General features: G+C 41.9%; 1 protein-coding gene across 2 annotated transcripts; it reads right to left on the bottom strand.

The window, feature by feature from the left end:
- Positions 1-29,531: 29,531 nt before the first annotated feature.
- On the bottom strand, positions 29,532-177,148 carry SLC6A9 (solute carrier family 6 member 9). Of its 2 annotated transcripts, XM_063427724.1 has the most exons (14): positions 177,070-177,148; positions 142,327-142,491; positions 73,648-73,804; positions 72,827-72,958; positions 69,177-69,450; positions 57,079-57,211; positions 55,598-55,732; positions 51,922-52,025; positions 49,398-49,635; positions 45,688-45,822; positions 40,516-40,615; positions 34,780-34,880; positions 33,313-33,483; positions 29,532-33,040 (listed from the first exon to the last, which is right to left on the bottom strand). In XM_063427724.1, the coding sequence occupies exons 2-14, from the start codon at positions 142,354-142,356 to the stop codon at positions 32,831-32,833; spliced, it is 1,920 nt and encodes a 639-aa protein (XP_063283794.1). In that variant the 5' UTR covers positions 142,357-142,491; positions 177,070-177,148; the 3' UTR covers positions 29,532-32,830. The 2 variants fall into 2 exon arrangements, with proteins under 2 accessions (XP_063283794.1, XP_063283795.1); XM_063427725.1 differs by lacking the exons at positions 142,327-142,491; positions 177,070-177,148 and adding an exon at positions 109,329-109,605.
- Between the last annotated feature and the right edge of the window lie 52,528 nt (positions 177,149-229,676).

The raw sequence follows: 229,676 nt of genomic DNA, 5'->3' as shown, positions 1-229,676 counted from the left end.
AAAAACATGAGGTTGGTTAAAAAAAAAGTGTCAGTGTGTCTGTATCTATGTGTACCTGAGTGTTTGTGTGTGTCTGTCTGTATCTATGTGTACCTAAATGTGTGTGTCTGTCTGTATCTATGTGTACCTAAATGTGTGTGTCTGTCTGTATCTATGTGTACCTAAATGTGTGTGTCTGTCTGTATCTATGTATCTATCAGTGTGTGTATCTATGTGTACCTGAGAGTGTGGGTGTCTGTCTGTATCTATGTGTACCTAAATGTGTGTGTCTGTCTGTATCTATGTATCTATCAGTGTGTGTATCTATGTGTACCTGAGAGTGTGGGTGTCTGTCTGTATCTATGTGTACCTAAATGTGTGTGTCTGTCTGTATCTATGTATCTATCAGTGTGTGTATCTATGTGTACCTGAGAGTGTGGGTGTCTGTCTGTATCTATGTATCTATCAGTGTGTGTATCTATGTGTACCTAAATGTGTGTGTCTGTCTGTATCTATGTATCTATCAGTGTGTGTATCTATGTGTACCTGAGTGTGTGGGTGTCTGTCTGTATCTGTGTATCTATCAGGGTGTGTATCTATGTGTACCTGAGAGTGTGGGTGTCTGTCTGTATCTATGTATCTATCAGTGTGTGTATCTATGTGTACCTGAGAGTGTGGGTGTCTGTCTGTATCTATGTATCTATCAGTGTGTGTATCTATGTGTACCTGAGTGTTTGTGTGTGTCTGTCTGTATCTGTGTATCTATCAGTGTGTGTATCTATGTGTACCTGAGAGTGTGGGTGTCTGTCTGTATCTATGTATCTATCAGTGTGTGTATCTATGTGTACCTGAGAGTGTGGGTGTCTGTCTGTATCTATGTATCTATCAGTGTGTGTATCTATGTGTACCTGAGTGTTTGTGTGTGTCTGTCTGTATCTATGTATCTATCAGTGTCTGTATCTATGTGTACCTGAGAGTGTGGGTGTCTGTCTGTATCTATGTATCTATCAGTGTGTGTATCTATGTGTACCTGAGTGTGTGGGTGTCTGTCTGTATCTATGTATCTATCAGGGTGTGTATCTATGTGTACCTGAGTGTGTGGGTGTCTGTCTGTATCTATGTATCTATCAGGGTGTGTATCTATGTGTACCTGAGAGTGTGTGTGTCTGTCTGTATCTATGTATCTATCAGTGTGTGTATCTATGTGTACCTGAGTGTGTGGGTGTCTGTCTGTATCTATGTATCTATCAGGGTGTGTATCTATGTGTACCTGAGTGTGTGGGTGTCTGTCTGTATCTATGTATCTATCAGGGTGTGTATCTATGTGTACCTGAGAGTGTGGGTGTCTGTCTGTATCTATGTATCTATCAGTGTGTGTATCTATGTGTACCTGAGTGTTTGTGTGTGTCTGTCTGTATCTATGTATCTATCAGTGTGTGTATCTATGTGTACCTGAGAGTGTGGGTGTCTGTCTGTATCTATGTATCTATCAGTGTGTGTATCTATGTGTACCTGAGTGTGTGTGTGTCTGTCTGTATCTATGTATCTATCAGGGTGTGTATCTATGTGTACCTGAGAGTGTGGGTGTCTGTCTGTATCTATGTATCTATCAGTGTGTGTATCTATGTGTACCTGAGTGTGTGTGTGTCTGTCTGTATCTATGTATCTATCAGGGTGTGTATCTATGTGTACCTGAGAGTGTGGGTGTCTGTCTGTATCTATGTATCTATCAGGGTGTGTATCTATGTGTACCTGAGAGTGTGGGTGTCTGTCTGTATCTATGTATCTATCAGTGTGTGTATCTATGTGTACCTGAGAGTGTGGGTGTCTGTCTGTATCTATGTATCTATCAGTGTGTGTATCTATGTGTACCTGAGTGTTTGTGTGTGTCTGTCTGTATCTATGTATCTATCAGGGTGTGTATCTATGTGTACCTGAGTGTGTGTGTGTCTGTCTGTATCTATGTATCTATCAGGGTGTGTATCTATGTGTACCTGAGAGTGTGGGTGTCTGTCTGTATCTATGTATCTATCAGGGTGTGTATCTATGTGTACCTGAGAGTGTGGGTGTCTGTCTGTATCTATGTATCTATCAGTGTGTGTATCTATGTGTACCTGAGAGTGTGGGTGTCTGTCTGTATCTATGTATCTATCAGGGTGTGTATCTATGTGTACCTGAGTGTGTGTGTGTCTGTCTGTATCTATGTATCTATCAGGGTGTGTATCTATGTGTACCTGAGAGTGTGGGTGTCTGTCTGTATCTATGTATCTATCAGGGTGTGTATCTATGTGTACCTGAGAGTGTGGGTGTCTGTCTGTATCTATGTATCTATCAGTGTGTGTATCTATGTGTACCTGAGAGTGTGGGTGTCTGTCTGTATCTATGTATCTATCAGGGTGTGTATCTATGTGTACCTGAGTGTGTGTGTGTCTGTCTGTATCTATGTATCTATCAGGGTGTGTATCTATGTGTACCTGAGAGTGTGGGTGTCTGTCTGTATCTATGTATCTATCAGGGTGTGTATCTATGTGTACCTGAGAGTGTGGGTGTCTGTCTGTATCTATGTATCTATCAGTGTGTGTATCTATGTGTACCTGAGAGTGTGGGTGTCTGTCTGTATCTATGTATCTATCAGTGTGTGTATCTATGTGTACCTGAGTGTTTGTGTGTGTCTGTCTGTATCTATGTATCTATCAGTGTGTGTATCTATGTGTACCTGAGAGTGTGTGTGTCTGTCTGTATCTATGTATCTATCAGTGTGTGTATCTATGTGTACCTGAGAGTGTGGGTGTCTGTCTGTATCTATGTATCTATCAGTGTGTGTATCTATGTGTACCTGAGTGTTTGTGTGTGTCTGTCTGTATCTATGTATCTATCAGTGTGTGTATCTATGTGTACCTGAGAGTGTGTGTGTCTGTCTGTATCTATGTATCTATCAGTGTGTGTATCTATGTGTACCTGAGAGTGTGTGTGTCTGTCTGTATCTATGTATCTATCAGTGTGTGTATCTATGTGTACCTGAGAGTGTGGGTGTCTGTCTGTATCTATGTATCTATCAGTGTGTGTATCTATGTGTACCTGAGTGTTTGTGTGTGTCTGTCTGTATCTATGTATCTATCAGGGTGTGTATCTATGTGTACCTGAGTGTGTGTGTGTCTGTCTGTATCTATGTATCTATCAGGGTGTGTATCTATGTGTACCTGAGAGTGTGGGTGTCTGTCTGTATCTATGTATCTATCAGGGTGTGTATCTATGTGTACCTGAGAGTGTGGGTGTCTGTCTGTATCTATGTATCTATCAGTGTGTGTATCTATGTGTACCTGAGAGTGTGGGTGTCTGTCTGTATCTATGTATCTATCAGGGTGTGTATCTATGTGTACCTGAGTGTGTGTGTGTGTCTGTCTGTATCTATGTATCTATCAGGGTGTGTATCTATGTGTACCTGAGAGTGTGGGTGTCTGTCTGTATCTATGTATCTATCAGGGTGTGTATCTATGTGTACCTGAGAGTGTGGGTGTCTGTCTGTATCTATGTATCTATCAGTGTGTGTATCTATGTGTACCTGAGAGTGTGGGTGTCTGTCTGTATCTATGTATCTATCAGGGTGTGTATCTATGTGTACCTGAGTGTGTGTGTGTCTGTCTGTATCTATGTATCTATCAGGGTGTGTATCTATGTGTACCTGAGAGTGTGGGTGTCTGTCTGTATCTATGTATCTATCAGGGTGTGTATCTATGTGTACCTGAGAGTGTGGGTGTCTGTCTGTATCTATGTATCTATCAGTGTGTGTATCTATGTGTACCTGAGAGTGTGGGTGTCTGTCTGTATCTATGTATCTATCAGTGTGTGTATCTATGTGTACCTGAGTGTTTGTGTGTCTGTCTGTATCTATGTATCTATCAGTGTGTGTATCTATGTGTACCTGAGAGTGTGGGTGTCTGTCTGTATCTATGTATCTATCAGTGTGTGTATCTATGTGTACCTGAGAGTGTGTGTGTCTGTCTGTATCTATGTATCTATCAGTGTGTGTATCTATGTGTACCTGAGAGTGTGTGTGTCTGTCTGTATCTATGTATCTATCAGGGTGTGTATCTATGTGTACCTGAGTGTGTGGGTGTCTGTCTGTATCTATGTATCTATCAGGGTGTGTATCTATGTGTACCTGAGAGTGTGGGTGTCTGTCTGTATCTATGTATCTATCAGTGTGTGTATCTATGTGTACCTGAGTGTGTGGGTGTCTGTCTGTATCTATGTATCTATCAGGGTGTGTATCTATGTGTACCTGAGAGTGTGGGTGTCTGTCTGTATCTATGTATCTATCAGTGTGTGTATCTATGTGTTTGTTTGTATCTGGTTGGTAGTGTGCACCTGAGTGTATGTTTTTGTTATTGTTTTATTCTTTGATTTTTATTTTTTTTTATAGCAGTGCTGCAGCGTTTATGTTCATGGTTTTCTAGTGTCTGTGCTTTTGATTTTTACGTACACTTTTTGTCCACAATCATTTTCACTACTTAGTTGATATTCCCCATTTATTTTAGTTTTAGTTGGGGCTCTATTTAAATGTTTAAACAGATTGTTAGTTTGTTTTGGTAACTTTGTTGTAATGTATATCTTTTCTATTTGGCGCTGCCTGTCCATGTTGTGTACGTTTTTATCTTGCATAGCCTGTCTTATATTTTATTATGTGCATGGCCCATTTTCGGTCGTTTGCATTTATTTTTTAAAGTGTGTTAATTAGTGCAATACATAATTTCTTTATATATATATATATATAATATTTTGCTGGAGCGCTCACGCTTTCTTTGTTTTCTGAGATTCTCAACTAAAGCTGTGTTTATTTGGTGTTAATCTGCCCATAGAATTGATTACTTTATTGTTGTTTTTCTACATTTTTACACATATATTTTATTTATATTTAGTTTTTACGTGTATCTGTTTGTGTGTCTGTATGTATCTGTGTCAATGTGCACCTGAGTGTGTGTGTCTGTATCTTTCAGTGTGTCTGTATATTTACATGTATGTCAGTGTGTGTGTGTATCAGAGTGTTAGTGTGTGCATGTGTGTATCTGTGTATATATGGGTGCCAGATTGCACCTGAGTGTGTATCTGTGTGTCTGTATCTGGGTGTCAGTGTGCACGTGAATGTATGTGTGTGTGTGTAACCGTGTCTGTATATTTCCATGTATGTCAATGCATGTGCCTGTATCTCGTATGTATATCAGTGTGTGTATGTGTCTGTGTGTCAGTTTGCACCTGAATGTGTCTGTGTATATGTTTGTATGTCTATGTATCTATGTCAGTGTGAACCTGAGTATATATGTGTGTGTAACTATGTGCCAATATGTGTAACTGTGTGTCTGTGTATTTGCATGTATGTCAGGGTGTGTATCTATCTGTGTGTGTGTGTATACACTACAGACAAATGCACGCTTGCATTCAAACACAAACATTCAAATACACACATGCTCCATTCAATACCATGTTTATATTCAAACACACATACACTGCTGAGTGCTAAATACAGCCCTGCAAATTGTAGATCCCCAGCTAGCAAAGCATTCTGGGACTTTCAACAGATTCAGAACTACATTTGGCCACTTTACACACACTGCATCCACTAAACACACACTGTGCATTGACTACACACACACAGACTCTGCATTCACTCTACACACATACAGCATCCTTGTGGGCAGATTCAAGGACGGCCCTGTGGGCGGACTCGTGAGTGGGCTCTAGGGGCCCAGACCTTGAACTTTGTCAGGGGCCCCAAAATTTCTGATGGCAGCCCTGGTTAGGTCAGTGCTGGCTGACCTAACACTTTGAGAATTCTTACAATGTTAGGTCATGGCTGATCGATTCTTAAATAAGGGCTGGCTTGCTGATTCTAAATCATCAAGTCCCTCTAATCATAACCTCAGGGCCAATTTGTTCTGAAATCGTCAGGCCCACCTAACTAATGATAATCTCATGGCTGATTAATTAGTTCTGTAATGGTCAGATCAGAACTGGACCTCCAATTTTCTGACCAAGGTTGTTTTTAGTCAACTAAATCTGTGAATCTTGGCATGGTTAACTAATTTTATAAGCATTTCTTTACCTAAAATAAATTTTGATTGCTTGTGTATACTGTTGAGCTTTAATATATAACAATGTCTTTATTTGAAATATTCGAAATTTATATGATATCTGGATGAACAGCTCTAGACTATGTACACACTCACAAACACAGACACCGGCTGATTTCACTGATGCAGACACTGACACAGAAAGACTGACTACACGTATTGTTACATGAACTGCCCCACACATAGACATCGACACAGCAGCTGTCATTCAATGGTGGGCCCCAACACAAGCTATCAGCTGGTGTCCGAGCAGTGAGTCTCCAGGTAAAACAGCATTCCAATTTGTTGCTTTGTAAAGGCCCATGGATTTCTGGGATGTTATAGAAACAATGATAACACAAGAATTCAATACCTTTCATAGTTATAAATCCTGTCTAAACGTTTACAGTCTGTAATGCAAAAAACAAACTAACTTGACATTTTATCTCCTGTCCACATATATTATTATTTATTAAGTGTTCTTGCATAGCAAGACCACTTACTGTTATCTCACATATTTATTATTATTCTTATTATAGCCAAATTTACCACCCTAACTCCTCCCACAGTTTTTACACTACATAGACAGAAATATACTGAAACGTGCGGATTGTTCCCGATCGGATTGCTATTACTTTGTGGAACGTTTTGCCGCATGGTTCATGGAATATCGTCGTTCTTGTGGCGAAATTGGTCCCATAGGAATGAATGGCAAAATGTTCGAAACTAGAGTGGGAGCTGGCAAAAGCTGAAAAATCAGGACATGGTTTCTAAACTGACACCACTCCCTCATTTTCAAGCCCACCTACACAAATCTTATACCAAAACGTTCAGCAATCCCTGCTGCCACTAAAAATGTCCACGGCTAAGCCATAGTCCTGATAGTTTTCACAATATGACCATTTGTTTGCAACTCACGCCGTCCATTGACATTCATTGAAACTCCACTCTAGCCAGCTCAAACATGAAGGGCAATTTCTAAACTGCGACTGTGCCTTCATTGTTAATATCTCAGAGACATACTATGCAGGGGCGGACTGACCGGTCGGGCACTTCGGACGTGGTCCGAGGGCCCGGCCGGGAGGGGGGCCCGCCGCAGCCGTGCACATAATGTGCACGGCTGCAAAGTTATTCAGTGTGGAGATCGGGGAGATCGGGGCCCGGGCCCGGCGCTGTAATATTCACTTACTGCTGTATCAGGAGGAGGAGGAGGGGCCCGGTCCTGTGCGCAGAGGCGCGTCGACGTCACTACGTGACGCAATGACGTCGACGGGCGCCACCTGCACGGGACCGGAATCCACATGGGTCGGCCATCTTCACATCCCAGGCCCAGCAACCAGCCAGGTAAGCCACAGACCCCCCGGCCAGCCACAGACCCCCAGGCCCCCGGCCAGCCACAGGGCCCCAGGCCAGCCACAGGGCCCCCGGCCAGCCACAGACCCCCAGGCCCCCGGCCAGCCACAGACCCACAGGGCCCCAGGCCAGCCACAGGGCCCCCGGCCAGCCACAGGGCCCCAGCCACAGGGCCCCAGGCCCCAGCCACAGGCCCCAGCCACAGGCCCCAGGCCAGCCAGCAAGCCACAGGCTCCAGGCCAGCCAGCAAGCCACAGGCCCCAGGCCAGCCAGCAAGCCCCAGGCCAGCCAGCAAGCCACAGGCCCCAGCCAGCAGACCCCAGGCCCCAGCCAGCAGACCCCAGGCCCCAGCCAGCAGACCCCAGGCCCCAGCCAGCAGACCCCAGGCCCCAGCGAGCATACCCCAGGCCCCAGCCAGCAGACCCCAGACCCCAGGCCCCAGCCAGCAGGCCCCAGCCAGCAGACCACAGGGCCCCAGGCCCCAGCCAGCAAGCCACAGGGCCCCAGCCAGCAAGCCACAGGGCCCCAGCCAGCAAGCCACAGGGCCCCAGGCCCCAGCCAGCAAGCCACAGGGCCCCAGGCCCCAGCCAGCAAGCCACAGGGCCCCAGGCCCCAGCCAGCAAGCCACAGGGCCCCAGCCAGCAAGCAACAGGGCCCCAGCCAGCAAGCAACAGGGCCCCAGCCAGCAAGCCACAGGGCCCCAGCCATCAAGCCACAGGGCCCAGCCAGCAAGCCACAGGCCCCAGCCAGCAGGCCCCAGGCCCCAGCCAGCAGGCCCCAGCCAGCAGGCCACAGGGCCCCCGGCCAGCCACAGGGCCCCCGGCCAGTCACAGGGCCCCCGGCCAGCCACAGGGCCCCAGCCACAGGGCCCCAGCCACAGGGCCCCAGCTACAGGGCCCCAGCCACAGGCCCCAGGCCAGCCAGCAAGCCACAGGCCCCAGGCCAGCCAGCAAGCCCCAGCCAGCAGACCCCATGCCCCAGCCAGCAGACCCCAGGCCCCAGCCAGCAGACCCCAGGCCCCAGCCAGCATACCCCAGGCCCCAGCCAGCAGACCCCAGGCCCCAGCCAGCAGGCCCCAGCCAGCAGGCCACAGGGCCCCAGGCCCCAGCCACAAGGCCCCAGGCCCCAGCCAGCAAGCCACAGGGCCCCAGGCCCCAGCCAGCAAGCCACAGGGCCCCAGGCCCCAGCGAGCAAGCCACAGGGCCCCAGGCCCCAGCCAGCAAGCCACAGGGCCCCAGGCCCCAGCCAGCAAGCCACAGGGCCCCAGGCCCCAGCCAGCAAGCCACAGGGCCCCAGGCCCCAGCCAGCAAGCCACAGGGCCCCAGGCCCCAGCCAGCAAGCCACAGGGCCCCAGCCACAGGCCCCCAGGCCCCAGCCACAGGGCCCCAGCTACAGGGCCCCAGGCCAGCCAGCAAGCCACAGGCCCCAGGCCAGCCAGCAAGCCACAGGCCCCAGGCCAGCCAGCAAGCCACAGGCCCCAGGCCAGCCAGCAAGCCACAGGCCCCAGGCCCCAGCCAGCAGACCCCAGGCCCCAGCCAGCAGACCCCAGGCCCCAGCCAGCAGACCCCAGGCCCCAGCCAGCATGCCCCAGGCCCCAGCCAGCATGCCCCAGGCCCCAGCCAGCAGACCCCAGGCCCCAGCCAGCAGGCCCCAGCCAGCAGGCCACAGGGCCCCAGGCCCCGGCCCCAGCCACAAGGCCCCAGGCCCCAGCCAGCAAGCCACAGGGCCCCAGGCCCCAGCCAGCAAGCCACAGGGCCCCAGGCCCCAGCCAGCAAGCCACAGGGCCCCAGGCCCCAGCCAGCAAGCCACAGGGCCCCAGGCCCCAGCCAGCAAGCCACAGGGCCCCAGGCCCCAGCCAGCAAGCCACAGGGCCCCAGGCCCCAGCCAGCAAGCCACAGGGCCCCAGCCAGCAAGCCACAGGGCCCCAGCCAGCAAGCCACAGGGCCCCAGCCAGCAAGCCACAGGGCCCCAGCCATCAAGCCACAGGGCCCAGCCAGCAAGCCGCAGGCCCCAGCCTGCCAGCCGCAGCCAGCAAGCCCTCAGCCTGCCGGCAGTAGCCAGCAAGCCCACAGCCTGCCAGCAAGCCCACAGCCTGCCAGCCGCAGCCAGTAAGCCCACAGCCTTCCAGCAAGCCCACAGACTGCCAGCCAGCGACAGTAATTAAGGTAAGAGGAGCCAACTTGGCCTAGGTATCAGCGAGCTATGTTGTGTTGCTATATTGTGAATAGGAACCAGAGTGTTGGAGAGACCCCCCTCCAGGCCCCATTGGACTCCATTGTAGTCTCTAATAGGACCTGGAGGAAATTCTTTTTAACACACTCTCTAAAGGACACTGAGATAGCCTCTGCTAGAATGCTCCCCCCCCTCCATGGTCCATTAGCCCTCAATTGTAGTCTCTACAGGGGCCTGGAGGCGACTGTTTCCAGCAGGGACACTGAGATGGCCTCTGTTAGAAAGACCCCCTTCCAAGCCTATTAGACTCCATTGTAGTCTCTAATAGGGCCTGGAGGAGATTCTTTCTAACACACTCTCTAAAGGACACTGAGATAGCCTCTGCTAGAAAGACCCTCTACTGGGGCCTCGAAGGGATTATTGCACTTTTGTTCCTTGTGTCTAAAGATTGTGTAGGGTGTGGCTGGAGGCGGTGCATGGAGGCGGGACATGGGTGGCGCTTGCTGCGGAGTATGGGTGGGGCCTGTAAGGGGGCCCTTGATTTATTTTGCCCGGGGGCCCTGAGGGTTCTCAGTCCGCCCCTGATACTATGCATCAAAGTGTAGGTTTGGGTCTTGTGATTCTCACAATATAAAGCTCTTCGCTGTAGGATGTATAGTTTTTAAAATACGACCGTTTGAAGATGGCAACCGCCAAAATACTCTGACCTGTGCCAGGCTGGAGCAGCAAGTGATGTCATAGACAGGGCCTTTTGTACACCTGGTAATGTTTTTATAACTGTATGTTTTAATGTAACTGTGAAGCACTTTGGGCAACAACGTTGCAATTAAATGTGCTATATAAATAAATAATAACAGTTACTCCGCCCAATCCAGTTGTAGACTACTGGTGGAGGCAAGAACACTTCACACGATTTCCCCAGAAATTGTAGCTTTTTTTAGTTATATATAATATTCTTCATTAAGTTATATATATATATATATATATATATATATATATATATATACACACACACAATGTATTTTAATGTCCGTATACAGGAGAGGGTAGGACTGGAGTTGGAGTCTCCCATTTCGCCAAGGAAAAGCACCAAAATATGGACTAGCCAACCTGATTCTGCACAGTTTGCTAGTACTGTATATGTCATTGGCCTGGCCAGTCGCCAGTTGAAGTGATGATCAGGTCTCATTGCAACTAAGGTCTGGGTAATAGATACAGGTAGTATATTGCAGGCAGTGTTGGTACCAATATTCATGCTGACTCATGCTCAGGGCCATCTTTAACGCAGTGCAAACATGGCAGCTGCCCCGAGCCCAGTTACTCCTCAATAATTTATGTGGTCCCCGCACTCTAAGGAGGCCCAACGGGTGCTGTGGCTCTTTAACAGCACGACCAGGCCCTTGCTTTTCGGCAACTTTGGAGGAAGTAACTGCCACGAGTCACTTCCTCCCATGAAGAGGGCAGGTGTGCGGGAGGGAGCAGAGCGGGAGTGAGGAGAAGGCAGTGAGGATGGGGGCTCCTCACTCCTATCAGCCTCAGGCACCACACTGGACCCCAGGGATGCCAGTATGCCACCCTCTAGCAAAAGGTAAGAAACTGGAAGGTGGGTTTAAAAATGTTTAACATGTGTGTCAGTATGTGTGTGTGTGTGTGTGTGTCAGTATGTGTGTGTGTGATTCAGTATGTCTGTGTGTGTGTGTGTGTGTGTGTGTGTGTGTCAGTATGTCTGTCAGTGTATGTGCCTGTGTGTCTGTCAGTGTTTGTGCCTGTGTGTGTCTCAGTATGCCTGTCTGCGGGTGTCAGTATGTCTGTCTGTGGGTGCAGTATGTCTGTCAGTGTTTGTATCTATGTCTGGCAGTGTATGTGCCTGTGTGTGTCAGTATGTCTGTTAGTGTTTGTGTCAGTATGTCTATCAGTGTATGTGCCTGTGTGTGTGCATCAGTATGTCTGTGTGTGTGTGTGTGTCAATGTCTATCAGTGTAAGTGCCTGTGTGTGTGTGTCAATGTCTGTCAGTGTATGTGCCTGTGTGTGTCAGTGTATGGACCTGTGTGTGTGTGTGTGTGTCAGTACGTCTATCAGTGTATGCGTCTGTGTGTGTCAGTACGTCTGTCAGTGTATGTATTTGTGTGTGTCAGTCTGTCTTAATATGTCTATGCGGAGGCACAGTCTATGGGGGCCTTAGCAAATGCTTCCCCGGGTCCAATCATTATTAAAGACGGCCCTGCTCATGCTATTTAAAAATCAACAACAAGAATGCTCTAACAAGATATTTTACTCGAGATTTGCAGGAATTACATGTGAATGGAAAAATGTAGGCAAAAAAAGGCAAGTTGAAACTACAGATGAATTGGAGAATTTTTTTCAGATGAGCTATTTTTGCAGCCCCCCAGCAGTTCTGATTTCCGCCCATTATGGGTGTCTGTAGTGATGCCCCAGTTTTGCAGGACCGTGTGTTGGGAGATTTGATTTGTCCCTCATTTTCTCAGTTTGGATTTAATTCATAGTTTAGTGAATAACCCTGTTAGATTTCAGGCAGTGATTGTTCCATCTTTTTTTTTTTTTCAATGTTGACAGACTCAAATATCAGATGTTTGAGAGACTTGCCCATAGCGGCTGTGGTTTAGTATCCCCTTAATAGCAGTAAGTAGGTGCAGAGCTACTATGGCACATTCTCACCAGCACAATCTGCTGTTTGCTTCATGTCAAAAGAGTCTGCAGCCAGCCAGTGTCTATTCCTCCAAAAAAAACAATTACTTGCTGTATCTTGTTCTTGTATATCAGTAACTGCAGGTAATCCTTCCCAAGTTCCATAATGCTTCTTGGAATTTGCTTGGATGCTTATGGTCACTAGGGGGTGCTCTTGTACAGCTACAGTAAATGTGGAGCTATTTCGGTCCCTGTTTCTCTGTATAAATGTATTGTACTCGCAGTAAAACCATTTAGATTGTATTGGTCAGAAACCTTGTTGTAAAGATTGTCCTTAGAGCTACGGTTTGCTAATGCTGTCTTACTTAAACATCCAGTATCTAAGGTTATTTAACTTGTTGTCTGTGGAATCTATTGGGCTTATTCACTGACTTAAGGATTGCAGAAAATGTATGAGAATTTGAAATATTAGGCCAAACAGGGCAATTGTAAAAATTCTGCAACTCATTAGCCTACAATTTGGAAGGACTGGTGTCAGTTCTCCACAATTCACAATGAAGTGAATAAACTGCTAAAATGATATTACATACAACACGTACAAAACACTATATATAGCACATAAATATGCTTATACAAAAACAAGTGTGAATAACATTGTACTAAATGTGTATAAAAATACAAATTATTAAAGGGTTTTATAAAGACGGGAACCTTTATATGTTTTTTTTAATTTTATTATACACTGTATGTGTTGTTGTTATTGTCCGAATTCATTTTAGTGACTTCAGTATGTGCCGGGAATGAAACCTGCAACTCTAAGGTGTGAATGGTTACTGTCAAAACAGCTAACAGGCATCAACACAGAATTCCTAGCCAGATTTATAGATTTCTTGTTCCTTTTATCTAAAAGCCATCTACCCATATACCTGACGTATCGACAGAAAGAAAACACAACACGCCAAACTGGAATATAAATTTATTTAAACTCTATGTACTGGTTAAGATCCTACAAATCACTTGTACAGCATCGTAATTGGATGACAAGGTGTTCTTGCACGATTATTGCTATAACAATTAAACACATTATATACCATCAATAGAGATCGTGGCTAACACAGGGATACTGGGTCTCGGCATGCGGTATACTGTGTAGTTAGGATTTGGGGATTTGGAAAGAAGAGCTCCAGAAAAAATATGTGAATAGGATATTACATATTTAAAGCTTTGCCCCCACCCCCATCAACCTCTGAATGTCAACCCTAACAGGGTTATTGACGAAACGTGTGAAATGTCAGGCAGATCGAATTGAAACGGAATTTCGCATTTCATGCCAATATAGTCTGTTTGGATATTTTGGGGCAAAAAAATTGAAATTCACTAATTTCCTGGCAATTCACGCTTCAGCAAATAACCCTGCATATGTTATGAAGTTTGTATGTCAGTATATAAAATACATAATTTTATTAAAATTCAAGTTTGTATTCCAACACCATAAAATACTGCTGTATTAAAAAACAAAACATAAAACAAACCAAAACAGAAATGGCCCAGGCAAGATGGAGGAGGGAATTAAGAAGCAGCCATTTTGTTTTGACTCTTTGACTCTGACCTTCAATATGGCGAGCAGAGAGACATTGACCACTTCATCCCACTGCCTTATCCCTCAGAGAGAACCTGATTCCGTTAGGAAATTAGTTATTAAAATCTAAGAGGGTTACAGTTTTCCAATTATTTGATGTGGAAACTGTTGTCATTTCACACCTTAGAAGTCTTTCTTTGCATGTTATCTATTATGCTAATTAATCTCTAGCCAACCCACCTTCCTGTTGGTGAATTTGCTTCCTGGTAAATGTATAGAATGAATCTATAACCTACAGGGGAGAGATTTAATAAAATTCTACAAGTGGCACGTGCCTTGGAATCCAGTGGAATTTTCCTGCTGGTACCATTGGTTTCCATAGCGATTGCTCTGCTTTTCGAATATTGCACCACTTATTTTGTTTCCATATATCTGTTTCCCCTATAGACTTTCAAAGAATCTATAATAAAATAAGACTGTGCATAGTGTAAGGGGGGTCATGATGGGAGGGAAAGCTCCCAACTGCTCATGGACACAGTCTCTTCCTTCATCATGGCTACAGTGATTTGCTAGAATTGCTTCTGCTATAGGCCGTGACCCACAATCTGTGACAAACCCCCCACCCCATCCAACACCCAAGTAACTGGTAAGGGCTCTCCCATAGCTTTTAATGAGAGAACCGTGTACAGCAGTTGTGAGTATGAATGAAGCTACTTGGCACATGAATAGAACGTGTAGTTTACATCAATGAATGTATTTGTGATAGCAGATGTACATATCCCATAACACCCCCTCCCCCCCAACACCACGATGCAGGAATAATTAAGGATTATGCACGGTGCTCTCATTAAAATCTGGTCCCAGCACATCCTTCGTACTCATAGAAAGAAAGGTAAGTAATCTAGATAATACATTAACTCCAGCGTGACAGCATAATATGGAATCTGACAAAGTAGGACCTAGTCTGGGGCAACATTTAGAGAGTAGAAAGAGAAATTAGAACACCAACATGCTTAGGGGGAACCGATATTGGGTTTACCTTTAAGTATCCATAATGGATTTACACCAAGAATACTGTGTTCTACAGGAGCATAGCATAGTGACTCATTTTATTCTGCAGAGCATGAGACTAAAACTAAGGTTTATTTACTAAATGTCCCTTGCAGAGAATTTGTAAGGGGATTGCAATATGTATTAAAACTATTTTGTTAAGGGGGGGGGGCCGAACCGCAGAGCTGAGCAGCAGCAGCCCTTAACAGGTCCTGCGACAAACTCCTAAAAAAGCGAGATAACCCTACCAAAACGGCACCTAGAAGCCAGACTGGGACCACCAAGCGATGGGGGAAATCGGGACAAACAAAATGATGCCTTACAAGCGACGATCGACCCGACCCACGCCACTCGCACCGGTGAGGCCTACTAGCTTGGCAGGAGAAGCGGCCGCTCTCCTGCCGCCGAAAACTAAGGGAAAACTAACTCAGAGCCCTCGTTCCCCCCTCCTCTGGACCGGCGGGGGATATCCCGGTCCTACCCCACAAGACCAACCGGCCACACAAGGGCCAAGCGTCAGGACCACGAAGTCCGGGGACCGCAAACGGAGCCTACAAAATGGCGGTCGGCACACGCTCCACTGCCGTGCACACGATCAAGAGGGAAACGGAGCTCCGGTACGACCGCATATTCAGGGCAGTCTGGGAGAAGCTAGAGGCTCTACTGTGGCCTCCGCAAGCGGAATCCTCACCTGGCGGTACGCTGCAGGGACTGAAGCGTATGGGCACAGCGAAAAAGGGAACTAACCCCACTCTCAAATTGACACTCACAAGAAAGGGTCCGGACCAACAATGCCCAAACGGAGCAACACTGCGACTAAACTCAAACCCCACAAAACTAAGGGGACTCCCACTGCACAACGCCACAGACAGCCTCGCCGCAAAGCGATGACCCAACGAAGATCCAAAAGGGGCAAAGCCCACCCAGTCAGACCAAGGGGATGGCAGACCATCATCCTGAACTGGCAAACACCGCCACACGGCCACAGCATTGATCAGCGCAACTCACAGCCAGGACCCCAGGAGGCTCACCAGGTGACCCTGTAACCCCCACGGCCGCTCCTCTCCTCTGCACACCCAGACCGCGGAGCAAGAGGCTCAAGCAACCGGTGCAGGTCTGTACTCTGCCCGCACGAGGCATCGGCTGAACGGCACTGCGGGAGAAAGACTCACCCTAGGGCACCTGTGACACGGACTACCCACACTTGCTGGAACGCTTACTTAAATGTGCAGACCACCCCTGAGAGACTCACTTCGGATGGCAGGACTGTCATTCTGTGCTGCCCACCCAAACCCCTTGAAAAGCCAAGTGGTTAAAAATGTCTTAGGCTTCTCTGTTTGTGTTTACATTGCCTTTATATATAATTTATCATTAGTAGTCCTAATGCGAATGAATCAATGTACCCAGCACATATTAGCGCGTTAACGAAGCATAACATGCCCTCATGCACTATGTACTACCCGCTGCATTTACCCAGCTAGTTAATTTATCTTTTGAGAACTCTAGACAGCGGGATGTGCTTATCTCTTCTTTGATTATTGTTTTAGCTAAGCTTGAAACAAATGTAAAGAAATGTCTGTTTTTTTTTTTTTTTTTTTCTCCTACAAAACTAAAATTGTGCTGTATACTCATAGGCCACGTTATGTTTTAACTGTTCGTTACATTTCTGCTTGTGACCGCTATTGTGGCTGAACAAGCTTGTTGTTATACCATGCACGACAAAAATAAAGAATTAATCAATGTACCCAGCAAAGTTAGATTCCTCGTTAACCACATCTACTATGTCTCTCTAAACTACCATGCATGGGCCACAGGGCTCATATGATTAATTACTCCGGCTCAGCATGATTTAAGAGCACTAGAATGTAATCATAACAGACACTATTAATGCAGCACATAATATGGCTTAAATTGTACACACACTGTAGTGCTAAGCAGAACATTGGCAGCATTATGCTTTTGACCTTCTAAACCTCACTGCTATCCGAACGCAGCATGTTACAACTCCCATTACATCTTGGGTTCAATGCTGCCTTTACCTATATCTGCCCACTCAGTGCACAGTTATCACCACTCACAGTAGGTATAGCAGACATACCACAAAGCACACACCCCAACTTAACCTATACGGTGTGACTACCAAGCCAGAGTCTTACTATATAATACGCGTTGATTTACCTCGTAATTGATAAACCTCACTAAATGGAATAGCATGTTTAATATGCATAAAATATCTCTATACATGATCTTACCTAACTGTTTCTTGTTTCAAGTATTGAACCCACTTTAAGCTACGCGTAACAGAAATGACCTTTTACATTAATACAAAAATTGTGCAAATATTACTATGTTCCCCACTGTTGTGAATGTCATTGAAAAGCATGTGGAATGCCTTTGGGGTACCACATACGCGTTGTTATATTTTTATGCACTACAAAAATAAAGAATAATAAAAAAAAAAACTATTTTGTTAACGTGACTATTTTGTCGTAACTATTGCAATCTTGTATCTCAGTCCTCAGATTAGTAATTAATCCACTAGCAAATTGTGGCATAGTCTTACTGACGCCTTTAAAGAGCAAGACAGCAATCATGAGATTTGGGTTGAAATAGTATAAAATACTTTCACCGAATCTGGGAAAAGGGAGCAGACAATTACCGGGTAGCATGTTCATTACACTGGGAGCAGCAATTACCGGGTAGCATGTTTATTACACTGGGAGCAGCAATTACCGGGTAGCATGTTCATTACACTGGGAGCAGCAATTACCGGGTAGCATGTTCATTACACTGGGAGCAGCAATTACTGGGTAGCATGCTCATTACACTGGGAGCAGCAATTACCGGGTAGCATGTTCATTACACTGGGAGCAGCAATTACCGGGTAGCATGTTCATTACACTGGGAGCAGCAATTACCGGGTAGCATGTTCATTACACTGGGAGCAGCAATTACCGGGTAGCATGTTCATTACACTGGGAGCAGCAATTACTGGGTAGCATGTTCATTACACTGGGAGCAGCAATTACCGGGTAGCATGTTCATTACACTGGGAGCAGCAATTACCGGGTAGCATGTTCATTACACTGGGAGCAGCAATTACCGGGTAGCATGTTCATTACACTGGGAGCAGCAATTACCGGGTAGCATGTTCATTACACTGGGAGCAGCAATTACTGGGTAGCATGTTCATTACACTGGGAGCAGCAATTACCGGGTAGCATGTTCATTACACTGGGAGCAGCAATTACCGGGTAGCATGTTCATTACACTGGGAGCAGCAATTACCGGGTAGCATGTTCATTACACTGGGAGCAGCAATTACTGGGTAGCATGCTCATTACACTGGGAGCAGCAATTACCGGGTAGCATGTTCATTACACTGGGAGCAGCAATTACCGGGTAGCATGTTCATTACACTGGGAGCAGCAATTACCGGGTAGCATGTTCATTACACTGGGAGCAGCAATTACCGAGTAGCATGTTCATTACACTGGGAGCAGCAATTACTGGGTAGCATGTTCATTACACTGGGAGCAGCAATTACCGGGTAGCATGTTCATTACACTGGGAGCAGCAATTACCGGGTAGCATGTTCATTACACTGGGAGCAGCAATTACCGGGTAGCATGTTCATTACACTGGGAGCAGCAATTACCGGGTAGCATGTTCATTACACTGGGAGCAGCAATTACCGGGTAGCATGTTCATTACACTGGGAGCAGCAATTACCGGGTAGCATGTTCATTACACTGGGAGCAGCAATTACCGGGTAGCATGTTCATTACACTGGGAGCAGCAATTACCGGGTAGCATGTTCATTACACTGGGAGCAGCAATTACCGGGTAGCATGTTCATTACACTGGGAGCAGCAATTACCGGGTAGCATGTTCATTACACTGGGAGCAGCAATTACCGGGTAGCATGTTCATTACACTGGGAGCAGCAATTACCGGGTAGCATGCTCATTACACTGGGAACAGCAATTACCGGGCAGCATGTTCATTACACTGGGAGCAGCAATTACCGGGTAGCATGTTCTTTACACTGGGAGCAGCAATTACCGGGTAGCATGTTCATTACACTGGGAGCAGCAATTACCGGGTAGCATGTTCTTTACACTGGGAGCAGCAATTACCGGGTAGCATGTTCATTACACTGGGAGCAGCAATTACTGGGTAGCATGTTCATTACACTGGGAGCAGCAATTACCGGGTAGCATGTTCTTTACACTGGGAGCAGCAATTACCGGGTAGCATGTTCATTACACTGGGAGCAGCAATTACCGGGTAGCATGTTCATTACACCGGGAGCAGCAATTACCGGGTAGCATGTTCATTACACCGGGAGCAGCAATTACCGGGTAGCATGTTCATTACACTGGGAACAGCAATTACCGGGCAGCATGTTCATTACACTGGGAGCAGCAATTACCGGGTAGCATGTTCTTTACACTGGGAGCAGCAATTACTGGGTAGCATGTTCATTACACTGGGAGCAGCAATTACTGCGTAGCATGTTCATTACACTGGGAGCAGCAATTACCGGGTAGCATGTTCATTACACTGGGAGCAGCAATTACTGGGTAGCATGTTCATTACACTGGGAGCAGCAATTACTGCGTAGCATGCTCATTACACTGGGAACAGCAATTACCGGGCAGCATGTTCATTACACTGGGAGCAGCAATTACTGGGTAGCATGTTCTTTACACTGGGAGCAGCAATTACCGGGTAGCATGTTCATTACACTGGGAGCAGCAATTACCGGGCAGCATGTTCATTACACTGGGAGCAGCAATTACCGGGTAGCATGTTCATTACACTGGGAGCAGCAATTACCGGGTAGCATGTTCATTACACTGGGAGCAGCAATTACCGGGTAGCATGTTCATTACACTGGGAGCAGCAATTACCGGGTAGCATGTTCATTACACTGGGAGCAGCAATTACCGGGTAGCATGTTCATTACACCGGGAGCAGCAATTACTGGGTAGCATGTTCATTACACTGGGAGCAGCAATTACCGGGTAGCATGCTCATTACACTGGGAACAGCAATTACCGGGCAGCATGTTCATTACACTGGGAGCAGCAATTACTGGGTAGCATGTTCTTTACACTGGGAGCAGCAATTACCGGGTAGCATGTTCATTACACTGGGAGCAGCAATTACCGGGCAGCATGTTCATTACACTGGGAGCAGCAATTACCGGGTAGCATGTTCATTACACTGGGAGCAGCAATTACCGGGTAGCATGTTCATTACACTGGGAGCAGCAATTACCGGGTAGCATGTTCATTACACTGGGAGCAGCAATTACCGGGTAGCATGTTCATTACACTGGGAGCAGCAATTACCGGGTAGCATGTTCATTACACCGGGAGCAGCAATTACCGGGTAGCATGTTCATTACACTGGGAGCAGCAATTACCGGGTAGCATGTTCATTACACTGGGAGCAGCAATTACCGGGTAGCATGTTCATTACACTGGGAGCAGCAATTACCGGGTAGCATGTTCATTACACTGGGAGCAGCAATTACCGGGTAGCATGTTCATTACACTGGGAGCAGCAATTACCGGGTAGCATGTTCTTTACACTGGGAGCAGCAATTACTGCGCAGCATGTTCATTACACTGGGAGCAGCAATTACCGGGTAGCATGTTCATTACACTGGGAGCAGCAATTACCGGGTAGCATGTTCATTACACTGGGAGCAGCAATTACCGGGTAGCATGTTCATTACACTGGGAGCAGCAATTACCGGGTAGCATGTTCATTACACTGGGAGCAGCAATTACCGGGTAGCATGTTCATTACACTGGGAGCAGCAATTACCGGGTAGCATGTTCATTACACTGGCAATGGAAGATGTTTGACGAGGGACCTGCACAATTTTGGACCAAATAACTAAGTGGAAAAAAGTTACAATTTGACTATTAAAAGCCTAAAATGTGTAATTCTCTTATCAATCCAACAAACAGTGTATTTATATTTATATCAATATTGATATTACTCGTGTAAATATTTGATGTTTTTGTCTGGAGGACAAGAAATCTGTCAACGTGATCTAATGCTGAAGATTGTTTTTCATACCTGGATTTCCTCATAGTTGACTCCAGATGGGAGACTGTATATTGGGTTCATGGAGTAGGAGACAATACTCTGATTTAATCATCTTCTAAGATCCAATCATTTTTATGTCAAATATTATCTTGTTCTGGGATCAACTAAACCTCATTTGTCTAAGAGATTCCGTTAAAGGTGACCAATCCCTTACTGGAGTTCATATAATTGAATAAAATATTGAAAATAACCTGTAAAATTTAATTTGTGTGAACCTATTATTTTTTTAAAGAGATGCTCCATTTTCATATACCTTTATATACAGAATTAGCAAAAAAACACAATAATAAGGCAAAACAAGGACAGGCATCTCCCATGAAGAGTAGAAATACAAACCCTGTTTAATTTCTCCACAAATGTGTACACAATGTATTTGTAACTCTATAGTGTTGGACTACGTGTTTAGGTCCCCAGCTGCCCTCAGAATGGAATAAAACGATGGTCTCGCCCTGCCTGGCCCTGTGTCTATGGCTGAGTTCATCAATCTTGACAATCTCAGCCAATCCAATGCTTGCCCATAGGAAAGCATTGTGAGGTTATTGCGCATGTGCAGCAAAATGCTGCTCTGCTACAATCTGCATCTCCTCCTAATAGGAAATCTCTGCAGATTGTGGAAACGCTGAATGTAGGTGCTGGAAACTGTGCAACAATGAGATAGGAAGCACCTCTAGTGGCTGTCTGAGTGACTGCAGCTAGAGGTGTTACTGGGCAGCAATGTAAATACTTCCTTTTCTCAGAAAAGGCAGCGTTTACATTGCTGAGCCTGCAGAGACATGATATAATAACCACTTCATTAAGCTCTAGTGGTTCTGGTGACTATAGTGTCCCATTCAAAGAAACACTCCACTGCCAAATCACTATTTAGTAGTTAAAACCCCAATGAAAACATGCTGGCATTTAATTATGCTTTTTTTTTTTTTTATTGCTGTACATCTAAAAACAGATAGCAAAAGCTACAGATCTCTTGTGATAGCAGATGTAAATATCCCTTAACGTCCCCCTGCCCCTTCAACACCACTATGCAGGAATTATTAAGGACTATGAACGGTGCTCTCATTAAAATCTGGTCCCAGCACATCACTCGTACTCATAGAAACAAAGAGAAGTAATCTAGATAATACATTAACTCCAGTGTGACAGAATAATATGGGACCTGACAAAGTTGGACCTAGTTTGGGGCAACATCTAACCCCGCCCAGACTTTCTCTATTTGTCCAATCACAGACTTTCCAATGCAGCTCAATGACAAGTCTTTGCAAGGCAGGTGCTTTGAACAATTGCTGCCTTTTGAGTTTATCTCCACTGAGCTAAACAAACCAGGAAGTAGCATGATTAGTTGTCTGATTGACAGCCCAGGGGGTGTAACCAGGTTGATTTCTATTGCATTCTGTACTTTTTGTAAAATGAAAAATAGACAACACACTTCACACATAAAGCACTTGGCTTTTGGGGTCAGAGTGTCTCTTTAAAGCAATGATTGGACAGGGAGCTGAGATGGAGGCACCCATCTATAGGAAGAGGTGTATGTTTTTACCTTTAATTTAATTTTTTTTTATACCTCACAAAAATAAGCAAACGTAATTGTAATAATTCTGTGAAGTAACAATTCCTCTTTAACAGGTTTTTAACGTGTGCAATAGTCCGTTGTGGACAGATCAGTAATATTAGTTGAAGGTACATTGCACGCACCATAGCCACTGCATATATTACAGTTTTTTATGGTGATTATTGTATTACCACAACTTATTGTATTATCTTATCTTGTTGCATTATTACAATTTAATGTAATGGTTATGCTGCTAAGCATTTGTCACTAAAAACCTTTGACTTCCCAACCGTTTCTGTGACACCATACCAGTCAGCCTCTTTTTCTTACTGGAGCCGTACAGACCATCACAGTTTGCTGCATGATTCACAGCACCGTATTCACAACCAGCTGACTGACCTAAATGCCCACTCTGCCCAAATGTTTGAATGGCAATCGAGAAGCTAAACTTCACCAGGGGTGATGCCAGGGGACACGAGACGGAGCCTGGGCACCAAAGGTGGAGATACTAATCATGGCAAGGATTTGAAAAGCAAGGTTCTTAGGAGAGCTTCCTCACAATATAGCCATTACAATACAATAATCTGCACAATAACATTGTAATGATACAATAATGATGATTTGAGTGTTCCTTTAATCCCATTGAAATGTGTATAATGTACAACAATGGTATGTGAATCGGTTATAACTCCCAAACACATTGCAAGCTGATATTAATATATCCAAAAATGATTTAATTCTGGGGGAACCTCCCAAGATCAATATTACCCATAGGACTGCATTGCCACGTTTGGTAAGGGGGTACGATGATACCATGGAAATTCTGAGTTTAGTTGTGAACATGATTTGGGGATATGGCTAATATTTTCATCTTGGATGGAAAAATAATATTTCACTTGGGGCTATGGTATATGATAATAGCAACATAAAGGAAGATGTAATTCCATATTGGATGCTATATCTTCAAAAGACAGAGATCTCGGCCATAGTCCTTTGTGTTGATCTGTGGATATTGTGCGTTAATAGCAGGTTAATGCCACTTTGTGGCATATTTGGTTATGAATATTGGCCAACAGCGATACAGTTCTCGAAGCTAATTTTTTTTCTGAATAAGCAATATACTGAATTAAAAATAGTTTTCAGTCTCCCATTAGAGATATCAGGAGAGAGTTATAAACAATGTTATTAATAGAAATGTAAGACAATTATCATTGAAATCAATCAAATTAATTTCAATGTTTGATTTGTTTCCATGGTGATTGCTTTTCTTTTGTGCATTAGCCAACTTTCCTGCTAGTGACAATTCTTAATACCCATCACCCATTCATGCATTGTGCTTGTGTGGTTCTTTGCCAGAGAAATGCTGCCTTTATAACACGTCTCATGGTAATATAAGATTGGGAGCTTGCTCTTGCTTGGGATATGGTGCACGTCCATTGTATTAATACTCAGGTGACGATATATCAATAAATTGGCATTTGGTTCTATCGTTGGAATGTTGTACAGTGCTAATGGTGATGATATGACGATCAGGCGGGTATAGACATTTCAAAGTCTAAACGGAGGAAAGAAAAATGACTCAGCAGACACAGAACATAAAATCAGAAATTGAATAATCTAATAACAATATACTTAATAACGATTAGTGAAAACAATGAACCAATATGATATAGTTATCAAAAATATAATGAAAAATTACAAACACTGGTTGCTATGGTCTACCTTAAGTCATAATACTTTTTTTAGCATTAAAACACAAGGGGAATTACTTTTACAAACATTGCAACATCAAACTCTACCGGAATAACAGGTCATTCTCAGCTGTACATACGTTACTAAATACCAGCTAAACAGAGTTGTACATTCACAAATAATAGTAAGCTATGACCAAAGAGGAGGCAATTAAATAAAACCTGCAGTATAGACACCGTTAATGGTAAAAAGTGAGATGAGAGTAACAGAAGTGATGCATGTATAAGGAGGGCAATATAATGAGGAGGTTAAAATAATACAAAGATGGACAATGTGTGCGGAGGGTGATGGGTGTAAGATGGACAATGTGTGCGGAGGGTGATGGGTGTAAGATGGACACTTTGTATGTGGAGGGTGGTGGGTGTAAGATGGACACTTTGTATGTGGAGTGTAATGGATGTAAGATGGACAATGTGTGAATGGAGAGTCATGGGTGTAAGATGGACAATGTGTGAATGGAGAGTCATGGGTATATGATGGTCAATGTGTGTGCGGAGGGTGATGGGTGTAAGTTGGACAATTTTTATGTGGAAGGTAATGGGTGTAAGATGGACAATCTGTGTGTGGTGGATAATAGGTATGTAGTGGAGGGTGATATGGGTGTAAGATGGACAATGTGTATGTGGAAGGTAATGGGTGTAAGATGGTCAATGTGTGTGCGGAGGGTGATGAGTGTATGATGGTCAATGTGTGTGCGGAGGGTGATGGGTGTAAGTTGGACAATTTGTATGTGGAAGGTAATGGGTGTAAGATGGACAATCTGTGTGTGGTGGATAATAGGTATGTAGTAGGTAGTAGGGGGATAAAATAATACAAAGATGGACAATGTGTGCGGAGGGTGATGGGTGTAAGATGGACACTTTGTATATGGAGGGTGGTGGGTGTAAGATGGACAATGTGTATATGGAGTGTAATGGATGTATGATGGACAATGTGTGAATGGAGGGTGATGGGTGTAAGATGGTCAAAGTATAGGTGGAGGATGATGGATGTAAGATGTTCAATGTGTGCGGAGGGTAATGGGTGTAAGATGGACAATGTGTATGTGAAAGGTAATGGGTGTAAGATGGTCAATGTGTGGGCGGAGGGTGATGGGTGTATGATGGTCAATGTGTGTGCGGAGGGTGATGGGTGTAAGTTGGACAATTTGTATGTGGAAGGTAATGGGTGTAAGATGGACAATGCGCATGCGGAGGGTGATGGGTGTAAGATGGTCAATGTGTGTGGAGAATGATGGGTGTAGCATGGTCAATGTGTGTGCAGAGAATGATGGGTGTAAGTTGGACAATGTGTGTGCGGAGAATGATGGGTGTATGTTGGACAATGTGTGTGCGGAGAATGATGGGTGTAAAATGGTCAATGTGTGTGTGGAGGGTGATGGGTGTAAGATGGTCAATGTGTGTGCGGAGGGTGATGGGTTTAAGATGGTCAATGTGTGTGGTGGATAATAGGTATGTAGTGGGTAGTAGGGGGATATACAAGAAGCAGCAAGGAAACAGACTGTATTGATCAATCTGCACCATTGAAGTCCATCTAAGGTATGTCTTCAGCTAAAAGTGATTTAGTGCGCTAGTACCTGGATTAATTTGGGTGGGATTCTTTACTCAAAATAACTTTAAATGAGCACGTCTGTCATTATAATACTATTCAAAGAAGCATATGGAAATACAAAATCTAAATCTGTAGGTCTGAAAACAAATTTAATAGTACAGTTGGTGGGTTCACTTTGATGACAGAACTAATTGTCCCATCTATGAATACTTTCCATAGCTTTTCCAATATATTCTACTTTAGTTTAACTCACAAAGACCTATAGTTTGAAAACTAATGTTTGCAGAAAAAGGATTAGCAATCATGTCATAATTAGTAATTTACTAAAACAGTTAAGACACAGAAAATCTAAGGTTTCTGATAGACCTACTGTGTTTCAGACATCAATGAGGTATTTCTAAGACCGCGTTCCTTAACTGTATCCCAAGAACTGTATCAATCAGATCTTCTTCTACAGATTATCCCTGAACAAACAGCAGAGATGTTTTCATTCATTTGCAATAAATCTACTGGTTACCAAGCAGTGGTATATATAAAGGTTAACGCTTTCTTGGGGGGGAGAGTCAAGGAACGTTGCAATAAGGAAAGGGTTTAGAAGCATGCAGCTCTTCTCAAGAATATAATTCCCATTATCCTCCTATCGTGGGACTTGTAGTTTAGTAAAAGTGTGGAGGTGCAAGTTCCCTAGCCCTACTCTAAAAAAACATGCATTTTTCACATTTCGAGGGATCTAAATGTATACAGCAATGCAGAACTCATCATCATCTCAAACAGTTAGTGTAAGAATGAGTTTACACCTATACATGTATATAACAACTGAAAGTGGTGTGAGCTGCTTAGGGCAGCAAGGTGTCCGACTTGGCTTTGAAGAGTCTTTGTTTATCGTCCTATAAATCATATATTGTGGCTTTCTTAGTGTGCGTGAACTGAATGTTGAAAGAATGACTAGGACGTAAGACCCCAGAAACAGGAGATCAGGTCACTCGTGTTCTGTGATCACAAGTAACAACGAGGATAAACCTCAACTATCTAAAGTGAGAAAGAAAGGTCAAAACAGAGGCTCTTTCATCCACTGAATGCCACAGAACAGTGAGGACAAATGGCATCAGTATAATATAGCACATACAGCCTGACACAGGCAGAACATGGGTTCGATGTATATAAAATCTAACACAGAATATTAATTAGGTAATGGCCTAAGTAGAGGCATGATTGCCGCACTAAACTACTGTTGCTTTATCACAGCCACTGACATTTAAAATAATATGTTAACTACTGGTAAATGACAGTATGTGTAGTGCTAGCCTGGGCAGGTTTGCTGGTGATTTTTTAGGATTTAATGGTAAAAGATGACAAAGTTTGAAGGCTAAGTGGTCTCTGTCCGTTCAGAATGCATTGGATAATTGGGTCATTGATTTGGCTGATTCCAGTGGTCTGTTGACAAATCACCATGACATCATGCCGTATTTCATGACTTTGAGCAATCATTAAAGATTTTGAGTGTTTCTACATTTTGGGGAATATTACCTAAACAGTGTACTTTTTTTTCATTGAAAGAGAAGTTCTGTAAAAGTGAGAAGAAAATTGCAAATTTTAGGTTAAAATAACTGAATGAGTAAATCAAAATTTGCTATTCGCTTTTAAACTTTTCAAAAATCCAATAATTATGGAATATTAATTAATATTTGTACCGAATATTATTTATTTGTCGCAAAATTAAAATGCAGCACTTGGTTGTAAACTGCAATAAAATTACAAGTAAAAAGTACGCTATGTTGTAGAATTAATATATCTTATTAAAATCTTTAGCCCAGATTGAAGACTGGTTTTCATTTAACGGGAGATGCGTTCTGTGCAGGAAGTAACAGGACCAGTAATCTGATTGACAGCCTGGGGGGGTGGGTTCAAGGTCGATTCATAAAAGTTCCAATTCCGAATTAATCTGCATTTTCTGTATAATAAAAAAGGGATGACACACTCTTCACACATAGAACGTCCACAAGCTAAAGTGCTTTATGTGTGTAGAGCGATTGTTCAATATTGACATTTTGGCATTGGGATAAAGTAACACAGCTTTTCTAAATTATCTCAACTTTCACTTGCTGCTGCCTTTACATTTTCTTTTCATCTAGAGGTCTTATATAAGACAGCTGAACACCGCACTCTAGAGGTCTTATATAAGACAGCTGAACACCGCACTCTAGAGGTCTTATATAAGACAGCTGAACACCGCACTCTAGAGGTCTTATATAAGACAGCTGAACACCGCACTCTAGAGGTCTTATATAAGACAGCTGAACACCGCACTCTAGAGGTCTTATATAAGACAGCTGAACACCGCACTCTAGAGGTCTTATATAAGACAGCTGAACACCGCACTCTAGAGGTCTCATATAAGACAGCTGAACACCGCACTCTAGAGGTCTTATATAAGACAGCTGAACATACAATCATTGTTTTCCTTTCTGGACAAAATAATGATTTGTAGCCTCACCCGCAAACTATGTTTCTCCTCGCACTTTAAGTCCAAGCCAACCTACTCCTAGTGGGAGCGGAAGGTAGATGCATGTTTAGGTATATCTAAGACTTTAAGAATTGGAGAACCTTAAAACTAAAAAGTACAAAGCAAAAACCAAAATAACAACAAACAAGAAATCAAACCCTAATATACAATACCATACAATAAAAAAAAAAAAACAGATAAATATTACATAGCAGCTTTAATGAATATGATTAAATCCCTCTATAACGTATTGCAGCACCATGGAAAGGAATGGGTTATAAAAAGGAAACACCAACGAAATACCAAGAATCATGCAAACGTAAAAAGTCATTTCATTTCCATTGTTATGTCCTCTTTCAGGCCAGGGTTAGTCCCACACATCCCATGAAACCCTGCACATCACTGATCTGTTTTTGTAATTCAGCAGGATAAGACAGCCAACAGGGCAAACAGGGCCCAGCAAAGGGATTATAACAATGGATAAATACGCTGTCTGTAAACTATGCTTATAGGGTATTGTCATAGCTAAGTGACAAAAAGTCAAAAGGGAACTAATTGTCATGAATAATGTTACATGTAAAAATACCTTTTTCTAATACATGCTACAATGTAACTTTTTAGTGTAAAAGATATTGTTTTTCATTAATTGTCCTCTCTCCAGTGTGAGCTGCTGTGTTTCCTCCAGTGTGAGTTGCTGGGTTCCCCCCCACTGTGAGTTGCTGGGTTCCCCCCCACTGTGAGCTGCTGGGTTCCCCCCAGTGTGAGTTGCTGGGTCCCCCCCCACTGTGAGCTGCTGGTTTCCCCCTAGTGTGAGTTGCTGGAGAATGATGGGTGTAAGATGGTCAATGTGTGTGCGGAGGGTGATGGATGTAAGATGGACAATATGTGTGTGGTGGGTAATAGGTATGTAGTGGGTAGTAAGGGGATATACAAGAAGCAGCAAGGAAACAGACTACACAGACTGTATTGATTAATCTGCACCACTGAAGTCCATCTAAGTATGTGAGCTGCTGGGTTCCCTCCAGTGTGCACTGCTGGGTTCCCCCCACTGTGAGCTGCTGGGTTCTGCCCACTGTGAGCTGCTGGGTTCCCCCCAATGTGAGCTGCTGGGTTCTGCCCAGTGTGAGCTGCCCCCCCCCCCACCCACACCCACACACACTACAAAGTAGCAGATATTAATAAATGCTACAACACATCATAAGTTCATTTATGGTAATATTCCCCTTTAGTCCTTTCACAATTGACACGATAAGAATGAGAGAATGTGATATATCTATGTAGAAACGGGTTAATATGTCCATATCCCAACTGTTCTATTCTTGTGGAGGGATTCCCCCATATTTACCATATACTTTCTTATTAGCACCGTTTGTTGTTTTAAACTACAGGGACATGACAGAAGCAGAGAGTATTTTTATAATGTCTGCATGATCCACAAAATCGAAAAATACTTCTAAAATGCTGAAACGTAATGACTGTAAACACAGACAGTTACAGATAACATAAACGGGATTGTAATTAAAAAAGGGCACTAAAGAGATAACGTGGGAACTGCTCCAAATCTGCCATTTTCATGCAAAACCCACAGAGCTGGACTTTCTATCGCCCCTGTACATCCTCCGGAGGCAGAGCGGGTCTGTGTGCTCTTCACACAGCGAGACTCGTTCTCTATCCAGTGTCTTTACCGTGCAATCAGGTTTGCTAACAATGAAAGTGAAGTCTATTTGTAGCAGAATATTTCATTATTATGGTTTTATGTTAAAGTCCACCGCACGTTATGAATGTAGAGGTCACGTTTGTGAAGATGACACAGATTATCTCGTCCCAGGAAGCTTCTTGTAAAATACATTGCTGCTCCCTTAACACTCTGCTTCTACTCAAATGGAAGCTACAGGCTATTCATTCGGCACATTGATGGTAAAATCTACAGTCTATTCACTCGGCACATTGATGGTAAAATCTACAGTCTATTCACTCGGCACATTGATGGTAAAATCTACGTCCTATTCAATCGGCACATTGATGGCAAAATCTACAGCCTATTCACTTGGCACATTGATGGCAAAATCTACAGCCTATTCACTTGGCACATTGATGGCAAAATCTACAGGCTATTCACTCAGCAGATTGATGGCAAAATCTACAGGCTATTCATTCGGCATATTGATGGTAAAATCTACAGCCTATTCACATGGCACATTGATGGCAAAATCGACAGCCTATTCACATGGCACATTGATGGCTATATCTACAGGCTATTCACATGGCACACTGATGGCAAAATCTATAGGCTATTCACATGGCACATTGATGGTAAAATCTACAGCCTATTCATTCGGCACATTGATGGCAAAATCTACAGCCTATTCACTTGGCACATTGATGGTAAAATCTACAGCCTATTTACTTGGCACATTAATGGCAAAATCGACAGCCTATTCACTCGGCATTAATGGCAAAATCTACAGCCTATTCATTGGGCATATTTATGGTAAATATGAACATAAGTCAGTGCTATGCCAGCATTGTCCCATTGTCCAGTAGATATCGCTTTTCAACTACAAATCTCATGATCTTCAGCCTGCATTTAGATGGATACTAGCTAACATAAGACAATGGGAGTTGTAGTTTAAATAAAAACTGGAGACAAAGGTGGCAGTTACAGAGTAAGTGGGTACATTTGGCTGCATTTCTCTCTGGAGAGCCTGGGATGTGTTGGGGATCCAAAATGAAACTAATAAGAGCCATCGGTGTTGATATGACATAATATACCAAATCAGCCATCTCAGGACAATATATACCAAACCTATATAATAAATCAGGTAAATTAATTACTACTAGGATTATCCCATTTAAAATGACAAGAACCCCAGCAATTCTTAAAACAGACACACTGTAGCACTGATGAACTGAGCCGTGCAATGCAACACGTGTGTCCACTAGTCTCCCACACGGCCAGAGTGTAAACATTGCCTCTATCAGCTCTGCATGTCTTAATGGAAGGTTTCAGGTGGGTATAGCCTAGGGCTCGGCAAACCATGATAATACATATATAAATGTTGCACACCTAATACCACCAATAACCAGCCTACAGGTCTGGACAAGTATGATGGGAGCCGCGAGAATAGCCCCACTACCTACAATTAATAATGTTACCATTTAACCTTCTTCCCATCACGCTTGGAATATCCAGAATCCCGGACACATATCTGTACCAGATATTGTATTGTGTGGCATGTGAGTACCCAGTTAAAGTTTTCCTGTTACTGCTCTAGTACCTCGTAGGGTTAATTCCCGCAGTGTAAAACAAAAATATTAACAACTATTGTCTGAAAATTTGGAACCTTTCCTTATTTTATCTTCTTTGTAAACTTAATTCGCTCTGTCTACATATGGCAACAAGGCTTACAGCTCCAGGCATGTAGCACCACGAAACGGGCAGGAAAAGTGCCGACAAAACTAGAATGAATTTGATTTAAAAAAACAAAACAACCTGAATAATTAATTTGAAAAGTTAAGTGTAAAGGGCAATGGTAGTAAATAATAATGAAGGAAAAGTAAAGCAGCTCAGCAGTGAGATGCAGAGACCATTTGATGCACCGGAGGAAGTGTTGAGTCCTTTTTCCCTGGGAATTCTCTCCATGCACGCACACAATATTCCAAATAACAGAACTACTTATTCCAGGGATCGGGGAAGGAGGTCATCTTAATATACATTATGTCAGTTGTTCAGTAAGTGAATGGGTGGATACAGCAGGGATGTAAGTGACCTTTCTTCTAACGTTACATGGTGTCCTCTTGGCTCCTGCTGTGTTCCTCAAGTAACAGGAAACTAAAATATTGTGTTTTGTTTCTACTTAGTAAAAAGTCCTAACCATTCAGGTGTTGGGGAGGGTAGCCTCTCTTGCCTTAACACCTGTGTAATGATTGGCATAGGCAGACAGGCCACACTTTCAATGTCCCTAACCACCTGTCTCGGTTCGTTCAATGGCAGTAAATCTAAATTTGATATAAGCCCTCAAAAAATAATAAAAAATGTAAACTAAAAACTTACAAAATATGAGTTAAAACTACTTGTATGAGATGGCTTATGTTTTTTCTCTTTCCTACTTTTGAGAATTGTTTTCCCCTCTTTATCTAAGAAGAGTCTAAAATTCGTTCCCACAAAATAATCTGTCAGTGAGATCCATTTTTTAAGGGAGAAGGGACAGGATGATCCCACCGTGGGAATCTTCTGCTCAGCAGATGGAGGGCGGAAGTTTTTCTCTTCCCATAATTGGGAGCAGCTTAGAGTCTCTGTAGAATTCTGGTGAAGGCTCCGGGGTGACGGATCAGAAATGGGTCAAAGGAGGGTACAGCTGGTGAGGATGATGACAAGAGGGTTAAATGGGGAAGGGGTAGAGATTCTCATCCATACCGTCACCATTGCCCTTGCGTTCCACCATGCCCCCACTGAAGCTGGTTACACTTTAGAGTCTTGGCTGTGGGCCTGCCCGTTGCTGCCCTGTACTGTTAGACTTATTTCATCTTTCCTGAGCTTCTCTGGGTTGAGTGGTTCAGCCTCAGGACTGTGTTCACTTATTGCACTAGAGATCTGAGCGTAGCGGCCAATCCGGTGCTCCAGCAGTGCGGGACCCCAGTCTTTGCTGGGTTTCACTGCATTCTTCAACCTCTGCAAAATCAGGAGAGAAGTTAGCGGATTTAAAATTATCACATACATATATAGTTAGAACAGACAGACAAACATATAGATAGATAGATAGATAGATAGAAAATTTCAAGGGGTAGACATATATTTTCCAAGCATATGACGGACTTCTAGTTTGGGATTCTCTACTTCCCTGCATTAGATACCCATCAGTATACACGTCTCCATAAATACCATCATGCTGTTAGATGTAATCAATGACCTGACTAGCAAATACTGGATCATCTCTCACTCACCTGAAGAAATGTGTCGCCTTCCGAGCGCCAGATACAGATGACCGCATACAGGGGAATACAGATAACTGAGGAGAGGGCCATCAGAAATCCAATAGTGATAGCCCAGTCAGGGTAGACGTAGTTATTGTAGGAGATTGGCCGGTACTGGATTACAGTGAAGATCAGGATGAACTAGAAGAAAGCAGGAGACAATGCAGTTCAAGTCACAGTCCACTAGACCAGATTTAGGATAATCTAGACTAGGAGTAAGCAGCCAGTAGCCTCACACTTGCCAAACACACTATTCCAAATTTCAGACTATTTTTTTCCCATTCAGGAATTTTGTTCTACATTTCGATTTCCCTCTGTTAGTTCTCCACAGTCCCAGTTTAGTGAATAAGTTCCATGTTAGTTGTGCGATAACAGTTTCGCAATATCAAGAAGGTCGTTTACAGAACACGATTCTTATATTTTATAAGCAGCGGACATTCTCTGTATCACAAAATTCCAATCATCCAGAAAACAGATTTATTGTTGTGGGACGGTGACATTGATTGCAAACTCAGGGATATGAATGGAATTATGTATCTCTGACCTATGGGTGAATAATATATAACATGTGACCTGGAGATATTTCTAAAACACTGGAACTATAACTCTCAATCTGTACCTCCCCAGACAACACTGGTGTTCCTATAAGGCATATGAAGACAGTTTGTCATTGCGATAGAATGGGTCACCATTCTAGGTCTGATGTGGGCAGCCTAGTGTCAAGATTCTAGCACTTCTACCTCCTTCTCTTACTCTTATCTATTCATTCTCTCTCCCTCTTTATATCTACCTTCCTCCTTTTAAAATTACTTGGAAGTCTCTTTCATTTGAAGTTCGCTTTCAGTTCCCAAACAAGTTGGTATAATTGTTGGTCTGTGCTACCAGGACAACATTGCAGGTAAAGGCCAATGAATGTCTGACTCGTTTGATTACTGATACGCAGCAGGTTAACCTTACACAGTGGTGGGAATGGGATTCCTACATAAGATGGTTGTATGGGTTTATAATGACTTGTATTTGTCATGATGCATTAACGACGGTTATCTATATTTCTTTTATATTGTCTTACTTATGGTGAAAATGGAAAATAAAAAGTGTAAATAAATTTAAAAAATATAGAATTGAAAGTGTATTCACAGTAAATTTCAAATTTTCGCCCAAGGTAGTCAATCTGGAAGACTGTTTCCAGTATTTTGCTTTGAATTGGAATCCTGTCTTTGTGGCTTCCTTTTAAACACTGACACTATCCCAAATAATTCCGAATAATTAACCTTTCATCGCTCTATAAAAGGTTACAGGCTTCCTACAGCAAAATACAAATTCTACGATCTACTGCAAATCGGTGGGCTGTCTGGGGACCATGGGAGAATAGTTTAACTAGCAGGTTGCCTACTCCACTCTTACTCTCTCAGCCATTGCCACTATATGAAAACTTACAAATATAATTCCAGGGGAGAAGAATCGCCAGCAGATTTGGAAGAAGAGCGGAGGAGGGAATCCCAGCATCATTTCGATGTCCTTGAAGTAGTTCCTGTGTCCTGGTGAAAGCCAAATGGATTAAAGTACAAAGTGAGATTCTCAGAAAAAAACATTAATGGACTTTTTCATTAAATTGGCAATTGGGCAGAACTGGCAAGGGAACATACCAATTATAGGCTAAAATAACTGAGCTGGAAAAACATGAGAAATTCTCGTCAATTCCCTGAAATTCACATTTTCGTGTACAAATCAGTTATTGCACAATCTACACTCTTTTTTAGTAAACAATTCCTTACAGTACGACCAATGGAGTCAATTATTTGGCTTGTTGATTGTACGGCTGATGTGGTCAGTTATTTGGCTCGTTGATTGTACGGCTGATGGGGTCAGTTATTTGGCTCGTTGATTGTACGGCTGATGGGGTCAGTTATTTGGCTCGTTGATTGTACGGCTGATGGGGTCAGTTATTTGGCTCGTTGATTGTACGGTTGATGGGGTCAGTTATTTGGCTCGTTGATTGTGCGGCTGATGGGGTCAGTTTTTGGGCTCATTGATTGTGCAGCTGATGTGGTCAGTTATTTGGCTCGTTGATTGTGCCGCTGATGTGGTCAGTTATTTGGCTCGTTGATTGTACGGCTGATGGGGTCAGTTATTTGGCTCGTTGATTGTATGGCTGATGTGGTCAGTTATTTGGCTCGTTGATTGTGCGGCTGATGGGGTCAGTTATTTGGCTTGTTGAGTGCGGCTGATGGGGTCAGTTATTTGGCTCATTGATTGTACGGCTGATGGGATCAGTTATTCGGCTCGTTGATTGTGCGGCTGATGTGGTCAGTTATTTGGCTCATTGATTGTATGGCTGATGTGGTCAGTTATTTGGCTCGTTGATTGTGCGGCTGATGTAGTCAGTTATTTGGCTCGTTGATTGTGCGGTTGATGTAGTCAGTTATTTGGCTCGTTAATTGTACGGCTGATGGGGTCAGTTATTTGGTTCGTTGACAGTGCGGCTGATGGGGTCAGTTATTTGGCTCGTTGATTGTGCGGCTGATGTAGTCAGTTATTTGGCTCATTGATTGTGCGGCTGATGTGGTCAGTTATTTGGCTCATTGATTGTACGGCTGATGGGGTCAGTTATTTGGCTCATTGATTGTATGGCTAATGGGGTCAGTTATTTGGCTCGTTGATAGTGCGGCTGATGTGGTCAGTTATTTGGCTCGTTGATTGTACAGCTGATGTAGTCAGTTATTTGGCTCGTTGATTGTACGGCTGATGTGGTCAGTTATTTGGCTCGTTAATTGTATGGCTGATGGGGTCAGTTATTTGGCTCGTTGATTGTGCGGCTGATGTGGTCAGTTATTTGGCTCGTTGATTGTGCAGCTGATGTAGTCAGTTATTTGGCTCGTTGATTGTACGGCTGATGTGGTCAGTTATTTGGCTCGTTGATTGTACGGCTGATGTAGTCAGTTATTTGGCTCGTTGATTGTATGGCTGATGTGGTCAGTTATTTGGCTCGTTGATTGTATGGCTGATGGGGTCAGTTATTTGGCTCGTTGATTGTGTGGCTGATGTGGTCAGTTATTTGGCTCGTTGATTGTGCAGCTGATGTAGTAAGTTATTTGGCTCGTTGATTGTGCGGCTGATGTAGTCAGTTATTTGGCTCGTTGATTGTACGGCTGACGGTGTCACCTATTTGACTTGTTGATTATTATTAACGCCTCCATTGTGGAATATGCGTACCTTTGCATTTAATTAATTAGGGGTATCTTTTAAAATTTGGAGCTGATCTTGTATTTTTATTTTAAATGTTTTTATCATTTTATACAATTTTACATTAATTCGTAACATTTTACAGTTTCGTCATCTAATTTAACTCATAAATGATAAGAATCTCATTCATGTGTAAAATTCATAATATCCCCAGAGAAATAACAATAACATATAACCAAAAAATAAATAAATAAGTAAATAATTAACTTAACATTGTATTCTAACTATATTCTAATAATATCTTGATAAACTAATAGTTCAATTAGTCTAATTCTTACTCTTTAGCTAACTCGATAGTCAAAAATCCTAGTTCATAAATCGCGGATCGCCATTGTAGATCCAAACCAAAATGAAAAGGAAAGACTCATACTTAAACCTAGTTCAGCTGTGGTGCTTGTAAGTTCCTTCATAGTGCCTCATTAACATGTATAAATAGGGGCATAAATTCTCGAGATGAAAATATAATTTTGCCTCTTTATAATTCGCTGGTAAGACCACACCTTGAATATGCTGTGCAATTTTGGGCACCTGTTCTAAAGAAAGATATCATGGCACTAGAAAAAGTGCAGAGACGAGCTACAAAATTGATAAAAGGAATGGAGCATTTTAGTTATGAAGAAAGGTTAAAAAATTTAAATCTCTTTAGTTTGGAAAAACGGCGCCTGAGAGGGGATATGATAACATTATACAAATATATTCGGGGCCAGTACAAACCATTATCTGGAAATCTATTCATAAACAGGGCTATACATAGGACACGAGGTCACACATTTAGGCTTGAAGAAAGGAGATTTCATCTAAGGCAAAGAAAAGGTTTTTTTTTACAGTTAGAGCAATAAGGAAATGGAATTCTTTGCCTGAAGAGGTGGTTGTGTCAGAGTCTATACAGATGTTTAAACTGCAATTGGATAAATACTTGCAAAAACCTGATATACAGGGATATAATTTCTAATTAGTGGGGTAATAGCTGCTTGATCCAAGGAGACATCTGACTGCTATTTTGGGGTCAAGAAGGAATTTTTTCCTAGTTTGTTGCAAAATTGGAAGCGATTCAGACTGGGTTTTTTGCCTTCTTTTGGATCAACAGCAAAAGCATATGTGAGGAAGGCTGAACTTGATGGACGCAAGTCTCTTTTCAGCTATGTAACTATGTAACAATGTAACTATGTATGTTGGCATTAATCCCAATTTATTAGTAATTATAATCCCATTATGAGTTCTCCAAACCTTAATAGATACTCCCATCTACTTCCCTTTCTCAGAGTCCCAATAAGTAATCCAGGGTTCCCATATTTTTAGATATCTTTGTTTTTTAATATCTGCTCCCCAATATAATTCTTCCATCACTCTTGTGTTCTTGACTCTATCTACCCATAGAGCGATAGTCGGTATAATTGTCTTTTTTCCAAAGGGTAGGTATTAAGGCATTTGCTTCATTTAGAAGGAACCATAAAAGTTTCTGCTTAGTAATGTATATGAATGAGTTTGGCCAACCCAACAGTATTGAGAGGGTGATAAAGTAAAAGGTAAGGGTAACACCTGTTTTATGTAGTCAATAACCTGTTGCCAGTATACTCGAATTATTGGGCAGAACCACCAAATATGTTCATAGGTGCTTGTTTCCTGTCCACACCTTCAACACTCCTTATCTAAATTTGGAAAATATAGATTGAGTTGTGCCGGTGTTTTCTACCAACCTATTACTCTTGTAAAACATTTCCCTTTTAGCTTGACTTACTGAGTTTTGCATTACTCTTTGAAAAAGACCTGTCTTTAATTGTAATTTGTATATAAAGGGCTGCTGCCCACTTTTTCTGAAAATGCCTTAATTTTTCTTCAGTTACCCCTTTCTGTATCATAGAGTATATTGTAGATATTACCCTGACTGCCTGTTTTCCAGAGCTGCATCGCTGTTCGAATACTGAAAATTCTCTAGGTTTCTATTTTTTTTAATATGTTCTTAGGAAGCTAGAAAGCTGCAGATCCCAACAACCCATGAAGCGTTGGAATTGAATTCCCCTCTAATATAGTATACAAGGTTTGTTGGGATGATCCGTTAAATCTAGATAAAATAGTAGCTCCATTACCATTCAAAAAATCAGGAAACCGCGCAATTGGGTATTAAAGCGTTAAACCTGGTGATAACTGCAATGTATCTATATATCTCCTTCATAATACCAATACATTAGATCTTATAGGGTATAATGACAGGTTTAATCTTTGCATATGACATGTAACCCATGGCAATGACTGGAGTGGAATGTCTGTGAAGCTCTGCTCCAATAGATGCCATGGTCTTTGTTTAACGTTAGTCCATTCTATAATTCTAGTAAAGGCTGCTGCGGCGTAATAATGAAACATATTGGGCAATCCCAACCCACGCATATCTCTATGACCAGTTAAGATATTGTACGCTAGCCAGGGTTGTTTATAATTCTAAATAAAGGGAACAATGATTTTACTTCGATTTATGAATATGGATCGGGGTATAGCTATCGGAAGTGTTTGAAACAAGAATAACATTCTAGGTAATATCATAATTTTAATTATAATTAGCCTTGATGATGTTATTAATTGAGGATGTTAAAATCAGCCCCAAATATCTAAGACCCACCCGAGCCCACTTAAAGTTAAATAAACGAGAAATTTAATTTTTTTGACATTTTAGAGATCCCAACCCCAGCATTTCACATTTGGATATATGTACTTTAAAGTTAGAAACCTCTCCATATGTATTTAATTCAACATTCATCTGAGCCAAGGAGCACATAGGGTCAGTTACTGTTAATAAAACATAATCTGCAAATGCTATTTTTAATTCTCCTCCTGAGAATCTAAATCCTTTAATTTGAGGATTTTTCTTTATTGACTGTAATAAAGGTTTAATGGCCAAAACAAAGAGGAGAGGGGATAAAGGACACCCGTGCCTCGTTCCATTCTTCATATGAAAAGGGTGAAAATATTGTCTATTCATCTTAATACTAGCTGTGGGGTCTGAATACAATGTCTGCACCCAAAAGCTAAACCTCTCACCAAGCCTGACTGCCTCTACTAAATAGATAAGACCAATCCACCCTGTCAAAGGCCTTCTCTGCATCTGTGCAAGGAGGACTGTGGGCGTCCTTGTAAGTTGTTGCGCCATGTATTACACTAAGTATCTTGGTGGTGTTATCCCTTACCTCCCTGCCAGTCACAAAGCCTGCCTGATCAGGGTGGATTAGTCCAGGCAAAAAGGGCTTTAAGCGTAAGGCCAGCATCTTTGTAAAGAGTTTTAGGTTCGTGTTTATCAAGGAAGTTGGCCTATAATTCCCACAATTATAAGTATCTTTCCCTATTTTTGGAAGCACTGTGATTGAGGCTCGTAACACAGGAGGGGGTACAGCCCTTCCAGGGCACATAGAATTGAATGCGTTAACAAAGTGTGCTGCTAATTGTGATTGAAATGTTTTGTAATAAAATACTGTAAGACCACCAGGCCCTGGGCTTTTTCCCTTATGGCATAGTTTTTATTACCCTTAGAAATTCCTCTGTTGTTAGTGGAGTCTCTAAACAATTCATCTGATCGATATTCTTTGAGGCAAATTTCAATTTACATCATCATATCTAAAATCCTTTTTAATGGACTGGGGAGATACAATTTTTGATAATATGAACGAAAAGCATATGCTTTTGCATCTGTCGTCCTATGCAGTTTTCTCTGAATCGTCTATGATTTTGTCTATATAAAAGTTTTGATATTTACATTACATTTTTACATGTGAATATAGTATCATGCAAAAATAAAACAAATAAAATCATGCAAAAAAAAAAAAATGACCCAGTGAGGGCTCAGTAAAGCGGTTTGAAGAGTGGGCATCAGCAACCAATGATCTAGCATAAAAACACTGCAATTAATAAATGGCTGCAAACCAAATAAACTCTGGAACTTACCGTAGATGTACATGATCGCTACGCACATAATACACGAGATGATGACCAGGGAGAAACTGGCAGCGTAGTTATCCATCAGTAATAACCAGTAAATACCAGCCTGTGTGCAAAAGAAAAATTTTCAAGTCCAATTCATGCTTGTAGCTAAAACCACGTGTTCTAAGGGCCCAAAAGGTATGAGGGGTCTATTCATTAACATCTGACTTGGCCAAAATGCACCTAAAAGGTCAGAGGTCTTGGCTCTAGTACATAAAACTGGGTTCCATAAACTGCAGTGAACTCTACTGTGCAGACAAACCCCCTTTAATGTTATAGACAGCTCAGGTGTAAAGATTATCCACCTCTAGTGTTATAGACAGCTTAGGTGTACAGATATGTCGTCTTTAATGTTAATGAGAGCTCTGGCGTACAGGTAAGCCCCTTTTGATGTTAAGGATAAAGAGGGCTTTGGCTTGACAGTGCTGTGAGTAGCTCTGATCAGTAAAACATTATACAGGTATTCTAGACATGGGATAGTTACCTCAGGTGTAACACATCAAAAATGTATCTTAAAATGCCAGAAAACATGACTATCCCGTCACCAGAGTCCCTCTCTAATGTCGATGTTATACCTGTGTGCCCAAGCTATAAAATGCACATACATATGTGTATATATATATATATATTATATATTTACATTTAAAAAATAATCTTTAAAATAGATGAGACCTCCTATGGCATCTCATTGTTGTGCTAAAATTGTTGCACTAAAAATACAAAGTCCCCACAAGAAAGTGACACTTCCATTTTATATATTTGTATGTTGTATCACTGGGTGTGTGCGTGAATGTATGGTATATTTGTATGGAGTATCACTGTGTGCGTGAATGTATGGTATATTTGTATGGAGTATCACTCTGTGTGTGAATGTATAGTATATTTGTATGGAGTATCACTGTGTGTGTGTGTGTGTGTGTATGGTATATTTGTATGGAGTATCACTGTGTATGTGTGCGTGTGTGAGTGAATGTATGGTATATTTGTATGGAGTATCAGTGTGTGTGTGAATGTATGGTATATTTGGATGGAGTATCACTTTGTGTGCATGTGTGCGTGAATGTATGGTATATTTGTATAAAGTATCAGTGTGTGTGTGAATGTATGGTATATTTGTATGGAGTATCACTGTGTGTGAATGTATGGTATATTTGTATGGAGTATCACTCTGTGTGTGTGTGTGTGTGTGTGAATGTATTGTATATATGTATGGAGTATAACTATGTGTGTGTGTGCGCGTGAATGTATGGTATATTTGTATGGAGTATCACTTTGTGTGTGAATGTATGGTTTATATTTATAGAGTATCACTGTGTGTGTGTGTGTGAATGTATGGTATATTTGTATGTATCACTCTGTGTGTGAATGTAGGGTATATTTGTATGGAATATCACTGTGTGTGTGAATGTAGGGTACATTTGTAGGGAGTATCACTGTGTGTGTGAATGTAGACTATATTTGTATGGAGTATCACTGTGTGTGTGCATGTAGGGTATATTTGTATGGAATATCAGTGTGTGTGTGTGTGTGTGTGTGTGAATGTAGGCTATATTTGTATGGAGTATCACTGTGTGTGTGAATATATGGTATATTTGTATGGAGTATCACTGTGTGTGTGCATGTAGGGTATATTTATTATTATTATTATTATTATTATTATTATTATTATGATATTTATAGAGCGCCGTCAAATTCTGCAGCGCTTTACAATGGGAGGACGAACAGACATGTAGTTGTAACCAGACAAGTTGGACACACAGGAACAGAGGGGTTGAGGGCCCTGCTCAATGAGCTTACATGCTAGAGGGAGTGGGGTAAAATGACACAAAAAGGTAAGGATAGTATTAGACTAGTGACAGTTGCAGAAGAGGAATCAGTTGGGAGCTATTAACAGTTTAATTGATACGCTTTTATGAAGAAGTGGGTTTTTAACGACTTTTTGAAGGAGTGGAGACTGGGTGAGAATCTAACAGAGGAGGGAAGCGAGTTCCACAGGAACGGTGCAGCCCTCGAGAAATCTTGAAGGCGAGCATCAGAGGTGGGAGTACGGACAGAAGATAGACGTAAGTCTTCAGCAGATCATAAGGGCCTAGACGGGACAAACTTGTGTATAAGGGAGGATAGATAGGTGGGAGTAGCATTATCTAGAGATTCGAAAGCAAGAACCAGAATTTTAAATTGAGCTCTATATTTTATAGGAAGCCAATGTAGGGACTGACAGAAGGGTGAGGCATGGGAGGTGCGGGCGGACAGGAAGATGAGTCTCGCTGCCGCATTCATTATGGACTGTAACGGCGCAAGTTGGGAGCCGTATGGAATATCAGTGTGTGTGTGAATGTAGGGTATATTTGTATGGAGTATCACTGTGTGTGTAAATGTATGGTATATTTGTATGGAGTATCACTGTGTGTGTGTGAATGTAGGGTATATTTGTATGGAATATCAGTGTGTGTGTGTGTGTGAATGTAGGGTATATTTGTATGGAGTATCACTGTGTGTGTGAATGTATGGTATATTTGTATGGAGTATCACTGTGTGTGTGCATGTAGGGTATATTTGTATGGAATATCAGTGTGTGTGTGAATGTAGGGTATATTTGTGAGGAGTATCACTGTGTGTGTGAATTATGTATGTATTTGTGGTGTGTAAATGCAGGGTTGTATTAGTGTGAATGTTTAGCGTGTATGTATTCAGCTGTGTGTTTGTATATTGTGTTTCCAATCAATATCTGCCCCTTCTATCTCTCTCTATAGAACTCTGTTCATGTGCTCCTATTTTCCTTTCCTTTTTGACTCATATTCCTCAATTCTCTATGTGTTCCTTTATTCTCTCCCACCATCCCCTATTTATTCCCCTCTTCTCATGTCCCCCATGTCTTATTATTTTCCCACCCCCTTGCCTGCTTGCTATCCCTTCTCACCCCTAATTCAGCTAACAAATTAAACTAACGTGCAACTGAGTTTCAGCCGAGCTCCAGAGTTTAGTGAATAGAGCCCTAACTGGCTTAAAACATCTGTCAGAAGAATCAGCAGTAAATGCCGTGTGCTCATTTTTACCATTACAGAAAGCGCCAATTACAAGGTAAATTAAGTTTAAAGGTAAAGACTAAGAGGTTCTTGTATTAGTAACTGGGCCACGTAATGACAGGTAGTATACAGTGACAATCAATTAATGTCCCGCAAGCAGTGTACACACAGAATGCACATGCACAATACAGAGGTAGCGCTAACAGCCAGCCAGTCCCCTGCACCCAAGAAATCGGAAAATATGCAAAAGGAATGCTGTGTATGAAGTTAAATCTATAAATACATGGTTCATACTTTTTATTGATAGTAATACATGTAAAATTTAAAGGGAAATCATTACCTCGCAGTTCTACAACACCGGGGGGGAGCTACCGTTATAGGTTACTGCCACTTTAACAAGATTGCAGAGAGGACAATGGCGCTTTACGGTTGCTAAAACCGTACAAGGTACTATGGCAGCTTGCAGCCAGAACAATAAAGATACTTGGTGGCAGACACATCACCATGAGGGGTTAATGGATGAGAATTTATCGTTTTCAGAGCAATATTTCTATGAGTCTGGCTGACAACAAAACAAGCACCTGCTAAGTCATGTCCAAACCATCAATGCAGAAAAAGCATTATTGTTATCACTTATTCTATCTGTTCTCCAAATAGCACTGCTTTGTCTGAACAAGTTCCCTTTAAATATGCATCTCTGATGTGTATTATTTGCATGAAGCAATCTATCCTTTCCATAGAGCAACATAAAAAAATATATAAAACAAAGAATTAAAAAAAAAACAACAAATAAAAACAAAACAAAACAAACACAAAAAAAGCCTAAAAATAAAATTAAATTAAATTTATTGTGCATTTTGGCTTTTCTTAGTGCATAGCCCCTGAATGACTACTCACTGGAGAGAATATCACAGCCTGCGACACGCTGCAGGTTACGCTAGAAAAGCAAATGGATGCCTTGGTAAGGCTTCTATTTCACCATGTATAACAGCAAAACAGAGGACTGCCAACCATAGGAAATATAAGACGCCAGAACGGACAGTGCAAACATTAACTTTATTCTAATTCATTCATACATTTCTCATTATTATTATTTTTTGAATTTCGTAATGTTTACAAAATGTATTAAAGAATATTTCAGAGAGATAATATTGGTTAGCAGCTTTGCTTCTTTAAGAGAAACAAATATTAAAACATAACGTACTTAATAACATACTGTAAAACATGAAAATTTTACTTTTTTTATATAAAAAGGTCTGGAAATCAGGACAGTGTCGGAACATTAAATACACACCTTACACAAACCCTGAGCTTTATTATTGAGATATATTAAACCATTTATAAGTTTATATAAGTTATACGTTTAGACCCAATATCTAGGGAGGTGTATCAGATTATTGATGAGTATAATCCGCAAATTGTCTGTTTCAGTTTTGGAGATACCACATCTTTAAAAAATGCACTCTATTAAAGGGACAGTCTTTAGATATAAAAAATGGTTACACCCCCCTGACTGTTAATCAGATAACCAGTCCTGTTACTTCCTGGTTGATTAGCTCAATGGAGCTAAATTCAAGAGGCTATTGCCCCTTTTTAGATAAAACCACAATAAAAAATGCATAAATAAATGTACGCATCTTTTCTTTGGGAGAATATCTACTAACCAGTGATATATATATATATATTATTTATTTATTTTTATTTGGGTAGTGTAGTGTCACTTTAACCTACAATTAACATGTAGAAATTACAAAGATAAAAAAAAATGTTTGCTATTCTTGTTCATCCTATGTGAATACAATCCTTTCCATCTGTGGAAATATTCCAAAAATCTTTATATGGAATATGTTGATTCGTTATAAATGCCATTAATAATAATAAGATAATTTATATAGGCCATATATTAACAATAAATATATTCTACTAAGCATACACTATAGCTATAGAGAATTCATTGTACATTGACCATATGCAATCTATCTATGTTTGACAGTTCGAGCCTTAGAGCAATTTGTCGTATTTAATAAAAGATAAATTCCTATTCAGATTTCAAACCATCGATTGGTCACTAACGGGTAGTAAAAAGCTCAGTTTATATGATGTACGGTACCTTAGTAGTTAGGGGAATCCCAAAGAGGAAACCAATGACGGCCACTCCAAGTGTCACGATGGTCTTCCAGCGTATTATCCACTCGCTGCCGATCTCATCCACGACCGCCGTGACCAAAGTCTCCAATAAACAAAACTGTATGAAAGGGAACCAAACATTTTGTTCATATGAATCATGCTCAAAGGACAAGGTAATGTGTTACAGGTCCATGTTCTGTCTGTCATAGCATGGATCATCTATATCAAACCATTGTACTTTGATTCAAAGGATGCGATTTATAATCCCAGTTCACCAAACCAAAGGATTTAAAGGGACACTGTAGGCACACCTTCATATCATACATCTTACTGAAGTGGTCTGGGTTCAATGTCCCTGCCCCCTTAACTCGGTGGAGATAAACATAAGAGGCAGCAATTGCTCAAAGCATCTGGCTTGTAAAGACTTCTCATTGAGCTGTATGTCTGTGGTTGGACAGCAAGAAAGCTGAGCTGGGGAAGAAGGGAGGAGTGGGCTTGCAAAAAGCATCAGACAATACTCTCGTGTATGCTTGTGTGGTATGATATGGTTGGTATGGTGGTATACTATGTTGGTATGGTGGTATAGTGGTATAGTATGGTGGTATAGTGGTATGATGGCATGGTGGTATAGTGGTATGATGGCATGGTGGTATAGTGGTATGATGGCATGGTGGTATGTTGGTATGGTGGTATAGTAATATGGTATGTTGGGATGGTGGTATAGTGGATGGTGGCATAGTGGTATGATGATATGGTGGTATAGTGAATGATGGTATGATAGTATGTTGGTATGGTGGTATAGTGGTATGGTATGTTAGGATGGTGGTATAGTGGATTGTGGTATTGTGGATGGTGGTATAGTGGTATAGTATGGTGGTATAGTGGATGATGGTATGGTGGTATGTTGGTATAATGGTGTGGTGGTATGTTGGTATAGTGGTATGGTATGTTAGGATGGTGGTATAGTGGATGGTGGTATTGTGGATGGTGGTATAGTGGTATAGTATGGTGGTATAGTGGATGATGGTATGGTGGTATGTTGGTATAATGGTAGATGGTATGTTGGTATAGTGGTATGGTGGTAGATGGTATTTTGGTATAGTGGTATGGTGGTAGATGGTATAGTATGTTGGTATACTGGTAGATAGTATGGTGGTATGATGTTATGGTGGTTTAGTGGATGGTGGTATGTTGGTATTGTGGTATGGTGGTATCATATATTGGTGGTATAGTGGACAGTGGTATAGTGTTTTGGTTGTAGATGGTAGGGTGGTAAGGTGGTGTGTTGGTATAGTGTTATGGTGATATATTGGTTTGGTGGTAGATGGTGGTATGTTGGTATAGTGGTATGGTGGTAGATGGTATGTTGGTATAGTGGTGTGGTGGTATGTTGGTATAGTTTTATGGTGATATAGCGATTTGGTGGTAGATGCAAAGGTGGTATGTTGGTATGGTGGTAGATGGTATGTTGGTATAGTGGTATGTTGGAATAGTTTTATGGTGATATAGTGGTTTGGTGGTAGATGCAAGGGTGGTATGTTGGTATAGTGGTATGGTGGTAGATGGTATGATAGTATGGTGGTAGATGGTATGATGGTATGTTGGTATAGTGTTATGGTGATATAGTGGTTTGGTGGTATGATGGTATAGTGTCAGGGTATTTATATCGGCAGACATTTTGTGCTATGATAGAAATACAAAGTGTATATTCTGAAGTCATTGCTAAACAGACCAGACTCCATTTTGTTAGTTTCAAGCTAACAAAAGAGACACAGAATTTCTATCCTTTCTCTAAAACTGACTGCTTTGCCCGAGCAAATAGATAAGACATTGAGAATGGGGGTGGACAGACTGTCTAATTGCGAATGGAATAAGAATAAATTCTAAACCCAGACCTGGGTGACAGAGGATTAAATAATTAAATTTTACTTTCAATATTGTACAACATCCCATTATAGTTTAAGGTGAAACTTAGTTCACAAACTATCAATTTTAGGAATTATAGCAGAATTTGCAGACGCATAGTCTGAAGAAATCCTCTTGATCTGACAGAAGATTTGAGTTAGGGCATACATAAAGATAACGTAAATGACGTCAAAAATAGCCACCAGGAAAAGTTAACTCTTTCCTGGATAGGTATGTCTAGTGGAACAATACTGCCATCTAGAGTCTGAATATTAAAATGATTACCTAGAAGGCAACCACACCCCACATTTGTGATTGGCTATCACCTAAGGAATCTTTCCCTTTAAAAAGTTAAGACAAGGGAAGAGAGAGATTAGAAAGATTCAAAGATTGAAGAGAGAGACATTACAACACTCTCGGGAGATTCAGGGAGATTCAGAGAGATCCAGGCAGAATCGGACACTCAGAAAATCAAGACACTCCAGAGAGAAACATTCCTTGACACTTAGCTACCTGAGGATATCTGATGAGAAAATATCTACTTAACTGGTAAATATACAGACATTTAATTAATTAATTAAAATTAATAGCATGATATATGACTGGATAAATCATGTTTGATTTCATATTTAGAAATCTTAATTATTAAAGAATATATATATGGTTATAGCATCCCATCTGCAGCTGGGATCAATATAATCATTAATGTATTTGTGTGATTAATATCACGTTAGCATATCATGACCATTTATCCAGCTGTATTGATTGGCTCTAAAATAAGATAAAATATCTATTTAGACAAATTAATTAAAATATCAGCTTATGTAACATAGTAAGATTTCTCATTGGATGCAAGGAAATGATTAAAGGTTACTGACTATTTAAATATTATTTTATTTAAAATTACACAAGAGTAGATCTTAAATCCCTAGAAGAGGTCTAGCCAGCATTGAAAGGGTTATTTCTAACTGCTAGCTAAGTTCTATTGCCCTACACTGCAGCTCAGTGTGAAACTCACATTCTTTCTCCCTGTAAAGCCTATCATAAATTGTCCTGACAGCTAAGTGCTGTAGAGGCGTTTATATTAACCAGGAAGTAAATGGCCTATTGTATTGCATATATTGTTTTATACTGAATATTCATTGATTATTGCCATATTGTATTGCATATTGTTATACTCGAATTCCATTGATTATTATCATGCATGTTACTCATCATTATTATTTAAATTGTTAAGAAATAAATATCTATTTTTATAACAATTTGTGATTTTTAATTACCGGTATATGGTTATACATTTCATTTAACACGATAATGATTAAGGATCTGAGAATTGAAATCGTGGGCAATTCTCTCTGTTTACAATTATTATCCCATAAATATCCCCACAATAGTGGGATGGTGATATGATGGTATGGTGGTATAGTGGATGGTGATATCATGGTATGGTGGTATAGTGGATGGTGATATGATGGTATGTTGGTATAGTGGTATGGTGGTAGATGGTATGTTGGTATGTTAATATAGTGTTATGGTGATATAGTGGTTTGGTGGTAGACGGTATGGTGGTAGATGGTATGGTGGTATGTTGTTATGGTAACCCAGGGAACATTTGGACAATGGAAACATTCAGAAACCTATATATATATATATATATATATATATATATATATATATATATATATATATCAAATCTATCTGCATTAAAGTGCATTAAAAGTGCATTAAAAATGAAGGGCCCAATCTGGAAAGACGTGCCCCTATAGACTATTTGTAATGGGTAAATACCTGTGTCCCGAGGCCGAGCAGAATGAGCATGAAGAAAAATAAGATCGACCATAGTGGCGAGATGGGCAGCAGGGTCAGGGCTTCAGGATATGCCACAAATGCCAACCCAGGACCGTGGTCTGCCACTTCAGAAACATTCACACCAAGATGGTGAGCCATGAATCCCAGGATAGAGAAAATGACGAACCCAGCGTAGACGCTGGTAGCACAGTTGGTTATGCTGATAATTATGCTGTCCCTGAAACAAAATACAAGAGCTTAATAGACATGTAACTATAGCCAAGCAGCTGTCCCTGTCTCATATTAAACGCACATCTCTCTCTGTCTTAAATCGGACCACCATGTCTGTCTTAAATTAGACTACATCTCTGTCTTAAATCGGACCACCATGTCTGTCTTAAATTAGACTACCACCTCTGTCTTAAATTAGAATACCATCGTTGTCTTAAATTAGATCGTCATCTCTGTCTTAAATTAGAGTACCATCTCTGTCATATTAAACACACATCTCTCTCTCAAATTAGACCACTATCTCTGTCTCATATTAAATACACATCTTTGTCACATACTAGACAGATGTGTCTCTCTCTCATATTAAAGAGAAGTCTGTGTCTCATATTAACAGCAGCCTTCCTGTCTCACATTAAATAGTTGTCTCTGTCTCATAGTAAACAGCCGTCTCCCGGTCTCACATTAGATAGCTGTCTCTGTCTCATAGTAAACAGCCGTCTCCCGGTCTGACATTAGATAGCTGTCTCTGTCTCATAGTAAACAGCCGTCTCCCGGTCTCACATTAGATAGCTGTCTCTGTCGCATATTAAAGAGCGGTCTCCCGGTCTGACATTAGATAGCTGTCTCTGTCTCATATTAAACAGCCGTCTCCTGGTCTCACATTAGATAGCTGTCTCTGTCTCATATTAAACAGCCGTCTCCCGGTTTCACATTAGATAGCTGTCTCTGTCTCATATTAAACAGCCGTCTCCCGGTCTCACATTAGATAGCTGTCTGTCTTATAGTAAACAGCCGTCTCCCGGTCTCACATTAGATAGCTGTCTCTGTCTCATATTAAACAGCCGTCTCCCGGTCTCACATTAGATAGCTGTCTCTGTCTCATATTAAACAGCCGTCTCCCGGTCTCACATTAGATAGCTGTCTCTGTCTCATATTAAACAGCCGTCTCCCGGTCTCACATTAGATAGCTGTCTCTGTCTCATATTAAACAGCCGTCTCCCGGTCTCACATTAGATAGCTGTCTCTGTCTTATAGTAAACAGCCGTCTCCTGGTCTCACATTAGATAGCTGTCTCTGTCTCATATTAAACAGCCGTCTCCCGGTCTCACATTAGATAGCTGTCTCTGTCTCATAGTAAACAGCCGTCTCCCGGTCTCACATTAGATAGCTGTCTCTGTCTCATATTAAACAGCCGTCTCCCGGTCTCACATTAGATAGCTGTCTCTGTCTTATAGTAAACAGCCGTCTCCCGGTCTCACATTAGATAGCTGTCTCTGTCTCATATTAAACAGCCGTCTCCCGGTCTCACATTAGATAGCTGTCTCTGTCTCATATTAAACAGCCGTCTCCCGGTCTCACATTAGATAGCTGTCTCTGTCTCATATTAAACAGCCGTCTCCCGGTCTCACATTAGATAGCTGTCTCTGTCTCATAGTAAACAGCCGTCTCCCGGTCTCACATTAGATAGCTGTCTCTGTCTCATAGTACACAGCCGTCTCCCGGTCTCACATTAGATAGCTGTCTCTGTCTCATAGTAAACAGCCGTCTCCCGGTCTCACATTAGATAGCTGTCTCTGTCTCATAGTACACAGCCGTCTCCCGGTCTCACATTAGATAGCTGTCTCTGTCTTATAGTAAACAGCCGTCTCCCGGTCTCACATTAGATAGCTGTCTCTGTCTCATATTAAACAGCCGTCTCCCGGTCTCACATTAGATAGCTGTCTCTGTCTTATAGTAAACAGCCGTCTCCCGGTCTCACATTAGATAGCTGTCTCTGTCTCATAGTAAACAGCCGTCTCCCGGTCTCACATTAGATAGCTGTCTCTGTCTCATATTAAAGAGCCGTCTCCCGGTCTGACATTAGATAGCTGTCTCTGTCTCATATTAAACAGCCGTCTCCCGGTCTCACATTAGATAGCTGTCTCTGTCTCATATTAACGAGCCGTCTCCCGGTCTGACATTAGATAGCTGTCTCTGTCTCATATTAAACAGCCGTCTCCCGGTCTCACATTAGATAGCTGTCTCTGTCTCATATTAACGAGCCGTCTCCCGGTCTGACATTAGATAGCTGTCTCTGTCTCATATTAAACAGCCGTCTCCCGGTCTCACATTAGATAGCTGTCTCTGTCTCATAGTAAACAGCCGTCTTCCGGTCTCACATTAGATAGCTGTCTCTGTCTCATAGTAAACAGCCGTCTCCCGGTCTCACATTAGATAGCTGTCTCTGTCTCATATTAAAGAGCTGTCTCTGTCATATTCTGGGATATTATTAATTGATCCCACCACTTCTTACCTGTAGCAGTTGTTGTGGAACTTGTTGTAAGACGCCATAGTGATGAGTCCACCCCATGCGCACCCCAAAGAGTAGAAGATCTGTGATGCTGCGTCCCCCCAAACCTATAAAAATGAGGTAAAAGGGTGAAAACTGAAGATGCAAAAAGTGAGTGAAAGAGACAAAGTGGCTATTCATGACATCATGGCATCTGAAGCTGTTAAAAAGAATTTGTCACCATATACACATTTACAGCCCTGACCTGGTCTTTACGGATATGCTGGGAGAGTCTTTGTCTTCCCAGGCCCTCTCTCAGCATATCAGTAAATACACAGTGGCTGGTTTAATAGTTCTGACTACTATTCAGAAATATAACTCCCATCAACTCAGGCCGGCCAGAACCTGTACAGCTTGCATTATTACTGGATTGAGAACGTTAACAATGGTATTTGGTATTATGGAGCTTTCATTCAGTGCGATCCACCCACAATGTCACTATTAAACACAAACAATGAACTGACAGTTATCTTTCTAATCACAGAGACATTAGGGTACATAACAGGAAGCCGGTTAGTGCGTTTCATTGTCTCCACAATTAAAACGATTTCAAACACAAGAATTTAACCCTCTTTCGGTGGAGAAGACTCATTCACTGGGTTATTCACTAGGATTTTAAATCCAAATGGCAAAATGTCGCTCAAAATCACTGACATTAAAAATGTTCCAATTCGGCTCCAGTGACAGCTGGGTTAGTTTATAGTTAGTATAGTGACAGCTGGGTTAGTTTATAGTTAGTATAGCGACAGCTTGGTTAGTTTATAGTTAGACAGCTGGGTTAGTTTATAGTTAGACAGCTGGGTTAGTTTATAGTTAGTGTAGTTAGACAGCTGGGTTAGTTTATAGTTAGACAGCTGGGTTAGTTTATAGTTAGTATAGTGACAGCTGGGTTAGTTTATAGTTAGTGTAGTTAGACAGCTTAGTTAGTTCATAGTTAGTATAGTGACAGCTGGGTTAGTTTATAGTTAGACAGCTGGGTTAGTTTATAGTTAGTGTAGTTAGACAGCTGGGTTAGTTCATAGTTAGTATAGTGACAGCTGGGTTAGTTTATAGTTAGACAGCTGGGTTAGTTTATAGTTAGTGTAGTTAGACAGCTTGGTTAGTTTATAGCTAGTATAGTGACAGCTGGGTTATTTTATAGTTAGACAGCTGGGTTAGTTTATAGTTAGTATAGTTAGGCAGCTGGGTTAGTTTATAGTTAGTATAGTGACAGCTGGGCTAGTTTATAGTTAGTATAGTGACAGCTGGGTTAGTTCATAGTTAGTATAGTGACAGCTGGGTTAGTTTATAGTTAGTATAGCGACAGCTGGGTTAGTTTATAGTTAGACAGCTGGGTTAGTTTATAGTTAGTGTAGTTAGACAGCTGGGTTAGTTCATAGTTAGTATAGTGACAGCTGGGTTAGTTTATAGTTAGACAGCTGGGTTAGTTTATAGTTAGTGTAGTTAGACAGCTTGGTTAATTTATAGCTAGTATAGTGACAGCTGGGTTATTTTATAGTTAGACAGCTGGGTTAGTTTATAGTTAGTATAGTTAGACAGCTGGGTTAGTTTATAGTTAGTATAGTGACAGCTGAGTTAGTTTATAGCTAGTATAGTGACAGCTGGGTTATTTTATAGTTAGACAGCTGGGTTAGTTTATAGTTAGTATAGTTAGACAGCTTGGTTAGTTTATAGTTAGTATAGTGACAGCTGGGTTAGTTTATAGTTAGTATAGTTAGACAGCTTGGTTAGTTTATAGCTAGTATAGTGACAGCTGGGTTATTTTATAGTTAGACAGCTGGGTTATTTTATAGTTAATATAGTTAGACAGCTTGGTTAGTTTATAGCTAGTATAGTGACAGCTGGGTTATTTTATAGTTAGACAGCTGGGTTAGTTTATAGTTAGTATAGTTAGACAGCTTGGTTAGTTTATAGCTAGTATAGTGACAGCTGGGTTATTTTATAGTTAGACAGCTGGGTTAGTTTATAGTTAGTATAGTTAGACAGCTGGGTTAGTTTATAGTTAGTATAGTGACAGCTGAGTTAGTTTATAGCTAGTATAGTGACAGCTGGGTTATGTTATAGTTAGACAGCTGGGTTAGTTTATAGTTAGTATAGTTAGACAGCTTGGTTAGTTTATAGTTAGTATAGTTAGACAGCTTGGTTAGTTTATAGCTAGTATAGTGACAGCTGGGTTATTTTATAGTTAGACAGCTGGGTTAGTTTATAGTTAGTATAGTTAGACAGCTGGGTTAGTTTATAGTTAGTATAGTGACAGCTGAGTTAGTTTATAGCTAGTATAGTGACAGCTGGGTTATGTTATAGTTAGACAGCTGGGTTAGTTTATAGTTAGTATAGTTAGACAGCTTGGTTAGTTTATAGTTAGTATAGTGACAGCTGGGTTAGTTTATAGTTAGTATAGTTAGACAGCTTGGTTAGTTTATAGCTAGTATAGTGACAGCTGGGTTATTTTATAGTTAGACAGCTGGGTTAGTTTATAGTTAGTATAGTTAGACAGCTGGGTTAGTTTATAGTTAGTATAGTTAGACAGCTTGGTTAGTTTATAGCTAGTATAGTGACAGATGGGTTATTTTATAGTTAGACAGCTGGGTTAGTTTATAGCTAGTATAGTGACAGCTTGGTTAGTTTATAGTTAGTATGGTTAGACAGCCTGGTTAGTTTATAGCTAGTATAGTGACAGCTTGGTTAGTTTATAGCTAGTATAGTGACAGCTGGGTTAGTTTATAGTTAGTATAGTTAGACAGCTTGGTTAGTTTATAGTTAGTATAGTGACAGCTGGGTTAGCTTATAGTTAGTATAGTGACAGCTTGGTTAGTTAACAGTTAGTATAGTGACAGCTGGGTTAGTTTATAGTTAGTATAGTGACAGCTTGGTTAGTTTATAGCTAGTATAGTGACAGCTGGGTTAGTTTATAGTTAGTATAGTTAGACAGCTTGGTTAGTTTATAGTTAGTATAGTGACAGCTGGGTTAGCTTATAGTTAGTATAGTTAGACAGCTTGGTTAGTTAACAGTTAGTATAGTGACAGCTGGGTTAGTTTATAGTTAGTATAGTGACAGCTTGGTTAGTTAACAGTTAGTATAGTGACAGCTTGGTTAGTTTATAGTTAGTATAGTGACAGCTTGGTTAGTTTATAGTTAGTATAGTTAGACAGCTTAGTTAGTTTATAGTTAGTATAGTGACAGCTGGGTTAGTTTATAGCTAGTATAGTGACAGCTTAGTTAGTTTATAGTTAGTATAGTGACAGCTGGGTTAGTTTATAGCTAGTATAGTGACAGCTTAGTTAGTTTATAGTTAGTATAGTGACAGCTTGGTTAGTTTATAGTTTATTAGATATAATTTTCTTATGTTATGAAATACAAATATTGATACATTGTTTAGTTACAATACATATGCCTCTCTCAGATATTTTTGGCCTTAAAGGTATACTCTGTTTTAACTCCGAAATGGCAGAGAATTGACTCATGAGACTTGATTTATGGGCCAAAAACACTTCATTAAGCTAAAGTTGTTTTGATGCTTATATGTCCATTTAAAGAAAAAAAAATAACTTTATTTAAACAACCAGCAAGTATGATTTGGTGAAAAGAGGAATCTCGTTTTATACATGGTTCCAATCAGAAATTGTCGATTAACCTTACCTTCGCTTCTAGGATCTTATCCCACTGAGGAGTCAGGTAATACATAATCCCATTCGCAGCTCCTTCCAGCGTGATTCCACGGATAAAGAGAATGGTAAGGACTACGTACGGGAAAGTGGCTGTGAAATAAACAACCTGAGATGGAAAGGGAAAAATCACAGAATATTATAATTATTTAGAAAGCTCCAACATGTTCTGCAACACTTTACAATGGGAACAGAGAAACAAGGGGGGGAAACGACCCAGAGCAAGTTCCTGCCCCACTAGACCCCATGGAAGCCACCCTCTACAGTGCAAAGGCCGCAAAGAGAGCTCAGCTGGTATAATATATGTGTCAGTATCTGTTAGGGATGTGCAATTTGTTTCTTCCTGAATAGAAATTTCAACGAATTCAACAATTTTGGACAAAACTAATTTTTAAATCAGAAAACAACAAATTCAACTGAAAAAGAACAAATCGAAAACCATTTTGTGATCTATTCGTTTTGATAAGGATACCAAATTAGGGAGTTATACCAAACATCTGAAGGATCGATATTGAGAAAAGGGCTTGGCATTTAGATCTAATTTGGTTTCCTTGAAGGACCACTCCACATCAATATGAGTATTATTAGGCATTAATAGGCATTTATAAAAGTGATGATTTCTGTTAGAAATTGCCACTTTTAATTATAAATAATGGAACACCCCCTTGATTGTCAATCAAACAGACAGGGAGGTTTCTTCCTGCTTCTGTGAGTCTCCTTTGAGTAACGGAAGTGGCAGGCTCACTCTACTTGAGCATACATGTCTCCCCCACCTACCGCTTTTTAGACCTCAGACCAGATCACTGTTCTTTCTGAACTCTGTGCACAGTGTGAGTGAGTGTGCACTAGCAGGAGCATACGTGTGCACCGAGGATACCTTCAGCGGCTTCTCATAGACTTTTTTCCCAGGAAAAGACTGAAAGTCTTTAAGGGTAAAAGGGGCGAGCTTGCTAAGGCTGTAGTTCATCAGAGATGCAGCTATTGCCAGCTCTTTTAACATATACCCTCAATGAATCCATGCATGCATATATTGTTTGGGGGTATACCTACTAAACAGTAATTTAAAAATATTTATATTTTAAGTGTGATGAGGTCCTTTAAATATTTCCCATAAGTTGAGCAAATTAGGGAATTATCTAAATGGCTTAAAGATTAGATTTGCAAAAGGCCATTTTCTATATTTGATCTTTTAGCTTCTTTTAGTAAATAGCTTCCTAATTTGGTATTCTGATATATCCAACATCATCCCATGGTAGAAAAATTGATTTACTTAATTGGGCTCTTTCAGCTGTTTAGTAGATGAATCCCTGCCTAGCAGAGAGAGGCTGATGGTGATGGACAAAAGCTTTAATTTTTGGCTATGTTGGCAACAATTTTTCAAAAGGAATATTGAGTTACCAAAGGCCTAGGAGGGTATGCACATTAGGAGAGCAAGTTAAATCAGGAAAAACTCACCTTCCCTGATGATTTTACTCCTTTAATTAGGCAAAGGAACACGACAATCCAGGACAAGCCCAAGCATCCCAACAGAGGTAACCGGACTTCACCGAAATCTCCGATGTCACCTGATATCTGGAGCACATATCGCCTGCAACACAGTATTCAGCAATGAGTGACTGACCCTCACACAGCCTGCTCATGGTTGTCATTGACTATGCTTGGCAACTACAGCACCCACGATGCCCAGCCAGGCGTTAGGCCAGTTTTTAATTTGCAATGACATAGAAGGACCATAATCCACTGGAAGAATTAAAGATTGTGTTAATTTATAAATCTGGGGAGGGCAACCCTTGTTCTCCAGCTGACTACAATTCCCAGCATTCTCATAAAACCGTTATAAAATCCTCTCTTGGGAAGAGAAAAAATCTAGTCATTTTTCTCTATGGCTCTATTTTGTTCAGTGTTTAGGTACACAAAAGGGCCATCTACAGCCTAAACCAGGCAGGCTGAACATACTGACAGTCATCTTCCAGTAAAAGAAGAGTTTCTGCTCTCAAAAATATACATTGCGTTGGTAGATTTTGCAGAACTACAACTACCATGCTGCTTCTCAGTGAAATGTACAGACACATCTATAAACCTGCCTATCTCTGAGCTTGCAGGAGCTTTAAACATTATACAAACTAACTGCTCCTTTCAGCAGAACATTATGTAATCATAGCAACTTGCAACTGACAGTGCATGAAAGATAACTGAATAACTTCGACCCTCACAGGTGTTCTGAAAATCATGAACAGTGTTTTGTTTTTTGCTTTTAATAAAGGGGAATGATAGGGTTTTTTAACATTTATTTTATAAGTAACTGGAAGTTCCAGGGTACGTTTGCAGCTTCATTTCAGGATGTATAAGTATTTCTGCTATGGACACTGCACTAATCATTGGCAGTTTGCCTGAAGGTAGCATTCCTGGATTGGATACAAGGCTCACACCAGCCATAGACAATGCCATTAGCGAACAATATTTCCTGAGCGTCTCTATGGCTGGCAGTCTAGAACCTTTGTTGGCCTTGTCTTAACACAATGCTCTCCCCTTCCTCTGCAGTGTGTGCCTCCCTCCAGGAAATATTTGGCATTGTAACCTCTTCCTCTGCAAGGGAATGGCTGAAGTCATTTATACATTTTACAGGAGATTTGGTAATGCGTTCAGGCTGGTACGCGGTACCACACACCTGCATGCACTCTGCTAATTGGTTAATATATATATGGACACCATTACAGCTTCATACAGAATGGACCATCACATTATTCTAGTCGCTGTCATTGTTCGGATAACACAAGACTCAATGAAATCAGTCAAACTGGCTGAGTGGTTTTAGCCCATCTCTTATCAAAACTGATTGATTGTTTAAAATGTAATTACGAATTTATCATCTCTGGAAATGTCGCTACAAATCTTGGAGTTCCGTGGCAAAACGTGAGACATTCGATAGTGATTATATTTATTCCCATTTATTACTGTATTACTTCAACATTCCCAAAAAGGGACACTGCAGATTTTCACACCTGGATACGGCAGGTTCCAATGCTTTTGAAATTGATTTATTAATATTCTTTATTGTTTTGTTTTTAATAAAACGTTTTGCTCTATAAGCTCTGCCCTTCCGCTCATCTCCTGAACATGCAGCATTTCGCTCTCTGCACAGAGGATTCTATCACGTAAAGCTGCATAAGTCTGAGAAGCTGTGCTAACTCTGTACTAACTCTCTCATAGCTTTTCATGCACTATCACCGGAGATACTGAATGAAGCTGAGATAAGAGAAGCCACATTATTTTTAGCTAGCTTGCAGAGGTGATGGACATTTTCATAGGAAGCAATGGAACCAACGGTACTTTCTGGTTTAGTGAGAGCTCACTGCAGAGGATACTTCGTACAAATTTGAAGCAAAAGTAGGAATCTCGACGGTTGACCCAGTACCACATGAGGCAAACCATCCTACTGTGTACAGGACCATTTGGACTGCAAAACGCAGACATTGTTCATGTTTTTTAACAATGTCCCGATTTTTTTAGGTCAGCCTCAGTTTGGTCCAGATTTGAGCCAGACTGAGCGTCGTTGGATGGCTGATATCAGACTGAATGCAGCAAATCCGGACCTGGAAAAAAAACAAAAACAATTTGCCCTCTGACATCGCTAGCAGCCAAATAGTTAAATAATCCATAGTTACGCTGGACAGTACTTGCTAGCCGTCCGGCACAAAAAAAAGCAAAACAAAAAAAAACGGGGCGGAGTCTGACCGCCGAGCTGTGCGGACGCACCTGCCACGAGCTCCGAACCGGCGGGTGGAATCCGGGGTTAAAGCGCTGGCTACCAAGCCCACAATCACCCCCCACGTCGGGGGTGCCCCGCTGAGCATAACGACACCACCCCGGTGCCTGCCGACCCTGGGACCGCTGTGATCTAAATGCGGCCTACTGGGGCTGGGGCAGGGGGGAGACGTCCGCTCTCCTCGGTGCAAGAGCCCACAAGCGATCTTACCTCAGCTTACCCCCCCCCCCCTCTGGACCGGTGGGGGACATCCCGGTCCCCTCTGGACACATGGACCAGCATGGAGCACGAGCATAACAGCCACAAGAAATGGAGGGGCAACAGACCCACAAGGCCGCCCGACCTAAGTGGAGAAAGCGGAGCACCTGCCCCAAGGCGCACACATCCCCAATAGAAATATTTGACAGGATCTGCGCTGGCCTCAGGGCAGCACTGCAAAGTCAAGGGGCGACTCACCGCCAAGCTGATCTAATGGTGGCCTCCTGGATACGACCAGCAGCGCGCCGCAGGTACTACAAGCAGGCACCCCGAGCATCCAAGATGGCCGTCAGGCACAATAGATACCGGAGGGCCTCGCGGCGGGACTCAGCACCAGGCCTCTCGGACTCACACACCCACCCGCACACAAGCAATACCAGGACCTCAAACCCAGCGACGCACACAAATAAAGCGCCTGACCAGGCGCCTCTTCCCAACCGTGGCTGCAACACAAGCGACCGCGAGACAGCACACCAAGAAGAGACACACTAAAGCTGACTCCCCAAACGGAGATACAGGGCCCCGCGACCGCAATGAAGGGACTAATAGCAACAGCACAAGGGTCCTACCAGCGCTGGGTATAGGCTGAGGCGCCTACCACACTGCTCCGCAAGGGTAATTATAAACTGGACTGTCTCTGAGCACCCAAAACAGCTGAATACCCAGACCCAGAAGCCTAAAACAAGCCCCGAATAGATTGTGCTCATTTGCCATCATAGACTTGTGGTAACAAAGCTAACTATGATGAAACTCGTTTCTGATGGTTCAAAGAACAGTTAACCCTTGACAAAGCAGTTAATACACAGGTTTAGAATAAGCAGTGATGCCACCCTGCACATTAGGCAAGACATAACAATGTTTTCTATTCTGTAGTTCCTTGCAGCCTCTGTATGCGCAGCACACTAGGCCCAGGCACCACACACAGACTAACTTCAGATACACTATAGCACAATCGACCACTTCACAACTACATCAACTTAACGAATCTAGCGTTGTTGGCATCACCTATTTCATTTCATCTTACTTACTTTAACATAACCACCGTTTAACCAAGCTTGATATGTACATATAAATATACAAAATGTGCAAATTCTCATGCCACTGTCTAACATATGTTATTCTTAAATCACGCTGTTGTGGCGTAGGTTGATAATCTGTAACCACCTGCACAACAAAAATAAAGAATTAAAAAAAAAAAAAAAAACACTAATTAATTAATTAATAAAAAGTCCATGGGGGGTCAGTAAGATCCACACATTACCAAAATCGAGGTATTTCACGTCCCTATGCCCTCACCTGACGCGCTGCTAAATGTCTAAATTTCACAACTGGGCAGCCATTGCCATGGGGATGCGGCCTGTGAAATAACAGGGCGTATATAGTCTCACCCAGCCCCAACCCATAGCCAGTTGGTGGGTATATTTAAAGATATAACCAGTGGGGGACATCTTTATGTGGAGCTATTATAATATTTAGTTGGAGGACCCAGTGTCCCCTGGCCCCACCCGTTGGCAGCTGTAGGTCCTGATATTAATTTTAAATTCGGGAGAACCTAATGTTCTCTGCTTGGCCCCACCCATGGGCAGCAGGTGAGGGCTCTACTTAATTAGACAAGAGGGACATTCTATTGTCCACAACCCATATATTGCAATGCCACATACATATGGGTGGCTAAGGATCCCCAATCCCCTAGCCACCCCCATAATCAATACACGCATTGAGTGGCAGGAGGGGGAGCGCTGGGCCAGTGCTCAATAGGCAGCCGCCTAGTTTGCCTAGCCATAGTGTCGGCCCTGACTGTGGGTATTCCTGTATTGCAGCTCTGTGTAATCCATCACAGTGATCCTGGCTGTATGGGATCGTTATGGTATCTCATTATTGTGCTCAGCTCTGTGTGTTTTTTCTCTGTATTTTAATCAGCTCTACTGCAATGAACAGGGGTCTGGTCAGGCCGTGGCCCGTTAGGAGCGTGACTAGGCTCCTGTAATATTGGATGGTGGGAGGAAGTGAGAACCTGTCAGGAGACGACAAGGCAGGAAGAAGCACAGAAGTGACCTGCTGCAGACCCCTCACTCCTGTCAGTCTCAGCCAGCAACAGCAAGACCCTAAAGCAAAACACCCTCCTGCACACAAAAGGTCTGCTAACAGGATGGTGGCTGTAAATATATCAATTATTACATAAACAGAGAGAAAATACACCAGTCCAGGGGCAATATAGATTACCCGTGGATAGGTGTAATATGCCCAAATCACTCTCCTTAACGGGGAATAACCCACAAAATTGAAAATTGAACAAAGAGCTGGGGGACCGGAGTCCCTAGTAGGAGAGTAGTGCAAGGGAAGGAGTCCCTACCTTTAATAATCCTAAGGACAAAAGTTAAAAAGGCAGGAAAGGTCTAATCAGGGATATAGAATCAGGCTAAAGCTTTATATATGAGAAGGTAAATAGGTAATTGAGGGCGGGGGGGGGGGGGGGGGGGGGGGGGCCGGGCATGATGACTGATCGCGGGCGGCCGGCTGAACCCTCTCTGCTACCCACGTGGGTATCGGCCGGCCGCGATCAGTCATCATGCCCCTCGACCAATCGGAACAAGGGGATGCACTGACCAATCAGGTAACGCGGCAGAACCACGTGATACATTCACGTGATACATTCACACCGGCTTACGATTTACAGGGTGATTATCACACGGTATATAAACGGATACTGTGTTGCAAGAAAAGTTCATTACACCTGACGACGGCGTGTAAGAACGCTGAAATGCGCGTCGAGTTAGACTTCTCACTTTTTTATTTCTTGTTCACTTTAGGTAGCACTATGGATTGACTTCTTATTTAGTTTATTATTTTGGCTACTTAGGCAGACAGGTTATTAAGGTAATAGGTAGGCACTTACACTATAGTGCCGAGGTATATAGGGAACGGTTCAGTGCTCTCTTTAGGTGGGGAGTTTGGGGAATTTGGTAAATTCATTGGGTAACTTTAATCCTCCATTCAGGAGGTTTTGTTCCCCTTCCACTTTTTCTTTTCCCCCCTCCCCCCTTAGCCTGATTCTATATCCCTGATTAGACCTTTCCTGCCTTTTTAACTTTTGTCCTTAGGATTATTAAAGGTAGGGACTCCTTCCCTTGCACTACTCTCCTACTAGGGACTCCGGTCCCCCAGCTCTTTGTTCAATAAATTATTACATGTATGTGTGTCTATGTCAGATTGTGTGTATCTGTGTCAAGCTGTGTGTACATGTCAGTGTGTGTCTATGTCAGTGTGTGTCTATGTCAGTGTGTGTATCTGAGTGTGTGTGTATGTCAGTGTGTATTTGTTTGTCAGTGCGTATCTGTTTGTCAGAGAGTTATCCTTTCAAGCAGCTGCTATTTGCCCTATTTCTCTCAATAGCTTTTTGTCTGGTATATCAGTAATCAAGGAGAAACTGAATTAGTGTCGGCACTTGGTAACTGCAAATAGCCAGGAGTGTAACTCCCACCAATCTCAGGTGCAGCCCTCAAACCAGGAGTTATTCAAATCCTTTCAAGATGTCCAAAAACCACATGTGGAATCTGACTGTTGACTCTGCAGTTGTGACTCAGATAGTGAAAGTGGAAGTTTATCATTCCACATTCCTTATTTTGCTAGTTTAATTAGAAGTGTCAGTGAAAGGGAGGATTTCGGACATGGCGCCAGGGAGCTATGACAATGGCACAAAGCACCTTTATAATCCACGGGGTGTGAAAGTACGCTGCCACTAACAATACCAGGAAGCTGGGTACAGGTCCAGATTTATTGTAATCTCCACACAATGACCCAAACACACAAACGGATGCACGAATAGGGCTTTATTTACGTAACAGTGAATTTGGGAGAATTGCAAATATGGCCCAAATACAGAGACAGAAACATTATCTAACTTTTCCAAATCTGAGAAATTGCAGAATTTATATTTATTTACATATTGCCCTCAGGAAATTTTCCGTCATGCTGTCCTTTTACTTCTGTGTTATTAAGAGGTTAATATCTGCACGATCACGCTCTCGCCTCTCCGATACGGTTTGACAGCAGTTATACCAATATCAGATTGCTGAAAATAAGCTCTATACCTTATGTTACACACTCACATCTCGTCGGTCACAAGCCTGGCGTAAGGTGGGTTAAGACACTTAAAATTCTGTGAATAATGGGTCTTGTGCTCTGGAAATGGGTTCTGGTACTCTATAATAACAGGAGAATGGGTTCTGGTATTCTATAATAATAGGAGAATGGGTTCTGGTACTCTATAATAATAGGAGACTGGGTTCTGGTATTCTATAATAATAGGAGAATGGTTTCTGGTACTCTATAATAATAGGAGAATGGGTTCTGGTATTCTATAATAATAGGATAATGGGTTCTGGTACTCTATAATAATAGGAGAATGGGTTCTGGTATTCTATAATAATAGGATAATGGGTTCTGGTACTCTATAATAATAGGATAATGGGTTCTGGTACTCTATAATAATAGGAGACTGGTTCTGGTACTCTATATTAATAGGAGAATGGTTTCTGGTACTCTATAATAATAGGAGAATGGGTTCTGGTATTCTATAATAATAGGATAAGGGGTTCTGGTACTCTATAATAATAGGAGACTGGGTTCTGGTACTCTATAATAATAGGAGACTGGGTTCTGATACTCTATATTAATAGGAGAATGGTTTCTGGTACTCTATAATTGTCACGATTCGGGAACCAAACACGCTAACAGGTCACAGAAGGAAAGGGTGCAATACCGGTCCTTAGAGTGGCCGGGTTAAGCACACTAAGAATAGTCAGGAGACAAGCCAAGTAAAGGGAACCAGAAAACAGGAGAACGAGAAACAAGCCGAGGTCAAAGGAATGGAGAATACGGGAAAGTCGGAATAACAAGCCAAATAATCGGTAACCAGAGAGAGACGCACGAGCAAACTGCAATATAGGTAACACAAGACCACAACAGGGCACTGAGAGACAGGAAAGGTGAGTATATAACTCCTGTGCTTAATTGTGATTGGATAATTTCCAATCAGAATTAACAATCACACGTGGGAGGTATTTACAAACTCAGGCTGGAACTGCTGCAAAGCCACTGCCGCAGAGGCATTCTAGGAATGGCAGATGGATCACTGTAGGATCTGGTAGACTTAGAGTTGTGGATAAAAGGCATATTGCACAGTCTGTTGCTCTACATAATTCATTGTCTGCACTTTCAGAGTGTAATGGTGTAATGGAGACAGGCACTGAGGGTAGTGGTGTTGAGGAGAGAGGCATTGAGGCTAGTGGTGTTGTCGAGAGAGGCATTGAGGCTAGTGGTGTTGTGGAGAGAGGCATTGAGGCTAGTGGTGTTGTGGAGAGAGGCATTGAGGCTAGTGGTGTTGTGGAGAGAGGCATTGAGGCTAGTGGTGTTGTGGAGAGAGGCACTGAGGCTAGTGGTGTTGTGGAGAGAGGCATTGAGGCTAGTGGTGTTGTGGAGAGAGGCACTGAGGCTAGTGGTGTTGTGGAGAGAGGCATTGAGGCTAGTGGTGTTGTGGAGAGAGGCATTGAGGCTAGTGGTGTTGTGGAGAGAGGCACTGAGGCTAGTGGTGTTGTGGAAAGAGGCTTGGAGACTATGGTGAGGCCTAATAGAAAGCAGTTGTTGTTAGGGGATTCCATCATAAGAGGTGTGGAGATGGACAATGGTGGTCTTGTAAGGTGTCTTCCCGGAGCTACTGCTCACAGAGACAGGAGACGTATCTGTAATATTGTTAAGCGAGCAAAGCAGGAAGGGGAATTGGATGTACTTGTAGCAAGTGTGTTAAAAAATGATAAGCTTAGAGTCATGTCTACAAATGCTCGCAGTTTAGGGAATAAGATCCATGAACTTGTGGCAATAATGGCAACTGATAGTGTAGATTTAGTCGCTGTTACTGAGACATGGTATAATGAGAAAAATGACTGGGACATAGCAATACCAAGGTACTCTTTATATAGAAAAGACAGGGAAGGCAGGAAAGGGGAAGGGGTGGCCCTGTATGTGAAGGATAGCATAAAATCTAGCCTAATAAAAGTTAGTGAGGTGAACATAGAGTCTGTTTGGGTTACGTTAGAATTTGGCAATCACACAGTAATTCGTTTAGGTGTGATTTATGGGCCTCCAGGACACATTGAAGAGTTAGATAATCTACTAGTTGAGGAAAAAGCTAAAATGACAATGAAGGGGGAAGTTATCATCATGGGTGACTTTAATCTTCCTGATGTGAATTGGAAAACAAAAATAGCTGCTTGTGCCAGGAGCACACATATTCTAAACTCCCTACTGGGATTGTCTCTAAAACAAGTCGTTGAGGAGCCAACTCGTAAAGAGCCCATCCTAGATTTAGTGTTAACAAATGGAGATTTGGTATCTGATATTACTGTTGGTGAAAGTTTAGGATCCAGTGATCATCAGTCAGTGTGGTTTAATATAAGAACAGTGAGTCCAAGAGAAATGGGATTATTTAAAAGTTGCACTACTGAAGGCAACAGAAAATTGCATTAGGCTTGTCAGTAAAAGCAAAAAATTCAAGAAACCACTGTGGTACTCCGCAGATGTGGCCAAAATAGTAAAAAACAAAAAGTTAGCATTTAGTAATTATAAAAAAAAACAGAGTGAGGAAGACAGAATGATCTATAAGATTAGGCAGAAAGAGGCTAAGCGAGTTATAAGAGCTTCCAAATCACACACAGTAGAGAAAATAGCACAGTCAGTAAAAAAAAGGGGACAAAACTTTTTTTAGATACATAAATGAGAAAAGAAAAGTGAAACAAGGATTAGTTAGATTAAAAACAAAAGAAGGAAGGTATGTAGAAGAGGATAAAGGTCTAGCTGACTGCCTCAGTGAATATTTTTGTTCGGTATTTACAGATGAAAATGAAGGAGAGGGACCTCAGTTAAGAAAAAGGATAAATGAGTCATTTATTACACGTGAGTTTACAGAGGAAGAGGTTCTATTTCAACTCTCAAAAGTAAAGACAAATAAGTCAATGAGACCTGATGGAATACACCCAAAGCTATTAAAAGAGCTTAGTGGTGTACTAGCAAAACCATTAACAGATTTATTTAACCAATCATTGATAACAGGAGTAGTCCCAGAAGATTGGAAGTTGGCGAATGTTGTGCCCATTCACAAGAAAGGTAATAGGGAGGAGTCGGGCAACTATAGGCCAGTAAGCCTTACTTCAGTAGTGGGGAAAGTGATGGAAACCATGTTAAAGGATAGGATTGTTGAACATCTAAAAACACATGGATTTCAAGATCAGAGACAACATGGGTTTACTTCAGGGAGATCATGCCAAACTAATCTTATTGATTTTTTTGATTGGGTAACTAAAATTATAGATCAGGGTGGTGCAGTAGACATTGCTTACCTAGATTTCAGTAAGGCTTTTGACACTGTTGCACATAGAAGGCTTATCAATAAACTGCAATCTTTAAGTTTGGATTCCAATATTGTTGAATGGGTGAGGTAGTGGCTGAGTGACAGGCAACAGAGGGTTGTAGTCAATGGAGTATATTCGAAGCTTGGGCTTGTCACCAGTGGGGTACCTCAAGGATCTGTACTTGGACCCATTCTCTTTAATATTTTTATTAGTGATATTACAGAAGGTCTTGATGGTAAGGTATGTCTTTTTGCTGATGATACTAAGATATGTAATAGGGTTGATGTTCCAGGAGGGATAAGCCAAATGGCTAATGATTTAGGTAAACTGACATTTAATGTGGATAAGTGCAAGATAATGCATCTTGGACGTAAAAACCCAAGGGCAGAGTACAGAATATTTGATAGAGTCCTAACCTCAACATCTGAGGAAAGGGATTAAGGGGTAATTATTTCTGATGACTTAAAGGTAGGCAGACAATGTAATAGAGCAGCAGGAAATGCTAGCAGAATGCTTGGTTGTATAGGGAGAGGTATTAGCAGTAGAAAGAGGGAAGTGCTCATGCCATTGTACAGAACACTGGTGAGACCTCACTTGGAGTATTGTACGCAATACTGGAGACCGTATCTTCAGAAGGATATTGATACCTTAGAGAGAGTTCAGAGAAGGGCTACTAAACTGGTTCATGGATTGCAGGATAAAACTTATCAGGAAAGGTTAAAGGATCTTAACATGTATAGCTTGGAGGAAAGACGAGACAGGGGGGATATGATAGAAACATTTAAATATATAAAGGGAATCAACACAGTAAAGGAGGAGACTATATTTAAAAGAAGAAAAACTACCACAACAAGAGGACATAGTCTTAAATTAGAGGGACAAAGGTTTAAAAATAATATCAGGAAGTATTACTTTACTGAGAGGGTAGTGGATGCATGGAATAGCCTTCCATCTGAAGTGGTAGAGGTTAACACAGTAAAGGAGTTTAAGCATGCGTGGGATAGGCATAAGGCTATCCTAACTATAAGATAAGGCTAGAGACTAATGAAAGTATTTAGAAAATTGGGCAGACTAGATGGGCCGAATGGTTCTTATCTGCCGTCACATTCTATGTTTCTATGTTTCTATAATAACAGGAGACTGGGTTCTGTTATAATTGAGGTATGGGTTCTGGAACTATATAATAATGTGTAATGGGTTCTGTTATAACTGAGGGATGGGTTCTGGTACTCTATAATAATGTAGACTGAGTTCTGTTATAATTGAGGGATGGGTTCTGGTATTCTATAATAATGTAGAATTGGTTCTGTTATAATTGAGAGATGGGTTCTGGTATTCTATAATAATGTAGAATGGGTTCTGTTCTAATTGCGGTATGGGTGCTGGTATTCTATAATAATGTAGAATGGGTTATGTTCTAATTGAGGGATGGGTGCTGGTATTCTATAATAATGTAGAATGGGTTCTGTTCTAATTCAGGGATGGGTGCTGGTATTCTATAATAATGTAGAATGGGTTCTGTTCTAATTGAGGGATGGGTGCTGGTATTCTATAATAATGTAGAATGGGTTCTATTATAATTGAGGGATGGGTTATGGTATTCTATAATAATGTAGAATGGGTTCTGTTCTAATTGAGGGATGGGTGCTGGTATTCTATAATAATGTAGAATGGGTTCTATTATAATTGAGGGATGGGTTATGGTATTCTATAATAATGTAGAATGGGTTCTGTTCTAATTAAGGGATGGGTTATGGTATTCTATAATAATGTAGAATGGGTTCTGTTCTAATTGAGGGATGGGTGCTGGTATTCTATAATAATGTAGAATGGGTTCTGTTATTATTCAGGGATGGATTCAGTTACCCTGTTATAATTGAAGGAAGGGTTTCTGGTACTCCATTATAATAGTGGAAAAAACTATTCTTAATTTTTTACTTCAACCACTTATTCTTAGTTAACCAATGATATGAGATCTGTACATAAAATAACAGATAATTCTTATTGTGTCAGTTGAAAGCTGCAATCAAATACATATAAAGCTTATTATCCTTACTATCCTACTATCGATTCTAAATGTACTATCTCCGGTGCGTGTATTGAGTATAGATCATTGTGATTACCTCCAGTACTCCTCGCTGGGGCTTGTCCTTTTAAAAGTCTGATTGATTGCTGATGTGAGGTTGAAGATGTCCTGACTTGTGGTCAGGTTAAGTGTAGTGTTAGAGGTAGGGCTGAGAACTCCAGCACAATTCTTTGTATTCCAAGGGTTGTTGCAATATGTCCACGGCAGGATCCGTCTCATAGATGCAAAAAAGTAGTAAAAGGCAATGCAGATAACCACGTTGTAATAAATACCAATGTATGTAGACACTACCATCATCCCATATCCTATACCTGTGATGAAAGAAAAGAGATCTTTAGGCCTCAAAGACACAAACTTGAATCCAATTTAACAGAGGTGTCATGTTTGAATTCAGCATACAAAAGCACCTGTAAGACTCTTACCTCCTACCATGACTATTACCTCCTACCAAGACTCTTACCTTCTACCACGACTCTTACCTTCTACCAAGACTCTTACCTCCTACCATGACTCTTACCTCCTACCAAGACTCTTACCTCCTACCACGGCTCTTACCTCCTACCACGACTCTTACCTCCTACCAAGACTCTTACCTCCTACCAAGACTCTTACCTCCTACCACGACTCTTACCTCCTACCACGACTCTTACCTTCTACCACGACTCTTACCTCCTACCAAGACTCTTACCTCCTACCATGACTCTTACCTTCTACCACGACACTTACCTCCTACCAAGACTCTTACCTCCTACCACGACTCTTGCCTTCTACCACGACTCTTACCTCCTACCAAGACTCTTACCTCCTACCATGACTCTTACCTTCTACCACAACTCTTACCTCCTACCACGACTCTTACCTCCTACCAAGACTCTTACCTCCTACCATGACTCTTACCTTCTACCACGACTCTTACCTCCTACCACGACTCTTACCTCCTACCACAACTCTTACCTCCTACCACGACTCTTACCTCCTACCATGACTCTTACCTCCTACTAAGACTCTTACCTCCTACCATGCACAGACATGACATAATCTGACATTTAATGTAATTCTACTCATGCTGAACTGGCACAAGGACAATGTGTCAATGAGTGTGATTCGCTCCGTTTCTAAGTTTGGCTTTGTTTCTAAGCTATGAGTTCCTACTGAAGTCTTCATTGAATGATAGTGATAACATAGGATCATGGGAAATGTAGGCGATTTGTATTAAATACTTCGTGTCTTTTCAGAAGGCAGCTGTGATGGCAATCGTTTGTGGTTTGATTAATCTCTGTACATACATATAAATATTTGTGCGTGTGTTAGCTAGCCCTGGCACTATTGGTGTTTGTGAACTATGTTCCCCGTAATAGTATGAGAGTCAGTAGTGCATTATGGTAATGTAATTCACCAATACCTGGGGCGCCAAGCCTGGCTGCAACTCACATACAGCAACTATGTCTGATATAAAATGTGGAGTCTACATGCTAAGCACACAATGAAAGGATCATTTTAACCCTAAAGGAAACAGTCATTAATTCTTACTATCATTATAAAATAAAAGATGACATGTGATATAGCCTGGAGGTGTGTTACTCGGTATTGAATACATAAACATTATTAGTACATCTCCTGGCTCTCCCTTGCTCTACGGGGGGGAGTTATTTAGGTTTTGGTTGGAAGCACCTCTTGCCTGCTAAGAAAATGTTCAATTTGAAACCAGAACAGAGAGGATTTTTGAGAAGCCTGGACTTGTTTGGGGGCACTAGGTTTTAATAACCTGCATATTTGTGTTTGGATAGGCTGTGCTTCTGATGGCAGCCTCCATAGGAGTGGGGTAGGCAGGGCGGCCAATAGGAAGTTTGGGGCCCCTTACACAGCTCAAGACGCTGAGTCTGCCCACAGGGCCTGCCCCCGATTTCAGCCACAAGCCCCACATCTGTGTTCGCTCACAGAGAGTGGAGTGTGTGTAGGGGATGTGACCCACAAATTGGGGGAGTGGCTTCAATAGATTCCAGGTGGGACATCCGAGATACCTGTGCATTTCTAGGAACAGCTTAAATACTGCACAGAACCCTCAGACTCCCAGACCCTCAGAGGACCCAAGAATAAGGAATATACACCCCCCTTGAGGGGTGAGAAAATCAATATATATTGTGATATAGGGTCTGGCCTCTCTGTATCCCCTAGTGGACCAGGCCCCCATACATGTGTAGGAGTTGTACCCCCCTAATAGCGGCCCTGGGGGAAAGTAAGGAGATGTGGTGAAAAGAGATATGTACTTAAATATATGTTTTGCTAAATTAAAAATTTAAAACTGAATCTATGTTACATGTACTCTTTTATTTTAAATAATAAAAACCAATGACAGTTTTCCTTTCAGGGCCAGTAATATTCAAGGCATATAATAATATAAAATGCTTTGTCTAACCATGTGGCCTTAAAGTAGTACTCCACTCCCGTAAAGTACTTCAGCTTACCGAGTATCCCACTAAACAGCTACTGAAATTGGCCTTTATTACTAATTAATAAAACCTCCCCCCATCCCGGCCTGCAACCAAACAACCCCAGAGGTTTCTTCCTACGTCTGTTAGCTCCCCTGAGCTAACGGAAGTGGCAGGCACATTCTACTTATAACTTCTTTTCAGATATCAGCTAAGAATGCAGAGTGTGGCGCACACAGTAGCTGATGTACGCACAGTTGCGCTAATGCATGACGCATAGCTCCCAAAGAGAAACCTATGAAAATACTGTAAGTCTGAAAAGTCCCTTCTGGGGAAAAAGGCAAGGGCTTGTTAAGGCTGCACTTCAATACAAGCTCCTTTAAGATAAACCCTCAATGAATACGTGCATGAGAAATGCAAGCATGTAGTCATTGGGGGGTATACCTGTTAAACAGAGATTTTTAATATCTTCATAATTTTACCAATGGAGTGGTCCTTTAGAGGATTGCTATGATTCAGGAATCCATTTTTGTTCACAAATACTGGGAAGATGGCACGGGCAGGCTACCCATTTCAGCCTCTGTTCTCACTTGTAGTCAAGAAGAGAGTAAAATGATACAATGAAAGGTGTCATTGCTATAACACGGAACACGTGTTACAGGATTAGATACTGATAATAACTTGCAGTTATCATATAATAACCAGCCCTTTGCCAGATAACGCAGAACAGAGTCAGACAGAATTCTTATCTGTTTTTATCAGTTCCACAATAGATATAAAGTATGTATCCTGGTAACTCTTCCAGCCACACACAGATTTCAATGTGTTTTTTACTGCTGAATGAGGGCATAACATATATTATCTGTTTCTTATAGCCCGGGAGTGTCCACCAATGTTCCGTGTGTGTTAATATACAAGGAGGTCCTCTGCCTTACAACGTCAGCGATTTGCACAAATTGCTGTAGCTATGAGCCCAACCCTGCTCAAAGACTTTATATAAGGGCTTGAAACCGGAAGAGACTGTATCTGGATCAGAACTTGTCCAGGCGTTCAACAACCTCACTGTTTGAATCATCCAGAACAGCAGAGGCCGCTGGGACAAAATGCCGAACAGAAGTTATGCAACAAATTAAACTGTGCTTCCCTAAGGAGATTTGGAAATCACTGCAATGCATATCTCAAAATGCAAAACAATGAGTGTGTGTGTGTGTGTACATAATATATACATATAGCTGTCAGACTGCTTTACAATAATTACCTTTAAATATGGGGCTTACTCTCCACACACCAAGACAGCCCTGGCTGGCAAACTGACCAAATGAGAGTTCCATAAAAAACAGTGGAATTCCGCAGAAAATTAACATGATGAAATACGGGAACATGAAGGCCCCTATGGAAAAAAAACAAGCAAATCAAAGCAATAGGAATAATTAAAAGATTATTTATGTTACAATGGCGCAATGCGCAAATCATGACAGACAAGATACAACTTGTCAATGATAATTACATTAATTGATAAAGAAAAATGTCTCACATGGGTGCTAAGCTGATGGCTTGCTGAGCATCATGGTAAAAGTAGTACTTGGTACCGAGCATAGTAAGTAGAGATAAGCATCACGCAAGGAATAAGGAAGGAAGACATTGTGCACAATGGTCATATAATTTCTTCACCCAGACAATACTTACAGAACAAGATAACAAACAATGGGCTGTAGCATGTCCGAACAAAACTACAGCAATGAGCGGAAACCCAATCCAGATATTGCGGCTGATGTACTGGATAACAGACACAAGTGAGCGATTCAGCCCAGCCCTGACCTCACTCTTGTTTATCAGACAAACTGCCTGGTCTACTGGTAAAAGAGGAACAATGCAGGCATACTCGAACTCTGCTATTGAATATTCCACATACACGAGATTTGGGACACGCTGACCACCTGTCTGGCATACATGGGTTAAGAATATCTTGTGCCATGTGCACGTCAGTGCAAACTGTGGCTGAACTCAGCTGTAAAAGCAGAGCCCACTGTTTGGTCTCTTGTAAGAATGTTGCATTGTACACTCCCAGGCCTTACGTACCTCCTCCATTTCTGTAGCAGAGATATGGAAATCGCCAGACGTTCCCCAGTCCAACGGCATATCCAACGCTAGTCAACACAAACTCAATCTGGTTGCCCCAATTCCCGCGTTTTAAGTTCTCATCTCTTTTTTTTGCCTCTCCGGGCACTGCACCATTCTGAAAAACAATAAAAATAATGTCAAATAGGTTATGTGATAATAAAACATAATAGTGAATAAAGCTGGTTACACCCCTGCTTATATTAATAGCGGCTATATCTAAATTATCAGGCATTACCAACAGCCCCGGCAATCTCCAAAAGAACGGGCCGTAGATAGAAATATCAGTTTGCTATATATAATATTGACTTTTTAATGTGCATTCCACAGATGACTGATAGTATAATGTCCTCTAGAAATATATCAGCTATTGGTGGCATTAATGCTGCATAGTTTCGCTTGGCCACATGATGGAGACAGACAGGTTTCATCATTACATGTTCAGAAGGCTTGGGAATTGGGAATAATATACTGACGGCACTGGAACAGAGTGGGTTAAACAATTGCTAGCATAACTCGCACGTTACTGCAGATGAGGCCAAGCCGAGCTGCAAGCAGGGTCCGCCACTTCATCTCTCATGTTATAATTTAACATTTTAGGCTGGAGACACGTCCTCCACCTCTGCAGCAGATATACCTGTATATATTTATTTATTTATAAATTATTTTACCAGGATGGATACATTGAGATTTCTCTCATTTTTAAATACGGTATGTCCTGTATATATAGTCATACTACTACCCTGTTTTATGGTATTCCTTAGAGCAACATAGGTGAAGCAGGAATTTACATTTTCTTTCCAATTATTGGACCTATCCCTCCATCTCCTATCACTTGCTCAGTTCTATTTCTACACATATTGCTGTAATTTACTGTCTCCCTGCTATAACTGTTTTTCGTAGTTATTTCTCCGCCTGGCTCCCTTGCTGTCTTCCTATTTCACCCTTTGTGATCTCATCCTCCATACTGACATCTCTTCCAAACCCCGAGGCCTCCAAGCTCCTCTCTAATCTGGTCTCAGAGAGTGGTCCACCCCATGTCCTGCTGAAGGTGGTCTTTAAAGGAAGCATACCAACAATCCAAATAACTCCTTCCTTTATGTCATACACGTCACCATCCCACTGTCTGCACATATCCCATCATATTGCCGTATCTCTGCAGTTATCAATCTATCACATACAGTTAAATAATCATATTACGGATAGTATTTTTTAGAGAGCTACCTACTAAACAGCTCAAAGATCACAATTAAGAGAAGCTATTTTTTTAGCTCCCTAATGTGGTAACCTTATTTGTGATTTAAATAACAATGACTAAACACCTCCCTCTCTAATGTAATACCCTTAAAGAAAGATTAGCCAACGATCGTGGCATTTCATTCATCCGAATGGAAATTCTAAATTGAAAATATCAGACGGTTTTCATTAGAAAAGAATGGATTAACTTGATGTAGAATTATTAAAAAGTCTTTATTGTACTTGTATTGAATTATTGCACTAACTCCATTTTAACCTGATGCTGTGACAAATCCTCCATTGCTTACTTCTGCGTATACGCAATTTAATCATCTCAGATTTGGACAGGAACAGATAGACATTTAAACATATTTGTTTATTTCTAAATTAATCTACATCAATTTGGCGCTTTCCAACGTGGGGCATCGGGCTATGGCCTCTGGCCGGTGAGCCGTCCTAAGGAAGACGCTGTTGGACGGGGGAATCCTGGGGGTAGGAAAGGAGACTGATCACCTCCAGGTACACGGTAGAGACTTCTACAGAGCCACCGGTATGTTCCGGCCCCTTTGATTGACCCGTCCACGTGTCTGTGACTGCTTCCCGGGAGGACATCAAAGACAGGTAATATCTTGCCCGGTGTCTCGTTACTCACTTGTTTACCTGCATTTTAGTCTATCTGTTGCCTGGGTGTGTTTGAATTGTTTGCCTGTTTCCCCATTTTGAGATAAAGGGGGGGTGGACCTGCGGGGGATTTGCCTGGGGTTCTCTGTCTTGCTTGTTTTCCCCTTTTTGGGATAAAGGGGGGTGGACCTGAGGGGATTTGCCTGGGTCTTCAGTTTGTTAGTCTATCTGTTTGTATTTTACCCCTTTTTGGGATAAAGGGGGGTGGACCTGAGGGGATTTGCCTGGGTCTTCTGTTGCCTGTTTTACAGCCTAGCTAGCTTTTTGGTAACCCACAGCTTCGGCTGGGGGGAGTCCGGTTTTGGTAACCCACAGCTTCGGCTGGGGGGAGTCCGGTTTTGGTAACCCACAGCTTCGGCTGGGGGGAGTCCGGTTTTGGTAACCCACAGCTTCGGCTGGGGGGAGTCCGGTTTTGGTAACCCACAGCTTCGGCTGGGGGGAGTCCGGTTTTGGTAACCCACAGCTTCGGCTGGGGGGAGTCCGGTTTTGGTAACCCACAGCTTCGGCTGGGGGGATTCCGGTTTTCTTTGGTAACCACAACCCTGAGCGCTGGGGCTGGTGGAATTCCAGTTTTCTGTTTATTTGTGAGGGGGGCTTAGTCTTGTGGCAGGGGACTCTGTTTCCTGGGGGAATTCAAGTGGGCATTGCTTGTTTTCCGCATCACGTGGTAGTGAGACTTATACGTGGGTTTTATAGGGACACTACGGGAGTGAGGATAGAGGTGGCCACGTTCTTGTGAGCTACTGTGCAGAGGGAGGCTGACGGAACTCGGACCGGTGTCAGTTGTTTTCCGTGGCCGCTGGTAGTGAGACTTATGAAAGTCGTTCTCCGAGCAGAGACACTACGGGGTTGAGGGAGGTGACTTTGGAGTAAGCACACGAGTAAAGGAAAGGAATTACTGTTGATTTCATTTGAACTGTGATGCATGCATTGTATTTCAATTGTATTGTTGTCTTGTTTGTTTAATTAGGAGTCTTATGAACTCCTGTGTCTGTCTCTAAGGATTTTCCTTACCTTTTTATCTTTTCTACACTTCCTATACTATTACACTATCCTCTACTATTTCTCTTGTGAGAGAAGTGATTGGTCACACACTTCTCACCCCACTCCAATCCGTGGCTACCACCTCGGGTACACGGAATTAGTGACTAGTCTGCGTTTTGGGAAGATGCACTTGGAGGGACCCACCCTTTCTGAGTGGCAGCTGACCATTGTAGATAATCTGTTTAATCTTCTTTCCCCTATATCTGGGATGCCTGTATAGGAGGGGAATGGAACAGGGTTAGGAAAGCCCAATAAGGGCTGGCTAGCGCGTGTGATCTAGTTGAAAAGATTGCTAAAGTGTGTAAAATTGCTGTGCCTTCATGTGGTAGATTGCAGCTAGAATTCAGCAGGAAGGTTGGGCTGAGGAAGAACTAGATCACAAAGGGTTAAGAATATATGTATATTATAATCATTGTTTTTGTATTTTGTGTTAGCCGTTACCCTGGTAGAGGGTGGGGGTTTTGTATTGAGTTCCACTGAGAGTATTACTATATTGTGATTGACCTGACTGGATCAGGGATTATTTCAATTATTGCTATAAGTATGGGTACCCTAGGTGTATTGTCTAAATGTTGTGTTTTTGTTTCTCTTTGCTTTTGCAATAATTGTAACGTAACTGTCTTTCCAGCACTGACATGGTTAAAATGTCATGCTTGCAGTCCCCCTCCCTTTTTGCCTTCTGTGAGACAAGGGAGGGAGGAGGAGGGGGGGGGGCGTGATTGCGACTCAGTTCGATTCAGATTTGCGTTCCGTAGAGTTATCCAGAACTTAGCAATGGAATTTTTTGCTAGAAAATATTCTAATTGTGTATTTTGTTATTTCAATTGAAGTTGATAGGATCGTGTGGGGGATGTAGCTCAGTGTTTATTACGAAGGTTAGGAAAGTGAATCTGATGCAGGAATAGAGAATTATTTGGACGAGTTAAAAATGTAAAGGCAAGTGTGATTTGTTGCAATACTATGCAATGTGGATAGAGGGAATATGCAAAGTTGTTACGTTAGATTATGAAGAGGAAAAGTGAATTGGTAATTGTTTGAATTCCCGTGAGTTTATTTTTTTTTTTGCACCATGTTATTTCAAAGCTTCACGGGCTGTTAAATGTATAATGCTTTCATTTGTCAGCTGAAATGCCCTAAAAGAAAATGGCCCCTAGAACAAAAGAAGGTTGTCCTTAAAGAGACACGTCAGTCCTGGCTCCTGCCCTCACTCTGCCCTTAGTGAGGTCATATCCGCCCATATATATATCGTGAATCCTACTATTAGTTTCCCTATATCAGGAAAGTGTCTGTGAACAAGTGTGTTTTAACTTTGTATAAAAAAAAAAAAAAATTGATAACATGATGGAAGAGGGGTTATCTTAAAGAACATTTACTAAAAGAAAGTTCTAATAAACAAAGATTTCTTGAACAAATGGTAATACAATTAGGGATTGGTTTCAAAATGTTTTGATTTAATTGAAAAGGAACCAGTTAACATTCTAAGCATAACTATTAACAAATGAATAAGGTGGGAGTGTGTTCCAATCTGTTTTTTTTGTTTTTTTTTACTGGATAATGTTTGCCTCCAGATTAAAAGACTGACTAACATAATTTTTGTTGTAAGCCCAGATATTTTATTATTGCATATGCATAGGAATTGAGACTTTGGGCATTATAGTATATTAATTCTAGATCTGTTACTAGCAGCAAGTGCTTAGCCTTATGCCTATCCCACGCATGCTTAAACACTTCTACTGAGTTAACCTCTACCACTACAGTTGGAAGACTATTCCATGCATCCACTACCCTCTCAGTAATGTAATGCTTCCTGATATTATTTTTAAACCTTGGTCCCTCTATTTTTGAGACTATGTCCTCTTGTTATGGTAGTTTTTCCTTCTTTTAAATATAGTCTCCACTTTTACTGTGTTGTTTCCCTTTATGTATTTAAAATGCTTTTATCATATTTCCCCTGTCTCGTCTTTTCACCAAGCTATACCTGTCAAGATCCTTTCACCTTTCCTGGTGAATTTTACCCTGCAATCCATGAACCAGTTTAATAGCCCTTCTTTGAACTCTCTCTAAGGTATCCATATCCTTCTGAAGATATGGTCTCCAGTACTGTATCCAGTACTCTGCACTTCCCTCTTCCTACTGCTAATACCTCTCCCTATGCAACCAAGCATTCTGCTAGCATTCCCTGCTGCTCTATTACATTGTACATTGTCATTAACAGCCAGAAACTGGAGAACAAGAAATGTGAATTAATGTATAGCCATTTATAAGCTTAACAAAATCTCCATTATCTTTTCCATTTATTTTCCAGAAGACAATGTTATTTGTCTATTTCGTATGTTTTAAAGATACATTATCAGTGAAGAGTAGAATAAATTTTATCCCATTTGCGAGACATAAAAATTGTGATAATGTATATTTGTGATATAAGTAGGAATTACATTTTGAGATGTTAGATATAAATTATTAAATTAAGAAGGAGAGTCAGGGATAGCGTCTGTCTCCGCGGGCACAAGACCCCGTGTGGAGAAGTGGTGGGCAAGCCATCATGGGCCACCCATGGGAGTGAAACGTTCGAGGCTTGTGGAGACAAGATGAGCATGTTAGCCTTTTATTATTTTTCTCTAGGGAAAGCTTAGGGCCAGTTAATAGTTGTTGTACATGGGCTATTTGCAGCCTCCATTGCATTTCTACCTAGTCTTGATTTCTGATGTATCCTCCATTGCTACATCACCTGTCTGCTCCCTTACCTGCCCACCCCCGCTTATTCCTCCCACCGATCCCTCCCCTTCATCTGCACTCCCCCACTTTCCCCTACTGCCCCTCCCTCTACTCCACCTTCTCCTCCTCCTACTCCTTCTTCCTGCTCTTACTCCTCCCTCCTCTTCCTACTCCTCCCTCTACTCCACTTTCTCCTCCTACTCCTCCCTCTACTCCACTTTCTCCTCCTACTCCTTCCTCTACTCCACCTTCTCCTCCTCCTACTCCTTCTTCCTGCTCTTACTCCTCCCTCTACTCCACTTTCTCCTCCTACTCCTCCCTCTACTCCACTTTCTCCTCTTACTCCTTCCTCTACTCCACCTTCTCCTCCTCCTACTCCTTCTTCCTGCTCTTACTCCTCCCTCCTCTTCCTACTCCTCCCTCTACTCCACTTTCTCCTCCTACTCCTTCCCCTCCCTACTCCACCTTCTCCTCTTTCCTCCTCCTTCTCCTCTACCCCCCCCCACCCCTTCCTCCTGCTCTTACTCCTCCCTCCTCTTCCTACTCCTCCCTCTATTCCTCCTTCTCCTCCTCCTACTCCTCCCTCTACTCCTCCTTCTCCTCCTCCTACTCCTCCCTCTACTCCACTTTCTCCTTCTACTCCACTTTCTCCTCTCTCCTCCTACTTCTCCTCTATTCCTCCTTCTCCTCCTCCTACTCCTCCCTCTACTCCGCCTTCTCCTCCTCCTACTCCACCTTCTTCCCTCTCTCTCTATCCGCTACTCATTCTTCCATCTCCCCACCACCATATCTATATCCTTTATATGCTTCCTCCCTTCTTATTCCTTACCAATTTCCTCCGCTCATAGACAACTCTGCCTCTACCTGACAACATTATATTTTGAAGAAAGGTTGCTCTGGCCACTCTTCCGCCACTTCCCAGGGGGGAATACCACACTAACGAAAAATTAAAATTATTCAGACATGAAAGAACTGTTTTGGGCACTCTCAAGGAAATAGTGCGGTCCTGACCCAGATTCCCATGGAAGTAAGACACCTATAAGGGAGGTGGCTGTCCCTCATGTTTTTTCTTCACTAAGCCCCAGAAATCTCATGAAAGGAACACATGAAACACTAACAATCAATTTGCAACTCTCTACAGAGGGGGGTCAGCAAGAGAACTGTAAATAGAAAGACAAATACCCCCAATCTCACACAGAAATAGGTGAGGAAACCTCTCCTACTGCTCCTCATGGTTGCTTTGAACAGATGAAAGAAGAAACAAGACACCTTTCAACAGAGCATGCAGTAGCTTTACCAGATCCTGACTCCACTCTGTTTGCGGATAATGAGGAAAGGTACCATACTGGATTTGCTGTTGCTACAGAAGATCAGGTACGTCAAGCATCTTCACTTTCCTCACTCACATTTGCTCAAGACGCTGAACTGACAGCCTTCTCAGTGGCATACAAAATGCCTAAAGGAAGACATGCCAATACCTACACTGACTCAAGATATGCCCTGGGTGCAGCACATTATTTTGGATCAATCTGGAAGATAAGAAGCACCACTCAGCTGACTAAAAGCTGCCAACCAAGCCACAAGTGCACCAAGGGAAGTGGACAGAATGGTGTCCGCTAAAGAAACTTCTATACTCACCATGTAGATCCTACCTACAGATCTCAAGCTTCTGAAAGAATGACAAACAGCTACTGACCCTGAAGAAATACAAAGCTGGGAAAACAGAAAGGGGCAACCCTTGAAGACGGGCTGTACTCCAACGCTCTCAAGCTCTGTTTACCCAAAAAACATGTACTGGGCAGTGAGCCCATGGAACTTTATACCTATCCAAGACCCTCATGAACTCTTTGATCTCTAAATACTCCTAAGCACCTAGCTAACTCTCAATATCCCTTTCAAGAATCCAGGTGACAAAGAGCTACTGGGTCAAATATGCACTAGTTATAATAGACATTTTGTCAGGATGGCCAGAAGCCTAGCCGGTCATCAATGTGACAACCAAGACCATATACCCAATAGTGCATTGTGAAAGTTGCAGAGATCACTCAGTGGATTCATTGTTCCAGATTCAAGACTCTCTCTCTCTCTGCAACATGAGAAGTAACATTTGTTGATTTTGACACACTTTTGACTCTAAAGAAAAAAAGATACCAACAAGTAGGTGTTTGATGGCCATAATAATGCCTGACCACTTGCCATCGATGGAAAGCCGAGGACCCCAAAAGGAGACCTCGTGAAGCTAAAGAGATCCAAACGCCAAGCTCCCTCAGGATTATTTGCCCATCCTGAGTTTGTGGTGATATTAATATTGACTAAATGATCCGAGTCCACCAACGCTGATGTAGCGTGGGACAGGTTTAATACTACAATGCATAAGCAAATGCGCCCTAGCCAAGGTTATTATGTCCATACACATAATACATGACAAGGTACTCTTGACACACCACATTCATGCTTCAGAACATAAAGAGGAGCACCCCTCTAAAGGGAAAGTTTGACACACACATATATATATATATTGATGCCATAGGTGTGCCAAGGGGGGTACCAGATGATTTAGCAGTAAAAGAAAAGTTTGAGTCCATTTTCCCAACCGTCACTGCTAATAATAATAATATTTTGATTTGCATTTATTATATCTATTGTAACCAACAACGTTTACCTGTCACCATGACTTGTTGTGCCTATATTCCAGATAACACAGGTCCATATGGTAATGTAAGCTTGTCTATTTATGATGTCCCTCCGAAGAACTAAGAAGACTTTAAGAACCGTTACTTCATAGGGTTTTGTGCCTTTGGGCTAACCTGTCCTCTGAAACTAACCAATAAAGTTTTTATCTCTTAGAATTTAACATTTCATAGGGGGGACTGATGTAGAATTATTAAAAAGTCTTTATTGTACTTGTATTGAATTATTGCACTAACTCCATTTTAACCTGATGCTGTGACAAATCCTCCATTTTGTCCTCATAACCTGACTTCTCCATATGAAAACTACATTACATGACAGAATTGCTCAGCACATCTAACACAATAGACAAAGACTGTATTTTTCCATAAAGATATGACTAACCCAGGAACTGCTGAATTTCCCCTAACTCGCAACATAGTATAAATTGAAGGCCATGAGAACACTGTAGTAATGAAATGTTCTATTCATAAGAGACCTTGCACCTAACCACGAGATCTGACATCACCGACCGTGTAAAATGACGCTCAAGACCCCCTTGTCCCCACCCGTGTCCAAAATAATACCACCTCTTGGTGGGTGGACACGAAGCTAACCACTTAGTTTTTGATCCAATTAATAATATTGATGGGTGGACACTGATATAGTCACATAACATTTAATCCAATTAATGATGTTTATTTGTTATTATCTGATATTCAATGATGATGTCATTTTGCCTTTAAAAAGATCTGCATAACTGTTTTCCAGCCAGATTGCATTAAATTTTCTGAAGTGCTTTTAACCTGAACTCCATGTGTCAGTGTGAGCTTACTTCTGCGTATACGCAATTTAATCATCTCAGATTTGGACAGGAACAGATAGACATTTAAACATATTTGTTTATTTCTAAATTAATCTACATCAAACTGACTAAATTAGTGAAATGTATTTTCATCCAAATTAATTTAGACAAACTGAAAATGTCCCCCTCCACAAGCCTAATGTTTAAATACATTGCACTTTGCCTTCATTATAGCGATACTGTAACAAACCTCCACCCGAAAAATTTGTATTTTATAAAGATAGAATCTTTATGAAATACTATTCAGATTGACGGTGTTGGAAATTCACAGAAATTCCGACCAGTCTGGAGATATACTGAGACAAAGTAGTGACTAGTATATGTCCTATGCCTGACACTTCTAGACACTCTATGGAGCTACCGCCATCTAGATATGTCAGATTTAATACATACAGCAAGTTCAGCTGAGCAGCCTGATCCAATCTTTTTTATTTAATTAGTCATTATTTATTTGTTAGTAATTTAGCACTGTATAATTTATCAGCATATAATAAATTTAAATAAAAAATAGTGATCGGAAAGGAATATGTATTGGAACACTTTGGATGGACGAACAGACACATCTAATTGGCTTGTCTAAAGCAAAATATAAAATGGAAAAAAATACATAACAGCTACCTTTTATGATAGAGAAAATGAATGTGCCTGTCCGCTTTAAACCCAAAACTGATTTTCATAAATTGTCTTTCTTCCAAAACAAACTATTCCTGTAAATGTATTTAAACCCCTGGTCCTCCTACATCTATCTAAACATTTTCACTCTGGCATGACATGCCGTTGAGCAACTCTGGCTCCACTTTCCCTAAAGTGAATTGGTCGTCAGCAGTGGTGGTTCAGGGAGGGCACAGGCTGCTGAGATTTGTACAAAGCCATCCATGACAAGAGGTCTAGCTCAGGCTGCACACAAAGCCTTCTCTGTTCCCCTGCTGTCTCTTTAGATTCTAGACACAGCACGAGGCTAGCATGGGAGGTCCGTAACCTCTTCCCCTTACCTTGTCCATTCTCGGTGGACACAGGAGACATGGCAACCTGACAGGAACAAACTCAGAAATTCAGATATTAACTTCCCAGGGAGAGGAACAAAAATCAACGATATGCCTTGCCTTACATTAATGTTTAGACAACAAATTTTAGCCTCTCTTCTGTCATCCCAGAATGTTCCTCTTTTGCAAGTTAGCTGAAGTGGCCTTTGTTCTATCAAAGCGACTATTTGATGAAATATTTGCTTTGTATTCTTTCCCGTTAGATGTGCACTAGTGGCTGTGTTCCAACTACTTTTCAGAACATTGCTAATTAGGCTTCCTAATTTATTGTTGATTTTTTTTGCACTATTCTTATGGTTCTACACAGAGTTTCTCCGACAGACTGTTGTCGATTAGGCCTGGTTTAGGTTCACTTCATTATATCATGTCTAGAAACTTTCACGGATCATCTGTATGACAGGGGGTCTCTAAGTCAATTCTGGAGATATCCCCCAGAAAACTCTAACTATCAACATAACGTTTAGTCATTTTATATCCTTTGTCTAATGTGATAATTACTGAATTTTTGCAAGCCCACATTTTTTATAGCTTTTACTAAAAAAAAATAACAGATAAAAAATTGCAGTATTCTGCATCTTATCCAGTTCTCTATTGTCTCACCTGCCTGTTCTAAAATACTTCCTTCTTGTTGGTTACTGTAAATATGTATAGTTCTCTTTCAGTCCCTTGCATCTCACCCGTATCCCATAACAGAATTACCACCAGGAAGTGCTTTCTAGCAGTTGTTGTACAGCTAACGGTTTTAATAACTAGGTGTCTGTTAATCGAACTACAAAGTAAAAGGCAGACAGTACACAGAAGGTTAGTCACCCCATACGCTTTAACCCTTGCAATGCTGGTTAGACTTCCAAAATATCAGATTCCACAGACTAGAATCAGATGCCATTGGTTGGCCAAGCTCAATCCTATTGCAGGCAATGTTGAAAGAACCTTAATAGTGAGTATCTTTTTCCAACTTTTATTATATTGGACTGGATGCATTTTAGTCTATTATCTACAGCAAGCATTAAAAAGACGGAGCCAATTCCATATATCATATAACATAAAAAAAACTAAAAACACATTCAAGCAAAAATGTATTAAAAATAAACAGTTTTGTTTAAATGCATATCCCACCAGTTCATTTAGTGTTCCTTTATTTCCACCATTTACGTTTACTTGTGTCCATCTGTGGTTGTCTCCCACCATTTATGTTTACTTGTGTCTGTGATTCCTTTCCACCATTTATGTTTACTTGTGTTGATCTGTGGTTGTTTCCCACCATTTCAGTTTACTTGTGTCTATCTGTGGTTGTTTCCCAACATTTATGTTTGTCTCCCACCATTTATGTTTACTTGTGTCGATCTGTGGTTGTTTTCCACCATTTATGTTTGTCTCCCACCATTTATGTTTACTTGTGTCGATCTGTGGTTGTTTTCCACCATTTATGTTTGTCTCCCACCATTTATGTTTACTTGTGTTGATCTGTGGTTGTTTCCCAACATTTATGTTTACTTGTGTCTATCTGTGATTCCTTTCCACCATTTATGTTTACTTGTGTCTATCTGTGGTTTTTTCCACCATTTATGTTTACTTGTGTCCATCTGAGGTTGTTTCCACCATTTATGTTTACTGTTGTCCATCTGAGGTTGTTTCCACCATTTATGTTTATTTGTGTCCATCTGTGGTTTTTTCCACCATTTATGTTTACTTGTGTCCATCTGAGGTTGTTTACACCATTTATGTTTACTTGTGTCCATCTGAGGTTGTTTCCACCATTTATGTTTACTTGTGTCCATCTGTGTTTTTTTCCACCATTTATGTTTACTTGTGTCCATCTGAGGTTGTTTCCACCATTTATGTTTATTTGTGTCCATCTGTGTTTTTTTCCACCATTTATGTTTACTTGTGTCCATCTGAGGTTGTTTACACCATTTATGTTTACTTGTGTCCATCTGAGGTTGTTTCCACCATTTATGTTTACTTGTGTCTATCTGTGTTTTTTTCCACCATTTATGTTTACTTGTGTCCATCTGAGGTTGTTTCCACCATTTATGTTTACTTGTGTCCATCTGTGGTTTTTTCCACCATTTATGTTTACTTGTGTTGATCTGTGGTTGTTTCCCACAATTTAAGTTTACTTGTGTCTATCTGTGGTTGTTTCCCAACATTTATGTTTACTTGTGTCTGTGATTCCTTGCCACCATTTATGTTTACTTGTGTCCATCTGTGGTTGTTTCCCACCATTAATGTTTACTTGTGTCTATCTATGGTTTTTTCCACCATTTATGTTTACTTGTGTCCATCTGAGGTTGTTTCCACCATTTATGTTTACTTGTGTCCATCTGAGGTTGTTTCCACCATTTATGTTTACTTGTGTCCAACTGAGGTTGTTTTCACCATTTATGTTTACTTGTGTCCATCTGAGGTTGTTTCCACCATTTATGTTTACTTGTGTCCATCTGAGGTTGTTTCCAACATTTATGTTTACTTGTGTCCATCTGAGGTTGTTTCCACCATTTATGTTTACTTGTGTCCATCTGAGGTTGTTTCCACCATTTATGTTTACTTGTGTCCATCTGAGGTTGTTTCCACCATTTATGTTTACTTGTGTCCATCTGAGGTTGTTTCCACCATTTATGTTCACTTGTGTCCATCTGAGGTTGTTTCCACCATTTATGTTTACTTGTGTCCATCTGAGGTTGTTTCCACCATTTATGTTTACTTGTGTCCATCTGTGGTTGCTTTCCACCATTTATGATCTGTGGTTGTTTTCTGTAGTTTAAACACTACGCAAGTTGCATATGTTGGTGACACATTTACAAGGGTAGTTTTATGATGTTTCTGTTTGCAGTATTTTAATGACAACAACAAACTGAAATCCATGTACTCCTATACATTATGCAGTTATGTTGACATAGTGTCAAACTGGCCATTATATTTTAAAATATATACAAGGTGGAGTATCTTACATGCAGTATGAGAGAGACTGGTATGGTAGATCCTAAAGGAGTGTAGTCCTAGAGGTAAACAAAAGGAAAACAAACACTAGTGCAATATAGTCTGTATATGAGTATTAAGGTGAATAAATAAGTAGAGACAGTAAATTCTCAACTTGAAATATCAGTTTAGTGGGTTTTAAAGGGCCCCACTCCCTCTTCTGTATACTGTGGTAGCTTCAACTTGTTTATTGTAGCCACAAACTCAGGTGTTGATTAAAAGTGTTTTATTATCCATAAAGTGCACAAAACATAAATACAATAAAAATAGAATTAAAAGTTCTTACAATATGGGTAGTAAGACCTTATGGTGTGCAAAACGCGTTTCACCTTAATACTAATATACCGACAATATTGCGATAGTGTTTGTTTTCCTTTAGGACTACACTCCTTTCGGATTTACCATACCAGTCTCTCTCATACTGCATGTAAGATACTCCACCTTGTGTATATTTTGATTTTGTATTTGTTGGTGTGGGTTAAGGGGATCCCACATAGTCGTTAGAGTATCAGACATTTTGTGGAAACTCACTAGGATTTTGTTTCTATATTGATTTTGGCCATTATATTTGTTTATATAAAATGCTTATTGATGGTGTGATCTACAGCCCACTATCAAGATATTAAACATGTTTGGGTATATGCTTCACATACTCATGCTGGTAAGGGAGGTCAGTGATTAGTGCTCCATTGCAGTTTCGTATAGAACCTGGTTTAAAGTCAAAGTTAATAAATTTGTTGGGTAGTAATAACATCTAGATCCTGGGTAATATTTGAAATTTAGAAAAGTTCAATGCCTGTTTTTGGTTTAATACTGTTATAAGAGTATTAATGGAAAATTATCATAATGCATAAAGGAAACAAACAACATATGTGGCTAAAATGTAATTTAAAAATTATAGATTTGATAAAATGAATAATGAAACAACCCATGCAAGAGTCTTTGTCACGAAGAAAGCCTGCAGTAACCAATGTATTACTCAATGGCAGAAGTTTGCAGGAATCAAAGGGATTCTAGGAAACAAAACGTCCCAGATATCCCTTCCTGAACGAGTTGGAAGATGTCGTGATGGAATCATACAATGTGGGAAGGTAACGGACAGTTGTTCATGACTGGAGTTAAAGTCGGGTCACGAAAGGATTGGTTCACAATTCCAATGAAGTATGAGCTGAGTGCCAGGCTCGGCCACAGCTGCCAAGAACTCACAGCAGAATTTTCACAAGAATAAATGCCTCTATTGCCATTTTATCTACAGTCGAAGGTACATCCGGACAACAGTCACTGCTCCAGACACAAACGAGTAGCATAAATAACCGTGAAAACATAGGGAACAAATAGTTAGATTTTTGATAAGGTATTCCTTGAGCACTTCACTAAACATTCAGCACAGATTATTCATATCTCCCAGCATATAAAGAAGCTAAGTAGGGACACTTTTGTTTTTAAAAACGTGGCTACAGATGAGGCCAAGTAGTGTGGCTGTTCCAAGAACATTGTATGTAAGTGAAACAGCTACGCTACTTGGTCCAATCTCTAGATTGCCATTACACTGAAAAAAAGTCATTTCAGAGAAGACCAAATAAGTCTAACTAATACTAACTACCGGTAATATATAAGCACATATGTTTCTGGAGGGTCCCGTTAATAATATAAACCCACCCAGTATAACTAACTGTAACCTAACCTACACAGTGCACCTAACGTGTGTGGGAGCCTGGAGTGTCCCTTTAATAATATAAACCCACCCAGTATAACTGACTGTAACCTAACCTACACAGTGCACCTAATGTGTGGGAGCCTGGAGTGTCCCTTTAATAATATAAACCCACCCAGTATAACTGTAACCTAACCTGCACAGTGCACCTAACGTGTGTGGGAACCTGGAGGGTCCCTTTAATAATATAAACCCACCCAGTATAACTGTAACCTAACCTGCACAGTGCACCTAACGTGTGTGGGAACCTGGAGTGTCCCTTTAATAATATAAACCCACCCAGTATAACTGTAACCTAACCTACACAGTGCACCAAACGTGTGTGGGAGCCTGGAGTGTCCCGTTAATAATATAAACCCACCCAGTATAACTGACTGTAACCTAACCTACACAGTGCATCTAACGTGTGTGGGAGCCTATAGTGTCCCTTTAATAATATAAACCCACCCAGTATAACTAACTGTAACCTAACCTACACAGTGCACCTAACGTGTGTGGGAGCCTGGAGTGTCCCTTTAATAATATAAACCCACCCAGTATAACTGTAACCTAACCTGCACAGTGCACCTAACGTGTGTGGGAACCTGGAGTGTCCCTTTAATAATATAAACCCACCCAGTATAACTGTAACCTAACCTACACAGTGCACCTAATGTGTGTGGGAGCCTGGAGTGTTCCTTTAATAATATAAACCCAACCAGTATAACTATAACCTAACCTACACAGTGCACCTAACGTGTGTGGGAGCCTGGAGTGTCCCTTTAATAATATAAACCCACCCAGTATAACTGTAACCTAACCTACACACTGCATCTAACGTGTGTGGGAACCTGGAGTGCCCCTTTAATAATATAAACCCACCCAGTATAACTAACTGTAACCTAACCTACACAGTGCACCTAATGTGTGTGGGAGCCTGGAGTGTCCCTTTAATAATATAAACCCACCCAGTATAACTAACTGTAACCTAACCTACACAGTGCATCTAACGTGTGTGGGAGCCTGGAGTACCCCTTTAATAATATAAACCCACCCAGTATAACTAACTGTAACCTAACCTATGCAGTGCGCCTAATGTGTGTGGGAGCCTGGAGTGTCCCTTTAATAATATAAACCCACCCAGTATAACTAACTGTAACCTAACCTACACAGTGCATCTAACGTGTGCAGGAGTCTGGAGTGTCCCTTTAATAATATAAACCCACCCAGTATAACTAACTATAACCTAACCTACACAGTGCATCTAACGTGTGTGGGAGCCTGGAGTGTCCCTTTAATAATATAAACCCACCCAGTATAACTAACTATAACCTAAGCTACACAGTGTACCTAATGTGTGTGGAAGCCTGGAGTGTCCCTGTATTTGTTTATATAAAATGCTTATTGATGGTGTGATCTACAGCCCACTATCAAGATATTAAACATGTTTGGGTATATGCTTCACATACTCGTGCTGGTAAGGGAGGTCAGTGGTTAGTGCTCCAACTGCAGTTTCGTATAGAACCTGGTTTAAAGTCAAAGTTAATAAATTTGTTGAGTAATAATAACATCTAGATCCTGGGTAATATTTGAAATTTAGAAAAGTTCAATGCCTGTTTTTGGTTTAATACTGTTATAAGAGTATCAATGGAAAATTATCATAATGCATAAAGGAAAACAAACAACCCCTTCAGCGCCACGGGAGGGGGACCCTGAGGGTGAGGGTCCCCCAATAGTGATCCTTTAACTATTGGATGGAGACCCAGAAGATACTTATAGAACAATTAATTTCAATAAAGAGCAAGAATGAATACAGCATTTACTTTTATTCTCAGTTATATTGTTTCTTGACCACTTCAGTATCAGTTATCAGAAACGTGAGTGCTCCGGACACACAATGTCGTTTGCAATCTCATGTTATTTGTTGCAATCAGTAATCTGGTTTTCCTTGTATACCTCAGCCACATGGGCATTAGTTAAATGTATTCATGTTAGAGCGTTATTCTTCAAAGACCACTATTGTGCACAAAACAATTGCAACAACTTCTCCAAGAGGAATGCAAAACAGTAGGAAAACAAACCGCAGGGTGACTGCGGAACACAGACTATAATTCTCATCCAAACACAATAGCTGAGGTCAGTACCATACCCGGGGGAAGGGGGCATGACGGACAGTTTGAGGGTCTTGTTTTTCTAGATGAGTTTTTTATTAAAACAAAACAAGGCAGATCATCAGAGAAACGGACCGGAACAACCAACACAAATAAAACCAAAATAACTGAATGATAAAGAATGAATAAAGAATACTAGCTCAGATAGCGATAGAGTAAGATCACACCATTTAATTAGAGGCTGTGAGCATGGCGTGTAGGAGCTTTGTACGACTATAAAATAACGTTAAACAAACGTTTCTATGAAATTGACTTGAAAAGTCCAACTTAATTGGTGACCCCATAGCAAAATGTGAAAGCAAACACGTCACACATTTACATGGAATAAATACCTAGAACGCTTCAAAAAAAATTACAACACATTGTCTTCATTCTGTCCATGATAGTTATTTTTGTGTAATAACATAAAATAGTAAAAGTTGAGAAACGTAAACTGTTACCATAACAGCTATGAATCCAGGGGACTAAAAGGGATTATTGGAGGACTTTGAAGTATTCTTCCAATTTCTTTTTCTGGAAGCATAATAAACGCTGTAGCTATGGCGCAAAGAATCTATGAACTTCCTCATCAGCTCATCCAACTTTGGGTAGCAAAGATAGGCTGGGAGTGCTGGGGGAAGTTTAGTTGGCGGCAGGTGAGCTGTCCACAGTTTTATGGCTTAATACGTCTAGCCTAGACACATTATGGGGGGGCATGTGGTAGGCACCAAGAGATCCCCAAGTTTTGTCAAACCCTTAAGAAAGGTTTGACGCAAAGTGATGTCATCATAAAAGTCTGCCTGATACATTTTAAAGTAAAGTCCTGCGGCCATTCTTTTATCAATTAATATCACACTGAAGAAAAGTAAGCTTAGAAGAGAATTTCAGAGACACTTCTTTTAATAAAAGCATTTATTCTCACTCCCAAATATACTCAAAACATTGCAGGAATACGGGCGACTTTCTAATCTAAAAATCAATCTGAACAAATCATTCATACTAAACGTAAGCATCCCTGACCGACGGGCGGATGCCCTGCGCCAACACCACTCGATCCAATGGGCGACTCAGAAGCTAAAATACTTAGGAGTTTGGTTGACAAGGAAGGCAGGGGACCTATTTAAAGTAAACTTTACTGACTTACTAACGAAAATGAGCACAGAGATGCAGGAATGGGCGCACCCCCATATATCATGGTTAGGCCGCATTCAGGTGGTAAAGATGAATTTCCTACCGCGCCTGCTCTACCTGTTTCAAGCAATCCCAATACAGATCCCACGCACATATTTTGCCACACTACGCACAGCCATAATTCACTACGTGTGGAATGGGAAAAAACCCAGGGTCAACCATGCCCTCCTAACGCAGCCAAAGGACAGAGGAGGGCTGGCATTGCCGGACTTCACTCTGTACTACAGGGCATGCCACTTTCTACGGATAGTAGAATGGACCAAGACAGGTACACAAAAATTATGGAAACAGGTGGAGGAACATGAGGCGGGAATCCCGATCGCAGTGCTGCCGTGGCTGCCACCTGACATATCGACAGGGCACACAACACGCTCCCCATACACAAAAGCGACCCTATGGGAATGGAACCATGCCAAAGGGAAACACGGTCTCACCACCTATCCCACCCCCCTACTACCTCTCACTTATAACCCCGACTTCCCCCCCGGAACAGACCCGAGAGCATTCAAGGACTTAATCCAAGATCCTCTACCCAGACTTATACACGTACTCACACCTAGAGGCCCCAAGACCATAGACGACTTACGGGGACAGTCGGAACACACCTTCTTAACACACCTCAAATACAGGCAAATAAGGAGCTACATAACCTCCCTCCCTCAGGGTCCCATACTTACAAGGGCAACCACCACTTTTGAGAATCACTGCATAGACCCCCACCCATTGACACATGGAATATCTGTCTTATACACCCTACTACTAACACATACGCCAGTAGAACAACCACGATTTATGGGGAAATGGGAGGCTACACTAGGCCACACAATAGATAAAGATGACTGGGAAAAAATTTGCTACCTCACACACCACTGTTCAAGCTATAGCAAAACACAGGAAACGGCGTACAAGCTATTGACCCACTGGTACTACACTCCCGCAACACTACACACACGAATCCCGACACAATCCCCACTATGCTGGAGATGCGAAAAGGAACAGGGCACTCTCCTACATATATGGTGGGAATGCAAAAAGATTACTTCTTACTGGAAAACCATACACCAAATCATTTGCCAACACACAGACGACCCGCCTCCTTTCACCCCGGCAGCGATGCTGCTACATCACACACAGATCGCTAAGAACGCATACAAAAGATCGCTCACTATCCGCATTCTAAATGTAGCTAAGGCACTGATACCTCAATTCTGGAAGCAACCAGTCACTCCTCCCCTCAAGATATGGTTCACACAAATGGAGGTACTCAGATCCCTTGAGGAACTCCATAACACAGCAAATGACACCTTCCAAAAATACCTCAATACATGGACACACTGGATACTAAATTCTACCACGCCAGGTTTCCAAGAGATGATTATATCTCTACCAGACTCTTAACGTGCAAGGGCCGTACGAATACTGACCGCGGGAGGGAAAGAATCCCCAACACAGGGATACCCCACCACTACTCCAAAATGCTGAGACTGGGACCCCGACCCCCACCTAGATAGAAGGGTGAGAACCCATATACATAATGACCCCACACATACTACCAAAGAACGGATTAAACCTGGGACGTCCTCCAGACAGATGGGACACACTGTAAGGAGGGGATAGGACACACACACGACAGGTAAATCAGACCTCTGCTAGAGCAGAGAATAGGAGACACATAACTCCTACCTAGGAAGAGAAACGAAACACGTAAGAAACGAATACCAAAAAACAGGGCCTCGGAACGGAGGGAGCTTGGACACCGGCAGTCTCAGGAACCGCCACACGCAACATTTCAGGTGAGGGCCAAACAACACAGATACACACACACACACACACACACAGACATAACACATAGGACAGGAGATACACCGACTAATGAGGGCAAATGCGTTAACCGATTTAAGAAACTGAGACAAATCAGGGTTGAGAATTCGGAGCATACGCATTCTAAAGTTCTAAAGTGAACCAAATGTTGTAAAAGTTTATATGTATTTCATAAAGGGTCCTGCGAGTCCCTACTACACAGAGGCGCATGTGCCCTTGATATATTGTGAATGTATGCAACCGATGATACTACCTATTGAAAATTTTCATGGAGACCTGCGAGTCTCGACAAGCAACTTAACATATGCAGAAAAATTATTTGAAAATAATAAAAATCATATTTACAAAAAAAAAAAAATAATAAAAGCATTTATTTTAACCCAAGGAAGGAGCGTGTTTGTTGGCTTATCGAGAGACAGCTTTTTCCAATGAGAAGACTTTCCAATTCTATCCCATTTTAGTAGAATAACAAACCGCCATCTGCTCTGACGAATATATAACACTGTCTATCACTGGCTCGGCTGGATGAATCTCTTAGGGGTCTGTTCACTAAATAAAGAATTGTAAATTAACCGTGGAAGTGGCAAATATGAGGGGAAAACAGGTAATCTGGAACCACAGCTGATTGGGAGATGATTTCCAGCTCACGTATCTTGTCTCAATGTTTCCATTTTTCTTCTCCCATTTTGTTGAATAACCCCCGATGTCAGTGCCTAGCTATCATAATGAAGCATCGTTCCATATACTTGTTTACCAACTTGTGTGAGCCTTTCTCAGGGACGGATTAAACCTGCTTTGCAGTAATAAGCTGCTATCTGTATGTGACTCTCCACTTTCTGTCGGGTCAGCTTCAGAGCTCATGTGCACAGGAAACTGACTGCCAACAACTGTTCCAAATACTCTGCAAATGGCGAGATGTCGTTAGTGATTTCGCTCAGGTCTGTAGGGTGCTGGCATCAGGAGTCTGTGTTCGCCTAACCATGTCATTTAATTACTGACGCGAGTGGCCAGGATGTGACGGGCAGTTATCATTGCGCTATACGCCAGACAAAGCAATCTGCTTTATAGTTAATCCTTGCGGAAAAATCAGTCCTCTTTAACCCATTGCCCTCTGCTCTGTGCAAGGTGGGTATCTGTGGTGATGACTAATAGCACAAGGGATTATTCCTGATACCCTAAAATGTAAGAAACGTAATTATTAGGGATTCATATACTAAGCCAAGAATTAAAGATGCATTTGGCCGTAGACAGGGGTCATCATGGGCACTCTAACCGGTCTCTGGCTACGCAAGCTCTTTACGACTTCCAGTTCTGGAGTTGCTCTGACCCGGTTGTCTAGCTATCACTATTTGGCCCTTGTCAAAGTCACTCAGATCTTTTCACTTGACCGTTTTTCCTGCTTACAACACATGAAATTCAAGAACTGACTGTTCACTTCCTGCCTAATATATCGCACCGCTTGACAGGTACAAATGTAACAATATAATCAATGTTATTCACTTCAACTGTCAGTGGTTTCAATGTTGTGGCTGGTCAATTTATATATATAATAGTTATATTATGTTCCAATTTTGTACCTATTTTGGTTTGTTCTTTTGATTTGGTTCCAGAACCAGTATTTAGGTGAGCTGAACCAGCATCCAAATGAAATTCGGATGTCCCCAAAAATATTTTATGTTCGGATAAAACAATTTGGAAGAACTTACATTTCTTGCTACATAAACGTCTAATACACTTTGTGCAGGGAGTCAGGGGAAGTCCTTAGATCATAACCTATCATCTAACTTACAAGTAAGTTAGAAGTTGAGTATTTTTTTAATAGACATGCCTGCCTAACTACCTTAACAAGGCAAATACATCAATTCAGTCCAAGCAGCTGTAAAGTTCAGGAATGCCCTTGTGAGCATGTGTCGTACGGCATTTCTCTGTCGATGGGCACCAGCAGACCCAAGGCATCATGGGGCAGTAAAGTTGCCCTGAACACAGAAGTAAAGTAGGTAAATGTTTATTCTCCCCAGTAAACAATTCGATATCTGGTTGGAACAAACAGTTCTGCTTTAATTGTGTGAGTCCTCCAATTGTAGGATTTTTCTCATGTGCGGTTTGCCTATATTGGCCGCTGGAGATTTTGCTAAATATATCCCATATTGTTGGGCCATTTATAGCATTGCTGCAGCAGGGTCCCTATCAGGGATCGTTGGAGCGTGATAATTCAATTGGGGCACGTGCGACTGACCCAAGGAACGTACAAGGGTTTTATACAGGGGCCTTTGGATTATCAACTGGAAAAATGGGTACCCACGCTTTCATACATAGCTGTACAGGTAAATGTGTAACATTGTACCACCGTAGCATTTATCCCCTAAATCGGGAGCTGAGGAGAATTTTAAGGAGCAAATTTTGCTGATTTTTGGCAAAAAATGAAGGAGAGTTTTTCACATACAATTTGCAATTCCCTTGTTAATTCTTCACAATTCCTGATTAAGTGAAAACACCTCTGTGAGTCAGGTAAAAGGTCAGACAGAGAGTGTTGAAAAGAAACACTGAGCAGAGAATGCTGGGAAAATGTTCAATTCCTTTTAGTCAATTTACCTAAAGACACAAGTATTCCAAATTCATAAATATATTCTGTAACAAGTTAAAAACACAAAAGCAGAAGGAAGCAGCAAATCAGTATGGCCACATAAATTGAAAAAACGGACCGAATGGGGGTGATTAGGGCAGGAAGTGAAAAATTAGATTCCACCCAACATTTGAAATGGACATAGACAGACATTTTAATTTTAGTGGTGTGAGTGGGGATCTGGCCATGGGCCGGGCTGTTCTGAGAAATGTTAGTTGTCTTTCTAATAACAATTTATGCAACTAAAATGTAATTTATTATAAAAACAATGTATCCTATTTACACAGACTGATTTCTAAACACATTTATTCTAGTTGAAATACACATTACTGGGAGTATTATATCTGTGGAGCTCTGTTATACACTCAGACACATTACTGGGAGTATTATTGCTGTGGAGCTCTGTTATACACTCAGACACATTACTGGGAGTAGTATTGCTGTGGAGCTCTGTTATACACTCAGACACATTACTGGGAGTATTATTGCTGTGGAGCTTTGTTATACACTCAGACACATTACTGGGAGTATTATTGCTGTGGGGCCCTGTTATACACTCAGACACATTACTGGGAGTAGTATTGCTGTGGAGCTCTGTTATACACTCAGACACATTACTGGGAGTATTATTGCTGTGGAGCTCTGTTATACACTCAGACACATTACTGGGAGTAGTATTGCTGTGGAGCTCTGTTATACACTCAGACACATTACTGGGAGTATTATTGCTGTGGAGCTTTGTTATACACTCAGACACATTACTGGGAGTATTATTGCTGTGGGGCCCTGTTATACACTCAGACACATTACTGGGAGTAGTATTGCTGTGGAGCTCTGTTATACACTCAGACACATTACTGGGAGTATTATTGCTGTGGAGCTTTGTTATACACTCAGACACATTACTGGGAGTAGTATTGCTGTGGAGCTTTGTTATACACTCAGACACATTACTGGGAGTATTATTGCTGTGGAGCTCTGTTATACACTCAGACACATTACTGGGAGTATTATTGCTGCAGAGCTCTGTTATACACTCAGACACATTACTGGGAGTATTATTGCTGTGGAGCTCTGTTATACACTCAGACACCTTACTGGGAGTAGTATTACTGTGTAGCTCTGTTATACACTCAGACACATTACTGGGAGTATTATTGCTGTGGAGCTCTGTTATTCACTCAGACACATTACTGGGAGTATTATTGCTGTGGAGCTCTGTTATACACTCAGACACGTTACTGGGAGTATTATTGCTGTGTAGCTCTGTTATACACTCAGACACATTACTGGGAGTATTATTGCTGCGGAGCTCTGTTATACACTCAGACACATTACTGGGAGTATTATTACTGTGGAGCTCTGTTATACACTCAGACACATTACTGGGAGTATTATTGCTGTGGAGCTCTGTTATACACTCAGACACATTACTGGGAGTATTATTGCTGTAGAGCTCTGTGATACATTCAGACACATTACTGGGAGTATTATTGCTGTGGAGCTCTGTTATACACTCAGACACATTACTGGGAGTATTATTGCTGTGGAGCTCTGTTATACACTCAGACACATTACTGGGAGTATTATTACTGTGGAGCTCTGTTATACACTCAGTCACATTACTGGGAGTATTATTGCTGTGGAGCTCTGTTATACACTCAGACACATTACTGGGAGTATTATTGCTGTGGAGCTCTGTTATACACTCAGTCACATTACTGGGAGTATTATTTCTGTGGAGCTCTGTTATACACTCAGACACATTACTGGGAGTATTATTGCTGTGGAGCTCTGTTATACACTCAGACACATTACTGGGAGTATTATTACTGTGGAGCTCTGTTATACACTCAGTCACATTACTGGGAGTATTATTGCTGTGGAGCTCTGTTATACACTCAGACACACCAATAATATGGGCTATTTGGAGGGATGTTTGTATTTTTTTTTACTTATACTTTACTTATAAGTTGGTGCAGTTCTTAATTTTGTAATATATGAATTTCAGCTGAATCTAAAAAAGACTATGTAAGTTACACATAGTTTGATGAATAAATATAAAATATTCAGCAAAAAATGCAACAATTATAAGTGAAGTTATATCTACGTATGAAAATACAAAATATAAAAATGTACATTTCAGCTAAAGAAGAAAAAAGAAAGAAAAATGAATAGAGATGTTCCCAGAACTTTGAAAGTCATTTTTCCCTGTTTATAAAAGTTTAAATATTTGTTGATATTGTCCGCTTTTTATCAGTATTGTATGATAAAGGAGATCTTATTTCCAGTAATAGTCACTTACTTTTAAACAGCAAATCCAAAACATGAAATGTTTTATGTGTTCAGTATTTGTAGGCTACGTTAGACAGGTATCGATGCAGTGGTCTCTTGGGTGGCCTTGCGTTTATTACATATATGACATGTTTGTGATGGCGAGTAGACAGTTCATGTATTTTTATGATTCAAAGTTCCTCACGATTTTTCGGGAATTCATTCCAATCTCACGGTCTCCAGGATGTATCCCACTTTCTTTCAAATGCTAATGAGGGGTCTCCGTCTACAAAGCCCTTATTTTGCCCGTGGTCCACACATGTCTTTTGGCTCCTATTAGCTTCCATAAAAAAAAACTACGAAAGTCATCATCGATGCGGGCAGTCTACGGACCAAGCATAGATTGTCCGACCCACACTGATTTACGTTTGGGAATCTCATCTCTCGGCCTTGACAGTCAGGGGATCCGGCATGCCCTTCCGCTGCGGCATTCACTGAAGTGCACACAGAACAACAGAACGTAACAAAGGGCACCATTTTAGGAAATCTAAACTTGCAGGTCCCACAGAAACCTGAATTGCCCTCTCACACAAAGGCAAAAGAGTTATGTCTGACAGAGGAGTTCACAGAGAGACAATACAGAGGAAATCATATAGGAATTTTTCTTACTAAATGGATATTTTCTTGGCCATAAATTACATGTTAGGAGGACAGGTTGGCCAGCACAAGAACGTCTTTACATCTCTCTATGTCTGTGCGTATTATAGTCAAAATCTGCCCACAACCCACACCATTTTTTTTTTTTTTTACCACCAAGATATAATTAATTCTCTTTATGGTTATTTAACATCCTCTATGTTTTTACATACATAACACCATAGATTAACTTAGCAAATGAGAACAAAAACGCCCATACAACCTAATTGCCTGGAGTGTACCTTTAATAATATAAACCCACCCAGTATAACTAACTGTAACCTAACCTACACAGTGCATCTAACGTGTGTGGGAGCCTGGAGTGTCCCTTTAATAATATAAACCCACCCAGTATAACTAACTGTAACCTAACCTACACAGTGCATCTAACGTGTGTGGGAGCCTGGAGTGTCCCTTTAATAATATAAACCCACCCAGTATAACTAACTGTAACCTAACCTACACAGTGCATCTAATGTGTGTGGGAGATTGGAGTGTCCCTTTAATAATATAAACCCACTCAGTATAACTAACTGTAACCTAACCTACACAGTGCATCTAACGTGTGTGGGAGCCTGGAGTGTCCCTTTAATAATATAAACCCACCCAGTATAACTAACTGTAACCTAACCTACACAGAGCATCTAATGTGTGTGGGAGCCTGGAGTGTCCCTTTAATAATATAAACCCACTCAGTATAACTAACTGTAACCTAACCTACACAGTGCACCTAACGTGTGTGGGAGCCTGGAGTGTCCCTTTAATAATATAAACCCACCCAGTATAACTGTTACCCAACCTACACAGTGCATCTAACGTGTGTGGGATCCCGGAGTGTCACTTTAATAATATAAACCCACCCAGTATAACTAACTGTAACCTAACCTACACAGTGCACCTAACGTGTGTGGGAGCCTGGAATGTCCCTTTAATAATATAAACCCACCCAGTATAACTGTAACCTAACCTACACAGTGCACCTAACGTGTGTGGGAGCCTGGAGTGACCCTTTAATAATATAAACCCACCCAGTATAACAGTAACCTAACCTCAGGGCCGTCTTTAACGCAGGGCAAATGGGGCAGCTGCCCCGGGCCCTGTCCCTGCTGGGGGGGCCCAAGACAGCTGCTCCGTTTGCCCTCTGCCCACAAATTATGGGGACCCATCGGGTGGCCCATGCCTAACCTACACAGTTCATCTAACGTGTGTGGGAGCCTGGAGGCTCCCTTTTATAATATAAACCCACCCAGTATAACTGTAACCTAACCTACACAGTGCACCTAACGTGTGTGGGAGCCTGGAGTGTCCCTTTAATAATATAAACCCACCCAGTATAACTAACTGTAACCTAACCTACACAGAGCATCTAATGTGTGTGGGAGCCTGGAGTGTCCCTTTAATAATATAAACCCACTCAGTATAACTAACTGTAACCTAACCTACACAGTGCATCTAACATGTGTGGGAGCCTGGAGTGTCCCTTTAATAATATAAACCCACCCAGTATAACTGTTACCCAACCTACACAGTGCATCTAACGTGTGTGGGATCCCGGAGTGTCACTTTAATAATATAAACCCACCCAGTATAACTAACTGTAACCTAACCTACACAGTGCACCTAACGTGTGTGAGAGCCTGGAATGTCCCTTTAATAATATAAACCCACCCAGTATAACTGTAACCTAACCTACACAGTGCACCTAACGTGTGTGGGAGCCTGGAGTGACCCTTTAATAATATAAACCCACCCAGTATAACAGTAACCTAACCTCAGGGCCGTCTTTAACGCAGGGCAAATGGGGCAGCTGCCCCGGGCCCTGTCCCTGCTGGGGGGGCCCAAGACAGCTGCTCCGTTTGCCCTCTGCCCGCAAATTATGGGGACCCATCGGGTGGCCCATGCCTAACCTACACAGTTCATCTAACGTGTGTGGGAGCCTGGAGGCTCCCTTTTATAATATAAACCCACCCAGTATAACTGTAACCTAACCTACACAGTGCACCTAACGTGTGTGGGAGCCTGGAGTGTCCCTTTAATAATATAAACCCACCCAGTATAACTAACTGTAACCTAACCTACACAGTGCATCTAACGTGTGTGGGATCCCGGAGTGTCACTTTAATAATATAAACCCACCCAGTATAACTAACTGTAACCTAACCTACACAGTGCACCTAACGTGTGTGGGAGCCTGGAATGTCCCTTTAATAATATAAACCCACCCAGTATAACTGTAACCTAACCTACACAGTGCACCTAATGTGTGTGGGAGCCTGGAGTGACCCTTTAATAATATAAACCCACCCAGTATAACAGTAACCTAACCTCAGGGCCGTCTTTAACGCAGGGCAAATGGGGCAGCTGCCCCGGGCCCTGTCCCTGCTGGGGGAGCCCAAGACAGCTGCTCCGTTTGCCCTCTGCCCGCAAATTATGGGGACCCATCGGGTGGCCCATGCCTAACCTACACAGTTCATCTAACGTGTGTGGGAGCCTGGAGGCTCCCTTTTATAATATAAACCCACCCAGTATAACTGTAACCTAACCTACACAGTGCACCTAACGTGTGTGGGAGCCTGGAGTGTCCCTTTAATAATATAAACCCACCCAGTATAACTGTAAACTAATCTACACAGTGCACCTAACGTGTGTGGGAGCCTGGAGTGTCCCTTTAATAATATAAACCCACCCAGTATAACTAACTGTAACTAACCTACACAGTGCACCTAACGTGTGTGGGAGCCTGGAGTGTCCCTTTAAGTAGTTTTTTTTTTTTTAAACAAACTTCAAGAAGCTTTATTTATGCTGTCAGAACAATTCCCTTTAAGTAGTTAACGAGGTGACATTAATAAGGGTTGTATCCATCCAGTTGTCATTTGCAGTACTTGCTGACAGAAAACTATTTCTATCTCTGGTCAGAAATTGATTGCTTGTTAGTGTTAAAATTCAAATTAAAGGAACACTATAGTCACCTAAATTACTTTAGCTAAAGAAAGCAGTTTTAGTGTATAGATCATTCCCCTGCAATTTCACTGCTCAATTCACTGTCATTTAGGAGTTAAATCACTTTGTTTCTGTTTATGCAGCCCTAGCCACACCTCCCCTGGCTATGATTGACAGAGCCTGCATGAAAAAAAAAAACTGGTTTCACTTTCAAACAGATGTAATTTACCTTAAATAATTGTATCTCAATCTCTAAATTGAACTTTAATCACATACAGGAGGCTCTTGCAGGGTTTAGCAAGCTATTAACATAGCAGGGGATAAGAAAATCTTAATTAAACAGAACTTGCAATAAAGAAAGCCTAAATAGAGCTCTCTTTACAGGAAGTGTTTATGGAAGGCTGTGCAAGTCACATGCAGGGAGGTGTGACTAGGGTTCATAAACAAAGGGATTTAACTCCTAAATGGCAGAGGATTGAACAGTGAGGCTGCAGGGGCATGTTCTATACACCAAAACTGCTTCATTAAGCTAAAGTTGTTCAGGTGACTATAGTGTCCCTTTAAAGTTCTAGGGAAAACAAAGTAGTGGCCTAATATTTGCTCTCCTCGTTTCCTGCCAGGAATTATCAGCATTACTGCAAAGCAAGATTGTGCTTTAAATCAGTTATCAATATTCAAACAAAGCACTCGGCAGCATTCTGACCCCAGCATTGTGTCACTGATAAAGACCTGGGCGTGTGGGTCAGGCATTGCCAATACTATAGTGAATGACTTTTCTCTGTGTGGTTTGTGTGGTTATTTTACACAATGCTTGCTATGTCATTGTGCCAAGTCCTTTGATGATTGCCATACGCTAATGAATGGATGGACATTTTGATAAATATGGGAGATTCAGTGGAATGGCCTGCAAACAGTGGGACGGACTCTACTTTTGGCTGACCTGGGATTTCGTGTAAGCTGTGTTGACCTCGCTGGAGTATACTTTTAATCCTTAAAAGATTGTGTCATTTGAAAATGGAAACATATTTCAATAAATCTGTTTAAAACAATAATGAAAATAGATTATTAGATGTTATGTCTATCTGACCAAGTTACTGAAATATTAGCTGGAATTACCACGGATGTGGAGGCAGCCATTTTGGAATTGTGTCAAGATCCTGATATTAAAACACGTTTACAGAGGTCATGTCATGTCAGCAGCCAATCAAAATCAATCGTTTGCAGAGTAGCTCCCAGCGTTCCATTGCCCATGGAACAGGAAATGGTTCTTTGAGCTCTGAGGATGCTCAGTGTCCTACATACCCATTTTTTAATTAACTTTCATTGAAAAAAGAAATGTTGAACAGATTGAAAAATGATCACCATGAGGTGAAGACGGTTTAACCATTCTATAAAATAGTGCACAGACTATTTCTGATGTCTAAGCACAACTGCCTTTATTCCTGAGACACAAGCATGTGTCTACAAGAGTCCCTTAGTTACCCACTGATACAGTATGTTATATGACTTAGCTTTATAACAAGTCACAAGCAAAGATTGGAGAGATCCGGAAGTGCTTATCCATATGGAAATACAAGATAAGGAGTAAAAGTTGTTGGTATTGACAAATTCCTGAAAAGGGCATTACTCTGAGGTTGCAATATAACGAAATAACTGCGTTTTGAGAACCAAAGCGAAGGACATTTTGGATTTAAATGAAAATATGCAGAAATGCAAGGAATTGGTAATTGCATTGGGTTACATAATATTTAAGGCGATTGTGATGAATAAATAACGTTCCATTCTCCTCTTCCTAATAACAGACCGAGCTCAACGCCCCTCACTACTCTGTCATAAAATTCACAGGATTTCATAGGCTGTCAGGGTTTGTTTTTCAACTAAATCAAAATTACAAAATGTAAAAAATTAAAAATAAAAAATAGCCACAAAGTCACTATGGCTGCGCTGAATAATTATTCCACATCAGATATTGTTGTTTACATTTTCAATTTGATTTTCAAGTAAATACTGTTTGATGTTCAGTAAATAAACCCTTAACGGCTCAATAAAACTACAGAGCTAGTACTAAGATCGAGTTTGTAATATTCTTGCACTCAGCAATAAATGTCTGATTTCCCCTCACAAGATACAAACTGGTTTATTTAGAAAAAATACAAATCTCCAATTCCGCTACAGTTATGGTTTCGATATTTTAGCCTGAAGTTTGTGATTCGCACATGGTTTTCAATTCACTACAATTCAATGTTTAGTTAATAAACCGTAATGTGTTACTGCAAGGCAGCTACAGCCAGTAGTGCTAATTCAGGACAGCAAAGGCAGTGTTTATGGTGGTCTACACTTCACTTCACTACACTCGTCTTATTGACCATGTTTCCTTTATAAGCAGAGGAAAGCAGATTCCTGCATCGGTCACGCCGATGCCAATGACGGTGGCCATTTCCTGCCTGTTACACCTGTTTAGTAAACCTCTGGATCCTCAGATCACTCTCATCACTCACAGCCATATCGACGGAAGTGAAGAGATTCCCCCTGAGATTAGATAAATGACAGGAGATGCCTGTGTTGGCAAAATATCAAACAAGAAGAGGAAACCGCACTCCTATACTGGAGCTGGTGCTTCCAGACCTGGGGCTGGCTACCTCTACTCCAATGGCCCAGGCACTCAGGATCACTTGTGAAGCAGTGTTCTTGGATAAACAGGATAAGAATGCAACTTTTCAAGCTAAAGAATTCTTGAAAAAGATCTCAGTGGAGATCGAAATGTTGCATTCTTACCCTGTTTATCTAATAAAACTGTTGCACACGCGATCCCGAGTGCCTGGGCCATATTTATGTGTTGCCAAATTGGCAGTTGGGGAATTATTACCAACTAGTAGTGTGTAAGCCTGGTTACAGGTGTTTGCCCTTATATTTCCTGCACCTGTCCCGACGTATTGTAGGGGTTAGGCACTAAATGCCGAACTGTATCGAACTGAAACCCGAATGGCAAAACTTGGGCAAAAATGGCTGATCATAGTCTTCTCTTTCTGACTGTCTATTTAGATCCATGTAACGTGTTGTGCATCTGGTAGTAGCTCAGTGATGTAGAATATTTACAGCTGGACTACATTCCCCTAAGATCCTTGTAGCTCGGCTCTGTGTGATTATAGATCTACCAATAAAGCAACCTGAGAGGGAATCCAGTCTTCAGGAATAACAAATGGGTGTGATTATGCTGCAAATCGCAGATTCTGATTGGTTGCAGTTTGTGTTACCCAGAAATGTAATATCAATTATTAAGCCTGAAAGTAAATCCAATCATTCACTATTAAACCAGAAAGAGATAACATGCCTACAGGGAAATGTCCAAAATCGGGACAAGGCTTGTTTTTAGAAGTTATTTTGTTGTTGTTGTTTCACTGTAATGATGACGGAAAAATAATTACATTTTAGCAATTGTCAAAAATGTTGCACAGTGTCCATTCAATGCTTCCGGGTTCCCTGATAAGTGGTGAGGTAGTAGTAGGGTAGCAGTGCTGTAGTGTTGTTCTCTGGTCCAGGTGACAGGCCCTATAAGTGTGTGCTCACAAATAAGATGCAGAGTGCTAATACACTGCAATAGAGATATTTACAGCTTAAGAGAAGAGGTGGCAGGGAACGAAACACACAGTGCTTCGCACATAGATAGACCCCTTTTTCAGGTGCATTCAGCCTGAAGTAACCACATTACAAGCTTCTTTTTTCACTCAAGCTGTAAGGACCACGTTTCCCATCCAAATATTGTCTCTTCCCACGTAAAGCCAGCATCGTCCTCTCCATTACACTTCCTACTTGTGTACAGCAAAACAGAATATCTACTGGTCACTTTATTCCTTTTTTCCCAGTAACCCATTTTCATTTTCCATTAAAACGTTTTTGACAAATTGAACAGGGATCCCAGAATTAGAATTTGTGAAAGAGAGAACAGTCAGGTAACGCACAACAAGTGAACTCCCTCAAACTGAATCCTGGGCAGCTATGTAGAGAGACGTCCCATTGTATTGCTAGTACCTGAATAATAAACTTAATTACACTCAAGACTACCTAATGCAAGTTAAACAACCTGGGAGTTAGGTTATGGTATTAAAGAAATGTATTAACAGACACAGACTCCAAGAATTCAGCTTATTGTGATATCTGAGATAAGTATGTAATAAACCTCGACTTAGATCTTTCAGACACAATACAGATACAGATATTATCTAATAACTGACAGATATATTGGGGATCTTGTAACTGTAGCTAAGTCTCGTGGGGCTGAAGAGTCCTGAAGTCCAAGCTATGGGTCTCTCATTGAACAAAATTATTTTTTTTTCTTATATTGCAAACTATTGGAGCTGTAGATTCATTACAATTTTATTCAATTGACAAGAAATAAACAAAGCAAGGCACTGCACACCATGACTTCCTAACATCAAACTCTAAATAATACGTTGCTGTGGTTATGGTGCTTGGAATATCTCTTTAACATCATCAACAATGGGGAGACCCTGCTCCTATTCATTGGAAAGGTTCTAGACCATGACCAGTTGTGTTTGGTACCAGCTGCCAATCATTCTCACCAAGGGCTTTCTTGGGTACTGGAAATGGCATGTGCCTCCATCCACATTCCTTCCAAGAATTTTCCACAGCCCAAGTAGACGAGAACACTTTTGATGGGGTTAATTCAATAAAGGTGGGGGAAGGGTTGACAGATAATTTGGAGAATGGTTTAAAATTAGGCTACTTTGGTTTAAAATATATGAACGTCCCATGTCAATTTTCCAAAACGTCTGGTTAACTGAGTAAGCCTCACTGTATTCATCATTTCAGAGCAATTTCTAAAAAAAAATAAAGCAACTACTAGGATTGGAGGAGTCACATAGGAATACAGTGTAAGCCATACATTTCAATCATAATTAATCCCACTCTGGACACCTGTAAATTAGTTAAAGTGTAGAATTAAATGTGAGTATCATATGCAGTGTGCAATGGAATTTAGAGCAAACTCTTCCATCAGGACTATGGGCTTTAAATTGAAAATTGAATTTGTAAAAAAAAATAGCTAAATATTTGGGATCTTTCACATATCCCAGGTATAATTCCAACTTGGCTTCTGCCTACATGTTGGACACAGGGTTCTCAGTTTACCACAACTCCGTTTTCGAATGTGCAAAAATTTCTGAAAAATAATCTACAATTTACTTGTGTATTTTAACACACTGCGTGGCGTATAGGACAGCAGATTTTATTTTTACACATTTTGCCCTGCTTACTTACCATGTAACAGAAATATTCTCACACTAGTTAACCAGAGGTACATTACCTTGTAACTAGTTTCTAATTACATTTTGGAGTATAGCAGTTGTTACCAAACGTAATGAAGTCATAATTTAGGATTACCAATGCTGCTAAGGTTTATGAAACCTGACATGTAAATGTATGGATAAACCTTTTTCTACAAAGAAACTATTTAGACTATTTTTAGTGATGAATAAAATACATTTTCATTGTAGGGATCCTTAACATGTCATATAACACTGTGACTAATTCAATCAGTTATACAAGCCTTATATATACAGTATAAAACATTATATTATATTATACATACTGTTTACCAAACATGGCAATTATACAATAAATGTACAATAATTGCAACAACAATATATAGTAAGACAATGATAAACACAACTGTCTAGGAAATGTAACACGTTTTCACACAGTTTCCAATAGCGAAATAAAGAGCCCAATGTGTTGGGATTCTGGCAATTGGAACCAAGTCACACCAAGGTGAAACATTAAACCGGATTTCACTTGTGCCTGTTGTCATTTTAAATCTGGGACATGAAAGACTGTGGACCCTCAATTGACCTTACAGGATATGCTTCAGCATCTAGTGAATTATTTGGCATTGCATTAAAATGATACATCATATATCACATCCATTGCTGATCAGCAGGTTACAAATTACACTTGTGCAAACTGTTTAACAAATTCTTGTTTAGGGAATTATTCTGAGACAAATTGTAAAATTATAAAATATAGAAATTGTGAGGACCATTACATATCTTGTCTGCCCATATTAAACTTTAGAAAGTTTAAACTTATTTGCAGGATTTTTTTTCAGGATAGTCTTAAATACATACTCAAATTCCTTGAGAGGAATGTAATCATTAATCAGAGGATTGTGGATAACTGATAAGCTGTTAACGGATAAGCTAATCAAAAATCTTAGGCCAAAATATGGGAAACAGAAACTCACCGCGTCACCAACTCAGCTATTCCCTTTGTATTCCTTCGTAATCGCAAGTTTAGGGAACAAACACTGACTTGCTAGTCTTAACAAATTCCACTGGAAGGCCATTCCAGGTATCTACTACTCTTAGTATTCAACCCTTTTCTAAGGTTACTTACTAAATCAAAAACAGCGGAGAATTGATAAGGGAATTGTATATTTTATGAAAATTGGAAATATTAATCTCAACCATCGTCTAATTTCAGCTCTTTTGGCCTAAGTTTTGCAATTCCCTTAGTCAGTTTTACTCAATTTCCAGCTTGGTGAATAAACAGGTTCCCAGTTTATTGAAGAATTGATGATGGACGGACCTCAAACCTCATGTTCTTGATTTATGAATCTCTTACTTCGCTTTTATTTGACACGCTACCTTCTTTAGTTCCAGCTATTATTTAAAGTACTTTGCCTTTACTCCTCGGAGTATATTACATCTAAGGCTATGTAAGTGTATATATATATATATATATAATTATTTCTATATAATTGACAGGTGGAATCATGAAATAAGATAATGAGAATTTCTGGACTTGAAGCCAGGGAGTTCACCTGTTGATTGAGCACATGAGAAAGCATCAGAAATGATAACATGGTTAATGCTGGATGTGCTACATTGTAATTCGAACCCACATTGAAAGCTGCTTTTCTGCCTACTGTCACGAGGCCAGGTTAGAGTCTATCGTACTACAACATCTATGGAAACCGCAATGGAAATGTCTACGAATCACCTACCACACACAGCCCCATCTCGACTTTCTCTGCAACCTGCGAGCCCTTGGGAAGTAGATCGATCAAGGCCAAATAATCCGAAGCAAAAAGGAAAAGGGGTGAAGCCCCTCAGGTGAAGTGCGTCTGGGTCTTGGATCTAATCTGGTCCCTGAGATGTGAGTTTAGGGCACACAGCATTTCATGGGTGAGAAAGGGGAGGTGAAAAAAAGGGGCACAAATTTACTGGTTCCTGATATAAATCCGCACGAGGACAATAAAACGCTGCGGAAGTGTATGTTTTCTGAAAGACGCACACATCGTTTATCTGCCAGCCTTTTAGGCAGTGACAAGCTTTGAAACGGCCTGAAACGTATTAAGAAGTCTCTGGCACCTCCATAGAATTTCCAGAGGAGGGGCAGGACTTTCATTCAGGGCTCTCCCCCCACCCCCCAACTGCACCCTCACCCCCACTTTTTCCCCTCTTGTCTATTCAGTCCTCACTGCAGTGAAAAGCACTGAGACTTCGAGCCTCCCCACTTTTATACAATAACAAAGCGAGGGGACTTCTGACCTTCCTTTATTGGTAACTCAACTAACTTGGAAAACCAAAAGATGTTTAAAGCCAAGAAAGAAAATAAAATGTTCAAACGAACCTAAGATTTCACACGGAAAAAAAAAACATTTTAAAATCGGAGGAAACCATCTGCCAGTCATTCCTGTCCTAAAATGTATGTTTCAAATAACACAGCAAAAAAGAAGGCTCCCTTATTTGGTCTCCATCCTGTTTAATGTGAGAGCTGTCCCAGAGTCAGATCCACCGAGTTAGATGTGATTGAGACAATTCCACAGGACATCCATACAGTTTCCCCGGGAGCTTCATACAAAGAGCCATTGAGACAATGGCTACACTCCTGCTACATCATTCTTAACATTGCTGTTAACGATCTGCCCGGTTAACTAATTATTTTTTTTATCACCTTTAATCATGTACGAAAATTTAAGAATCCACGGGCCACCAACTTTTTGAGCTATTTGCGAAAATTAACTAAATTAAATGAATGTTCCATGAGATTAAATATTGTAACAAGGTATACATTTTAGCTGTGGAATATTATCTACTCAATTTTTTTGTTTAGCGTTCAACCACTTACTTCCGCTCACATTATAATGTGAAATTCCTGGCTACTGCTGGTGGTCTTCTGGAGACAATTTGACAATAAGAGGTCAGGGTCATTCTTCTCCATTGTCTTCCGTTAAGGGATTGACAACGGATCTGTCACATATGTGATTTCTTATTCCAGAAAATAATAGAAAGTGACTTATTTTAGTATTCTCTTTTCACGCAATTCAGTTTTTTTTATATTGTTTGTCATTTTGTTTTCAATTTGCCCATAAACTTGCATAAAGGTTTCCATAATACCATCTCATCTGATAGCATGTTCCCAGGCACATTTCAGACATTGATGATAAAGGAACAGTCAAAGCACCAATATCACTGCAGTCTATAATGGTGGGCATGGTGGAAGGAGGCTAGCGGGTCAGAGTGCAGACCTTCTGATTTTTGTCTTACCATTTGCAAGAAATTGACTAAAAAGTGAACCTTCATGAAACGTATCTTGTGAGCCTTGGAGAGGATGTCTGGTGATGTGGAGCCGTTTTCTTTTTCCAAACCAAATCAGAATAAAAAGAAATGGGAGGGGGTGAATTTCAGGAAAATCAATAATCTTGGGGAAAATATATCATTGATTTGTAAATTAAATTAGCCTGAAAAATGTGGATGTGAATGGTTGAAAATGAAGGTGTATTAGCATTCCCAATCCTGATCCATATTGCACAAATAATTGGCATCAGACCTGCACCTTGAGCCTGTAATCCTGTATTTTTAGGATAAATCTAATATTTAAAATCAGGCTAAAAGGCTTAAAGCAATTTAGCTAACTTGTATGTATAAGATATATTTATATTTATAGGTACAACGTGAAATTAGGGTGCATGCACTCACAGGTCTTCCAATATTAGCAGTGGTGTTCTATTTTTAATCAAAAATCCAATCAACTGTTCAAATAAATCTACGTTTCAACTCCTTCGGGTCTTTTTCAAGATGGGTCAAAACTTTGATTATTAGACATTGAATATACATATATATATATGTTGGACTAAATATTCACCTAAACTCTTTAAGTTACCCAAATTTCCGATGTTTATACATTTAAAACATTATAAATATTCAAAAATCATGCTGCAGCTATAATACACTGAGTTCGGATAGACAGGGACAAGGGACCTCCTTACACCATAACCTTACAGCTGCAGTTATAATACACTGTGTGCAGGGAGACAGGAGACCTCCTTACACCATAACCTTATAGCTGCAGTTATAATACACTGTGTACGGGGAGACAGGGGACCTCCTTACACCATAACCTTACAGCTGCAGTTATAATACACTGTGTGCGGGGAGACAGGAGACCTCCTTACATCATTACCTTATAGCTGCAGTTATAACACACTGTGTGCGGGGAGACAGGGGACCTCCTTACACCATAACCGTATAGCTGCAGTTATAATACACTGTGTGCAGGGAGACAGGGGACCTCCTTACACCATAACCTTATAGCTTCAGTTATAATACACTGTGTGCAGGGAGACAGGGGACCTCCTTACACCATAACCTTATAGCTGCAGTTATAATACACTGTGTGCAGGGAGACAGGGGACCTCCTTACACCATAACCTTATAGCTGCAGTTATAATACACTGTGTGCAGGGAGACAGGGGACCTCCTTACACCATAACCTTATAGCTGCAGTTATAATACACTGTGTGCAGGGAGACAGGGGACCTCCTTACACCATAACCTTATAGCTGCAGTTATAATACACTGTGTGCAGGGAGACAGGGGACCTCCTTACACCATAACCTTATAGCTGCAGTTATAATACATTGTGTGCGGGGAGACAGGGGACCTCCTTACACCATAACCTTATAGCTGCAGTTATAATACACTGTGTGCGGGGAGACAGGGGGCCTCCTTACACCATAACCTTATAGCTGCAGTTATAATACACTGTGTGCGGGGAGACAGGGGACCTCCTTACACCATAACCTTATAGCTGCAGTTATAATACACTGTGTGCGGGGAGACAGGGGACCTCCTTACACCATAACCTTATAGCTGCCGTTATAATAAACTGTGTGCAGGGAGACAGGGGACCTCCTTACACCATAACCTTATAGCTGCCGTTATAATAAACTGTGTGCAGGGAGACAGGGGACCTCCTTACACCATAACCTTATAGCTGCAGTTATAATACACTGTGTACAGGGAGACAGGGGACATCCTTACACCATAACCGTATAGCTGCAGTTATAATACACTGTGTGCGGGGAGACAGGGGGCCTCCTTACACCATAACCTTATAGCTGCAGTTATAATACACTGTGTGCAGGGAGACAGGGGACCTCCTTACACTATAACCTTACAGCTGCAGTTATAATACACTGTGTGCGGGGAGACAGGGGACCTCCTTACACCATAACCTTATAGCTGCAGTTATAATACACTGTGTGCAGGGAGACAGGGGACCTCCTTACACCATAACCTTATAGCTGCAGTTATAATACACTGTGTGCGGGGAGACAGGGGACCTCCTTACACCATAACATTATAGCTGCAGTTATAATACACTGTGTGCGGGAGGGCCAGGGGACCTCCTTACACCATAACCTTATAGCTGCAGTTATAATACACTGTGTGCGGGGAGACAGGGGACCTCCTTACACCATAACATTATAGCTGAAGTTATAATACACTGTGTGCGGGAGGGCCAGGGGACCTCCTTACACCATAACCTTATAGCTGCAGCTATAATACACTGTGTGCGGGGAGACAGGGGACCTCCTTACACCATAACATTATAGCTGAAGTTATAATACACTGTGTGCGGGAGGGCCAGGGGACCTCCTTACACCATAACCTTATAGCTGCAGTTATAATACACTGTGTGCGGGGAGACTGGGGACCTCCTTACACCATAACCTTATAGCTACAGTTATAATACACTGTGTGCGGGGAGATAAGGGGACCTCCTTACACCATAACCTTATAGCTGCAGCTATAATACACTGTGTGCGGGGAGACAGGGGACCTCCTTACACCATAACCTTATAGCTGCAGTTATAATACACTGTGTGCAGGGAGACTGGGGATCTCCTTACACCATAACCTTATAGCTGCAGTTATAATACACTGTGTGCGGGGAGACAGGGGACCTCCTTACACCATAACATTATAGCTGCAGTTATAATACACTGTGTGCAGGGAGACAAGCATGATTTTGATACAAACATTTTTTTGGGCAACAAATATCAGAGTTCACCACCATAACAACATACAGCAATGATAGTTGTTATTTCAGTATAGGACATGCTCAGTGCCCGCATATCTTTTGTTATGCCGTTAGAAGAAATCATTTGTTTATTGCTCCCCTCCTGCATACCTTTGGGTGTGACTATCAGGGATATAAAGGGATCACTGGTGGTAGAATCTGTCTGAACCTTGGGACTGTGCAGATCACAGTGAGCGATACCAAAATGAAAATTGCATAATTCGCCATATATCCTAACATTTTAAATGGACAAAGAGCGACAATTTAAATTTAGGGGCGTGATTGAGAATGTGACCAGGGATGGGGCTGTACTGAGAAATTTTGCATGACTTACAAATAACAATTTATACAACAAAAATTTCATTTATAACAAGAACAATGTATCTTCTTTACACAGACTGATTTCTAAACACATTTATTGTAGTTTAAAGGGATACTTTAGTCTCTAGAGCCGCTACAACCATAAAAACATGCATTCCTAACACTATAGTGTATAACAAACTATTTAGGTCCCTGGCCCTCCTTTAATCTCACCTTTTCTACCACGTCATGCCGGTTAATTTTGATGATCTCAGCCAATCCAATGCTTTCTCATAGGAAAACATAGAAACATAGAATGTGACGGCAGATAAGAACCATTCGGCCCATCTAGTCTGTCCAATTTTCTAAATACTTTCATTATAGCTAGGATAGCCTTATGCCTATCCCACACATGCTTCAACTCCCTACCACTTCAGCTGGAAGGCTATTCCATGCATCCACTACCCTCTCAGTAAAGTAATACTATCTGATATTATTTTCAAACCTTTGCCCCCCTAATTTAAGACTATGTCCTCTTGGTGTGGGAGTTTTTCTTCTTTTAAGTACTCTCCTCCTTTACTTTGTTGATTGCTGTTATTCCCGTTGGTAACCTATTGCGCATGTGCGGAAAAACGTTACCCGAGCCTAATCAGAGGCCCCTCATAGAGATGTATTGAACCGGTGCATTTCTATGGGGGTTGTTCAGCGTCTCCATGCAGAGGGTGCTGACACTGAACGCACTGGACTAGGTAGCACCTCTAGTGGTCGTCTGAGTGACTGCCACTAGTGGTGTTACTAGGCAGCAATGTAAAACAAAATGCAAATGAGTTTAGTAATTAAAGAATATGGGTTTTTCTGAGCCTATTGTGCATTTCCATTCCTCTCAGTTCTCCCAGATCTGGTTAGACCATCCTAATTTAGAACAAGTTTTAAACATATAAACAGGACAGAGTGAGCGTAACTGCAATTTTTGCACGCACAGATCTCTTGCAGAGCACTTAGTGGTTGGCAGCAAAGCATGTTACTGTGCATTACCAAACACATAGTTTGCTTGCCACATGTAGGAAATATGAGCTTTATACAAAACATCTTATTCACACAATAGTGCATTAAATAAAAAATAAAAAACATGTGGCATTCCGTCAACAAAAGGGTTAATGGGAGAAGCCACCGTTGCAAAACTAGGAGCACCAAAGTACAAACTCAGCTCTGTGTGTGCTTTAATTAAGTCTTATTAGAGGAATCCAGCTGCTTCTAACCCCTTCTCCCTCTGCATCTATTACACACCCGATTACACAGGCGGCCCCCCTCCTCTAAACGAAGCGCTGCCTTCACTAAGGAAACTGCATACACACTGGCAAGGATTTTAACTCTTCTTGCAACCACTCAATGCAGTTTCCTGAGATGCACAAGAATGGCTTCAAGAGACGTTTCCTCCCATGTTATCAGGAAAGCAGCCACTCATGTTGATGGAGAAATTCCTCAGTTCAACTGAATCCAAATTAGATTGCTCTGAATGAACAGGACAATATGCACGGTCTAAAACATGTCCATAGCCCAGCTTCCATTTTCCTTATTATTATTATTTTCAATAAAGTGCTCTGGAGTGGTGACTTAGACTCTACAGTGAAACAAGTTCAGGGCGTTTTTACTAATAAACTCCACAGATACATTTAAAGCAGATCTGTCACAAAATATATAAAAAATATCCATTATTTGTGTGATCTGTATTTACATAAACTAAGTTTTTCCAGATCCTGTGGAACAGTCTGCACTTGGGACGCCTGTCCACCATTCTGTCTCTTTATTTGTGGCGTTCCACTGCTGGGTATGCAAGAAATTCCCCGAGACGTCCAGTGGGAATGCATTATGTTCACCTGTAGCTGTCGGTCATTTGTGTGTGTGCAAGAGTACTTCCGCAGCACTGTGTGCATGCGCAGGCCAGGTGGCCAGCTGGCAAAGTTGCACAGCAGCATAAAATGTATGAGTGCCAGGCGAGTCCCCAACTCTGGCACCTTCCAATATACATCAGCAATACATCCCTGGCATGCCTACCTCAAGGCAACACCCCTCATATCCCTGTTTTATTTGGCACAATTTGTTTTTTATTTGGCACAATTTGTTTTTTATTTGGCACAATTTGTTTTTTTTCTATATGTAGTTTACCATCACACATGACACAGCCACAGATCGTATCATTTACCATCTATACTTTCTCATTTTTGGAAAAAGCTGTATATTTAGTGAAGTTTAGTTGAATCCTGAACAATCCTGAGTCACAGAGCTTCTTTTCAGAATCAGAAAGGACTGTGGGTAAAGTAGATTTGAGAAACTGAATTAAAGCAAACAAAATGGTGGCCTTAATGTATCAGTTAGCAGTGTCAGCTGAGCTTTTATAGACTCCTGACATGAACAACAATAGTGTTAACTGTGATGAGTACACTACACACATCAAAAATCGGGAAGAATTGGTTATGTAGCAAAACTGAGACAAGATTTTTCACTTACAAAAAGTCATGAATGTAGAAAGTCTTAACAAGTCTGCAAAGCTGGATACATTAATGGTCACTGGAAGTCCTACGGGTGACTTTCTATAATTGCAAAGGTCGTTGTGCACAGCACACCCTGCACACACGCTCAGCTCTGAGACTGCCTTAGAACTGCAGCAATTTACAAAACTCAGAGCTGTCAGTCATGCAGCCAGAATGCCTGATCTATTTTGTCCAAATTATGCATGCAGTTGCCATACTCAGAACTTGGGCTGGGCGTTCTCTCTCTGGAGAACCAGTAGTATCCCAGACTGTGTATGGCGTGTACCTTCATATGGCTGCTATCAGATCCTGTGTGATGAGTCCTTGGAGATTAACTACTGCTGAAAGAGATTTGTGGGATATGAATAGACCACCTGGACAAGAAGCAGATGCTCCTGAATAAAGCACTTCTTCCTGCTTAGACCGCTCTAGCCAATCAGTGGAGCCCAGTGGCACTCTGCACTTACTGAAACTAAACTGAAAAAGCCGGATGTCGCTGGGGAAAGGGAGATCTGGTGCTGGAGAGCAATTCTAGGGGTCAAAAGGTAATAAAGCACCAGGAACCTGGTGGATATAAAGCACTAGATAGGATGCAAAAATTACATAAAAAAGTAAGTAACATAACTCGTCTCTGAATTGATGGAATTTTTAAGTGGCGTCCCATTGTTTTCCATCAGAGTGTTTTGCATATCCCATAAATCTCCCCCTAGGAGTTTGTGGGTTGTGTCACTCAGCTATCGTAACTAGTATAACTTATAAAAAGAGACATAAGCGAACCTTCTTGACCAGATGCATTATTGCACAATAATGTTGTGTTTGTGGGTCCAGTGGCTATTAATATACCAACGTGAAGAGCGATTAAATCAGGTGAGAAGAAGCTAAAATCATCATAGGAACTGTGGCATCCATGAGTCATAGGTCATAGATAGGAGTTTTACATGGCCAACCTTACTCCAAGCAAGATTGCCACTGGTGTTCAGAGAGCCTGGTTGTAGCAGGCAATGTAAGCCCTTCTGTCTTGGTAGGTCACTGTTTAATGTACAAATTACCCAGGTTGACACTTGGCAGGTTGCTAATAACTGGTGGTGAATATCTGCGTGACAATAATAAAGATACACTTAAATCAATAGTACTAATTTTATTGACCTTTAAAGAAATGATGAACTGATCTGCAAATTTAAAAGCTACTAGAAAACATGGGAGGACTAACTGCCGAGCTATCAGCCTATTTTCCAGCCTATTTTCACTATTCTCCACAATAAAATAAAAAGCTTAATACACATCATCGGTTAATGGGGCTCTTATTCAATGGACAGTGAAATGATTAAAGGTTGAATTAAACTTCCATTAACTAGTCCTGACACAGAAATATCAACAAGCCGTGCTGTTACTGTATTAACCATCTGAGCTATCGCATCAGCTGAATAAAATACACAGATGGACACAACAGAAGAGCAATAATAATATTCTATTATTTCTAAATTACAACATGAATAATCATTCAGTGTGTTTATCAGCATCGGTTTAAATGCCAGGGATCGTACGAGGTCTGAAATGGTAACGTAAATATAGAAAACTGAACAGACGTGGGCCAAATGGTCTCTATCTGCTGTCACTGCTTATATGTGAATTTGTTTGTCAGGGCGAATGCACTATCCAGGGTATCACTGGTGTTACAAAAGGTTAGCTCGTATACAATGCTTTTTTGCATGGCGAAAAAAGTCCCAGTTTTGGTTCGGTTCTACAAAGCAGAACTTGGAATTGCTCTTAACAGACTAGTCTGGAAGCCTTGTTCCATGCTCCTCTGAGCCAAAACCAGCCCAAAGTTTTATAGAAATTCTGGACTCCATCTCCATGCTATGTGTGTGTGTTTTCATCATTCTATCAGTACACATTTGGAGGATTTGGCTTGGAGGGACACAGCTGTTACCGCGTGCGTAACTACAAAGTGCCCTCACGGGAGAGCACGTCCAAAAGATAACTGAAGCACAAACAAATCGTCCAAAGAACGCAGAGGAGAAGTTAGCGGGGGAGGTGGGGGAGCTTGACATAGGAGAACATATGGGATCCTGACAAAATAGTGAAGATCCACACCGAAAAGGACAAGCAGGTCACGTGTCCGTCCACATGTCCAAGCACAGCACATGCAAAGCTCAACCAGCAGCCCTTCCCAGTCCTCTGTCTACAACAGGGATCTACAATATTACATGTTATATTGTTTATAAAGTAGCACACCTTCTAAGAGAGCCATGGGCAAAATGGGCTGACTCCACAGAATGTTATAGAAATGGCTCCTACTCCCCGTAAACACAGCATAAAGCAGACTCTGACACCTATTCTTTGACAGGATGACATAACAAGGTGTTTACGTCTGGCCTGGTAAATGCCCTCTGAGGGCAATAATTCATCATGAACACTGAGGATTCCTAATCGTGTTCAGTAATATAGATATTTTACGCAAACACAGTATAAAATCACAGCATTTATGTGGTTAGACATCGCCGAATACTAATTTGCACTAACCTTGAAAATCTGTTCGTTAAAAATAATCTATATTATAAAGACTACCTTAAATTCTAGTAACGTTAAGAACTAGAAATTCATTCTACTTACTGCTTATTCTGTTACTGGTGCACATCCAGAAAACATGACTCCTTAGAACCACTAATTGTTTAAATTAGAAAGCTTTCCAAATTATTCAATACTGTTAGAACATTTCCCAAATGATTTATCTACAAAACGTCCCATAGACCTTTATTATTGTATTATTTTGTAAGCTTACTAAATCGAGGCCTTAATCCCTCTTACCCTGAATAGTAGGAGGATCTAGTTTATATAACAAAAAATTATTTCCCATTTAAAAAACAAAAACCAAGTAGGGTTTGTGTCTCCTATGGCCATAGAAGGACTAGCTGGAGGCAGGAGTCCAGATGTGATCTGCCTCGTTCCCTTGCAGTGAATCACAAAGACGCAAGAGCCAGCTCAATTTATCCCCAGGCCTCCAGGAAAAAGGCTAATTCTGTCCATAGTATATGAAAACCTCTGTGATATTAAAGAGTACAGAATTAAAGTGGTTCTGAAACTTTGCTTTTAAATCATTCCTTTTTGTCCCTCTATTTTTCCTTGTTGATATTTTTTTTTTTATTCACCTTAGTTTTTTAGTTATACATGAGATATAGTAGACTACTTTTTCTCATGAGGAATGTTATCTTTGGCAATGGGCAGAAACACTATAGTGTCAGGAACATAAACGTGTATTCCTGACCCTATAGTGTTAAAATCACTATTTGGGTTCCCTGGCCCCCCTAAATATAGTAAAATCTTACCTTATTTCCAGCTAGTGATGGTCTGATGGTGCTAGCTCCGCTCCTCATTCGCCTCCTTGGCTGATATCATCATAAGTAATGATCTCAGCCAATCACAATGTTTTCACACAGTAAACCATTGGATTGGCTGAGATTGTCAATCGTGATTATCTCAGTCAAAGAGGTGGGAAAGGGTTAGAGCCAAATGCCACCCAGGCCAATCAGTATATCCTCGTAGAGATGCATTGAATCAATGCATCCCTAATTGGAAAGTTTAGTGTCTCAATGCAGAGCACCATAAAGCACCTCTAGTGGCCAGCTGAGGAGTGGCCACTAGAGGTGTTCCTAGGCAGCAGTGTAAACACTGAAAAGACCGTGTTTACAGCAAAAAGTCTGCAGGGAAGAACTATACTCACCAGAATAGTTACAATAAGCTGTAATTGTTCTGGAGATTATAGTGTCCCTTTAAGCACAGATCCATTTTAGCTGCTAAGCTAATTTACCAACAATCCATCAGTATAAAGAATCCCAGAGGATGGCTAACTGCAGACATTGTGGGTAGAGGAGAACAAAGTGGCCCTGTTATTAAGATCCGATAAGGAAGAAAAGATAACTATTAATAAAGGCATGTGGCAAAGAGGGGAGGATAATCATTAAGATACAAGGGGCATAAGGAAAGGAAAACTGAAAGAAAAAAAAAAACATGACTTCCACGCGAGACCCCAGGTGAAATAAAAGCGCTTACTCTGATATGCAACAAAACCCTAATTCAATATTTAATTCCATTGACTTGAAGGGAGGCATACAACATATTATTATTATAATTACTGCAAGAGCTGAATACATTTGTGAACTTTTCAAATCAGTTTTGGTGACGCACTGTACTATAGAATTATATATTAATTAGAAAGCATCAACATTAAACACTAAAACCTTAATCTTGTAAACCATAATGAGCCATCTTGCAATGAAGGAGATAAACGAGAATTCTTATGGTTCTCCTTATAATATAACATTCATTCTTTAATTTCACAGTTTATTTTTGATGGCACACTGTTTTATATTGTTGATAATGGAGTTTCTTTTGTTCATCAACACAAATTTACAACAAAAAAAGATATTGAGGATAATACGGTGTGCAATGAAGAATTCAACATAGTGTAAAAGTTATAATAAAGATATATATATATATATATAAAGAATATAACAGAATAAAGAATCAAAATGATGTGGATTTTTTTTGCCCATGATTTCAATGGTTTTAATGTTTTAATTAAAAAATATTAACAAATTATAAAATAAACATAGTATCTTGGACCCACATCTAATACAGGCAATGAACTCAGATTCCATTATTTATTGTTCTAGATATAATTTGATTGTAGAGAGAAGGAAATATGTCATGTCTGACTTACACCTCCAGTGGAGGTGAGCCTATGGGAAGCCAGGGAATGGTTTAACATTGAATGGAGGGACAATGCTGGGGACTTCAGGTGCTCTAACCAATTCAATGAGCTGAAATGGTTATTGTGCCTACATTGTCCCTTTAAAATCCTGCTAACTTGACCTGTATGAAACAGAATGTTGAGGTCACCCTTAAAGAGGGCATTCTAAAAACAAGGTACTGCGGGACTCCGAAGATTTAATCAGGTACATCCCTCCCTACAAACTTTCATGGTGGTTGAGGGACCTGCACTATATCAGGTGTTTTTGCCCAAACGGTTTCTAGATCTTCCTGTAAGATCTTTGGGATTCCTTTATCAGAGGTGGCTGCACACCTCTTAGCTGGAGGCCATTCGGTCATTTGGTATGTTTGTCTCCTAATATTAATTGTTATTGAAATATCACCTGAACTCTGTTGTTCTATCCAAGGCCTCAGATTTAATACGCCTTCCCAATTAGAAAAATGTTTCAAACGATGTATCTACTGAAGTCCCTATTAAAGTCTATGGGAATGTTCGTAGATAAATCATTTGTAAAGACCTCGATTTCTTATGGTTGGTTACTCGTAACGATTTCATATTTTTGGAAAAACTTTAAAAATAAATTCTAAATATAAACTCATTTTAAAAGTTTATCCAAAAATAAAAATGTATTTGAAAACCTTGTCCGAAAATATTCAAATGAAAGCGAAGACAGGTATTTTATAATATTGCCAAGAAATAGTAAACATGGCAAATGAAAACATGAATACACCTAAACAACTTCCAACCGAATATAGAATCGACGTCTTCCCTTTGCGATTAATAGGAGTGGGCAGAGGTGGTGGTGTGTTTGCAAAGTATTTAAACATGGGAATTACCCGGCCACCAGGCATTTAAACGGGTTAAAGTGGTTGTCAATATGGTGGACTATCTGATTAGAGACAGAAGCCGGGAAGGTGACACAGTTTTGGGTAAGGTTAACACATACAGATGAGGGAATGCTGCCTCAGCGCCCCCCGGAGGCTGGGTTTCCAGGTCACAGAACTATTGTACGTTTGGATGAATGCATTTGAGTGTACCCATCTGTGGCTTACAATTTACCCCCCTTGGGCGGTTAATCGCAGGACTCGCTGTTTGTGCTGATATCTCTATTACTGACATAGAAAAGGAAACTGCTGAGGTTTTACTGACTCTATATAGCAGGTCAAATGCTATGATAGTGCATGTTAGGACTTAGAGAGTGACCTGATGTGAATATACGTTTTCATGAAAAGAAGCTAGACTTTCTCCCATCACTGGGTAGACTAAATACCCATTTTAAACAAATGTCCTCTTTTTATGGATTAATTTTGGGGAGCAGGAGGTGACACTGGGTAGTGGGAGATGTATTCAAATGTTAACTAAAAAATGAGTGAATAGAATTATTTTTCAGTTAGCACAAAAGTAATAGCGCTTAAAGCAGATCTATCACCTGCTTTAAATTTACTTTTATAGACTGCATGTGCTTTGAACTTTTGTTTTCACAACAAGGCTAAAGGACCATTAGGCTCACCTAGAAAACTTCATCTTAACAGTGTGGTCTAGGTGCTATTTTTGAGATATGGCAATGTTTGCTAAACACACCTCGGGTTGCTGTCTTTCTGATAGCTACTAGATGATGTTTCTGCATCCACAAAAGAATAAGACATGGTTCTTTGACGTTCAACATTCTTATGCATTGCATGAGGACATCGAACATCCTCTGACGCTTCTCATAGAAAAGCACTGGATTCAATGCTCCTCGAGGAGAAGCATCTGATTTGATTTGCCACATATGCGCTTCTCGTCCACAATGCTTCTCAATCAGAAGTGTTAGATTGGATGAGAAGCCGAAGAGGCGATAAGGCAAAATGAGAGGTGGAGCGGGTGCACAGAGTGAGTCTTGGCGCTGGAAAAAAGGTAAGATTATTATTATTTAGTATAGTTTAACATTTAAAAGTAGGGGAGGGTCACAAAAATGCTATTATAGGTCATTTATAGTCCTGAAAATAACATTTGTTATTTCGATACTTTAGTTTCCTTCTATCCAGTTCCCACGACCCTTTGCATTTTAAAAAATGAAGTAAAATAAAGATTACTTAACTTGTTTTCAGTAGCGGGGCTCCTCTGCTGCAGTCACCTGATCAGCCTTTGAAGATATCAGCATTCCTGCTGACATCTCCACAAGCTCTCTCTACCTCTTGTATTTGTCTGTGTATATTGTACGTTTCTCCACTAATTGTACAGCGCTGCGGAATCTGTGTGTGCTTCATAAATAGCAGTAATAAATAAAAAAAAAATTAAAAATCCCCTCCAATCCAATGCTTCTCATAATACAGTAATGGATCGGAGGTAAACATGCGCAGCCAAATGCCCTGCTCCTCCAGTCAAATGCTGTTTTACTTGGTCTACATTGCAGGATTAAAAAGACAGGACCATTGCACCCAGAGCAGTTCATTGATATGAAGTGGTCTGGGTGACGATAGTGTTTCTTTAAAGTAATTAAAATAAAAAGAATTGATAGCATTATCGTTTGCTATTAAAGAAAGTGATTGGTGACGGTTCCACATTACCTGGGATTTGCGCTGTGCTTTTCATCACTATTACCCTGTGTACTAATCATACAGATCTGCAAATAACATTCTTTATCTATAAATAATAATACGCCTGCATAATTATTCACTTGAATGATAGTGATTCTCGGTAATTGTGATTTCCCCTGGAATGAAAGAAGTGAGCTGTATAGGGTCTGCATGAGTTTCAGAGATCTGTCAGAGACCCTACACATGAGACTATGAAGGCTTAGAATAATCTGTCTAGACGTGATTGTTCTGCACACCTGTGAAGCTAAACTCTATCATGAAAAGTGACTTGGAAAGAACTGAAACATTTTAACAACGAATGCAACGTTTCTAGATGACTGATCATTTATAGAACTTTGACCGTCTAATCCTGAGGACACCAAGGTCACACGGCCCATTCTCCAACTCGCTCAGCTGGATGCTCGGACCTGGAGAAGGCTTGTGTTTGGGTTCACAGAGGGCTCCTGGTAGGGAGGATGGAGCGTGACCTTAGATAAAAGGCAGGATATTAGTACTCTCTGTGCTCAGTCATTATGTATGTGCCCAAAACAGTCAGATACTGTCTCTCTAAAGCAAACAGACACTCACGCAACCCAAACACATTTTATCAAGGCAAACTACACTCGCATTTACACCTGTGTTTGGATTTATTGTAACATAATGCCAATTTCAACATTTAGGTCAAAATAGCCAAAAAAGTTAATTGTGTTTTCAGTTTGACTGTTTTATCCTTAAATGTAATATTTACATTTCATTCCTGGCAGTTCTCACTTTAGGAAAATCATAAAGGAGAAGCTGATGGCATGTTTTGGGATTTTAGGTGCTATAGGTACAGGTTACAATGACTGCTTCAATTCCTTCAAGACACATCATATAAATAAAAAGTTATAAGTGGGCCCTGTTCTTTGTCTCTTCATAAGTTACAGCTGTCAAGTGGACCTGCTGCTTGGTGAGGGAGGGGTTAAAGTTACAGTATTTATTAAAAAACTGTTATGTTGACCAATTGACTATGTTGTCTTAAAGGGATACTTTAGTCACCAAAGCAACTTTAACTTAATGAAGCAGGTTTGCTATACATTTCATGCCCATGCAGTCTCACTGATCAATTCTCTGCCATGTAGGAGTTAAATCACTTTGTCTATACAGCCCTAGCCACATCTCCCCTGCGTGAGATTTCCACAGTCTTCTTAAACACTTCCTGTAAAGAGTCATCTAATGTTTACACTTCCTTTATTGCAATTTCAGCTTAATTTAGAATGTCTTGCCTCCTGCTCTGTTAATAACTTGCCTGACCCTACAGAACTATCCTGTATTTGATTAAAGTCTAATTTTACAGAGCAGGAGATAAAAACTTCTGAAGCAAGTTAAGATCTGGTTGAAAATTAAACCATTTTGTTTAAGCAGACTGTGTCAGTCACAGCCAAGGAAGGTGTGGCTAGGGCTGAATAAACATGAACAAAAGTGATTTAACTTTTCAATTGCAATGAATTGTGCAGTGAGACTACAGGGGAATAATCTATACACCAAAACTAGGTCATTAAGATAAACATGTTTTATTGCCTATAGTGTTGTGGTGGAATCTCAGTAAAAATAAATTTACTAGGACTTGCCATGTGGCATATGTGTAAATGTTGTATCAGTTAGTTAGTTACACGTAGCTAAGATACAATCAACACTGTATTGAGCAAATGCAGGAATGCAGAAACTGAAAACACTTCCCCTCCTCCATTGTTCTGGGTGAGCCATGTGGTCTAACAGGTAAGGGAAGTTAGGCTTTGTTCAGCTAATTGTGTAGAGAGTATATGTGGGTAGAGTTAACTATAGGAGGAGCTATATGTCTATATCATGCATTTACACAGTCAGTTCTGGGCTCAGATCTTGCTGTATTTTGGTGACATTAGTCCCTCTGAGCCCGGTCGGTGAATCGAATAAAGAATCTCTTCCTTCCTGAAGAAACCTGTGTCCATCTCTCTGTGCTTGGCTTCCGTCAGTTTCTCCGGTATCATTTGGTGCATTGGGCCGGGAAGCTCATTGTTCAACGGTAGCTGAGAGGCAGAGGCGTGAGACGGTCTATCTTTGCCCACGTTCTCTACGGCTGCACCCCTGAACTTCTGCGTGGACCTCCCTTCGTCTCGGCGCCACTGGTCTGTTGTCCAGGAGATCATCGGCCTCTACGTAAGAAGTGCTGGGGTGTCCCCGTCGATGAGTGTGAACCCAGGTTCAGGAACGAGGAGGTAAGACGACTGCTGTTTTAGACGGCGGACCCACTAGGGGTATACCGATTGTGCGGTAGGCCCATAAGGGGTTTGAATTGTGTATGGAATCTGCCCCCTCTGTCGGAGGGAAGGAGCGAAGGCGCACCGCTCAATCGAACGCTCTTTAGTAAGACCGTTTGATTTGGTTAGTCAGGCGGGGTTCTGGTGTAAATAGCCCTAGCCGGACACCGGTGTCTTGTCTAGACTAGCGTTCTAGGGTGTATATTTTGTTCGCTAGGTCGGAGGGACCGGGAGACTAAGCGGCGTCTGTGTAAATTCGGTTCGCTAGCTCTCAACCTATCTTGGCTAAGTGGGAAGGCGTGTAAATTTGGAACCCACTAGATTTTTGATAGAGTAATCGACTAAGAGGCGTCTGTGTAAATTCAGTCCTCTAGCTCGCTATATGTGGTGCTTGGGCAGTGTGGCTAACCAAAACGGATGTAGATAGTTTTAGGTAGTCCATCAAGGTACTGGCCAATAGATTAGTTGGGAATTGTATATGTGATAAAGATTGTTTAGTAACGTGTATATCTTGCTAGATAGCGTGAGCTCTGCCGTCTAGCGAGAGTGTTAATAGTGTGTTGCTGTATTATAGTGCACGGTACCATAACCCTGTATATTTACTGACACTGTATATAAGTACTAATAATTGTCGTCTATTGCATGTCTAACACCATAACCACTAATAATTGTATTGTGACCTTAAATTGTACTTTGACCTATGCTAACCGTACTATAACTACTGTTTGTAAAGACGATGTTACTGGGGTATGTTATAGACGGGTAATTCAGATATAGGGAATTATAGCGTCGGTGACTGTATAGTTTCGCCAAAGGGCACAGTATTAGTTATTTACTGACTGGTGTAACAGCTGTGTGTGTACGGAAATTCCCTGTATGTTTTGTTGTATGAGTTTGACCTAGTAACTGTGCCACATGGTGCTGTTGCCAGGGAAACGAGTGTGACTGTTAGAGGTGTGTTTGTTGTGTTTCTTTGAATTAGACGCTCCGTTGCTAAGTATGGCAGCGCCGGAATTTAAAGATTGTTGATCCTTTAGAATGTATGCTAAATAACTTTAATGTGTGTGATTTTGGGGACTACCTTATGTAGTAGAGAATGACCAGTTTTTGACTGTTAACACAGTTTGTGTTACTAGATGGTTATCAAAACTGGTCTATCCATCCCCAATGGAATCTGACCCATCTGACCATCCCTCAACTAAATTCTTTAGCAAAAACTGGTGCAGCTGGTATGTCCCCCTGTGCTCTAATTGTCTCTGGCTCTCAGATGCCTGTCCCCTCCTATTTCTGTGCCTACCTACCCCCCCCCAACTGGTTCTTTGTATTCAGTTTTATTATTAGCAGTCAAAATTGTGAGGAGAATTCTTAATAACAGTAACTGAATCCACTGAAATCAGATAATTCTCAGCAATTACAAAACACCATAACCACTGATAATACCATAACCACTGATAATACCATAACCACTGAAAACACCATAACCACTGAAAACACCATAACCACTGATAATACCATAACCACTGATAATACCATAACCACTGAAAACACCATAACCGCTGAAAACACCATAACCGCTGATAATACCATAACCGCTGATAATACCATAACCACTGAAAACACCATAACCACTGAAAACACCATAACCACTGAAAACACCATAACCACTGATACCATAACCACTGATAATACCATAACCACTGATAATACCATAACCACTGAAAACACCATAACCGCTGAAAACACCATAACCACTGATAATACCATAACCACTGATAATACCATAATCACTGAAAACACCATAACCACTGACATAACACTATAATTACTGAGCCTTGTGTGCCTTTAGTAACAGTAAATTAGTTTTGAAATACAACTGGATGAAATGGTCAATGGTATAGGACGCTGGAATACCATTTTTGGTTACTGGTCAGGCTCCTCCTAGCCCTGTCCGAAACATTTTGTTAACCAAGTTACTGACCAGTAAAATTAATTTATCCATTTCCACCTACCTCACCACTCCCCGACCGGAACCTATGACTAAACAACCCTATCTAAGTCCCACCCTAACCTGACAAATGACCGGTGCCCTCCAACTTTGACATTTACAAATGCCACTGCAGCTTACCCCTGGTCCCCCACACATTGATATTAATGGTCAATTACAGTTGGCAGACCCTGTATTTGTTTATGTCCCGTTCACCATGACTGATCTGTTTAATTGGAAGACCCATAATTCCTTTACGAAAGCAGACGAGTCACCTAGTGCTTTCTATGAGAGATTGCTGGAGTCATATAGATTATATACTCCTTTTAATCCAGAGGCCCCTGAGAACTCTCGAATGAACAACTCAGCATTTGTCAGCCAGACCCAAGGTGATATCAAAAGAAAATTGCTAAAGTTAAAGGGATTTGTAGGAATGTCCATATCACAGTTAATGGAAATTGCAAGTCAGGTGTATATGAACAGGGAGGTGAATAGAGGAGTTGAGAATAGGCTGAGTAAGGGAGGAAGTAGGAATCACTGTGTGTATTGTAGAGAGGAAGGATATTGGAAAAGTGACTGCCCACAGAGGGAATATAAAGCAAGTTATAGATAAGACAAGAGAGAAGGTTACGAGATGGTTACAGAGGTGGCTATAGAGAAAGTCTTGGAGGGAATGACAGTAGTAACAGAGGAGGTGTTCAGGGAAGTAGATACTATTCCCCTACCCAGAGATTAAGGGATAGAGAAGATAGAGATTTTGTCGGTCTGGCTGACACTGTCATGGAAGACTATTGATACCGACTGGACTCCATCCCCCTTTAGCCAAGTGCAGCCTATGGTCGATGTATCAATAGAGGGAAAGAGGAACTCTTTCATGATTGACACTGGTGCTGAGTACTCTGTGGTAACTAACCTAGTTGCTCCTCCTTCAGGAAGACTATAATTATGATAGGAGCTACTGGGAAAAGCGCTGCTAGACCAATTCTCAGGAGTCATACTTGTATTCTAGGAGGCCATTTTGTTAAGCACCAGTTCCTATATATGCTGGAGTGTCCAGTTCAGCTTCTAGGACGAGATCTATTATTAAAGCTTCAAGCCCAGATAACTTTTAAACCCAACGGATCAACGTCTCTGAAGTTTAATAGATCACCAGGCATAATATCAGTATTGGTGCAAAGGGAAGAAGAAAGGCACTTCTACTCTATAATAAAAAATAAAAAAAAAACAGTGGCAGATTCCTGACAAGCTACCATAGATCCAGAGAATCCTTGCAAGAACCAGTTGAAGCGTGTGACCGAGTTGGATTAAAAGTGGTTTTTGCGAAGATAATATTGTTAAAAGGGAACATCAACAAAGATCTACAAGTGAGTGTTTTTGACGGCCATAATAACGCCTGTCCGCTCACGAAAGTGTTATTAAAAGCCAGGAAAGTCTCGAAGGGACCCCTGTGAAGACGAGCAGAACTCCATTCCCTGCAGCCCTTACATCCTGGAAGCTGAGGTGCCATCGCACGGACGAAGACTGAGGATGAAGACGTCGAAAGAAGTGCTTTTGATAATGTATATTTTTGTGTCTTTTTATATTCAGGAAGGTAGAGGTACCGACACTCCTAGCTGTGAGGTTTGCATTAAGACTACTAAGACAGGTAATCATATTTCCCAGACCCTAATTTGGCATTCACAATATGAGTGTAAAGGTGATGTGTCTAGGTGTATATATCTAGGTATAGAATATAGTGTATGCCATTTAGGAGTAGGAGAACCTAAGTGCTTCAATCCGGAGTATCAACCCCGTACAATTTGGTTGACCCTCAGGAATGAAGATCCACAGGGGACCTTAATAAATAAAACTGTATTAGAAACCATACATTCTTCGGGTGTTCTGCTATTTGATGCATGTAAGGCGATATCAAGTGGTAGAAAACCGTGGAATGTATGCGGGGATCTTAAGTGGGAGAGAACGTATGGGTCTAACGATAAGTATATTTGTCCCAGTAGTAAAAATAAGTACGTAAGCTCAAAATGCCCAGATAGGGAATATAACTTTTGCCCATATTAGTCTCGTGTGGGGTGGGCAACTTGGGGACAGACAGTAGATAAGGATATGATTGTTACTAAGTTGCCTACAAAGCCATATTGTAAGTCTAGGGAATGCAACCCAATCCATATACTCATAAATAATCCTGAACAACTTTTAGATTTGGTTCGGTAACTTATTTGGGTTCCAAATATATGGGACGGGTTTAGATCCTGGGACAATATTATTTATAGGGATAGAGACCGATACCGTAGCATCCCAAACTCATCAGGTTTTCCATTCTTTTTATGAAGAGATGAGTGTAGAAAATAAGATCCCCCATAACGCTAAAAACGTATTTATAGATCTAGCCGAAAACATTGATGATAGTCTTAATGTCACCAACTGCTATGTGTGTGGAGGTACTAACATGGGAGACCAATGGCCCTGGGAAGCAAAGGAGGTAATGTATTCCGGTTCTGAGACAATTGAACAGTTAATATCTTCTCAAACTGATTATCAAGTGAGTGTTAGAGGTAAATCTGAGTGGCGATTAAAGACCTCAATTATAGGTTATGTTTGCATAGCAAGGAAAAGAATAATGTTTAATACATCTGTAGGAGAATTGACTTGTCTAGGGCAAAAAGTTTATAATGATAGTACAAAAGATACAACTTGGTGGTCGGCTTCAAATGTCTCAGAACCATCTAACCCGTTTGCTAGATACGCCAATTTAAAGGATGTGTGGTTTGACCTATCCATCACATCTACCTGGAGAGCCCCAGCAAATTTGTACTAGATCTGTGGTAAGAAAGCCTATTCGGAGTTGCCACAGGACTGGGAAGGGGCATGTGTATTAGGTATGCTCAAACCATCCTTCTTCTTGTTGCCAATTGAAACAGGAGAGACCTTGAGAGTTAAAGTGTATGATGTGAATCATAAAAAGAAGCTAGCATCCTTGAATGTAGGTAGCTGGGAAGATAATGAGTGGCACTGGCTACCTTAGCGCGCTTCATTGCCAATAGGAGGGATGTAATATGTGAGGGAACTGGTTAACAGCCAAACTGTATGCCCATGAAGTGTTATTGTATTCTAATACAGGGATTCAAGCCTCATTTTACCATCAGGCAATTATGGATTCCTCTGTAAAGCACATAGCCTTCTTACCAGGTAAACCAGTTGGGCTGTTGATAAAGTCCTCCATTCACTTCCAGTGCAAATAGAAGGAGGTGTATGTGGAAAGTTCAATCTCAGCAACTGTTGTCTGCACATAGATGATGAAGGGCAGGCAGTGGCTGATCTCACAAGCCACATGGCTAAACTGACGCATGTACCGACTTAAGCCTGGAACGGGTACAATTCTAGTAGTTGGTTTGGAAGTAGGTACGAGCAGCTTGGAGGGATCAAGACATTGGTAGGAGGAGTCATGTTGATTATAGTGTGTCTCTTTCTACCATGTTTGGTTCCATTGGTAATTAGGTCCATACAGAGTGTCATAGAGAGCACGACAGAAAGGAAACCAGCTGCGCATGTAATGGCTGTTTGCAAGTATGAACCCTTAGCCCAGAGAGAATCAGAATGAGGAGTGCTAAAGGAATTTGTAAGGATGCTAAGATGCTTACGAGGTCTGTTCTGATTCATGGCAACCTGAGGTGTAAGCAAACTATGGTTAAGTGATGCATCTGGAATTGTGAAATATCAGAAGCATCAAAGGGGGAAATGTGGTGGAATCTCAGTAAAAATAAATTTACTAGGACTTGCCATGTGGCATACAGGGAGTGCAGAATTATTAGGCAAGTTGTATTTTTGAGGATTAATTTTATTATTGAACAACAACCATGTTCTCAATGAACCCAAACAACTCATTAATATCAAAGCTGAATATTTTTGGAAGTAGTTTTTAGTTTGTTTTTAGTTTTAGCTATTTTAGGGGGATATCTGTGTGTGCAGGTGACTATTACTGTGCATAATTATTAGGCAACTTAACAAAAAACAAATATATACCCATTTCAATTATTTATTTTTACCAGTGAAACCAATATAACATCTCAACATTCACAAATATACATTTCTGACATTCAAAAACATAACAAAAACAAATCAGTGACCAATATAGCCACCTTTCTTTGCAAGGACACTCAAAAGCCTGCCATCCATGGATTCTGTCAGTGTTTTGATCTGTTCACCATCAACATTGCGTGCAGCAGCAACCACAGCCTCCCAGACACTGTTCAGAGAGGTGTACTGTTTTCCCTCCTTGTAAATCTCACATTTGATGATGGACCACAGGTTCTCAATGGGGTTCAGATCAGGTGAACAAGGAGGCCATGTCATTAGATTTTCTTCTTTTATACCCTTTCTTGCCAGCCACGCTGTGGAGTACTTGGACGCGTGTGATGGAGCATTGTCCTGCATGAAAATCATGTTTTTCTTGAAGGATGCAGACTTCTTCCTGTACCACTGCTTGAAGAAGGTGTCTTCCAGAAACTGGGAGTTGAGCTTGACTCCATCCTCAACCCGAAAAGGCCCCACAAGCTCATCTTTGATGATACCAGCCCAAACCAGTACTCCACCCAGTGGCGGATCCAGAGCCTGATCTCGGGAGGGGCACTTGTAGATTATTTAAAGAAATAATCCAGACACAATAACCACTACAGCTCAGTGTAGTGGTTATGGTGTCTATAGTGCCGGGACCCCCTCCCAGAGTAAGTAGTCAAACCGTTTAAGAACAGTTTGACAACTTACCTGAAGTCTGCTGGGAAATGGGGCTGTAGTAGTGCATTGGAGCAGTAGTGTGTGTGAGTGGTGCAATGTGTAAGGGGTGCAGTGTGTGTGTGAGGGGGACAGTGTGTGAGCGTGTGTGAGAGCGGCAGTGTATGTCAGGGATGCAGTGTATGTGTGGGACAGTATGTGTGTGTAACAGTTGCAGTGTGTTTGTGTGAGTATTGCAGTGTATGTGTGAGTGTGGGCAATGTGTGTATGAGGGGGCAGTATGGGGGGCAGTACAGGTCTATGGGGGTCAGTGTGTGTGTATGAGGGGGCAGTATGGGGGCAGTACAGGTCTATGGGGGTCAGTGTGTGTGTATGGGGGCCAGTGTGTGTGTATGGGGGCAGTATGGGGGGCAGTGTGTGTGTATGGGGGGCAGTATGGGTGTATGGGGGGCAGTATGGGTGTATGGGGGGCAGTGTGGGTGTATGGGGGGCAGTGTGGGTGTATGGGGGGCAGTGTGGGTGTATGGGGGGCAGTGTGGGTGTATGGGGGCAGTGTGGGTGTATGGGGGCAGTGTGGGGGGCAGTGTGTGTGTGTATGGGGGGCAGTATGGGTGTATGGGGGGCAGTGTGGGTGTATGGGGGCAGTGTGGGTGTATGGGGGCAGTGTGGGTGTATGGGGGGCAGTGTGGGTGTATGGGGGGCAGTGTGGGTGTATGGGGGGCAGTGTGTGTGTATGGGGGCAGTATGGGGGGCAGTGTGTGTGTATGGGGGGCAGTGTGGGTGTATGGGGGGCAGTGTGGGTGTATGGGGGGCAGTGTGGGTGTATGGGGGGCAGTGTGGGTGTATGGGGGGCAGTATGTGTGTAATGGGGGGCAGTGTGTGTGATATAAGGGTATGGGGTCTTTTTTTTATATTTTTTTTTTTTATTTTATTTAAATAAATATTCTATGTCCCCCCTCCCTTCTTACCTTTACTGGGGGAGGGGGGACATTTCCCTGGTGGTCCGGTGGGCGATTCATTGATGGTCCCAGTGGGGAGAGTTCACTCTCGCGAGATTTGGAGCGTTTCCGTGGTAACCGCGGCAACGCTCCAAATCTCGCGAGAGGAGGACCCGGAGGAGCTGCAGCCTGACCTCCGGGTCCTCCCTCTAACTCCCTCCCTCCCCCGCCGGCCGCCAGCACAGTGCCTGCGGACCGGGGAGGGAGATCTGTGATCTCCGGTCCGCACGCACATTTAAGGGCTGGCAGGGGAGGGAGAGGGAGAGGGAGACCGTCGGTATTCTCGGGGGGGGCAATTGCCCCGTTGCCCCCCCCCTGGATCCGCCACTGACTCCACCTCCACCTTGCTGGCGTCTGAGTCGGACTGGAGCTCTCTGCCCTTTACCAATCCATCCATCTGGCCCATCAATACTCACTCTCATTTCATCAGTCCATAAAACCTTAGAAAAATCAGTCTTGAGATATTTCTTGGCCCAGTCTTGACGTTTCAGCTTGTGTGTCTTGTTCAGTGGTGGTCGTCTTTCAGCCTTTCTTACCTTGGCCATGTCTCTGAGTATTGCACACCTTGTGCTTTTGGGCACTCCAGTGATGTTGCAGCTCTGAAATATGGCCAAACTGGTAGCAAGTTGCATCTTGGCAGCTGCACGCTTGACTTTTCTCAGTTCATGGGCAGTTATTTTGCGCCTTGGTTTCTCCACACGCTTCTTGCGACCCTGTTGACTATTTTGAATGAAACGCTTGATTGTTCGATGATCACGCTTCAGAAGCTTTGCAATTTTAAGAGTGCTGCATCCCTCTGCAAGATATCTCACTATTTTTGACTTTTCTGAGCCTGTCAAGTCCTTCTTTTGACCCATTTTGCCAAAGGAAAGGAGGTTGCCTAATAATTATGCACACCTGATATAGGGTGTTGATGTCATTAGACCACACCCCTTCTCATTACAGAGATGCACATCACCTAATATGCTTAATTGGTAGTAGGCTTTCGAGCCTATACAGCTTGGAGTAAGACAACATGCATAAAGAGGATGATGTGGTCAAAATACTCATTTGCCTAATAATTCTGCACGCAGTGTATGTGTAAATGTTGTATCAGTTAGTTAGTTACACGTAGCTAAGATACAATCAACACTGTATTGAGCAAATGCAGGAATGCAGAAACTGAAAACACTTCCCCTCCTCCATTGTTCTGGGTGAGCCATGTGGTCTAACAGGTAAGGGAAGTTAGGCTTTGTTCAGCTGATTGTGTAAAGAGTATATGTGGGTAGAGTTAACTATAGGAGGAGCTATATGTCTATATCATGCATTTACACAGTCAGTTCTGGGCTCAGATCTTGCTGTATTTTGGTGACATTAGTCCCTCTGAGCCCCGGTCGGTGAATCGAATAAAGAATCTCTTCCTTCCTGAAGAAACCTGTGTCCATCTCTCTGTGCTTGGCTTCCGTCAGTTTCTCCGGTATCAGTGTCCCTTTAAGTATAACTTTTCACAGGAGCTGAAACTCTTAAAAAACATGTTCTCCTGGGAAACCCTATATTTACAACAGCCGACAGTCACCAGATATTTTCCTGTACGTTATGTATATATATATATATATATATGTAAATTCAAGAAAATATCAAGAATCTTTCACTTATTCATGGAATTGTTGTAATAGTGACATTTTTTTCAGAACAGTTTTTCTGATCTTCACAAATGAAATACATATGACCTCAAGGGATGTATTGATTAACTTGTTTTCTTAAAAAAACAAAGCAAACAGCAGCGGGAGTTTTCTCCTGTTGTGTTATCTGTTCCTGTTCTACGGAACAAAAACATTAGGAATCATAACATTGCCCAATGCGGTTTGGAACTCGTCACAGTAAAAAACAGGTCAACTAGCTGCTGGCTTCCCAAGCACACAAAACATACAAGCCACCACTTCCTGGCAAATTTTTGCAATAACGTAGCCACCTTGAGGTTATGTTTACACAGAATGATATCATGGTTTTCAGTTTAACATGGGACAGAGTAAATTGCAGGGAGACAGTGGACCTCCTTACACCATAACCTTATAGCTGCAGTTATAATACACTGTGTGCGGGGAGACAGGAGACCTCCTTACACCATAACCTTATAGCTGCAATTATAATACACTGTGTGCGGGGAGACAGTGGACCTCCTTACACCATAACCTTATAGCTGCAGTTATAATACACTGTGTGCGGGGAGACAGGGGACCTCCTTACACCATAACCTTATAGCTGCAGTTATAATACACTGTGTGCGGGGAGACAGGGGACCTCCTTACACCATAACCTTATAGCTGCAGTTATAATACACTGTGTGCGGGGAGACAGGGGACCTCCTTACACCATAACCTTATAGCTGCAGTTATAACACACTGTGTGCGGGGAGACAGGGAACCTCCTTACACCATAACCTTATAGCTGCAGTTATAATACACTGTGTGCGGGGAGACAGGGGACCTCCTTACACCATAACCTTATAGCTGCAGTTATAATACACTGTGTGCGGGGAGACAGGGGACCTCCTTACACCATAACCTTATAGCTGCAGTTATAATACAACATATGCGGGGAGACAGGGGACCTCCTTACACCATAACCTTATAGCTGCAGTTATAACACACTGTGTGCTGGGAGACAGGGGACCTCCTTACACCATAACCTTATAGCTGCAGTTATAATACACTGTGTGCAGGGACATGGGACCTCCTTACACCATAACCTTATAGCTGCAGTAATAATGCACTGTGTGCGGGGAGACAGGGGACCTCCTTACACCATAACCTTATAGCTGCAGTTATAATGCACTGTGTGCGGGGAGACAGCGGGCCTCCTTACACCATAACCTTATAGCTGCAGTTATAATACACATTGTGCAGGGAGACAGTGGACCTCCTTACACCATAACCTTACAGCTGCAGTTATAATACACTGTGTGCGGGGAGACAGGGGACCTCCTTACACCATAACCTTACAGCTGCAGTTATAATAAACTGTATGCAGGGAGACAGGGGACCTCCTTACACCATAACCTTATAGCTGCAGTTATAATACACTGTGTGCTGGGAGACGGGGGACCTCCTTACACCATAACCTTATAGCTGCCGTTATAATACAATGTGTGCGGGGAGACAGGGAACGTCCTTACACCATAACCTTATAGCTGCAGTTATAATACACTGTGTGCAGGGAGACAGGGGACCTCCTTACACCATAACCTTATAGCTGCCGTTATAATACACTGTGTGCGGGGAGACAGGGAACCTCCTTACACTATAACCTCATAGCTGCAGTTATAATACACTGTGTGCGGGGAGACAGGGGAACCTCCTTGCACCATAACCTTATAGCTGCAGTTATAATACACTGTGTGCGGGGAGACAGGGGACCTCCTTACACCATAACCTTATAGCTGCAGTTATAATACACTGTGTGCGGGGAGACAGGGGACCTAATTACACCATAACCTTATAGATGCAGTTATAATACACTGTGTGCAGGGAGACAGGGAACCTCCTTACACCATAACCTTACAGCTGCAGTTATAATACACTGTGTGCAGGGAGACAGGGGACCTCCTTACACCATAACCTTATAGCTGCAGTTATAATACACTGTGTGCAGGGAGACAGGGGACCTCCTTACACCATAACCTTACAGCTGCAGTTATAATACACTGTATGCAGGGAGACAGGGGACCTCCTTACACCATAACCTTATAGCTGCAGTTATAATACACTGTGTGCTGGGAGACGGGGGACCTCCTTACACCATAACCTTATAGCTGCCGTTATAATACAATGTGTGCGGGGAGACAGGGAACCTCCTTACACCATAACCTTATAGCTGCAGTTATAATACACTGTGTGCAGGGAGACAGGGGACCTCCTTACACCATAACCTTAAAGCTGCAGTTTTTATACACTGTGTGCGGGGAGACAGGGGACCTCCTTGCACCATAACCTTATAGCTGCAGTTATAATACACTGTGTGCGGGGAGACAGGGGACCTCCTTACACCATAACCTTATAGCTGCAGTTATAATACACTGTGTGCGGGGAGACAGGGGACCTAATTACACCATAACCTTATAGATGCAGTTATAATACACTGTGTGCGGGGAGACAGGGGACCTCCTTACACTATAACCTTATAGCTGCAGTTATAATACACTGTGTGCAGGGAGATAAGGGACCTCCTTACACCATAACCTTATAGCTGCTGTTATAATACACTGTGTGCAGGGAGACAGGGGACCTCCTTACACCATAACCTTATAGCTGCAGTTATAATACACTGTGTGCGGGGAGACAGGGGACCTCCTTACACCATAACCTTATAGCTGCAGTTATTATACACTGTGTGCAGGGAGATAAGGGACCTCCTTACACCATAACCTTATAGCTGCAGTTATAATACACTGTGTGCAGGGAGACAGGGGACCTCCTTACACCATAACCTTATAGCTGCAGTTATAATACACTGTGTGCGGGGAGACAAGGGACCTCCTTACACCATAACCTTATAGCTGCAGTTATAATACACTGTGTGCAGGGAGACAGGGGACCTCCTTACACCATAACCTTATAGCTGCAGTTATAATACACTGTGTGCGGGGAGACAAGGGACCTCCTTACACCATAACCTTATAGCTGCAGTTATAATACACTGTGTGCGGGGAGACAGGGGACCTCCTTACACCATAACCTTATAGCTGCAGTTATTATACACTGTGTGCAGGGAGACAGGGGACCTCCTTACACCATAACCTTATAGCTGCAGTTATAATACACTGTGTGCGATGAGACAGGGGACCTCCTTACACTACAACCTTATAGCTGCAGTTATAATACACTATGTGCAGGGAGACAGTGGACCTCCTTACACCATAACCTTATAGCTGCAGTTATAATACACTGTGTGCGGGGAGACAGTGGACCTCCTTACACCATAACCTTATAGCTGCAGTTATAATACACTGTGTGCGGGGAGACAGGGGACCTCCTTACACCATAACCTTATAGCTGCAGTTATAATACACTGTGTGCGGGGAGACAGGGGACTCCCTTACACCATAACCTTATAGCTGCAGTAATAATACACTGTGTGAGGGGAGACAGGGGACCTCCTTCCACCATAACCTTATAGCTGCAGTTATGATACACTGTGTGGGGGGAGACAGGGGACCTCCTTACACCATAACCTTATAGCTGCAGTTATAATATACTGTGTGGGGGGAGACAGGGGACCTCCTTACACCATAACCTTATAGCTGCAGTTATAATACACTGTGTGCAGGGAGACAGGGGACCTCCTTACACCATAACCTTATAGCTACAGTTATAACACACTGTGTGCGGGGAGACAGGGGACCTCCTTACACCATAACCATATAGCTGCAGTTATAATACACTGTGTGCGAGGAGACAGGGGACCTCCTTACACCATAACCTTATAGCTGCAGTAATAATACACTGTGTGAGGGGAGACAGGGGACCTCCTTCCACCATAACCTTATAGCTGCAGTTATGATACACTGTGTGGGGGGAGACAGGGGACCTCCTTACACCATAACCTTATAGCTGCAGTTATAATATACTGTGTGGGGGGAGACAGGGGACTTCCTTACACCATAACTTTATAGCTGCAGTTATAATACACTGTGTGCAGGGAGACAGGGGACCTCCTTACACCATAACCTTATAGCTACAGTTATAACACACTGTGTGCGGGGAGACAGGGGACCTCCTTACACCATAAGCTTATAGCTGCAGTTATAACACACTGTGTGCGGGGAGACAGGGGACCTCCTTACACCATAACCATATAGCTGCAGTTATAATACACTGTGTGCGAGGAGACAGGGGACCTCCTTACACCATAACCTTATAGCTGCAGTTATAATACACTGTGTGCGGGGAGATAAGGGACCTCCTTACACCATAACCTTATAGCTGCAGTAATAATACAGATTAATTTATTCAAGGAGCGAAATTGTTCTGATACTTTGAGCACAGTATATGTTAAGATATGTTTTTATTTCCTTAAGATCTAAATATAACATTTTAGGTTATTTTATATGCATCTACATTATTATCATTCATATGAACCTCATCATGTATTTAGTGTAGACACAGTGGGGGAGATTAATCAGCATGTCCTGAATTGTGTCTCTTTTGATGGGACTACAAAAATCTGTTCCAATTTATTGACCGTAAGTGTTTTAAAAGTAGTCTGAAAAGTGTCACATTTCTTCTTTCTGTTCCGAAACTGTGTTAGTTATCCCCCAATATCGTGTACATGTTTAACAACCCAAATATTGCAACTTGTTTGCAATGAACCACTTGCTGTTTATTTCCATGTTTGTTTTGAAAGGCACATGTCACGCAATGTCCAGTATTTGTTACATCACATACTGGACTCACAGAGGCATGAATGAAGAGGTTAATGGGTTCATTGTCGCGTCAGCATGTTACGTGTACGCACAAGGTGGGGCCATTTCTGAGTTATCACGTTAGTTTCTCTGTACACGATGGGAAATAAGCATCTGTTTAAGATGATAAAGAAAGGACTGTAAGAGCTGACTTAGTTATATAGCCGTTTACTCTGCAGGGCAGTCTGGGTGTGTCACCCAGTGCAAAATTCTAAATTATACCAACAAAAATTCAATACTTCTGTCATTTTGCTCAAATGACATAATAAAAAGCACGCGCAGTAAAAAGCAATTCACTGTGTTTGCTAGAAAACATTGTGATTAAAACTACTGCAGCGAGTGCTGTATAATTGGAGTTCATGGGATCTCGAGGTCTGCACTCAGCAGTTTCATTCCTGAAAAGGTTTGAATGGAACTAATGCTGGAACTGATTGACATAGACATAGAGCTTCATTCGTGGCTTACAGAATTGGAGATGTGTTGTAATGCACTGTTCAGTAAATAGTCCCCACATACATAGTTACATATACAGGTTTGGTTTGTTTGATGTTAATGTTAAGAGCCTATCCCATGTCCTCTAACCTACAGCAATAAACCCTACCTCCACACTATGAGTTTTTTTTATTGGAGAGGAGGGTGCAGTGTCTATACATAATTTAAAACAAAGTTTATTTTGGAGACCTATATCATTTGTAATGCTGTTCTTTTTTTTTTTGGACACTGGTGTGAACTGAGAGCATGAGTAAATGGCAGAAACCACCGACCAGGACTACTGCTAGGAAAATGGTAAAGGACGAGCACAGCAGATTATGGCCAGGGAAGACATTAAATGCATTAAAAAGGTAATGACTAATTTTATGGTCACATAAGACTGCATCCAGCGTTTGTCTAGATTTTGGTGTATGCTCATGGCCACCAGTAGAGAGGGTCAGGCTTACTTTGGACACTGAAGAAATCCCAATACAAACCTTTCAATAGATATTTACCCTAGTTGTTATATCAAGATAGCTGCATGATACTTTGAATCAATGTGTTTTCTGCACAGTACTCTGCAGACATAATAATAACATGTTTCCTACGAATTATCTTATGCACAAACAATTCCACTGGGCAGTCACTCAAACCTACAGTTTAATGGGACAGAGGGGATGGCCTGCTGGGGGCTCTCGTTACGTATTTACTGCAATAAAAAAAGTTAAACACTGGTGGAAGGATGGCACCAGGAGAATCCAGGCACTATAATCACTTCAATGAGATTAAACCGTTACAATGCCTATACTGTCCAGTTAACACGCATTCCGACAATAAAGAAAACGTGTCATTCTGCTGGTGACAGTTCCTCTCTCTCTTGTTTGCACTCCTACAATACTCCTTCCTGTGGTCACATAGACACGTCTAGGTGGTGATGGTGGTAGGGATTGATCAGACGTTGTAAATGTGCATAGGTTGCCAGGCTGTGCCAACACAAGTTGGCCTTTAACATAAATAAAATAAAATGGGTTCTTTTAAACAAATGCTATAATAATGAATATGTAATGAGTAGTTGTTAGAATGTGCTATTATCTCCAATACGACAGCCTGTCTTTAGAGAGCAAAGCATCGCTCATATTGCCCTCCAATACAGAATGATAATGTAATGGCATTACTTCTTCCCAAAATTATTATATAGCTCCCTTTCAGCAATGTTGTCAAAGCACTAATAACACATTTGGTGCAGAAATCAGATTACTGAGGCAAAGAAAGTTATAAATAAATGCAAACGCCTAGTAAATGCTGGTGAGTTACATATTAAAATTAAAACCATGGCTGGGTTCAACGGACAGGTTTTAATGTTGCGCCAAGATCCAGCGCCAACCACTGCCGACCGTGCTGCCCTCCATTTATCTAACACAGGACTCAGCAGGGCTTCAGCTGAAATGGCGTGTAGGTGACGTGTGGTTTGTTTCTGATAACCGACTGCATTTTTCTCACCTTTAATCACCCGAGGAACTCATTTCGTCAGACACACATGTTGATGGCAGACATTGATTAAAGAACATTATAACTTACCAGCATCCCCTCTCCACATTTCTCAGTCATGTTCCTCTAGGTAGGTGACCTTTGTCGCACGAGGTATTGTGTAAGTCTATCGGGATATAGATTGATGAGTCCGTTTCCTCTGGTCTGGATATCGGGGATATTGTCAGATTTGCTTTAGAAGCGGAGGTTTCTGAGCTGGAAAGAAATGAGATTGTTTTTCATCATCTGACACGATCACAGGCCCGAATTTTCCCCCATGTATAGGTAGAAACAAGGACCACACCTCTCAAGTGTCCCTTTTTAGGCGGGTCAGTCACTATTAAAGGTCCCTCTTTTCCTTCCTAATACCCCACATTTTTACAAGTTTTGTCAGAGATTAACAGCGATAACACTCACATTAATCTGTCATGTGGCTTTCAGAAGTAAAGTAAGCAATATGTTCAGCTATATAAATGGCTACCAGTAGGTTATGAAATCACCTAAAATATCCCAGAACAGCCCCTCTCCTGACCACATCTCCAGTCGCAGCCACCCCTCTATTAGGAAATCGTCCGTGTTTGGTCATTTAAAATGTCCCTTCATATAGTTTATAAACAGTGAAATGATCGGAGCAGAGCTGCAGGTTTCATCGTCCAGTGAGCAACGCCATGATATCCCAGTGGGTTTGTTATCTGACATTTCTGAACGTGAATGAATTGATACATTAGTATCAGCACACAAATCACGCTTTATTCTAACCAGGTCATCGCACGTTTGGGGTCTGTGGGTGCCCGTCTAGATCCTGTATTGTGAATATTCAAACTCACAGTGACAGTTATTAATTAGAAAAATATCTCCCGAGAACGTTATCACAGCAGCCAATCAGAGCCTGAGATTCAGGCAGATGAGCTCCCAGCATTCCACTGGGCAGGCAGGAGTATACGGTGTAGAGCAGCGGTGCCCAAAATGTAGACACATAGCTGTTGTAAAAATACAAATCCCATGATGCATTGCATGCCTTTAGAATGCCATTAGAATGATAAAGCATTATGGAAGTTGTGGTTTTAAAACACCGGGTGATCTACCTTTTGGCCACCCTTGGTCGAGATGACTGTCCACTGGGCCATATGAAAGACCTGATTAATTATATAATTTGTTCAATTTGTACAAATTGCACTGATTTTAAAAGGACCTTCACAGGCTAGAGACATGTCTTACATTACCTCATCTTACTAGAGAGACATTTCGTGAAGACAGGGCCATTTAAAGAACCACAGATCCTCAGTGAGTTAAGCAATTAAATTAACTTTAAAATAATAAAATTTATAAATTAAAATAATTATATTTTTGCCTGCTATGGCCTAGATTTGTAATTCCATCGTCAATTTTACATAATTCCGTTTAGCGAACAGAGCCCATATTGTTTAATTTCTATAGGGGGTTTAAAGGAACAATATAGAGTTAGGAATACAAACATGGTACCTATTTAGGAGACACACCACGCGCTTGTGAGGGTTTGAAAAGCTATATTTACTTACTTTTCAGCCCTCACTACTGCGCTCTCTGTTCTGCTGTTCCACTTCCCTGGCTGCAATCATCAAGATTAATAATGACGGGCAATCCAATGTTTCCCCATTGCGAAACGTTGGGAGGCTAGGGCGCTGTACCAATCAGGTATTTGACTGAGAACCGACGCAGTTCTCAAAGAGGAAGCGCGTCTAGCGGCTATCAGGAAGATAGCCACTTGTGGTGTGTTAACCATGCAGCAGTTTCTATAAAACTGCAATATTTTGTATTGCAGGTCTCAAACTACACTCAGGTCACATCACTGTGATGAAGTAGTCTGGGTGGCTGTAGTGGTCCTTTAAACAGTCTCCAGGGTGGCCAACTGACACCTAGTCAAACAGACAAACAGACGTCACTGTGAAATGTATGGTGTGATGGAGCCTTGAATGTCATGTGTACCATAATATAACATATGTAAGTTTAATGATATAATAACAGAATACAATAAATCCAAAATCCTATAGAATGTGACGCAGCAGAAGATGTGCACTTCGGAGAAATAGTTTGTAATAAATGTAATTATATTTGGAAACTCCTGAATTGTTTAGTCCTAAAATTGTAATCCATCTTACACCTATCATCAGTATGCAAAAAAACCCCACAATAAATGGTGGTAACAATGGGACTGCATGGTAATGGAGCCGTTTAATTAACTAGGTGTTTTTGTTACTACAAACACGTATTCCAGTTCTCTGTCTATGTTGGTCTCAGGACTTTCAGGAGGTATTATCTGTTTCTTTAATTGTACGTTTGCACAATCCCAGAAACACAGAAGGAATGGTGTCCTAACTTCTTCACTCTGGGAGGTGGGACAGCATCTCCCGTACTCTGAAGGTCTCATGAACTACATCTCACTCTGCAGCCTACGGGTTATGCCAGTCTGACCGGCACCTTTTATACTTCCAGTTCTACACTATTGGTGGATGTGACGATATCTGGTTCGGAGGAATGGGAAGCACTTGATAAAAACATATTCTCTCCTTGGACTTTGCAGTTGCTTCTACACTTTGTTTCGGTATAGAGTGCTGCTGCTATTAGTACCCTGATTTTTGTTCACCAAAACAACCATTACTTTAGCGCCTGGACTGTACCATGAAAATGCAGCTTAGATTTAACCGGGTCACCTATCTCAAAACGTTTCGGATGCCTTGGTAGATATCTAGCAAAGTGGCCAGGGTGAAATATTGCAGAACGAACCACCTATCCATCTGATTGGTTCTCCCCAACTCAAGGGGGTAGCTAAACTCAGTAGTGTTGTTTATTTTATCACCAGTCCTATATTCTCTCAGTTTTCCAGAAGCAGATGACCACCTGTCAGCCAGCACATTAAGTCTGTACTTGAATAGAACACTTAAGGAATTCTTGCAGATTCTCTCTTATGACTGTCCCAGAGAAACAGAAATCAGGTGAAAAATCTGAGATGGTGGGACAACAATTTTAAATCAGGATCAAATTGACAGATATTGAACAGTTCAGAGGTTTTTTAATTTCTCAAAACTTCTCTGGGTTGGCTTCACATTGAAAATCCTTATTAAAATATACAACTGGCATTAGAAAATGTAACAGTAAGGCTAAACATGCACACTGTGGGCACTGAAACACGAAGGGCAGATCCTTTTTAACCCTCCAATTACCAGGGAGGTTTTAGGAACAGAGAGACCAAGTCATCTAGCACCTTTTAGTCTTCTTACTCTTCCTTATAATAAACACTGCCACAAACTTCTCTATTGGCACCAAATTTCCTCCAGAGGTTCTCTGAGTATCCACAGTCCCATGCCTAGGGTGCACCAGTTCCTCTTTAGAAAACATTTTACAGCCAGATCTTGACATCACGCAATGCACGGGGTGTAAAGCTGAACCTCTGCCTAGTATAACACTGCAGACAATTATAGGACTTTTAGTTAACAAAATTTTGGGCATAACTTAACAGAGGGAGGTATGAAATTGGTTTGGGGTGTTGGTGGGGCTACAGCTAGGGTGTGCTAGGGACAATTATCATCAGTGGTGAGGTGTCGCAGTTAGCAAGTTCCAACATGGACAATCCTGCAATTCAGCCACATAGGAATGAAAATGCAGACAACTCTGTGGAAGCACTCATGGGCAGACCTACCCTGTATTGACCTCTCACTGCACGTTTTGGGCACATTCAACTGTTGTCACCAGCAGTGGACACCAAATAACTATCTGAGGACTGCAGGACATAAGTCTCACATTAGTCACTATAATTCCTGATGAGTTCTGCACATGTCATGATCTACTCTAAAAATACTGGAACATACTTTACTCGGTGTGATTAACTTGAGTTTTATTTACAGACGGATCTAAAACGTATCACAGATTTTATTTGTTGACCAGAACGTTAGGCTTAATACATGATATTTGGGACACTTGTGAAAGAGGTTCCTTTAATCTTAACACAGCATTGGTGCTAAAACCAAGACAAATATATATTACTTGTCCAGATTTTCATAGTACTGAAACAAAACAAACATTAACAGGTAATGTGAATGGAAACAAGTGATGTGTTAGAAAATACAGATAGAACCAAAATAGCTGGACCGAAATTGGTGCTTGAGTCTAAAGCTCTGCAGGACTGAGGGCCAAAAGTGTCCAAAAAGCGGCTGATATTGCATAGTGGTACACAGAAAACCACGAAGTCGAAATGGATACAGACAAACTAAATACTGACCTGGTTTCTGACCAAAGGAGATTATCGCCTACAGCAAAGGAATCTCCATGCCGCAAAGGTCAGAAGAACAGGCCGCAGACTCCATGCTCGTGGTATCAGCCTTGTTAAACTCCGAGGTACTATTAATGCAGAAAATGAAACATGTGCTGCAAGATCTCAGGAAAGATTTGCATGCCGATTTTAGTAAACTCACCTCAGAATTGAAAATTGGCAGCTAAGACCCGGCAACAAAGCCATGCCACTACACAGGCCCAAGGCCCACACCTAAAATGGCAGAGACCATGTGCGGACTAACTAACTTGCAGAGCCCAGAGCAACCCAAAGATTCCTGCTGACCCGACACTTACCGCAGCCAGCAGCAAGACAACTACTCAGGGTTCCCACGAGACATTTGCCTCCCGAGGCGGACGGAAGTAGAGGAGGAGAAACATTAAACAAGTGGCGGCATCACAGCACCCGCCATCGGCAGCCTACCCAAAGGTACCTGCCCTCAGAGGGATCCAGAGAGCTGACACCCAGGGCAAATAGCTGCACACCCCTCTGCTTACCGTACGGAGCCTCCTGCCCAGCAGCCCTGGAACCGCGATGCACTCAGACCGCAGACACGCAGAAGGAAAGTGCTACATCCATAGAAGGCGCGGAATGTACCGTAGCTCAGGAGTCACTAGGCAGACATGCCCCACATCCACTCGGCACAAGCACAACGACCCTGAACAACTAGGACCTGGGCCCCGCTCATGTGCCGCCCGCACAGAGCATTCCCGAGATGCAGCATGGGGACCTATGGGGTGAAGAAATCCTACAGCTTCCATGTACACATCTAACATGGCTTATCCTATTATGATTAGTTAAAGATTGATGTACTCTATGATACCACAGAAACGTATGTATGCCTCTTTAACACTGCTGATCCCTCACATAACTCGAAGACACACTAGAATTGTTATACTCTATGCCTCACCTAATCGGATGTGCCATGGAGATGTATGCATGCCTACTTAACCCGGCAGTTCTCTACACTTAAATCGATGTCACACTAGTATTGTTTCACTTAATGCCGTAACTAACCCTCTATGCTATAGAAATGTAGAAATGTTTGCGTGTCTCTTTGACTCGGATTAAGGTTATTCTACACGGAGACAAAATAGAAATGTTAACCAAGGTCATAAAAAGAAAAATTGTGCAATCGAATCTGCCACTGCTTAACCCGATTACACCTGTATACGCTGTTTGAAAATGCTATGAACACTCCTGCACATCAAAAAATAAAGAATTTATAATATATTGTGGAGATTCCAATCAGCTGAAACAGATGCCTTTCTGACTTCTCAGCGGCAAAGATAGAAAAAGCCAGAAGAAATTACCAGTGCAGAATTAAGACCAGAATCCTTACGCATAAAGAAATCCTTAGAGGTCACTTTATTTCCTACGCCACTGGCCTACGTAGAAATAGGAAAAAGGAATTGAAAGTTCCCAATGTACAAACTTACTGTTTTAAAGTTACACTTCAGGTGACTGACATGATTTCAAATGTTTATGACACATTTCATTTTATTTTTATTTTGGAAAATTTTGCCACTTGGTTTTTAGTGGCTACAGATATCAAGTTTTTTGTTATGGTTTTTTTTAAAGAGAAGCTTTAGTCAATCATGGCTAATTGACTATTATAATTATCAATGTTTATTATCAAGCAAATGATACATGCTACATTTTGGTTACGTGACAATAACACTTCTCTTTTGGGAATATTGATTTAAACTTTTAGTGAAAGTGGTCATTTAAGCTTTTTTTTTTTATAGTCTGAAATCTTAACAATATTTCATGTGAGGAAGCTGTTAGCTTGCTATATTTACAATGGAACTCACTGAGGCACATTATCAACATCTCAAGGGAATATTCGATTGAGAATTAAGAAAATTAGAATGAAACTGAAGGTACAGAGTCATTTTATTTTCTATTAATCAGCACCAAATCATCAAATCATGTGGTTAACTCAGAAATCACTTTACAGACATGATCACAATGGATTTACGGAGCGTCCCTCGGGAGCCCTGCAAGGCCCTACTTAAAATCATTTTCTAATATCATTTAAAGATCAAAAATGAAAGTAGTCACCATGTATGTGTCAATCGCGAATAACAAGGAGAGAAGCCTAGTCTGATCACAATGTGGTCAAAAGCAAAAGAAAATTAACTGAAAGGCGCTCAAAGACAACCCGTGAAGCTTGGTGGGCTAGCTTCTGATGGGAACACAAAGTGTCTGGTTGGAGACATATAATACAAATGTGTCAGCTCTACGTCATAAAATGCTTTGCAAGGTATTCAAGCTCTAACCAAGCCGTCCTCATCGCTGGTTACAAATAGGACTTTCACTTTCATTCTGAATTTTATTTCAACACATTAACACCGAAAATAAATTGCTTTAACGCAGAGTTTACATTGTTGAAGGAAATAGTTTTGGTTCTGTTTTTTTTTTTTTTTATTCCAGAACTATGTAACTATGTAACCTCAATGCCATCTTCCTCCTGGCTTCCAGTCCTTATGAATATTGTATTTTCATTAAGTCAGTAATACAGCATGGCTGATGTCAGTGGGATCTTTCCATTCATCGTCTTCTGCATGTACTTATATTGATCATAGGCATCCAGTGTACATGAAAACAAACTGACATGTATGGCGCAGTCAGCTAATGCCAAAGGAACGGCTTAGCGGTTTTCAATGAAATGGGGTTCCTAAAAAACCCTCAACATAGGGAATAGTAAATGTTTAATAAAAAATGTATCTTTATTACACAGTTAGTTGTAACTAAGTATTCAAATCCTATGTCCACCCTTTATTTTTCAGTCAAACAATTTTTGAGTAGTGGCAACATGTCCCATCTCTCCTCACAGCTTATCAATGCTCTCTAATGTTGGATTTATTTGGAAGGATAATGTGGGGTTAAAAGACCCCCATTACAACGTTGGAGGCTGAGAGGTGAGGTTTTTTGGAGGTCAGAAAACCCAATTTTTTTTTTGTCTTAACGTTTGATAAGTTATGGCACCCCAATCTCTATGCACCACAACCATCTACATTTACCTGTAGTAGGTATGGTCCTTGGTGTGTCCCTTTAAACTGAGATTTGCATCATTTTGGTACATTTCTTTCAGGAAAGAAAAAAAACAACCATCTTGTTTAATTTAAAGAGGTGAAACTTCTCTAACAAGGTAACATATACAAACACACAGATAAAGCAGCAGTAGCTTAGTATCCAACAGCTTAAAATACATAGTAAAACCAAGAAAACGTTACCTGCGCTCTGGCCTAAATCCCCATGTGTAACATATACCATATTATTTCCCTCGCCCGAGAACCACATTTTCTTGGTAAATCCAGTGCTGTTATAGGCTTATTTTTCGGAATAGATCTGAATTAAAATATATTCCAAAACACATTCTATAGGGAGGTAATATTGTAGCGTTCATGTATTTGGAAGTGCCAGCGAGTACGAGTACGGTTGTATCAAAAATCAGGAAGTTGCTAATATATGTGAATAGCTGTTTTTGTTAAAGAGACATGACACATACCCAAATATGGTAGGTTTAGGGTTTTCCATGGGTGGAGCCACAGCCTCTTTCCATGAATTGGCGACACACTTCAACATGACTTAGGCAACCACAATCGCAGATGCTACATTTTCATGAGAAATCGCACAGTTACATGTACTCTACGTGGAAATTCTGCAAGTTCCATATTCTGCAGTTTGAAGTACAATAATGAGGAAGTCTCACTAAGCATAATGTTATGTAAGATAACGTGCCTGAAACAAGCAGCGTTAAGCTAAAATAAATATCTAACAGCTTTGTCATAGTTGATTGCACATGACAATTGATCAACAAAAGGTTATTTGTTGAACTAGGGATTTTTGGGATACGAATTGAAGAAAAACCTGTTGCTCAATACTTTATATCTAAAACACTAACACGTCAGAAAGTTAAATGCCAACAAGTATCAATTTCACTTACTCACTGGGTAATATTACCCCAGGATCTGATATTTACATGTTACATTTGCTAGAAAGGATGTGGGGGAGCATACCATACTCTAGAGCAGGCATAGGAAACCTTTGGCACTCCAGATGTTTTGGACTAGACCTCCCATGATGATTTGCCAGCATTACGGATGTAAGAGCATTATGGGGGATGTAGTCCAAAACATCTGGAGGGCCTGAGGTTGCCTATTCCTGCTCTAGAACATAATAGCAGACCTACAGGATTTTCAAGAACACAATTAGGACAGTTGTCCAGGAGCAGAAACTTTTTATATTTTTGACCCTTGTTGTTCTATCTGAGATTGAACCATTACTTTTCCTGTGGTTGAAGGCTGAAAGAGGGGGTTGAATTAATCAAAACAGTGGGTACATCCACTACAAATAGGATATTAGATTTGAGAAACAATTCTAACCATTGTCATAAGATGTGATAAAAATAGAGTATATTCCCCAAAGGGAGGGAATTTCTTCTATTGATTTTTGCGTACTAAGGTATGCAACATAAATACCTGGATTTGGCAACAGATTGCTGGGTTAACACTTTAAACCCTTCTCATGTTGGAATGGAAAGGCGGAGGTTTGGGCAGCTCAGTTCCTGCATTGGTGCATATTATCCTCCCACTTACATAATGCTGTCACATTTCTAGGCAAGAACAACCCTTAGGACATATCTATGTTTACATGCTTGGAATTTCAGGGTTGATATATCTTCTCGTGAGCGTGCTGTACCAATGGTGGGCATGCATTAACTACCGTCCTGGTGCTCACACGAGATCTGTCATTGTCTTCAGGTCTATGTCGCTGCACATCAGGTCCTAGAACTACAAGTGGCTGCTTTACACCTGTTTTTGGGGAAATTAGTTTCACCCAGTCACTCTGCTGGACGGCCCCCCATTTACTGGGCTACTGGCTGCTTACTTCCTGGCTTCTGACTTGGCTTTTTTGGCTACCCATTTTATGTGCTACTGTAGATGGCCTATCCCTCTTGTAGCTACATAGCGGTTCACAGTCGCCACCTTCTATGAGGCATCCGGGGGTTCTTTATAGCCAGACAATCTAACTCCTTGCAATTCATTTTATTTCATTTTGTTTTCCCCAGTTTTGGAGATCTGCAGCTTTTGCAAGAAATCCCTCGAATGCAAAAAGGGCATATTTAAATTCATGCATGTTTTCATTGGGGGTATATTTACTAAATAGCGATGTTTAAATTTGTATTTGGGCAGTGGAGTGTCCCTTTAAGTAACTGGTAAAGCAGCACAAAACTCGGTCAGTATTTTACGAATAGTGCTGTGCCTTAAGGTAATTCCTGAAACTGGAAAGATCGCAATCCAGCGAAATGTTTGCTCAGCATTCCGAGATTTAAGGTGAATTCTTAGAATGGCCTTTTGAGGGTGTTTTGAGGCTCACAGATTATTGAAGTGGTTTTTCTTTGTTTATTTACTTGGTTTTACTCCACTTCACTCATGTTCTCTGAACCTGTTGGACAGGCATTGTACCATAATGTGTTGTCACAAAATGTTGTACCTTCTTTTTTTAGGCTAGGTAATATCACAGGAAAGAGTTGCTATTTCTCAAACATCAAACATCCTGTGTTTGAGCATATGACATTTTTGGTTCTCATTTTTTTTCTTGTAGCCATCAATGGCTATTCACTAAGCTCCAAATTGTCGTGAACCTAAACCTAAATGACAGAATGAAAGCTTGTGATTTGCAGTAGTAAGTGACAGAGAACACGGGAACTTCTCCATACAGTTTCCAAAATAATGTAATAATATGTTGCAAGAACAGAATCCCTGTGGGGGGATGAAGCTTATTTTAAAGTTAGTGGTGTTGTCGCATTCAAGATGCAGTTTGCCACTCTTATAATGCATGACCGTGAATACATAAACAAATATGTTGGGAAATTTTAGGGAAAGCAAAAACAGATCTTTAAAATATCCAGATTGTCTGTGTGGCCCCAAATCATTACGTTTTGTTTTATATGTTGAAGAGAACAGAGCATGCCCTATCTTGGAAGATCAAAAATGGAGTCACTTCCATTGGAATAGGAACCCGACATGTTGTGGGAGGAAAAACCTTTTACAAAGAAAATATCATTAGATAAACATAGAAACATAGAATGTGATGGCAGACAAGAACCATTCAGCCCATCTAGTCTGCCCAGTTTTCTAAATACTTTCATTAGTCCCTGGCCTTATCTTATAGTTAGGATAGCCTTATGCCTATCCCATGCATGCTTAAACTCCTTTACTGTGTTAACCTCTACCACTTCAGCTGGAAGGCTATTCCATGCATCCACTACCCTCTCAGTAAAGTAATACTTCCTGATTATTTTTAAACCTTTGTCCCTCTAATTTAAGACTATGTCCTCTTGTTGTGGTAGTTTTTCTTCTTTTAAATATAGTCTCCTCCTTTACTGTGTTGATTCCCTTTATGTATTTAAATGTTTCTATCATATCCCCCTGTCTCGTCTTTCCTCCAAGCTATATGTTAATAGAAACATTTATAGGCAATGAATTGAACTAAATAACGTGGGCTAAAATATCTTATGTGGAAAAAATATCCAATTCTGCCACAGTCACAGCTTGATTATTTATTTTTTAATTCTTTATTTTTTAGCTTTAATACATTTTAAGTCATAATAAAAATCTAATTAAAAGGGGAGACGTCACCAATGGAATGTGCCTGTTCCACTGGTTTCTATGACGATTGAGCCACGTTTAGCCCTTTAGACCAGTGATTCAGTAAAGCGAGAACGATTGAGAATTTATCACAGGCCAAAGTAGCGTAACTGGTAGCAAAGTTGACTTGTAAATAACTGAATATATACAGTTTTAATTATATTATACAAACACAGAAGATTTAACTGAAACAAAGTAACAATGTGTGGCAAGGTAAATAGTTGGTAAACTACGTCATAAAGTAATCTAGTCAGTATTATATTAGGGAGTGTATTCCAGTGAACTTCGTCCATCCGCCCAGGCAGCCGTTCAGAGAACTCCCCACATGAGCCACCTCAGATCTGTGGCTCAGGAGTCTCTGAGCGTTCCTCCGAGTTTTCAGTATAAGAACCACAAGAATGATACCCGGTGTGCTGATAGGTGGGCTTTATATTGTCTATAAGGCACCGTATGTGGTGGACTGTGATTAGTTGCTTTAAAGGTTGACATGTTGAGCGCCGTGTCAGAGACTTGTGGGAGAGAGACAGCTCTATAAATTTCAATGCAAGACAAGGCTGTTCCCTCAATATCAGGAGGAATATTTGCAAACTGCGTGTTGCACTACGATGCTCTGATATCATGTGAAAAGTCCGAAATATGAATGTAGGGCATGGGGTGGGCAGATAGAAGGAGTGATGATAACACGAAGATGACAACTCTGGCTCAAAAAGAAGGCATGTCAGTCTGACCAGCTAATCTTCAGCCACACTAGCCGGCCCTGCTCAAGGTGGCCCATTCTTAGAGCGCTGTTGAAGCGAACTGCCAATGGACTGAATGCGATGAGAACATTTTGCCCAGCCTAGGGGTGTCTAATTATGCATTCATACAGCCCTTATTGGGAACAACCCTCTGGTCTCAGCAGAAATGGAACATTAGGAAACAAACCCCGGTAAGCAGGGGAGAAGCCTCAAACTGGCACCATCATCCCTAGTTCAGGGCTATAGGGTGCTCTGTGTATTTCTTTATTTCTTTTTCCTGCGGCTTAAAAGTAAAACATACAGTATAATGGGTATTTAAAGGTTGTTTAAGTGCCGCTCATTTGCCCCCCTCCGTCCCCTGCTTCATGTACCCAAGGTCGCTCTTACATTGGGCAACTTCATCTTGACAATTTGCAATACATTGAGTTATCCATTCACATTTTATTAAACCAATCTGAACCCTTTGCTGGAGTAGGAAAGGTGCTATTTTTTTAATTTTTTGGTTTACGAGCCATTTGAGAAAAAAAGCCAGCTTTGAATTTACAATTTCCAAGCTCAGAGGCGGTTACAGTAGTACAAACAACGCCATTATTCTATGTAACTAGACTGTGATACTGATATAGAGCGGTATTGATAATGGATGGTACACACTGGGCATAGCTAGGGTAAAAACATACATGGGTCTGGAGCACTAAACAAGATCTGGTAAGCCCTTCTCAAAGCCCCATACCTGATCCCCTCAAAATTCCACCCCTCAGAGGGATGTTTGCAAAGTTAGGTCAGTGCATATGTGGGAATGTAGGTGTGTATTTTCAAGGCACGATAGTGAGTGTGTGTGAATTCCGAGCTGTAAAGGATGTTAGTAATGTATGTGAGTAATTAATGCATAGAGGTGTGCATATAAGGCATATCTCTGGGTGTGAATTACAGGATATGCTCCCAATCTCCTATTTTTCTCTCTACCCAACTGTCTCTCTCCATCTTAACTCCCCACACTTAAAGGGACACTCCAGGTACCAAAATAACTTCATCTACACTGGCTTAGAAAAGGTATGCCTCTTTTCAAGCCAGTTTAGTGAATGGGGAATCACTGATTGGCTGAGACCGCTCTCAACCAATCAGTGGCGCCAATGACCAACGGCACTCCGCACTTGAATCTGAAAATTTAGAGGTCGGATGCTGCCTGGGGGGAGTGGACATCGCCGCTGTAGGCAAGTTTGTGGTCCCATGAGGTAAAAGTGACTCCAGGGGCCTCCTGACACCATAACAACCAAATTCTGATGAGGTTGTTTAGGTGCCTGGAGTATCCCTTTAAGTATATCTTCCAAACACCAGTTTCACTTTTCTCCTTCAATTGATGTCCCCCTTTCCTTTGCCGTAAACCTACACTCTGTTGTGTACTATGTTAGTTGCTGGTTCACCTCTTCTCAGCGTGGCTTACACCATGTGGCTGTGGTTCTGTGGGGAGAGTTGGGAATATAATGTGAGTTCCTATCCCCACCTCTCTCAACTTATACAGTAGCAGATTTTAATATATAGCTTTTCTGGTCAGCAGGAGAGAAATTACTTTAAAAAAGACAGGTTCCGCACTTCTCCACATCCAAACTACGAGGTGCAAACCAAATCGAGGTTGGCACATTCTTCCAACACTGGTAGAACAGCAGGAATGGTCCAGGCTGTTAGGGGTCACTAAATTGGCAGCTTTAATGGAAACTTGTGTTAAATACTGTGGTGTTAGCTCGCCAAAGATCTCGATTAGAGGTATAAATGTTGCAGCTTGTTTAATACTGTGGTCTTCCCCAAATCACTCCCTGCACAAAAGCAAGGAAGACTCTAACTGTCCGTTATCCAACCCTGGCCGACCGTAGGCTGAAGGTTTGAGCTAGGCCACTTACTTCCAGTAAAGGGAAAATTTAATGTTTCCGCATATCAAAAAACATTTTGGACAATGTTTCCAACTTCGTGGTATCAGTTTGGGGAAGGGCCCCTTCTATACCAGTATGACTGTGCCCCAGTGCACAAAGCAAGGTCCATAAGGACATGGTTGGATGAGTTTGTGGGAAAGAACTTGACTGGCCCACACAGAGCTCTGACCTCAACCCCCTCAAACACATTTGGAGCAGAGATTGCGAGCCAGGTCTTCTCGTGCAACATCAGTGTCTGACCTCCCAATTACTCTACTGGATGTATGAGCAAAGATTTCCACAGAAACACCCCAAAATTTAAATCTTATGGAAATCCTTCCCAGAAAAGCAGAAGCTTTTATAGCTGCAAAGGTGGGACCAACTACATATCAATGTTATGTATTTAGAATGCAATGTCATGAAAGTCTCTCTTTGTGTAATGATCAGGTGTCCCAATACTTTTGTCCATATTGTGTATTTGTCCCTTCTTCACATTATATTATGCCTTTCTCAGCAGGGAGAATACATGCGTCAGGTACCCTACCTCACCGAATTTAAATGATTTCAAAATGACTTGTTCGCCTTCATATGTCTTCAGACTATTGATGTTTTAGCCTGGGCCATTGAAGGGATGGTTTGTCCCGAGCGCGCAGCCCGAGGAATTCAATCAGTGGACTGGTTACTTTATCCAGCTGATCGACACTTATCTCACTGTAGGAGACACCTTCATCACGTGTAATTCGTAACAGCTTCCAAAACAGAGAACTCTTCACTTCAAGAGGATTTACCAGGACAGCTCATTACAACGCAGGAGTGACGGCAATACCACTGGGAGTTGGAAGTGTTAACACATTAAAGCGGTGAGATCCATCCATAAGACTATTACACATGTGTATAGTGACTTTGCATAGGACTCTTTTTTCCTTATTTTTTCATTTTTTCTTTTTCTTTTTACAACATTATTTACATTTTTTCAATGTGGTATTTTTCTCCATATAATTTTTCATTTTTTTATCTTTTTCTTTTTTTATCCTTGCAAGGATCTGGATCCATCAGGACTGTGTGATGTTACAGAGCTATATACAGATCTATATGTTGTGATATAAGTCCCTGATCCATGGCATTGATTGAGGACTGACCTTTATGTTTAAACAGTACATTTATCTGTTTGTTCGTTTATAGATATGACAACTGACACCATTTCTATATTTACTTATTGGTTGATGTCTATACAGAGATCGGATTTATAGAATGATTCTCAAATGTGTACATATATGAATTTAGAGGCAGGTTCTGCGCTTGTTACTTTAACCCTATGAATTTCAAAGGATTGATTGGATAGTCTGTCCTTTATGCAGAGCTGTGATTGTGTATATATATGAATTTTGAGATATATTCTGGATTAGCAAAGGCACATGGGTATATACATGTATTCTGGAGTACACATTGTTTTGCATAATAGTTTGATCAGCAAACAGATGAATTTTCAAATTTTGGTTGAGATCATCGAACTTTTTTTGTATGAATAGATATCAATTTTTGATTGTATATATATCTTATTAAATTATATTTTTTTGGCATTTCTATATTACTTCTACCTTTTTCATTTTTGGAAACTATATTGAGAGTGCGGTATTTTATTTATTTGTATTTTGGTTTTCACAATTTTGGAGGTTATAGTAGAGGGATACCTCTTAAATACCAGCACCGCCGAGTAAATGAGTGCAAACACTACCCAGTATGTTGTATATTGATGTTTTAGGACTGCACACTGAGCGTTTCCTTGAACTTCGCACACAATTTTCATATTGCTCGATGATTTCAGGATATTCACAGCTTAGTGATCCATCGGAGGACCAAGACTGTCTTAGAAAGTTCAGTCACTTTCTTGTCATTGCAGGTTCAATGTAGAGGCAGACAAGTCACTGGGAGTTGCTACAAACAAAGTGCATCTTTCTTACTATTAATTATATGTACTTATTAATACAGTATTTCCATACTCCAATAAAAGGGCATGGGGGGCAAATGCGGGTAATTCCAGCTCAATGTTATGTCACAGTGTAAAAAAAATATATATATATATATAAGTATACAAAAATGGCTTGCATTCACTCTTAAATTAAAAATATAAGGTTCCACTTTAAATATGCTATCCACCTCATTTCCAATGGTTTACCGATCAATACTGTTCACTATGTTTACATCCCTTTGTTTATCTTTGTTTCTATGGTGCAGTATGGAGCTGTGTGCATCCATGGCAACATACATAGCGCCGTCATGTAACTTCCGGGTGTGCCACATTCACGCATGTGCACATCAACCCGAGAGACGCTGGGGGGGTAACACAATCCACCGGTGGTGAGTTAATTATTTTTAATTTATGGGCTATATAATAATTTTTTTTTTACTGGTGTATTATGTTGTTGATCCTAAGGAAAGCCCCGATTGAGGGCTGAAAAGGAAATTTTTAATGGAATTACTTCAATAAAGAAATACTTTTAACTTCATCTAAGACCGTGAGTGCAAGCCGTTTTTTGTATACTTGTATTTTTTGGCTATGGCTATTGTGCACCCGGCATTTTGTTAAACTGGTCTGTCTGAGTGCAAGGACACACTTGTATTCTTTATATATAAAATATCATCATAGTAATAGGTTTTTAAAAACATGAGTTTGTCTACACCTATGATATATTCTAGAACATATTTGTACTATATTTACAAGCCATTTGACACAAAAGGAAGCGTCTTCTAATCCAGATGTTGACTTGCTAAGAATGATAAAGATTGTAGTCTAGAAATAGCTATAAGGGGGGTAATTCGCTGCAAGTCAGTCTACAGAGAATTATCCTAACAGCCTAATACAACAGGTCAAAAACCAGGAACGGCAAACAATGTTTTATTGTAAATTCAAAGTTGGTTAAAACATTAACCAAGGAGAATGAATTAAGCTATGGGAAGCCTCCTGGACCTCTTTCAGGAACAACCACGATGTCACTTTAAGGCAGTGTCTCACATGTCATAATGTGACAGGGTTGACAGTGTTCCATGACAAATTTGTTCGCGGTGAAAGGGAGAAAGATTTACTGGAACATAACAACAGATACAGTTTCAACCTCACACTTAGAGAGACGGAATGAGAATCTGGACACCTCCACCGCCAAGAGTGCCTGAAAGGAGTTCAATCAAATCTAAAAATTAACTTCTCACATCGATACATATTCTTCTTATGGTGATTGTTCCAATTGTTTTTGTCATACGGTAAACGCGCAGACGTTTATTGTGTGCAAAGCCTATTGCAAACTTTCAGTTGGGGTTTCTCTAAATCCAAAAATACAGTCTGAGCGATCATTCTATTTCAGGCAGATCCTCAGCTTAGAATGTCCCAATCTACGTAGGCAATTACAGATCTAAATCTTGGGAGATAGAGAGAGATAGATAGATATAGAGAGAGTGTGTGTTTGCGTGCGCGTGTGTGTGTGCGCGTGTGTGTGTGTTGTGTCCTCACTAAAACCTTTGGCAGAACCTTGAATTTGCTGTCACCCAAAAGCCTAAGAAATAATTAAATCTTGTAAATATCCTATGCACACAATCTTTTGGGGAATACTCAAAAAGACGGATTCCTCTAATTCTCTATATTTATATGAAAACGAGTGACGGCAAGCTTACAAACATTAACAAAGTAAGCATGTACACACAAATACATTGCAGTAGAGGATCACTGGAAAAGTAACCTATTTTTCATATCATGCCTCATCTGTGCGTTGTCAGATGGTAGTTGTGATGACAAAGTTGAGTTTTAGTATAGGAAATATTAAAAATAATAATAATAATTACCAATCATATATTATATTATATAATAGCCATGTAAAAATGGCAAATGCATTTTATAGATACTTTTATGTACTGGGTTCAAAGTGGTTTATTCTCGAGGGCTGCACCGTTCCTGTGGAACTCGCTTCCCTCCTCCGTTAGATGCTCACCCAGTCTCCACTCCTTCAAAAAATCATTAAAAACCCACTGCTTCATAATAGCGTATCAATTAAACTGTTAATAGCTCCTAACTGATTCCTCTTCTGCAACTGTCACTAGTCTAATACTATCCTTACCTTTTTGTGTCATTTTACCCCACTCCCTCTAGCATGTAAGCTCATTGAGCAAAGCCCTCAACCCCTCTGTTCCTGTGTGTCCAACTTGTCTGGTTCCAACTACATGTCTGTTCGTCCACCCATTGTACAGCGCTACGGAATTTGATGGCGCTATATAAATACCATAATAATAATAATAATAATAATAATAATAATTCAATATACTGTGAGCAAGATGAGTTTGTTTTTACATATGATTCGTAATTCTTTTGTCAAATCTGCACAATTTCCTTTGAATTAAATGCTGCTATTTACTAACATCATTACACGGTAATTAAAATGGCATATATTGAAGACCTAATCATAGTGATTATTATGCCATTTTAAATATATGTCATTTGTTTAGACACTTGGGGATGGAAATAATATTTGAATATTTTTTTGCATTTCAGAAAAAGTTGGGGGAGAAAAAACAGAATTAATAATTAATTACTATCTTTGTCCATTAATGTAACCATCCAAAAATATTGAGAAAGAAAAATGGAATATAAGATATAAACGGTGTCCGAGTTCGTATTTTTTAACTGTCTCTTTTATATAATTGTGTATGCTTTTTATATGCCTCCATAATTGTGATGGGATTATTATTACATAAATAACGGGAAAATGTAGCTATCGTGAACAAGCCATAAATGAGCAGACAGCTGCACATAACGCTGTGATGTTAACGGCTGACCTAGCTTATTAATGAAATCCTGTGTTTTAACGGCTAATAGCTGTAGTCAGTGGTTTTTGACTTTCTGAATGTGAAAGACAGATAATTCTATTAGGAAAAATATATCTCTTAATTTCGACAAAAATCTCAACGTCATATTTATATTTTGATAGCTGCAGAATCTAATTGACCAACACATACACCTAGTTTTGAGGTAAAATCATCTATTCCATCATTTAAAATAGGTTTCAGCCAAGCAGGAACATCACGAAGCCAAATACAAACTATCACAGAACTATCTTTGGATTCTAAAAATGAAATACACAGAAAGCAGGTTAGAACACTGGCATCGTGTTCACACAGGGAATACGTTGGGTGTAAGTATAATAATCAGACTATATATCTAGAAAAAATAAAATAAATTAGAAACCACATACATTCTGATTTCAATTTTTTTTGGATCAGATAAGTGTAGAGCAAATTTATAAATGACAACGAATGCAAAAATCTGGTTGTTTAACGCTTTTACAATTATTATTAATAATGAGAAAATTATATAATATGAATTATGATTAAGAATAATAAAATCATTACTGTTAAAAAATGATATTATATTCTGAGTGATCCTTCCAGAGGGCAATAGGAAAAATGTCTCCTTCCTTATCCTACCAATAATTATATGAACAGATATTTATGAAGAAAAAAAGAAAGACATTAAAGAGACCCTGCACTGTCCAAGTACAATAGTTTTTTTCGTTTTTTTAACGCTGTTTAGTAGATATATCCCAATGAAAAACATGCATTCATCTGCATCCGTCTAAAAGCTGCAGATCTCTTGTCTGCCTTTCTATCCAATCCAGATTTTCTGTGGCTATCCAATCACAGACTTCCCAATGCAGCTCAAGCTGCAAGCTGACATGCTTTAGGTGTTTGGAGTGTCCCTTTAAGATATTACAAACATCAAACCGGTATACAAATATTTGACACACACATTCGTACATAGCCAATTTCCCAGTTACTGACTGTCCTGTCACACTGCAATCAGATTCAAAAGCCAAATGGTGTTGAATTATGTACGGATGCCTATGGAAATCGAGAATAAATAGTATTCTCTGGACAAGTCTAGCCAACTGCTTAGTAATTATCAAGAGAAAATTCATAGCGTAGGGCAGAGAAGGAGGTAGTGGGTGAAAGGATCTGAATTCACACATATTCTCAGGATTATCTAGCAAATTACAAGACCAGACATTCTTTGTGGAGACTATAGGACAGAACCCAAAGTTGGAAATTGAAGGAAATTACAGGATATTTTTTTTTTTGGGGGGGGGGGGGGGGGGGGGGTGTTTCTGAACAAGTTGTAGATACATCGAATAGACTTCCAGAACAGGTGGCAGAAGCCAAGACTGAGAAAGAGTTCAAAAATGCCTTGGAAATGCACTGTTTCCTAGGAAACAAAATGTGTGCATTTAGAAGAAAATAGAATAGACTAGATGGATCCGGTAGCTTTAAACCCTTAAGGACCAAACTTCTGGAATAAAAGGGAATCATGACATGTCACACATGTCAAGTGTCCTTAAGGGGTTAAACTGATTTGTGTTAACAAAGTGAGTCTGTCTGTGAGTCTGTCATCCAATAAATGTGACAATGTCAGTACAACGTTAATCTTTTGTGTTTGCAAACTTGTCATAAATTGCACTGATTACACAAGGCACGCACCTGGAGGTCACCTGATTCACCTCCAATATGGCACCCGCAAAAAATGCAATGCATGTTGGGTAAGGAGATGGAACAAAACTGGATATGTGGTGCTAGCGGTATTAAATTTAATATCAGCTCCCCACCTATGCACTTGTGAATCCCTTGGCTAGAATAATATATAGATACAACTTTAGTCAGATGTGATTTTTTTCCATAAAGAAATTTACTTGAATGTTAATTAATCTGCTGAATTCAGTAATTATCATTGCTCATATTTTGGAAATTAACAAGAAGATGACCTATAATTGTGGCGAAACCAACCTCGCCACTGGGCCCTGGAGAAGCCTGTTTGCTAGCCTCCTACCTGCTGACTATGGCCCCTGGGTTATTTGGGGCATATTGTACTGTATATTGCTGCTACTGGCCCTTTTAACAGCATCTATGGACATATTGGGACTTTTGGGACTACTGTCCCTTTAAGACTGTGATACATATGCTAGTGTACTGCCTGTAATATTATATGTGTGTTAAGTTTAACCTGGGTGATATGTATGCAGCATTCACCTGATTGTTCGGTAGAATCACTCCATTTATTATATTGAGTGAAACTACCGAACAACCAGACCACCCAGGAATAAGTGTGCCTCCAATTACAGTTTGCAACAATGTTGCAAACAGGTAATTGGCAATCTATGTAATGTATTCTTTGTCCTCTGGGTGGCCGCCATTCGGGAAACAAACACGTGGCGGCGGCCATCTTAAACTACCGAACAGCGGTGTTTTGCCGTCGAGTGTCTGGAACTAAAATCGGACACTTGACTAGGCAAACACCGCTGAGACCTCCATACTTCCAGAAATTCGTATGGAAACTACCGAATGACCCGCCGTTCGGTAGAAAGAACCCCACAAACAAGGGAATTCATTCAAACCCTCTCCAGGCTCTATAACACAGGCAATTCGCCTGTTTTCATTCCCTTGTTTGTGACCGACCGCAGGGCCAAAATGCATGGAACTGTTTTCGGATACTTTACCCATGCGGTCGGTCAAATCTTTGGAACCCCATATCTCACGAACCATTCATCCGAATTACTTGAATTTTGGATATGTTGTCCCCCTGAATAAGGGCTATCCAGCGATGCTGGATTTAAAGGTGTACCCCCGGGTTTTGGGGTACATCCAGAACTTGGCTGAAAAAGTGTACCGGATAATTGGGTTTAATGTTATCTGAGGGGAGGGGATGTGTGGGCTGAACCATGTATGTGATTGGTTATTTTAGGCCTCCCCCTGGGTGTGGCCTGTATGTGTATTATTGTAATAAAAGCCAGGCTGGATGAGACAGTCCAGAGTTCCTGTTTTACCCTCAAAGTGATGTGTCGTCTCATTATTGGGGGAAGGATTTAATGTATGCTGTTCCAGTTGACTGCTAGGAGTACAAGCCTATTCGTATGGTTCCTATTCAATGGTCTACAGCATTCATACGCTTGGGAGAATTTAAAGGTTTCTCGGATTCGGTGATTATGGTGTCTGCCAGAGGGCTTGGAGTCCTCAGGAAGCGCTAGGAGCATCCATTAACGGAGGTACCAAGTCGGGGTGCCAGGTGATCCGTTACATTGGTGGCAAGCGGTGGGATGGCGTCCTAGTGCGAGGTAAAGCAGCTCGGAGACACAGTGCGTTTGGATTTACAATTGAGGGCGACGCTGGTGGGCATACAGCGTCCCTGTTTACATAAAGATTTGGGAAAATGGGGTTCGTAGACCCCTGGGCAACACACACACCTGAGGAAGAGAGTGAATTAGAATGGAGAGATAATGCCCGGATAGAATTATGGTACGATGCCCTGGAGGAAGTCCAGTATCGACGGCAGCAGCGCCTTCCTGGTGTCGCATACCGGTTGGAGGAACAAATGGCCTGGCGGATGCCGCTTCTGGGAGACCAACCTGGAGGGCAGCGGGTAAGACAACTCGAGTACCTCGTGGAAAGGGAACTGAGCTTGGACACCTCATACCGGGCACTGTGGTGGTGCACTGTCCAGCCAGAGACGTGGAGGGCAGAGGGCATCCAGCCAGAGGGGGAGAACTACACGAGCCCTGGCCTGTTGTGGAAAGCCTTAGTGGAGGATGTCGACTTCGGCAGTCCAGCAGAGTCACGGTACTGGGCTATCTTTCATTACCGAGGTGAGATGATACAGGGCCCGAGATCTATTGGACTGGGACAAGACCTCCGCCGTTTCGCTGCCATGGAACGAGAGCTGGAGATGGACTATGTAGAACTATTAAATTCCTGCCAGCCGCAGAGCAGGGACACAGACCGGGAAAACTGTGTGGCAGACCCAGACCTGCTAGCCTACAGCTGGGAAAAGGTGGCTGAGGTACCCCCTGCTTCACTACCAGCTGCAGAAGTTGGGGACCTCATAGACTGGTCCTGGAGAGACCCACAGATGGCAGGTGAAGATGGGACCGAGATCTCTCTACCGGCCCTACAGGGATGCTGGGCAGTTGGCCCAGATCCCCAGCGGCAGTCTACGGTTCAGGGAGAGGAGCCTGTTATTACCTCTCCCCAGCGGCAGCACAGCTCACAAAGGGGAGACAGTAAGCCCCTCACCAGCGCAGATGGGACTGTGGTCTCTGCGCCCTGCCTACAGGGAGTACAGAGGGTCAGCCCTGATCCCCAGCAGCAGTCTACAGTGCAGGGAGAGGCGCCTGATACCCCCTCTCCCCACCGACAACCTAACCCACCAAGGGGAGACAGAAAACCCCTCACCAGCGCAGATGGGACCGTGGTCTCTGCGCCCAAGTTACAGGGAGCTGAAGGGGCCGTCCTCCCTCACCAGCGGCAGTGTGATTTGTTGGGAATTGGGAGCCCAGTCTCCATTCCCCAGCGGCAGTGTGAATCACAGGGAATTGGGAGCCCAGTCTCCATTCCCCAGCGGCAGGCTGAGTTACAGGGGGCAGAGGTAGTTGGTCCTTCCCCCCAGCAGCAGAGTGATATGCCGGGAAGGCAGTGTGAAGTGCAGGGAGAGGAGAGCAGCGTCCTCCCTCCCCAGCGGAAGGCTGAGTTACAGGGGGCAGAGGTAGTTGGTCCTACCCCCCAGCAGCAGCATGATTGTTTGGGAATAGAGAGCCCAGTCTCTATTCCCCAGCAGCAGGACACTGAATTGGGAGGAGAGACAGTCGGTCTCCCTCCACAAAGACTGAAAGTAGGCATGGGAGAGGAGATTGTTACCACCTCTCCCCAGCGACGGATCATCGATGGGCAGAGTGTTCTAATGGGAGAGGAGCTGGTTACCACCTCTCCCCAGCGACAGCTTAATGTACCAGGGGGAGACTGTAAGCCCCACACCTGTGCAGATGGGACCGTGGTCTCTGCACTTCCAGCACAGGGGGTAGGGACGGTCGGTCCTGCCCCCCCACAACAGGGCTGTTTAGCCAAAGGGGAGACAGTCTGTCTCCAGCAGCAGAGCTGTGTAACTAAAGGGGAGACAGTCGGTCTCCAGCAGCAGAGCTGTGTAACTCAAGGGGAGACAGTCGGTCTCCAGCAGCAGAGCTGCGCAGCTAAAGGGGAGGCAGTCGGTCTCCAGCAAGGCTCCAACCAGACTACTCCCGGGGTAGTGCTGGCACCAGGGCAGAGTACCGCTGGGCTCTGCCCACTCAGCAACCCACCAAAACAGCCTACCAGTCCCCCACACAGCCATGGTGAGGCACCTGGACCTGGACAAGTTTTTCTCTTACTCAGGTGTAGTAACCATTTATTGTGGGTGGGCTGTACTGCTGTTTCTGTTTTGTGGGTGGGCTGCTGGACTAACAAGGGCACTGACCGGCAAGAGGTCAGGTACGCTGTTAGTCTGTTTGGAAAAGGGGAGAAATGTGGCGAAACCAACCTCGCCACTGGGCCCTGGAGAAGCCTGTTTGCTAGCCTCCTACCTGCTGACTATGGCCCCTGGGTTATTTGGGGCATATTGTACTGTATATTGCTGCTACTGGCCCTTTTAACAGCATCTATGGACATATTGGGACTTTTGGGACTACTGTCCCTTTAAGACTGTGATACATATGCTAGTGTACTGCCTGTAATATTATATGTGTGTTAAGTTTAACCTGGGTGATATGTATGCAGCATTCACCTGATTGTTCGGTAGAATCACTCCATTTATTATATTGAGTGAAACTACCGAACAACCAGACCACCCAGGAATAAGTGTGCCTCCAATTACAGTTTGCAACAATGTTGCAAACAGGTAATTGGCAATCTATGTAATGTATTCTTTGTCCTCTGGGTGGCCGCCATTCGGGAAACAAACACGTGGCGGCGGCCATCTTAAACTACCGAACAGCGGTGTTTTGCCGTCGAGTGTCTGGAACTAAAATCGGACACTTGACTAGGCAAACACCGCTGAGACCTCCATACTTCCAGAAATTCGTATGGAAACTACCGAATGACCCGCCGTTCGGTAGAAAGAACCCCACAAACAAGGGAATTCATTCAAACCCTCTCCAGGCTCTATAACACAGGCAATTCGCCTGTTTTCATTCCCTTGTTTGTGACCGACCGCAGGGCCAAAATGCATGGAACTGTTTTCGGATACTTTACCCATGCGGTCGGTCAAATCTTTGGAACCCCATATCTCACGAACCATTCATCCGAATTACTTGAATTTTGGATATGTTGTCCCCCTGAATAAGGGCTATCCAGCGATGCTGGATTTAAAGGTGTACCCCCGGGTTTTGGGGTACATCCAGAACTTGGCTGAAAAAGTGTACCGGATAATTGGGTTTAATGTTATCTGAGGGGAGGGGATGTGTGGGCTGAACCATGTATGTGATTGGTTATTTTAGGCCTCCCCCTGGGTGTGGCCTGTATGTGTATTATTGTAATAAAAGCCAGGCAGGATGAGACAGTCCAGAGTTCCTGTTTTACCCTCAAAGTGATGTGTCGTCTCATTATTGGGGGAAGGATTTAATGTATGCTGTTCCAGTTGACTGCTAGGAGTACAAGCCTATTCGAATGGTTCCTATTCAATGGTCTACAGCATTCATACGCTTGGGAGAATTTAAAGGTTTCTCGGATTCGGTGATTATGGTGTCTGCCAGAGGGCTTGGAGTCCTCAGGAAGCGCTAGGAGCATCCATTAACGGAGGTACCAAGTCGGGGTGCCAGGTGATCCGTTACAATAATATATTATCGTAACAATTTTTACATGTTGGCTTGATATAAATAATTGTAATTATAGTATGTTTCAAGCCCTTCAAAGGAAATGATTGTTTAACCTGGCCACATAACCCTGTCCCATACGTCTGTAAATCTCTGCGCCCCGTCTTCGACACAATCACCTACTTCTCCAAGTCTCCATGCCCATTATATAAAGATAGAACAGTGTCTTATCCAAATTCCATTGCCCATTGCCCATACCTTACAACATGTAATGTGGACAAAGAGGGATACTTTCATTTTAGGGGTGTAAGTGGGGTGTGTGGCCATGGACAGGCCTATTCTGAGAAATTTCAGGTGACTTACTAATAATAATTTGTGCAATTGAAATGTAATTTAGAACAAGAACAATGTATCTTATTTACAAAGACTAATTGCTAAATACATTTATTAAAGACACATTACTGGGAGTATTATTACTGTGGAGCTCTGTTATAGAGTCAGACACATTACTTGGAGTGATATTGCTGTGGAGCTCTGTTATACACTCAGACACATTACTGGGAGTATTATTGCTGTGGAGCTCTGTTATACACTCAGACACATTACTGGGAGTATTATTGCTGTGGGGCTCTGTTACACACTCAGACACATTACTGGGAGTATTATTGCTGTGGAGGTCTGTTATAGAGTCAGACACATTACTGGGAGTATTATTGCTGTGGAGGTCTGTTATAGAGTCAGACACATTACTTGGAGTGATATTGCTGTGGAGCTCTGTTATACACTCAGACACATTACTGGGAGTATTATTGCTGTGGAGGTCTGTTATAGAGTCAGACACATTACTTGGAGTGATATTGCTGTGGAGCTCTGTTATACACTCAGACACATTACTGGGAGTATTATTGCTGTGGAGCTCTGTTATACACTCAGACACATTACTGGGAGTATTATTGCTGTGGAGCTCTGTTATACACTCAGACACATTACTGGGAGTATTATTGCTGTGTAACTCCATTATACACTCAGACACATTACTGGGAGTATTATTGCTGTGGAGTTCTGTTATACACTCAGACACATTACTGGGAGTATTATTGCTGTGGAGCTCTGTTATACACTCAGACACCTTACTGGGAGTATTATTGCTGTGGAGCTCTGTTATACACTCATACACATTACTGGGAGTATTATTGCTGTGGAGTTCTGTTATACACTCAGACACATTACTGGGAGTATTATTGCTGTGGAGCTCTGTTATACGCTCAGACACATTACTGGGAGTATTATTGCTGTGGAGCTCTGTTATACACTCAGACACATTACTGGGAGTATTATTGCTGTGGAGCTCTGTTATACACTCAGACACATTACTATGAATATTATTGCTGTGGAGCTCTGTTATACACTCAGACACATTACTGAGAGTATTATTGCTGTGGAGCTCTGCTATACACTCAGACACATTACTGGGAGTATTATTGCTGTGGAGCTCTGTTATACACTCAGACACATTACTGGGAGTATTATTACTGTGGAGCTCTGTTATACACTCAGACACATTACTGGGAGTATTATTACTGCGGAGCTCTGTTATACACTCAGACACATTACTATGAATATTATTGCTGTGGAGCTCTGTTATACACTCAGACACATTACTGGGAGTATTATTGCTGTGGAGCTCTGTTATACACTCAGACACATTACTGGGAGTATTATTGCTGTGGGGCTCTGTTATACACTCAGACACATTACTGGGAGTATTATTGCTGTGGAGCTCTGTTATACACTCGGACACATTACTGGGAGTATTATTGCTGTGGAGCTCTGTTATACACTCAGACACATTACTGGGAGTATTATTGCTGTGGAGCTCTGTTATACCCTCAGACACATTACTGGGAGTATTATTACTGTGGAGCTCTGTTATACACTCAGACATTACTGGGAGTATTATTGCTGTGGAGCTCTGTTATACACTCAGACACATTACTGGGAGTATTCTTACTGTGGAGCTCTGTTATACACTCAGACACACCAAGAACAATATGGAGCTCATACAAAAGAGGGACAGGGGGATTTGGGCACAAAACGGGGTCTTTCTCTTCTAAATATGGCCCTTGGGAGGTATGCATAACCCCCTATTATCCAAATAGCTGTGCCCTATATGTTGACAAATAACCCCAACTTCCTCAAATCGTGGTGCACCTCTTATTGCTGCATAATTCTCTATCTTTCTTTTCCAGATTCGGATGCCCCTCAACTGAGTTTGGTGTATGGACTGATAATAAATACTTTGTTATTTTCTCTTAAATGTATTAAGCAAACTTATCTGTTTCTCTGCATCAGCGAAATAGCAAAAAGCCCTGAAGGAGATTCTGAAGCAGGCTAGTAGAGACATTGAACTCCCATAGAGAATTACCTTTTTAACGTAACGCAATGCCTCTGGTGCACTAACATCATGATTTATTGTTTTCATGCAATCTATAGGACCGTTGAGATTGTTTGCAAAAAGAAGCTGTTTGGATGTATAGGTATTTGATCATCTGAACACATTTTAAACCGCCAACAGAGTGAGACTTTATGTTTTAACTCAACTCATTTGTCAACAAGCCATTGGGATTCATTCACAAATTGCCAAATTGCAATCAATTATAAGCTGAATTGCAAAATAAAGTCTAAAATAGTCAAATGCGGGCAATAGCTTTTTTTCCCCCCAAGAATATTTTTTTTTTAAAAAATATTTCAACAATACAAAACACAGTACAGGCCAGTGAGTGAAGCACAGCATAGACAGAGGTAGTACAGTTCTGTCATCGGAGAATAAACTCCATGTCAGAGAGCGGACAATGCAAGTAATCGCATGGAATTTTTACAAGTAAAAACGTTCTGTTTAAATTGTGTGTTTGAGTCTGCAGTTTGTTACAATTGAGTATTTTTTATTTATTTAATTTTTTTAATATAAATATTTATTGAAGTGTTTTTACAAAATGATACAAAAAAAGACAATAACAATTACGTCACAGTATCAAGTGTTGGTCAATCTACCCAGTTACTTAGGAATTACAGGACAATGACATTACATTACATACAGGTAAAGCAGAAATGACACCATTAATAAATGAATGAATTGAATTCCCGGCTCGTAGATCTTATCTTCCCCATATACACCTCATTTTAAATTAGAGGGCCCATTCTAACAAAATTGAGAGGAGTAGTCGGGACATGGCTCAGGAGTGACTGTTTAAACTCACTAGAACATTCAGGGGGTAACTCTGGTTGATAGAAACAAGCATATTTTTATACCTCTTGGATAAAACTATTCCATATATTCCACCCGTATTTGGTTATAGATAAGGGCTCCCTCTCCATCTTTAATTGGAAGGAAATTTGTACACATAGAGGGGTCAGATTGTTTTCAGAGTTTTATAATACACTTTTTTGCTGCTACCAAAATACGTGTAGCTATATATTCATCTTTTTTTTTGAGAGTTTGGGCCAGCCAAGATGTAATAGGGCAATTTCGGGCGAAAAGTTCATATGCATATTTACAAGATTACCTAATATGTTATATGTTAATTCCCAGAATGGTTTTAATTTCGAGCAGTTCCACCAAACATGATAAGATCCCTCTAGGTGATTACATCGCCAACACAGAGAAGAATATTAGGGGAACATCCTATTAATTTTCAATGGAACCAGATGCCATCTAGTTAGGATTTGATATTGTAGCTCTATGAGATTTAGGCAGTGAATCGATTTCTTACATTTGGGTATAATCTTATACCAGTCTAAGAATGTTATATCTATTCCAAGGTCTATTTCCCCACTTATTTTTAATATTAATAACTGGATCCATATGGGGGTCTCTTTCATCAATGATTGAACTTTTCATCAAAGTACGGATACTATCTCCATTTTTAAAAAGAGACTCCAAGCCTATGATTTCGTTATCTGTTTTATATATAATGCTTTTCAGATAGCTTTTTATTCTGAGGTAAGTGGACACTTCTTTTGGGGGTAAATGAGTAATTAGGGAATAAACCCACTCTAACTCTTTAGATCTTTTGTGAGCTCTGATGTTTACATAATTTAGAAAAATAATCTAAGGAAACACAAAAACTAATTGTTGCTGCTTGATAGTGTCTATTCTCACAGGTAGGTACATAAAGATCTCAAGTAGACTGAAATCAGCCATACAGAAATCAATAGAATAAACATGCCTATTCACAAAGTTATCTGCATATATCTGCCACAGCCTTGTGCTGGGACACATCAAAGTAAGTCAGATAAAGGAAGCTTGTGGTTTTGAGTTGGGCTAGGGATATACCAGATACAAGATTATTAACATATGAATTACAGTGTCCAAGATTATAACATATGTTTAAAGGGACACTCTAATCACCAAAACCATTACATAATTAATGACGTGACTTTGGGGCATGATGCTATGCCATTTATCTGGCAATGTTTGACATTGGCGTTTCTTAGAAACAGCTTGTTTACATTTGGCATGGGAACACTCCTGTGGAGGCTGTCAGACACTTTTTCCTAATGATTTTTATTTTTGAAAGTCTTCACATTCGTGGTCATCACAATGAACACGGCTAATGCATAGGTAACCATCGGAGTCAATGCTTCTCTGGGAGAAGCAGTGGGTTGGCAGAGTGAGGCGGCTGCCATGCATGTAATATAGGTTACAGTGTATCACTCCGAACGGCATCTGATTGAACTGGAGATTATCAAGATCTCATTTAAACAAAAAGGTGTAAAAAAAAAAAAAGATGACATTTTCTTGTTGAACAATTCTTAAATGAACACTATAGTGTTTATAATACAAAACTGTATTCCTAACACTGTAGTGTCCATTTGCCCCTGCTCACCTCCCAGTGAATAAAGGGTTAAAAACAAAACAAAACATTATTCCCTTATCTAATTCCAGCGCCAAAGTCGTTGGACGTCACTTCAATGGGGGTAGCATTGACTCACTGCTTTCCTAGGGGGATACACACTATTTTTGATGTTACAATTCACTGCCCAACAGACTAAATAACTGGAAAGATAGTTGCTCTGGGCACAGAAAAACAATTGAAAAGCAATTTAAGAAACCTATGTTTATAACATGACTAGGTAACAGCTGCCCTAATAACACCTATAAAAATAAGGAGAACATAGCCTGCAGAATTTCACCGATCGCTCCATCGCAGTCTGTTAAATGCAAGTTAAACTATTTATCTGACATTTACAGTGAGTACAGTATAAAACCACAAACAGCTGTGAACAAACTTCCTGAATCAAACTTTATTACGTGCACGTGGTTCTTTTAAATCAATCAGGGGTTCATTTCTTATGAGTTCAATATGGCGTATAAAAATGGTCACAAAGCGGACACATTAGGGTTTATTCCTTAAACCAGAAATTCTGAAGAATTGATATGTGAAATTATCGTATATTTAGCTTCAATTCCAATTTAGTTGTTTCAAAACTTTTGCATATCTCTTGTCCAGAGGCGTAACTAGAAAATACGGGGCCCCAGTGTGAAAATTGCCCTGGGGCCCCCCATACGTCTTAGATGCAGGAGGGTGACTTTCCCTGTGGTCCAGTGGTGGTTCAGCATGATTGGATTCAGAGTTACCACTCTGACTCCCTCCTTCTCCTGCATGGCTCCCGGTGTAAGCTGGGAGGAGTGACCGGGGCTGTCTCTTCCTCCCAGCCTTATCAAAGGGGGCCCGGTCATGCTGTTAAAGCGCTGCAGTGCTGACCGGGCCACCTGGAAATACATAGCCATCGGGTAGCCCTAACAGCATGGGCCATCCGATGGACCCCTTCAATGCGGCCCGGCGGTTCTACTGCGCGGGCCGCGCCTGCAATATGGCGGCGGGCACTGCAGTCGCATGGGTCTGCAGGGCGGCCGGGCCTCCTGCAGTGACGGGCCCAGTCGCAGCTGCGACCCCTGCGACCGCGGTAGTTCCACCACTGCTCTTGTCAATTCTCCATAATTCCCAGTTTAGAGAGTACATTTAACCATTGTACAGCGCTGTGGACTATGTTGGCGCTTTATAAATAAGAAGAAGAAAAAGAAGCATGTCTTTAATGGACGGTTTTTACTGATGTTCCTCCCTTGCAGGAAGAGCTGGTAAGAAGATAATTAAAAACCCATCTGTGTTTATCTATCAGGTAACATATCAGCTGTATCTGGCAAGTAAATAACACTTAGAAGGAACGACTGCCTGACAGCAGGTTTACAACGAGCATATCCAACCGTCCTCCTGCACTACAATCCTCAGCATCTAGCTGGCTGTGAGTTACGGGACATGCAGTCCAGCTACACTAGGCAATGTCGCAGCTGGCCACCTGTTGGTTTGGAGACTTGCAATAAGTTTAACAGAGAAAATACCTAGTGATTGTAACGTTCAGGGTGTTGATGTCTGTGTGCATGCACGCTGCTACTACAGACAGGATATGCGCCCATGCCGCTATGGAGGAGCATATCTTACACTTTTAACTCTTTGCTATGCACGGCACAGCCCTGTACAAACGAGTTAAGAAACAAAAAGTGAGCCTCTTGTGGTGTGTGCTTACATCAGCTGCCACGTGTTCCGCACTGTCTGTATTCAATTGGAAGACCCTCCCCCTACACATGTTGTGGAAAGTTACAGGACAGAAAGAAATACTTCTACCACATGCTATTTAAACAATAAAAAGACACTGCAATCCTATACTCCGCAGCATGCGCTGAGATGGGAGTTATTTACATAGATATAGTCATAAAAGAGGATAACAATTATATCAACTCTGACACTGGGTGACGTACACGTATCTCGTAGCTAGATTCTCAGTGTGGAATCTGGATGTCTTTACTAACTTATCAGGACTCATTTTATTGACCTGGGAAGGATGAAAGGCTAATGTGACGGGAACTGAACCTGTGTCTCTGAGACACGGCAACAAGAACACTGAGCAATAATAGCTCAAATTACTGCTACTCATCCCCAAAAAAGTCCAATTCATTGCTGAGCGGACAAATGTTTAATATTCTCAGATTTTCTGGTTTTAACTTAAATAAACAAATATCCGAAACACGTAAATCTAAATCCAAACAACATAGAAACACAATGCTACAGGGGGGGCAGGTTTTAAACCGTCTCCGAGATGTGTCAAACAATATTTTCGGCTGCTATTTATATAGAAACTGAGCTTCTCGGTATCAGGTTTAGGGTCAAGGAATGTGTCCGCAGGAGCAGGTTCTGTTTAAGAAATAATGTCAGAATGAATGGGGCTTTGCCCTGTGTGAGGCTGGTTATCAGGACAATGTGAGAGTTAATCCCTAATTACCATCACATTGTAGAATGTTCAATCTCCCTAAACAATGCTTACAGGCTAACAAACTGTAACCGGAGGACACGTTGGTCGCAAACCAAATCTCATGCGCCCTCCAGCCAGTCTCCCATGCCTTAGCCTGGGAAAGCGTCTAACTATACAGATTAAGGAACAGCAAATAAAAATACAGTTTTACATTTTACAAGGCTACATAAAAACACATATCTTTGCAAGCAGATATGGGAATTCAATGACACCATATGGACATATTGTGTTAAGCCCACCACAACATCACATTATTCCAATATCGGGGAGTCCTACATTAATCTTAACACGAGAGATAAACTTGATAACTGCAATGCTAATTGCTTAAATGGCTTCCAAAGATTATCCTCAAATGTATGCTTTCCTGTGGTCACCTCCAAAGGGTCATCAAAGCTTTTAATTATACGTGATCATCAATGCCCCTTAACCTTTCACCCATGACAGAACAAATGGATCCTTGTAGAATTGTGGCATAAGGCTGACAATTTGAGGCAGGATGCAACAACGAGAAACAAAAAGTTCAGACATCAAAATTTCCTCTTGCCACTAGCCAATGGCAAGTGAAATTTGAGCCCTTGTTGCAGTAGATCATACCTGGAGAGCATGCAATGACTTGCAGTGGCTAGTCATTTTTATGTTGTGGCTAGCAGTATGTAAATTCAAATTTTAATGCTTGAGGTGTTCAAAAACATAAACAACCCACTCAAAATATTTCTATTTTTGTCGGCTGGAATTATAATATTTGAATTCCTATCGATGTTTCATTCTCTATCAGACATCTAGGTGCATTAAAAGATGCAAAATATAAAATGCAATACTGCAGATTTAAGAAATAGAATATACAAAGCAGAAATGCATTTAAAAAAAAACAGCACACATAGGTTTGGGTGCGTAATGTAATTTGGAGTTGATAAATAAGAGACGGTCTGTCACGTGTACTACTATTTGCATATCTTAGAGAGAATCAGTGAGAGCGTTTGGAAATATTCTATATCGGACAGTAAGCTTGTATTGTGTAATAAAATGAATATACATAAAACATCAAACATGTACTTTATATAAAATTTAGTACCAACAGCAGACAGTGAATGTTCATGTATCGTTGAAATAGTATATACAAGTGATTGGGTGATTGAATTATTATCTAGCAGGCAGTGTGTGTATTATATTTTGAAGTTAGTATATTATATACTGGAATTATCAACATGTGGTTGCAGTAGTATATAATGTATAGAGAATATGGAGTCTATAGCATGTGGTTGAAGTCATATATAATGTAAGTAGTATACAATGTATAGAATGCCCAATATAGAATGTATAGATTGTATCGCATGCCTAGTATAGAATGTACATATTATATTGATTGCCCAGTATAGAATAGACAGCATAGAATGTATAAGATTGTATAGCATGCCCAATGTAGAATGTACAGAATGCCCAGTATAGAATGTATAGATTGCACAGAATGCCCAGTATAGAATTTGTAGAATGCCCAGAATATGATATATAGAACACACAGTATACATTTATAGAATGCCCAGTAAAGAATTTATAGAATGCCCAGTATAGAATGTATAGATTGTATAGAATGCCCAGTGTAGAATTTACAGATTGTATAGAATGCCCAGTATAGTTTATAGAATGCACAGTGTAGAATGTATAGATTGATTGAATGTATAGAACGCCCATTATTGAATGTATGGAATGCTCAGTATTGAATGTATGAAATATATAGAATGCCCAGTTTTGAATCTATAGAATGCCTAGTATTGAATGTACAGAATTCTCAGTATACAATTTAGTGAATACTCAGTATAGAATGTATAGAATGCCCAGTATTAAATGTATAGAATGTCCATTATTGAATGTATTGAATGTACAGAATGCCCAGTATTGAATGTATAGAATGCCCATTGCTGAATGCATAGAATGCCCATTGCTGAATGCATAGAATGCCCAGTATAGAATGCATAGAATGCCCATTGCTGAATGTATAGAATGCCCAGTATAGAATGTACAGAATGCTCAGAGCATTTAGTGAATATGAAATGGATGTGTATGAAGATACCTTGTAACTTCTACTTCCCTATAATGAACCGACTTCCCATGCAGTCACAGCCCAGGCAGGGAAGGGTTAAAGCATGCCAGGTGAGTGCAGCCAGGTGAAGATCTTACCATGATGCTGAGTGTGAGCAGCCCTACTCCTGCAGCACTCCGGTGAGTTCCCGAGCTCCGGACTGTCAGACTGACTGACTTTTCTTAAAGGCAAAGTTGCATCATCCGTTCTAGGACTGCCCCTATTTTAGGAGCTCCCCTCCTCCGGGCTCAGTTTGGAGAAACCTCCTCCTGTCAGAGCTGTCACTGGCGGCACTCACAGGGGAGAGGTATGGGGAAGTAAGGAGCGAGCTCCCTCTCTGTACACCAAGCTCCCCCTGAGCTCCCTCTCTGTACACCAAGCTCCCACTGAGCTCCCTCTCTGTACACCAAGCTCCCACTGAGCTCCCTCTCTGTACACCAAGCTCCCCCTGAGCTCCCTCTCTGTACCAAGCTCCCCCTGAGCTCCTCTCTGTACCAAGCTCCCACTGAGCTCCCTCTCTGTACCAAGCTCCCACTGAGCTCCCTCTCTACACCAAGCTCCCCCTGAGCTCCCTCTCTCTACACCAAGCTCCCCCTGAGCTCCCTCTCTCTACACCAAGCTCCCCCTGAGCTCCCTCTCTCTACACCAAGCTCCCCCTGAGCTCCCTCTCTCTACACCAAGCTCCCCCTGAGCTCCCTCTCTCTACACCAAGCTCCCCCTGAGCCCCCTCTCTCTACACCGAGCTCCCTCTCTGTACACTAAGCTCCCCCCGAGCTCCCTCTCTGTACACCAAGCTCCCCCCGAGCTCCTCTCTGTACACCAAGCTCCCCCCGAGCTCCTCTCTGTACACCAAGCTCCCCCCGAGCTCCTCTCTGTACACCAAGCTCCCCCCGAGCTCCTCTCTGTACACCAAGCTCCCACTGAGCTCCATCTCTGTACACCAAGCTCCCCCTGAGCTCCTCTCTGTACACTAAGCTCCCCCTGAGCTCCTCTCTGTACCAAACTCCCACTGAGCTCCCTCTCTGTACACCAAGCTCCCCCTGAGCTCCCTCTCTGTACACCAAGCTCCCCCCGAGCTCCCTCTCTGTACACCAAGCTCCCCCCGAGCTCCTCTCTGTACACCAAGCTCCCCCCGAGCTCCTCTCTGTACACCAAGCTCCCACTGAGCTCCATCTCTGTACACCAAGCTCCCCCTGAGCTCCTCTCTGTACACTAAGCTCCCCCTGAGCTCCTCTCTGTACCAAGCTCCACCTGAGCTCCCTCTCTGTACACCAAGCTCCCCCTGAGCTCCCTCTCTGTACCAAGCTCCCACTGAGCTCCCTCTCTGTACCAAGCTCCCCCTGAGCTCCTCTCTGTACACCAAGCTCCCACTGAGCTCCCTCTCTGTACCAAGCTCCCACTGAGCTCCCTCTCTGTACCAAGCTCCCACTGAGCTCCCTCTCTCTACACCAAACTCCCCCTGAGCTCCTTCTCTGTACCAAGCTCCCCCTGAACTCCTCTCTGTACCAAGCTCCCCCTGAGCTCCCTCTCTGTACCAAGCTCCCACTGAGCTCCCTCTCTGTACCAAGCTCCCACTGAGCTCCCTCTCTGTACCAAGCTCCCCCTGAGCTCCTCTCTGTACACCAAGCTCCCACTGAGCTCCCTCTCTGTACCAAGCTCCCACTGAGCTCCCTCTCTGTACCAAGCTCCCACTGAGCTCCCTCTCTCTACACCAAACTCCCCCTGAGCTCCTTCTCTGTACCAAGCTCCCCCTGAACTCCTCTCTGTACCAAGCTCCCCCTGAGCTCCCTCTCTGTACCAAGCTCCCACTGAGCTCCCTCTCTGTACCAAGCTCCCACTGAGCTCCCTCTCTGTACTCCAAGCTCCCCCTGAGCTCCCTCTCTGTACACCAAGGCCAAGCTCCCCCTGAGCTCCTCTCTGTACACCAAGCTCCCCCTGAGCTCCTCTCTGTACCAAGCTCCCCCTGAGCTCCTCTCTGTATCAAGCTCCCATTGAGCTCCCTCTCTGTACCAAGCTCCCACTATGTAAACCAAGCTCCCCCTGAGCTCCTCTCTGTACACCAAGCTCCCCCTGAGCTGCCTCTCTGTACCAAGCTCCCACTGAGCTCCCTCTCTGTACACCAAGCTCCCCCTGAGCTCCTCTCTGTACACCAAGCTCCCACTGAGCTCCCTCTCTGTACCAAACTCCCACTGAGCTCCCTCTCTGTACCAAGCTCCCACTGAGCTCCCTCTCTGTACACCAAGCTCCCCCTGAGCTCCCTCTTTGTACACCAAGCTCCCACTGAGCTCCTTCTCTGTACACCAAGCTCCCACTGAGCTCCACTCTCAGTTCCTCAAACTCTCCCTGAGCTCCTCTCTGTAAACCAAACTCTCCCTGAGCTCCTCTCTGTACACCAAGCTCCCACTGAGCTCCACTCTCAGTCCCTCAAACTCTCCGCTCTCCCTGAGCTCCCCCCAGGCTCCCCTCTCAGGTCCCCAAACTCTCCCTGAGCTCCCCAGGCTCCCCTCTCAGGTCCCCAAACTCTCCCTGAGCTTCCCCCAGGCTCCCCTCTCAGGTCCCCAAACTCTCTCTGAGATCCCCAGGCTCCCCTCTCCGGTCCTCAAACTCTCTCTGAGATCCCCAGGCTCCCCTCTCAGGTCCCCAAACTCTCCCTGAGCTCCCCAGGTTCCCCTCTCAGGTCCCCAAACTCTCTCTGAGCTCCCCAGGCTCCCCTCTCAGGTCCCCAAACTCTCTCTGAGATCCCCCCAGGCTCCCCTCTCAGGTCCCCAAACTCTCTCTGAGATCCCCCCAGGCTCCCCTCTCAGGTCCCCAAACTCTCCCTGAGCTCCCCAGGCTCCCCTTTACTTTTCTCAGGTCTCCCGCACACTTCCCCACCCAAACTCCTCTGTCAGCTCTCTCAGCTCCTCAAACTCTCCCTGAGCTTTCTGGGCTCCCCTCTCTGCTCCCAGAATGCAATTTCTGCTCTCCGTCTCCCGTTTCAGCTCCACAGTCTCTCATTGAGCTCCACATGGCTCCTCTCTCAGTTGTCCAAGCTCTCCTCTCTGACCCTGTAAACTGTAATGAAACAATAAGCTGTAATAATGCACCAAGCTGTAATAATACAATGACCTGTAATGATATAATGAGCTGTAATAATATAATAAGCTGTAATGATACAATGAGCTGTAATAATACAACGAGATGTAATAATACAATAAGCTGTAAGAACACGAGATGTAATTATACAATATGCTGTAATAATACACCACGCTGTAATAATACAATGACCTGTAATGATATAATGAGCTGTAATAATATAATAAGCTGTAATGATACAATAAGCTGTAATAATGCACCAAGCTGTAATAATACAATGACCTGTAATGATAAAATGAGCTGTAATAATATAATAAGCTGTTATGATACAATGAGCTGTAATAATACAACGAGATGTAATAATACAATAAGCTGTAAGAATACGAGATGTAATGATACAATATGCTGTAATAATGCACCACGCTGTAATAATACAATGACCTGTAATGATATAATGAGCTGTAATAATATAATAAGCTGTAATGATACAATGAGCTGTAATAATACAACGAGATGTAATAATACAATAAGCTGTAAGAATACGAGATGTAATGATACAATATGCTGTAATAATACACCACGCTGTAATAATACAATGACCTGTAATGATATAATGAGCTGTAATAATATAATAAGCTGTAATGATACAATAAGCTGTAATAATGCACCAAGCTGTAATAATACAATGACCTGTAATGATAAAATGAGCTGTAATAATATAATAAGCTGTTATGATACAATGAGCTGTAATAATACAACGAGATGTAATAATACAATAAGCTGTAAGAATACGAGATGTAATGATACAATATGCTGTAATAATGCACCACACTGTAATAATACAATGACCTGTAATGATATAATGAGCTGTAATAATATAATAAGCTGTAATGATTCAATGAGCTGTAATAATACAACGAGATGTAATAATACAATAAGCTGTAAGAATACGAGATGTAATTATACAATATGCTGTAATAATACACCACGCTGTAATAATACAATGACCTGTAATGATATAATGAGCTGTAATAATATAATAAGCTGTAATGATACAATAAGCTGTAATAATGCACCAAGCTGTAATAATACAATGACCTGTAATGATAAAATGAGCTGTAATAATATAATAAGCTGTTATGATACAATGAGCTGTAATAATACAACGAGATGTAATAATACAATAAGCTGTAAGAATACGAGATGTAATGATACAATATGCTGTAATAATGCACCACGCTGTAATAATACAATGACCTGTAATGATATAATGAGCTGTAATAATATAATAAGCTGTAATGATACAATGAGCTGTAATAATACAACGAGATGTAATAATACAATAAGCTGTAAGAATACGAGATGTAATGATACAATATGCTGTAATAATACACCACGCTGTAATAATACAATGACCTGTAATGATATAATGAGCTGTAATAATATAATGTAATGATACAATATGCTCTAATAATGATATAATGAGCTGTAATGATACAATATGCTGTAATAATACACCACGCTGTAATAATACAATGACCTGTAATGATATAATGAGCTGTAATAATATAATAAGCTGTAATGATACAATGAGCTGTAACAATACAACGAGATGTAATAATACAATAAGCTGTAAGAATACAATGAGATGTAATGATACAATATGCTGTAATAATACACCACGCTGTAATAATACAATGACCTGTAATGATATAATGAGCTGTAATAATACAACAAGATGTAACAATACAACGAGATGTAATAATACAATAAGCTGTAAGAATACAATGAGATGTAATGATACAATTTGCTGTAATAATACACCACGCTGTAATAATACAATGACCTGTAATGATATAATGAGCTGTAATAATACAACAAGATGTAATAATACAATAAGCTATAAGAATACAATGAGATGTAATGATACAGTAAGCTGTAAATATGTAATAAGCTGTAATAATACATTGAGCTGTAATGATATAATAAACTGTAATGATACACTGAGCTGTAATGATATAATAAACTGTAATAATATATTATACTGTAATAATTTTAGATTGTGAGCAATATATATAATTTTTTATGTTTTCTTGTTTCCAAGATCACGTGGGGGTACAGAAAAGAGTAAAGGGCGGGGGTCAGATTGGATTACAGGACACGCATTAGCTATGATTGACAGGTACATGCACGTGCGGAGATATACAGTAGTTTCTTTTTGACTTCATGTGGTTGTCTGAGGTTGGATGACCATAGTAGCATTTATTGTTTGTTACAGTATTTCGTAGTACCATAGTTCTTTTGCGACCTATCGCTGTACATCTCACCCATGCATTTTTTTTTGTGTGGTTCTGTTGCATTTGGCTGTGAGGGTGTACATGGCAGGTTTGAGAGCTTAGGTGGGTCGAGTGGGCACCGAGCTACAGTCGCGCGTGGGGTGGGAACCACCGGAGTTTGTGTACCCTCGTATTGGGGACAGGCGTGCTACCCGGGCTGTCAGTCCCGGCCCATTCACGGGTGGTTGATCGCTATATGTGTAGTGTTCCTTCTACCTTAGGCGTTAGTGCTTAGGTCATCATGTCGCCCTTTGGGTGTGCCCATTATGTTGGGGTGTTGCCCGTGTGTTGATTGGCCGGGCAGAGGCGCCCATGCACTTTGGCCTATCATAGCGTCTGCTATGTGCGTGGTCATAAGCTAGCGGGGCTAGCGGTGCCGCTTCCTGTCTGTGTGGGGCTCCGTCTACTGGCCGTTCCTTTGCCTGTGCACAAACATCCGCTCAATGCGTGTTCTGATCCAGTTCAGGGTATGGGTCAGTCATGTCAGGCTTGGGTCTGAGGTGGGGATGGGGGGGAAGTAGAGGAGGGAGTGAGGAGAAGGAGGGGGGTATAGCTGAGAAAAAGGTGGAAGAGGAAGTGTAGAGATGGAAGGTGGATGAGGGCCATGGTTTGAGTATAGGTTTCAGGGGGTTGTTCTGTCTGCGGCAATGTACAGAAGCCAGGAGGTCCATGTCAGGTTGCATTTCTCTGTGCGGCCTTGGAGGGATGCCGTCATAGTTTCCATGGTGCGGATTTCTCCTACCCTATCCACCCATTGTTGAAAGGTGGGGGCAGCAGCCTTTTAACAGAGAGTGGGTATCAGGGACTGTTTCGTCAAGGATTTCTTGTTTGTTTTTAAAGACATGCTCGTGTGGTGTAGCAACATGGGGAGGGGTTGGAGCGGGAGCTATGGGTCCAATATTTCACGGATTTTAGTGTTAACCATCTCCCAGAAGGGAGTGATGGCCGTGCATGACCATCAGATATGAAGCATAGTGCCTCTCTCCTCTCCGCATCGCCAGCACTTCTCTTCGATGTCCGGGTTCATGCGGTGCAACACATCTGGGTTTCTGTACCAGGCCGTCAGCAGCTTGTAGCTCATCTCCTGGTATTTTGAGCTGATGGAGCTTTTATGAGTGAGCAGGAATATTTGATCCCATTCTTGGGCAGTCAGGGCAACCCCAGTCTCTCTCTCCCATCTGGTGATGAATTTCGGCGGCGGTCTGTTTTCTCCTTCCATAAGCATTGCGTACAGTGTTTAGTTTCCCCGTTCCAGGTGGCGCCTGGCCGTGCAGAGTTTCTCAAAGGGCGTGAGATTTCGGTGGAATTGTCGTTTGGCTGCTGATGTGGAGTAGTAAGACTTGACCTGTAGGTACCGGAACCGATCAAGGGTCATTGGGGTGGTGACTGGGAGCAGGTCCGTCAGGGATTTGAGGGTGCCACTGTCGCACCATTGGCGTATGTAGATCCAGTCTGATCGAGGGACGTTTTTCACTCTGGGTTGCAGGTGAGGGGTGTGGGTGGTCAGTTGTTGTGGGTATCGCAGGGTGCACCAAGTCTTCAGGGTTGCATCGATCAGGGGGTTACCCGTCTTGAGGGCATTAAATGGAGTTCCCGTCCTCCATAGTTGCGAGGGGATTTTCCCCTCTGCCTGTGTTACCTCGGCTCTCACCCAGAGTTTTTCTGTCGGTTGGACGTGCCAATCGGTGACCCTCAGCAGATGGGTTGCTCGATAGTATCCCTGAATCGAGGGGAGCCCAGCACCCCCTCGCTGTTTAGGTTGTTCCAGTTGGTGTTTTACGTTGTATGTTTTATGTCGCAATGTATCATTGTAAAGTGCTGTGGAATATGTTGATACCATATAATTGATAATAATAATAATAATGTAATAAGCTTTAATATTACAGTAAGCTGTTGTGCTAATGGTATCTCTTTAATTAGTCCTACATAAACATATATTTATTGTTGTATCTTCCCACACACATTTATTTTGAATATATTGAGGTGAGTTTTAATCTAAACCATCTACCTACATGTATTATCTGATTCTTTCATATTGTAGCGTTACTTACCTTATCCGGGGGCCGGCCGCGGTCCTCTCTTCAAGCCGCGCGCGGTCCTGCGGCTGCACGAGCCGCGCGCGGCTCATCCGACTCGCCTTACAGGAAGACGGGCAGTGACCGCGAGATGCGGTCACGTGTCCCGCCTGCAGCTAAGAGCGCGCCGCGAGTCTCGGGCGCGCTCTTAAAGAGACAGTGGGAGCCTAAATTGCAAAAAGGCTCCCATTGGCTCCTGTCATGCCAATCACCCCATACACTTACCTGTTGGGGGTGTGGAAGTGACAGGAGCCAATCACATTAGTTTGAAGGCTACTTATACTCACCCTTTTCCCTTAGTTCCTTGCCCTATCGTGGTTTCTGCTACAGTTCCCTTTAGGGCTTGTTGTGTTCAGTTGTGTTTCTTCGTATTTGACCTTGGCTTTGTATTCTGACTTCGTTTTCGCTTTGTCCTTGTCTGTACTGTTTGCCGGCTTGCTGATTCCTGTGTACCAGACCCCGGCTAGTTCTCGTTTACGCTGTCTCTTTGTGCCCTTGACCTCGGATCGTTCCTGACTCTGTACTTCTCCTATTACGTCGAGTCCGGCCACTCTAAGGTCCGGTAGACGTATCTCTCCTCTGTGCTGTCTTCTGTTAGGCTGGATCCTGCGTGTAGGGGTATATACTCGTTACAGTTACAAACTGTCAATTAGGCTTGACATCCCGGGTGGTCTCTGGTTCGTGCGGCTGTTGGTGAACCGAACTATATAATCCCAATTGCATGAACAGAGACTTTTTTAAGTATTTTAGCCAGTTTGTTCCTCCATCCCTCCCTGGGCTTGGTTTGCTGTGTTGTCCCATTCTGTCACAGCAGCAGGATTGTGAGACAAAGGCTAGGAAAATAGACTCTTTGTTATGCTTGTCTTGGAAACTGTTATTATTGTTCTTTGTAAGTTTGGTAGGTTTTGAGCTTGTCGGTGGCTCAAAACCTGGTGAGTTTAGGGGTATCTGTTTATACCCCTACCATGGTTAATTAAAACATTGGCACTTTACTTTATGTTCATGTTAAAAATATTGTTATATGTTTAGGTATTTAGATACTGATCGTTGCCTTTTTCTATATAATTGTGGAGGATACTGATGTGGTTTGGCGGGGTAGGGGGCAATTACTTTTTCAATGTTAATTTATTTCAAATATATGTATGTATGTATGTATACACACATATATACATATGCATACATTTTCAGCCACATTTGCAATGCCCCAGCAGTATTCCAAGAATTTATTAATGATGTCTTAAGGGACTTTATTCACTCATTTGTTATTGTGTACTTGGATGACATTTTAATATACTCTACAGACTTACACACTCAACACAGACATGTTACGACAGTTCTGAAGACCCTTCTTACTAATGGTCTTTATTGCAAACTAGAAAAATGTCCAATCCGAGGTCCAGTTTTTAGGGTATTTGATTTCTGCTAAGGGTTTTCGGATGGATCCCCAGAAGCTCGCTGCGGTCATAGAATGGCCTCTGCCGCAAGGTCTGAAAGCCATCCAGCGTTTTCTGGGTTTCTCTAATTATTATAGACGTTTTATCAAAGGTTTTTCGTCTATCGTAGCACCTATTACTCGTATGACTAAAAAGGATGGCAATACACGTGCCTGGTCTACCGAGGCACTTCAGGCTTTTGACTTTCTTAAGACTACGTTCGCCTCTGCACCTATTTTACAGCATCCTGTCCCCTCATTGCCATATATACTTGAGGTTGATGCTTCCGATATAGGGGTAGGTGCTGTCTTATCCCAAAGAGAGTCTCCTGACAAGCCATTGCATCCTTGTGGCTTCTTTTCTAAACAAATGACCAAAGCAGAAAGGAATTATGATGTGGGTAATCGCGAACTCCTTGCTATCATTTTAGCACTCAAAGAATGTAGACATTTGTTAGAGGGCACTAAGGATCCTATCCTCATATTTACGGATCATAAGAACCTATCCTACCTTAGCGAAGCTAAAATATTGTCTTCCAGGCAGGCTAGGTGGTCACTGTTCTTGTCTCATTTTAATTATATAATCACCTATAGGCCAGGTGATCGGAACACTAAAGCGGACGCTCTGTCCAGACAGTTTGAAACTATTGACAAACAGGAGATTGATGTCACTCCTGTCATTCCCCCAGACAGGATAATAGCAACTACTGTATTGTCTATTTCCTCGTCCCTCTTGCAGGCCATACAAGCGAAACAAAGCATGGCACCTAGCGAGAGGCCTAATGATAAATTGTTCGTTGACGTTCCCGAGAGACGGGATATTCTGTCACTATATCACGATACTAAGACTGCTGGACATCCTGGTATTTCCAAAACGGTGTCAGCCGTTTCTCGGTATTTCTGGTGGGATTCCTTACGTAAGGATGTTACTGACTATATAAGTGCTTGTACTACTTGTGCATGTATGAAATCCTCTCGCAGGGTTCCTTGTGGGCTGTTGCATCCGTTCCCCGTTCCCGAGAGACCTTGGTCTAATCTATCAATGGATTTTATTGTTGAATTACCCCCTTCGAACGGTAACACAGTCATCCTAATGATAGTAGATCGGTTTTCCAAAATGGCTCACTTTGTGTCTCTTCGCAAATTGCCCACATCCAAGGAACTGGCCCTTATCTTCGCTAGAGAAGTATTTCGGTTACATGGTATTCCCGTATCTATTGTGTCCGATAGGGGTAGCCAATTTATTTCCAGGTTCTGGAAAGCCTTTTGTTCGGAGATGGGTATTTCTCTCTCATTTTCTTCCGCTTACCATCCCCAGTCTAATGGAGCTGCTGAACGTGCCAACCAGTCTCTGGAGCAGTACCTCCGTTGTTTTGTGTCTCACCATCAGGACAATTGGTCTGACCTGCTTCCTTGGGCTGAATTTGCTCGGAATAACGCCACTCATGATTCTTCCGGCAAAAGCCCTTTTTACGTTGTCTATGGCCAGCATCCCGTGGTTCTTCCGGCTGCGTTCTCCTCACAGGGCATGCCAGTTCTGGATGAGCATTTGGCTGGTTTGCGTAATACTTGGGAGCAGGTTCAGCGTTCTTTGGTGGACTCTGCTGCTCGCCAGAAGGCTCAGGCTGACAAGCATCGCAGAGCGGCACCTTCCTATGTTGTGGGGGACTGGGTTTTGCTTTCCACACGGAATATTCGCCTCCGGGTGCCTTCTATGAAATTGGCCCCCCGCTTCATTGGTCCTTATCGCATATTACATAAGGTTAATCCCGTTTCTTATGCCTTGGGTCTGCCTAAGAATCTGCGTATACCTAATGTATTTCACACCTCGTTGTTGAAGCCTTACGTACGCAACCGCTATACCCGGCATACTCCCCCTCCCCCTCCTGTCTCTGTGGAGGGTCATGAGGAGTTCGAAGTGTCTGCTGTTATTGACTCTCGTTTCCTTAGGGGTCGGCTTCAGTACTTGGTACATTGGAAGGGTTATGGGCCTGAGGAGCGCAGTTGGATTTCTGCGGATGCTGTTCATGCTCCCCGCCTTGTACGTTCTTTCCATTCGCGTTTTCCTGACAGGCCTGGTCCTGCCCGCCCGGAGGGCGTGTCCTCAGGGGGAGGTACTGTAGCGTTACTTACCTTATCCGGGGGCCGGCCGCGGTCCTCTCTTCAAGCCGCGCGCGGTCCTGCGGCTGCACGAGCCGCGCGCGGCTCATCCGACTCGCCTTACAGGAAGACAGGCAGTGACCGCGAGATGCGGTCACGTGTCCCGCCTGCAGCTAAGAGCGCGCCGCGAGTCTCGGGCGCGCTCTTAAAGAGACAGTGGGAGCCTAAATTGCAAAAAGGCTCCCATTGGCTCCTGTCATGCCAATCACCCCATACACTTACCTGTTGGGGGTGTGGAAGTGACAGGAGCCAATCACATTAGTTTGAAGGCTACTTATACTCACCCTTTTCCCTTAGTTCCTTGCCCTATTGTGGTTTCTGCTACAGTTCCCTTTAGTGCTTGTTGTGTTCAGTTGTGTTTCTTCGTATTTGACCTTGGCTTTGTATTCTGACTTCGTTTTCGCTTTGTCCTTGTCTGTACTGTTTGCCGGCTTGCTGATTCCTGTGTACCAGACCCCGGCTAGTTCTCGTTTACGCTGTCTCTTTGTGCCCTTGACCTTGGATCGTTCCTGACTCTGTACTTCTCCTATTACGTCGAGTCCGGCCACTCTAAGGTCCGGTAGACGTATCTCTCCTCTGTGCTGTCTTCTGTTAGGCTGGATCCTGCGTGTAGGGGTATATACTCGTTACACATATTCATTAAGCGCGTTAAAAAAGGAACACTCCAATTACCTAAAAGAAATTTCAGCTAGCTGAAGTACTTTATGTGTTAACCAGCACAAGGCGAACGGTAATGGCTTTTAAATATCTCTGTGAGAAGCACAGCAGTTGTAGTGCAGTCATTGTCGCGCATGCACCCTGTGTCCCAATACTTCTCTGTGAGAAGCCTCCTATTGGCCATGCGATCATTTCTACTGATAATCTCCCAGTGCGAGGAGGTCAGTTAACCCTTTATTACCCTTTATTACTAGCACTCCAGTATTATAAATAAATTAATTTTATTTATAGTGTGTGCCTTTTTTTTATAAACTTGGAGGCAGTACAATTTCCTTGTAGTTGGAATTGCATTAACATTTTTAAACCCTATCATATCAGCAGCCAATCAGATTCTGTGATTTGCAGACTATCTCCCAGCATTCCACTGTGCAGGGAACTCACAAGGTATAGACATTCTCACCATGATGTATAACAGGGGTAGGCAACCTTTTAGCAGCACTGTGCCGATATAGGATTGTGATGTCCCGTAGCGTGCCGATCCTATTTTTTTTTTAAATGAGGTGTTTATGCTGCCGTATTCTGCTTGTTATTTTTACTGTAATTGCTTTGTATCATTGTATTTGTGCATATATGAGCTATTATATTGTATATGTGCATTAGTAGTTTATGGTATCGTGTTTGATACATATGAATGTGGGCTGTGTATGAGGGATGCTTGTGGAATTGTGTGTGGATGGATATGTCACATTGTGTGTGGGGGCTGTTTGGGGTATTGCATGTGAGAGGCTGCATGTGGGATTGTGTGCATGTATGTGGATTGTTAGTGGTGTTGCATTAGTGGGGATTGTGTGCAGGGCCGGTGCAAGGATTTTTGCCGCCCTAAGTTTGCCGCCTCCCCGTGACATCACAATGCCCCACCCATATGACCTGCCATGTTAACTAACGCTAGTGCTGCAGTGCTGGAGTGCCGACGTGTTTACATTAAAAGGCCTGCAGGGACAGGCTATAGACACCAGAACCACTACATTAAGCTGCAGTGGTTCTGGGGACTATAGTGTTTCTTTAATGTGAGGTAAATTAGAGATTAGTGCCACGAATAATATACTAGATTGCCTACTTACAACCTGATGAGGATGATGATGGGCTCTAGCTGCAGTCTGGCTCCACTGGTCTGGTGTAGAACAGGCTCTCTGGAGGCTGTTTGTAACTGTGGTCACAAAAATCAATGTTCTGGGAGAACGGGAAGCAGCTCCATTTTTTTTTTTTTAACGCCCTTTACACAGCTCAAGGTCTGGGTCACAGGGTCCACCTTCATGTTCCACCAATTAGTTTGTTCACAGGGGGTGGAGTGTGTAGGGGATGTCCTGATATGTGTGTAAGGAATGTATTGTGTGAATCTGTGTTTGTATGTGTAAGGGCTGCAAGGTGTGTTTCTGTGTATGTAAGGGATCAAGTGTGTGAGTCTGTAAGGGGTGCTTTGAGTGTGTGTAAGGGGTGCATTAAATAATCATTTATATAGCGACTGCAAATTCCGTAGCGCTGTACAATGGGATAAACAACTCCTAGTTTACGGAATAAGAATATACCCGGCGAGTAAAAATGCTATCCCCCCCAGACTTTTTGGGGTTCCTACGCCCATGGCTGTTTGTATTATTTGTATGCGGGGAGGCTTATTCTGCAGGTTTGTGTATATCTAGCAGTGTAAGTGGCTTCCCTGGATTCCAGAGGAGACCAGGCTGGCCAGGTACAGGTCAAGGACAGGTACAGTGTGGATTCCCATTCACAAGTGCTGGGAGGAACTGATCTGAGATCACTTCCTCTACGTTCTGCAATGCATAAATTGAGGATTTTCCTTCACCACCTTTTCGTATTAGCAGATATCTGAAGTTTCACTGAGACGCCTGATAGGCCAGAGCCTTTTTTGCTCTAGCAGCCTTGGGTGCCGTGGAAAGACACCTCGAGTGCCGTGCATGGCACTAGTGCCGTAGGTTGCCTACCCCTGATGTATAATGATACATTGACTATTTCACAGTTTCTACCCTTTGGTAGTGTTCTAGTGACCTCCCATATATATTCTAGGTTTTGCTAGGGGTAAGCTTTGGGGGCCAAAGCCCAAAATCTCTAAAGTTGTTCTTGCGGGCAGGAGGTTTATTAGAGGTTTTTTTTTGTTTTTTTTTTTAATTTTATATTAGGTAGCTGCCTATTATAAAAAAAAAGTTCAGTTGTATAATTATCTGCCAAGCTACTTAGGGAACAATACTTTGCTACTTGTCCCTCTATAAGGCTACATTTACTATTGTTGCTTGAGCTTGTCAAATGATTTAATATTTTTGGATAAGCCGATTAAAGTAATTTAGTATTATGAAATACATTTACATTTTGTAATATTTTGATATTTTTGGATATATTAACATGGTTTTTTTTTCTATAGGATATATTTTTTTATTGTTTTTATATTTTGAAGAAAAACTCATATTTTAAAATCTTATCTAAGAATATAAAATAGTTTGAGAAGAATATCAAACAATATTATATTGAGGACTCAGTTAGGTAGTGTGACCAGTACCCAGATACCTGGCTTAGAGCAGCACCTGTTTGTTTATCTGGCTGTGCTGACATTGAGGTCAATAGCTGCACCCTGTTCATGGGTAGAGAGGTGTGGACATAACATAGAAAGGTGGGGATATTTCAAGCCCTTCTCCCTCTCGCTCCCCCTTTTTTTTTTCTGTTCCAGCCTGTCCCTTCAATCTTTTCAAATATTTTTTATTACATTTTTGCAAAACATTATAGGGAAAAGCAACAATGGGAAGGGGCACATAAGAGAAACAAAACGTAGAAAAATTGGGTAAAAATTATCCATACAGAATCAATAATACATTACACATGTAAGGGATGTCAGAACATTTCAAACAATCAGGAAATATAAAACAAATAAAAAAAAAATCTGATTATTATAAAAAATAAAATCCATGCACTTTACTATTACGTTTATGCAAATCACTAGCCCGGTATCTAAAAAAAAAAAAAAGAGATCACATAGTCTATATCAGGGGTATCCTGGGTCTATATGATATATAGTTCTGAGTGAGGGAGGGGGGAGATTATAATAATACAAATAAAATGGAGAAAAAAAAACATAACAAAACAGAAATAATTAAGCTGTGGGAGGGTGTAGCAAAATAAAATTCTATCCTCCAATAAATGTAAACAGGCCTATAAGGTTGGGGGGGGGGAGGTAAATGTATATATAAATATGAAAAGAAATATGGATCTGGGTAAAAAATTGATTAAGAAAAAAAAATTTCAAAAGAAAAGCGTATAGTAATAATTAAAACCGCAGTGAAAACAGTGTGAAAAAAAAAGTAATTATGAACAATGAACAATTATATGAACGTAACTGCCCAAAAATAAGAAGTAACCAATAAAGATTCCTTTTAATTTACGCTCGAATGAATTGATCCATCCGGGATTTCCCTGTGGAGTCTTAGTTAATGAACGCAAAAATAAAAATAATTGAAACAAAGAAAAATAATTTGTGTACAAATCTAATATGGGTTATCCCATGATTAGAACATGACCCGGACATGTGATTCATTTTATGGTAAGTAACAGATGAACTTCCTTGTCAACCCGATTGTTTGAAGATTGGAAGTATAACAGTATAATTAACATAATGGTTCTCTTAAATTCTATTGTGAATTTCTGCCCATAACGTGTCCACATTATCAAGGACGTCTCCATAAACCACTTATGGATTTTCCACGCTGAATAGTCTTTCCAGTAAATAAATAAACAAAATAGTGTAACATTTATTTGAAATACAGAATGCACAGTTAAAAAAAAAATATATTAAAACCTGGAAACATAGAATGTGATGGCAGATAAGAACCGTTCGGCAAATCTAGTCTGCTCAAATACAAGTTCTAAAAATTAGAGGTGTGGTGACAACAATTCTGAATAAAGTCCCAAAAAATGGCCAAATTCCCCGAGTATGGACAGTTATAAGGAATCTGCTGGTATTTTGGGGAATTCACATTTGTTTATCAGTCGGCTATCGGGCAGCTTTGGAAAGAAGGTAAATTGGAGGGTTTTTTGTGATGTGTTTAGTTTGCACTAAATGTCATTGCTAAATTAGATCAACAACGTGTATAGTTTAAAGTTAAGAGTTTTACCCATAAGCATACCCCTCCCCTTTCCTGTTTACTCTGAGTGATCTATTAAGTATGTAACCATTTCCAGTCATGAGTGTGATACCACTGAGCTTTAGGGACGCCATTTATATCGTACTGTCCATCACATGCCCAAATTTCAAGATCTCGGATTTTGTTTGTTGTTTTGAATGTCATATATATGATCTGTGAATATGTTTCTTTAAGTTTTACCAAACGTTTTGGGCATGGTATGCATGTGTATTTGATGTGATATTAATTTTACCGTGATATGTTAGATAATAATACTTGTTTATACTTCATTTGCTTCAGTTGAACAACCATTCTTAGTATTGGTTTGGTGATAGTATTTTTGATGTTTGTTTTGCTAACGAACGAACATTTTGCAAATTGTTGGCGGAGGCATAACTTGGTCACTTGGCAACCTGGGTAGAAATCTATGTTGGCCTCCCCTAACCCCAAAGTTTGAAATATTAAACTGTTGTATGTTGCTTTCACACTCACTTATCTCTGTGTGTATCTCCTGACTCTTGTTGTGTGTTTCTCCTAATCCCCCTTTCAATTTTGTTTGTCTCTTAAACCCTTTCACTTTCTAGTGTGTCTCTTGACTCACGTTACTTCTGCATCTATTAACTATCTATTACCTCGTATCTGTTTCTTAAACCTCTTACTGATTTTGTCCCCCTCATACATACACAGGTATGCAATCATACATGCACTCACATACAAGCATGGACACACACAGTCACATACGCAGACAGAGAATCACACACAGTCACAATATAAATGGTTACGTGTGTAGCAGTATACTCCTACTCCGGAGTTTCAGGTGAAACTTTGTACTCAGCTGACACATTTGCTGCCACAGTAGTGCCAACAGCATTTTTTGTATTGGATCCATGGCCCTATTTCATAGCATTACACAATTATACACACACTTACATATACATAGATACGCAGTCACATATATACAGTCAGAGCCAGGCACACAGTCACATGCAGAGAGTCACATACACAGTTACACATTCATACACACAGAGTCAGTTAGATACAGCATTCAGATAAACACAGTCAGACACATACACTTTGTAACATACAGTTAGACATGCAGACACATGCACACAGTCACACACCGCACATCGTGAATGGCACATAGTCATACACAGTTACAGGCACACATACAGTCAGACACACACATAATCACTGGCTCACATTCACAAACATAGTCACAGTTACTGTTACAAGGACATGCAAGCACACACATTTACAGGTATTCACAGCTATAGTCACACACAGTTGCAGTTACACAACCACACAGTTAAAGTCATACACTCAATGACAGCCCTGCAGACTCACAGTTACAGGCACACACACAGTTACAGGCACACATAGTCACCAAATCTGGCTCCTGGGTCCTACCTTAATGGGCACATGGGAGGAGCAGAGGATGGAGCACATTCCCTGGTGTCTCGTGGTTGGAAAAGTTCCTTCTTCTCCCTCTGCAGCCTTTTCCAGGAAAGCATGGCTGGGCCTGGTCAGAGCGAGTCTCCAACCCTGCTGCTTCGGTGCGGATGATGGCACAGTGCGTTCAGTGCCCTTCTCCATCGGGCGCCTAGGGCACATGCTCCACCAGTCCCACTAGTTACACCGCAGATTTTGTGGTATTGCTTGATTTTTTGAAAAGCATTTTCAGGGGTTTATAAAGTTCTTTAATGAATTTGCTAAGTTTCCAATGATTCAAATATTTTTTTTTACTTCTGTTGTGGTACAAATCTGGTTAACAATTGAACCTACTACATTATTTGTTTTTATGGTTTTATGTTTTTATTTTTTATTTTTCAGTCTTTATAGAACTATTGTGAGATTGATAACCTTTAGACAGTATACAGTATCCATTAAATCCACTAAACTATTAGTATAAAAGCAAAAATAGATTTTTTATTTCTCTCACCTACAGGATGTTTGACAAAAGCAGATAAATAAAAATGGTCAAACCCGCCTCTATCTATGTAATGCTAACTAAGATACAACAGATTTCATTTACTCCTCCCCAGCCTGACTCTAGTAATAGTATGACATTGGAAGACTGTTGATAGGAAGAAGGGGCTGTCATTTATAGCACATTTGCATACATTAAATATATGGTATGGGGTTCGGCAGTGAAATATGCTCCTCTATATGTTATCATTCCTGGAGTACAACTCAAGGTATATGAGGTGTTATGGACTAAATGTAATATTGCAAAGTAAAGCAAAATGTTTATATACATTTTTGGCAATGAAGGGGTTTAGTTATTTGGAACAGATTGAAAGACGATTCAATCTTGCTTCAATTAACATCTTGGACAATAAGGGGTAAGACATTACAGTTTACAATATTTCACCAGTGTTGCTTTTGAGCCTTAGTACCACACCACATGCTTTGAAGAAACCAAGTGTTAAAAAAAAAAAAAAGGTTGTAGTAACGATCACTTCATATAATTTTTCTTGTTTGGACAATAGCCACCGAAGGTCAATATAGTAGCTATAATTGCATTTATGTGAAAAATATGCCCAGAAAATAGCAGTTACAGATAACACTCTTACTTTATTTTATGAATATATTTGCTCATATGAAACAAGGTAGCGTTAAAAAGCATGTTTTATTTGCACAAATTATAAAAACAAAGAAATGAATGAAAACACACATAAATTAAAATGCTTTGCTAATAATGAGTAATCTAAAGGGATCAATAGAAATAATAAAAAACCTCTTTCTTATATGACTGGTAAATTAATGAATACATACATGTCTGGAGTGGAACCCAGTCTGCACTCCAGATCCATACAGTAGTCACACCATATGGATCGAACAAGGAACCGAGACTCTGTCTCTCACAGTTATCTCCAGACTAATCCAGTGTCCAGAAGATGCTTCGTACTGGAGATGAAAGAGGACAAGAACTGTATCCAAATAGCATTGTACTTACAACTACAGTAAATACGATGCAAGACAGAACTGTGGGTATACAATCAACTCATCCTTACTGATGGAGAGACAAAACGGAGAAACTCCAAAACAGTTGTTTGTGTTTGTAAATAAAGCATATGTCCTCCCCATGAGGTGGATCCACAAAATGCCCACAGTGTCGATGTGGTTTCAATAGCATATGAAGATATAGATGAATATTATAGTGCTCCCAATACAGACGTTGGGGATCATGTATGAGGAGGGGTGACTATTTTCTCACGATGCGCCACGTTGTTATGTATAAATCTCTTACGCTAACCTTTATACATATTTCCTGCCTTTTATTAAGTATAAAGATTTGTCTGTGAACCTGCTACACAGGAAATGATGGAGAAATCTGAGAAGCAGAGAATGTGATGGCAGATAAGAACCATTCGGCCCATCTAGTCTGCCCAGTTTTCTAAATACTTTCATTAGTCCCTGGCATTATCTTATAGTTAGGATAGCCTTATGCCTATCCCACGCATGCTTAAACTCCTTTACTGTGTTAACCTCTACCACTTCAGTTGGAAGGCTATTCCATGCATCCACTACCCTCTCAGTAAAGTAATACTTCCTGATATTATTTTTAAACCTTTGTCCCTCTAATTTAAGACTATGTCCTCTTGTTGTGGTAGTTTTTCTTCTTTTAAATATAGTCTCCTCCTTTACTGTGTTGATTCCCTTTATGTATTTAAATGTTTCTATCATATCCCCCCTGTCTCGTCTTTCCTCCAAGCTATACATGTTAAGATCCTTTAACCTTTCCTGGTAAGTTTTATCCTGCAATCCATGAACCAGTTTAGTAGCCCTTCTCTGAACTCTCTCTAAGGTATCAATATCCTTCTGAAGATACGGTCTCCAGTACTGCGTACAATACTCCAAGTGAGGTCTCACCAGTGTTCTGTACAATGGCATGAGCACTTCCCTCTTTCTACTGCTAATACCTCTCCCTATACAACCAAGCATTCTGCTAGCATTTCCTGCTGCTCTATTACATTGTCTGCCTACCTTTATGTCATCAGAAATAATCACCCCTAAATCCCTTTCCTCAGATGTTGAGGTTCGGATTCTATTAAATATTCTATACTCTGCCTTAGATCCAAGTTGTTTTTCAGCCTATGTAATTATGCTACTATATGAAGAAGTGAGTTGTAAACTTGAATGTTTTGGAGACAACAAGTGAATAAACAGGCGCCAACGGTGTCAGAAAAGTGTTGAGAAAACAGCCATGACACTTTTTATAAATCTCCTGCCAGGTCCCTGTATCTCCTCCTTTCTTTGCTCTCTGGAGGATGACTGGCAGGTGACAATGATGGAACTTCTATGAGTGATTGACAGGGATCTAAGATGGACTTGTCCATGTCTCGGATACAGTGCTGGATGATAATTTTATATTCCAGATCCCATGAATACAGTGGATGAGTACACATAATCATGAAATTCTTGGAAGTCACGGTCCCTTGTAATTAATTGTTCATGTCTATTTTTTTTTCTTTGCATTTTTTAGTCCGTAATACATGTATTTTCAGTTAGCGTTTGACTGAGATAAGTGGGAATGTTTTCATAGAGTCCAGATTGATGATTGTGGCTGCGTTATAACTGGAGGTACTGAGCAATTGTGCAGCCTCAATGTGGTAGAACAGATCACTTAATTAGACAGCTCTGAAATTAGACAGAAATCAGGTCAACAAGCAATCGTAAAAGAACATGGGAAACCGTGAATCAGAGTCAGGTGAGATGGCAGATGGAATTAATTTGAAGGAATCAAAACTGGAGGCTCCGGCTATCATTTGAAACTCGCTTGAGAGACGAAAACGTGATTGTTGCATAAAACAGTTTTTAATGCGGGAGATTTACACCTTGGCATACCTCCCAAGTGTCCCTGTTTTGCAGGGACAGTCCTTTTTTTGTGTCCAAACCAAACTGTAACAAAAACATATTAGTAAAATAGATAATAAAACCATGTTGCCTACACTTTTATTGTCACATTTTTTCAGAACTTTGTCACATAAACTAACTCCTACAAGCCACCATTTGTGTAAACATGATTCTAACCATGGCAAATTATATTTGATTATTGCAATTATTTTCCTTTGCACGTCTAGCACTGCCTCTGGTCTATATATATATATATATATATGTATTTATTTATATTTATTTTGGCTGCTTCTCCTGTGGGAACAATATTTTTCTGGCTCCAGAGATCCATTTAAGTCTATTTTATCCTGTTTGTAAGTATAACCAGTAATTAAATATACTTTTTGCATCTTACATTATTGCAACATTGCTGTTTTTTTCTTGCAATATTAGAAACTCCACATTATCCATCATTATTGGAAGAGGACCTATATTTGGAGATACTCCTTGAAGGAGATTCGCCTACTATTGAATATCATCCAGTGAGTACTCTACCTCCCCCTACCTCCTCCTCATATTGGTAGCTTATTAAACTATGACGGTTTTTTGTTTTTTTGTGTTTATTATTATTATCGGGTTGTATTTATTATCATTAGATATTATATATTGTGGAGATTTTGTATACCTTTTTTTCACATAGGTGTGCAGGTTTATATTTAAAGTTTCTAATTGTTGTTATACTTTTGTATACTTTGTGTGTTACATATGTTTTGGGTGTTAGTTGGACACTCTCTAGGAGATCCTTTTTTCACTTTATTTTATACAGTGGTGTGGCAGACCCAACCGGTTACCTCCGCTAATTCCCTTCCGTCAGTCGTACTGACCCACTTAGCATACACAGAGACCCATTTCCCCCCAGTAACTGGACAACACCTAGTTCTGGAGGTAAAACACAATTTTATTGGCCACACTCGGCTTTATACATGACCCTATGCAAGGGATCTCCAACAAATACCAACAAGGTCCTCCCCCTCCCAGGGGTCTCAGCACAGGAAAGGGACTTCGCTCCCTTTGTACCCCATTCCTGCAACTCGAATCCAGGGTCTCCCACTACAGATGTCAGGGGGGTCTTCATCCCAGGAGCCTCTGTACCTGTGAGTCAAAGCGTGGGAAAGGCTTCCGCCTCTTTGTCTCCCAGGCACAGAAAGCCTGCAAAACTAGTCCGTGCCCCAAAAGGTGCCCACATCAACCTCAGGGACACTTATCCCTGACACTCATGCACTATGTCACATTCATCCTCCTTATTCTCGCCTCACACACCCATCATGTTATAGTCACGCCCCCACACTCTCACACACAGTTACTATGTCACAGTCACCCTGCCTATTTCAGTCACTATGTCACAGACATAGTACCGCACACAGTCACTCACCTGCCACACACTGTCACACTCACTCTGTGACAACCATCTTACCACTGTTACCCTCGTACACAGACACTGTTATACACAGGCACTACCCCCACTGGCGTACAACCGCGGTCGCAGGGGTCACAGCTGCGACTGGGCCCGTCACTCCAGGGGGCCCGGCCGCCCTGCAGACCCCTGCGACCGGGTACCCGTCGCCATGATCATTTGCGGCCCCGGCCTGCATGGCAAACCGCCGGGGCCGCCGTCCAAGGGGTCCATTGGGTGGACCATGCTGTCAGGGCCACCCAATGGAGATGGATTGTCAGGGGGCCCAGTTAGCGCTGGGCGCTTTAACAGCGTGACTGGGCCCCCTCTGATGACATCATACGCTGGGAGGAAGTGACTGCACGTCACTCCTCCCAGCTAACATACAGAGCCTGTGCGGGAGGAAGGAGGAGGGAGTCAGAATGGGAACTCTGACTCCCATCAACCTGAGCCACCACTGGACCCCAGGGAAGTCTAAAAGGTAGGGGGGTGACAGGGGGGTGACTTAATTATTATGTGTTTTTGTGTGTGTGTCTGTTTGTATGTATGTGTCTTTGTATGTATGTCTTGTGTGTGTGTGTGTGTGTGTCTGTGTGTCTGTATGTATGTGTGTATGTGTGTGTGTGTCTGTCTGTCTGTATGTGTTGGTGTCTATCTGTCTGTATGTATGTATGTGTGCCTGTCTGTTTTTATGTATGTGTCTTTGTATGTATGTGTGCCTTGTGTGTGTGTGTGTGTCTGTGTCTGTCTGTCTGTCTGTATGTGTGTGTGCATGTCTGTTTTTATGTATGTATGTGTCTTTGTATGTGTGTGTGTCTGTCTGTATGTGTGTGTCTGTCTGTATGTGTCTGTCTGTATTTATGTGTGCCTGTCTGTCTCTTTGTATGTATGTGTGTCTTGTCTGTGTGTATGTGTGCCTGTCTGTCTGTTTGTATGTATGTGTCTTTGTATGTATGTGTCTGTCTGTATGTGTGTGTGTCTCTGTATGTATGTGTGTGTGTGTGTCTGTTGGGGGGAGATTTAGAGGGGGGTAAGAGGGAGGGAGGGGACGGGGGTCCCCATTGATCAGTTTTGCACCGGGGCGCCATGGGTTATGTGTATACCACTGACTACCCCCATAGACTGTAACCCTCATACATACACAGTCACCCTTATACTAACACAGTTACCCTCTACACAGCCCCCATAACAGACAGCAACCCTCACTCACAGAACACAGCCTCACAATAAACACAACACATCAGTCAAGTCCACAATCAGCCTCTCCATACACACAACGTTAGGTCCACAGCAGCTCCCACACACACAGATGCTCCCAGAAACACATGCTCATAAATACAGAAATACACTGACACTCACAGAAATGCATTCCAGGCACAGTCACAGATACATATACACACAAATATACACTCAAAGATGCACAATGATACTCAATGCAAGACACACTTTCAGGCACACAAAATGCCAGACGTGCACACAGTCATATACTATGATTGTATATATGTATCTGTGTGTGTGTTTTTTTTCTGTGTGCCATTCTGTGTCTCTGTACAAAAGTGTGTTTGTGTGTGTGTGTGCATGTATCAGTGTATAAATATTTTTGCATGTATGAGAATGTACACGTGTGTGTGTGTATCAGTACGTGTATATATGTGGGTTTGTGTTTGTGTCTAAAGTGGCAATATGGCTACAATGTGAGGGCAATGTGGTATCTGCAATGTAATGGCACAGAGGATCCCTGGAAGAAAAGCCCTGCATTATTGTATGGGAGACCACATGTAGGGGTATGTGTATAAAAACCGTGTGTGGCCAAAATAAAATCAGTTCACTCCCAGATGTGTCGTCTAGTTGCTGAGGGGAAAGTGTCTTAGAATATCATACTGCTTCCTTCAACCTCGTGGAAGGAATAGCGGCGATACCTATGCTAGGTATTGGAGCTCCGATACAATGGTAATGTGGCAACATATGCAATACACACATATATATATATATATATAACGTGTGTGTGTGTGTGTGTTCGTGCGTGTGTGCATGTCTGTGTATCTATACGTAGGGGAAAAGTCTGTGTTATATACATAGTTCTTTATTTACAGAACTGTATATTTTATGTAACTTTATAATTTTGTAAATGAATAGCCACGAAAATGTTTTGTTTTCAGGAAATAATGTGCGATCTGTGCTTACTGAAACGAAACATACATGTAAACATTACTTTCCAGGACACCCATAATACGTAAAATTGGAGACCTTGCTAGATAAACATTAAACTCCCTAAACACTGGATTGAAGTCAATTAATAAAACAAATTGCATAATTCAGTATACTGTGACTATAGACAAAGGTAAGTATGCACAGCTCATTTCATTAGTGTATACACCCACTCAGGATTTCTTTCTCTATGTTTTTTTTTTCATTTTATAAAAGATGAATATTAACTAATGGAACATTCTAAGCACCATAAACACTGCAGCCCACTGTAGTGGTTGGGGTGCCTGGACTGTCCTGGTGTCCTTCCAGTGTAATTTGTCATATTATATTAGAACAGTTTAACAACCTAAATTGGTCCCACTGGGTGCTTGCATCCCCTGCTTCTGGTTTATCCTTATACGCTATAAAGACATTCGGCGTCTTCTACAGAAGACTGGGTGCAGTGCAGGTGCCTGAGGGACCCATGGAAATGGTCAATTCACTCTAAAAGTTACACTGCAGGCTGCAGAGGTCATGGTGCAAACCAAAATGGTGTGCGCGTGCGCAAAATCTCTGTGTTTGAGTGTCGTGACTGTAATTGTGGCAGCTGTGTGATGTATATGTTTGCTGTTTGACCGTCCATTTGTGATGTGTAGTGATGTCCCGAATGGTTCGCTGGCGAATAGTTCCTGGCGAACATAGCTTGTTCGCGTTCGCCACGGATGGCGAACATATGCGATATTCGGTCCGCCCCCTATTCGTCATCATTGAGTAAACTTTGACCATGTACCTCACAGTCAGCAGACACATTCCAGCCAATCCGCAGCAGACCCTCCCTCCCAGACCCTTCCACGTCCTAGACAGCATCCAATTTAGATTAATTCTGAAGCTGCATTCTTTTTTAATTTTTCTTTTATTATTATTATTTTTTTTTTTTAGACAGAAGTGTGTTATACTTGAGCATGCTAGTCTGAACGTGTGTATATAATGGCTAGTTGCACTGAGGGTATGAGTATATAGCAGTACATTGTTGTGAAAGATGGCTGTCATGTTTAGGGTGTAGCTTGCACGTCAGAGGTGGCTCTCTAATTAGGCGGTTTAGGCGTCCGCCTAAGGCCTCGCGCTGGCTGGGGCCTCGCGGCCGCCTAAACCACCTGTGGGCAGACTGTGTCAGGTCCTCGGTCACTGACCGAGGACCTGACACCAGGAGGGGGCCCGGCGGCTTGCCCGGTATGCCGCCGGGTGCGAGGCCACTCATGGCTCCAGACAGCTCCAGACAGCCTCTCAGGGTTGGACCGGGATAACCCCCACCGGTCCGGGGGGGGGGGGTAACGGAGCTCCTCCCGCCTCTCCCGCCCGCTGAGCACCAGGCCACACTTGCCACACGGAGATAAGTAAGACTCTGTCGTGTTGCTGACCGCTATTAAGCATGTCGGGTCGGTCAGGTAGGAGCAACATTGCTGGGTCATCCCCTTCTGGGGTGAAATTCGCTTGTTGATAGCTGCTTAAAGTGAGATATTGAGGGAGCTCTCACGAAGTGCGCCTTTCCTCCATGACAGCTAGGCCCCGCCCCCCGGAAGCTGCATTCTTAGTGAGAGGAGGGACAGTGTAGCTGCTGCTGATTTAATAGGGAAATCGATAGCTAGGCTAGTGTATTCAGTGTCCACTACAGCCCTGAATGACTCATCTGATCTCTGCTGTAAGGACAGCACCCCAAAAAGCCCTTTTTAAGGCTAGAACATCAGTCTGCTTTTTTTTTTTTCTGTGTAATCTAATTGCAGTTGCCTGCCTGCCAGCGTGTGTGTCAGGCTCACAGCGTATACTGTGCCCAGTTGCCCAGTGCCACCACTCATATCTGGTGTCACAATAGCTTGCATTTAAAAAAAAAACACAACTTTTTTGACTGTAATATAATAGCAGTCAGTTTCCTTCACACGTGTGCGTTTCAGGGCCTGCCAGGGCACAGTGTCACACCAGTGCAACTCATATCTGGTGTAACAGTAGTGTACATAAAAAAAAAAGAACTAGAAATTTGACTGTGAAATAATAGCAGTCAGATTCCTTCACACGTGTGCGTTTCAGGGCCTGCCAGGGCACAGTGTCACACCAGTGCAACTCATATCTGGTGTAACAGTAGTGTACATTTAAAAAAAAAAATACAGTGGGCTTGTTGTCACCTTTCGGGGACCCTTGGTGTTGTACGTGGCTGGGTGGAGGAAGAGACCTTCAATGACATTGATACCGGAGAAACTGACGGAAGCCAAGCACAGAGAGATGGACACAGGTTTCTTCAGGAAGGAAGAGATTCTTTATTGGATCACCGATCGGGACTCAGAGGGACTAGCGTCACCAAAATACAGCAAAGTCTGAGCCCCGGACAATAGTGCAGGCTCCTTATATAGGCATATAACTCCTCCCATATTAAGCTCCACCCGCACATTCTCTTAACCAATCAACACAAATAAGAATTAACTTCCTGTTTGACCGCATGGCTTGTCCAGCACAATGGAGGAGGGGGAATACTATATCCTGTATTCTTGCACATGCTCCGTACACTACTGATCGTATCTTGCCTCGTGCAACCAACTGATCGATACGTCAGCATATGCACGTACACATGCCACGTGGTAATCTCGGCCTACTAAATTTATTTTTACCGAGATTCCACCACATTCCCCCCTTTGATGCCTCTTGATATTTTACAATTACTTGAGGCATCACATAACCTTAGTTTTGCTTACACCGCAAGTTACCTTGAACCAGACCAGACTTATCTTATGATGTGAATCTTTTAACACTCATCTTCCTGCATTGGTTCTCCTTGATCTAGAGCCTTATACTTATATATCGCCATTATCTGTGCAGCAGCCTTCCTCTCTGCTATACTTCCTATCAGGCTTTGCACAGACCTAACTACTAAGGGTATAAGACACGGCAGGAGTAGACACAACAATAAAATCAGTAGGACTCCACCTACCACTGCCTTAAGCCCTCCAAACCACTCATACCAGCTACCAAACCAACTACTTGGATTGTACCCTTTCCATACCTGAGTAGGCACATGCGCTAGTTTAACCATATGGCTAGTAAGCTCAGCTATTGCTTGCCCTTCGTCGTCTATTTGAAGACAGCAATTGCTCAGGTTAAACTTCCCACATACACCTCCCTCTACTGCCAAAAGGTAATCCAAGGCTAATCTATTTTGATAGACTGCTGTCCTCATCCTGGTGTTATGCTTCGCTAGAAGATTGAGCGCTTGTGATGTCTCATTTGTGATAATCTCAACCACCGCCTGTAATCTTATAATACGGTTGAGCATATAAATAGGGGTTCTATAACCAAAAGTACCATCCTCAGCCCACGTGGCTGGCCCATAATAGTCTATGATACGCTGGGGAGGCCATTCATTATCTTCCCAGGTGCCTATCTCTATGGGTCCCCTTTTCTTCCTATGATTCACATCATACACTTTAACACCTAAAGTCTCACCTGTTTCAATCGGTAACAAGAAGAAGGATGGTTTGAGCATACCCAACACACATGCCCCTTCCCAGTCCTGTGGCAACTCCGAATAGGCCATCTTACCACAGATCCAGTACAAATTTGCTGGGGCTCTCCAGGTAGATGTGATGGATAGATCAAACCACACGTCCTTTAAATTGGCGTATCTAGCAAACGGGTTAGATGGTTCTGAGACATTTGAAGCCGACCACCAAGTTGTATTCTTTGTATCATCATCATAAGCTTTTTGCCCTAGACAAGTTAATTCTCCTACGGAAGTATTATACATTATTCCTTTCCTTGCTATGCAAACATAACCTATGATGGAGGTCTTTAATCTCCACTCAGATTTACCTCTAACACTCATATGATAATCGGCTTGTGTAGATATTAATTGGTCAACTGCCTCAGAACCGGACATTACCTCCTTTGCTTCCCAAGGCCATTGGTCTCCCATGTTAGTACCTCCACACACATAGCAGTTGGTAACATTAAGACTACCGGCAATACTTTCAGCTAAATCGATAAACAGGTTTTTAGCATTATGGGGGATCTTATTATCTATACTCATCTCTTCGTAAAAGGAATGGTATACTTGATGAGTCTGGGAGGATACCGTATCAGTCTCTATTCCTATAAACAATAATGTCCCAGGATCTAAACCCGTCCCGTATATCTGAAACCCAAATAAATTTCCATACTTATCTAAGAACTTGTCGGGGTTATTAATGAGTATATGGACTGGGTTGCATTCCATAGACTTACAATAAGGGCTAGTCGGCAACTTAGTCACTATCATGTCTTTGTCTACTGTCTGTCCCCAAGTCGCCCACCCCACACAAGACCAATATGGACAAAAGTTATAGTCTTTATTTGGGCATCTAGGACTCACATATTTATTTTTGCTACTGGGACAAATGTATTTATCGTTAGACCCATACGTCCTCTCCCATCTAAGATCCCCACATACATTCCACGGCTTTCTACCACTCGATATCGCTTTACACGCATCAAATAGCAGAACACCCGAAGAATGTACGGATTCTAACACCGTCTTATTAATTAGGGTCCCCTGAGGATCTCCATTCCTGAGAGTCAACCAAATTGTACGAGGTTGATACTCCGGACTGAAGCACTTAGGTTCTCCTACTCCTAAATGGCACACACTATAGTCTATATTTAAGTATCTACATCTCGATACCTCTCCTTTACACTCGTATTGTGAATGCCAAATTAGGGTTTGGGAAATATGGTTACCTGTTCTCGTAGTCTTAATGCATACCTCACAGCTAGGAGTGTCGGTACCTCTACCTTCCTGAATATAAAAACACATGTAAATAAACACAATCAAAAGCACATCTTTCGCCGTCATCCTCAGTCTTCGTCCGTGCGATGGAACCTCAGCTTCCAGGATGTGAGGGCTGCAGGGAATGGAGTTCTGCTCGTCTTCACAGGTGTCCCTTCGAGACTTTCCTGGCTTATACACTATGTGATGGTAAGCGGACAGGCTTTATTATGGCCTTCTCACTCACACCTGTAACAATAAAATTTGTAATCCACAATAATTCCTCGTTACTCCGACTGAGTAGTGCGTTTCAACCGGATCTTGCAGGGATTCTCTGGATCTGCTGTAACTTGCCAAGAATCGACTGCTGCTGGCTTAACCCTGGAGTGATGTATCCACGGAGTCACTTCTGCTACTTTTATCGCTGTAGGGGTAGACAAAAGAACAACATAAGGACCTCTCCACTTGGGCCCTAACGGTACATTATTCCACTCTTTAATCCACACTTGGTCTCCTGGATGATAACTATGAACAGGGGGATAAATATTCACAGGTAATCTATCTTGTACCCATTTCTGTACCTCCTCCATAGTCTTACCCAACTCTACAACCTGCTGCCGGGTAATTCCTTCTCCCAACTGACTCAAATCCCCCCTTAAGTTACCAAGTACGGGAGGTGGTCGCCCATACATAATTTCAAAAGGAGAGAGGCCCATCCTTCTGGTAGGGGTACTGCGGATTCGCAATAGAGCTATAGGTAAGAGAACGTTCCACTTAAGTTGGGTTTCCTGACACATTTTAGCCAACTGGTTCTTTATAGTTCTATTCATTCTCTCTACCTTACCAGAACTCTGGGGTCTATATGCAGTATGAAGCCTCCACTTTATACCAAGCATATGAGTCAGTTGTTGTAGGCACTGGTGAACAAAAGCTGGACCATTGTCCGATCCTATAGAACAGGGTAGTCCATATCGGGGTATTATTTCTCGTAGCAGGAATCTCACAACTTCTCCTGCTTTCTCTGTACGAGTAGGACATGCTTCTACCCAGCCTGAATAGGTGCACACAATTACCAGCAGGTAACGATGTCCACCCGATTTAGGCATCACTGTAAAGTCTATTTGTAGATCGGACATGGGGAGTCCCCCCATAAACTGGACTCCTGGTGGTTTTACTGGTCCTTGTCTTGCATTATTTTTAGCACACGTTACACATCTGCGTACAATGGCCTGAGTCAAGTTGGACAATCTTGGTATGTAGAAATGTTTTCTAAGAGATTCTTCAGTACTGTCTCTCCCAGAATGTGTCCCGTTATGATAATTTTGGACAATTTCTACCGCTAGCGATGCTGGTATAACTATTCTTCCATCTTCTAGCTGATACCACTTGTTCTCCAAATACTTTCCCGGTTCAGTCTTTAACCACTCCTCTTCTTGAGCTGTATAAACTGGAGTCCATTGGGACAGTGGAGTTGGTATAAGAGCAGCTATATGCCCCACATACTCCTGTCTTCCTGATTCAGCAGCACGCTTAGCTGCACTATCTGCCATCCGATTTCCTTTGGTTACATCACCATCTCCTCTCAGATGCGCTCGACAATGTATGATACCGACTTCTTTCGGCTCCCACACTGCTTCCAATAGTTGTAGGATTTCGGCTGCGTATTTGATTTCTTTGCCTTCTGAATTCAGTAGTCCTCTTTCTTTATACAAAGCTCCGTGGGCATGAGTGGTTAAGAACGCATACTTAGAGTCCGTATAGATATTTACTCTTAAACCTTCAGCCAATTGTAACGCTCGTGTTAGTGCTATTAATTCTGCCTTTTGTGCTGATGTTCCTTTCGCCAGTGGCCGAGCTTCTATCACCTTGTCTATTGTTGTTACTGCATATCCTGCATAGCGGATCCCTTCTTTCACATAACTACTGCCGTCGGTATAATATTGAACATCAGGGTTCTGGATGGGAAAATCACGAAGATCTGGTCTACTTGAAAATACTTCATCCATTACTTCCAAACAATCATGTTGACTTTCAGTAGGTTGTGGCAAAAGGGTAGCTGGATTTAAGGTGTTTACAGTCTCTAAATGCACTCTTGGGTTTTCACACAACATTGCTTGATACTTGGTCATACGGCTGTTACTAAACCAATGATTTCCTTTGTAATCCAACAACGTCTGTACTGCATGTGGGACTCGTACATAAAGTTCTTGACCCAGAGTGAGTTTATCGGCTTCAGCTACTAGCAGGGCGGCTGCAGCTACGGCTCTTAGACAAGGTGGAAGTCCGCTGGCCACTGCATCCAGTTGCTTAGACATGTAGGCAACAGGTCTTTGCCATGATCCCAAGTACTGTGTCAATACTCCCACAGCCATTCTTCTCTGCTCGTGTACATATAAGTAGAATGGTCGTGTGTGATCAGGTAGACCTAATGCTGGGGCACTCATCAAAGCCTTCTTCACATCTTCAAATGCCGTTTGCTGTTCTTGGGTCCATAAGAAGGGGTCGTGCTCTGTACCTTTGATGGCTGCGTACAGAGGTTTTGCTAGTATCGCATAGCTGGGAATCCATATCCTACAGAAGCCTGCTGCCCCCAAGAATTCTCGCACTTGTCTTCTATTCTTGGGTATTGGTATTTGGCAGACAGCTTCTTTTCTCTCTGGCCCCATAATCCTTTGACCTTCAGAGATATGGAATCCCAGATACTTGACAGTTGGCAAACACAACTGAGCCTTCTTTCTAGACACCTTGTATCCTGCCTTCCAGAGAATGTGTAGTAGATCGTGCGTTGCTTGCTGACAGATTTCTTTTGTAACTGCTGCTATCAACAAGTCATCTACATATTGTAACAAGACACACTCTCCTGGGATGGACTCGAAATCCAATAGATCTTGACTTAGGGCTGAACCAAATAGGGTAGGTGAATTTTTAAACCCTTGGGGTAGTCTTGTCCAAGTCATTTGGCGTTTTGAGCCCGTTACAGCGTTCTCCCATTGGAAAGCGAAAATACATTGACTTTCTGCGGCAATTCGGAGGCAAAAGAAGGCATCTTTGAGATCTAAGACTGTGAAGTAAGTAGCCCCGCCCGGAATTAAAGCAAGCAGGTTATATGGATTGGGTACAACTGGATGTATACTAACAACCGCATCATTGACTGCTCTTAAGTCCTGCACAGGTCGATACTCATCTGTACCGGGCTTTTGAACAGGCAGCAATGGGGTGTTCCAGGGGGAAGTACAGAATTTTAGGATACCATACCGTATGAATTTATCCAGATAGGATTGGATGTTCTTCTTAGCCTTCTGCGGGATGTGGTATTGTCGTAGGCTCACTGGATAAACCCCATGTTTCAGTTCAATTTTTATAGGTGGAATATTGCGGGCCAGTCCTGGTGGGTTGTTCTCTGCCCAAACTCCTGGTATGTTAGATAATGTCTCATCACTCCTAGGGTTTTGGCTAGTCAACACTGTATAAAGTCGCCACTCTTCTTCCTTTGGTACGGATAAAGTCATAATACCTGAAGGTCCATTAAACTTTAAGGATGTTGTTCCATTTGGTAGGAACGTAATCTGCGCTTGTAATTTTGATAGCATATCACGTCCCAGCAATTGGACTGGACATTCAGGCATATAAAGGAATTGGTGTTTTACTACGTGGCCTCCCAATGTACAGAGTCGACTTTTAAGAACCGGTTTTTCAGCACTTCTTCCAGTTGCTCCTATCACAGTAATAGTCCTTCCAGATGGAGGAGCAACCAAATTAGTCACCACTGAATGTTCAGCACCAGTGTCGATCATGAACGCACTCCTTTTCCCCCCTATTGATACATCGACCATAGGCTCCGCTCGACCAAGGGGGATGGAGCCCGGTCGGTATCAATAGTCCTCCATGACCGTGTCAGCCAATCCTACGAAGTCCCTACCTTCTCTATCGCGGGACCTTTGCGCTGCTGGAATATACCTGTCTTCCCTAACACTTCCTCTGTTCCCATTACTCCCTCTATAACCATTACTCCCTCCGGGGCCTCCTCTACCTCTCGCTCTGCCTCTAAAGTTTCCGTAACCTGACCTAGGTCTGTCTCTCTCAGACTGTTCTCTTCGCGGACACTCATTTCTCCAATGCCCTTCCTCCCTACAGTAAGCGCACTGATTTTTACTTAGAGGTTCCTCATTCCATCTACTATCGCCTCTATCTGGGCCCCGTCTATCTACGCCTGCGATCGCTACCGCTAGCATATCAGCCTTTTTACGCATCTTGCGCTCTTCCTCTTTCTTATTTTCTGTATCCCTGTTCATATAGACCTTATTTGCTACCTCCATTAGTTGGGTGATTGACATACCTGCAAACCCTTCTAACTTTTGTAACTTGCGCTTAATATCTCCGTATGCTTGGCTGACAAAGGCGGAGTTAACCATTCAGGAATTGTCTGCGTCTTCCGGATTAAAGGGGGTATACAAGCGGTATGCCTCCAATAATCGGTCATAAAAGACACTGGGCGCTTCATCGCTTTTCTGAATCACCTCAACTGTCTTCGACATGTTAATGGCTTTCTTTCCTCCGGCTTTCATGCCAGCAATTATAGCGTCTCTATAGGCTCTGAGTTGAACCATATCAGCACCATTTACGTTCCAATCGGGATCAGTGTTGGGATAATGTGTTGCGGCCCATGCTGCTGGATTAGCTTGGTTCAAAGCACGGGCTCTATCCTCTAGTGCTTTAATGGCTGCTTGATTTATTCTTGTCCTTTCCTCATTGTTAAATAAAGTCATTAGTAACTGCTGGCAATCAGCCCATGTCGGATTATGCGTCTGTACTATTGAGGTGAACAGATCAGTCATGGCTTGTGGTTTCTCAGTATACGAGGAATTATGGGTCTTCCAGTTTAAAAGGTCGGTAGTGGTAAATGGAACATATACGAAGACTGGGTCAGCGTGTGCCATTTGACCTGCGGCATCGATATAAGCTGACCCGGGATTTAGGCGAAGAGGCATCTGATAGTGCTTTAATTGTTGGGCACCAGTCAACTGTCGGGTTTGGATGGGGCTACGTAGAGAGGCGTCAGTCATGGGTTCTGGTCGGGGAGAGATAGGGTATGGGGATGTGGGAGGTTGGTTTTGGGAAAAGGTCGTAAATAGAACACTTCGGGCCGAGCTAGATGAAGCTTGACCGGAAGTCTGAAGTGGCGCCAAATCAGGATATTCGTTTTTAATGGGGGTGGGTTCTGGTTCCGGAAGGGGAGATTTAGTACGAGGGGGGGTGGATCCTGTACTGGAGGAGGAAGCGGAAGTGGATGAGGGTAATGAGGGGAGGGGTGCAGGACTTCCTGCGTTTGCGTCACTTCTTCTTAACGGAAAGTAAGGGGGCGGCAAAGGAATCTCGGACTCAGGGGGCGTGTCCAAAATGGGCCTAACACCAGTCCTAGTGGACGAACAAGTCCTAGCTACCATGAGGCGACACTGCTCCTCGTGGCATGTCCGGAGCCATTTTGGCGAGTCATTTACGGCCTGTCTCCAACAGTCAATATAAGGAAACTGGCCGTAAAGTTCAGGCCTACCTGATACAGCCACGTGTAAGCGCTGTACCAGAGTTGGATCCAAACTGCCACGTGGCGGCCATGCCGCAACCAAAGTAGGCCACTCCCTAGTACACAAAGTGACCAAACGTACAGGAGACATCTTAACCCCAAAATCACAAACCTTGAATCCCTTTTTAAAATTCTTAACCATACATCCTAAGGGATCCGGAATCGTTGACTGCGACGCACCCATATTTAACAATGGAACGTCGTCGACAACGAATACTATACACGCGTACTATTCAACAGTCACACCCGTTTCCTCTGGCAACAGCACCACGTGGTACGGTTACCAAGTGAAACGTACACAATAACAATAAACACTCAGGGAATTCCCGTACACACACAGCTGTTACACCAGTCACTATATAATCAATATTATGCCCTTTGGCGTAACTATACAGTCACCCACGCTATAATTCTCTATATACGAATTACCCGTCTATAACACACCCCAGTAACATCGTCTTTTACAAATAGCGGTTACAGTACGGTTAGCATAGGTCAAAGCACAAGTTAAGGTCACAATACAATTATTAGTGGTTATGGTGTTAAAACATGCAATTGACGACAATGATTAGTACTTATTATACAATGTCAGTAAATATACAGGGTTATGGTACCGTGCACTATAATACAGCAACACACTATTAACACTCTCGCTAGACGGCTGAGCTCGCGCTATCTAACAAGATATACACTTTACTAAACAATCGCTAACACATTTACAATTCCCAACTAAACTATTGGCCAGTACCTTGAATGGACTACCTAAAAACAATCTACATACGTTTTGGTTAGCCACACTGCCCAATCACCACATATATAGCGAGCTAGAGAACCGAATTTACACAGACGCCTCTTAGTCGCACTATACAACGAGCTAGAGGACCGAATTTACACAGACGCCTCTTAGTCGTACTATCAAAAGTCTAGTGGGTTCCAAATTTACACGCCTTCCCACTTAGCCCAGATAGGATGAGAACTAGCGAACCGGATTTACACAGACGCCGCTTAGTCTCCCGGTCCCTCCGACCTAGCGAACAAAATATACACCCTAGAACGCTAGTCTAGACAAGACACCGGTGTCCGGCTAGGGCTTATTTTACACCAGAGCGCCCTGCCTGACTAACCAAATCAAACGGTCTGACTAAAGAGCGTTCGATCGAGCGGTGCGCCTTCGCTCCTTCCCTCCGACAGAGGGGGCAGATACAGATTCAAAAACCCCTTTGGGCCTACCGCACAATCGGTATACCCCTAGCGGGTCCTGCCGTCTAAAACAGCAGTTGTCTTACCTCCTCGTTCCTGAACCTGAGTTCACACTCATCGACGGGGACACCCCAGCACTTCTCACGTAGAGGCCGATGATCTCCTGGACAACAGACCAGTGGCGCCGAGACGAAGGGAGGTCCACGCAGAAGTTCAGGGGTGCAGCCGTAGAGAACGTGGGCAAAGATAGACCGTCTCACGCCTCTGCCTCTCAGCTACCGTTGAACGATGAGCTTCCCGGCCAATGCACCAAATGATACCGGAGAAACTGACGGAAGCCAAGCACAGAGAGATGGACACAGGTTTCTTCAGGAAGGAAGAGATTCTTTATTGGATCACCGATCGGGACTCAGAGGGACTAGCGTCACCAAAATACAGCAAAGTCTGAGCCCCGGACAATAGTGCAGGCTCCTTATATAGGCATATAACTCCTCCCATATTAAGCTCCACCCGCACATTCTCTTAACCAATCAACACAAATAAGAATTAACTTCCTGTTTGACCGCATGGCTTGTCCAGCACAATGGAGGAGGGGGAATACTATATCCTGTATTCTTGCACATGCTCCGTACACTACTGATCGTATCTTGCCTCGTGCAACCAACTGATCGATACGTCAGCATATGCACGTACACATGCCACGTGGTAATCTCGGCCTACTAAATTTATTTTTACCGAGATTCCACCACAACATCAGTGAGGACAAGGAACGGGACATGGCTAGCTTGGTATCCAACCTTGTGCAAATGGGGAGTTTGCGGTTGTTTGCGGTGCGTTAAACGGGGAGTTTGGTCTGTCACTGTGAAGCAGGCGTACCCCTTACACTACCTGATCGATACAACATCATACCTGATGTTTTAAAGCACGTTATTCCAAACAATTTAGGAATGTTAGGTGATTTATGCCCTTTATGGATTAAAACCAGACTCTGCATAAACTATGTAATTTTCCATGGGAGTTTTGCCATGGATCCCCTCCGGCATGCCACAGTCCAGGTGTTAGTGTCCTTGAAACAACTTTTCCATCACTATTGTGGCCAGAAAGAGTCCCTGTGGGTTTTAAAATTCGCCTGCCTATTGAAGTCTATGGCGGTTCACCCGGTTCGCCCGTTCGCGAACATTTGCGGAAGTTCGCGTTCACCGTTTGCGAATGGAAAATTTTATGTTTGCGACATCACTAGTGATGTGGGTAGCTGTGAGTGATTTGTGTGGCAGTGCATGATGTGTGTGAGTCAGCGTCTTAACTATTGCCGTTGCAGCCCGACTGTCTACGTCGGGGACGGAATGCTTGGGGGGGGGGGGGCATCGGGTAGCCCATGCACTTAGGGTCCCCTGCTGGGTATTGGAGAGCAGGGGCCTAGTCAGGTGCTGCAGCCCTGCATTCAAATGCAAACATTACATAGAAGTACACCACTGCATTCACATGGCAAAGATATATACAAATACACCCCTATATGCACACACATGCTCTATACAATAATTACATTCAAATACACAAACACTGCTCACAAATACAATGCAAAATGCGAGCATGGGCAAATGGTAAGATCCCCAGCTGGCATAGCATTGTGGGAGTTGGTGGATACACCTTTTGGTGTACCCTTGTGCTAGAGGGGGGCCCAGAAATAATTCTTGCACGAGGGCCATCACTACATTATTTCTGCCATCGGTGGAAGTGAATGATATGTAGGTAACTGTGAGTGATGTGTGTGGCTGTGTATGGGTAGCTGTGACTAATATCTTTGGAGGATTGTGGGTGAATATATGAGTGATATGTGTGGAGATGTGCTGCTCCCTGGTGGCCATGGGGCTATAATCATGATGCTGCTACCCAGTGGCCATGGGGCTATAATCATGGTGCTGCTCCCTGGAGGCCCAGTGGGGTTATAATCATGGTGCTGCTCCCCGGTGTCCAGTGGGGTTATAATCATGGTGCTGCTACCCAGTGGCCATGGGGCTATAATCATGGTGCTGCTCCCTGGAGGCCCAGTGGGGCTATAATCATGGTGCTGCTCCCCGGTGTCCAGTGGGGTTATAATCATGGTGCTGCTCCCCAGTGGCCAGTGGGGTTATAATCATGGTGCTGCTCTCCGGTGGCCAGGGGGGCTATAATCATGGTGCTGCTACCCAGTGGCCATGGGGCTATAATCATGGTGCTGCTCCCTGGAGGCCCAGTGGGGCTATAATCATGGTGCTGCTCCCCGGTGCCCAGTGGGGCTATAATCATGGTGCTGCTCCCCGGTGTCCAGTGGGGTTATAATCATGGTGCTGCTCTCCGGTGGCCAGTGGGGCTATAATCATGGTGCTGCTACCCAGTGGCCATGGGGCTATAATCATGGTGCTGCTCCCTGGAGGCCCAGTGGGGCTATAATCATGGTGCTGCTCTCCGGTGGCCAGTGGGGCTATAATCATGGTGCTGCTACCCAGTGGCCATGGGGCTATAATCATGGTGCTGCTCCCTGGAGGCCCAGTGGGGCTATAATCATGGTGCTGCTCCCCGGTGCCCAGTGGGGCTATAATCATGGTGCTGCTCCCCGGTGTCCAGTGGGGTTATAATCATGGTGCTGCTCTCCGGTGGCCAGTGGGGCTATAATCATGGTGCTGCTACCCAGTGGCCATGGGGCTATAATCATGGTGCTGCTCCCTGGAGGCCCAGTGGGGCTATAATCATGGTGCTGCTCCCCGGTGCCCAGTGGGGCTATAATCATGGTGCTGCTCTCCGGTGGCCAGTGGGGCTATAATCATGGTGCTGCTACCCAGTGGCCATGGGGCTATAATCATGGTGTTGCTCCCTGAAGGCCCAGTGGGGTTATAATCATGGTGCTGCTCCCCGGTGCCCAGTGGGGCTATAATCATGGTGCTGCTCCCTGGAGGCCCAGTGGGGTTATAATCATGGTGCTGCTCCCCGGTGGCCAGTGGGGCTATAATCATGGTGCTGCTCCCCGGTGGCCAGTGGGGCTATAATCATGGTGCTGCGAAGTTAAGGCAAGGTAAGGTTGCTTCATAACTCTTCCAGGGCGGGGAAGATAATGTTGTTGTTTTTTAAAATGCTAGCATTTGCAGCAAGCCTATCGGGAAAGCTCCCCCGCAACAGAGAGGGAACATGGGCACCGGTCAGGGAAATCTTCTGACCACCCTGTCACTTGTGTCTCGGGTGCATTAAGATATACCTGGACACACCTAGCGCATCCCGTATGCACTCCATAGGTGAGTTGGAAAGTTTTCAAACAGTACGTTTTATCTAAAGAAAATCCTACTGCTCGGCATTTAGTGAATGAACTCCAAAGACTATAGCAGAATTAACCATTAAAGGAGGACATGAGAATTTGGAACTGATGTTTGGACCATTTGAGGAGCAATACATATATATATATGGAAACTCTAATAATCGCTGTTATTGTCTAATTTTTTTATTATTGGTATTTATATAGCGCCAACTTATTCCACAGCACTTTGCCATATTATATAAGGGAGAGTTTAACAATAAATGAGAAAATGACAAAATGTTACAGGAACAATAGGTTGATGAGGACCCTGATCACACAAGCTTACAGCCTAGTACAAATAGGGTAAAACTCCCTACTGATTTCCCCCCCTTAGTTTTTACATCTGACTCTGTCCCACCTTTTCCCCTGTCCGTCTTAATCCTCACATGAATTATTTATGATTTCTATTGCCTGCATAATTCTAGGCTCATTATATAATGACAAACAAACACATTACTCCCATATGCTGGCAACTAAAAGTAGGTTTGGCTAAATCAGATAATGCTGCCAACTAGGGCAAAGGTCTTAAATCTGTGTATCTTCGCTTATATGAAAATTAGCTGGATTACAAAACACACAGGACAATAAGATGTGTAAAAAAAATGAATCCTTCCTTTGGTTTGTTGTTGCTATATTTAAATGTCCAGTGGCCGTTCTTTCAGAACCAAATTTAGATGCAAATATAGCTAAGGTGTTCTGTCCCAGGGAAACGTGGCTGGCCACAAAGTCAAAGCGATATATAATTAAAATGAATACTATATACATTGCGCACACATAATGCACGCAGACTTTATTGGGAATAATTCCAAAGTGAACCAAAAATAGAATTCATAATTCAACCAAGATCGATAAGTAGAACGGATTTAATTTAATGTTTTGTTAAATCAACAGTCACATTTCCTATTCTAACAATTTATAATATTCGATGTTGGATAGATATATCTAGATTAGATAGATATTCATGTCGATGGCGCGTTCGATTCCCACGTGGAACTCTGGACAATGTAGAGTTTTACAGCTTTGGATTAATAATAATTCTGGGAGTGCAGCCTTGGTACCCCAATACTCCAGGTTATTAGATGTTACTGTGTCTGCCCCAATGAGAGTAAAATGGGATGATACTCAGGGACAGGCGGACAGAGGTCTGCAGTGTAGGCAATGTTCAGCCACTTGCATGCGCAATATTCACAAGCCCAAATAAATGTAACTGTATTCACTAAAAAAAATCTACACCTGCATTTGTCGGCAAATTTCTATTTAGTTTTAGTCATAGTCTTTTGATTAAAAAGCCATTTTAGTTTTAGTCGTATATTCGTCCTCTGAATTGTTTTAGTTTTAGTCTAGTTTTGGTCGATTAAATCTCCAGTAGATTTTAGTCAACATGACTAAAATCTAATGGGTTTAAATAAAGCCTCTATCTGTCTCTTTTGCCCCTTCCCCAGCCCCTCTGTGTCTCTTTGTGTCCTCCCTGCCCCTCTAGGCTTCTATCTCCCACGGCCTGGTCTGTCTCTTTTGCCCCTTCCCCAGCCCCTCTGTGTCTCTTTGTGTCCCACAGCCTGGTCTGTCTATTTTGCCCTTTCCCCAGCCCCTCTGTGTCTCTTTGTGTCCTCCCTGCCCCTCTAGGCTTCTATCTCCCACGGCCTGGTCTGTCTATTTTGTCCCTTCCCCAGCCCCTCTGTGTCTCTTTGTGTCCTTCCAGCCCCTCTGGTGTCTCTCTCCCACGGCCTGGTCTGTCTATTTTGCCCTTTCCACAGCCCCTCTGTGCAGTGTTAGTTTTGGCTGCGAATTTCAATTAAGTTTAAGTCATAGTCTTTTGAGTAAAAATCCATTTTAGTTTTAGTCGACTGAATCTCAAAAGTTCTATTAGTCTAAAATTTGACTAAAATTGTTAGTCGGCAAAATTAACACTGATTTTAATGGCCACCTGTTTGGCTTTTCTCTTGTCTGTCACACATTACTGTCTTCATTTACAATTGAGTTCAGAGTTATTTTACAAATGTAAAGGAACACTTTAAGTGCCAGGAATACAAAGCTGTATTCCTGGCACTTTAGCTCCCTCTTCCTCCACACTCCATCGCGTCCCCTCACCGCGGTCAATAAAAGGTGTAAAACCCTTCATTTACTTATTTTATCCCAGCGCTGGTGTCCCTCGGTGCCGGGCCGCCACTCCATCTCCTCCAACATCCCACGACCAGCAGGCGCATGCAAAAGTGCAATAGGGACACTGCACCCAGACCCCTTCAATGAGCTGAAGTGGATGGGTGCCTATAGTGTCTCTTTAAGGCCAGAAGAGCCAAAAGTAAAGCATAGTTGACTAATTTTTCCAGTTTGGCTAATTTGACCTAAAATTTGAAGTTCAGATTAAATTCTCACTTTAGTGATTAAACCTTTTCCATCCCAATTTTTCTGTTACTTTTCTCCCAGTCCTTCCACTCAGACCGCAATTTCTTCTATCCCCACTTTTATCCCTCTCTAACCCCAGCTCTGCCTCTGCATGACCATTGGGGATCCATTCAGCCTGATATCTGGGTCCCTATGACCCAGAAACATTAAAGGCAGAGTAAAACAAGAATTTGGGTACTTCCATAGCACAGGGCCCAACAACTATAACTGGTGCTGAATAAATATTGTGGGGTGGTTGGGAAGATCTGCTCATCGTCCCTCTGTCCCTATCACTGCTGCACTTGTAACCTAGACATTTCCCTTAACTATAATTAACACATTGATCGTATTACTGCCAGGTTACCTTGTGTATCATGCTGGGGGCATGTCACAGGCTGGCATCTCATTGCCGGGTACTGGGGACACTCCTACTAACTTTCAGCTTGTTCCTGACAATTACTAAACCTCAACAGACACACGTATTATTTTGCGAGGATTTCTAGATATTCAGTATTTAAACAAAACTAAATGTGCGAAACTCAACATACCCATCTTGGTTCATATCATGGATATCGACCTAGATCATTTTGTGTTTAAAAAGAACTCTTCCCACTTAAATAATTAGATTTTTTTATCTAGTTAAAGGAGTAAAATTGGGGGGAGGAGGACTTAACCGCAGAACTGAGCGGGCGCCATTTCCAGCACCTCCGGAGAAAAACACATCTAAAATCTTCATAAATCGCAGATATAACTGATTACCTGACCGCCTCGACAGGTGTACTTACCTTAGGCAGACACACAGAGCCAGTACATGCTGTTCTTCCAGCAACCTGGGCTGTAACGGCAGAAAAACGGCTTGCAGCCTACCATCTCCCCCCAGGCCTCGGACACGAGGAGTGGCAGAACCTGTTCCAGACACTGGAGGCAAGAGTCGAGACCCCTCACGCCACAGTCACTACCTGCCATGGGGAGAAGATCCCAGAAACCACCGCCAGGTGACTCCCGAGACATAGGGTCCCTGCTCCAGAGACAGGCCCAAAGCAAGATGGTGGCCCACGAGTCAAGTACAGTCACTACTACACCTCAGACCCACACACAGGAGGAAACTGGGCCACAGCCTGAGCAACAAGGCTCTGAGCAAGCAGCTCCAAACTGCCCAGACCCAGGCACTCTTGGCTAATTTTAGGCACACTCTGGCAGCTAATATAGCAGTGATCCAATGTAAGGGCCAATTGACCACCTCACAATTTTAGAATAGACCAAGAGCCTTCAGAAAAAATGATGAAAATCTTCAGATCTTGAGCTTGGTCTTGGAAACAAGACTTCTTAATATACTATGCTCATCACAACTAACTTTCATGTAAGTGAATACATTTTGGAGTGCGCACTTTATTTGATTGTGTTCTTATTGGATTGCACTTTGTCTTTCTTCAAATCCGTTTCGAGATTAAACCAAGCTCAAGATCTGAAGAAGATTTTCATAATTTTTTCTGAAGGATCTAGGTCTGTTTTAAGATTGTAAGTGGCCAATTGGCTCTTAAATTAGACCATTATTTTATTGTACGGTGTTGCACTATGTTGTACCGTTTTTCCCCCTGATAGGATACTCCTATTTCTATATATTGGCATTTGTGGAAGATATTTGAGGAGATCCTCTGGACGTTTTTCTATCTGAAGGAAAGTAACCCAGTAGACTGCCACTAGAGGAGGAGTTAAGGGAATTATTGCAGTTTCTCAGAATTGAGCTGAATTGTTCTGGGTGCCTACAGTGTCCTTTTAAATAAAGGGAATAAGTAAACAGAACATTACAATTACTGGGAAGTGACAGTAAAGTGCACAGTTTAAATGGAAATGAACATGACTGAGGAGACCTTTAACCTCTCACCGACTCACAAAATGACTCCCCCATCACCACACTTTCTACAACAATGGCATCGAACTTGTGGCCACCATTAGTGATCAAGTGAAAGATATAATTTAGTGATCTATGGATTATTTTATCCAATGTTACAATGTGCCTCACCGTACTCTTTCTATCACTATTTGAAGGTTCTACTACCTTCAGTACTTGCGACGTGATCCGAACTCCCCACTTTAAAACTTTGCTAAATAAAGCTTTGAACTCATATTCCTGGTAAGTGACACGTAACTCTGCCAGGTTCCTTTGGCCCACAGCCTTGTTAGCAGGTCTCACACACTGGCGTACAACGACATAGTAACATTAAATAAAAGTACTGCCAGGTGTCTAAAACAGATAACCTGTCCAGGTGTTACCGTAAGACACTTTGACCCGTAATACTCGAATCCTGGCAGTAACAGTCCTACTCTAGATTCTGAGCCAGATAGTGTCACTGCATACTACACAAACCTTCAGCCAGCCATGCAGAGTATTATTAAAAAAAAAAAAAAGGGGTTGACAAAAACACCCTACAGGATCAAAGGAGTAATGTGAATATTATTGCTCATGTATTGCACACAATATGTTTGTATTTTTTTTTTTATTGGTTAAGTCTCATGTAATGCACTGTCTGCAGATTACTATGATTAAATAGTGCAATTAAAAATGTATATAAATATTTTATGGGTCTCTTAATTCTTTGAAATTCCATTTAACAAAGGACAGGACCCCAAAAGTCTGCTTAAAAGAGCACTGTGCTGCACCCTGCTGTAGTGGTTATGGTGCCAGGAGACCATTTCGTCCTGCTGTACTGGTTATAGTGCCAGGAAACCACTGCATGCTGTTGTAGTGGTTATGGTGCCAGGAGACCACTGCAGCCTGCTGGAGTGGTTATGGTGCCAGGAGACCACTGCACCCTGATGTAGTGGTTATGGTGTCAGGAGACCACTGCACCCTGCTGTAGTGGTTATGGTGCCAGGAGACCACTGCACCCTGATGTAGTGGTTATGGTGTCAGGAGACCACTGCACCCTGCTGTAGTGGTTATGGTGTCAGGAGACCACTGCACCCTGCTGGAGTGGTTATGGTGCCAGGAGACCACTGCACCCTGCTGTAGTGGTTATGGTGCCAGGAGTGTGCTGGTACTGTCTCAGAATAACCTGTGAAACTTGAATCTGGTAACTGAAAATCGATGCTCTAATTGACTATGACAGGAAAATATTGTATTCAATGACAAGAGATAAGTTTATCCCTTATAATCACGTCCAGCACTGAAACAGTTATTTACTAACGGCAGAATTACTGGGAATTCAAAGAGAATTTTAAATTGTAGCCAAAACAGCCAAATTAAACAAAGTCACATCTGTTTTCAGTTTGGGTATGTTTATCTTAAATTTGAAATTTCCTTTTAATTCCCGTTAATTAAAATGGAATAATCGTGTTAGCCGCCTATTTACTGGAGGTATTTACAATTAAAAATTTAAGGAACATTGTTATAAACAGTTTTAAAGGGGTTCACCTGAAATATAGTCATAAGAGAAGCCCTTGTTTGTAAATAACACCCGGTATTATACATTGCTATTATTATTATTATTATTATTATCACAGCCCTCCGACAGTTATTAGGTACTAGGCTGGAAGATTCAGTGAAAACCATAGAATGCAAGGAAAATGAATATAGCTCCCTCTGCTGGCAGAAGACAATGTGTGCACTGAAAAAATAATATTCTTCTATTTGTAAACCCAACTTTCTAAATTCACGAAAGGTTTTAATATAGCCGATGTTTACACATTTTCTTTGTGGAATATTAAGTAAAGAATTCTGGTTGATTCATTATTACAGATTGATCGATTGTTTTGTTGCAATACGTGGTGTTGAAATAAGCAATAACTAACACTTACTCTCTAAGCACTCTCACAATATTGCCTTATTGCAAAGCTGATAGAGCTCCCTGAACCTTCTCCTAATTCTGAGAAAGACTTGGAACTGCAGAAACTTGTAAAAAATAAATATATAGATCACAGAGCTCTAAGCCTGTTTCTTGGAGCTGCCAATCAGGCGGGCAGAAATGGGGGTACTAGGTAGCATGTGCGAATTTTGTGCATGTCTAAACTGATAGCAACAGACTGTATGGCATTATCAGTAGAACTGTTCAAGGGGTGGTCGAGTGAGTCTTCTGGAGAAGTTTTTGAGGGCTTCATACACACCCTCCCTCATGGTCTGCACAAGCAACTACTTTTTTTTTTTTTTTTTGGAGACCCCAATCATTTTTCTAGAAAATTCTACTTGTAGACTATGATAGCCAAATTCACCAGCCTTTTACAGCTGACCTGGCTGTATATTAAAAATGTAGATCGTAACTATTACTGGTTGAATGAAGGCAATCAAAAGAGATGACCCAGACCAACACTCCACAAATTATTATATATAGATCCCAAGAATGAGTTTAACTGTCAGTACAACTTAAAGGTTAGGGAAATGTCCTTCCCCACATACAGTAGGGAGCTATGTCAGATGCTCTTTTTGTCCATGTTTTGTTCTAAACTTGTAAAAATAAATTGTGTTAGATGGCATCCAAATCAACTAGACCACAGGGACAAGTGGCTTTCAATGCCACAGAGATAAAACAGTCTTCTTAACTTGGAACTGGTAGATTACCATAACCTACACCGGTCAACCCTGAGATAGCGACAATCCTTCTCCTTGATTACAAAACTTTGACGAATAGTGTTCATTAATGCTGGAGAGCTCCCCAATCCTTGATTTCTGACAAATGTGGCTGCCAACTACACCTAAACATGAAGGCAACTTCCTTCCTGCAGAAGTCTTATTCCAGAGTCTTCACAAAAGAATATCTGTAACATGAAGAATGTGGGCAACATCTCTCCCTTTGTACCAGACTACAGAGGCGATGTAGGATGAGGTCTCCGGATCTTGTAGAATTCTCAGAGGATCTTGCACACACACTTTTTCAGGGAGTACTCCCACTGGGGTGCTCCAAAACAGGGAGGTGCAAATGACAAAAAAAAATAATCTAGCAAAGTACAAGAACCTAAACACAAATGGGCAGAAAAGTGTCTGCATGCAGAGAGTGGAGACACTGAATGTCAGTCACATTGTGCAGCACTGCCTCAGGAAGAACCTCTAGCAGCCCTCTGAGGAGTGGCAAGTGGAGGTATCACTAGGCTGTAATGTAAACATTATTTTTTTCCCTGAAAAGACCGTATTTGCTGAAAAAAAAAAAACCTGAAGGGAATGATTCTACTCACCAAAACAGATACAATAAACTGTAGTTGTTCTGGTGTTTATAGAGTCACTTTAATTCATACATTTTCCAAAGCTGTAAGAACATAGAAACTTGAACACACAAAAATACTTTGTTACAAGCAATCCTTTGATACATCGATAGCATAACTGTATCCACGAGAGGAAAATGTGTCAAGAGTGTGAGAAATAGGGCCTAACATAGAAACATAGAATGTGATGGTAGATAAGAACCATTCGGCCCATCTAGTCTGCCCAGTTTTCTAAATACTTTCATTAGTCCCTGGCCTTATCTTATAGTTAGGATAGCCTTATGCCTATCCCACGCATGCTTAAACTCCTTTACTGTTTTAACCTCTACCACTTCAGCTGGAAGGCTATTCCATGCATCCACTACCCTCTCAGTAAAGTAATACTTCCTGATATTATTTTTAAACCTTTGTCCCTCTAATTTAAGACTATGTCCTCTTGTTGTGGTAGTTTTTCTTCTTTTAAATATAGTCTCCTCCTTTACTGTGTTGATTCCCTTTATGTATTTAAATGTTTCTATCATATCCCCCCTGTCTCGTCTTTCCTCCAAGCTATACATGTTAAGATCCTTTAACCTTTCCTGGTAAGTTTTATCCTGCAACCCATGAACCAGTTTAGTAGCCCTTCTCTGAACTCTCTCTAAGGTATCAATATCCTTCTGAAGATAGGGTCTCCAGTACTGCGTACAATACTCCAAGTGAGGTCTCACCAGTGTTCTGTACAATGGCATGAGCACTTCCCTCTTTCTACTGCTAATACCTCTCCCTATACAACCAAGCATTCTGCTAGCATTTCCTGCTGCTCTATTACATTGTCTGCCTACCTTTAAGCCATCAGTCATCATGCTAAAGATGGGTATTTTCTTCCCTCTGTAGTGGAGATACTGGAGATGGAGGCTCCAAATTAAATGTAAAAGACTTTATTATGATCAAAATTCAATAAAGATAATAACAATACAGGGACAAAAAAAGCCAGTGAGTAAATAACATATAAATATCTCTGCAAAAAGGAATATGTAATAGTCCCAAGAGAAGGTCAGCTGACACGGCTCTATACTGTGTGAGTTATATTCCACCACGGATTTTGTATTTCTTCCCAGTATATACAGAAAGCACTACGTGTTATTGTTTTTTCATGTTTTAGATCTCCCTGCTTGATTGAAACACAGGGATAGGTATTATATTTTATGTTGTAGACTTTATTTTGTGTTTATTACTGTTATATGGTGAAAGGGATACCTTAGAGTGTTTTTATTCACTGTGAAGCGCCTACACACCTTGCTGCTATTTATTTGTAATGGTTTGTATTGGCCCTGGATGTATTTGTATAAAGTTTTATCATATCCCCTCTAAGGCACCGTTTTTATTTTAAATTTGTTGAACTTTCGTCATAACTACATTTTTCCATTCCTTTTATTGATTTTGTAGCCCGCCTCTGCATTTTTTATAGTGCCACAATATACTTCTTTAGAACAGGTGCCCAAAAGTGCGCATCATATTCAATATGTCGTCTTAGAATTGATTTTTTAAAGAGGCAAAATTATATTTTCCTACCAAGAATGAATGCCCCTTTTCATGCTTGACAATACCTTACTGGCCTTAGCCAGTACTGATTGACATTGCACATTGTTGCATAGTTTGCTGTCTATACCAGTTCCCAAATCTATGTGCTGTTACCCCCAATTCACTACTGTTTAGGGTGTAAGTTGCTTGTGCATTCTTCTCCAAAGTGCATAACTTTGCATTTTCAACATTTAATTTGTATCTGCCATTTCAGTGCCAAGTCACCCAGTCAATCTAAATCCCTCTTCAGCAAAGTAATATCTTGCTCACATTGTATTACTTTACAGAGTTTTGTGTCATCTGCAAACACTAAAACATGGCTTTCAATGCCTATTTCATGTATGTACGTAGTAGGCGTTGGATGAGATATCACCTTCAAACAATCAAAACTTCCCAAAATAACGACAGACACAAAACTTGGATATAACAGGCCACAGCATTTATTAGAACATCCAAATACTGTATAACTCCTTCAACATATAAAACTGTACATAATAAAATATCATAAATTAACATATAAATATCTTGCATAATGCCATACAGTAATGTAACCGAAACATCCTTGCCAGTCTAACTCCCTCCTCCCAAAGGCTCTCACCTCCCCCTGGGCATAATAAAAACTCCTCTGCTATCCACATAAGTCCATCCTTGCAAGTACACTGTCTTGGCATCATACCTGACTCTGGTCTAACCTTTGAGCCTCACATCCAGTATGTTGCCAAATCCTGTAGATTCCATCTTAAAAACATAGCCCGCATCCGCCCCATTCTTATGCAAGATGCCACCAAGGAGCTTGTCCATGCTCTAGTAATTTCCTGCATGGATTATTGTAACCCTCTCCTAATTGGTCATCCCAAAAGCCGTATTGCGCCGCTACAGTCTGTAAGGAATGCTGTCGCCAGACTGATTTTCCTCTCTAGTCTGTCTTCTTACACCTCACCCCTCTGTCAGTCCTTACATTGGCTCCCTGTATCCTATAGAAGTCAATTCAAAGTGCTAACCCACACCTATAAAGCACTGAACAACTTATATCTCTACACAGATCCATAGGTATGCCCCTTCTCGGTCTCTACGCTCTGCCTGTGACCTTCTCCTGTCCGCTGCTTGCACCCTTACGGCCAACTCGCGCTTGCAGGACTTCTCATGGGCGGCTCCCTTCCTATGGAATAGCCAGGGCCGGATTGTTTTTTTTTTTTTTTTTTACACACACTACTCTTAGGGATTCCACCTGTCTTTTATTTTATTGGCACAGCCAGTATTTGTGGCTGCCTGGCCGGTGCCGATATCGCAGTCATACAGGCAATACAAATGGTATTTTTCTCAGTATAAACAGAGATAACGATGCAATACCAGCACTGGCCAGTAGGGGTCGCTGTGTGTGGAGAGAGGCAGGGATAGGAAGTTCCAGCATATCCCTCCCTGCCTATCTCCACTCACTGATCTACAGGGGAGCATCTACAGAGATTCCAGACAGCAACTCTTACTCTGCAGACAGCCTACAGCTCAGGGAAGTGAGAGATGGTGGGGAAAGGCTGCAAGGAGACATGGGGACACTGAGACACTAAGAGACATTGGGAGACATTATGACAAAGACACAGTGTCCCCATGTCTCCCAGTGGCCCCATGTCTCCCAGTGTCTCACTGTCCCCATGTCTCAAAGCCAGTGTCCCTAGTGTCTGTGGCCCTGGTGTTTCAGTGTCCCCATGTAAATTAGAGAGATTAGCATTGGGTATGTGTTTTCTTATAGCTGCTGTTTTCTTTCTCTCCAGCACCATCTCCATCAGTGTCATGTTACCTATGGTGTCTACCTCAGAGGAGGCTAGACACCTAGACGTCCTTCCTTAAAAGGGGGCTGGTACGCCTGATCTCTTCAGCCTCCCCGGCCGTTTCCACGCTGGCCGCGATAGCTCCGCCTCCTTTTATGACGCGGTGCTCATTAGCCGACGTCAATCACGTCACGACCCGCCAGAAACCGCGAATCAGGAAAATGTTGGGGGCGTGGCCAACAATTAAAGAACCAAGGTATAAAAGAGTGATATTTGCAATGATTCATTGCCCTGTCGTGGTTCTAGCTAGTCTGGTCACTCAGTGCTCTTATTTCTATTATCTTTTGGTTTTTGATTCGGCTTTTTATTTTCGACCCTGCTTACCTCTCTTATCCTTTTGACTCGGCTTGTCTCTCGCTTACCTGCTCTCTCGATCCCTCGACCTCGGCTTGTCTCTGACCATTCTTTGCCTACTCCTTACGTTAGTCCGGCCATCCTAAGGTCCGGTATACGTACCTATCTCCTGTTTGCATTCTGCGTGTTGGATCCCTGTCACGATCCTGACAATCAGATACATGACGCTTGGGACTGTTTGTGTTTTTGGTCGATACGATTCTGTAATTAGGCCCAATAATCAAGCAAAAGTTTTTGGTGACTAAAGTGTCCCGTTAATTTCTATAAAAAGAGGCAGTTTTTGCATAGGAGATTATGTCATTGTTAATTCCTGCTTCATGCCTGATATGTTACTGTTGATATGACTCAGTTTATTTCTGTATCGTGCCTATTCTGCCTCAATAAAATACAGATTGACAAAAAAAATGTAAATAAAGCCAGGATGGAGAAGCCATTTCAAGTCACTTTAAGTTATTGCTGCTAAAGAACCATTTTTAGCAGCAATAACTAGAGGTCACCATTTTCTGTATGAATTTATCAGTCTCTCACATCGTTATGGAGGAATTTTGGCCCACACTTTACTTCAACGTGACTTCAGTTGCTGGTTATATTAAATAAAAAATAAAAATAGAAGAAAGCGCAAAAGTAAAAAAAAACATACGGCTAGGACAAATTATTTAAACTATACAAATTCTTTACTTATTACTTAAATCTGTTAAAAAACATATCAAGTAATATACAGTACTAGTGAGATTACATTCAGGTTAGTCTTTAAGCACATAAGATAGAAACAAGTAGTTGGCACCGCTAGTACTTTGAATCTCGAGTGTGCACACTCTTAGACTCCCAAAATATAGAGGGAGAAGTTAAAAACTGGGGGAAATGGCTAATCTAAACAAAAGACCTTGTGAGAATATCAAAAATGTAGAAATATAAAAAAAATATAAGTTCAGAGTCTTAAAAAATGTAGTTGAGTGCAAAAAATTAAAATAGAATTGAAAAAGTAAAAAATTAGGATAAAAAAAACCAAAAAACATACAAGTAAAAGTCCGACCTGGGTATAAGGGTGTTGGCTGGATGCCAAATGAGTCTGTCGGTTAATTGAAGTAGAGGTGCCTTGAATGTCTATATCAGTGTTTCCTAACCCAGTCCTCAAGGCACACCTACCAGTCCAGGATTTAAGGATTACCCAGTTTTGTCTAAGGTGTTTTTAGAAAAGAAAAAAAGAAAAAACACCTCAGACACAACTGGGTCACCCCTAAATCCTGGACTGGTAGGTGTCCCTTGAGGACTGGGTTGGGAAACACTGGTCTATATAGCCTATATATATATATATATATATATATATATATATATATATATATATATATATATATATATATATATATATATATATATATTTTAAGTGAGAGGCAATTGGATGGTGGTAGAAAGATAGAAGTATCGAGTCCCCGAGCTTCGAGGAAACACTTTCCTTCTCCTTCACGTCTCTGATAAAGTGCGCCACAATAGCTGGAGTGAAAGTACGGTGGCTCTCAGGGACTGCCCGTTTTCGATGCTGCTTGGTCTTCACCAAAATCCTATGTGTTTCGTAAGTCTTGTGCTTACTTCTTCAGGGAATAATAATGTAGCGGAGCTCCCTGTACCCCTGGCTGGGTACCTCCTCCAAAGGACCGCTTCCTAGCTGGAACAGGGGACCAACCGCAGCACTTCTGCCCACAGTCGCCGTGGCTTGACTGGGGCCCTGGAACCGCCCTTCCTTGAGCCGAATGGGAATTAGCTCTAGTCCTTACAAGGACTTTCCCCATTAAATCCCCTGCAAACTGCAACAGCAGACACAGGAATAAATCTTCTTTCCCTCCAATAACAGAACGACAGTTTTGGATTGTAAGCTGGAATAACCTTTTAATGGAGGCACACTGGCCTTTTATGCAAGTTTCCCAACAAGGGCGACACCCAGGTGGACCTTGTTGGGCACAGGGACACAAAGTGAACAAACTTTGTGCTTGGGAGATAATTTAATCAGGAACTGTACTAATCTAACCTAATTATCTCCAAGCACAGAAAAAACATACAATTTTATGAAACCCCAAAAAGTACCTTAAAAACCCCAAAACCCCATAAACA

This window comes from Pelobates fuscus, chromosome 7 (genome assembly GCF_036172605.1).
Source record: "Pelobates fuscus isolate aPelFus1 chromosome 7, aPelFus1.pri, whole genome shotgun sequence".
NCBI classification, from domain to species: domain Eukaryota; kingdom Metazoa; phylum Chordata; class Amphibia; order Anura; family Pelobatidae; genus Pelobates; species Pelobates fuscus.
Note: the sequence above shows the minus strand (reverse complement) of the source record. Positions and strands in the feature narration are given on the sequence as shown.

Excerpts from the sequence above, each read along its gene's own strand:
- SLC6A9 (XM_063427724.1), bottom strand. The coding sequence starts at position 142,356 with ATGACTGAGAAATGTGGAGAGGGGATGCTG. Across the intron at positions 57,212-69,176 it reads CCCAGCGAGGAGTACTGGAG|GCGATATGTGCTCCAGATAT; the intron begins GTAATCACAATG and ends ACTGTGTTGCAG. Across the intron at positions 33,041-33,312 it reads AAGGCGACACATTTCTTCAG|AGGTTGAAGAATGCAGTGAA; the intron begins GTGAGTGAGAGA and ends CTGATTTTGCAG.